The sequence below is a fragment of the Misgurnus anguillicaudatus genome, chromosome 19 (genome assembly GCF_027580225.2).
Source record: "Misgurnus anguillicaudatus chromosome 19, ASM2758022v2, whole genome shotgun sequence".
Taxonomy (NCBI): Eukaryota; Metazoa; Chordata; class Actinopteri; order Cypriniformes; family Cobitidae; genus Misgurnus; species Misgurnus anguillicaudatus.
In genome coordinates, this window is record NC_073355.2 from 3,250,452 (window position 1) to 3,538,809 (window position 288,358).

General features: G+C 39.4%; 5 long non-coding RNA genes across 6 annotated transcripts; 2 read left to right on the forward strand and 3 right to left on the reverse strand.

Moving 5' to 3' along the window:
• Positions 1–2,236: 2,236 nt before the first annotated feature.
• Positions 2,237–5,424, forward strand: LOC129424379 (uncharacterized). Its single transcript, XR_012359067.1, has 4 exons — positions 2,237–3,273; positions 3,404–3,472; positions 3,568–3,680; positions 4,467–5,424. It is a non-coding gene; the product is annotated as an uncharacterized lncRNA (long non-coding RNA).
• Positions 5,425–71,717: 66,293 nt separating this feature from the next.
• Positions 71,718–239,337, forward strand: LOC141350960 (uncharacterized). The gene is made up of 3 exons (XR_012359068.1): positions 71,718–72,093; positions 152,700–152,760; positions 238,586–239,337. It is a non-coding gene; the product is annotated as an uncharacterized lncRNA (long non-coding RNA).
• On the reverse strand, positions 131,666–187,093 carry LOC141350961 (uncharacterized). Of its 2 annotated transcripts, XR_012359070.1 has the most exons (3): positions 186,113–187,061; positions 183,547–183,716; positions 131,666–132,719 (listed from the first exon to the last, which is right to left on the reverse strand). It is a non-coding gene; the product is annotated as an uncharacterized lncRNA (long non-coding RNA). The 2 variants fall into 2 exon arrangements; XR_012359069.1 differs by lacking the exon at positions 131,666–132,719 and having other exon boundaries at positions 182,672–183,716; positions 186,113–187,093.
• Positions 134,982–137,768, reverse strand: LOC141350805 (uncharacterized). Its single transcript, XR_012358926.1, has 3 exons — positions 137,456–137,768; positions 136,178–136,303; positions 134,982–135,947 (listed from the first exon to the last, which is right to left on the reverse strand). It is a non-coding gene; the product is annotated as an uncharacterized lncRNA (long non-coding RNA).
• Positions 169,286–172,676, reverse strand: LOC141350962 (uncharacterized). The gene is made up of 2 exons (XR_012359071.1): positions 171,095–172,676; positions 169,286–169,895 (listed from the first exon to the last, which is right to left on the reverse strand). It is a non-coding gene; the product is annotated as an uncharacterized lncRNA (long non-coding RNA).
• Positions 239,338–288,358: the final 49,021 nt, after the last annotated feature.

Sequence of the window (288,358 nt, forward strand, 5' to 3'; positions counted from 1 at the left end):
TCTTTAAGGAAATCTGCATGGTGGCCCGGAGGTCTATAGATTGTAGCTAAGGCAAAAGAGAGCTGTTTGTGGTTACGATCGGTTATTTCCATATTTAACAACATTAGTTCGAATGATTTAAATTTTACTTCAGATTTTTGGTTTACTTTAAAAATTTTGTTGTATATTGTAGCTACACCACCCCCTCTCCCCTTTAATCGAGGTTCGTGTTTATAATAATAGTCTTGTGGGGTGGATTCGTTTAAACTAATGTAGTCGTCTGCTTTAAGCCAGGTTTCTGTTAAACAGAGTGCATCTAAGTTTTGGTCTGTAACTATTTCATTGACAATAGGTTCTTTATTGGTAAGCGATCTAATGTTCAGAAGGCCGAATTTTAACATTCGATGTTCATCTGTTAATGTATTGTTTTCTAATTTTATATTAATCAGATTTGTACCAGATGTGGCAAGCGGTGCTCTGTAATTATTTTTTCGGGGAACAGATACAGTTGAAATGTGTTGATATTCTGGTAAGATTGACTCGAAGTGCTGGGATATAAGTGATCTTGACATATCACGGCAGCTAACAGATGGACGGTTAAGCAGATCCGTCTGTTGCCTGAATTGTACCCTGGATAGTCAGACTGTATTTGAAGTAAGACTATTGGTCAGATTTATAGAGAGAATCGCACTTCCTTCCTGAGATGGATGGAGGCCATCTCTCTTTAGCAGGTCAGGTCTCCCCCGAAAATGCTTCCAATTGTCTATAAACCCTACGTTATGCTGAGGGCACCATTTTGACATCCAGTCGTGAAGAGACAATAATCTACTGTAAGTTTCATCCCCCCGGTAGGCGGGGAGGGGACCAGAGCATATTACATTGTCTGACATTGTTTTAGCGATTTCACATATCTCTTTAATATTATCTTTGGTGATCTCCGACTGGCGGAGTCTGGTGTCATTCGTGCCGGCGTGAATAACAATTTTAGAAAACTTACGCTTAGCATTAGCCAGCACTTTAAGTTTTGATCTAATGTCTGAAGACCTGGCTCCCGGTATACAATCGACTATGGTGGCTGGTGCCTCAATGTTCGCTTTCCTAAGTATCGAATCTCCAATGACCAAGGCACTTTTAACAGACGTCTTAGTCGGTGTATTGCTTAGAATATCGAACCTGTTTGAAATTACCAGGGGGGTCTTGGGTGGGCACCGGAAACGACTTTGCCGCCTGACAGTCACCCAGTTAGTCGGCCCCCTTGACTCAGATGATGGAACCGAGCTATGTGTATTACGTTTAACACTAGGCGCACCCGAAACAGTGTTTGTAGCATTAGCGGTATTAGCGTTTGTAGCATTAGCGGTATTAACGTTTGTAGCATTAGCGGTATTAGCGTTTGTAGCATTAGCGGTATTAGCGTTCGTAGCATTAGCGGTATTGCTGTCATCAGCTAGCGTTTGGATGCGCGCTTCTAGTTCTGCAATCTTTTCCGTCAGCCTTACTACTTCAATACACTTAGCACAAGTAAACCCCTCTGTGCTGATGGAAGCAGCTAAACTGTACATGTGGCAAGTAATGCAGGTTACAATAACAAGCGCAGTCTTACCGCTTTCATGTTGGGTGATGGCGTCTTCGGTCGCCTGGACGCGGTCCGTGAAGCTACATCGCGAGGGAAGCTCACTCGCAGCACGCCCCGATCGCCTGCGGACGTCTGTAGCCAGTGTGATGTGAGGCATGCTGAATCTGCGACGGCCGGGCAGCGGCTCCTCCACGGCTTCCCGATCGCTTTCATTCTGGGCAATGGCGTCTCCGTTCCCTCGAGCGCGGTCCGTGAAGCTGCACCGCGGAGGGTGTTCGCTTTTTGCACTTCTCGGTCGCTTGTGGATGTCTGGAGCCTGGGTGAACTGGGCGCTGTACGTTGCGTAGGATCTGCGATAACCGGGTATCAACTGCTCCACAGCTTCCCGCTCAGGTGAGGACAGGTCTGAATAGCATACAGTGGATGAGTCCGCCATTAGATCGGCAAAATGGTAACTAAAACCGGCACCTGTTTGTTGATGCTAGCGGGCTATATGCTAACACTGGGTGTTTAGCAGTGATAAATCGTTTCACGTGGTAGTATTGCTCAGTAGTCGACACGGTAAAGTATTCTTGAGATAAACGAATATGTTATATTATATAAATAGGAACAAGGTAGTCAGAAAAATAGGATTTGGATGATAAACTCGACGGAGCTCTGACGGAGCTCTGATGCACGATGCTCACTCTCAATCTAACCGGAGAAGAGATCTCTCAGTTGGTCATGCCTGCTGAATTTCGAGAGACTGTTTGCAAGTTGTTACACAATGACATGGGTCATTTAGGTGCAGAAGGAACTACTAATCTTATAAGGAGTAGATTTTATTGGCCCAAAATGGCTAGTGAGGTAGAACAGTACATCAAGAATTGTGGGGAGTGCATTACTCGCAAAACACCTTACACTAAAGCTGCTCCTTTGCACCAGATTACTAGCAATGGCCCTATGGGTCTGGTCTGTATAGATTTTCTCTCTCTGGAGCCCGATTCTAAGGGACTGAGTAACATTTTGGTGGTCACCGATCATTTTACACGGTACGCACAGGCGTTTCCATCAAAGAATCAGACTGCACGTACTGTAGCTAAAATCTTAGTGGACAAGTATTTTGTGCATTATGGTTTACCTAGTAGAATCCATTCCGACCAAGGGCGTGGCTTTGAGAGCCAGTTAATCAAAGAGCTGTTATTGCTGTTGGGCATTCGTAAGTCACGTACCACCCCATATCACCCTCAAGGTGACCCTCAACCTGAGCGGTTTAAGGCTCGTACAGACTACATGACTTTGAAACGTACGTCCGAGCTGTGCGGTTCACACTACATGACTTGCTCTCTGTGAAATCAGGAGTGTTCACGTTGTTGAGCAGTTCACACCACACGACACAACGTGAATGCCCCACAACAGGAGGTAACGCACTACACGAGTTGAGAACAACTCTATTACCCAACGATTCTATCTTGTCTACAAACCCCGTTCTGTCACGAAAAATCACGCGATAAAACAAACCGGAAATTACGCGAAACTACACGCGCGCCGGTAAAAACCCACAGAAGAAGAAAAAAGACGGGCAAAACTTTTGTTTGTATATATAGACTTCAGACAGAAATTAGTGCTGCAAACCGTTTGCGCGATGCAAAGCCGCAAAAGAAAAAAATTATAGAGATGTGATGATGTGGAGAGGTGGATCAGAACCACACGCGGACAGCAGGGATTAAAGATTTGAGGTGAGTAACTGTTACAGCTTGTTTAATATAGCTGAATGCTTATGTTTGGCTATGATCACTTTTAAAATATCAAAGTGTTGTCTACTGTGCTTAAAAGCTGTGTTTCTTGATTTAATTATCGTTCAAATAGAATAGGACAGGCTTCGCAAAACATGATTTGGAGAGCGTTTGTCTTTGACCCTGCATTTCTATGCAACAGGTTTGTGTGATTTCATTTCAAACGAATATGAACTGAATGTTGTCATAACGTTTTTTCTGTCTGGGTATGTTTTTGAACTTTTTTGTGTCTAACAGGTGACACGTTCAAGTTCATCAGGTTCAAGTCCAGGATGGGAGACCAGCACCATCTCACAAATAGTTTTGGATGTTCTGCTCTGTACCAGGTTATAAAGGACGATTTCTTGAAGGTAGGGTTATTACAAAATATAAAGATATATATATAATCTACTACTTCATTTAAAAAAGAGAACACCCATTACATTGTGGACATCAGCAGTTGACTGTCTTTGATAAAAGTATTTTAGTAAAAAGTATTATTAGAAACAGGGATATAGTTCTGAAAAGCATAAGTAATTCTATTTTTATGTCTATACATACCTGTATACATTAATTTCATAATTTTATCTGAGCTTTCACTATGTGTATATTAAAGTATTTTGTGTAGAAACATGAATTGTGGAACTAACACAACAATAAATATAAAATTAGTTTTAAACCTAATATTGTAATATTTGTTATTCTACATGTTGTTTAGTTTATCGTTATACTTTATATGGATTAAGTAAGAGGGGGTCTCATTTATAAAGCATGCGTACGCACAAAACAGGTCTGGAAACATGCGTATGCCAGTTCCCACGCAAAGGTTGTGATCTATAAAAAAAACTTAATGGGAGAATGGGCTTGCATGGTGGGATCTGAAGATAATTCATGTACGCACACTTGCAGAAAGGGAACATTGCTTTGTCTCTCTTAATAATTTTTGGCATATGCCTTTTTGGCTTTTGTGCATACGTAGACTTTTAGTAAGGATCCTACGCACAGTTTTATAAATGAGACCCAAGGTGTTTGACTCACAAAAGCATGGCTATCCAACTTTGTTCTGCATATAACTATGCAAATAAATTCATTGTAAACTGCAGTCTTGAATATATAATAATTTAATCAGTGACATTTGGTGTGTCCTATTGTTTTAGACGCCATCAATGAAAGGAGAGTAGCATACAATAGCCATGGACTTCGAAAGGAAGTGGCAGTTTCCACATTGCTTTGGGGTACTTGCTACCTCTCCAGCTGTAGCAGACTGCTGACCACAACATAGATGATGGGCAGTGGAAGATTCACGGGATGTGTGCTTTTCAACCGATGAAATATACCTCACATCGCAATTGTATGGCAATAGCAAAACTGCAACGCAATCTGATGCGGGACAACTTTGCCTCACCAGCGGGTAGTGTTTATGCAAGTTCATCACATTTTAAAAGGAACTGATGTAGAGTTATCCCTGCAAACAGCAGATTAAAGCCAGTTATTGTCAGTTTAGGACATTCGTTTTCTTGTGTGTTCTAAAGTCCTGTATTTGTAAAGAACACACGTGGTTCACTTATTCATTGTTTTAAGTATTCTGTTTATTGTTGTGTTATTATTGAATAAATTTTAATTGCATACAAATCAAAAGGTGCAGGAATGTAATAAAGGCAATCTGCATGTTGCAATTAAGTGCCTTATACTAACTTTATTTCTTGATCCGCACTCATTATTCACAGAACATTAACAATGTTTCTATACTAGGGCGATTAAACATCAACATATCTGATCATGATAAAAATTTATGGCGATTGTGATGATAAGCTCTGGGCATTTTTACTCAATGTGGATTAATCTAACAGCCAATCACACACAATTATATTATGATATTTATATATCACCCAGCCCTTAAAGGAGCTCTACATAGGGAGTTTTGTAATGTTTAATTGTGTTAATGTGGCGCACTGCATGTGTTCTAACAATGTAAATTTTGTCTGTTCACATAATATACATTCTAATGTACTACATTGCACTAAAGCACTATTCATATTGCCTGTTTTTGTAAAATATGACTCAATGTGTTTAATACTTTTATACTTTGTTGCATTAAATGTATTACTTTCGATAGACCATTTATTTCATGAAACAGCACTGGGAAATTCAATCTAAACCCTTTAACAAGTTTAATCACCTTATTGATAAATGTAATACATAGTAAAGTCAATAGTTTGTAAACAAAAACACATCGGGACCGCACATGTCATGTATGATATATGCATAGGGTAGGTTGTTCAGGTGACAACATTGATCCACTTTTGTCAGTCTCATGGGCATTGAATACCATCACCATTATGCTTCTTTTGAGATGTGATAAAAGAACTGGGTCTTCAATATCCCTCAATTCCAAAGCCATGGTTCCCAAATGAAGTTGATGTAGTTGTTTGTGAGTCCACTTGTGCAAAAGTAAAGTCTAAAATCAATAAAGAAATGCATTTTTTCAGTTAATATTTACATTCACACTTTCATTTATTTTATTTGTTTATTCAAACTAAATATGAGAATTTATTCCTTGGTTTAAGCTCTTTCGACTGGTACAAAAGGCAGATTGTAATGTAGCTGAATATCCTCTAATACACAATATATAACAATAAACAGAATTACAGTAAAAAATAATTATACACTTTATAATGTTTTACAGACATATCCCAAAAATAGGATTACAATGATATCCATGTATATGGAAATATGACCAATTAATTTACATTTGACCCTATAACATTTAGATAATGTAATAATAACATTTGCTCACCTGGCTGTTTTACAGCGTTTGCTATTTCTCTCCACCGTTTCTTTTTCTCAGCGCAGTTGTTGTACATATATGTGTAACGTCATACAGGCATTCATAACTGTGACATGCTACTCATCTTTTCGTGTGACCTCAACCCCTGGTCGGATTGGCTGTAGCTCGTGACATCACAGGAGGTTGAGTCGCGCGACAGCTCCAGATATCTAGCATGCTAGATATCTTTCTGGTGTCGGCGACGCGTCTGCGAGGCGTCTGCGAGCGTCTTTGATGCGTTGTTGGCTCTTTCATACCAACAGATTCGCGAAAGTCGATCGCCCGCGAATCCCCCGCGATTTGCACCCGATCACACCCCGACCTGTCGGCGAGCGAACGACTTGCAAATCGGGCTTAAATCTGGCTTAAAATAACGTAGTGTGAACTTAGCATTAACCGTACATTGCTCTCAATGTTGGGGACCTTGGGGCGAGAGAAAAAAACGTCAATGGAGTCAGCATGTAGGGTATCTTGTCCATGCCTATAATAGCACAAAATGTGACGCCACTGGTTACTCTCCCTATTTTTTGATGTTCGGAAGAGAAGCCAAACTTCCTGTTGATCTTTGTTTCCAGACTTCATCGGGGGAAAAGGATGGAAAACTACATTCTCAGTACGTGGTTAAGCTAAAAAGGGATTTAGATGAAGCGTATCGGCTTGCAGTGGAAGCTTCAAACAAAGTACACCAAAGAAACAAGAAAGCATATGACAGTTCAGTAAGATTCCAAAGACTAGATGTTGGTGATAGAGTGTTACTGAAAAATCTAGGATTGAGAGGACAACACAAACTTCAGAGTCGATGGAGTTCAGTGCCCTATGTTGTTGTAGGTAAAATGCCCAATTTGCCAGTGTATCGGGTGAGACCAGAAAAGGGTAGTGAAGGAGTAAAAACAATACATCGTGATCACCTCCTACCCATTACGCAGTCAGTGAGGATGCTGGAAAACCCTGTGGGAGATGCAGCACCTGGAAAACCAAAAAGACTATCAAACTCAAGCCACAAGGTGTCAAAAGAGACTAAAGGACATTATGCTGAAGTAACTGACTCCTCAGAATCAGAGTATGAACGGGTGGATGTTCCCTACCAAGCTTACATGCCCAGGTGGTTGCAAAGTCGGATGACAAGGGACTGCTCACTTACTTACAGCGTAGGTGAGCCCGAGAGCCATTGTGAAGAACAAAATGACAGTGATCCGGTTGAAGAAGAGTGCATAGATGAAAATGTTTGTGCAGAATCAGAACCAGAATTTGAACCGGACACAATAAATATGTCTGAAAGACAGAGACTGGGTTCAAAGGGGGTTATGCCTCCCAGTCAGAGATCCCGCAGTAAGCGACTTATAAAGCCTGTTATAAGATTGACTTATGATGAACCGGGCAAGTGTAGTGACCACCCCATTGAAATAGTTCATAGAGGGGTCATTATTAAATTGGGTCAAAGTTAAGGAAAAAAAAGGGAACTGAGATAAATCACCCTTGAGTTTGAGTTCACTGTCTGATAGGGACATTCAGACTATTAGAAGGGGGAGGGTGTAACCCGGTGTAAAGTTTCAATGCTCTTTCGGATTTGTTCTGTTGTTGTATTTGTTATAATTGTTATTATATATAAACACCATGATGTTGTTAATTTTATTTGTATTTTTTGTTGTTTAAATAATGTTTATAAATGACAAATTTCTTTATTTTACTCATGTGCTCACTCATGAGGGGTAAGATGTCCAATCCGTGTTGAGGTCAAGGTGAAAGGGGCGGAGATATAGCGGAATGAGGAAGGAAAGTTCTGGGCGCACGAGGGAGAGAAGCGTGTGACTCACTGGTGTCAATAGGCATAAATATAGCATAAATAATGCTGGTATGATTTACTGTGCGTGTCTGTAGTTAATGGTTGTCTACCTGAGAACTATATGTTTACTACAGAGACGGAGACTTGAACATTGTTTAGCTTGATCAGCTGGACTATTTGTTCACCTTACGAATCGTCGTCATGGAGATTCATGGTAATTCGCGTGAAAGATGACACCATTAAATCGCTGAGTGAGAACATCACGGTGATAACGGGATACCGGACATCTACCTCGGGAGGTGAAGCACGCTTCTCTTAAAAGAGGATTTAAGGTACATTTTCCTATTTAATGCTCCACGGAGTGAAGAGAGTTTCTTATTGTTATTGCAACGCACCCCAGCTGCGATCAGGCCTGCAACGTTTATTTTAGACTTTGTACTTTGGGGTTTAAATTTGATTTCAATCTGCCGGCTTATTGGGGAAAATTTTGTGATTTATAAATATATGAGTTGAAGCTCATATGAAAGAATCAAATCAAATCACTTTTATTGTCACATCATCATAGCACATGGGCCTTGGTGAGTGAAATTCTTGGGAGCATGCTCCAGAACTTGCAGAATAAGTTAACATATAACCAAAAGAAAACAGGTAAAAAATGTGCAATATGCACATTTAACAGGTAAAGATGTGCAATATGCACATACAAATAGTCGGTACACACGGTGTACTATTAGACATACATACAGTTAGCACTACACATTATACACAGAATGTACACAAAATGTACACAGAATTATACATTGTACACAGAATGTACGCTTGCAATATGTAGACATAATTACGCATGAAAATGAAATTCTGCTTACTTAGGTGCAACAGAGTGTACTTGAGCTGGACACAGAAATGTTATGTCCAGTGGGAGCAGGTAGATTATTGTCTTAAATAGTTCAGGTAGATTATTGTATTAAATAGTTCAGGTAGATTATTGTATTAAATAGTTCGGTGTTGGGCTGTTAAAGTTAAAGTGCAGTGTGTGGCATACCATGTTGTGAAGTATGCTGTGGGGTGTATTAGTTCTGACTGATCGTTAGTCTGATAGCCTGATGGAAAAAGCTATCCCTTTTGACTGTTTATTAGTCTAATAGCCTGAGGGAAAAAGCTATCCCGCAGTCGACTAGTGTGGGATCGGATGCTGTGGAGACGTCTTCCTGAGGGTAGCAGAGAGAGCAGTCTGTGGGACGGATGGCTGGAGTCACTGATGATCCTCCGGGATTTCCTTATACACCGCCTGGTGTAGATGTCCTGGAGGGAGGGAAGCTCACCTCCAACAATGTGGCTGGCAGTTCGCACAACCCTTTTCAGAGCTTTGCGGTTGCCAGCGGTGCTGTTTCCAAACCAGGCAGTGATGCAGCCCGTCAGGATGCTCTCAATAGTGCAGGTGTAGAAAGATCTGAGGATGCTGGGGCTCATTCCAAACTTCCTCAGCCGTCTCAGGAAGAAGAGGCGTTGGTGTGCCTTCTTCAGCACTGCATCAGTGTGTGTAGACCAGGTGAGATCTTCGCTGATGTTAACGCCGAGAAACTTAAAGCTGCTTACCCGTTCCATAGGTGTCTTGTCAATGGTGATGGGTTTGTGTTCTCTGCTCTGTCTCCTGAAATCCACCACCAGCTCCTTGGTCTTGTCGATGTTGAGTGAGAGATGGTTCTCCTGACACCATTTAGTCAAGGTGCTCACCTCCTCTCTGTAGGCTGTCTCATCGTTGTCAGTGATCAGGCCTATCACCGTTGTGTCATCAGCGAATTTGATGATGACGTTGGAGCTGTGTGTGGCTGTGCAGTCGTGTGTGTACAGAGAGTACAGGAGCGGGCTGAGGACACAGCCCTGAGGAGCACCAGTGCTGAGGGTGCTGAAGTGTTGTTGCCCATTCTGACCACCTGACTTCTGCCTGTTAGGAAGTCCAGGATCCAGCTGCACAGAGATCTGTTTAGACCCAGAGTCTGGAGCTTCGCAACAAGTGTGGCAGGCACTATGGTGTTAAATGCTGAGCTGTAGTCCACGAACAGCATTCTTACATAGGTGTTCTTATTTTCCAGGTGGGAGAGAGCAGTGTGTAGGGTGAAAGCAATAGCATCGTCTGTAGAACGGTTGCTGCGATATGCAAATTGTAGTGGATCCAGTGAGGCAGGCAGCACAGAACAGATGTAATTGTAAAAGTAAGTTTCTCAAAACACTTACTGAAGATGGGTGTGAGAGCAACGGGCCTCCAGTCATTCAAGCATGTGATCTTAGTTTTCTTTGGTATTGGCACAATGATGGATTTTTTGAAGCACGAGGGAACCACAGACAGACAGAGGGAGAGGTTGAAAATGTCTGCGAAAACACTGGCTAGTTGGAATGCGCATGCTCAGAGCACACGACCTGGGATGCCATCAGGACCTGCAGCCTTGCGTGTATTCACCCGTCGGAAGGATCGGGTTACATCCGCGACTGAGACGGAGAGTGCATTCACATCATCTGCAGCAGCTGCGGGAGCGCTCTCTGTGTGGGCGGTGGTGTTTTGAGCCTCGAAACGAGCATAAAAGTTATTAAGCTCATCCGGTAGAGAGGCGGCAATGTTCACAGTAGCTGGTTTATTCCCTCTAAAGTCTGTGATGGTGTTGATTTCCTGCCACATGCCTCTTGCATCGTTGGTGTTGAATTGTTCTTCAACTTTGTTTTTGTAATGTCTTTTTGCGGCTTTGATGGATTTCCTGAGATTGTAACTGGCTTGTTTGCGATCATCAGCGTTTCCGGATATAAAAGCGGATGTCCGCGCTGACAAGGCTGCTCGAACATCGCTATTAATCCACAGTTTTTGGTTAGGGTATATGTGGATTGTTTTTGTCGGCACTACATCTTCTACACACTTCCTTATGAAACACGTTACAGTTTCTGAGTACGCCTTTATGTCGCCATCAGACGCTGCCCGGAACATGTCCCAGTCCACGTGATCAAAACAGTCCTGTAGTATAGCGTCTGATTGGTCTTCTCAGCATTGAATCATCCTGAGGGCGGGTGCTTCCCGTTTCAGTTTCTGCCTATAAGCAGGCAGCAGCAGAATGGAGGAGTGATCCGATTTGCCGAAAGGTGGGCGTGTGAGAGGTTTGTAGGCGTTCCGGAAGGGAGAATAGCAGTGGTCCAGTGCACGGTCGCCACGTGTGTTAATGGTGATGTGTTGAAAATATTTCGGACCTATTGTTCTGAAGTTGGCTTTGTTAAAGTCCCCCATAACAATAAACGCTGCATCTGGGTGCGCGGTTTCCTGCTCACTTATATTCCCATACAGTTCCTTGAGTGCCTGGTCTGTGTTGGCTTGTGGGGGAATGTAAACAGCGGTGACTATGACAGCTGTGAATTCCCTCGGTAGCCAGAATGGTCGACACAGAAGCATATGAAATTCCAGATCAGGGGAGCAGAAGGATTTAATAGTGTGTAGGTTCCTTTCATCACACCACGAGTTGTTGATAAAGAAACAAACACCCCCACCTCTGCTTTTCCCTGTGAGCTCTTTCGATCTGTCCGAGCGGTGTACGGAGAACCCCGTGAGCTCGATGGCTGAGTCTGGAACCATTGCAGACATCCAGGTTTCTGTGAGGCAAATAATGCAACAGTTCTTTGTTTCTCGTTGGTATGAGATACGTGCCCGCAGTTCGCAAAGTTTGTTGTCCAGTGACTGAACGTTAGCCAACAAAATGGATGGGAGAGGAGGTCGGAGGGGACGACGTCTGAGTCTGACAAGCACGCCGGCTCTCTTCCCTCTTTTCCGGCTGTGTTTCCTCGGTCGTGCCCGGGCAGCCCAGACAAAGGGCTCCGATGCGGTGTCTGTAAACAAAGCGCCGGCGTTCAGGAACTCAAAGTCCGGGTTGCGTTCCGCGACGTAGGAACCAATGTTTAAAAGCGTGTGTCTGTCGTAGACAGTTATACAAACAACATCCAACACGTTGAGCAACAAAAAAACAAGTAAGACAAACGAAAAAATGGAAAGTTTACTCGTAGCTCGCAACACGGCCGCCATGCTCGGCGCCATCTTGTTTTTTGACCATCTTGTTCGCAACACGGCCGCCATGCTCGGCGCCATCTTGTTTTTTGTTTTTTTCTTGAATCTGTCATTTGAGAAGGTTTGAAAGAGATTTTATGTTTATTTGTTTATAGCATTGTGTATACAGTTATTTGCATAGGTAAACTGTTTTACTGAAACAGTCAGTTAATCTGTATACTAGGGGTGTAACGGTACGCAAAAATCACGGTTCGGTGCGAACCCCGGTTTTGAAGCCACGGTTCGGTTCATTTTCGGTACAGTAAGGGAGAAATGCAAACATTAAACTGCAGGTTGTTTATTACATTAAACTTTTTTTTACAATTTGTTTACACTTTTTTAAACACTTTATTAAAATATAACAGATAAAATATATATAAAATGAAAAAATAATAAATAAAATACTACTGCAAAGTTATTTTTTACATTATTTTATAACAGAATGTAACTCTTATCTTAACCTTCTCTTAAACTTTTTCTACTAAAACCTTGAACTAACAAATTCAATTCCTGAATACATTTATGAACTATTAGCCTACATTTTTGCCACTAAAAATTTTCTGTTTTGATTTATTTTGGATTGTTTAACTCACAGAATTGAATTGGCTATGTACTATCTCTGTATAAAAATAATATTACTGCTCTATGTGTAACTGCATAGCAAGCAACATGATGATATACTTATTATACACCCATTTTGAGATTAGTGAGCTGCATACATAGCCATCTTTGATCTTTTGCACGTTTCTCCTAATCTTTGCTTGTGTCATCAATGTAAGCTGTGACTTTACTTACGAACCCCTCCGCAGCTGAGTAACAGCTGAGTAAGCCCGGGTTACAGCTCTTCTCTGTCCCGACCAGCTGATCGCATTGTAGTCTCAGCCTCAGACGTCACGCCCACAAAATGTTGGCTGAACGTCTGATGTTTTTCGTACACTTTTCTGGAAACCCTGTGAAAATGTGAAAGTCGTCTTTTATTGGTTGGAAAAAACGGATTTCCAGGAGACGCGAGTGTCGCGATTAGTTTCAGTCCCTGGAAAACAAAGCTCTGATGTTCCATTGAGGAAGAGAATCAGTCGTGTTCACGTGGATAATAATGAGCAGTTATCATGATCAGCTTGACATTGGATTCTCAAAAATATGCAAAGTTCACGGCATCGACTCTCTAAAAGACGTCCAAGAGTTTTCTTTAAGGCAGTTAGTGGAGTTTAAAAGTTTGGTTCTCCTGAATTGCTTGTATGTGTTAAAAAGTGGAGAGATATGCTTTAAACAGACGTTTAACAGGATCGTCTCATTGGTGTGGCTGTTGATGAAGTTCTCAACGTTGTCCTATGGTGAGTAATGTTGTTTATTTAGATACTATTTGGTTGCGGCTGGTTATTTCAATAACTGACTTGTTGCCAGCCGGCTTGTTATTGTGGGGAGTCCGAAACGTGATGCTAGATGAAACAAACTGTGATTGGTTGTTTGACATGTCGGTCAAACAGCTCGTGGGCGGGATTTGTCCAGAAAAAGCAGCGAAAAACACCAGACCTTCAGTATTGAAGGTCTGGCTACGCGAGACTAATCGCACTGTGACAATGATATGATTGATTGACGTGATATGCAGATGAAAAATCTGATCACGCATTCCTTATTCTTGCTGTCACAGAAAGCGCGTCTCATGAATGCGTAGCAACGAAAGACGTGCATCCTCTCACGCACTTTTGAAAGAACAAAGCAGCGTGTGACACGGGTTTAACATGCGCTTTTAGATACGACACCTAAACGTTTACATCAATAATCAAACGGATATACAACTAAGTAAATAAAAATCTTTCTGCGGGCCGAATTATGTTATATGTTTGACAGAAGACTTGCGCTGAACGCGGAGACTTCCGCCACTTAATATGTTCGTGCGGAAACGCACGTATTATGTTCCGCACAGGCGCACACAAAATGCATTCGGCCTTTCGGTGCACGTGCGCACCGTGCCGAAAGCCCTGAACCGAAACGGTCCAGTTCGAATACACGTACCGTTACACCCCTACTGTATACATTTTATTGGTTTCTTTGAATTGTAATTGAAATATAATTATTTTTCTTTTACTTTAGTAAACTGTTATCCAGTTTGAACTTGAATGTTTCACTGTTATTTTTATTAGCATACATACAGAGTATACGGGTATTTGAAATCTTAATTCTTTTTCCCTTGTGTATATGGTTAATATTTACCTTGTAACCTATTAAAAGGTAAGCAAACATTATTTCATTTCAAATATTACTATAACATTAAAAGTTAAGGGGCCCAAGGATAGATAGTAGTAACGCATACCTGCTAAGTAAGAAAATAAATAACAACTCAGACTCTTTTGTAAAAAGGGGATATTTTATTGGCATGGACCCAGAGCGTTCCTAACTTACCTGTTAAAGAGAGAGTTATTAAGAGCGCTACATGTGCACACTATCAAAGTCCTTCAGAATGATAAACTGCTATGAGTGTTCTGGACCTTACACTGTAGTATTTCATTATTAACAGAAAAGGATGCTTCTGATGAGTGGGGGGGGCTATTTTAATAAATCTGTCACAGGTCGGAGAAGCGGACCGCCCCTGTCGCGGGTCACGCTCCTCCTAGTTCCCACCTCGAGGAGGTTCCCAAGACCACCCCAATGACCAGACAGACCAGTATACTCAAATTTAAAATACAACTTTATTAAATATTTTTAAAAAAAAGGGGAAAGGGGAAGGGCAGTTTAAAACACTTCTTTCTCCCTCTGGTTTCTGACGGGGTTCCACAGGACGTGAGGGGGGGGTTCTCCGGACTCTGGGACCCTTTTCTCCTCCTCACGGATTCAAGACTGGGCTTTCTGGTTTCTCCACAGGTTCGCTGCCGACAGAGGTAAGTGGTCATTTAATAACACACGTTACTCACAACTTTGGGCTCTGGATCGTTCTGCACAGGATTGCTAGGAGCAGAGGTAAATTAGCATTCATAGAGGTGCGTGACTCACAGACTGGGCTTTCTGGTTTCTCCACAGGTTCGCTGAGGACAGAGGTAAGTGGTCATTTAATAACACACGTTACTCACAACTTGGGGTTTAGGACCGTTCTGCACAGGGTTGCTAAGAGTAGAGGTAAGTTAGCATTCATAGAAGTGCGTGACTCACAGACTGGGCTTTCTGGTTTCTCCACAGGTTCGCTGAGGACAGAGGTAAGTGGTCGCTTGATAACACACGTTACTCACAACTTAGGGCTCTGGATCGCTCTGCACAGGATTGCTAGGAGCAGAGGTAGGTTAGCATTCATAGAAGTGCGTGACTCACAGACTGGGCTTTCTGGTTTCTCCACAAATCACACTATTGTTACAGGCAAGTAATTCCTATCCACTGCGCTGGTCAATTCGACACATTGTTATGTTCACACGGAGCCTCTGGGATGAAACGGTCTTAATCTCCAAAAGAAAAGCACAGCACTACACTGCAAGCTTCAGTGAAAACACACAAATTGAAAATCGGGACTCACCCACAGCATCACACGCACACACTCGTTGTGAGGTAAGGACATAGACAGAAAAATCTCAGATTCCTCCTGTGGCTCGTCGGCCGAAATTTCCAACACAAAGGAAAGGTGGAAAGCGATTACTCTTGGATTTGTTCTTCGTATACACTGGACGTTCATCAGCTCACCCACGCTTATTCCTCCGGTGGGGCCGGAACTATAAATAGACACTCCAAACACGCACAATAATTTCACCTCTGCAACGTATGTACAACATCCCAGCTGTACTCACATGTCAACCCGTCTCATGCTGCTTTCTTCACCCAGTTATCCTCGTATAAGTTCCTCCTCACGGTAAACATCCACCTCTTCCTGTTTCTTTCTTCCCCAAGGGAATTAGATCGTCGCTCTCCAGCCTCCAACACAGCCAACAGTACACCAACACCGGCACCACAGAGAAGCACACCAGTGCAGTGTTCCTTTAATTCTCACGCTCCGTCCTTTTCGCCTCTCTTGGCTGCCGCACTCTTTCCTTCCGCTATAAGCGCTTTGTGGATCAACGGCGCCCTCCGGCTCCTCCAAGGACGGAGCGTGTGATCGAGTCTGCCCTAGGCAAAAAGGAACTCGTGCCTGCAACAACCACTCTCCTTTGGGCTTCTTTGGGCCTTTTTATATCCTGTCTCTGTTCCCAGCTAATCTGTCGCACCTGTTGCTCATTTGCCCATCATCTGTGTTGCTAGGGAGATCAGGAAGTAAAATAGTGTCATTAAAAATCGAGTCCGGGCGGAAACCATCTTCGGGCGGAACCTTTCTCCGCCACTTTTGGTTCCGCCCCATCATAGTCACCCTGTGACAAATCTGTTCATTAAATGATTATGTTTGACAATGTTTATGTATCAACCATCAATATTCAATTAGATAATTGCCTTTTCTTTGCTATAACATGTGTTTTAAACACACTTCTTGGGGGCTAAGTGAGGGCTGCCCCTGCGGGGCCAGCGCTAAAGGGCCAACGTTTTGCCAATGAGCAAACCTGCGCGGGGCCCTTAGACTAGCCCTAAGTGGGCCCTTAAAGGGCCATCGTATGCTTACTTGCAGGGCAGAGTTAAATAAACACTGCTGGATGTATATATTGTCCCTTACAGAGTGTTTAAAAAGTAACACTGAAGCAGAATTAAAAGCTCTGTTATCCTCTTTCTTGGCAGGGAAAAGGCTATAGAGCAATTCTTTGATGGTGATACTATACATAAAGTCTAAACATCATCTAGAAAACTCATGTATTACAGTTTTTCTCAAATGCTAAAACACAAAAGCCAATCCTCTAAACCAAATGACCAGTTGTCTAAACGCATTTACTTAATCTAGCCATCATTTTCCAATATCATAAACAAATTTCACATGAAGACACAAAACACAATCCTCCATTCTCATAAATCTTAACACATTTTTCTTTGCTAAAACACAAGTTGCAAAAGAACTCTGCTCATATTCCCAAATGAAAGCTTGTGTGATGCAAAATGCTTGCCACAGTCAGCAATATTTGAACACAATGAACATACCTGGTGTCATTCATTATACACACAACGACTCAAAATTGAAGAAACTTGTTGCTAATGCTGTGATCACATGTATAAAAGCAAGTTCAGAGTGCACAGTTTGCTGAAGATTCCAAACAAACACAAAAGATGCAGATGAAACAGGTCTAAAGGTTTCCCTTTGAGCGCAAGTCTGCGCGACACAAAGACCTACGTTACGAGTATGTGCAAGTAAGTATACATCCATGTTCACAGTACAGTTAGTGGACATACTGTGTTGCTTATAGGGATGGGTACCGACCTCGGTACTTTTATAGGCACCGACCGAATTGCGTCGGTACTACCCAGTATCGATTCACATAAAATCAATCGGTGCTCAATTTCGGTACCTGAGAGAACATGTCAGCGCGCCGTGTGAGTCTGGTACGTAGCGAAAGCGTGTGCGCGCGGGAGAGAGAGATGGTGTGGTAAGTGACACCTCTTTGCAACTTGCTTAATGGCTAACAGAAAGCGATCTAACATGTGGTTAAATTTCACAAAGGATGATGCAGACAATGCTACCTGTAATATTTGTAACAGTAAGTGCAAGGTAAGCAGTGGTAATACATCCAACCTGAGGAAGCACTTATTTAAACACAGTGTGTATTTAGAAGCACAGCTTATTACGCTTATATAAAAGCTTATTAAGATGCGTTTTCGTCGATCGGATCACTATGGACGAGAGAGACAAATTCTGTTTACACCTGGTATTTAGCAACACCAGTCCGTCTCTTTTTTCCACTTTCGATCGGTCCTGTCCTGATTACTTTGAGTGGTGGTCCGTGGAGACCGCGGGGAAGTCCCTTTGCTTTCGTTTTAACGTAAGCTGGAGTAATGACGGGTTTAAATGCACACGAACTAATACTATGCTTGTGTTTTAAGTAAACATGCTGCACAGTGTTTTGTACATGAATATGTCGGAGCTTTCTCAGATTTTTCAGCACAATTAATGAATTAAGATCACACAACTTTCACGCGCTCGCGAAATGAAACTGCGGAGATCAGCCGCTTTTAGCTTTATCAATGAAAGCCTAAAGACTGTGTGTTCACGCTAAAAGTCAGAAATGACGTAAAACTTTGTCCTCAGTACCTCAAATTAGATAAATAGGAGGAGAGAAGGCAGTCCGTGTGGCTGTTCGAACACATTTAACCACATGCGGACCAAATGCCAATGCTGGCCAGATTGGCAATAAAGTATCTCTGTGTCCAGTCCTCTTCTACATCCTCAGAGCGAGTGTTCTTTACCGCTCTGTCATGGCTTTTACCTGAGAACGTTGACATGCTGATTTTTCTAAAAAACAACTGCTAGTATTGTTTTCAACATAAAAGTTTACTTTTATGTTGCTTTTAGGACGTTTATGTTCATTGATCATTTGTCTTACTTATATATTTTATTTATTTATTTTATTTATATGTAAGACATATGCACTGGATGTTATAGGGATGTTTTTTTTTGTAAAGATTGTGTGTATTATTAAACATTTCGAAATAAATAACAAAATGTTGAAAATGAGAGGTTTGGGCTTATTATGTCCACTGAAAGTCACTTAAGTCAGAGTAAAGTACCGAAAAAGGTACCGCTGGGTACCGGTATCGAATTCCAGGTAACGGCATCGGAACCGGTACCGGTAAAAATGTGAAAGGTACCCAACCCTAGTTGCTTAGTGGCCTACATTATTTCTGGACAATACTCTGCTACCTATTGACTGTTGTTCTGAACACCTGTGCACTTTCACATTTCACAGAGGATATTACAGTTGAACGCGATGGCCAGACCTCATAAGTAACTCTTCCTGGATGAGGCTGGCTTCAACCTGCAGAAACAAAGGCAAAGAGGCCGTAACATCATTGGCCAAAGAGCCATCACTCAGGGTTCCTGGCCAATGGGGGGATTTGTCCACCGGCATGCTCTCATTGGGTCTTACAACACCCAATGTCTCCTCACTTTCCTAGAGGAGCTAAAAGACATCCTCCTGGATCGCCAACAACTACACCCTGATCATGTTTTCAAGAGTACTGTTGTGTGCAATAGATTCTTGTTTTGCATTGAGTTGTGTTAGAGTAGTGTACATGCAGAATTTACTATAGATTTGTACTCTTCATATGAAACTCACAAATATAAATACCTAATCCTCTGCAGAGATCTAAGAACATCCATTACTGTAAAGTTTATAAAAATATGCATTGGCTCTTATGAAACAAAAACCTTTTCACAAATTGAGCATTGTGTTTTCAATTGTTTTGCTGTAGTGTGTAATGATTTGTATAGTGTTTACATTTTTGAAAGCTTCGAGCCTCTCATTTGGTGTGAAAGTTTGAGTTTTTAAGTGAGAAGGTGTGGTTGTGTTTATGTAGCTTTAGAAAAGGGTGTTGTGTTTAGACATTGGGGAACATGGAGGAAACGTTTGTGAAATGTGTTTTAGCATTTGAGAAAAACTGTAAAAAGTTGCGGATAATAACGGTATTGCGGAAAGCCGGAAATACTCTTCATTGGCAGGGAAGCGTTTTCTCTTGATTGACAAGATATCTCATCAATAGCGGCGAAAGAGTTAATGGATGTTCCTAGATCTCTGCAGAGGATTAGGCATTTAAATTTGTGAGTTTCATATGAAGAGTATAAATCTATAGTAAATTCTGCATGTACACTACTGTAACACAACTCAATGCAAAAACAGAATCTATTGCACACAACAGTACTCTTGAAAACATGATCAGGGTGTTGCTGTTGGCGGTCCAGGAGGATATCTTTTAGCTCCTCTAGGAAAGTGAGGAGACGTTGGGTGTTGTAAGACCCAATGACAGCATGCCGGTGGACAAGACCCTCCAAACCCATTGCCGCACAAAGAGTAATATTACCCCCCCCCCTTTGGCCAGGAACCTCAGTGATGGCTCTTTGGCCAATGATGTACCAGCCTCTTTGCCTTAGTTTCTGGAGGTTGAAACCAGCCTCATCCAGGAAGAGGTACTCATGAGGTCTGGCCATCACATCCAACAGTAATATCCTCTGTGAAAATGTGAAAGTGCAAAGGTGTTCAGAACAACAGTCAATCAGGTAGCAGAGTATTGTCCAGAAGTAATGTAGGCCACTGAGCAACACAGTATGTCCACTAACTCGACTGTGAACATGGATGTATACTTACTTGCACATACTCGTAACGTAGGTCTTTGTGTTGCGCAGAGTTGCGCTCAAAGGGAACCCTATAGACCTGTTTCATCCACATCTTTTGGCGCTGGAGAATCTGAGGGCTATTTCATAAAACTCGCTTGGAAAAGCGAGGATTAAAGTTACAAACCTGACTTGAATTAACCTAACAAATGAGGCGAGGCTAAAGCGGTTTCAAAAAAGGTAAATGAAGTTTATGCAATCCAACAAAAATGATCCTGATTTCCCTAGTCAAGATAATTGCGCGTGCACGCTGTTCTTGAGCAGCCCTAGAGGGCGAGCGTGGATCAAATCGATTAAAGTTAAAGAGAAAGCGGTTATTTGTGAAAAAAATGTATGAATAATTTACTAATGACTGAAAATTATAATACTGCTGCAATAAACAAACCCATTAAATAGCTGGAAAGTCCTTATGGATTAAATCCTCTCATACAGCAACTAAAATAAAATGTATTGTCATATTTTAAAACGATCACATGAAAGCCTGAAACAACGTCAGAAGTAATGGCCTAGCGGTCAGTGCTCTCAACAGCGCCTTCAGCAACCCGGGTTCAATCCCTGTCAATTCTCGTGTGGTTCTATTTTGCTTTTACTTTTTCTGTATTTTTTATATACTGTAATTTTTAAATATAGCATAGATCTTAACCTTTAAAAGACAATATGTAGGTTACTAAGTAACCTATATAATAAATATTTAGCAGATGAATGATTATAATACATTTAACTTTAAATGTAACTTAAATGTATATTTTTTTGCACACAAAAGCAGCAACTTGAGTGGACAATAAAGTAACAGGTGAAAATAAAACATAAATATATTGTTCATAAGAAGTGTTGTTGATTTAAGCATAATCATAGAAGTGTCTTATCTCATAATGTTAGCTGCCAAGGATGTTGACTGTAATGAGGAGAGCACTGTCATCTATCAGCAGCACAGCTTTACTCCTGCATGAGGTCACTGAGAGAATGGTGGGTGAACAGCATCTGCATTTCTGAATTTACAGTAGTACAAGGAATGATTGTGTAAAACAATATATGTTACACATATTCTTAACCAATCATTATTACCTGACATGTTACTCGAAACATTTTTGATGGCAAATTATGTGTGCGTTATAGAGCCACAAGTCACCATGTTAAACCCTGGGAGGATGAGAGATTTTAAGGACCTACTCACACTAGCCAGTTTGAACCGTGCCCGAGTGCGTTTGACCACCAAAGCGCGGTTCGTTTGACTAGTGTGAGTGCTCCGAACCGTGCCCGGGCGCGGCTCGATTAGCCGGCCCTGGCCCGCTTGGAAGAGGTGGGCCAGAGCATGGTTCAGTTGGACTCAGGCGCGGTTCGCATGCAGTATGAGCGCTAACTGTGCTGGAGTACGGAACAGGACGCGTGACGTCACGGTTTTGCGACGCTCCAAAACCAACAAGTTACATGATTATTAGCTTTAGAACGCTACTGTCGTAATAATAAAAAAACATAAACATATATTATATAAACATATTGAATTTCAAATTTCACAATACACTTTTCATTTGTGTTCAATGACATTTCAGTATCTTAATTCTTACCTTGTCGATGTACGGGAACTGTAGTCCATAATCAAAGCTGCAAAGTCCTTGCTGCACTTCAGCTGGTACCTTGCAAACCTCCTCATACGAGCAGCACGATTACGTGACCATTTTCGTGCCACAAAGGCGATAGATTTGTTTAGCAACAGGCTGTGAGAAGGCTGTGGACCACCGTGGACCAACCGACTTAAAATTATCCACAGAGTAAACAGAGCGATGGACTCCATTGTGTTCAGTCACACCGCCGCTCTTCCTGTTTATCCCGAAACCGTCGCACCATAATGACGTAAGCGTGCTCCGGTACGCGCCATAATGACGTAAGCGTGCTCCGGCACGAATGCTGAAACGCTATGTGAGTGCAGGCCAGAGGGGGAGTAGGGGAGGGGGGACAATCGCGCTGGGGCACGGTTTGGTTTGATTTGTATAATGTGAGTACGCCCTAAACCACTGGTTTATTATCACACTGTTAAAAATTAGTTGTATGTGAAGAAGTTTATTTTAATCCCAATCTACATAAATATGAGTTTACCATTATAATCACATGCAATTTGTTTACCAGGAAGTTATGCATGTCATGTGTTATGCTGTATGTGAGTCAGGAGTTTAAAAGCCATCTGTGTGGTGTCTTATGTGTTAGAAGTTTAAAAGCCATCTCTGTGTGGATTTAAGAACAGCTGTGTGTAATCAGGTTTCATGGTAGTTTAAAGAGCCATCTGGACAGGCACAAAGGGTTTTCAGCCAAAGGGCAAATAGGTCATGGGAAGATCTCAGGAATGTAATGTGGTTCTTTGGATTACAAATCCTGTGTTGTTTTGGCCATGAGGGGAGGGAACCAGGACCTGTATATTTTGACAGGCCCTGGCTTGGAGGGTCAGACTGATTTGGAGATTCCTCCTAGGCCAGCAGACTGGTTTTGGGAGGATTCACCAGACGGCCTCGGCTTTTTATTTTGTCCGGAAAATAAAAGTCTATCTCTTGAAATCAGAACCCAAGACTGAAGATTGTTTCATTTGAGGAAAAGGAAAACCAATTCAATTCAATTCAATTTTATTTATATAGCGCTTTTCACAATACTCAATTGTTTCAAAGCAGCTTTACATTAATGAAAGCAGTAAAAGCACAGAAAAACGACAGATAGCATAACATAATACACAATAGCATAAGCAGTCAAATTTGCTGCGGCTATGACGCGACATTATGAGTGAGCATATTACTAATGTAACGTCGAGAAGAAGAAGCTAAGTTAAGCCCAAGCAGGCTACCTCCCCGGGGTAAAAAACCCCCTAGGAGAAAAAAAACAAAAACCCCGGGTTGTTTAGCCGAGGAAATAAAAATAAAAGTCCTAGGAGGGAAAAACCCTTGGGAGATATACATGTATATACACACATATTAACGGAAAAGGAGCTTAAGCGGAGATTAAGCAGAGATTAAGCGGATATTAAGCGGATATTAAGCGGGTCCTGCCGGTGGTCGTTGGTCAGGCATCAGCTGGGCATCACATTGAAGGACGACCAGTAGATCAGAGGTGTGCCGACTTTCACATCTACCGGAACTGGGTCTGTTTGTCCCATTGTCCTCAGGGTCAATGGGACCCAGGGACGAGACAGGGAGAGAAAAACAAAATCATATTAGCGTAGGGGCCGTTCACATGTAATGCAAGTGTCACACAGTGATGTGGTTGAATCAGCTTAGTTTCAGACAGACTAACTATTGCAGCATAATTATAGTATCCACAGTTGAGGATTTTGCAAATTGGGGGCCCACTGCGACGGTATATATGGTAACTAAGGGTCACCTTCCGATTTTTAAGAGAAAATGAAACCTGTAGACCCGTTTGACTAAGGCCTGTAACCCCACTGTCTTCGTTAATGCAGGTTCAGTGGCAAACGGGTCTATATTGCATACTATTTACAAGATCACGAAAAAACGCCAACATCGCAACCTGACCATACGTGTCAACCCGTTTGACTAAGGCTGGAGGCCCCACTGTCGTCGTTAATGCAGGTTCAGTGGCAAATGGGTCTGTATGGCATACTATTCGCAATAGAAAGAAAGCGCCAAAATCACAACCCAACCATACGTGCCAACCCGTTTGACTAAGGCCAAAAGCCCCACTGTCGTCGTTAATGCAGGTTCAGTGGCAAACGGGTCTGTATGGCATACTATTTGCAATACAAAGAATGCGCCAAAATCACAACCCAACCATACGTGCCAACCCGTTTGACTAAGGCTGGAGGCCCCACTGTCGTCGTTAATGCAGGTTCAGTGGCAAACGGGTTTGTATGGCATACTATTCACAAGAACACGAAAGTTCCAAAATCGCAATCCGACTATAGGTTAAGATAAGATTTTTATTTATTTATTTGGTTGATCTGTGTTATGACCGCGAGTGCTTTGTTCCGTACAGATAACTATTTCGAGTTAAGTACTTTTACTAGACAAATTATGCAAATGCTTTGTTGAAGAGAAAAGTTTTAAGTCTAGATTTAAAATTATCGACTGTGTCTGATTCTCGGACATCGGTTGGTAAATCATTCCAGAGCTTAGGGGCTAAGTAGGAAAATGACCTTCCACTTTTAGACACTTTTGATAGTCTAGGGATAATCAAGAGACCAGAATTTTGCGACCGTAGTGATTGTATTGTATTCTGATAGTAATTCTCTAAGATATGAGGGTGCTAGGCCATTTAAAGCTTTGTAGGTGATTAGTGATATTTTAAATTGTATGCGATATTTAACTGGTAGCCAGTGTAAAGATGCCAGAATTGGGCTTATGTGGTCATACTTTTTAGATCGAGTAAGTACCCTTGCGGAAGCGTTTTGAACTAGCTGAAGCTTGTTTACTTGATTTGCATGGCATCCCCGAGTAGCGAGTTACAATAATCTATTCTAGAGGTCATAAAAGCATGGATTAGCTTCTCTGCGTCAGATGTAGACAGTATATGGCGTATTTTCGAGATATTTCTAAGATGGAAGAATGCTGTGCGGCAGACGTTGGCGATATGACTATCGAAGGATAAGTTGCTGTCGAACATCACACCTAAGTTCCTAACCGTGGAAGATGGCACCACAGTGCAGCCATCTATGTGCAACTTGTAATCTGACATATTATGTTTGTAGCGATTCGGTTCAATAATAAGTATCTCTGTCTTATTGGAGTTCAGCTTAAGAAAGTTATGTGCCATCCAGTCACTAACATCGCTAAGGCAGTCTGTTAGCTTAGAAAACGTGTGTGTTTCGCTGGGATGTGAGGAGATGTAAAGCTGGGTATCATCCGCATAGCAGTGAAAACTTATGTTATGTTTCCTGATAATGTCTCCTAGAGGTAACATGTATAACGAGAACAGGATAGGACCTAAAACCGATCCCTGCGGTACACCGTATTTAACCAGGGAGTGATATGACTCTTCCTCGTTTACATAAACAAAGTGATAGCGATTGGTTAGATACGACCTAAACCAGGCTAGCGCCTGACCACTGATACCAACATAGTTTTCTAGTCTATTGAGTAAGATTGTATGATCTATTGTGTCAAAGGCTGCACTAAGGTCTAATAATATAAGAATTGAGATTTCACCACGATCGGATGTTAATAGGAGGTCATTTGTAACTCTAAGCAACGCTGTCTCTGTGCTATGGTGGGGCCTGAATCCTGATTGGAACTTTTCATATGTACTATTATTTGTCAAGAATGTGCGTAACTGGCTTGCCACTACCTTTTCTAATATTTTCGAAAGAAAAGGGAGATTTGAGATTGGTCTAAAGTTATTAAGCTCTCCCTGATCAAGCTGCGGGTTTTTTAATCAGCGGTTTAATAACTGCTAGTTTGAAAGCTGTTGGAACGTGTCCTATTTCTAGCGATGAGTTAAAGATATTTAGAACCGGGGTTGACACTACAGGGAATACCTCTTTAAGCAGTTTTGTGGGAACGGGGTCTAATATACAGGATGATGATTTGGATGATGTAACTAGTCTAGAGAGCTCATCTATTGTAGTAGGTTTAAATGAATCAAGATGTTCGTATGGTAGTCTAGTGTTAAGTGAACTAACGGGTTGAGTGGTGGCTGCCTGGGTAGCTACGATGTTTTCCCTTATAGCCGTAATTTTGTTAGAAAAGAAGTTCATGAAGTCGTTACTATTGTGTTGAAGTTTACTATTGGTTTCTGTTTGTTCTTTATTTCTAGTCAGTTTTGCAACCGTGCTGAAGAGGAAACGAGGGTTATTATGATTCTCATTTATAAGCCTGCTAAGATAGGTAGATCTGGCGGTTTTAATAGCCTGTCTGTATTGTTTAACACTCTCTTTCCATGCTGCACGCCATACCTCTAACTTTGTGCTTCTATAATTTCTTTCCATTTTCCTAGTTGCCTTTTTGAGTGCTGCGGTGTGATGATCATACCATGGAGCCGGCGGTTTTTCTTTGATTCTCTTTTTTCGAATGGGAGCAACGGCATCCAATGTGTTAGAACAGACATTGTTTAGGTTTTCTATTACAATATCTAGATCGTCAGAGTTATCTGCTACATGTTTCATTTGGGACAGGTCTGGAAGAGTGCTAATAAAGCTATCTTTAGTGGTGGAAATTATTGTTCTGGCTAATCTGTAGCATGTTGTGGATTGACTGATCCTATCTAGAAGTACAGTGTATGACACAAGGTAATGGTCAGAAACTGCATCACTCTGAGGTGATATTTTGATGTCATTAATATTGAGCCCGAGTGACAGAATTAAGTCTAATGTGTGCTTACGAGTATGCGTTGGCCCTGTCACGTTTTGTCTAATATTGAGAGAATTTAGAACATCCATAAATGCACGTCCTAGTGCATCTTTTGGGTTATCCACATGAATATTAAAATCACCAACGATAAGAGCTTTATCTACAGTGACTACAAGCTCAGACAGGAAATCTGCTATTTCTTTAAGGAAATCTGCATGGTGGCCCGGAGGTCTATAGATTGTAGCTAAGGCAAAAGAGAGCTGTTTGTGGTTACGATCGGTTATTTCCATATTTAACAACATTAGTTCGAATGATTTAAATTTTACTTCAGATTTTTGGTTTACTTTAAAAATTTTGTTGTATATTGTAGCTACACCACCCCCTCTCCCCTTTAATCGAGGTTCGTGTTTATAATAATAGTCTTGTGGGGTGGATTCGTTTAAACTAATGTAGTCGTCTGCTTTAAGCCAGGTTTCTGTTAAACAGAGTGCATCTAAGTTTTGGTCTGTAACTATTTCATTGACAATAGGTTCTTTATTGGTAAGCAATCTAATGTTAAGAAGGCCGAATTTTAACATTCGAGGTTCATCTGTTAAAGTATTGTTGTCTAATTTTATATTAATCAGATTTGTACCAGATGTGGCAAGCGGTGCTCTGTATTTATTTGTTCGGGGAACAGATACAGTTGAAATGTGTTGATATTCTGGTAAGATTGACTCGAAGTGCTGGGATATAAGTGATCTTGACATATCACGGCAGCTAACAGATGGACGGTTAAGCCGATCCGTCTGTTGTCTGACTTGTACCCTGGATAGTCAGACTGTATTCGAAGTAAGACTATTGGTCAGATTTATAGAGAGAATCGCCCTTCCTTCCTGAGATGGATGGAGGCCATCTCTCTTTAGCAGGTCAGGTCTCCCCCGAAAATGCTTCCAATTGTCTATAAACCCTACGTTATGCTGAGGGCACCATTTTGACATCCAGTCGTGAAGAGACAATAATCTACTGTAAGTTTCATCCCCCCGGTAGGCGGGGAGGGGACCAGAGCATATTACATTGTCTGACATTGTTTTAGCAATTTCACATATCTCTTTAATATTATCTTTGGTGATCTCCGACTGGCGGAGTCTGGTGTCATTCGTGCCGGCGTGAATAACAATTTTAGAAAACTTACGCTTAGCATTAGCCAGCACTTTAAGTTTTGATCTAATGTCTGAAGACCTGGCTCCCGGTATACAATCGACTATGGTGGCTGGTGCCTCAATGTTTGCGTTCCTAAGTATCGAATCTCCAATGACCAAGGCACTTTTAACAGACGTCTCAGTCGGTGTGTTGCTTAGAATATCGAACCTGTTTGAAATTACCAGGGGGGTCTTGGGTGGGCACCGGAAACGACTTTGCCGCCTGACAGTCACCCAGTTAGTCGGCTCCCTTGACTCAGATGATGGAATCGAGCTATGTGTATTACGTTTAACACTAGGCGCACCCGAAACAGTGTTTGTAGCATTAGCGGTATTAGCAATTGTAGCATTAGCGGTATTAACGTTTGTAGCATTAGCGGTATTAACGTTTGTAGCATTAGCGGTATTAGCGTTTGTAGCATTAGCGGTATTAGCGTTTGTAGCATTAGCGGTATTAGCGTTTGTAGCATTAGCGGTATTGCTGTCATCAACTAGCGTTTGGATGCGCGCTTCTAGTTCTGCAATCTTCTCCGTCAGCCTTACTACTTCAATACACTTAGCACAAGTAAACCCCTCTGTGCTGATGGAAGAAGCTAAACTGTACATGTGGCAAGTACATGTGGCAGGTTACAATAACAAGCGGAGTCTTACCGCTTTCATGTTGGGTGATGGCGTCTTCGGTCACCTGGACGCGGTCCGTGAAGCTACATCGCGAGGGAAGCTCACTCGCAGCACGCCCCAATCGTCTGCGGACGTCTGTAGCCAGTGTGATGTGAGGCAAGCTGAATCTGCGACGGCCGGGCAGCGGCTCCTCCACGGCTTCCCGATCGCTTTCATTCTGGGCGATGGCGTCTCCGTTCCCTCGAGCGCGGTCCGTTAAGCTGCACCGCGTAGGGTGTTCGCTTTTTGCACTTCTCGGTCGCTTGTGGATGTCTGGAGCCTGGGTGAACTGGGCGCTGTACTTCGTGTAGGATCTGCGATAACCGGGTATCAACTGCTCCACAGCTTCCCTCTCAGGTGAGGACAGGTCTGAATAGCATACAGTGGATGAGTCCGCCATTAGATCGGCAAAATGGTAACTAAAACCGTCACCTGTTTGTTGATGCTAGCGGGCTATATGCTAACACTGGGTGTTTAGCAGTGATAAATCGTTTCACATGGTAGTACTGCTCAATAGTCGTCACGGTAAAGTATTCTTGAGATAAACGAATATGTTATATTATATAAATAGGAACAAGGTAGTCAGAAAATAGGATTTGGATGATAAACTCGACGGAGCTCTGATGCACGACGCTCACTCTGACTCTCACTCTGACATCAATGGACACAGCTGACCACAACATTTGGTGCCGAAACCCGGGATAGAAAAGAGCTGGACCGGCGCATCACCTGGGCGAACCTGACGAGCAACACAAACAGCGTATGGCCATATACTAAAGGTAAGCACTTTTTGCTTATTTATTAGGTTTGTGTTGTTGGCCAGAATTTGCTCAACGTGGTGAGAAATTTAAGCTCTTCTAAATTTAAGAACCGTATAGGTGAACTGGGTTTTGATTTTTAAGGGTACAATCTAATTAAGGCATGCATGCATGAATCTGTATTAAGTTACTTTGGCTTTGATGATCATGGTGAATTGAAACAGATTGTAAGTTAAGAGAACGCGTAAGAGTTTGTATGCAAGGTTGCATATGCTACGTTTGTCGAGGAAGTGTATAACGTAGAGGTTTAATTTGGTTGAATTTGAAGTTAAAAGTTTAAATCATTATATCAGTGAAAGTGCAGTAATGATTGTTTTAATTGGTTAATGTAAAAAAGGACACGCAAAAGTCGTCACGTCGGGGAAGTGCAATGACGATTGTGTAAATTATTTAATAATTTGTGTTTGAGTGTGTATGTATGCAGCTGCAGAATGTGTGTTAGTGAGAAAAATGTGAGCGTGCATTTGGTAAAGCAGGGAGAGAGTTTCCCTTAGGCAGTCTCTGCAGGCTGTTAAGGGGGGTATATCCTGTGAGTATAGGGTAAATTACTGTGTTATAGTGTGGAAGAATGAGCCCTAAGGAAATAAATAAATAAAATAAATAGAGCCCAATTAAATACATAAAGGGTTGTACATAAATGCTAATGGGTTATTACTGAAAAATGGTTGGGTTAACAATTTGGTTTATAGGTTATCAAACATACATTTGAAATTTAAGGTCTGGTAAAAACAATTGACAGCAGATGGGACATCAAAAAGAGCACAGAACCAGAGACCACAGCTGGCTTTCTCAATGGACAATGCAATCAGGTGGCCACCTAAAGAGATGAACAGTTTTGCTTGTTAAAAGATTGTATTGTTCACCTGAGAGGGCTTGGGGTGGTCAACTCACAAATGCTCTTCCAAATTTAAGAATAAAAAGGGGAAATTAAAGATTATTAGCTTAAATGATAAGAGTAAAGGGTTTCATTTTCAAAAGGAATGTGTGCTAGGACAGATGATGGTTTATTGTGTGAATGAGTTTTATTTTTTGTCGTTGAGTGGCTTGGATAAAGATTTAATGTTAAGTTGAGAAAATGCCTAAGAAGTTTCATGCAAGAGTCGTGAGGAACCTGAGTGTTACCGTGTCGGGGCAGACACGTTGGGGTTCGGAGAGAAGAGTACTCAAATCCTGTAGGTCAGGTACGGTCTATTTGTTATTTGTCTTGTTGTTGTGAAGGGCCCGGGCTGATAAGAGATATTGTTTTTGTTTTATTTGTCATGTCGGATTGGTAAATTGTGTAAGTGAATCTTTTCCATGTCGATTGAAGTGTAGTGGAAAGATGAACTTGGCCAGGTAGTCTAGATAGAGTTGTTTTATTTTATTTGTGTGAGAATGCAATGTGTCTGTGATACAGTGAGTCTGTGTGTGAATGTCTGACATGGAAAGAGTGGGGGCTGATTGAGAAGTGGGTGTGTCTTTCTCTGTGTTACAGGAGTGAAGATTGTTTAAAACGATAAAAAAGGGGATAAAGTTTGAAAGTATGTGAATATGAGTATACGGATAAGAGACAGTTATACATGCTGGGTATTAAAGATTAGAGTTGAAGACATTGTGGTTCTGAGGTATTGTAGCCAAAAATATTAGTTATTACAGTGAAGTATACAGCTACTTCTGGAAATTAAATAATTCATTTAAAGATTGATTAAAATAAAAAAAATTGTGCTCAATAGGAAAAAGGACAGATGTTGGTGATGGTATTTGATTCTATTTGACAAAACATTACAAAATATTATAAAGGAAATTTTATTTTAAAGACACATTGGAAATCTAAGTAATTATTTGGAGAATATATAAATTGGACAAATAAAAACAATAAGTTTGTGAAGTGGTTAAATGAGAAATAATTATAAAATATAAGGTGTGTATATTGCAAAGAAAAGATTATGGCAGTCACATTAATGGAAAAATAAGGATTAAACAATTGTTGTGTGGAGAATTAGAAAATAAAATAATTGGAGTTCAAATGAGGAAACATTTGATGTGGCATTGTGTGAGGAGAAATACAACTAAATAAAAATATAAACTAATGAAAGATAAGAGGAGATAATTAACAGACAAAGAAATGCTCAAAGGGAGAAAGAGAGAGAGAGAGAGAGAGAGAGAGAAAGGGAGGGGGAAGGTCAACTCCCATAGCTCGAGGGAATTGTGGGATTAAGCAAAATCTAGCAGGAAGACAGAAGTGAAGCTTTGAAAGAAAAACAACAAATTAGAGAAAAAAAAGAGACCAAGTTATTAAAGGTGGAAATAAAGAGGAAAATAAAAAGGACAGGAAAATTATTAAAAGGTGAATGACACAGATAAATTATATAAAGATAAATTATTACAAAATGAAGAGGAGTCTTCATCTGATGATTGAAGGTGGTCACAAAATAAATTTTATTTTAAATTAAACGGCAATATTTTGCAATGGGTTAAGTTAAACATTGAAAAGCTGAAAGCTCTCATCCTTTGACATTCAAGAAAGTTAATAAAAGCTGGCGATGAAAGGACAATGGCAAAAACTGTGTGACATCAAAGTGTTGGAGTTGCAAAGAGAGGAGAATTCATAAACTAAGCCGTGGACACATCCTACATGAATGGGACTATAACTAATCTCAAGCAGTGAAGGGGGCACTGCGCATATGTTCATTACAAAGAGAAACACCGAAAAGACTGAGTGGAGTCCAGAAGGAGACCCACAAAGACAATATTGTTCTTGGAGACAAGAGAAAAACTGGACTATACTTTTTCATTTTCATACGAGCCTTTGAGTGAAAGAGGGCAAAGAGTAAACAGCCGTTCAATGGTTGGCTAGGACCTTATAACTGTAGGGACACATACAATCTTTAGGTGAAAATCAGCTAGACAAATTTAAAGGCTGATCAAGAACTTATGTTGTTAGGTGTGACTACCTTTTCTGAAATCAAATCAGACTCCTATTAAAGGTAGGGTAACTGATTTGATAAAATGCTAACTTTAGCATGTTAGCACCGATTTCACGACCCCACCCTCAACTCAAATCATCATCCAAAGTCACGCCTCTTCCAAACACATGAACACGCGCAGACCAGAGGCTGTTTCAATGCTTCAATACTAACCAACTGCAGAAGCGCAGACACATACGTCATGACAGTCTGAGACTGACAGTCCCAGCCTGACAGTCTGAGGCCGGAAGAGGGCCTTATAAGGCATTTCGCTACTTCTATGTCGTTGTAAGTAATACGGTAATATGATTATGCAGGCATGCGGGTTTTCTGTCTTTTATGCTCCGTACGGACGCTAACTTTGTTAGAAAATCATACCCATTATATCAAAAGCATGGACTATGATCAAGACCCACATCGATAAAAAAAAAATGCAGGGCTTGCACATAGCGATTCACTCGACATCAAAGTACCGTTAGATCAGAGTGCGTGTTTTGCTTGTTTTAAGAAATGTATTAAAAAGATTTAATTTAAAAAGATATATTTACGATATTTGAGATGCAACTGTATATTTTTTATAAATATATAGGGCGATTTCAGAATGACTGAGGCACTTTTTGCCTTATGAGATGAATTATATTTTATATATTGTTGGACTTTAAGGCGTCCATCTGCATGTTCATAATTAGAGGAAAGGCACGGTATTAAAATTAAACTATTTATTGATCAGATATGAAAAAGTTTTACAGCGCTGGGCAGTCTCAAGGCCACAATAGGCAATCGACTAACAGCCAGCATTTGGAGAAAACAGTTATTTATAAAGTATGTGACGTCGATCTTCTTCTTAGAATCTCCACCCACAAAGGCCGTTCCCCTCGTACATCTGACTACATCACCACACACATGGACACACACATACAAAGAAAAAACAAAGTCTGTTCTCCGCTCATCCCTGAGAGCCATGCAGCCCGTCACCTTCTCCCCAGTACTCCTCCACTTCACATATGATTGACTTCAGATAGCATATTATAATGCTTTCTTAAAAACAAATCATTAATGAAACATTCATTTATTCATAAAACCATAAGCTGTAAGATGAAAGTGATTATTATGTAAAACACATTTCAATATCATGACATCATTTCATTATTCGTAAAATTGGTTATATGAATAAGGCACACATTAACTTCTTTAGATAGATAAACACATATTACATCTTTTACTGCAATACTACTTCTAAGCAAAACACTTTAATCATTATTCAAAAAAAAACATCTGTTAGGGAAGAAAACACACACACAAAGAACAAGCGCAGGAGATTCTGTTCTTCCAAGTTGAGCCGCCATCCCCCCATTAGATTATTCTGTATGCAACCTTCATTTCATTGGTTAATACACATTTATCAAAGACAACATCTTATATTTATTACATCAATTATTCACTGATTAATACTGATTAAGTAAGAAATATATTGCATATTTTATCCTATGAATATTAAAGCATTGGTTAATACATGGTTGTCTGTTTGCTTTTCCCACTCTGGTCTCTTTCTTATCTTTGACAATTTCCAGACATACATTCCTAGTTAATTCTTCTTGCATTTTTACACACACACCCAAGCTGGTAGCTTTCCACTCTCAAACTCAAACACCTCATTTTTACGTAATAACTCAATGCATATATGAAACACACAGTGTTTGTAGAATAAAATGATTAATTAAAGAAATATAAAATGGAACAAAATCAATTTCCACAGTCCTTATTTGGACATCTTTGTAACTTTAACACGTTTGGCAATCATCATGAAATGTAAGCAGTAAATATATAAAACATAATTATTCAACAACACAACAATACTCCATTGTTCATGAATTGGTTAAATGCATTCATTAGTTAAACATACTAATTTTCACTTTCTCTAAATATAACATAATTATAAAGCAAACAACTTGTTTATTGAAACCATCTGTTCTGTGTGTTTTCCCTCCAGGGCTTTTTCTATAGCCCCCCTGGCTCCCACACACATATCAGCCACCCCCTCCTTGGTAACTTTCCACACACACAGACAACTTTCTTGTGGTCATCACAGAAAACATTGTTGTAACAATACACATTAATTAAGATTATAAACAGCACGATTAATACAACAAAATCAAATCCCACAATATACACACACACACACACACGTATGTATGTAAGTTATGTCTGTTTATGTATTTGTGTAAAATAATGTAAACCGTAAGAATTGTTATTTGCTACAGACAATTGTTAATAGTTTTTTTTGTTAAATGTATAGTTTATTATCAATTTTTTATGTGTCATAAATGAATAAAAATAAATGTAACACAAATCTTAAAAAATAAAGCTTGAGCACTTGATTTGAATGAAAAAGCATTTTAAAAGATTTTAATGTTTAATAATTCTCCGTCCATCTCCGGTCTGAGGTTACAACTCCGCCACTTCCGGCCTCAGACTGTCAGGCTGGAGCTGTCAGTCTCAGACTGTCATAACGTAGGGTTCTGCGTGTCTGCAGTTGGTCCTATCTCCAATGCTTAGACGTTGTGATGGCTTATTCACGTGTGAGAAAACTTACAAACACATTACTAAAAAAACATTACTACAATAACGAACATAAACTACCGTTTAAAAGCAGAACTAGATGACGAACATTTTCGTTTGTTGCTAGCATAACACGTCACTGTAATATATATTTTTTGCATGGCAGGGTTTAGACTAAACATTTTATAGCTCCGACGAAGAGCCAAGCACGTCGTCCGACGTGAGCATACCGGCGAACAGAGGCCGGGGTGTCCGTACTAGGGGTCCGATATCGCGAAGGGGCAGAGGCAGGGGCTGCAGACAACGGGGCGGTCAGAGAAAGATAGAAGGAAGGTTATCCATCACACAGGACGACACACGAAGAGTTCAAAATCTCCAAAGTAGACGAATAGCAGATGAGCAGGTATGTATAAAACATAAACAGTAACTATCTCAGAGTGTGTACAGTTATTTTATTATGTTGTTTTATTATGTAAACTTTTTACTTGTCATGCACAGTGGACCCAGATTCATTTATAAAATTGTATTCATTAAAAAATATCTAAATGTTATGATGTTTTGCTTCGCAGACCAGAATTCAAAGACTAAGTTTAGAACAGAGTCATCAGATTTTGGAGACTTGTCTGACCCGGGACCCCAGTCTGATGTTTGACGTCATGCGAATAACAGCAGATGCTACCCCACCTCCATTCTCCATTCATCCTCTCTCCAGTCAGCTTGCTTGGTGTGTCTGCAGTAACTGCAGAGATATGCCATCTGTTTTAGAACGCAAGTGTTGTGGGCAACAACAAGAGTACTGCATCTCAAATCTCCCACATATGGAGGTCTATATTTTACAAGAGGGGGTACTGAGGTTAGCCAGACGTATATGGAATGATATCAGGGCTGTTACTGACACTGCTGAGCCAGGGGAGAGCAATAGGCAGTTCCGTTATGCTGCTTACCGTCAGTTTGTTGTGTGGCAATACGGGTCACTGGGTGAGGGCCAAAGGGTAGTCATTCCTAGCTGCTGCGTGTGGAAAATAAGAGATCGTTTCCCTGATCCCCATGGACAGTACAAGGGTTATGTCCCTCGAAGACTGCAAGGCTAAGTAAGTGTTATTTGTTATTATTGAAAACCCTACAGAAATTCTTGTGTAATACATAGTTTTAAAAATTACTTTTATTTCCGAATTCAAGTGCACTTTTCCATATTACTTTTTACTTGTAAGTTATTGTAACAAAGAAGACTTTTGTTGTTTACTTGTAAGTTATTGTAATGAAGCAGTTTTGTTATTCTCACATATCAACGAAAACAATAGGTATGTACATGCAGAAAGATAATTACAAAAATACAAGAAATGTTAACCAATGTTGATTTATTGTAATGAATCAAATGCACTTTTCCATAATATTGTTTACTTGGATGTTATTTTAATAAAGAATAATTTTGTTGTTTACTTGTTGTAAGTTATTGTAATGAAGTATAGTTTAGTTATCCTCACATATCAAAGAAAACAATATGTATTTACATGCAGAAAGATAATTCCAAAATGTATTTATCAATGTTGATTTATTATAAAGAATCTTGCACTTCTAAATAGAAAAATAGAGTATATCACACACACACACACACACACACACACACACACACACACACACACACACACGCACTAATATACATGTATATACCAGGCTTGTGCACAATTCAGAATTTCAGAATTAGCCTCCATTCAATTCATGAATTGGAATTTGAATTGAATTGACTCCCCCCTATAGGAAGTTGAATTTGAATTGGAATGACAGGAAGTGGAATTAAATTCATGGCAATTCAAAGAAATTCCACAGTCACACAACAGAAAGAATCTCACATACATTCAGTGTAGGAAAGTTAATTGTTTGACAACCATTTGAAATACTTGGTTAAAGTAACGCATTCTGGGAAATAAAGTCATGTTCCATCGTGTTCCACAAAATTACAATAACAAAAAATCAAACTTATTTTTTTGTTATGTGACTAGAGTTTTTAACATTAATTGCTGGGGAAAAGCATTTCCTTTTAATGTAAACTGTACAAGTAGTTCAAATTAATATAATTTATAGAATATGTAATGCAATCATATCTGACATATACTGAAAGCTTAATTTTTAACACTTCACTTACTGTATAATATGTTGTGAATTTCTTTGAATTTCTATTGAATTGCAATTCTGCTTCCTTTAATTCAAATTCGAATTGTAATTCTAGATCCTGTTTTTGACATCAATTCAAATTCAATTCAAATTCAAGAATTGAATTGGAATTTAGGAGTCATTCTCAATTCAATTCTGAGTTGTGCACAAGCCTGGTATATACACACGCTAAACCAGGTATGTGGTCATGTAAGTTGGATTCAACTTTCAGTTGAACTCTGCAGGTCTGTAGATCTAGGTTGGACGATTGACCAAGTTGTCCATGTGTGCTGATACGATCTACTGGTTTTGAAGCGATTGCCCTTTAGGAAGAAATGTAATAATTACTATACATATGTGACCAGTCACGGAAAGTAGGGACACAAGTCGGATCTGGGGCATTTTGAGTTATTCATAGATTCTGAAAGTGCAGATTCTAAGCTTTCCAACGATGTGTAACACATGGAAATCTGATAAGATTTGGAGAAGTTGTGGCCATTTGAATGTAACACATTCAAGAAAGAGAATGCTGAGAAATTTGAGAAAGAAAAAAGTTAACACTTTCCCTTTTCCCTGGCTGGAGAGACAATAGGGCTCATTTACATCTCATTTAGCTAAGCCATACCCCCTGTAAAGCCGTTTTGAGATACAGAGGTTCTACCATCATATGTAGTATTTTATTACAGAAGTCCGAATGACAAAATGCAAAAATAAACAGGACTTTTAACGTTACCTTTGCGGGGATCACAAGTCGAATCCAGTCTGTTTCAGATGTGTGAATCATCCAATGATTTTTGTCCACAAATGCGTATAATCCGTGAAATATAGATATATAGTCTATTTCGCATGAACTTCTGGTAATACAATATAATATACAATCTGAGGACTATTTACATCGTAACATGTAAGGGTATATCAGATTACATTACATCCGTTAAACACATGAACCCGCCTTCAAAGTTTGTATTGAAAATAGATAATCCAAAAACAGCACCGTCGAAAACGTGAAGTCCTTAAGAGATGTTACCAATCGCTCGCTCGTTCCTCCATCAGCCAATGACTTCATAGAAAATATTGATAGACAAAACATGTAGCCAATTATATAAAGAATACAACGATCTCTGTGTAACTTCTGTGTGTTTGGACAAATAACAGTCAGCCGCATCACTGACTTTATGAGGCGCCGCAGTCGGATGACGTCAGAGTACCGCGAGAGCGAGTCGAAATTAAACTACTCCGTTAGATTTCTTAAAGAGCTCTCGCGGTACTTTGACGTCATCCAACTGCGGCGCCCCATAAAGTCAGTGACGCGGCTGACGTATATGCGGTTGACTGTTATTTGTTCCGCCCCAGCTTCTTTTATATTTCTTTTGTTTTGTGCGCCCGAGCTTCATTTACAGTCTGGGGAGACGCACGCTATAAGTTTGAAAAAAATAAATAAAACTCAGCAAACATGTCTTAAGGGACAGAGCAGCCACGTCACTACAGTCACGTGACTTCACGCTCGAGCCGGAAGAGAAGACAATGCTGAATAAAGTCGTAATTCTTGCTATTTTTGGACCAAACTGTATTTTCGATGCATCAACACAATTTTACTGACCCACTGATGTCACATGGACTACTTTGATAATGTTTTTATTACCTTTCTGGACATGGAAACCGTATAGATTTTCAATGGAGGAGACAGAACGCTCTCGGACTAAATCTAATGTTAAAACATCTTAAACTGTGTTCCAAAGATGAATGGAGGTCTTCCGAGTTTAGAACGACATAATGGTAAGTCATTAATGACATTGTTTTCAGTTTTGGGCGAACTATCCTTATTCAGTAGTCACGCTGTTCCCTTTGGGGGCGGAGGCGAAAACACAAGCTTATACAGTATGTAAATATACACACAGACAATGACGCCCCCCCGCTGCACGCTAGAATCTCCGGAAAACAAGCCTATTTTAACCGCAAAATGTACGCTATTAAATATACATAAACTGCTATCTCAAACATGGAGAGGCTTCTTCGTGATCTCAACTAACAGATTCTGCAATAAAACGAAAATCAAAAATTTTGAAAAAAAAAACTTTGTTTCTCATTTTCTCGAAACTTGTGCTGCCGACTTGTGTCCCTGGTTTCCGTGACGGGTCACATATGAGTAAATAAATACACATTTCAAAGACAGACATGTTGCCAACATATATGTGACACCATTATACAACTGGCTAAACAATCTGCTATCATAAAAATTTTTGGATTTCATGAAACACTTCATGACATTCAAACTAAATAGTCAGGTTACCTGTCCCTCTGCTCATCTGTGTTTGCAACAGCTCCTGTGTGGATGGGGCTGGGACACCACTCAGAACACCGAGCAGACGTGGATCACCTGGCTTTGGGGGTCTTCTCTGTTGTACTCTCTCAGAACCCGATAACCTTTTCATCAGGATAGCACCCTGCAGATCAGCAATGTAGCTGTAGTTTTTCTCCTCCTTTAGCGCGTATAACCTCCACCTTCTTGATCTTTTATTGTAAATCTTTCCATACCTGCAAAACAAGTCACATTGTATTAGAAATGAGTCATAAGCAAACAAGAAGTTTGCTTATCACTCACTAAATACAATGGAGACAAAATTAAGTTTAGCAAAAACATTTTTTCTTAGAAACTGCATAATACAGAAAGATAAGAGTACACGTGAATTTTAATCAATAAAAGCTTGAGCAGATGTTTCTTTACTTGCAGGGCTAAGGTATGTAGTATTTAAACACTGTTTTGCATTGTTTGCTGTTCATATTCATCCACAACTGCAAAATAATTTAATTCATTTAAAAGTCAGTTACAACATGAGCCATTAGCTTTTCTCCTAACTGGTCTGTTAACGTGGTGATTGTAGTCCAGGCCAGCAAGCATGGTGCGTGCTGCGTATACAAGAGGGGAAAAACTGAAGCGCTTGCTAGCATACATAAGAAGGTGATTATGGAACGACTCCAGTTCAGAAGTTGACCTGTTGACATAAATGAGGGAAAGTAACGTTTTTCAGCGTTATTCATATGGGTTTTCAGGACACATTAATGCAGTCAATTCTCACTGTACTATCTGCATAGGTAAAAGTAAGCAGTATGTACAATTGCACAAACCTGAAAGGTAAGAACTTGTGCACATTTTTCAGCCATCGTGCATCCAGAATAATGCGCGTCAGAGTCTGATGTGCCTTGGAACCTTTTTCAAACCACTCCTTTTCTCTGTCCTCCACCAAGGGACCATGCTGACAGGCTCCAAGGGCCCACGCATGTTCTCCTGTAACGTGGTGCAGGAGTCCTACCCATTTGTCCTGTAGCAAAACATTTTTAAAAATTGTGTGATAATTGTAAATGAAACCAGAACTGTAATGAGTGTAATGTATTGAGAATATAAGTACTGATTGTATTACTTCAAACAAACCATTTACATAAAACATGTATACGAATATGGACATAAAAAATACTTACAAAGAAATCATCATAGGTGTCTGCTACCTTGCAGCAATACCAAAAGTGGTTACATATGTCCTTGTTCCAGCTCTGTAAAATAGTACAGTCCTTCTGCTGCCCTGCCTGGACATAATACAAAATAAACTGAAGTTGTGTGGAATTTCAGAGAATGAAGCCATTGTCTATTTGTATAGATTGACATTCAATGGCATACTAAGTTTTATACTAACCATATAAACTTTTTTGCCTAAGCATTTAGCACCATGCCATATGTCCAGTGTGTGCATGACGCCACTATCTTTGTATTTCCCTTTGTCTAAAAGGGAAATAAAATAAAAAAATACTTCATGCATGGTTTATGGAATAGGCTAATAATAGTTACTGAATAAGCTAGTATATGATAGTATTATTACTGAAATAAGCTAGTAATACTTACTGAAGAGGGCAGATATTTGGGCATGTGCATCTGTGCAAAATTCTGTAACCTGGAGCTCATGACAGAGAGTTTCAAAGCTGCAAATAAAGCCTTCCTTTTCCATTATCACCGAGTTCCTCTGCGTTTCCCGTTTATCAATGTTGACCATGCAGATTATTTTTTTGGTCTCGTTGTCCATGGAGCAGTATGTGCAATACTGTGCACAGAATCCTGGACTATCCATGCGAGCATCTCCTACAGATGTAAATGAAAATTATTATGTCAAAGTATAAACAAAGGCATGATTTGCCTTTCCTTTGTATAAAAAAAACATCATAGAGCGGAAGCAATTTGGACTAATAATTTGCGTAGTAAATGTCAAAGTCTGTATTAACACTATACTTTTTTATTTAAATATTACTTTGTGTGTGTAATTATATTAACTAACCTAGTACTACTATAGATTCTTTGGACTTTAACTGGTTGATGACTTCAGCTCTCTTTGAATGCCAGAATTCTTTTATGGTGTCTACACAGTAGGTGTCCTGTATCTTAAAGAAAACTGGCTTCTTTACCATGCCCATATTCATAAATCTGAAGAGAAGTGATATTTTGGCATAGTTGTTGCCTGAAAGCAGTATGTTTGTGGCCATCATGAAGTCCCCGACTAGCATGCCGTATTTCATAGTGGGCTGTGAAGACCATTTCCACACAGTGTGACCAGAAGAACATACCTGAAGTAGACAAAGGTGAGAAAAACAGAATCAACAATAAGTAACATATAAATGCTTCAAAACATTTGAAAAAGACTGTGTGCTTATACATACTTACTCATTCAATAACAGCAGCTGTGCCCCTGGATGTCACACTGATTTCAAATGGTTTAGATGCTCCACACTCTTTAGCTTTACATGTTTGGATTGGTAAATCAAGGAATTGGGCTAGTTGCTTCAGAGAGTCATGGTAAGCTATGGATGCTGGATGTCCTATTACATCATCCACAACCAGGACTTTAAGTGACTCTTTGGATGTAGGCGTCTCAGTGATATGTGGCTCATGGAAATCCAAAGCATCGTGGACTGTATCTTCCATGCTGATAGGCTGAATGTCATCCAAGTGAATGGGCATCTTTGAAGTATACCTAGACCTTTAACAAAGAGTAGTGTTATGTAAAAACATTATAGAATTCAGAATACAGCTAAGTCAAGTAAACAATATTGTTTTTAAACATACCGGACACAAATGCGTGGACAGTAGTCAGCATTACTGTCATCAGAATCAGAATCAATTTCTTTGGTGTCATATTCTTCTGAAGATTCTGAAGTCTCTGTCTCCATATCTGGATGCCATTTGTCATCGTCCCAGTCAATACTATTAAAATGCAAGACATTCAGACTTTTTAATGTCTTCATAAATGCCAGTTTTCTTAAAGTAGAACAATTCTGTACGGCCACTTACATTGTATTGCGAATATCATTAAAGTCATCAGCGACATCTCTTTCAAGTACATATGTACTACAGGGATAGAAAGAAGTCGAAAATTTACTGTCATATATAGCAAAACAATATTGACATGTAGACATGTCCTTTAAACTAAAACATTGGTTAACCAATAACAGTTATAGTGCCGTGAGTACTTCTGGCATAGGTCTATCAAACAATAGCAATAGCAATACTAATCTAGGATGTGATTACAAATTTAGCATCACATACAAATGATATAACGACAACAACATTCAATTGAACTCATTACCTTGATTACTTTGAGACATAAAAAATAACCCTGTCATATTATGTGTCCTAAATCATAAATCTCTAAGGAAAGGCCAATGGACTGGATGTTAAAAAAAACTTTAAAGCATTAAACTACATACAGAACTATAATCTTTTTAATTACATATATAACTTGGCATAAATATGGTAAACAAATTCAGCTTACTTTGTATCCAAATCATGACTGCTGGCCTCTTCAGATTCGCTGCTTTCAAATTGCTGTATTCCAGCGATATTGAAATTAGTCCCACTGTCAAATATATAAATATATGTGTATAAATATAAAACCAGCTTAGTGATGAAGTGCACAAAATAAGCCATGTATGCTTTACAACAGGGGTGTCCAGACTTTTTTGTGTGGTGATCTACTTTTAAAATGATAAAGCCGACAAGATCTACCTGCTAAAACACAGTTATTTTTTTGTAACACAATGCTTGTTAGGACTATACTGCATATATCTCTACATTGAATTTAGGGATGTCTATTTTTTTTAAACAAAATCCTTGAGAACATGTCGAATACTCCTTAAAATAGCGTAGATGCGGTTTAGTGAAAAAACTAGAAAAAGACCACAGTATCAGAAGCATATTACTCAGCACTACGCTGCCCCCCTCCCTCTCTCTCTCTCTCTCTCTCTCTCTCTCTCTCTTTCTCTCTCTCGTTCTCTCTCTCTTTCTCTCTCTCGTTCTGTCGTTCTCTCTCTCTCTCTCTCTCTCTCTCTCTCTCTAGTTCGCACACACACCCCGTGCGCGAGGATCGGTTCCTGCGTGAAAGCAGCTCACAGTCGTCTAACTTCGGAAGTTAGACGACTGTGAGCTGAAGCGGCCTGGCAAAAAAGACACAGCAACTCAAAAAGACTCTGTAACGTGTTTCACAATTACTCTAAGACCATAATGCCAATTTCGCACGTGCCTTTGCGATCGACATATTGGACACCCCTGCTTTACAACCACAACAGTAATAGGCTTGTTTTTATTTTTCTTAATTACAATGTCAAGACAAAACACACAGCTATTTTCAATGTTAGAGACATCATGTACAATACACAATACACCGGGTCTTTTCATTGAAAAAAAGCATTACTTTTTACTCACTGTTTGTACGTAGATGTAGAGTCGGAAAAAATTGTAGAAACATCCGGCGCTGGTGGCCTCGCGAATCCATGCACCAAAGGTGTAGACGTAGTAATTTGCTCGTAACTTTCAAAACATGTAAATTTCGTTATGCTAGTTCGTAACACCAAATAATGCATTACTATAAATCAATCCTAAGTTACCTGTCTAAAAGGAACAGTGCAACCATGGCATCGTTTTGTAAACACTTTGCCTCACGCAGTTGCCTCCATCGTGGAAAGGCAGTAACACCGATATTAATTCGAGTTTTCCCCCTTTCTTGATCCAGACGTTTTTTGTTCATCACTTTATCAAAAACGTGTTTTCTTTTAGTTCCACTTTTTGCAGGTTCAGTGGGACAGTTTGGTTGCTGCTGTTGGTCTGTCATTCTCCCTTTGCTTGCACACAGCGGACCTGTCGTGCACGCGCTGATGATGATGTTTGTGCGGTGGCATTCAAATTACGCTTACGTATCATGGACAAAAATGGAAACGTCCGTTCGGACCGAAATCTATGGTTGGTTGAACATTTTTTGGTTCTACGCCTTTCACAGATGACATAAATTTTTACAAATACATTTGAACATCTTAACATATTGATTGCTATCAGGATGTGAGGAGACTTTTAACCAGCATAACTAAAAATGTTTTTGGATCAAATCAGTTACCCTACCTTTAATCTGACAGGAAGAAATGCATAATGAAAATTGGGGGGGTTTGAATTTGGTATTCTACAGAGAAAGTTAGAACTCCAATGATGGTACTAAGCTAAAAAGCAAATATAAATGGCATCGAACAGCTATGGCAGAAAGGAAAATAAAATAGATAAAAGAAATAAATTGAAAAAACACCATAGGATACTATAATAGGTAAAGAAGAAAATGCTGTGAGAATAGAAAAAAGACATAACTAATTATTGTAACAAACATACGATTTAAGGAAATAAATCTAAATTGTATCTAGTCACGATTTAAGAGCAATTAATGACAAGAAAAGATTGATGATCCAAAAAATTACATACTTTGCTTACAAGTGTTTCTCCATTTGATAAACATTTTTACTGTGAATTATGATTTGCATAAGAAGTAGATACTTGTATTTACGTATTTAATTATAAGGGAAAATATTATACAGGTTTAGAATGGATGAACTACTATTCCAACATGCGTAATGTTAATTTGGTTGATTAATGCTAAAAAGTTGATAAAATGATTGGTTGTCATTGAGTTATAGGGAAACAGGAGAACAGTTGATTTTGCCAGCATGGGCAAACAGATGTGGAAGCTAAAAAGGGCCTCAGAGTGTCAGGAGATCTTTTTAGATTGTATAGAAGTGAGAAATCTCAGTCATAAATATTATTATCATAGATGTACATGGGGGAAATAAGTGGAATGAAAATAAGTCATTTGATTCATGAGGAGAATGAAGATTTTGAGTTGAGATAAGAAGGGAAAAATTGATGTGACGGATAAGAGAGAAGAAAAAATTTGACTATCATCTATAATCACAAAGGATGGTAGATAAAAAGGTATAGAAAAGGAATAATCATCAAAGCCATACTTAACAAAATGTGTGAAAATACTAATCGTAACAGAATTGATGTTTTACCTTGTATTAATGAGCATGTAAACTAACAAACGTACACCTCTTACACTGCATGAAATATTCACCGATAGACCTATGCGTATTGTAAAAACATCTGGAATTAAGTGTTATATGAAGAAACTAATTGTCTATGTATTGAGTTATTTGTGTACAGAAAAAGCTGAAAGGAATTGAGGAGGAGATGAGACAACATGACTCTTGTGCGAGATGATCTAGCTTATCTGAGGGTCGCGAGGTCGGAGGAGGCCAAACACGGCCACAGGGGGCCTAACTGGGGGAGACAGGATGAGACCAGCCCCAGAAATGTCCAAAGTGGGAGGCGCAGCCAATGTAGCAGAGCTCGTAGGAAGGAGAGAAGGAGAAAAGAATGCAAATGATATGAAAGAAGAAACATCAAAACCAAATCAAAGTAAAAGCAATTCAAGTATACCGACGGATGGAGAGCAAAGTTGAGCACTGAGAGGAAGAAGTGAAAAAGAGAAATTGTCAAAAGAAATTGAATTGAAAAGAACGAAACTGATTACTACAGAAGATTTGCATTGATACAGTCAATTAAAGAAAGAATCCGATTACTAAAGAAGATTTGCATTGCTACAGTCAATTAAACTTCCTGGCGATGGACTTTTGCCTTAAACGAGGCTCAGGAAAGATCTGCAATAATCTCAAAGGAACAGACTCTGAAAGAAAGACTGAAAACATACAGACATTGAACAGAGAACATAAGGTGGACATTTTATGGGAAACATCCCAAAGATAACAATGATAAAAATGGGGAATATTTACAGTTAAGGAAATATATTTGCAAAGTTGCTTTTTATGCTTTAAACTAAACCAGATTTCAATAATGCAATAACAATTTCAAGTCCACATAAATATGATAAAGGTGATAATTCAACAAGAATTCTTATGGATAAGAGGAAAAGTTAAGGTCAACTTATCTGGATAATATTTAGGTCTTTTGGGAAATTCTGAGTTTAAAAATACATCTTGTAGGCCACAATTTGGAAATTTGTGTCAATGGTAGTAAACAACAAAACACTAAAAATAAAAAAGGAAGGATAGATATTTCAGAATGGTACAGTAAGATTACAATCAAGAAAATATAAGCCTTATGGAATTACCCACGTAGAAGGTGACGTTCTCGGGACCTTTCGCAACGTTCCCTAAAAGTTCTCTAAAGAGGATGAAAAGACCTGAACCTTTAGAGAACATTAGGTACATTCCTAAAACTTCCTTTGTTGGTTATAAAAGTCTTGCAGTTCAAGGTTCCTCATGTGACTTTAGGGGGACGCCCGAGACATTTACAGAACATTCCCACATGGTACTATTTTGGTCATATCATAACGTTCCTGATATGGCTGTAGGATGACGTTCCATATTGGTTATCCTGTGGTCACATAAGAACGTTACAGATAGGACACCTGAGACATTTACAGAACATTCCCACATGGTACTATTTTGGTCATATCATAACGTTCCTGATATGGCTGTAGGATGACGTTCCATATTGGTTATCCTGTGGTCACATAAGAACGTTACAGATAGGACACCTGAGACATTAACAGAACATTCCCACATGGTACTATTTTGGTTATATCATAACGTTCCTGATATGACTGTAGGAAGACTTTCCATATTGGTTATTCTGTGGTCACATAAGAACGTTACAGAAAGGACATTTGGAACATTAACAGAACATTCCCACATGGTACTATTTTGGTCATATCATAACGTTCCTGATATGACGGTAGGATGACGTTCCATATTGGTTATTCTGTGGTCACATAAGAACGTTACAGATAGGACAACTGAGACATTCACAGAACATTCCCACATGGTACTATTTTGGTTATATCATAACGTTCCTGATATGACTGTAGGAAGACGTTCCATATTGGTTATCCTGTGGTCATATAAGAACGTTACAGAAAGGACTTTTGGAACATTTACAGAACCATCCTACATGGTCCTCTGTTGGTCATATAATATTGTTCCTGATATGACTTTAGGGGGACGTCCCATATTGGTTATCCTGTGGTCACATGGCAACGTTACAAAGAGGACATTTGGAACATTAATAGAATGTTCTCACATGGTCCTCTGTTGGTCATTTAATAATGTTCCTGATATCACTAGGAGGACAAGATATGAAATTACAGTTAGAGCATTTTATTTTTATAGGCAGTTAATACAAAGGATGTGTCAATGTGCAGTGGACCATACAAACAAAGTAATAAATAAATGATTTCAGAATGAAGAAAAATAAATGAGTGATTCAGTCTGCACTATCGTACATCAGACAAAGACAAATGGTAATTAAATAAGACTTTACATTACATTGTGTTAACAAGCACAAAAAATACTAGTAAATAATACTATACTAATATGCATTATGTTGTACTGAATATAATGATGTAGATTGCAATGCATCTTGGAAACAGTAGTCAGTTAACAGCAACAGCGTTCAATCCGCTTTATGAAAAGAACTACCTTTCCCATAATGCAACAGCTTACAAGAGGACCCGGAAGTCGAATGAAATTCAAACTGCCACACTTGACGACGCGTGATCTTTGTTTTGTCTTTATATCATACTGTAAGGTAAGTTAAGATACTTTTCTTTTTAAATAGATTTCACTCGTTGTTCTACAGCGAGTTACATAAATGTTTTTTCTGTTTATTTGCTATTCTTTTCTGTGATGTTTTTTTATTTCTATGTTAGGCTATATATTCTTATTTGCCATTTAAAGTATAATTATAAACATGCAGGCTTACAGTGAGCTAAACAATTTTCATAAAGAGGATGTTTAAAAAATCTTTAAGATGTTCGATCTTTACAAAATAAATTAATGCTCAGCCCAAAAAGAAGCCAACCAAAGATCAAATGATTTGTGTACAAAACAGAAAATCGACACTTTTTGGAAATACTTTTGTAAAGGAATTTAATACCTAATAATCATAAATTAGCGTTTGTCTTACAAAAAAAAATTTAATCATTATTGTGCTTTGTTCGCAGAAGTCATGTACCACACATTGTCAAACCTGAAGAAGTGTATTTTCCTGCAATCTGGGTAAAGAAGGTGTAACTTTAACACACATTATTTAAAAACATAAGAGTCATGTTCATTATTTATCTTTGTGTAATTTGATTTAAATTACAATATTGAATGTATTGAATTTGATAAATTTTGTATGAGGTAATTTCTTGTATGGGTTAATTTGCCTAATATTAGTATTAGATACAAAAGCACAAGTGTTTTGGCTTAAAAGTGACAGCATGTTTTAAAAATGTTTCAGGTAGTGGGGCTTGGATTGTTTGAAGTAGTAAAGAATAATAGCAAATAATGAAGCAGGCAATAAAAAATACTTGACCAAGAAGTTTTGGAGCTTAACATTTTTGTAGTTTGTAATTGCTTTTTTCTTTAAGTTGGTAATTTGAAAATCTTTCTGGAAGTCTGAAATCTTCCAACATATTTTTTTCACATCTCGATTTGAATGTTAAAAATCTTAGTTCTTGGACTTGTTATGTTTTGTACTATGTGTTTTTTTGTCCTTACTTATGCATTTTATGTAAATGTATTTTTAACTGGATTTTTATGCTCTTATTCTGCAGGCTCCAGACCTGGGGATTGAAGTTACTAAAGGTTGATGTTAATCAAGCTTGTGACCTTATTGCATGGTTATTCTTTACATTTAACTAATACACATTTGCACATCTGTAAACATAAATTTTATATTTCGTGGGTGTTTTTTATTTTATTTAACCAGTTGTTGTATATTGAAATCTGTTACATTTTATGCACTCCAAATATAAATGTTTTGTTTTAATTGCATCTTTATTGTTTTAAACAATTTAATTAATGTGGGTTTTTGTTAGCTTTTATGTTATTCTTGTATTTTTTGGCTATTTATTTGTTTTTGTTTTTTATTATCCTTCTGTTAAATTGCCAGATTTTGACCTTCTATTTGTTTTTCCTGTAATCTCACTTAAATTATTTTCTGTGTTTCTCAATGATACATTTTTGTCACAGTCCCAATTTGCTCCTGCTTGTTTCTCCACGTTTCCCCATTCATCATCCAGTTGGACTTCATTTCCCAAAATCCTTTTCACTCTCTCAGCTGAACTGTGTTTGTTATTATCCTCACCTGACAGTCATCCCCCTCATCACTCCATTGTCTAAATACTCTGCTTTTCCCTTTGTCTAGGTCAGTTCTTGTTTATAGTGATGTGTTGTGAGTTTTGCTGTTTACCAGTTTCCATGTTCCTTGTTTTATATTAATTAAAGATTATCATTTTGGATTCATCATGATCTCCATCTCATCCTTTATCCTCCACCACACCAACCGTATCAATTTTACAGTATAATTATATATTGTTTGAGTTATGGCTATGTTCTGGGGGTTCTGGATAAGTTGTGGCTGAGTCTCAAATGTTCTGGGAATGTTCCGTGGAGGTCTGCCAAATAACGTCCTCCAACCCTTTAGGGAACTCCACAACACGTCCGTCTCATAACGTTCTGGGAACTTTACTGGGCAACGTCCTTAACACCAGCGGGGTCGTTCTAAGAACATTATGGGAACGTAAAGTGTACATAAAATATGGTCCCCTTAACATTTCAAGAACGTCCTGAATGTTCCGTGGAGGTCTGCCAAATAACGTCCTCCAACCCTTTAGGGAAATCCACAACACGTCCGTCTCATAACGTTCTGGGAACTTTACTGGGCAACGTCCTTAACACCAGCGGGGTCGTTCTGAGAACGTTATGGGAATGTAAAATTTCTAGGGGGGTATAGACTTAAGAAAATTAAATAGAAAATGCTTTATAACAGGAATTTCAATTTGAATGAATCAACTAAAAAACCGCTAGATCTATTATGAAGACATCAAAAAGTATATCTTAAGGTGTAAAAGTGAGAAGAGAAATGCTATTAGAAGAATAATATAATCAAATCAAAGAAACATATACATTGAAGATATTTGAAGATCAAATAATATCGATTGGAGAATTATTTTGGATTGGTAGAAAAAGGAAATGTTTGACCTCGTTATCATTAGGAGGGAGAGGAAAAGTACTTAAATATGATGAAGAAAAAAATCACTACAAAAGAAGGGTATTTAGAATCCTTATAAAAGGATGAACACAACAATTAATCATAAATTATATGTAGATTCTGTTGATCAACCAAATGGGAACCAAATTAGATTAAGGGATGGGATTAAGCTAAATAAGGAATTTAATAAAGTTTTGTCAGAATAAAAATACAGAATAAATAAATTATGTACAGCACTACAATCAAAAAGTAGATTAAGTTTATAAATAAGGCATTAATTTAGATGCAGCCATTAGAAATACATGATAACATATACTGAATAAATTTAATTAGAGGTTAGTGGGTAAATGAGGCGTAGGTGTCTGGTTAGAGAACCAAATGGAAGTCAAAATATCAGGATGATGGAAAAATTTACTTGAAATTAACAAGAATGTTATCAGGACTTACATTACAAGACAGTAATGAATTTACAACTAGTAAACGAGAATTCAAGCACCTCTGATGAGGATGGGAAAAATTCATTTAAATTTTTATCAAGAATTATTATGCATGCTTTACTTAGTTGTATTATTGGTTCCCTTTCAGTCGGTCACTACGACGTCACGTCGTGACCGACGAATTGGGAACCGCTTCGCGGGTGACCTATCTGCTTCGAGAAACCTTTAAAACGCCAATGAACTTGGCATGCAGATAATTGCATCTGCCGGCGCCGCCCCGCCGCATAGGTATTTAATGAGCGGCAGGTGCAGTTATCAAATCAGCTTTTTAGCTTCGAAAGCTGGCAGTGACACTGCTCACGAGAAGCTGCTCTAAATCTAAGGAATAGATCTCTGCGTGTCAGTTGGTTGGGCGAAGGCACCACAGCGAGGCTCGCGAGTGTTTCCACCTCTTTCTTTTTCACTCTCTTTTATTTGAGTGTGTGCGTTCTCCTCCCTGTGTGCTTCATCAACTACACAGCTAAAAGAGTGATTTCCCCTAAAAGAGCTGCAGTTGAACTTGCGTCTTTTTAAAGACAGCCGTTCACTGCTCACGGGCGTTAAAGCGTCTTTTTAAAGATGTCTTTTCGTCCGTGTTCAACTTCTGGATGCGGCAAGTACATGGGTCCTCGCGATGGACACGATCGTTGTCTCTCATGTCTGGGTCTCCAGCATGCTGAGGCGGCTTTCGTGGGAGGGACATGCTCCGCTTGCGAGAGCCTGACTCTTGCGGATCTGCGGGGTCGTGTGGCGTTTCTCCGGGAACGCCGCCCTCCGTTGCTGATCACCGCCAAGAAGGCGGCTGTGAAGCTACGGAGAGACGACCTCCGCCTCACGGTGCTGAATCGGCAAGCTGGTTCGTCCAGCGGCTCTCAGCTACCGGATTCGCAACCATCTGAGGTTCTGATGGAGACGGAGAGCGCGCGTTCTGCGTCGCTTTCTGCCTCTGTTGGACCTCCCGAGGACTCCTTGTCTGTCGTAACATCGGAGGGGGGGCCGTCAAGGAAGGGTTGCGGTTCCCGATCTCGATCCAGAGATGACGGCCATGCTCGCTCGGGCTGCGGAGACGGTCGGGTTGGAGTGGAGAGCTCCTCCCCCTCCCGTACCGTCCCGCCTAGACGATTGGTACTTTGGGGCTGCACGGGCTTCACAGTCTTCCCCACGGTACCTTTCTTTCCCGAGGTGCATGATGAGCTGACTCGGACGTGGAAAACCCCGTTTTCCTCCCGGAACCGTCCGTATCAGCCATCACCCCTCACCTCCCTCGATGGGGGGGCCACTGCCGGTATCCCGACAGTGGAGCGTTCGGTAGCGATGCAGTTGTGTCCTGCCGGCGTCTCCTACTGGAAGGACCGTCCTGCCCTTCCCTCACGGGCCTGCAGGCATTCGTCAGCTCTGACGGAGTCTGCATACCAGGCTTGTGGAGAGGCGGCCTCTGCCATACATGCCATGGCTTTGTTGCAGGTTCATCAGGCTAAGGCTCTGAAGGATCTGCACGAGGGAGGTCACGATTCGGCGGTCTTTAAAGACCTGCGTGCGGCTACGGATCTGGCGCTACGTGCAACCAAGACCACCGCACAAGCCGTCGGTCGTGCTATGTCCACCTTGGTGGTCCAGGAGCGCCACCTCTGGCTGTGCCTTGCGGACATGCGGGATGCCGACAAAACCCGGCTTCTAAACGCCCCGGTGTCCCAGGCCGGCCTGTTCGGCGAGGCGGTGGAAGACTTCGCACAACAGGTCTCCGCCACCCAGAAGCAGACTGAGGCTCTTGCCAACATCATGCCGCGTCGGAAGAGACCAGCACCTGCCCCGTCGACGTCGGCACCTCAGTCTGCCCCTCGCCGAGGGCGTCCTGCAGCGTCAGCAGCCCGGCTCATTATAGCAGTCGCGTCAAATGCTTTGCACTCATCTAGATCGGGTGCTCAAACACCTCGCCCGTCTCGGTCTTCAGGTCAACCGAGAGAAGAGCAAACTGTGCCCTACACAGAAGATTTCTTTTCTCGGAATGGAATTGGATTCGGTCAATCTTACAGCACGTCTTACGGAGGTGCGCGTTCAGTCGATTCTGGCTTGCTTGAATACGTTCTCGGGCAAGACTGCGGTCCCTCTGAAACAATTTCAGAAACTACTGGGGCATATGGCAGCAGCCGCAGCTGTAACACCGCTCGGTTTGCTGCATATGAGACCGCTTCAGCATTGGCTTCACGACCGAGTCCCGAGGAGAGCGTGGCTAACCGGCTTTCACCGTGTCACGATCACACCGAAATGCCGTCTCACTTTCACCCCGTGGTCAGACCCAGCGTTTCTCAGGGCGGGGGTGCCACTGAGACAGGTCTCCAGACATGCAATAGTATGCACAGATGCCTCCAACACGGGGTGGGGAGCCACGTATGGCGAGCTTGCAGCTTCAGGAGTATGGACATCACCCCAGCTGCATTGGCACATAAATTGCCGAGAACTGTGGGCTGTATATCTTGCGCTCGTCCGCTTCAGCAGCGAGTTGAGAGGCAAAGATGTATTAGTTCGCACAGACAACATTGCGACTGTTGCGTATATCAATCGCCAAGGCGGAGTGGGCTCTCGTCACATGTCGCATCTCGCCCGCCATCTCCTCTTTTGGAGTCAGAAGAATCTGAGGTCTCTTCGTGCCATTCACATCCCGGGGTCGCTCAACGCAGCGGCAGACGCGCTTTCCCGAGCAGCGCGCCCCGGCGAATGGCGACTCCACCCTCAATCGGTCCAGCTGATTTGGAGACGTTTCGGCAGAGCGCAGATAGATCTGTTTGCATCTTCAGAAACAACCCACTGTCGCCTATTCTATTCACTGAACGAGGGATCACTCGGCGTGGATGCATTGGCGCACAGCTGGCCGAGAGGTCTTCGCAAATACGCATTTCCCCCAGTGCGCCTCATTGCACAGACATTGTGCAAAGTCAGGGAGGACGAGGAGAAAATTCTTTTAGTTGCTCCATATTGGGCCACCAGGAGTTGGTTTCCAGAGCTCACTCTCCTCGCGACAGCCCCTCCCTGGAGGATTCCCCTGAGGAGGGACCTTCTGTCTCAAGAAGGGGGCACATTATGGCACCCCCGTCCCGATCTGTGGAACCTCCATGTGTGGTCTCTGGACGGGGCGCGGAGGTTGTAGGTGATTTACCCCAGGCGGTATCTAACACCATCGCTGCAGCGCGAGCGCCGTCTACGAGACAGGCGTATACGCTGAAATGGAACCTGTTTGTTGTTTGGTGTACTTCTCAACGAGAGGACCCCCGAGAATGCCCGATCAGTATTGTGCTTTCATATCTCCAGCACCGTTTGGAGAAGAGGCTGTCACCATCTACTATTAAAGTAGATATCGCGGCAATATCCGCGTATCACGCACCCATAGACGGTAGATCTGTGGGTCAGCACGATCTGGTCATTAGGTTTTTAAGAGGTGCACGGAGGCTGAATCCTTCGCGTCCTCCCTCTATTCCTCCTTGGGACCTGTCCGTGGTGCTGAATGCTCTCAGGGACTGCCCGTTCGAGCCTCTGCAGACGGTGAGTGTCAAGTTTCTCACTATGAAAACTTTGATGCTCCTCGCACTGGCTTCTATTAAAAGGATAGGGGATCTTCATGCATTTTCGGTCAACGATTCGTGCCTTCAGTTCGGGCCGGCTGAATCCAGCGTTACACTGAGACCCCGGCCGGGCTACGTGCCTAAAGTTCCCACCACTCCCTTTAGGGATCAAGTGGTGAACTTACAAGCACTGCCTTTGGAAGAGGCAGACCCGGCTATGGCTTTGTTATGTCCTGTACGTGCACTACGTGTGTATGTGGATCGCACTCAAAGCTTTCGGACCTCAGAGCAGCTCTTTGTCTGTTACGGTGGTCAGCAGAAAGGGAGAGCTGTCACTAAACAGAGGATGTCTCACTGGATTGTAGACACAATCGCCCTGGCTTATGAAAAACAGGGCATTCCTTGCCCTTTTGGTTTGAGAGCCCATTCAACCAGAAGTGTGGCTTCATCTTGGGCTTTGGCTCGTGGTTCCTCGCTTTCAGATATTTGTAGAGCTGCTGGCTGGGCGACACCTAATACGTTCACTAGATTCTACAGTGTTCGTGTTGAGCCGGTATCCTCTCGAGTTCTCTCGTCAGATCAGTGAGAACATCGAGGAACGGCTCCTGTGTCGGCTTGGAGCCTTTCTTTTTGGCTGCGCAGAAACCGCACCATTATGGAAGGCCATTAAGGCAAAAACGTTACAAAAAATGTTTTTTGTCTTTTTCCACCGCTTGGTGGCCGATGTTGCGGAGCATCGGCTGCCAGCCTCTCACTGGATGTATTCTTGACTATCTGGGTGAGGCTAGCGCCCACATTGCGCCCCCTAGTGGTTTCTTTGTGAGTATTTCCGTGGAAAGTTTATGATTTACCACGTTTCCCTTAGCGGAGTTTGTTCCGCGCCTCTAGTGTTGCTAAGAGAGTGTATTTTTTAGAGACTTTGTGTCTTTTTTTCTATCACCTTAGTGGTAGACCCCTAGAGGGTTTTTCTTCCGCAGCGATCTTAGTCCCGCCTGATGAGTTCGCTTCCCAGTTCGCCTAGTCACTATCGTGGGTTAAGGAACAAGTAGTGACCGGCCTCTGCTTCAACCCCATTTCCGTTCCCTTAAAGAGGAGAGTCGGAGGGTTTACGCAGGCACTGGAAGGGTCAGCTTCAGTGGCGCTTTGGTAGGGATTCCCAATTCGTCGGTCACGACGTGACGTCGTAGTGACCGACTGAAAGGGAACGTCTCGGTTACATATGTAACCCTCGTTCCCTGAAGGAAGGGAACGGAGACGTCACGTCCCGTCGCCACAGTTTGCTGTTCCACTGCTGATATCGGCCGGACACTTTTCTTTCTGTCCAGCTTTCTCAGCAAAAAATAGCTGATTTGATAACTGCACCTGCCGCTCATTAAATACCTATGCGGCGGGGCGGCGCCGGCAGATGCAATTATCTGCATGCCAAGTTCATTGGCGTTTTAAAGGTTTCTCGAAGCAGATAGGTCACCCGCGAAGCGGTTCCCAATTCGTCGATCACGACGTGACGTCTCCGTTCCCTTCCTTCAGGGAACGAGGGTTACATATGTAACCGAGACGTTATTTCCATTTTCTAGTTTTATTTGAATTAATTACATTTATGTGTGTATTATGCAATCTTTACTTAGTATATTAGTGGTTCACATTTTCTTATGTTATTTGAGTTAATCTACATTTATTTGTGTTTATTATGCCATCTTTACCTAGTTTTATTATTGGTTATTTTTATTTACTTTGTTTATTTGAATCAACTTACATTTATACTTGTTTATTATACTTAATTTTTTACTTTTTATGCTTCAATTCAGCATCAATTAGTTATATTTACTCGTTTTGAATTTGAACATTGAATCTATAACATTTATTTTGTGTTTATTATGCATACTTTACTTTTGTTTTTATTAGTTTTTACTTGGATTCATTAACGTTGACTTTTCATTTACGATGTTTTATCATATACTCTACATAGCAAAAATGATAACTGTAAGCGCAGAACCAACTGCGCACAAACTGTTTAGGACTTAAGTTCTTTTACTTTTACATTCAAGTCAAAATGAGAATGGAAAGATGTTTGTCTTATTGTCCATGGTTCGAAGTGCAGTGGCATAATTTAATAATTGGTAAGGTATAGTGGCTTTCTTTAGCCACAAGATAGTAATAATTGAGGGCTGAATTATGAGACTGCACTCCGGATTAAAATAAACAGGAAAAGTGAGGCTAAATTAAGCCTCAGAGCGGGGATTATGAAGAAGTTTATTATAATCCCAATCTACATAAATATGAGTTTACCGTTATAATCACATGCAATTTGTTTACCAGGAAGTTATGCATGTCATGTGTTATGCTGTATGTGAGTCAGGAGTTTAAAAGCCATCTGTGTGGTGCCTTATGTGTTAGAAGTTTAAAAGCCATCTCTGTGTGGATTTAAAGTGACACCATGTAATTTTTCAACCTTCTTAATAAATTTTCAAGACCCTTGTGATAGTACATCGACTTTAAATAGGTTGAATGACATGTCTACCATAGCCTGACGGGGTCTGTATCACTTTTACTCGTATTTTAAAACTTAGGGTTTCTGGTAGTAACCAGAGCACAAAAAAAAACTACAAAATTCGATTGCTTTACGGCATACGTCACTTCCTCCACACAATTTGTTTTTAACGTGAATTTTGCTGGAGGCTACTTAAGGAGTGTAGAGAGCAGTTTCTATTATGTGGCTCTGTGGCACAGTCTTTAGTGTCACGGACCTATGACAAGGGCGACCCGGGTTCGATTCCCCTTTAAGGCAATTTTTTATATAAACTGTTGATTCATACATAAATACGATGTTCTTTATAAATTACGGCGATTATATTGCATACAGTTCCCTGTATTCAGATGCTGTGTTCACGTATTTACCTTTTTTTTACTGTGTCTATGATATTTACATTACAATCCAGGATGCTATAGCACTCAAACTTGCTCACAGTGTAAAACCAAACCCTATTCATTCACCAATCAGATCCGAGCGTTTCTCTCTTCTCTCTTCCTCATTTGCTGCATTCCGCTGTCACTCGCGTGACGTATTACAAAGCGGCAGACCTAAACGCATCGGTTTACTTGGATTTGGAGCGATTTTCACACAAAAAAAGAGGAATAACGAGCGCCATTGCGGAAAATCCTGGTGGCGAGGGAGAGAGACGATGCAACAATATTTGTTTGGAAAAAGGCAAGTAAATACGTCTGGTCGTTTCTGAATTGGAAGGCTGCAGCCTCCGGAGGTCAAATATGCAGGCTGAATACATCATCAAGCCTGGGTTATTAAGGTAAACTGAGCATTACATTCGCAAGTCATGAGCATACTGCAACAATTTACGATTAACTAAGTATAATAGTCAACTTTGTAATTGTTAATATTGTGAAATAAGACAGTATTGATGACGTATACAGCTTAGAAATACGACATCCGGAGGCTGCAACCTTCAGATTGAGAAATGGCTTCTGCCACGACGAGTTCCTCATCAGAAAGTTGTAACATGACTGCGTTTCTCCCTGTTGTCTCAAAATGTTGATCGTTTAGCATTTTAAATGTTTAGTTTTTAGTTTAGTTTTAAGGTTAGCCAGTTCCTTTCCTTTGCGACAGTGCTGCGGCGCTTGTGGGCTCTAGGGGCGCTAGAAGTGAAAAATACGTGTCTAGCACCCCCTAGTGGCCAAAAAGTTTCATGGTGTCCCTTTAAGAACAGCTGTGTGTAATCAGGTTTCATGGTAGTTTAACCCCCAGGGGTCCAAAAACGCGGGGACGCGTTTTGACGTGTTTTCTCCTTATCATAGCAGAATCAACTTAAAATACTCCATCATTAATAATCAAACACTTACGTGTTTGACATCATTTGAAACTCTGAAGGTTCCTCTTTAATTAGTGTACATTCACAATAACAACAGATCTTTGTGTTTTTGTCAAATAAAGAAAATAAACAGGGTGCTCATTCAGACATTTCTGTCTCCGCCAGCTGTCTCTCAAATCACGTTACAAAAATTAGTTGAAACTCCGCGAATACTCGTCACACAAACATAATACACATATCCAAAGAAAGCCTGAAATGTCTACTTTTAAACAAGCTAATTATTATCAAAATTATTATCTCTAATGCGGTCACGCCCACACGCTGTTGACATAGTAATGAAGAGACGAGCTGTTCAAACCAGCAAAGCGTAATGTTTGATAAGATTTAAAGACTTTAGCGCATGTTTGGATTATAAACTTTATACACACACGGGAGGAATATCTTCATTTATGTCTGGACATTGAGGAAGAGAAGCGTTTATCTTTAACGTTACCTAAGAAGAAGAACAATGGAAGGCGCAATGGAGGCGGATATATTCCTGAAGAAACTGTAAGTCATTTGTCTTCATTTATATTTACTATCATGTAATATGTTATGGCTTGTGCAGTTCAGCCTACATAAGCAACCTCAACAGACTGCACGCTTCGGATTGAAAAACGTTCGCATTGTTTACAAACGAGTAACTTACGCGTGATCACGTAATGGCGGATTTCATTGTTTGCTATACAGCGTTAGACACAGTTATTCACTTTCGTATCCTTCATGGCAACTTTGAGTAATGCTGCACTGCTGTGTCTTTTAAGTGTGTGCTGTAAGATTCCATGTTTACATGCTTATTTACAAATGAGTACGCGTGATCACGTAATGGCGGATTTCATTGTTACATGCTGTACAGTAGACACTTTCGTATCCTTCATGGCAACTTTGAGTAATGCTGCACTGGGGGGGTCTGCTGTAATATGATATTGTTTACATGCAACGCATTCCATACATTGCGTTTTACACGCGACACCGTTTTATTATGAGCTCCACGTTGTTTACACGGAGACTCGCCTTTTTTTATTATAAATTTACCTTGGCCAGTCTACCTAGGTGTGTGAAAGACATCAATCACATGACCAAATGGTGGCGCAGTGGTAGTGCGTTAGGCCGCCACGTGGTAGACCCGGGTTCGAAACCCGCCTAGGCCAAGTTTTTTTTATACAGTATATTGAGTATATTGAGTTTAGGCGACCACCGTTACAAGTGCTATCATTTACCCATCAGTTATGTATGTAAGGGTATTTCTGTGGACAATTTATGCTAACAGCTGTTCATAACTCTCTTACAGGTCTGCATCCCTCTCATCAGTAAACTATGAAGTGGAAAAACATATTCACACTCTTTGGACATAAAGTTGTATGGTAACATGAGCCACATGAAGTTTACAGCTCTGTTGTTTATCAGTTTCTTATAAAAGTTAAGTTTTTGAATAGGTTAACTTCTTAATAAACCTCAAACAAACATGTTCATTTGTCCTCACATTCTTTACTGTAGTTCCCTCCTCCCTCATTGTGCAGATCATTATGCAGCTCATTATGCGAGCCTTTGTTTGCTAGCTGTCAATCAATCCTTCTCGCATACGGCCCCTCTAAACAAAAAGTGTCTTACAATTTCTAAATCAATATACTGGTTTATGTGAATGAGTAGGCAGGATGATTTTCACATCATTTTAAAGAAAAAACTCTAGACTACTAGATTCTGTTTATGAAAGTCTTGTTAAACCATGTTTAGTATGGGTTTTGTGGACTTATATCAGTGACTTAAAATTTTAGCTTTTTTAAAAACCACGCATAAACCTTTTTCTCTCAAAAATACAAACATGTACATACATGTAGCTCATATAATATTTTAGCCCAGTTTGTGCTGAACACAGTGGTATGAGACACTTGCCATTATTATGTTATAAAGCAACTGAAAAAAGACCAAATGTAAGAGCATGTCAGAACCTCTGACAGTGTCCCAAAATGGTCGGACCCCAGAGGGTTAAAGAGCCATCTGGACAGGCACAAAGGGTTTTCAGCCAAAGGGCAAATAGGTCATGGGAAGGTCTGAGGAATGTCATGTGGTTCTTTGGATTACAAATCCTGTGTTGTTTTGGCCATGAGGGGAGGGAACCAGGACCTGTATATTTTGACAGGCCCTGGCTTGGAGGGTCAGACTGATTTGGAGATTCCTCCCAGGCTGGCAGACTGGTTTTAGGAGGATTCACCGGGCAGCCTCTGCTTTTTATTTTGTCCGGAAAATAAAAGTCTATCTCTTGAAATCAGAACCCAAGACTGAAGATTGTTTCATTTGAGGAAAAGGAAAACCACAACATTTGCAGCTGTTTGCTAGTAACTTATGTAGATTTAAATGTATGTTATTTACTGGCAACAGTTTGTTCAAAGTTAAATCTACATTAAATATTAACAAGTCTATGATTTTCCAGCATAGAACTATAAAATAACAGCCTCATGCAAAGCATTTTGGCAACCAGAAATCCTCATGAACCTTTTTCTGTTGTTTCCTTCATATTTTAGTTCCCAGAATGCTTTGCATGAGGCTGTTATTTTATAGTTTTATTCTGTAAATAAAAAGACTTGTTAATGTTTAATGTTCATTTAACTTTGAACAAACTGTTGCCAGTAAATAAAATATGTGAGAAGTGTGTTCTTAATTAATTATTCAATTTACAGTAGTCTGTTATATTAATTATTATATTGTGTTACCAATTCATATTTTTTAATTATATTGTGTTCCTAATTCATTATTTAGTTTACAATAGTCCGTTATATTAATGGTTATATATGAGTACGTATTAAGTTTGTCACTGTTAAAACTATACAACAAGTAATATTAAGAAGTGAAATGCAGATCATACTGATCCTTGTCTGTATGGGTTGATTATTCGTCGATGTATTGGTAATGCCTCGGGGTTTCGGTAGGGGGAGGTGAATCACCTGTGCACGCCTCTCTGCCTCATTCAATACAGACGAGTGAAGGCAAGAGCTGCATGCGTGTGTGTTTCTTTCTTCATCTCTTTCTCACTATTTCCCCCTTTTTAAGGTAATTACCATGACAAAGCAATATAGAACTTGACAATATGTTGTAAATATATCTCGTTATGGTTTTGTGGTTTTATATGAGTAAAAGACATGTTTTGTATTGTTTAAAGAGTTTAATGTAAATATAGATGTGTAGCTTTATGCTAGCAACCGGGCACCTCGTAGCTCCGTCATGTCTAAATCTCACCATATATGAGTGTTTACTGCGTCATTGGTGTTTAAGCTAAATACTGCTACATTTACATTTCATATTTTTGTTGTAAAGGTTGTGTATTTATCCATAAGGGTGAGTTAATGCAATGCTGAAACAATGAATACTGTTAAAATTAATTTGAGTGTTATGTGAGAATTAATTTAAAAAATTGATTATTAAAATGTCATTTGATTATTTTATTTAAAACAATTTACATTTTATATGGTAATTTAGTTAAAAATATAGTCTAGTAAGCATTAAAAAGGTGCTTGTGACTCTGGTGAGTGAATTATTGTTAAAATGTATGTTCTTTTGTATACATTGTGTAAAAGCTCATTCAATACAGACGAGTGAAGAAGAGCTGCATGCGTGTGTGTTTCTTCGTCTCTTTCTCACTATTTTCCCCTTTTTAAGGGTACAACATTTGGAGGCACCGCTGGGATGTTTGGCTTGAGGATCACCCCTGTGCTGTAAGTGGAGTCCTTGTGTCGATCATCCCTCAAACAACCCAGGTATCAGGCAAGTGAGTTCAGTAGGGCGGTGGAAGTGGTCTTCAGACGAATCTGGCACCTTGTATCCTGAAGTGAGCAAAACTGACCGCTAGGGAATAGCAAAGAGCCAATTAAGTCAGATTAACCCTCATTTTACTGCTTATGCTCTCACTGATAAAATGGAGTCTGAATTGGAGAGGCTGCAACTGGAAATTAAAGGGGCGCTGTACAAACTTACAATTGAACAGCTGATTAAAGTATGCAATTCACTGCAGATTTCAGGACCAGGAAAAGAACATGTAACTGGTAAAACTCGCAGCCAAGTGATTTCACATGTAATAAAGTATCTTGAACAGGAAGAATTGGCCGACCTAGAGGATGAGGGTATGTCAGACCTCCTTAGTGTCCACGACATAATATGCAAAATCGATATGGCAACAAACATAAGTGAAAGTGAAATTTACAGTCAAACTGAGTCACAGGAAAATCTTCAGAAAGAAGTAGATGCGCTAAGGCTTTCATTGAAAGAAAAAGAGAACGCAATGTATGACCTGATGAAAACAAGCATGTACCACCCTGTCAGTTCCAGCAAGTCAGAAATGAATACGAACCTAGCACCCCCTAATAGCTCCATGTGGCGCAAAGATTTTAAGATATCTGGCCAAATAGGCGAACCAGGGCAAAAGAATAAGCTGACGTTTTCTAGTGTAGCCAAACAAATTGAAAGTGGGCTCAGAAAAGGCTACCCAGAGTCAGAGATTATTGATGCTGTAATCCGTGCTATCACACCAGGACTACAGTTACGCAGTTATCTTGAAGGGAAAGACAAACTAACACTGCCTGCCCTTCGTAGGATCCTCAGGTGTCATTATCAGGAGAGAGGCGCCACAGAGTTATATAAACAACTCACTTCTGAAGTTCAAAACAGTAAAGAGACCCCTCAAAACTTTCTTATAAGGACAATGGACCTAAGACAAAAAATCCTGTTTGCATCTCAGGAAGCTGATTCAAGCCTAAAATATGACCCAGTACTAGTCCAGAGTCTGTTTATGCATACTGTCCTAACTGGCCTCCAGAGTGACAATATTAAAGGTGACCTACAGCCCTACCTTCTCCAGACTGATACCTCAGATGAGCTGCTGTTGGAGAAACTAAACATTTCATGTGCCAACGAAAAAGAGAGGCAGGAAAAAAAGAAACATTTGGCCCCATCACGTGTAACTCATGTGAATACAGTCCAGTCAGGCGAAGCTTCGGTGGAAAAGAAAAAAAGAAAAACACCACCTCACAAAGCCCAGCTATACTTCCCCCTGAACTGCTCGCTGAAATCAAAGAGATGCGTTCTGACATAGTGCAACTGAAAGACTTGAAGGCTGAGATCTGTCAAATCAAAGAAACCATCCAAAGACCCACAGCCACACCGTCACAGTACGTCCCACCATCCAGAGAACCGGCAACCGTGCCCTCTCCCTATCCAGTGTTCTCACCTCCACAATCTTCACCTTATAATACTAAGTCAAATGAAATGCCATTTTACCATCAGCAGTCACCAACAGCAGTGCAGGAATATCGACCAGCATTCGGCCCTGGGCGGATGAAAGAGACGGCCCAGTTCCAGCAGAGGTTTGTGCCGCAGAGGTTTTACCCAGCACGACGCCCTCAGCCAAGGTGTCTCGCATGTACTCAAGCAGGTGAGGAGTACTGTCAGCATTGCTTTAGGTGCGGAAGTAATGAACACTTCAGAGCAGGTTGTAAAGCACAGAGACCAATAGATCCCGCTCGGAGAAACCCTTTAAACTAATAGGGGTTGCCCCCACGGGACATGGAGCAACCAGTGATACTGATAAGTCCCAATTTTGCGCAGGCTGTAACGAAGAGAAAGGAAGTGAGGAACTAAAATGTTGTTCAGTTTGTAATACCACACTACATTGCTCAAAAGAGTGTCAGAGGAACCATTGGCCCACACACAAAAAACTTTGTAAGCCATATACATGTTCAAGTGTCAAGAAGCAGGTAACTCAGTCACGAGATAAAGTCAAGTGCAAAGAAAAGGTTGCTCCAGAGAAAACACCTGCTGTAAGTGAGCTAGTAGGAAAAAAGTGTGTCATCAGATGTTTCCTGAACAAACATAAAACTCAGGCACTTTGGGATACAGGGTCACAAGTTTGTGCTAGATTTAGTAAATGTGTTTAGACAACTGGTCATTTGGTTTAGAGGATTGCCTTTTGTGTTTTAGCATTTGGGAAAAACTGTAATGTTCACAAAATTTTTAAAACAACAACTGTTTATTATATTGACTTGTTTAATTGTTATGTAAATGATAGAGAAACATTGCATTTTATTATTTTATAAAACATTATTTCTGAATGTTCTGTAAACATATTGCTGTAGAAAACACAATTTATTATTAGGTTTAGATGTTGGTGTTTTGTTTCATTTTAAGTCACCATTATGGTGATTAGTATGTGTTTTAGCTGGACTCTTGACAGTTGACTTTTTGCTTGTCAGTTGTTTCCCTTGGTTGTGTTAACTTTGCGTTAACACACCACATTTGTTATGAACATGTAAAAGTTAATGGTGTAATTCTGTGGTTGTTGGTACATAATGGTGAAAATCATCACCTAATTAAGTGTGCTTGCAAAAGGTTTTCTTATTTTTATTATTATTCCGACCTAATTTTTGGCCAGCTCCTGTGACTAGGCCGTTTGACACAGAGACACCATTCAAACTTTAAAATGTTTGGGCAGTGCCGGTCTAAGTTGCTTGAAAACCTGATGTCACAAATCCATGTTGTTCCTCCGCCATATTGGATTGAACAGAAAGTAAAGGGGACATATTATGAAAATCTGACTTTTTCCATGTTTAAGTGCTATAATTGTGTCCCCAGTGCTTCTATCAACCTAGAAAATGTGAAAAATATCAATCCAGTAACTTAGTTTTGGTAAACCATTCTCTGCAAGCATGTGAAAAAACAGGTCATTGTAATTCGGCCCCCATTGTGACGTCAGAATAAGGTAATACCGCCCCCTTTAACTGCACTATCCAACCAAACCAAAGAGATAGAGAGAAAATAATTCTCAGCACAACTGAGTTTCAATTGCAACAAACCACCATCATTGTGATCAGTGTTTGCACTTCATCCGCTCATTTGCATTTTAAATGAAAACGGCACACCCAAAACGGCACACTTTTGATCAGACCTAGATTAAGACTTAGTTTACATCTTTAAAAAAATCTCATAATATGTCCTCTTTAAAAAAGACTCACAGGTCACAAATTTTCTCAGAACTCCACGAAACTCGATGTACACGATCCTTGGACCAAGCCTCACAAAAGTTACTTGAAGAATTTTTGATGTTCGGTAGCGTTTGCCCATCACAGCCCAAAATATACCGGTGGTGTAGTTGCCAAACAGGAAGTAGTTCATATCTCGGGATTTCTTTAAACCAAATTTTTTATATGAACTCGGGACTCCAATGTGAAGATGCCCAAGATAAAAAAAACATTGCAGTAACATGTCTATATTATGTTATTTTCACTTAAAAATGTCCAATTGAACCCTATGTAAAAAAAATCTATTAGACTTTACCACTAGAGGGCAGCCCAAGCGTGTTTAATTGCCTTCACATGTGACTAGACAGAAACTACCCTGAGTGCGTGCCTATTGAAAAACGATATATACTGAGTATTATTTGATACTAAATCCGATGGAATATTAATATTTCTCATATACGTTTGTGCACAAAACTGCAAATGGATGTTATATTCTGAACGCGTGAATCAACGCAAGCTCTCTGGAGAACGTGCAGTTTCACATACAGGTAGGAATTATATGATTCAGGGATTCAGACGTAAAACCCTTTCTTTTATTTCATTGATATATGGCATGACAAGTTTAATTCCCTTTTTCATCAATGTAATACATTGGAATCCACACGCGTCAGTATCGCGTCCTCGCTCGCGTAGCAGTGATCGTTTGGCGTCGGCTCTATGACAGCTGAATGGTTTAAATGATTGTGAATTTAGGCGAAAAAGTGTCACTTTACCTTAAATCATGCCTGTGACGCCAAGTGTATTTAAACAGTCATGACTTTGAGAAATGTATGGCACATTTAAAAACGCAGTTTGGCAGAAGACTGCGTATATGCCATTTACATAATCTTCAGGTAAGAACATACATATATCTAGATCGTATGCTTAGCTACTGTTGAACGGGAGCACAATCGATTGCATTATGCTGTCAATCACTGAGTGAAATATTTTCTTTTATCGTTAATTTCACAGTGTGGGTCGACAGAGGCGCGGGCACAGCAAACTCTTTATTTTTCAATCACTCCGCAAAGAGACTTAGATAACTCTGCTGATTTTTGACTTACAGATAAGATTTATACATCATTTAAAATGTTAAAGTGTCTAGTGTTTTTCTGTCCACTCCCATAAAAAACAGAATGTTGTGCTTTTCGCAAAATTAAGAAAATAAACATGATGCGCACACACAAACACACAATGCCTCATATTTGACGCACTTTGTATTAAGACGCATCTAAACTTTTATTTTCTGTCAATAATGTATATTAGATCCAGCTCTTTCACATCAGTTTGTCATTAAGGAGTTTTAGAAACTTTGAACAAAACATTTCCACTATATAACTGGGATGCACAAACATTAAAAATCCATGCTGCAGTGCATGTTGGGAATCCTGAATGAGATTTGTAATTTGTTAATACCCAGCATGCATTGCAGCATTACATTTTTCATTTAATTGTCACCATGGTTGAGATTCATACTCTGATTCTTGATGTTTGTGTGTCAATTATACAATGGCTATTTTTTGTCCAAAGTTTCTTACACTCCTAAACTGCTGTGAAAGTGCTGGATCTCATTATAATTTTTGACAGAAAATGACCTTTTGATTAGTAAGTTAGTTAGGTGATGATCTTTACCATTATGTACCAAGCAACAAGCCATTCTAAGAGCTGATTCTTTGTAACGAATGAGCAGAGCCGAATCTTCAGACGCAGGCAGGGGTGGGACCGTAAGAGCCGGCTCTTCTAAGGGAGCCGAGACAGAATAGCCGAATCTACGAAAAGAGCCGGAATGCCATCACTAAAATGTAAAGCCGGAGCTTGAGCCGAAAGAGCCGAATCTATGGAAAGAGCCGGACTGCCCATCACTAATCTGGACGTCTGACTATGACCCCTCTTGGATGTCAGGTAGGCCTGAAGATCGCTTGATTTTTTTCCCCAAACCAGTTCAGATAGGAGTTTTACTTAAACATGAGCTCAGGGGCAGAAAGAAATTTGATTGGTTCGCAAAAATGACAAATGAAAATACTCAACTGGAGCCTTCAAGGCAGCTTCTGCAGTGAAGCAGTTCGAGCTCACCGTTGGTCAGGTGAGTAGCGCAGATGGTTAGATAGGAATGTGACTGGTTTTGAATTCAGCTTGAAATGTTGCTTGAGAAGCTTTTGGTAAAAGGTTCTCGTTTTGACTTATCAAATGAGTGTTTGCCAGGTCTTTCATTAAGACTTTGTGGTTCTGGTTTGGTAAAGTTAAGGAACTTAATTGATGTGTCTGGGCCTTATTTAAGCGATGCTCCTGCACTGGCTGCTGTTTTGAGTCAAAGGTCCTCACGTTAAACTGAATTTATTTTAAAACTCTGGAAAAAAAGACTTATGGAGGAAGAATTAACTATGTTACAGAGTTTTGCTGATGGAAGTTTGATATCAGATATGAAAGATCCTTTTCACAAAATTTCAATTTCTTCTGATTTAAAAGGTATGTCTAGCATATTGCTGGATATAGAAGGTTTAAAAGATATGGATCTGGGTTTAGCTAAAAGAAAAGAGATGTATAAGTGTTTTGTTAAAATTTTAAATAAAGGGACATTAAGCCAAAAGAAAGATACTGTTTGGCGAGAAAAAATTGGTTTACTAGAAGAAGACAAGCCGCTCTGCGTAGATAGGAGTTTTCCTTACTCAAACATGTTCTGAAGGCAGAAAGAATGTGATTGGTTCACAAAAACGACCAATCAAAATGCTCGTTACTGGTTTAAGCCTTCAGCGGAGCCTCCAAGGCAGCTTCTGCAGTGAAGTAGTTCGAGCTCACCGTTGATCAGATGAGTAGCGCAGATATGGTAAGATAGGAATGAGACTGTTTTTGAATTCAGCTCGAAACGTTTCGAGTATTTAAGTGACGCGTTTTCACGTGTCCGTGGGACGACTTTCTTTTTCGTGCCAGTTTCACGGATTGGTTACTCAATTTTTTTCCTTTTTTCAAACCATTGTCGATTGGGATTGGGGTTAGATTTGTGGTTTTCGTCACATTTTTAAACTATTCTCGCGCGAGGATAAAGTTGGGTTTGGGTTAAAATGACATTGTTTATACATTTATTTGTCAGAAAATTAAATTGTTCTTGCTTGGAGTTGGGTTAGGGTGAGGATGTCATTTTATGTAACAGAAAGTTGTTCTAAACCCAATCCCAAGCGACAATGGCAAGAAAATAGGAAAAAAATTGAGCAACCAATCCGCGAAACTGGCACGAAAAAGAAAGTCATGCTACGGACACGTGAAAACGCGTCACTTAAATTCTCGAAACGTTTTGAGCTGAATTCAAAAACAGTCTCATTCCTATCTTACCATATCTGCGCCACTCATCCGATCAACGGCGAGCCCGAACCGCTCCACCGCAGAAGCCGCCCCGGAGGCCCCGCCGAGGGCCCAAACCAGCAACGAGCATTTTGATTGGTCGTTTTTGTGAACCAATCACATTCTTTCTGCCCTCAGAACATGTTTGAGTAAGGAAAACTCCTACGTGCAACCGGGTAATTCTGATCTCCTGTTTTAATGTTACAACAAATGCATAACTTTGACACAAACAATGACAACTGTTAGAGAATGTTTCCCAGATAATCAGCATCCGTTTTTCACGAGTGTATGTAACTTAGCCAATAGTTTTACAGCCTGTTCACTGACAAGACCTGCTCAGAACATGCAAGTTAGTCTAAGCCTTATTATATTTTCGTTATCACACGATGACTGACATTTTGTCACATTAAACATCTCTCTATAAACAGGCTTAATAATTTTATAAGCAACTGCTTTGCAACCAAATTAAGCAAGAAATTTCCCGGTAGATTTTTGGGTCCCACTCCACCCCTGCTTATAGCCATAAGGTTTATTTTCCGTTACAGTATGCAGCAGTATGCACCAAAGTATGTTTATTGCAGCTCCAAACAAAACTCAGAAGTTTACTTTTAAACGAATTGTATAACGTTTTATCTGTGTTGTTAGTTCAGTTATATTATACCACCACTTCTGACCATCAATGTAATTAATGTGAAGCCACAAGTAAGTTACACTGGTAACAAACACTTGTTGCAATAATACTGTGTTTAAAAAAAACATCATCAAGCACACACACTACAATATAAAAACAAAGAGTCAAACTACCCAACTAAAGGAAACACTGATCACCACGATGGTGACAAAACATGTTCAATAAAACATCAGAATCTTGTAAATTCTCAAAAACAAGCCATAGAAATGACAAAATAAAGTGAATTTGGTTTGTTTTTAGCCAGTATGGTCCTACTTCAAAACAGAGAGAGAGAGAGAGAGAGAGAGAGAGAGAGCAAGATTGCAGACGCAGATAGTTAAGGTGGAACTTGTATATTTGGGAATTATCTATAAGAAATATTTTTTTACATTTATTCATATATAAAGATTATATATACAAATATAATGTCTAAAATGGCCACATTTTAAATAGTTTTACTTTGCGTGGAGGTCCCCTTGACATCAATATTGGATGTTCAGGACACTTCATAAAAAAGACGTCATAAAAACTTTCATTCTGGCTCCTCATGGGACGTCGAAATGACGCATTGCTCAGTGGGAATAAACAGTTGTTGTTTTAAACATTGTGTGAACATTAAACATGACATCGTCATAACGTTTAAAAATGGTAAAATGTAACATTCCTCTAACGTTCAGACAACCCAGAAATGTTCCAAGAACTTAAAGAAGTCTGGACACTTTTTACGTTGGCAGAACGTTTTTGGGAACCTTGAGAACTTTAAGGGAACGTTCTTAGAACTTTTTTCTGCTAGCTGGAAAGACGTATAAAAGAAAACATCACCCTTAGTACCCTAAGCCTTAAGCCTTGTGGACAGCAGATCAACATTAAGACACAATTTTAGCTAAGTCTCATAAGCTTAATAAAAAGAGCAATAAAATATTGTCTTGCTGCAATCTTTTTTAAGACTCCATTATAGGAATAAGGAGATTATCTATTTTTCTTCCACCACATTCTTAGTTGTAACTCATTTTGTCTCAGATATTTCTCATGTCTCATTTGCCTCTATTCTTATTATATTTTTAGTAGAAACATCTGAAACTCTGTTTATACTAAAATAAGGGATCTATGAGAATCACGTCAAAGTCTCTTGAGCTCAGGAAAAGCAACCAATGAGCAATAAAATTTTCCTCTGGGACTCAAGAATGTGGCACAGCTTATCTGTTTATTATTTTTAAACCATTAATGATTTGTTAATCTGTTCTTTGTAAAAACTGTTATTGTATGGCATGCAATGAAATGTGTCTCATTTTCCTCCTCAGGAAAGAAAACTTATGAGCACCAGAGACTCAGGAATGCAAGACAGGAATGCCGTTGAGTTACCATTAAGGGGGTTTGACCATAAACAATGCCTTTGTGTTTTCTTTCAGAGCTGTAGTCACGCAAACCTCCAGCAACTCTTCAGCACAGTTTATAAGAAAGACATCAAATGCCTTCAAATGACAGAATTGCATGCAGCTCAGGTACCCCTGGATCACACTGGACAGAAGCCAGAAGAGGGGTTACTAGTAAAGCAAGGAGCGGATTAGGGAACGGATTACTTTAGACTGACACTCCATTGCACTACAAAATCATAAAACCTCTAATAATTAGTCATTTGACTGATGTTGTACAAACATAAACTACATTTATTATACTATAGGTTCAGATATTCTGAGGTGCAGTGATCAAGAACTGGCGGACCACCTTGGCCACTGACTGCCTTTAAAGAGTTTTGCATTACAAAAATTATAACAGCAATTTACAATATACACTTAAAAATAAATATTTTATTTCTTAAAGGCAGAGCACACCCCACAGTGTAAGAACACTCTGTGTAAGGTGGTGACCCTGCTTAAAGTTAAAAAGAACGAAAGAAACTGAGAAGATGTGTGACAATAAAGTGGGGTTCAGTGAATCCTAGAATCCTAATCCTGAATCCAGTTCCATTTTAGTAGGTCATTTCAGATGTGTGAAATGAAAGGCATGTCTAGAGAAGAGAAAGGAAGAGTGTTAATGAAACAATGATTCATCTACCTTACGAGAGCAGATGTTATCTTACATACCTATATTCACACGCGATGCTCATTACATTAGTGATAAGTACATTTGTTGGTCAAGTAGGATTGCACTCATGAGAAATGTGTTTTGGTGAATTGTTTCCAACATCCAAACAATGCAAAACAACACAAAACATACAAGAGTGTATTACAATTAATGTATACTCAAAACAGGAAAGTACAGCCAAATGGCAAGAACAACTTAGAAATATAAATATCATGTTTGCCAAACTAACTCTAATGACAATAATAAAAACAAAACGTGAAATGTGTCTGCATTATACATTTTGTTACAATAACAAACAATATCACTTGTCTTGTGTTGCGAACTAGTGCAACTATTTCTCTTTTCTTTATTTAAAACAGACTCTGAAAAAGCTACCACACAACTCTGTAAACATTAGTGATGCGAGAGACTACATTACCCAGGGTACATTGCTGTGTGTTGTGATCGTAATGGCATTGAGCTGAGCATTGCAGTCTGTTTCTGAAGATCGCTGTGAGTGCTGGATCTCTCTCTCGCTCTCTCTCTCTCTCTCTCTCTCTCTCTCTCTCTCTCTTTAAAATACACCACCTATATCTGAACACATCTAAGTTTTACACAGGATAATTTGTATGTGATTGAAGCGCAAGGATGCATTGGATGTGTCTGCAAATGGGATTTTAACATTACTCATGGAGATAAACTAGAAGCATATTTGGATTCTTATGGGATGTTATGTTTAATGCCATCTGGATGTGACCATTCGAAACCATTCATGTATCTCTGCAGTGAGACGTGATCAGTGGAATAGACAGTGGAATAAACTTACTTTGGTATATACGGGATGGACAGGAACACAATCATAAATGGTAAATTATACATTTTCTTTAAATATTTATATATATATATATATATATATATATATATATATATATATATATATATATATATATATATATATATATATATATATATATATATATGTATATATTTGCTAGAGCATTTCAAATACAGGCTACTGTTGCTTTTTATCGCCTGAGATAAAATATATTTTATAGTTAGATTCTGTTGTGACCGGCTATCACAGTGCTCATCTGTTTCAGAGATCTCTTGAATGTATAGCATGCCTGTAAGCAGGTGTGTACATGTGTGGCTGACAGGCTTTTAGGTGGCCAGATGGTGATATTTAGTATATGAAGTAATGTTTTAAAATGGCTTTCTGCTTCCTCTCTTTTCAAACAGAATTTCTTGCATTGTTGAGTTCTGGGGAGATCCACTATTAATTTTTTTCTATACACAGCATCCCTCCCTCTCACACAGGCAATGCCCTCAAAATAAGACCTTCTTTCTCCCCTGGAGAGTTAGCCTATGTTTAACAGCAAGTTTGGTGGCCTTTGGCGTCTGGGACACTTACTTCACCAAAGGGGCTGAAGTGTCAAAATTGCTCAGAGCCCCCAATGCACAATAATGCAATTCTAACCCACCCTGAGAGAGACAAAGACACTTTGTGTCGGCCAGGGGGCCCTTGCTTAAATACCAGGCTTATCTTAAATCAAACTTTATTCCTCTTTTCCTGTCATTTTAAACAAGGAAACCAAATGTGAGCTAACTTTGTGATTTACTTTTCTTGTGTGCATGGTGTGTTAAACATATGCAAACTTTTATGTCAAGTTTAAAATGAAGCCTTTGCCGTTTTTATGTGAATTTTCTTGTCAACTTGTAAACAAGGTCTCATTTTACCTTTTGTCGCTCCCGTCTTAAATATTTGGTTACATACTAAATGTGACATAGAAACCAAGCAGAGTAGATGTGTGGTTGCGTGCCGGTAGCATAGAGGGTGTTTACTGTGGTGTCATGTAATATGTTTGTGGTAAACCACAGGGGAAATGTATGTCATCGGTCAGATGTGACACTAGTGTTTTCTGTGAACCTGAACTCTGGTATGCCAGCATTTTGCACTTGTCAGAAAGTCAAGCTCCATGTAATGATTATGTTAACTAAAGCCCGGAATACACTGTGGGATTTTTGCCCAACTATAAGATCATCACCTTATCACACTGTGCGACATGGATCGTTTAAACTCGTACGAGAGGCATGTAGACTGATGATGACACAGAAGCTTCGGTGGCTGTGTCATAAGTTAGTGCAACGTGTCCCGCATTGGTCAGCATGGGCTCACTTTGGAGGGAATCTCTCCATCTTTTGAAGTCCTGTATACTTTAGGTTTCTCACCTTATATGCATAATTAGTCTGGGGGGTATAACAAAGCATGAGTTGGAGTATAACAGTTTACTCGAACCCCTACTTGGCTGACATCATGCAAAACAAGGTTAATAATTTAAAGATTATACTGGCAACGAACTTGTGAATTGTGGATTAAAGGTTAGTTCATCCAAAACCAAACATTTATCAGTATTTACCCACTCTCATCGTTCACACACTATGGCTTTTTTGTTCTTTATAAACTAAAACAGAGACTTATTTAAAAAAAAAGTTTTGTGGTTTTTCGGCTTACGATAGGAGTGGATTCATTGAATGGGGGGATTTGTATTACATGGGGTGAATAAATAATGACTACAGCCTTGAGTGGGTTAAATAACTAATTAAAGATGACAATAACTAGTAAATAAACTGTCCAGTAAATGGCCAGTGGTTAATGATGGTAAGCTTAATATGGTTGCCAAGGAACACTCTGCTTGTTGAAATAAAATGTGCAGTGTGCTATGACAATCTGCGTCCAAAAGCTTAGTTAGCTGACTTGTTGCACTGATGCCCTATCAGGCAGTGTCTTCACACCTGAATTGATACAGCCTTGCTTCATGGGCACTCATAAGCACAAACTTTGTTTTTTTAGAGCTAGTCACTTAATGTCTTGTGGCGGTGTTGTGTCAAAGCAGTGGTGCCTTCGAAGTCTTACAACCACACCGGTCCAGCAGCACGCAATTTATATTTTTATCACACAATTATTTTTTACCTTGGTTATCTTTTTTGTAATTGTTTGAATCAAAATTTAAACACAATTCAGCCCTAGTGTGTACTACTACTGATCTGTCAATGTGTTTTGTCTTCTCCAGTATGTCAAAAATTCTTGGTTTTAAAAAGAGGCTACAGCATGTAAATTAAAGTACAGTAAATCTCTCAGAAAGATTATATAATTGATCCAATTCTGTTTTTAATTTTTTAAAGATAACTCTGGAGCTTTATGCAGTATATGTGTAGGTTACTGTATGTACTCCCTACAGTTATAATAAGCAGCACAGTGAATCCTTTGCGTTTGACCAAAAATCTATTTTTCTAAGTATGCCTGTATACACAGTCTTTCTCTATGTATTTAGTGTGGCTCTAGAGTTTGTCATTTGTTAGTGGAGAACAAACAATGAGTAGCTTGTCTCTGGTCTGGTGATACTAGAGGGAGGGGTTCTGAGATCGGTCTGCCTCAGACCAAGAACAAGCGTCTGTCTGATGGAGGAAACTGCTGACCCTTCCTTAGGAAAATAGTACCTTTGTTCAGAGGTGTGTGGGTTTGTGCTGTTTTGTGTGGGAATGTGTCTGAGTGTGAGGAGCTGAGGAAACAAGTCTGGCAGGGAAAAGGTTAGAGAAAACAAAAATTCTTAGCACATTTTTAAAAATGAGGTCAGTGATTATTATTTTTTAGGCTTTTAACTTAAAATGTTTCTGTTTCTGAAGAACAAACCAGTAGGTTTTGTATGCACACATCTGTCTCGACAGCTATCAACCCTTTTCTACAGAAGTTTTAAATAAGCACCTACTAACCTGATTTTAAGTTCTAGAATAGGGTTTGTGGAGAATACTTTCATCAGGATTTTATGGAATTGATACAGTACTTGATTCATTGTGTGGTTTTTGATTCCACCTAGTGGACACTAAAAGTCAAAACACATAGAAGACTGTAGAAGATGCCTCATGAAAATGTTAAACTCAGGATAATATAATTTATGTTATGGCCCATATATGCATGGCCCATATATATTAAGTTGGTGAAGTTTGTTTATTGTTATCTGAAAATTCCTCTCATTTTATTACCTGCACATTAAAGGAAAACAGAGAAATATGAGAGTGTGCTCACATGTAACATGTGTTTTTGTTATCACATTTATTTTTAAATTATCTGTAGAATTGTTGTACACTTGAATACTGTCATTATCTGTCATGGGCTTCTACTTTTAAAGCTTTAGTTATTAACAAAACCAATAGTAATCGAAAGCAGAGATAATTATGCAATGTAATAAAAGAGTTTATACATTTATATAGTCCTGCAAATACAACTGGCCCTTTGGGAGCAACCTTAATGCCCAGGATGAAATTCAGTTTGACACCCCTGCTCTAACTAGTGTTCTGGTTTATGTTTGAATAAGACCTGACTGTGCCTCGCGTTCACTGAGTTTCTTCATAAAAAGTGATCATGACACTTGAGAATGATTACCAACAGGGACCCCTGTCTTCCAATCACAGACCCCCTCAAGCATAATCAGTATACGTTAAAGGGGGTCATATAATAGGATTACATGTTTTCTTTTATGTATAGTGGGTTATTTAGCTGTTTGTGCATGTAGGGATAACTGCTGCAGGAGTCACAAAGTGTTTTAAACAGATAGGCTAGTAAAAGTAATAGTTGAACTGAACCAATTGAAATAATTTCAGAGAAGCATAGTGTTAAATGTACCTGCTGTAAATTAACAAACTATTAATAAACCTACCGTATATTGCCAAAGCATGAGAGTTTTAATTTAATATTTAATTAAAGGGAAACTTCACTCATTTGCATTAAGCTTTGTATCATTAGAAACCCAGTTATGTTTTTCAATGGTCATGCATCATTCCCTCAGTTTCCCCTAAGATGGGAGAAATACAGATTTCAGTTTTGCACTTCCTTCTTTCAATGGTGTAAAAATCGTTATTTTGTATCATTGTGAAAGAAGGAAGTGCTATATCTTTGTCGAGGGTGTTAGACTACAAACACTAGTTAGACAAAAAAAAAAATGTCTAAGGGGGGCTATGGGTGGGACACACGCCACAGACCTATTACAGATCAGTGGGTGTGACTTACAAAATACACAAACCATCCCGAAAAGAAACGATCAGCCCGGCCGCCATCTTTATACTAAGCTAAGCTAACAGACAATGCGGAGCAAGCCAGACTTCATGTTACCATAATGTCAGAAGGTAATCAATATGATATGGAAGAGGGTGATTTCACAAGTGTGATGCTCTAATCTGCTGTTCGTGGCTACCTTTATGAGCCACAATACAGCGAAGAGCTACGACGAGAAGCCCGGGTAGAAGGCCACAGCCTCGGCTGCGTAGAAGAGCCTAGGGATGCCTTTGCTGTGTAGAGGAGCATTTTGCCTAAATGTTACTTCAAGTTGCTGCACGCACAAATGAACTACACTCTTAGAACGAATGTGTTAAAAACAAAACATTAGTGTTGATTCTGGGAAAACACACTAAATGCGTTGTCCCAGAATCCACTCATCTCTGTGTTATTATTGAAACAACACATTTTGTGTTACTTTTAACGCAACTTGTGTTTTAATTTAACACAAGATCAACACAAAATGACACATAATGTGTTAAAATTATACATAATGTGTTAAAAGCTAAACGCACAAAGATGTGTAAAATATGAACACATCCGTTCTAAGAGTGATGAGGTCCTCAAAAGATGAAATCTCATCTTTTTAATCCTTACCCAATTGACCATTTGCAAAGCTCCACCCATCTTTGTTACTGTTGCTATGTCCGACAAGCTTACGGTATCAACCATGGCGCTCCCAGGGTCAATTTATGCACTCCTTTATTTCTGGAAGAAAAGTCTGCAATTAACATTCGAGGGATATATTTAGGATGCAAGCGTAAATTTGAAATGAAAACTAAATAAAGATTGAAACTATTGCATAAAATCTAGATTGTTGAATAAAAATAAATGTCCACTTTACATTGTTTTCTAATAGCCACTATGTAGTGATGGTTTATTTGAACTTTGATATATATTTGTATAGCCATGGGGTTAAAAGAACGATTTGCTAGGATCACAATGATATGTTTAGATGATGGTTAAACTGTGTTCACATAATAATTCACACATTGCAGATATTGAATGCCGTAGCCTTTTAGGGAATAAGGGAAATGAACAAACGTTTATAGTATATAAATGAATGTAGGCATATATGAAACATTATTTACATTAAATGTATTTATATAATGCTATTCACAATTTTGCATTTTTGCAAAGTAGTTTTCAGTAGAGTAGAGCAGTAGAGATACAACAAAAGTTATACACAAAATACATTTTAGTAAAAATTTTGACATGAAATATATTGTATAGAAATATTATTATAATTTTGGTCTACAAGATTGAATGACAATATCTTACTTTTAATAAAACTTTGAATAAAAAGTAAAATAAAATGGTACATTGTATTTAGAACATTTTAATGACAGTTTTAATAATCTTTTAACAGGATAATGATGGTGTTTGATGAAAAATTATGGATAATGGTGTTCAAAACTAATGGTAGGTCAAATTGTGTATATGTTTTAAATCATATGAAATGTTACCATTCAAAACAAACCCTGTCCCTCTTTCACATTGAAAACAGCAACAGTGTTTAGTCTAGCTTGCAATGAGAGACCTGTCATAAGCACTTGATGGCGCTGTGGCTCCACTGAAATGTGTATGTGCTCAAGAGCCAACAGGGAAACATCCGAGACCTTTAGGGGTGGTTTCCCAGACAGAGATTAGTTTAAGCCAGGACTAGGCCTTAGTTTCATTAGGAAATATAACTAGTTTTAACAAACATGCCTTATTAAAAACATTACCTGTGTGCATTTTGAGGCAAAACAAAGGGCACTGATGTATTTTAAAGGGGACATATTATGAAAATCAGACTTTTTCCATGTTTAAGTGCTATAATTGTGTCCCCAGTGCTTCTATCAACCTAGAAAATGTTAAAAAGATCAACCCAATAACTTAGTTTTGGTAAACCATTTTCTGCAAGCATGTGAAAAAAAGGTCATTGTAATTTGGCCCTTATTGTGATGTCAGAATAAGGTAATACCGCCCCCTTTATCTGCACTATCCAACCACAGCACAACCATTTAGTAGGGAGAGAAAGAGAGAGATAAAATATTTCACAGCACAATTGAGTTTCAATTGCAACAAACCACCATCATTGTGATCAGTGGTTGCACTTCATCCGCTCATTTGCATTTTAAATGACACACCCAAAACGGCACACTTTTGCTCAGACCTATTTTAGACTTAGTTTTCATCTTAAAAAAAATCTCATAATATGTCCCCTTTAAGATATGTCGGTGCAAGTTGCTTTCAGTTTGGACAGCTCTTACATTTATTTTAGTCTAGGAATAGTCTAATCCCTGTCTGGGAAACTGCCTCTTAGTGTTGTAAAAATGCTACATTATACTGTTAATTTCTTATTGCCCATCATATTGGAAATCTGCCTTTGAAGATCAAAGTACCTGTGTGGATCTTACAGGCTCGCCAGAGATAAAGTCCACATGAACTGCAATAAAGAGAGAAGAACATTGTCTGCTGTGCTTTTATCAAGCTGTTGTCTTAGCAGGGTTAGTGACTGGCAAAATAAATGTTGCAGTTAATTGTCTATAATTTCTGAATATTTAATGAAAGGCTAAATGTGGTGCCAGTCTTGTCAATGTGAAATTTTAATTAGACAAGCATTTTTGATCTGACAGGAGTTTGGAGCTCTGGTTTTGGTGAAATGCAGTATACATTGTGTGTGTCCTGTAATCAGGTGACACAGAAACTTGGCAGATATCATACTCTCACTTGGAGCATTGCCAGTCTCTTTTAGATGTGAAACTCAGGTGGCACGGTCGTCATGCAGGCGGCCTGGATTTTGATGACAAAATTGCTTTAGTATAAATGGGGAACCCTGGGTCCTGGAGGGCCACTGTCCTGCCCTGAGTTTAGGTCCAACCCTAATCAAACACATCTGTTTTAAATACTTTTATTAGATTTTCCAGGTGTGTTTAATTAGGGTTGGAACTAAACTCTGCAGGACAGTGGCCCTCCAGGACCCTTAAATGCTCATACAAATGCACTACCATTGTCTAAAAATGAAAATAGGCTTTTACTTAAAGGGGACATATTATGAGATTTTTTTAAAGATGTAAACTAAGTCTAAAATAGGTCTGAGCAAAAGTGTGCCGTTTTGGGTGTGTCATTTAAAATGCAAATGAGCGGATGAAGTGCAACCACTGATCACAATGATGGTGGTTTGTTGCAATTGAAACTCAATTGTGCTGTGAAATATTTTATCTCTCTCTTTCTCTCCATACTAAATGGTTGTGCTGTGGTTGGATGGTGCAGATAAAGGGGGCGATATTACCTTATTCTGACATCACAATAAGGGCCAAATTACAATGACCTATTTTTTCACATGCTTGCAGAAAATGGTTTACCAAAACTAAGTTATTGGGTTGATCTTTTTAACATTTTCTAGGTTGATAGAAGCACTGGGGACACAATTATAGCACTTAAACATGGAAAAAGTCAGATTTTCGTAGTATGTCCCCTTTAATTATTATAAGAAGACTATCATATAGCAAAATTATTATCTTTAATTTGCAAGTCTGAACTGAACATCAACGCAGACATGAATTTCCTCACAGAAGTTTAAGATCATATAGGCTACATTTTGAACATAGATATACAAATGAACACAGAGAAAGGAAGTTTAACACTGTGAAGCACAAGCAAACATACTGGAATGCAGCTAAAAACTGGCTTATTTTATTTTATTGGAGCCTTACCTCCAGATAAAGTAATAAACTGCACTAATAATTTAAATGTTGTTTACTCACATGTGTGTTGTGAACTCTCCGGGTTTTATGTTGTGCACTGCTCCACTCGTTCACTTCTCTCCACATGGTCGGTTTGTTTACAGTGTCGCGTGAGCAGCTACACTGCAGGTTCTACTTCATTTGGCGCTAAGCAGACCTCTTGGTGATGTCAAAGTACAGCGAGAGCGATTCAAAGCAGATTTCTCCATATGATAACTGCAATCGCTCTCGCGGTACTTTGCTGTCACTCGCCTGTGGGTTCTTGTGGGGCCACACCAGTCTGCTCCCCAGTCACTTTCACGCCGCTATAGTAATTTGATTTTTATACGCCGATCGGATCGGGCAGATGCCTGCGTATCACGTAGACTACACCACTGTTTATACTTTACATTTTCTGCGTTTCTGATGTCATTTTCCTTTTTTAATTTCCGCTTCGCGCTACCACTTAGCTTCTCTATGTCTCGTTTTTTTCTGTAGTAGCAACGCCTTGCGTCACGTAACGCTTGGCGAACCTTTGACCCACCTCATGCGGACTGACCAATGAGGAGAGGGTCTTAACTTGAGGCCCTCTGTTCATTGGTCAGTCCGCATGAGACTGACTCTCAACCGCTCTCAACTCACGTTCAAAGTCATATCGCAGCGACAGCGTCTCTCTTTGCAGCGCAAAAGCCCGTGTTGACAGTTTGTTTAATATAAAGCGGCCAGCGGGAGATTACCAGATACAGAATTTTGCTCGTGCCCATGCTGCCCTGGGCCCTTTGGAGGTCTTGGGCCCCTGGGCAATTGCCCAGTTGCCCGTATGGTTAATCCGGCCCTGACCACAGCAAACAATAATAAATAAAGGCAAAATTAGTCTTTTTTGGTTTTCACTCATGACTTAAAGGAGCATTTCACCCGTACACTGAAAAAACGAACTTTTTGGTGTAGTAATATTTATTAGATTAACTCTCATAATTTCTACATAATAATATTAACATTTATTGAGAACTAGATTTTCCTAAGTAAAATGATGATAAATACACAATTAATTCATGTAAAAAATGAACTGTGTGGGAATAGTAAGTCTTATTAGATATTTTCTTGTATTATTTAACTGTTTTATAGTCACTGCACATAGTCCTAAAATAATTAAGTAAATTTTAATCAAAAACTTTAGCTTATCTTAGTTCATTTTACTTAAAAATATTAAATCCATTACACTAAAAAAATACACTAAAATTTACTTACATTTATTTGCACATGTTGTAAGGAATACCCACAATGAATATTTTTATTTTTTAAGCTTTATCACATAATAAGAACTGATAAGAACTTTAACTACTTAAATATTTGTTAGCAAAATGTCATAAAGGTTTAAGCTCTTATATTATTGATGTTGTTTTGTTGTAAATAATAATTTTGTGAAGTCACCGTTCAGGTGATCAGTGTTTCTTTACATGAACGCTGTTCAGAACAGTGTATTGTAATTCTTTACACAGTGCTGATAATGCATGTCAGAAACACAGTTTGTGTGCGTTTCTGTTCCGAATCAAGTTTATTCAATGACTGACTTGTTGTCAGTCATGAATTGTGTGTTATAATGCCATTTATAACACTTAAAAGAACTATGTCCATATTAATATGTTAAAGAAAATAACAAACAGAAAATACGATTTATTTAATATTATTAGGACAGCAATGCTTCAATTTAAAAAAAAAACCTAATGGACTTTACCTAAACGATTAAAATAAATCTAACTTCTAAATAAAATAATTAAGTAACATTTAATTAATTATTTAACATATGTTTTATCATGCAATTTTAAGTAAATTTTATTTGATTTTAGTAGGTAAGTTTTACTTATAAAAAAGCAGTAAATTTTACTTAAAAAAAGTTCGTGCAAATTGTTACGAGGATTTTTTTAAGTAAATTTTACTAGTTGTTTTTTTCAGTGTATACAAAGCTTAATGTAAATGGGTGAAGAGTCCCTTTAACCTTCTTTTTGGTAAATGCCTCAACTTTCTCCCAACGCGCTTACATTTAAATCTGGCCCGTCCAGACTTTATTATTCTGATTCTATGTGTTGTTCTGTATTGTTCTGTATTATGTGCTTTTTGTCATGGAAAGACATTGAATATAAGCTATCATAAAACATTTAAAATACAGTAAACCTTATCAGCTCTTTTAGGCTACTGTAAACTGCTTTTGGTGCAGAAGTAGAGGCTTTATATTGTATGGTAAGAAAATAGGAAAAAAATTGAGTAACCAACACGTGAAACTGGCACGAAAATGAAAGTCGTGCCACGGACATCTGAAAACGTGGACACGTAACTTAAATACTCGAAACATTTCGAGCTGAATTCAAAACCAGTCACATTCCTATCTAACCATCTGCGCTACTCACCTGACCAACGGTGAGCTCGAACTGCTTCACTGCAGAAGCTGCCTTGAAGGCTCCGGTTGAGGACTTTCATTGGTCATTTTTGTGAACCAATAAAATTTCTTTCTGCCCCTGAGCTCATGTTTAAGTAAAACTCCTATCTGAACTGGTTTGGGGAAAAAAATCACGCATAGAATTATGGGTGTAATAACCCCTGCTGCAATCTTTCACTTTTGCCTCTCTATCACCATCTCTGTTTGAAACCTAAAATTACAACTTGCTTGCAGAGTTATTTTCTAACATGGATGATGTTTAACTTCTAAACAAATGCTGTCAGAACAAATGCCGTTTTGCGCCATTGAAGGGCACTTCACGAAGAGGATTTCGCATGAACAGTCGATCCAAATAAAGAGAAAAAGACGCTGTATTTTATTGCTCTATTTGCCAAGTGTGTTTAATTAGCCACACTATGAGACACAATTGCGCAACTTTCTCTAGAGTTCAAGAGATCTGATCTTCAAAGGGAATAGGACACAGGGAGGATCACTTTCGAACTCGCCCTTTATCTTTTTGTGAGCGGCAGCCGCATAGGCTTTAACCAATCATTGAACAGATTATTAACAACCAATCATAGAACATTTTTCTGAGCTCAAAGTGGAGTGTTGAGAAGATTTTATTTAATTCAACAGTCGATCCAAATAAAGAGAAAAAGACGCTGTATTTTATTGCTCTATTTGCCAAGTGTGTTTAATTAGCCACACTATGAGACACAATTGCGCAACTTTCTCTAGAGTTCAAGAGATCTGATCTTCAAAGGGAATAGGACACAGGGAGGATCACTTTCGAACTCGCCCTTTATTTTTTTGTGAGCGGCAGCCGCATAGGCTTTAACCAATCATTGAACAGATTATTAACAACCAATCATAGAACATTTTTCTGAGCTCAAAGTGGAGTGTTGAGAAGATTTTATTTAATTCACAAATCAAAAATTTCATAAAAAAGAAATCAAGAATGAAGGTCTCAAAAGATGATGGTGCTTTAGGCAAATCATTAATAAACAAATGACAAACAGAGAAGAATTTTTATTGTGTTTTATGCTGTACTTTCATCTACCATCTTTCTGTGACTCTTTTTTTTTCAAAGTACCGCTTTAGGCACCGTTTAGGCACCGGAACCGTTTTAAAAGTATCGATTTGGCACCGGTATCGAAAAAAACCCAAACAATACCCATCCCTACAGCCCAGGCTTCACAAACCAAGTATATATCGCTGCAGCCCGGAGACTGCAGGTGGGAGGACCTTATGCCGCAAGTGGGAGGAGCTTATGCCGCAAGTAGGAGGGATTTCAGAAATGTGCAAGTAGGAGGAGTTTACGCTTCAAATGGGACGGTGGTGAATTCTCTGGAAGTTTGTACAGCCCACTTGCTGCTAACCCACCCATTTGCAGCTGGCTCCGACCTCCGTTTATACCCTTTTCTCAAAAATGGCAATAACAACATATTGGCCAAACCTAGCACCACAAAACAAAATGTGTTCCAGCCAATAAACAAAAAGGATTTGGGGGTGGGGGTTGGGCGCATTCATGAAAGCACGGAAGGGAGGGGGAGGAGTTAGCTACGCTCCGTCTGTTTGAAAACAATTCAAACGTCAACAATCACTAACGTCTCGCAGATTCGCTTAGAGCGCCTTTAAGATTATCTTTTCTTACAAAAATTAACAATGGCTTTACTACAGTTAAAACAAAAAACATGGTTACAGTAAAACCATGGTAACCACAAAATAACCATGGTTTTGACAACCATGGTTTTCAAAAACCATAGTTAAACCATGGTTAGTGTAGTAAAACCATGGTTTTGCTGATCAATGCCCCCCCCCCAACAAAACATGGTTACCACAACTTTACACCAATAAAACCATGGTTAATTTTCGTAAAGGTTGTGGCACATCAAGTGCATAATCTGTCATAAGGCTTACAGTTTTTTTTTAGATAGTGCATTGTGTATGCATAAAATGCACTATGATTATATTCACTATATTGTTCACTTCTGCTCCTTTGGAAGACCCCGTTTAGTTTTTGGACTTTCCATTGTATGACACTATCACCTTGGAACTTTAGATTAATCTCAGATTATCTAGTAAGTGAAAGATGAGGTTATTTATGAATTGACAATGTACTTTATTGTTAACATTAATTAACTGATGGAAATGTGTTTCATACATCCACTGATATTTGGAGATATATTAATAATGAACATAATTAAATGTATAGTATTTAGTCCGAACACAAATATAAGTCAATTTTTAATAATAATGGACATAATTTAATGTATAGTAATTAGTCCAATCACAAATATCAATCCATGTTATTAAAAAACTGTTTCTTTAAAGAAAATATCATAATTTTTTAAGAAAGCAATAAATATTTGCGACTGTAAATGTAATAAAATAAATGCTTTAACATTGTAATATTATGCAAAATATATGCTTCCACGCCCGCTGCACGCTCATCATATGTACACGCATGCGCAGACATCCTCCGAAACCTCGTTTTATTAACTAAAATGAACTTACCTTGCAACATAACCTGGTCCGGAGCAGGTTATCTTCAGAGAGTCAGTTGCTATGGTTACTTACATAACCCGAAAGTTACCTCCGTTTTTGGAACCGAAAGCAGAGGTTATCCGCTTACTTACTCCTAAACTTACCCAGGTAAGTCACATAACCTGGTTTCTGGAATACACCCCTGGTCTATGCTGGTTTGATGCTGGTTTAGCTGGTGGTCACCAGAAAACCCAATGCTCAACTCGGAAGTACCTGCATGTGTTCTCATAAAGAGATAATACGTTCACTAATGCTCTTGAACACAATACCGCGCTAATAAGGGTCTTACGAGGCCAATTCAATTCAATTCAATTTTATTTATATAGCGCTTTTCACAATACTTAATTGTTTCAAAGCAGCTTTACATTAATAGAAGCAGTAAAAGCACAGAACAACGACAGATAGCATAACATAATACATGATAGCATAAGCAGTCAAATTTGCTACGGCTATGACTCGACATTATAAGCGAGCGTATTACTAATGTAACGTCTAGAAGAGGAAGCTAAGTTAAGCCCAAGAAGGCTGCCTCCCCGGGGTAAAAAAACCCTCTAGGAGAAAAAAACCCCCGGGCTGTTTAGCCGAGGAAATAAAAAAAAGTCCTAGGAGGGAAAAACCCTTGGGAGATATATTTGTATATACACACATATAAACGGATAAGGAGATTAAGCGGAGATTAAGCTGGTTCTGTCGGTGATCGTTGGTCAGGCATCAGCTGGGCATCACGTTGAAGGACGACCAGTAGATCAGAGGTGTGCCGACTTTCACATCTACCGGAACTGGGTCTGTTTGTCCCATTGTCCTCGGGGTCGAGGACGAGACAGGGAGAGAAAAACAAAATCATATTAGCGTAGGGGCCGTTCACATGTAATGCAAGTGTCACACAGTGATGTGGTTTAATCAGCTTAGTTTCAGACAGACTAACTATTGCGGCATAATTATATTATCCACAGTTGAAAATTTGGCAAATTGGGGGCCCACTGCGACGGTATATATGGTAACTAAGGGTCACCTTCCGGTCTTTAAGAGAAAATGAAACCTGTCGACCTGTTTGACTAAGGCCTGTAACCCCACTGTCGTCGTTAATGCAGGTTCAGTGGCAAACGGGTCTATATTGCATACTATTTACAAGACCACAAGAAAACCCCAACATCGCAACCTGACCATACGTGTCAACCCGTTTGACTAAGGCTGGAGGCCCCACTGTCGTCGTTAATGCAGGTTCAGTGGCAAACGGGTCTGTATGGAATACTATTCACAAGACACATGAAAGTGCCAAATCGCAACCCTACTATACGTGCCAACCCATTTGACTAAGGCTGGAGGCCCCACCGTCGTCGTTAATGCAATTTCAGTGGCAAACGGGTCTGTATGGCTAGGGTTGGGTACCGAAACGCGGTGCCAAGCCTATATGGGCGGTACCTACCGGACCGAATCAGAACACAGATTTCGGTGCCTCATTTCGGTGCCTCTTAATGCATGAACGGTTGATTGAAGTATTTTGCTCTCTGTAGCGCAAAAAGCATAATCACACAAGCACAGCACAATGGCTAGTTAAATTATACTGCACTCATATGGTGTAAATAATTTCCTCACTTAACAAAATTCACGTGAATGTGAAAGTCGGAAAGATTTGATAATACATAGGATTCAAGTTTGATTTCTTCACTTAACTTAGGTGAGTTTGTTCATATTTTACATTATTGTAGTTTTATATTGATAAAAAAACAGAAACCAATCATTTGTTTTGAAAAATCTAAGGATCTTAGATTTATTTATGTTATAGGGCGGGTAAAATGTTTTCCGTCTATTCGTTTTTGTTAAACGTTTGGTTTAATATAAGCGAGTCATTTTACATTTTTATTGTTGTTCTGTTTTAATAAAAAAATAATAATGAACAAATAAGCATTCGTAGTAATGAAAATTATGTCAATTAAATCTTTCATTTATTTGTGTTTTAACGCAGATACCATCCGTCGAATTCGTTTTATTAATAAACAAGCAATAAAAGCAAGTTTATCATTGGAGCTACTATTTTATTGGAGTTGAGTTTTTCGTCAAGAGTAATAATGAACAAACATTTTAAAAATTTATTTTATTAATAAATGGAAATATTAAATAATCTAATGTTAAAGATTAAATAGCCAACTTTTAAACTTCTTTGCCAAATATATTTTCATTTAAAATATGCGCTGTGTTTAATAAGTTTAAAATGTGAAAAAAATCTTCATCTGCACATCCCTAATAATACAAATCGAACAAATTTTGTAAGAATATATGTCCAGGTTATTTTTATATTCTGACTTAAAAGAACAATTTGGAAAATGAGATCCTCAGAGGAGCGTGTGAATGCCGCAATTGATCTGACGGCAGCTTATTTTATATTTTATATGGTAACATTCCTTCAGAGAATTTGCTAAAACGTATTACCTCACTAATGTTTTTATTAGTACTTCGGCTGATATTGGCCTGAGATGGGCCGCGGCAGTCACGAGTGTCAAGTTCATCGGAGACAAGCAGAAAGCGTCAAAACGTGAATGGTTTTACAAGCCGATAAGAAAATATTTTGGGTGAATTCCAAATGCCGTTTTGCGCCATTGAAGGGCACTTCACGAAGAGGATTTCGCATGAACAGTCGATCCAAATAAAGAGAAAAAGACGCTGTATTTTATTGCTCTATTTGCCAAGTGTGTTTAATTAGCCACACTATGAGACACAATTGCGCAACTTTTTCTAGAGTTCAAGAGATCTGATCTTCAAAGGGAATAGGACACAGGGAGGATCACTTTCGAACTCGCCCTTTATCTTTTTGTGAGCGGCAGCCGCATAGGCTTTAACCAATCATTGAACAGATTATTAACAACCAATCATAGAACATTTTTCTGAGCTCAAAGTGGAGTGTTGAGAAGATTTTATTTAATTCACAAATCAAAAATTTCATAAAAAAAGAAATCAAGAATGCAGGTCTCAAAAGATGATGGTGCTTTAGGCAAATCATTAATAAACTAATGACAAACAGAGAAGAATTTTTATTGTGTTTTATGCTGTACTTTCATCTACCATCTTTCTGTGACTCTTTTTTTTCAAAGTACCGCTTTAGGCACCGTTTAGGCACCAGAACCGTTTTAAAAGTATCGATTCGGTATCGAAAAAAACCCAAACAATACCCATCCCTATGTATGGCATACTATTCACAAGACACACGAAAGCACCAACAATCGCAACCCGACCATACGTGCCAACCCGTTTGACTAAGGCCGGAAGCCCCACTGTCGTCATTAATGCAGGTTCAGTGGCAAACGGGTCTGTATGGCATACTATTCACAAGACACACGAAACGCCAAAATCCCAACCCGACCATACGTGCCAACCCGTTTGACTAAGGCCGGGAGCCCCACTGTCGTCGTTAATGCAGGTTCAGTGGCAAACGGGTCTGTATGGCATCCTATTTACAAGACACACGAAAGTTCCAAAATCGCAACCCGACCATACGATAAGATAAGGTTTTTATTTATTTATTTGGTTGGTCTCTGTTATGACCGCAAGTGCTTTGTTCCGTACAAATAACTATTTCGAGTTAAGTACCTTTACTTAACAAATTATGCGAATGCTTTGTTGAAGAGAAAAGTTTTAAGTCTAGATTTAAAATGATCGACTGTGTCTGATTCTCGGACATCGGTTGGTAAATCATTCCAGAGCTTATGGGCTAAGTAGGAAAAGGATCTTCCACTTTTAGACACTTTTGATAGTCTAGGGATAATCAAGAGACCACAATTTTGTCTATTCTAGAGGTCATAAAAGCATGGATAAGCTTCTCTGCGTCAGATGTAGACAGTATATGGCGTATTTTCGAGATATTTCTTAGATGGAAGAATGCTGTGCAGCAGACGTTGGCGATATGACTATCGAAGGATAAGTTGCTGTCGAACATCACACCTAAGTTCCTAACCGTGGAAGATGGCACCACAGTGCAGCCATCTATGTGCAACTTGTAATCTGACATATTATGTTTGTAGCGATTCGGTTCAATAATAAGTATCTCTGTCTTATTGGAGTTGAGCTTAAGAAAGTTATGTGCCATCCAGTCACTAACTTCGCTAATGCAGTCTGTTAGAAAATGTGTGTGTTTCGCTGGGATGTGAGGAGATGTAAAGCTGGGTATCATCCGCATAGCAGTGAAAACTTATGCTATGTTTCCTGATAATGTCTCTAGGGGTAACATGTATAACGAGAACAGGATAGGACCTAAAACCGATCCCTGCGGTACACCGTATTTAACCAGGGAGTGATATGACTCTTCCTCGTTTACATAAACAAAGTGATAGCGATTGGTTAGATACCACCTAAACCAGGTTAGCGCCTGACCACTGATTCCAACATAGTTTTCTAGTCTATTGAGTAAGATTGTGTGATCTATTGTGTCAAAGGCTGCACTACGGTCTAGTAATATAAGAATTGAGATTTCACCACGATCAGATGTTAATAGGAGGTCATTTGTAACTCTAAGCAACGCTGTCTCTGTGCTATGGTGAGGCCTGAATCCTGATTGGAACTTTTCATATGTACTATTATTTGTCAAGAATGTGCGTAACTGGCTTGCCACTACCTTTTCTAATATTTTCGAAAGAAAAGGGAGATTTGAGATTGGTCTAAAGTTATTAAGATCTCCCTGATCAAGCTGTGGTTTTTTAATCAGCGGTTTAATAACTGCTAGTTTAAAAGCTGTTGGTACGTATCCTATTTCTAGCGATGAGTTAAAGATATTTAGAACCGGGGTTGACACTAGAGGGAATACCTCTTTAAGTAGTTTTGTGGGAACGGGGTCTAATATACAGGACGATGATTTGGATGATGTAACTAGTCTAGAGAGCTCATCTATTGTAGTAGGTTTAAATGAATCAAGATGTTCGTATGGTAGTCTAGTGTTAAGTGAACTAATGGGTAGAGTGGTGGCTGCCTGGGTAGCTACGATGTTTTCCCTAATAGCCGTAATTTTGTTAGAAAAGAAGTTTATGAAGTTGTTACTATTGTGTTGAAGTTTACTATTGGTTTCTGTTTGTTCTTTGTTTCTAGTCAGTTTTGCAACTGTGCTAAAGAGGAAACGAGGGTTATTATGATTCTCATTTATAAGCTTGCTAAGATAGGTAAATCTGGCGGTTTTAATAGCCTGTCTGTAGTGTTTAACACTCTCTTTCCATGCTGCACGCCATACCTCTAACGTTGTGCTTCTATAATTTCTTTCCATTTTCCTAGTTCCCAGCTAGAAATAAAAAGTTCTAAGAACGTTCCCTGAAAGTTCCCGAATGTTCCCAAAAACATTCTGCCAACGTTGAAAGCGGCTAGTTTTTTTTTGAGTTTTGGGAGCGTTTCTGTTGTCTGAACGTTGGAGTGTTGTTGCATTTTGCCATTTTGAACGTTGTGACGGTGTCGTGTTCTGGTGTTCGCACGGTGTTTGAAACAGCGGCTGTTTGTTGTGTTGACTTGTTTGATTGTTGTGTGGATGATAGAGAAACATTGCATTCCACTACCTTATAAAACATTATTTCTGAATGTTCAGCAAATATATTGCTGTAGAAAACACAATTCACTCACCAGGTCTAGATGCCGATGTTTGTTTCACTTCAAGTCACCCTTATTGTGAGTAGTGTTTGTTTTGGTTGGTCTCTTGACACTTGACTTTTTGCTTGCTATTTTTTTCCTGGTTGTGTTAACTTTGTACTAATGCACCACACCTGTTATGAACATGCCAAGTTAACAGTGTTACTCTGTGGTTGTTGGTACATAATGGTAAAGATCATCACCTAATTCATTTACTAATCAAAAGTTTATTTCCTCTCAAAAATGTAAATGAGATCCAGCACTTTCACAGCGGTTTGTCATTGGGGAGTTTCGGAAACTTTGGACAAAAAAATATCTGCTGTATAACTGGGATGCACAAACATCAAGAATCGGACTGTGAGTCTCAATCATGGTGACAATTAAATGAAAAACTTCATGCTGCAATGCATGCTGGGTATTAACAAATTACAAACCTCATTCAGGACTCCCAGCATGCACTGCAGCATGGATAAATAAGGATTTTTTTAACAATTTTGATTGTCACCATGGTTGGGATTCGTGGTCTGATTCTTGGTGTTTGGGCGTCCCAACTGTGCAGCGGATATTTTTTGTCCAGGGTTTCTGGAACTCCTTGGTGACAAACTGCTGTGAAAGAGTTGGATCTAATATGCAATATTGGCAGGAAGTGAACTTTTGATTGGTAAATGAACTAGGTGATGATCTTTACAGTTATACCAACTACCACAGAAATACATTAATAACTTTTCATAGCAAGTGTGGTGCACCACCACAAAGTTAACACAACCAGGAAAAAACTAGTAGGCAAGAAGTCAAGTGTCAAGAGACCAACTAAAACAAACACGAATCACAATAAGGGTGACTTCAAATGAAACATCAACATCTAAACCTAGTAAGTGAATTGAGTTTTCTACAGCAATATATTTACTGCATACAGAAATAATGTTTTATAAAATAATAAAATGCAATGTTTCTCTATCATTTACATAACAATTAAACAAGTCAATATAATAAACAGTTGTTGTTTTAAACATTGTGTGAACATTAAAACATGACATTGTCATAACGTTTAAAAATGGTAAAATGTAACATTACTCTAACGTTCAGACAACAGAAACGTTCCTAGAACTTAAAAAAAACTAGCCGCTTTTAACGTTGGCAGAATGTTTTTGGGAACATTCGGGAACTTTCAGGGAACGTTCTTAGAACTTTTTATTTCTAGCTGGGTTGCCTTTTTGAGGGCTGCGGTGTGATGGTCATACCATGGAGCTGGCGGTTTTTCTTTGATTCTTTTTTTCGAATGGGAGCAACGGCATCCAATGTGTTAGAACAGACATTGTTTAGGTTTTCTATTACAATATCTAGATCGTCACAGTTATCTGCTACATGTTTAATTTGGGACAGGTCTGGAAGAGTGCTAATAAAGCTATCTTTAGTGGTGGAAATTATTGTTCTGGCTAATCTGTAGCATGTTGTGGATTGAGTGATCCTATCTAGAAGTACAGTGTATGACACAAGGTAATGGTCAGAAACTGCATCACTGATATTTTGATGTCATTAATATTGAGTCCGAGTGACAGAATTAAGTCTAATGTGTGCTTACGAGTATGTGTCGGCCCTGTCACGTTTAATATTGAGAGAATTTAGAACATCCATAAACGCACGTCCTAATGCAATTTTTGGGTTATCCACATGAATATTAAAATCACCAACGATAAGAGCTTTATCTACAGTGACTACAAGCTCAGACAGGAAATCTGCTATTTCTTTAAGGAAATCTGCATGGTGGCCCGGAGGTCTATAGATTGTAGCTAAGGCAAAAGAGAGCTGTTTGTGGTTACGATCAGTTATTTCCATATTTAACAACATTAGTTCAAATGATTTAAATTTTAGTTCAGATTTTTGGTTTACTTTAAAAATTTTGTTGTATATTGTAGCTACACCACCCCCTCTCCCCTTTAATCGAGGTTCGTGTTTATGATAATAGTCTTGTGGGGTGGATTCGTTTAAACTAATGTAGTCGTCTGCTTTAAGCCAGGTTTCTGTTAAACAGAGTGCATCTAAGTTTTGGTCTGTAATTATTTCATTGACAATAGGTTCTTTATTGGTAAGCGATCTAATGTTAAGAAGGCCGAATTTTAACATTCGAGGTTCATCTGTTAATGTATTGTTTTCTAATTTAATATTAATCAGATTTGTTACCAGATGTGGCAAGCGGTGCTCTGTATTTATTTGTTCGGGGAACAGATACAGTTGAAATGTGTTGATATTCTGGTAAGATTGACTCGAAGTGCTGGGAGCACCCTGCCTCAGTACACTCGTAGCAGTGTTAATTTGTAGCAGAAAATAAAGAACTACACAGAAGTTCCTATTCACATGGTTGTTCAGCCCACCATCATATACGAATATACGATGGTGGTTCACAATAGACAAGAGCTATACGACAGGTATGGTTCAGATCGTAAGTAAACTCAAAATGAGGCACACAATTGGAATAAAGAGGGTTATATGAGAGGTACGGTTCGAACAGTAGTTAAACCCAACCTGAGGGACGTACAACCGGTGACCTACTAGGAGCAAAATGACCTAATACTGGTCATATGACAGTAAGGATCACCAGTAGTTAAGGGAATAAATCAAAAGCAAAAAAATAAATCAAAAACAAAGAAATAAATCAAAAACAAAAATACATAACACACGTAAAACCCATTATTACGCGACTCAGTGTCATACACAAAATCAGGGAGAATTCACGTCGACAGTATTACCCTAGCCGATACAAACACCGGCAGCTAAATGAAACCCAATACCTCGAGCCGAAATCACGGTGGCCCAAAGGGCTTTCCCCTGAGGCGAGTAACGGTAACTTTGTCCGTAAACGAGCGACACGTAAAGTCTTCCTGGATAAACACACACACACTGACCAGGAGTCGTCCACAGCAGCTAACCTGCCATAGGCAAAGCGGCAATTAGATCGCCATTGGCAACACAGTAAACAGCTCGCCGTCGGCAAACAAACTGGCAAGTTGTGGTGAGCAAAACATTCATAAAGTTTCCCCCACAGGCAAAACAGCAGCCCCATCACACACTCAGGCCAAAACCCTCTCTGTTCCCAGACGGTAATCGGAAAGGCCAGATCAACCTGTCGAGCATATAGCAGCGTATTAATAAAATAAATAATTAAGAAACTGGTGCATAACGCGACCAAAACAATACGTACCGAAAGTTTGCGGGAATGACCCACTAACAAGAACGTCCTCACTTAAGTGGCTCATTCATAGTTCACAAACGAACGCCAAACCAAGCTAAAATAGTGCAGCACGTAAATTTCAGTACACCAGCTCATACGAAACAACAAATAAAACGCACATACCTGAGGTACCAGACAGCCCACGCCAACAACCAAGTAGCCAAATGGTCCTATTGTCAAACAGAGTAACATGAGCAGGCGCACCCATAAAGTTACCAAAACACACCATGTGAACGCACACACCTAGACAGAAACCATGAATCGGGTCCCACGAGAGGGCGGAGCCAGGTATCCCCAAAACTTGCCTTTTATATTATTCTCATCCCATCACGTGACTTAAACCAATGCCCTTTCTGGCTCTGCTGCAAAACTCACTTCTAAGCAACACAACTATCGCCCTGTCCCAAATGGCACACTCCGGACTTGTGGTCCTCCTCAGAGTCCACACTTTGATGACATCACGTAGTCCAGACTTTAGGGACCCTTGATGCGAGTCCACGTGGGTGCACCGGAGTCGTATTTTGGGACAGACTCGAGCATCACACCGGAAATAGGTAGAGAAGTTGCCCGTCAGTGTGAACTCCTCCCTTCCGTCGTCTGATTGGTCTGATTGCCCTTTCGCAAGGACTTCTGGGTTGGTAAAGTGCGCGAAGCCTGCTGCAGTGCGTGCTTCACTGAAGACCCCATCAAGGGGGTGCTGATGAGCACACTTCAAAGCGTAAAAATGACAGATGGGACACCCTACGGACTCGTAGACTAAGCGAGAACGCGCAATTTAAGGCCACGAGACCGAAAGTCCACATGAAGTGCGCCATTTGGGACAGGGCCTAACACATGGCTCAAAACAGCTCAGTGCAGCCAAACACTATACACAACCCTCACTGAGATAACACACACTGTCACTCAGAACACACTGAGAGGAAAAACACTAGCATCAAACACCAATACAGCAAATACAAACTTTCCATCTTTACAGTTTGAACAATTTCAGTGACTTCGTACAAAGAAATATTTTCTTCAAAGAAAAGAGTGACATTCTTTCACATGATTTATTTACATTTGTAAAACATAACAATTCTTTAAGTTAAATGAGAATTAGCAGTTTCCTTCAATAGTCTGTAGTAATTTACAGAATTACTACAAAAAAAAAAACTAGAAGTACATACTGTAATTTAAACAAATAATTGAGGGTCTAATCCTGCTAATCTAGCATCAGGCCACTCCCGCCACCCTTTTCCCTCCACGAACCCGTCATCCTTTTTCCATTTCCAAAATAAGTCTTTCTGAGCTCTACCTATATATATATATATATATATATATATATATATTGGAATCTGCACTGTTTGAAAGGCACAATTCTGTTTTGAATTTGTGGTTCACTGTTTTGATAGTAGTGTCTTAGCATTTGAACAAAGTGCTGTAAATCCACAGTGTTGTGCAGGTTGTGGTTAAAGTTGTGGGATAAGTGTGTAGAGTTTTGAAAACTGTATTCAAGCAATGAAAAACAAATTACAGTCCACATGAACTGCATGAACTCTAGTTAGAGTTTTGCACATGTGACTCCAGTTGTGCCCACGTGATTTCAATGTCATGTTATCCAATCAGGACCTTGCTGTAGTAGTGACGTGATTACAGGAAGCGAGCGGAGTGGCGGAGTCTTAGCGAAGTCCCAGAAGCCTCTCCCATGACGCAAATTTCCGTGTGAATGTCTTGAATGACTATAATTTTTACATGCGGCTTTCATGCGCGGATCAAAAACTGCAGCGTAACTATGTAATTCTGCATTGCCTGCTGGGCATCTTCAGAAATGGTAGAAATACTATATGAAATTGTTTGTTCACAGTATTTTTTGTTCTTCAGTACTGTAGACTAAACCTAGCCATTTTACATTATATATGTAAAAACTTTATTGAAATTAACAGTGAAGTACTTCACTCTGAGAGCATATTTAGAAACACAAGAAGTCCTACTGTGAAATTACTGTGGGCACTGCTACACCAGAGGCCTAGTACAATCAATGTGCACAACCTTCTGTATTGATTGGTAGTGTTATTTATTGTGGGATATAATTGGACAATGCAGCCAGCTTGAGGAGTATGTAGACAATGACTCGACATTCTTTTTTTAACAGCTATTTATGTTTTATGCCTTTTAGCAACTGGGGATTGTTTCAAGTTTTTGTTTCAAATTTGTGTTTGTGAGGGTATATATACATAAGAATGTGGCTGTCAGGAATAGTTGTTACCTGTATACAAATGTGCACATACTTAAGGTTAATTCTAATTTAAACAGTTTTAATATTTAGTGACATATTGTTTGGATTAGCTGCCAAAATGTCACTTTCTGCTTATCAATCTTTTACTCTAATCTATTAAAACTTTTACATTAACATTCATTTGTTGTTATAACTTGAGATTACACTGGTTTGAGCAAGTGTGTGGCAGGCCTATGCAGTTGTGTAGATGTGTGTTAAGGTGTATAATATGTGCCAGTCCTGGCATACAGTACGTTTTTTTCCTGTCGATTCATTAGAAACACTGAAATCAGTCTAAGACATTCTAACTGTGTGACTGTGCTCCTATGTGACTGCATCTGACTGGCATTGTGCTAATCCCTGCAGGTGGGCCTACGATGGCCCTTTATGGGCCCACTTAGGGCCCTTTAGCGCTGGCCCTGCGCGGGCAGCCCTCACTTAGCCCCCAGGAAGCCCTCATACAGAAAAATCCCCAGAGTTAAATGAACACTGCTGGATGTATATATTGTCCCAATCTTACAGAGTGTTAAAAAGTAACAATGAAGCAGAATTAAAAGCTTTGTTATCCTCTTTGTCAACATCTCTGTCTGATACCTAAAATTGCATTTCACATCTTACTTGTAGAGTCATTTCCTTAACTTATGTTAAGTTGTTGGCTGTTTCATTTAAAGTCACCATTATTGTGATCAGTGGTTGTTTTAGTTGGACTTTGACTCTTGAGCATTGGCTTGTAAGTGTTTTCTGGCTGCTATATCTAAGTGTGTTTAAAACAAATGTTATAGCAAAGAAAGGGCAATTGTCTAATTGAATATTGATGGTTGATAAATAAACGTTGTCAAACATAATCATTTAATGAACAGATTTATTAATATAGTTTTCCCCCCTCATCAGAAGCATCCTTTTCTGTTGATAATGAAATACTACAGTGTAAGGTCCAGAACTCTCATAGCAGTTTATCATTCTGAAGGAGGATTTGATAGTTTGCACATAAACATTAACCACTGCATAATGTCGATGCACAGATATCAAGAATCAGAGTATGAATCTCAACAATGGTGACAAAGAAAATAGTTAAAAAAAGGTCATTATTTATTCATGCTGCGGTGCATTCTGGAAGTCCTGGATGAGATTTGTAATTTGTTGATACCCAGAATGCATTGCAGCATGAAGCTTTTAATTTTATTGTCACCATCATTGTGATTCATACTCTGATTCTTGATATTTGTGTGTCTACTTTACACACCGGTTAATTTTGAGTGTCAGTGTTTCAAAATTCTTCAGAAAGACAAACTGCTATGATAGAGCTGGATCTCATACTGTAGTATCACATTATTGTCAGAGAAAGATGCGTCTGATAAGTGTGCAAACAATAAATTAATACATACGTTTTCAAATGATGATGTTTAGACTTTAGTTACTGAACCGACCACCACCAAACGGTTGCACTCTGCCATAACAAACATGTCTTAAACACACAGTTATAGCAATCAAACAATTGAACAATGTAAGAGTCAAGTTTAACAAAATCAAACACTGATCACAATAGTGGTGACTTTAAATGAAACAAAATCTCAACCGTAAGTAAGAAAATGACTCTACAAGTAAGATGTAAAATGCAATTTTAGATTTCAGACAGAGATGGTGAGAGAGAGAATAACAGAGCTTTTAATTCTGCTTCATTGTTACTTTTTAACACTCTGTAAGATGGGACAATATATACATCCAGCAGTGTTTATTTAACTCTGGGTATTTTGCTGTATGAGGACTTCCTGGGGGCTAAGTGAGGGCTGCCCATGCAGGGCCAGCGCTAAGGGGCCAACGTTTCACCAGTGAGCAAACCTGCGCGGGGCCCTTAGGCTATGCCCATACAGGGCCATCATAGGCTTACTTGCAGGGATGGTTGTTTTACTATTCTCCTGACTGTGCTTCTGACTGACTCTCTGACTGTGTTTTCTGTCTTTGCCTCTATTTGTTAGCAGGTCGAGGATCTAGTTCACACACAGATGTGTTTCATAGTTTTAAGGTGTGTGTCTGTGCATGTTGATATGAGGGAGGTGTCATGTTGGCAGGCTTTTTATGGAGACACTGAGTAAATGTGCAGGGATTATCTGTGAAGACAAGGCCGCTTTCATCCTGACTCTCAGGTGGGGGTGAAGAGTACTGCTGGCATACCTGTGTACTCTGTTTGATCATGTCTTACCTCTTCCACATCCCCGCGTTTCTCTGATCTCTCTATTCTGCCTGTGCCGTGGGAGACGGATCAGCATTCCTCTCATAACAGTCACCCTCTTTTACCACAGTGAGAGACAGAGGAATGTTCCCCTGTAGATTACTGTACACATTACTGTGATACTGTATGGGAAAATAACAGCGATATAAAACAGCCATGGCATACATTTACTTTGCTTTTGCCCTTAAGGCTGTTTGTGTAGTCCTTACCATTCACAAAAATTCCCCAGATGCAGAGGAGCTGTCTACAAACTGATATTAGTTTTTGTAAAAAAACATGCCTACCTAAGCAACATTTTGACAGCATCACTTCATCTCTGCCCAAAAGGCGTTTCAAACAGTGAGCAGCAAAATAATGCTTCCCCCAAAATACACATGGTATTTTTATTTGAGGACATCATTGTGTACTGTTGTACAGTACTACCATACTATTTACTTAAAGAGCATATGCCTTGGTAAAAACAAAATCTAATGTACCATTGCATTTATCCTGTATTGGTAAGAACACTGCAGAATGCATTGCATTTCTGTCTGACTTGATGTGATGCAATCAGTGCAAAGTGTTTAATTTTACTCTCAAACAAGTCTAAATAGAATCTTTTTAGGGCATACCTTTTAGGGTTTTTTTTTTGGAAAATCTGTGGAATTGTGCATAATGGATTTAACCTCCTAAGACCAGGGGCCTCACTTATAAAGCGTGTGTATGCACAAATTTTATCGTTAAGTGTGTGTATGCAAAAATCCACGCCAAAGTCCATATTCATAAAAACTATCTTTGATGTGGAAAAGTGCTTAGTGCCACGTCAGGGTCTGAGCAGACGTACGCACTTTTGCTTGTCTGATTGCTGCAGGTTTTTGGAAATATAAGCCAGTCTTGCTGTTTGAAATTGGGTTTAAACATTGACAAGTGCTCTTTTATATGTCTGACATTAATTACGCATCGTTTAAAGGCGGAGATCTGAAACAGCTCGGCTGCGCGCACAAGTTCAAGTTCATTTGAGATTTATAGATTTGAAAGGGGTACGCGCGTGTTTTGTGCGTATGTTCGGTTTATAAATCACACGTACGCAATTTTGTTAAATGATCGTAAGATCAAATGTAGGATGGTTTTTACGCAGCATTTTATAAATGAGGCCCCTGGTGTGTCCACATACGTGGACATTACATTTTTTGTTGTTTGCACCATAATACTTAATTCTGTGTAACTGGAAGCTATTGTACACAAATGTGGACAATTACACTGCTTCATGTTCAAAGAAAAATGTATTATTAGTAAAATATATTTTTTCTTCTTAACCCCAAAACAGCTGGAAAGAAATCTGGTAAAAAGACAAACCAAAACTTGGGTCTTAGGAGGTTGAACATGGTAAAATGAGTAAAATGGAGCTTGTAGTATGACACTCTTAGTGTTTGCAAAAAGCAAGCAAAGACATTTTCCTGTTCGAGGGAACTCAGCGCTGCATCCTGATGGAAGTCAGAGAGCTGCGTTCTCTACTGGATGGTGCTCCTCAGGGGATTCTGGAGAGACTTTCTGTCTCAGGCACAAGGCTTAATAATTCAGCTTTGGCCTAAGCTGTTGAAACTGTGGGCCAGTCCACTGCCCTGCTGACTCCTTATTATGCTAATTCCTTCAAGCATGCCTCTCAGCAGGGCTGACCCCTGCAACTCTTGTGTCCCTTGCAGACTTCAAGATTTTCACAATCTGAATTTTGACACAATAGGATGACGTAGTGAGACACAGTGGCCCAATGGATAGCACTGTTGCCTCACAGCAAGAAGGTCCCCAGTTTAAGTCCCGGCTAGGTCAGATGGCCTTTCTTTATGGAGTTAGCATGTTCTCTCCTGTGTCAGCGTGGGTTTACTCTGGGTACTCTGGTTTCCTCCCTCAGGCCAAAAACATGTAAGTTAGGTCAATTGGAGATTCCAAATTGCCCCTTCCCCAACCTGTGTGGATCAACTTGTGCATGGATTAACCAGTTCTCACCATGAATATAGCCATAGATGCCGGAATGGTGTGAAGAATAAATAAAAGAAAGAAAGAAAACCCGTGTCAACGAGCTGAACAATAACTTCTTTGTTGCAATGACACACATTTCCACTATGACATGACCCTAATGGCTTTTTTCTGCCTTTTGTTCACACAGGACTAAATGGAGAAAGGAGTAAATGTTATGGCAATTATTAATTATTATTATAAATTAACAATTATTATTATTATTAATACTATTATTATTGTTATTAATTAACAATTATTATTGTTATTAGCTAAACCATTGTTATTATTATAAATTAACCATTATTATTATTATTACTTACGGGTAGACATTAAGGTTTATTTGGTCGCTATTTCAGCTGGGTACACCCCTTTAAAGGGAGCATCTGTGGAAAGACATCCTCTGAACTCTTGTTTCCTAAGTTGTGCCAGACAGCCTAGGTTGTATCTCTTAAACAAGGGTTCTTTCTCCTATAGTCCTAGCAGGTTTATCAGGCTACATTCCCTAAGTGCCTTATGTGACAACTCACTCAGAGCCTTCACTCCTCTACCATTTTAAGCACTGGAACAAGGGATGCTGCATTTATTCTTTTCAGTTCAAGCTTGCAGGATTTACATTGACCACTTAGACTGGTGCCCTAAATCAGACCATTTGGTTGTTTACTTTAGTTGTTGCAGTTAAGGCACTGAGGTTACAAAGCAATGTATATCACATTTGAATACTGATGAAGATCTCTTTCGGCTGTGAAGTGTGCAGCATGGCCTCACCTTTTTGTGTCAAAACTATGACGCAGCATCTTTTCCCTTGTTGGGTAAAAGGGTTATATAAATAATCAAGGTGTTTTTTAGTGTACAAAATATTAAAAACAGAGAGGGCAAAGCATACGTAAAGCATTCCAATTTTCATGAAATCTGCTGAGCTTTGCTGTGTGCACAGGTTACAATGTTTCATCTGGGTTAGATACAGACTTGCCAACTCTCAAACTTTCGCCATTTGACCCACGATTTTGCCTGTTTTCACACGCACTCATGCCACACATCCAATTACTTACGCAAAATAATCTTACTTCCAGACGTTACTAAATGGCACTGATAGTGTCTGTAGCTGCGGGCACCCCAAGGTTAGCGACGGAAGAAGAGATACCCCACAAAAGTCAAACGAGAAAAGTCTGATGATGAGAATCTGAGATGAGACTAGGGACCAGATTTACTTACAGCTTGCGCCAGCGCAAACCTTCATTTTGGCTTTAAATTACGACTGTTGGGAATTACTAAGGACGCACAGTGGATAATTAGCGCTTAAAAAGTGTGGTCTAGTTATTTTTATGACTGACCTTATTGCATATGGATTTCTAGGAGTTTCCCTTTAAGACACATTTATGGGAGGATGTTATTTAAATGATTCATGCAATGCGATTTACTAATGTTTGCTGAGTTTCAGAAAGGAGGTTCAACCAACTCTGAGTTAAAACTTGAACTGACTTACTCTATGTGAAACTCTGAGTTTTTGGTTACAGAACAGCTGAAATGAGTTAGTTTAATTAACTGAGTAGCTTGACTCTGAGTTACAGTTTTTTACGATTGCTATGACACTTTATTCAATACTTTTAACAGATTTTCCAAACTCTTAACCCACCAACACACCTACAACACACAACTGGCAAAACAGTTAATTTTATCCTCAAAATCACACATTGTAAACTAAACTCTCACACTGTTTACAAAAACACTGTAAACATGTCTCAGAATCAACATGTTATACCAAATCACCAACACATGTTCTCTTCCAACAGAAACATTTAGTCAATCATAACACAATGAAAAACACAAACATAAGATGGAAAAACAAAAACTGCATAAGTTTATATGTAAGTCTGTCCTTATACAATACACAGTAGATTGTATTGATTATAGACTGAGTTTTGCACTGCAGTTTCTTTTGGAAACCTGTTTATATTTTTGTTTAGTTGGGTTTAGTAAATGCATGCATTATGTTTGTTTTGCTGCAGCAATTCAAGACAAAAATGAATCCTCCATCTTAGAGTATGGTTTATGTAAAAAAGACCGAATTGCTGTAGTAAAGACTTTATAGTATTTACAACAGGATAACAAGATAACAAACATATTCAATATTACTTCCATTTACAGTAAAAAAAGTAAAAAAATACAAACAGAAAAAGCCACTGAAAAATAAAGTAAAAAAAGAAAATCTCATCATCTAATCTATTGCGTTTCTATTTGGCCACATGTTCTCATTCACATCACAGCTGATATCTTCTCTGGCAAGGCATCTTGGGAAGAATTCTTTGTCTTTTCCACCCCTGACTGTGTTCAGGTGTGATGTCTGGAAAAGCACCATCTATTGCATCCAGGTGGGACTGGAGAAAAACCTTCCCCTTGTCCTGGTGGTCTTCCGCTGAGTCTTGCAGACATATATCTTATTTTTTGTGTTGCTCATATTGTTCCTTTACCACACAAGATCAACCTAAAGAGGCCCTCCTTGACTCTATTGTATACCATATAGTCATGCAATTAAAAGAGCCTAAGTGTGTTTCCTAGGTGGGAATCAGCTGTGATTTTTATAAGTTGTTTTTCAATCCAAATGTAATAAAATACAGGGGATATACTTATGTTTCAATTCATCATATAAACAGCTGTTTACTTTGACTATAAGTGAGGTTTAGCACATGATGTTATCTGTTTTGACATACTGTGTGAAAGCATTTGACATTATGGGTCAAAAATAATTCAGCCCAGTGGCGGCTGGTCACTAGGGGGCGCTGGGGCGCCGCCCCCTTAAAGCTGGCCAGAGAGGAAAGCTACTTTACTGTAATACAAAACTAAAATTTTATTTAATAAAGGTTAAATTAACATTAAGATTAAGATAGCCTGAAAATCCTTCAATTCGTATAATTATTTATTATAAAACACAGTATTTCAAATGTGGCTTACAATCACTAGACTGATCTAGGCCACAATCACTACACTGATCTGGGCCACATACCTCCCACCCACAACTGGCCCAAATGTTATCTGCCATCATGGATCCAGTGCCATCATTGCCACACCTGGCCCATACTTGGCTGACATGTTGCATGCCGTTGCTGGCAGCACGCCAGCAGTGCCATCATGAGGCCACATTCGGGCCGAGTCCGTCTGCTATCTGGGCATGTGTTGGTGATTTGGTATAACTAGTATATTATGAGACATGTTTACAGTGTTTTGTAAACAGTGTGAGAGTTTAGTTTACAATGTATGATTTTGAGGATAAAATTAACTGTTTTGCCAGTTGTGTGTTGTAGGTGTGTTGGTGCTTTAAGAGTTTAGAAAATTTGTTAAAAGTATTGAAAAAAGTGTCATAGCAATCATAAAAAACTGTAACTTCAGTGTTACAGTTTTTTACGATTGCTATGACACTTTTTTCAATGCTTTCAACAAATTTTCCAAACTCTTAACGCACCAACACACCTAAAACACACAACTGGCAAAACAATTAATTTTATCCTCAAAATCACACATTGTAAACTAAACTCTTACACTGTTTACAAAAACACTGTAAATATGTTTCAGAATCAACTAGTTATACCAGATCACCAACACATGTTCTCTTCCAACAAAAACATTTAGTCAATCATAACACAATGTCATGAAAAACACAAACATAAGGTGGAAAAACAAAAACTGCATAAGTTTATGTGTAAGTCTGTCCTTATAGACTGTAGTAGATTATAGACTATAGATTATAGGTTATAGAGTTTTTTTTGAAAACTTTTTATATTTTTGTTTAGTTGGGTTTAGTAAATGCATGTATTATGTTTGTTTTGCTGCAGCAATTCAAGACAAAAATGAATCATCCATCTTAGAGTACGTTTTATAAAAAAAGTAGACATAATTGCTGCAGTAAAGAACTTACAGTATTTACAACAGGACATTACTGCAAGATATTCAATATTACTTACATTTACAGTAAAAAAAGTAAAAATAAACAAATACAAACAGAAAAAGCCACTGAAGAATAAAGCAAAAAAGAAAATCTCATCATCTAATCTATTGCGTTTCTATTTGGCCACATGTTCTCATTCACATTACACCTGATTTTCTCTGGCAAGGCATCTTGTGAAGAACATTTTGCCATGTCTTATCCACCTCTGACAGTGTTCAGGTGTGATGTCTGGGAATGCACCATCTATTGCATCCAGGTGGGACTGGAGGAAAATCTTCCCCTTGACCTGGTGGTCTTCCATTGACTTGTGCAGCCATATATCGTATTTTTTGTGTTGCTCATATTGTTCCTTTTACAAACAAGATCGACCTAAAGAGGCCGTCCTTTACACTATTGTATACTATATAGTCATGCAATTGAAAGAACCTGAGTGTGTTTCTTAGGTGGGAATCAGCTGTGATTTATATATTTGCATTGGTACAATTAGTTGTTTTTCAATCCCAATGGAATAAAATACAGGGGATATATTTATGTTTCAATTCATCATATAAACAGCTGTTTACTTTGACTATAGGTTTAGCACATGATGTTATCTGTTTTGACATGCTGTGTGAAAGCATTTGTAAATTTGACATTTAAAATCTATTGTTTTGGTCTTGTTTGAGCTTGTCTGTAAAAGAAGTTAAAGCATCTTACATTTTTGTTAATTGTATGCATTTGTGTTAAACCAACAAGAAATGTGTTAATAGTATAGCTTACATAGGTGGATGTAGTGCTAACTGTGTTGAGAGTTTTGAAGACTTGTTAAAAGTGTTGAAAAATCTGTCATAGCAATCGTAAAAAACTGTAAATAATATGTTGTTTAATAGGTCATTATCAATATCTGAATGAGAAATTTACTGACATTCTAGCATCTGAAATCTCAGTGACTTGTAGGAATCACGTGAGCTACAGTAAGAATGTAATGTACTATAATATCTCGTTGTACTATTGTAAATATAAAAATATAGGTAGACAATTAAAACCATTCAAAATAGTTGAATTTTATAAACTAACGTTACTGATCTTAAGTTTATTCATAGAACGGACTTCACAAATCTAACGTTAGGCGAACGAGTACATTTAGCTAAGATAGCTTACCTGAAACTGACCACCAGTTTTTTACGATTGCTATGACAGATTTTTCAATACTTTTAACAAGTTTTCAAAACTCTTAACACAGTTAGCACTACATCCGCCTGTACAAGCTATACTATTTACACATTTCTTGTTGCTTTAACACAAAATGCATATAATTAACACAAATTTAAAATGCTTTAATTTCTTTTACAGACAAGCTCAAACAAGACCAAAACAATAGTTCTTAACTGTCAAATTTACAAATGCTTTCACACAGCATGTCTAAACAGATAACATTATGTCCTAAACTTGACTAGTCAAAGGAAACAGCTGTTTATATGATGAATTGAAACATAAATATATCCCCTGTATTTTATTCCAGTGGGATTGAAAAACAACTTATTGTACCAATGCAAATATATAGATCACGGTTGATTCCCACCTGGGAAACACCGTCGGGTTCTTTCGATTGCATTACTGTATGGTGAGCAGTGGTGTAGAGGATGGCCTCTTTGGTTAGGTCTTGTGTGGAGGGGGAACAATATGAGCAACACAAAAAAATAAGATAATATGTCTGCACAAATCAACTGAAGACCACCAGGTCAAGGGGAAGGTTTTCCTCCAGTCCCACATGGATGCCATAGATGGTGCATTCCCAGACATCACACCTGAACACTGTCGGCGGTGGATAAGACATGGCAGGGGATTCTTCGCAGGGTGCCTTGCCGGGGGGGATGTCGGGTGTGGTGTGGGTGGGAGCATGTGGCCAAATGGAGATGCAGTATGGATGGGATGATGAGATTTTCCTTTTGCTTTGTTCTTCAGTGGCTTTTTCTGTTTGTATTTTTATGTTTTTGCTTTTTTACTGTAAATGGAAGTAATATTGAATATGTTTGTTATCTTGCAGTAATGTCCTGTTGTAAATACTGTAAGTTCTTTACTGCAGCAATTCTGTCTACTTTTTTATAAAACGCACTCTAAGATGGATGATTCATTTTTGTCTTGAATTGCTGCAGCAAAACAATCATAATACATGCATTTACTAAACCCAACTAAACAAAAATATAAAAATGTTTTCAAAAAAACTCTATAATCTATAGTCCATAATCTACTACTGTCTATAAGGACAGACTTACACATAAACTTATGCAGTTTTTGTTTTTCCATCTTATGTTTGTTTTTCATGACATTGTGTTATGATTGACTAAATGTTTCTATTGGAAGAGAACATGTGTTGGTGATCTGGTATAACTAGTTGATTCTAAAATGCTTGTTACTGGTTTATGCCCTCAGCGGAGCCTCCAAGGCAGCTTCAGCAGTGAAGCAGTTCGAGCTCATCGTTGATCAGGTGAGTTGCACAGATATGGTAAGATAGGAATGAGACTGTTTTTGACTTCAGCTCGAAACGTTTTAAGCATTTAAGTGACGCGTTTTCACGTGTCCGTGGCACGACTTTCTTTTTCGAAAACGGTTTAAAAATTTGACGAAAACCACAAATCAAACCCCAATCCCAATCAACAATGGTTTGAAAAAAGGAAAAAAATTGAATAACCAATACGTAATGCTGGCACGAAAAAGAAAGTCGTGCCACGGACACATGACAATGCGTCATTTAAATGCTCGAAACGTTTTGAGCTGAATTCAAAAACAGTCTCATTCCTATCTTACCATATCTCCGCTACTCATCTGACCAACGGTGAGCTCGAACTGCTTCACTGCAGAAGCTGCCTTGGAGGGTCTGCTGAGTGCTTAAACCAGTAACGAGCATTTTGATTGGTCGTTTTTGTGAACCAATCACATTCTTTCTGCCCTCAGAACATGTTTGAGTAAGGAAAACTCCTATCTACAGTTGAAAACTGAGAACAAAGGCTGAGAAATAGCTTATGGTTTTGAAGATTTGGAATGTAGTTTTGCACTTTGAGTGAGATGTTTCAAAAATCGTGTGACATGAAAAGATTTTGTGTGTAAGCAATCGGAAAAAACTGTAATTATATGCATTTTGTGTTAAAGCAACAAGAAATGTGTAAATAGTATAGCTTGCATAGGCGGCTGTAGTGGTAACTGTGTTAAGAGTTTTGGAAACTTGTTATTGTTCCTTTACCACACAAGATCGACCTAAAGAGGCCCTCCTTGACTCTATTGTATACCATATAGTCATGCAATTGAAAGAACCTGAGGGTGTTTCCTAGGTGGGAATCAGCTGTGATTTATATTTTCATTGGTTCAATCAGTTGTTTTTCAATCCCAATGGAATAAAATACAGGAGATATATTTATGTTTCAATTCATCATATAAACAGCTGTTTACTTTGACTATAAGTGAGGTTTAGCACATGATGTTATCTGTTTTGACATGCTGTGTGAAAGCATTTGTAAATTTGACATTAAAAATTAACTGTTTTGGTCTTGTTTGAGCTTGTATGTAAAAGAAGTTCAAGCATTTTAAATTTGTGTTAATTATATGCATTTTGTGTTAAACCAACAAGAAATGTGTTAATAGTATAGCTTACATAGGTGGATGTAGTGCTAAATGTGTTAAGAGTTTTGGAAACTTGTTAAAAATCTGTCATAGCAATCGTAAAAAAACTGTAAGATTCAACATGGCAACAGCACGCCTCAACATCCCGTTTTTGTTCTGGGTCAGGCCAGAGAATCTCATCCACATCGCAGGAAATATTGGTCCTAGCCAAACAGCGAGGTTAAAATCCTCTTGCATGATCCACCCCTGGCATTCATCTACTGATATGTCTATCTGTATGGAAGGCAACTTTATGCATATCTTTATTCCGATAGCACAGTCCAACAGTGTATGCACACTAAAGTTACTGTACAGAGCTGTCTTACTGTAAGTACACCTATCTGTTTTCCTCCCTGAAGGTTCTGAAGATGGAGGAAACAGTGAAGCGACTCAAATTAGGCTTTACTCATTGCTCAGCCTCCCTCATAGTCATACCACGGACAAGGACATGGTCAGCTAGAGTGGCTCGAATTTCATCGGAGACTGCTTGTCACCTTGCCCTTCATCTCCCTCCTCCTCCTTCACCACGTCCTCCTTCTTTTCCTCCTCTGCCTCTTCCTCTCCCTCCTCCTTCTCCTCGACCTATTCCTTCATTTCCCTGTGGATCCATTGTTCCAAAGCTCAGTGAACTGATTCAGGCCCTTTTATCTATCTACTGAAGGATCTGATTGATGTGTGTTCAATTTTGACTCTTAGTGTTTCCACCTTGGTAATTTTTTGCTAATTAAGCTGTGCTGACTTGAGTGAACCGTATTGAATGCTAGTGCTTTCCATATGACCAGATGGTGTAAGCATTGAGAAATGTAGGGATTAGTGTGTAGATTTTTGAAGTAACAGTTAACCAAATTTGACTCATGTGTTAAAGCAGGGGAATAGGGTTTATAGTTCAGCAAAATGATTGTGCTTCTTGAAAAATGGCATTATGGTTTTGAAATTTTAGTTCAAAAGCCTGGTTATATTGTTTTAGCAATCGAGAAAAACTGTAATTTTCATGCATATGCAATCCCATGGACAACAGGTACATGACAGCAGATAAAAATCAAATTACAAATAATACTTGGACATAAAAGGCTATACCATACTAAAGGTTTGACAAAATTAAAATACACCAAGCTGGTATTCGAACCCAGGTCGCTGAACAGCACTACCCACTAGACCAGCGGCTCTGATGAGTGAATTTGTAATAAGCATAAAGGCAATTGTTCAGATCTAAAAGCGTGGACACAAAGGTTGTAGTAACTTATGGATAAGTGTTGAATTATATCAAATATATACTGTATTAATGCAAATTAAATTGATTCTGCTCAAATAAATGCACATGGATATGACAAAAAATCCATGATGGGTCTCATAATCCACATGAAAACATGTTTAAATACTGTATAAGGGGCTAATCATACCAAACGCGTTTTAAACGCTTGAAAACGCAAGGTGCGACGCACTGCTTAAAAAAAACAGCAGTGCAACGCTGCTTTTTATATTGCTAGGCAACCACAGAGTCAGCTCTCTTGCCAATCAAATATTGAAGCGTGAGCACTCTTTTGCTTTCAAATTACCAAATTTGGACTCTCTGGTAGCCTGGAAGAGGCTTTGCCTGTGGCAAGAAGGAATGTCCTCCTCCTGTATGGCCAAAAGAAAAAGGTGGATGGTAGGGGTGGAACGGTACACAGAAGTCCCGGTTCGGTTCGTACCTCAGTTCAGGCGCCACGGTTCGATTCACTTTCGGTACAGTGGAGGGAAAAGCAAAACAAAAATGAAGAAGGCATTTTTTTAGTACTTAAGCTAATCTTAAAAACATAGGTGTCCTTGTCAGTGTTATTTTGAGATGTCATGAATATGAACTGAAATGCATTTAACATACTATCTCGTATTTCAAAAATGTATACCACTTTAAGTAATCTTGTACTCATCTTTCATACAAATATGGGTTCAATTGTATTACCTAAATACATTTTAAAATTACACTTTGGCCTTATTTCATATTAATGTACTAAAGAACAAAAAAAGGCTCTTAGGATGAATTAATAGGTGTGTACGACTTCACGAGGCGCTGCAAGAAACGACAAGTGGATGACGTCAGAGTAACGCGAGAGCGATTTGAAATCAGCCTCCTCCGCAAGATTTCTCGCGGTACTCTGACGCTGATGGCGCTGCGTAAAGTTGAGCACGCTTAAAAAACTGAAAGCAGCTGAACTCGACAGAACTGCCCTGCGTGTGCCTGTTGTATATAGCAGAACAGTTTATCTCCTACTTCTCAGGGTGAGAAATACAAAGTGTGGCGTTTGAACTAACTGAAATGCGTGTTTGTCAAGGTGAATGCGTGAGACTTGAGAGCCCTGATTAGATGTATTTCCACTCACATACCTAACAATTGCTGAACAACGCAGATGCAAAGTCCTCGTCTTTTCCACCACTCTCTCGCCTGTACTATTGTATCTGACTGGAAAACTGAAGTTTTGCCAAACTTGCGATGGCTGACGGAGCGTCTAACTCTTGTGGAACACCACTTGCCATCCTCGCTATCTCTGCTCACTGACTGGACCGGCGTCGACGTGACAAAAAACTGCAGAGTGCCAGAATGTAGACGGGCTCTGATAGAGCGCATACATAGGCGGAGCTCGGATGCATCGGCGCCAATCAGAGCTTCAGAGCTAAAGCGGGGCAACAGATTAGCTGTCCATAAAGAACCCACGTATCTAACAGTAGTTCCGCATTACATTAATTATTTTGCACCCGTACCGATTCGGTTCGAAACGAATACATGTATTGTTCCACCCCTAGTGGATGGGCATCCTTGCACCAACCTGGATGAGGTGAGGTAGCATCTACCACAGATTTGTCAGCAGCAAATCTACCCCCTACAGAAGATGCTTTCCAACAACATGTGCTGAGAGCCTTGTACCAAACAGCAGTGTGATGTCACAGCCACCTGGCCAAACCTCTTCTCTGGAACCCAGTTGGTAGAGGGTGGAGGCTCAGAGAAAATGAGTGCATTGAACCTGTGATGTTCCAGAAGGCCCCAGCACCTAATGAAGTGTGAGACATCACCTACCTCTTTTGTAACGATAGAAACTGCGACGATGCCACCAAATGCCAATGTCTTTCAGTGGGCTTAACTTGCACAGAGTTTTGTTCTTGCCCTTTCCTAGACTGTCCAAATATGACCCACTTTGTCAGAAGGTGGGTCTGACCTCAGAATGGCTACCAAAAGCAGTTCATGTTCCAAATGGTTGCTGCTAAAAAAATAAACAGCCTGAGAAGAGAGGGCTTATTACTCCTCTGAGTGTTTGTTTTGTTAGATAGCCATTTGATTAATTTAAGACAGTAATTTAATTTGTATTTTGTGAAATTAAGTTATAGTTTTATTAAAAGGCTCATTAAGGTCAAACTGCAATCCTGACTCCTGGTCTCTTTTTGGTGTTATGGTAATCGTTGTATCCACGAGAATACGAGTATGATAGAGCTGCACGATTCTGTATAAAATGAGAATCACGATAATTTCCCTAAAATTAAGATCATGATTCTATCACGATTCTCAAACTTTGTTAATTTTAAAGATGTACAACCCCTGAACATTAGTTTAACAGTTTTTGCAGGTGCAAAGAATTATGCTTCTGAAAGTTTCAGATAAGTGTACATAATCTTTAAATTCAGTTAATGTTAATTGTAGAGTTATTATGTATGCATTTTTATTAATGAATTAAATATACATTTTAAGTATGGATTAACATTATTTTATGGTAATGAGCTATGACGCGGTTCGGCGCCAACCAATCGCAAGGCGGAAACGTTCGGCCCCAACCAATCGGAAGGTGGAAACCTCCGCTTGAGAGATTTCCAGAGAATGCATTCAAACGTTTTTTGATGCTCTCGCTGGCAGCGTGAACGTACATCAGGTGAATAAATCTACATGCACGCTTAATCTTCACGCCCACTACACTTGGGCCAAATACAAGAAAACTCTTTTCTTAACCGTGGAAGATGGCACCACCGTGCAGCCATCTATGGGCAACTTGTAATCTGACATATTATGTTTGTAGCGATTCGGTTCAATAATAATTATCTCTGTCTTATTGGATATTAGCATAAGAAAGTTATGTGCCATCCAGTCCCTAATATCACTAATGCAGTCTGTTAGCTTAGAAAACTGGTGGGTTTCGCTAGGATGCGACGAGATGTAAAGCTGGGTATCATCCGCATAGCAGTGAAAACTTATGTTATGTTTCCTGATAATGTCTCGTAGAGGTAACATATATATAACGAGAAAAGGATAGGGCCTAGAACTGATCCCTGAGGTACGCCGTATTTAACGGGGGAGTGATATGACTCTTCTTCATTTACATAAACAAAGTGATATCGATTGGTTAGATACGATCTAAACCAGGCTAACGCCTGACCACTGATGCCAACATAGTTTTCTAGTCTATTGAGTAAGATTCTGTGATCTATTGTGTCAAAGGCTGCACTAAGGTCTAGTAATATAAGGATTGAGATTTCACCACGATCGGATGTTAATAGGAGGTCATTTGTAACTCTAAGCAGCGCTGTCTCTGTGCTATGGTGGGGCCTGAATCCTGATTGGAACTTTTCATATGTATTATTATTCTCTACGAATGTGCGTAGCTGGCTTGCCACTACTTTTTCTAAAATTTTAGAAAGAAAGGGTAGATTTGAGATTGGTCTAAAGTTATTAAGATCTCCCTGGTCAAGGTTTGTTTTTTTAATAAGCGGTCTAATAACTGCTAGTTTGAAAGCTTTTGGAACGTATCCTAATTCTAGAGATGAGTTAAAGACATTTAGTACCATGTCTGACACTACATGAAATACCTCTTTTAGTAATTTTGTGGGAACGGGGTCTAGTATACAGGACGATGATTTGGATGACGTTACTAATTTAGAGAGCTCTTCTATTGTAGTAGGTTTAAATGACTCAAGATGTTCGTTTGGTAATCTAGTGGATAATGTACTATTGGGTAGAGTGGTGGCTGCTTGCGTAGTTTCTATGTTTCCCTAATAAACATAATTTTGTTAGTAAAGAAGCTCATGAAGTCATCACTATTGTGTTGGAGTTTAATATTGGTTTCGGTTTGTTCTTTGTTTCTAGTCAGTTTCGCAACTGTGCTAAAAAGGAAACGAGGGTTGTTATGATTTTCTTTAATAAGTGTACTAAGATAGGTAGATCTGGCAGTTTTAATAGCCTGTCTGTAGTGTTGAACACTCTCTTTCCATGCTGAACGCCATACCTCTAACTTTGTGCTTTGGTAGTTTCTTTCCATTTTTCTAGATACTTTTTTAAGGGCTGCAGTATGATGGTCATACCATGGGGCGGGCGGTTTTTCTTTGATTCTCTTTTTTCGAATGGGAGCAACGGCATCCAATGTGCTAGAGCAGATGTTGTTAAGTTTTTCTATTATAATATCCAGATATTCACGGTTATCTGCTCCATGTTTCATTTGAGACAGGTCTGGAAGAGTGCTAATAAAGCTATCTTTAGTGGTGGAAATTATTGTTCTGGCTAATCTGTAGCATGTTGTAGACTGAGCGGTCCTATCTAGAAGTATTGTGTATGACACAAGGCAATGGTCTGAAACGGCATCGGTCTGGGGTGATATTTCGATGTCATTAATACTGAGTCCGAGTGACAGAATTAAGTCTAATGTGTGATTACGAGTATGCCTGGGCCCTGACACGTTTTGTTTAATGCAGAGAGAATTTATAACATCCATAAACGCATGTCCTAATGCATCTTTTGGATTATCCACATGGATATTAAAATCACCAACGATAAGAGCTTTATCTACAGTGACTGTAAGGTCAGATAGAAAGTCCGCTATTTCTTTAAGAAAATCTGTGTGGTGGCCCGGAGGCCTATATATGGTAGCTAAAATGAATGAAACCCGTTTGTTGTTACGATCAGTTATTTCCATATTTAACAGTATTATTTCAAACGAGTTAAATTTTAGGTTGGATTTATGGTTTACTTTGAATATTTTGTTGTATATTGTAGCTACACCACCCCCTCTCCCTTTTAGACGAGGAACGTGTTTATAATAATAGTCTTGTGGGGTGGATTCGTTTAAACTGGTGTAATCGTTTGCTTTAAGCCAGGTCTCTGTTAAACAGAGTGCATCTAAGTTTTGGTCAGTAATTATTTCATTGATAATTGGTTCTTTATTGGTAAGCGATCTAATGTTAAGAAGGCCGAATTTTAACATTTGAGTTTCATCTGTTAATGTATTGTGTTCTAATTTTATGTTAATAAGATTTGTAAGAGACGAGGTAAACGGTGCTCTGTATTTATTTGTTCGAGGAACAGACACAGTCAAGATGTGTTGGTAAGATGTAAGTGCTTCTTACAACATACAAGTTCCATATGAGATTCACAACATGAGAAAACATGAGTTTTGTCTAAAATCAGTATGCATTTCCATCTTAGGAGATTCTCTGAGTTTGGTTAAGTTTAATATGCATACTAGTGAATGCAAAACTCTGTCAGTTTATTTGTCTGATATTTCAGATAAGCTGTATACATCAAAATTGAGACTTGAGTTAATTTCATAGAAATGCTTGTCTATTATGTGTTTGTCTACAGTCTTTAATCTGTATTGTTTGTGTATGTTGCAATTATACACATACATACTGTTTCACGAGTTCGCATTAATATGTAAACGATAGAGAATGAGATAAAGCATGTTTGGCGTGCTGTCCGAGGAGAGGGCTCAGAGCTCGGAATTTTAGCCCGAACCCAGGGTACTCTCTCCTCTTTAACTGTGATGAATGAATCTAGATGAGAGTGAGGTGATGGGGTGGAGGAGGGATGATGCAAAAAAAATGGGACAGAGGTGAAGGACTGCTATTTATAGGCACCTATTTGCACTGATTGGTCCACATGGATCACATGACCATGCTCCTCCCGAACTTAGTTAAATAAACTTCATATAATATTGTATAAGTGCCCTTCATGAGTATTGGGACAATACAGGCAAAATTTCTGTGTTCGCTGTGGAGTCAAGAAATGTCTAAACATTAAAAGATAAATATGAGACAAAAGTACAGAATGTCACATTTATTTTTACACCTGTATTAACATACAGAATATACCAACTCAATGGAACAACATATTTGTATTTTATGAAACGGTTAGTTCCAATCCTTGATTCTGATTGGTCAATAGGTGTGCTTTATTCACGATAAAACACTGCTATGACCGCTTCACCCAACGATTCTATTTAATATTACTACGCCCTTAGCAACACCCTTAGCAACACATAAACATATAATGAGACAAAGTCTGAGAACAGTTTGTTGTTTTTATTTGAGCTTTCATGTTGTTGTTCGCAGTCAGGGACTATTTTTTCTAGCATAAGGAATGCTTTTATTGATTTAACTTCATGAAAGTTGCACAAATTTTTTTTTCCTTTAATATTGTGTGGTAACCATGGTAACTCCGCTTCGCGTCGTGCCTAACAACGCCCTTCAGCCGTTACTTATTCATGATACAGCACAGCCTCTCGTACCTTATTGCTTAGTTAATACTTCTATTTAATGTGGGCATATTAAGACCATTTGCTCAGAAGTGTTAAGTGATGATCTGTGTCTTGATGCACTAATTGTTCACACATGAAAAGCAGAGATTGTGTAGTATCAGATTGATCCTTGAGTCTTGCATTTGATGACAACACACATAAGTCAGCATTTAATGCTGTTATTCTTTGTTGGTAAAGCATGTACTGTATGTGTTGAAACATAATCAAAGGTTAATAAAATTTGACATTGTTTAGTTTTTATATTCAATTTACCAATTTGTCTCCACAGCAAACAAACTGTCCTGACGCAGTTTTGTTTTGTTTGAACACTGGGCTTATTCCATCCTGTTGTGATTAAAAATGCTTGTGTAAGGGCATGATTAAACCATAATTACCGTAGTTTAGAAGTGTTTTTGATTTGTTAAAGCCATTCACATATGATATTCCCATGTACCGTCTCCCCCTGCCACCCTGCCAAGACCTCTTGCCACCCCTTTGCCCCCCTTGTAAAATTTTCTAGATCTGCCACTGGCCCCTGGTATTTGAGCCATTATTTAATGCTAATAAAAGCATGTAATATAAGCTTGAAAAGGCTGCCATTGTTGCTGATAAGAGACACATCAGAGAACGTGTGGTACAAGGCAGATGATTTTTTAAACATTTTATAACAGTTTATTTGGAATGTCTGAGGAGCATATTATTCAAAAATATTGTTTGCCAAGCCAAGTTATTTTTTTTATTTTCTGGAGGAAATAAAAGAGGAGTCACTTGGAGAAGTCACATAATAGCAGCAGTGGCGGAGCCAGAGGGCTAGTTGGGGTGGCAATTACACTGTTTGATTTTTACTAACATTTCTCAAATCTCCCAGCGGACGTGACTGCATTTTACGCAGCACGCACAAACGTGCTGTTGCTGCTACCCTTTTCGGTAACGCTTTAGATTACAGCCCGGAAAGTATTGCGAAAGTACAGCAAATTTACAGCGTATGTTTCTGTAATTATAGTATACTTATGAAGTACGTACGTGTAATTATAAGGGAACAATTTATAATATTTGGGGAATAAAGGGGTAACAACCAGGAAAAATACAAATAATATATACAGTAAAGTACTGTGTAAGTACAGGGAATTTATAGCGTATGTTTCTGTAATTATAGTATACTTATGAAGTACGTATGTGTTATTATAAGGGAAAATATTTATAATATTTAGGGAATAAAGGGGTAACAACCAGGAAAAATACAAATAATATATGCAGTAAGTATTTTATAACTAAGGGCTAACTATTTTAATATTACATGTTATGTATGACTGTAACGTATGCTCTAAATGAAGTGAATGAGAAGTGAATCCATGTGCAAAAGGTGTTTATTTGTAAAATCCCAATAAAGGGCCAGCAACCAAATCCAACCAGGGTAAATCCAGTACACGTAATCCAAAAAACAGGCGAGAGGTCAAGGCAGGCAGAGTCACAATCATATATCCAAATAAACAGGCAAAAGATCAAGGCAGGCGGCAAACAGGCAATAAATCCGATAAAACAGGCGTGGGTCAAAAACAGGCAGATTCAAATACAGGATACAGGATTACAGATAACAGATAACAAACACAGGTAACGGGCTGGGCATACGAATGTAATATACAGCAGGGAACAGGTGTACAGGAAGTGACTTATATACAGGAACAAACAGGAAGTGTGAAGCGTGACATGGCATGATGAGTTTCAAAATAAAAGTCCAAACAAAGCAGAGAATCAAAATACAAAAACAAATAACAAAAATACACAAAATACAAGAAAACACAAGACAAAACCTTACAGAATCCCCCCTCTAAAGGGCGACTCCCGGAGCCCAACATTCACAAAACAAAGTCCAAATAGAGGGTGGGTGGGCGGGCCAGGACCTCTTGGCAAGGCAGGGCAGTTCATAAGAGGTCCTGGGTCATGAGGCCAGGATGGTCCAGGGTCGTGGGGCCAGCATGGTCCCGGATCATGAGGCAGATGTGGGCCTGGGTCATGGGGCAGGTGTGGGCCTGGGTCATGGGGCAGGCTAGGACCTGGGTCATGGGGCAGGCTAGGACCTGGGTCATGGGGCAGGCTAGGACCTGGGTCATGGGGCAGGCTGGGACCTGGGTCATGGGGCAGGCTGGGACCTGGGTCATGGGGCAGGCGGGGGCCTGGGTCATGGGGCAGGCTGGGACCTGGGTCATGGGGCAGGCTGGGACCTGGGTCATGTGGCATGCTGGGACCTGGGTCATAGGGCAGGAATAGACCTGGCACACAAGGAGAGGAAGGGTCCGAGCACACTTCGGCCTCCGCCTTGGTGTCCTCTGCCTCCTCCCTGTGTCCGGGTACTACCCCCCCCCAAAAAAACTCCCACTGTCCCAGGTGGCAATGTCTCAGAAGGTGAATCAGGCCGGACAGACAAATCCGATGAGTCAGGCAGATCGGATGAGTTGAGCAGATCAGATAAGTCGAGCAGATCAGATGAGTCGAGCAGATCAGATGAGTCGAGCAGATCAGATGAGTCGGGCAGATCAGATGAATCATAGGAGTCGATAGAATCAGAGTAGTCGGATGAATCAGATGAATCCGATGAATCAGATGAGTCGGATGAATCAGATGAGTCGGATGAATCAGATGAGTCGGATGAATCAGAAGAATCAAAGGAGTCGGGCGGATCAGGTGAATCGGGCGGATCAGGTGAATCAGGCAGATCAGGTGAATCAGGCAGATCAGGTGAATCAGGCAGATCAGGTGAATCAGGCAGATCAGGTGAATCAGGCAGATCAGGTGAATCAGGCAGATCAGGTGAATCAGGCAGATCAGGTGAATCAGGCAGATCAGGTGAATCAGGCAGATCAGGTGAATCAGGCAGGTCAGGTGAATCAGGCCGGTCAGGTGAATCAGGCCGGTCAGGTGAGTCCAGGGGTTCGGGTTCAGGGCCTTGAGAAACACAAGAGACAAACGAGCAGCAGGCAGACCAAACGCACCACAGGGCTATGGCAAACTCAGAAAGTCTATAGTCCAGGAGACATACCTCAGCTGTTGGTTCAGGCATGGCGGCTATCTTCACGACAGGTGCAGGGTGAAAAATTGCTCTCCTAGGTGCAGGTGTGGTGGTGACGATGGCCCTCTGAATAACAGGTGCAGGAATGGTGATAGCTTTCTCACAAACGGGTGCAGGTGCAGACACAGACAGGATGGCGGCCATTTTGGGAACAGTCAGGGTGGCGGCCATTTTGTGAGCAGGCATGGTATTTGCAGACATGGGCAGAACAGGCAGATCATGGCGTGGTGTGTTATGTGCGCTCACCGGAGGTGTATCCCCAACACCCACAGTGAACGGTGAACCACATAACAATAGTGCAAAGTCTATATATTCCTCCAGTGTCCAAGCATCCATATCCCGTGGCATCAATAAACGTAAATGTTCATCCAGGGCATTATAAAACAGACTTTTCAGTGTTGTGTTGTCAAAATGTACCTGATAACTTAAATCCAAAAAATCCTGAACGTAATCCTCAATGGTGCGGTGGTTTTGGCGAAGTGCAAGCAGAGTGTAGATGGGTTTCATGGTGCTGGTGGGAAGTTACTGTCCTTTGCTGGATTCCGGAAGGGCTGTATATTCTGTAACGTATGCTCTAAATGAAGTGAATGAGAAGTGAATCCATGTGCAAAAGGTGTTTATTTGTAAAATCCCAATAAAGGGCCAGCAACCAAATCCAACCAGGGTAAATCCAGTACACGTAATCCAAAAAACAGGCGAGAGGTCAAGGCAGGCAGAGTCACAATCATATATCCAAATAAACAGGCAAAAGATCAAGGCAGGCGGCAAACAGGCAATAAATCCGATAAAACAGGCGTGGGTCAAAAACAGGCAGATTCAGATACAGGATACAGGATTACAGATAACAGATAACAAACACAGGTAACGGGCTGGGCATACGAATGTAATATACAGCAGGGAACAGGTGTACAGGAAGTGACTTATATACAGGAACAAACAGGAAGTGTGAAGCGTGACATGGCATGATGAGTTTCAAAATAAAAGTCCAAACAAAGCAGAGAATCAAAATACAAAAACAAATAACAAAAATACACAAAATACAAGAAAACACAAGACAAAACCTTACAATGACTTATAAATGTGGGAAATTACAAATTATTAATACAGTAAGTAATTCATAACTTCAGACTTACGATTCAAATATTAGGCCTAAGTGATATGGGGTACGCTACATGCAAAACAATCTTATGTTTGAGAGTAATTTAGCGAGAACACACACATTCACTGAATTGGCTCGATCACACTCCTCTCCACATATAGCTGGTGCGTGGTGATCGCACTGGCGTTATACCATGGCTGCTTTCACATGGATTCTGCAAACTGTGGGTCTTCATTCAATCATAGTCATACATCACATATGTTTTGGGAATAATATAGGTAGGCTATTAAAATATATTTAGGCATAGGCTAAGTATTTTTTAACCACGGGGGGTACATATTTTATTATTTCATGATGCATGATGATGGAGATTACTAAACAACAAAACTTGAAATTCAGTTTTCAATTGTGTTTATGCTATTTATTAGTACGATACAATTTATTAAGAATTTTCAATAAAGATTACTTACCTTAAGAAAGAAAAAGAGTACAGGAATTTGTTGGGTCATCAAGCAAAATAAAAATAGGCAAGGCAACTATGGTGAAAACATAGCAAGCAAAACTAGAACTATTTTCTGTAGTTACTGTGTAAATATACCATTGTTTTGTGTTGTTACAGTCTAAGTCAAATTTTTACCCCTTTGTTTCACGTAGTTACAGAGTAAGTATAGAATCTGCGGGCTGTAAGTTAAAGTGGCACTTGTTACCCCCTTGTTTCACGTAGTTACAGAGTAAATACAACATCTGCGGGCTGTAAATTAAAGTGGCACTTGTTACCCCCTTGTTTCACGTAGTTAAGAGTAAATACAACATCTACGGGCTGTAAATTAAAGTGGCACTTGTTAACCCCTTAGTTCCCAAAATATTATAAATTGTTTCCTTAAAACTACACGTATGTACTTTATATGTACACTATAATTACAAAAATGTATGCTGTAAATTCGGTGTACTTACGCAGTACTTTAGTGCATATATTATTTGTATTTTTCCTGGTTGTTACCCCTTTATTCCCCAAATATTATAAATTGTTCCCTTTTAATTACACGTACGTACTTCATAAGTAAACTATAATTACAGAAACATACGCTGTAAATTCACTGTACTTACACAGTACTTTCCGGGCTGTAATCTAAAGCGTTACCAAAAACTCCTCCGTATGATTTCGCAAATCACTCTTGTGGTACTTTGACGTAATCCGGCGGCGCATGAAGTCGAACTATCCTATTGGTTAAGCTGACACGCAGCTCCTTCGTGCTCCAAAACATAACGCGGCGGGCACACACAGGATCGATGAAGAGCGTTTTGCTGGTATGTACGGCTTTTATTGGTATTACATTAAACAAAGTACTGTTTAAACGGGAAGTAAGGAGTTAAATTGGTTCTTTTCAGTGTACTATGGCTTCTTTAGCTGGGATTTTACCCCGAATTTTCAGTTAAGAAGAGAAAATTACGCGTGAAAAACAGTGATTGGCTGAGAGAGCGAGCATACGTGGGTGAAAATCACTAAAGTGAGATCAATTTTAGTAACAAGCAGCATTTTAATGTCAGTAACGATAACGGCATTATAATGGGGGAAACAGTAATTTATTTGATTACACGTTACTGAAAAAAATAACGCAGTTACCAGAAGTGGGACAAAGTCATTGTTATGCAAGTCACAAGTAAGCCTCAAGTCTTTGCTTTCGAGTCCCGAGTCAAAGACGAGGCAAGTCCCAAGTCGAGTCACAAGTCAAAGCCAACAAGTCTCAAGTCGAGTCCAAAGTCCTACCATTTTACTTTCGAGTCATTTCAAGTCCTCTTACCACAGAAATAAAATGAGTGCTGTGGACAGGTGGAGGGAGGCCCCTATACTGCATTGCATTCGCAAAAGATCAAATTGGCCAAAAGTCTGTCAGTCATTCACATGGATTGTTTGTCGCGTGAGCAGCTACACTGCAGGTTTGACTTCATTTGGCGCTAAGCAGACCTCTTGGTGATGTCAAAGTAACGCGAGAGCGATTCAAAGCAGATTTCTCCATGTGATAACTGGAATCACTCTTGCGGTACTTTGCTGTCACTCGCCTGTGGGGCCACATCGGTCTGCTCCCCAGTCACTTTCGCACCGCTATAGTAATTTCATATGCCGATCGGATCGCGCAGTCGGCAGGAAGTCAAACACACCAAATATATAGCCTAATATGTATATGCATTTCAACCCGCTAAAGTAGCAAGTGTAGCATGCTGGTCACTGCTTCACTATGACTAAAAGTTTGAAATGTCACAAAACCATGCTGTTACGCATCCTCGCGCTATTTTTAGTGGGTATACGGAATTCCTTGACAATTCCTAGTGGGTATAAGGCGTGTACCTGCGTATCACGTAGACTACACCACTGCTGAGCTGTACTGCTGGTACGGTCCCAACATCCAAACCAACGTGGGACTACAGTGATTGGCTGTCGTGCAGGCAGCGCGCGTGCTCTGTGCATGCAGGTTGTGCACATTTTTTTTCACAGATGCACATACACTGAGAGCGGCGCGGCCGTGTGAAAAAAAATATCCCCAGGTTTTCGTGTGTAGCAGCAAGTCTTCTCAAGTCATAAGGCGCAAGTCCAAGTGAAGTCACGAGTCATTGATGTTCAAGTCCAAGTCTAGTTGCAAGTCTTTGTACATTTTGTCGAGTCGAGTCTGAAGTCATCAAATTCATGACTCGAGTCTGACTCGAGTCCAAGTCACATGACTCGGGTCCACACCTCTGGCAGTTACTAACGCCAATTACTTATAACGCCGTTATTCCCATCACTGCACGTGAAGTTGATATAATAAATGGTTCTCGACATAATAAATATGCAAACAGACAGACACAGAGGGATTCCTGCCTTTATAACAGAGAAGAATATGTTCAGCCCCCTCCCTCCGAAGCTTTGAATATTTGGTATCGATTACTACCGAAGTTTTGAAGATCAAAAATTGGTATTCGGGCCAGCCCTATTTCTTTCTCTGATATTCTGTACACAAAGTACAGGTTTTTAACTCCAGGTTTTTTCTTTGTAATACATATTTGCTGCAGTTTTTTCTTAGTAGTACACACACTAATTGAAGGTTTCTTTCCATGTAGTAATTACCTAAACTTAGATGGCAAGGGCTTCCAAAATTTCTCCCCCATAAAATGCATGAATTGTGTGCTCTCATCATGACTCACCTGAGATCAGACATGTCGCAAAGAGGTTTAAGACATGTTTGTGTCTGTGTTAGCTGGCTGGTTTTAACATTAAGGTCAGAACGGAATTAGCTTTGGCTGCAGTTTCTGTGGGAAGCAGTGTTGCAGTGAACATACATGGTTTGCAGGGTTGCATTAAAGGGAGATTTGCCTTGAAAGCATGTTGTCATGGTGCTGAATGTACCAGGATGGGGCTGCACTTGAATGTGGCAGTACATATATGATCTAGACGAAATTTTGTTATATTTTTTTGAACAGTTATTTTACCTCTGTTTTTGTGTACATGTAAAGTATGTTTGATTTCCCTGGTGGTACAAAGTATGGTTTGCTGCAGTTCTCCTAAATCATGGAAGTGAACCACTTTTGATGACATATAATGTGTGCACTTGGCCCTGCTGTAAAAGTTTTATTGTGTGTAATGAAATATAAAGAAGGTCTTAAAGGAGCATTTCACCTGTGGAAACATTAATCTTTATTAAAAGTGGATCATATTTGTAGCTGTCTCACATGAAATTAATTTGAGATGCATGCAGGTTGAAAAAGAAATGCAGCTCTGAACTGACCACTGAACGTATCCCCCAAATCTCATTCTCCCAAATGACATTAGTGGCATGGATGTTTACTGAGTCAATGATTTGTTTTTATTCTCTTTTTTAGTTTTCATTGCTGTTGGTTGATTGATTGTCTGTTAAACAACGTGTTCAACATTTTTACACGGCAATGCTTTTTGCTGTACTGGAAACAACCTCACTACATAAAAATGACCCCAATATGCAGGCAAAACAGATAGGCCAAGTGCGTTGTGAAAAAAAAAAAACACTTTTGGTGTGAACACTGGATTATGACTTAAATCTACAGGACAGAATGATTTGTTGAGCAAGTACTTGGCCACAAAGGACGTTTGTATAACCGAGTCAGTAGCTACGTTTGGGCACCTTTTGCCTCAGTATGCACAGTGAGTAGGCTATAGTATGTTCTGTATATCAATCTCTCAGTTGAGAAATTTAGGTATCTCAAACATTTAAAGCCTTTTCTTCTTCTTGCAGTCTTGTGTTCAGATTCATCGTAAAACAGGACGTCTTGATTGATGTGCGGTAATGTTGGGTGTAGTCAAAAGACAGACTAACAATAGGCATATTTTCTTAAAGATGAAAGCTGTAAATATGTCAACTGCAGTGAATAATACAGGAAGATTCAGATTGCACTCTGAGGTCTTTAGGCGTTAAATGTTTACACAAGCTAGTGTCAATACTTGCTCACTCTATATTTGCTGTTACTTCTCTCTCTCTCTCTCCCCCCTTCTTACTTTCTCTCTCTTGCTTACTCCTGGCCCACAGGAACAGCACCTGTGGTAGTTGGCACCAGGAACTCTCGTACCATGGCACTGCACAGACACGAAGAACAATAACAATGAAAAGAAATTAAAAAGCAGAAAAAAACTTTTTGTGGTTTGCCAGAAGAGAGGGATTGAATAACAGCTTGTCAATGGGGCTGCCATGTTTGTGTGCGGCCAGGCTGGGAACAGGATGTTTGGTCCTCCAGGTGTATGTGGGTCTCTGTCAGGACTTGTGGGATTAATGCGGAGGTGGCAGAATGACAACTGTAATAATAGGCTTCTGCGGGTACGAACATGACAGTGCAGCAGTCCGGAGCCATGTGTTGACTCCGCCCCTTCTGCGCACGCACACACACACACACACACACACACACACACACACACACACACACACACACACACACACACACACACCTACACACACAAGCAATACAAACACATTACCTAATATTCCCTTTGAGTATTATTGATCTCCAGTTTTCAATGCTTTTAATAGAAACATAGTAAATTATTTGAAAGCTTAAAAGCTAAGACTATAGCTACTTTATGATATGAAATGATATGAAATGAATACACACAGTACCCTGTATACAGTTGTGATGCCCATAGGGTGTTAAGAATTAGCACAAAGAATGTGATTGTCTGGACTGCCAGTTTCAGGGAAGGAAAACTAAGCTTGTGGTGAACCGAGGCACACAATAAAGGTGGAAGACAGGGTTCTGGATCCCATTGTGGGTGCACCACACTGTCCGCAAACACACTCGTTTCCCTGTTCTATCAGAGTGTCTCCTCCGCATGTGGTATTCTCTCACAGGATTCACACATAAGCCATTGTCTTTCCTGACTCCTCAGTACATGCATACAGCCAGACACACACACACACACACACACACACACACACACACACACACACACACACACACACACACACAAAAGAAGCAACACAAAGTTATATAAAAGTGGAGTGGGTAAGAATATGAAGAACTATAAATTATTTATTCTCTAAGCATTTCACAACCACAGGGCACCCATTGCAATACCACGTGGAATGCACGACTAAGTCAAGTCTATGGGGAACTTATGTTTTATTTTTTATGATTTTATTGTGAATTTTTCATATTGACTATTGAATGTTGTATACAGTCGATGTCTACGAGCCACATCGGCAAATAAATATAACAGCACATCACTTTTATTTTAGTAGCCTATACTTGCTTTTAATAACAAAAGTCCATCTGATTTAATGTGGTTATCTTTTTGTAAGGTAAGTACAATAAAAATAGCAACTTATTCCCTATTACCAGGAAACTCTTACATTTGCGGACATATTTGAAGTGGTGCTTTGCAATTTTGACTGAAACTCTTTTATTTCAAATAACACAATAATGACCACAAAGCAGCATGTTATTTGATTATTTTAATAGGTGTTATCATTGGTAGAATAAAACTTTGCAACATGTGTAAACACAAGTATTTTAGCCAAATATAATTTATGCAATGGCAAACCAGAATGAAACAACAGCAGGGTGCGTTAATTTTAACACATTGCTTTGTGTTAAACTATTTAACACATTATGTGTTAATTTGAACACATTATGTGTCATTTCGTGCTGATTTAGAGTTCATATAAATAAAAGGGACAACACAAGATGTGTTAAAACAACACAAAGTGTGTTGTTCTAAAAACAACACAGAGATGCGTTAAATTAAGGACAACACACTAGGTGTGCTGTCCCTAACTAGACACAAGATGTGCCAATCCAACACATTCGTTTTAAGAGTGTATGATTGCATTCCAAAACATTGTGCTGTTATACTGGTAGGGAAGTGTTCAGTGCAACATATGCAGTATGCAAAATAGCGCTATATAAATAAAATGAACTTGAAACTTGTAAGGTGATATATCTGATATAAGGGGAGAAATGCATAGCGTTTGGTTTCATTCATTACAGCACTTTGATAATATCAGCAAACAGAGACACACCTGGTTATAATATGTGATGTTTCCTGGGCTCATGTGTCAAAATCAACTGAATAACTGCTTTTCAGTTAATACTGCTGGGGTTCTGTCAAATATCTAATATTATGCTTTTTGAACTCTCACATAACCAGACAACACAGCTAACAGCATATTCTGCCAAAAACCACCCACATAGACTGTAAGTTTTCGACTGTAAAGCAACCAACCACAGATAATTTTGTTGTTACATGCTGTTTTATCTAACATATAATCATTTGATTAAAATTATGTTGGAAAAACAGCTATTTTTCAGTTCAGTTTATATAATGGTTTTGACAATGTGCGTTATTGCAAATCATAGATTCTCACATGGATGTTCATGTTTAGTAGAATAGACGGTTTCAGCAGTAACATAAACAAGTGGCTGTCGCGGTCCGCATGAACTTCCGGTAAACTCCGCTAAGAATAAATAACAACAAAGTTCTTTAAACGTAGTTTATTTATATAACAAGCAAAAAACAACACATAGATTACCTAGAAAACCAAAACATTTGTTATTTTCGACGAGGCATTTGTTAGAGAGATCAGTTTAGCAACCAGTCAAATCTTTAAAAAAACGAAACCGGAAGTAAGGTTCGGATCCAGACGTGTATCACGTGCGTCCGATGAAACCGTCTATACAGTAAAATTATATTTATTTACAGTTTTTTTCAATCGCTAACAAGCGCTTACCCATACTTCAGATACTTTTTCTAAACACTTAACACAGACTCACACCTACAAAACACAATTGGCCAAATGGATAATTTTCTTCTCAAAAACACATTTTGTTAAATATATACTAACTCTTCATTTCAAAATGCACATAATAACTTTAACAAAACACTGGAAATCTGACCCAAAATGAAATTATTCTTTCAAAGAATAAAACTTCAATTTCACTTCACAAGGTACAGGCAATCAATTAAAGTACACCAGGTTTCAAAATACTGGCTATTGTTGACATTACAAAACCTGCATAGACTTTTATGTTTCAGTTTTACAGGTATTTGCATGCAAAACATGCAATCAACCTTTTTTTACACTACATTTCTTGGTTGGGAACTACCCAGCTAGAAATAAAAAGTTCTAAGAACGTTCCCTGAAAGTTCCCGAATGTTCCCAAAAACATTCTGCCAACGTTAAAAGCGGCTAGTTTTTTTAAGTTCTAGGAACGTTTCTGTTGTCTGAACGTTAGAGTAATGTTTTACCATTTTAAACGTTATGACAATGTCATGTTTTAATGTTCAAACAATGTTTAAAACAACAGCTGTTTATTATATTGACTTGTTTAATTGTTATGTAAATGATAGAGAAACATTGCATTTTATTATTTTATAAAACATTATTTCTGAATGTTCAGTAAATATATTGCTGTAGAAAACAAAATTCACTTATTAGGTTTAGATGTTGATGTTTTGTTTCATTTTAAGTCAACCTTATTGTGATTAGTGTTTGTTTTAGTTGGTCTCTTGACACTTGACTTTTTGCTTGCTATTTTTTCCTGGTTGTGTTAACTTTGTGTTAATGCACCACATTTGTTATGAACATGCCAAGTTAATAGTGTTATTATGTGGTTTTTGGTACATAATGGTAAAGATCATCACCTAATTCATTTACTAATCAAAACTTTATTTTCTGTCATAAATGTAAATGAGATCCAGCACTTTCACAGCAGTTTGTCATTAAGGAGTTTTAGAAACTTTGGACAAAAAATATCTGCTGTATAACTGGGATGCACAAACATCAAGAATCAGACTATGAATCTCAATCATGGTGACAATTAAATGAAAAACTTCATGCTGCAATGCATGCTGGGTATTAACAAATTACAAACCTCATTCAGGACTCCCAGCATGCACTGCAGCATGGATAATAAGGATTTTTTTAACAATTTTAATTGTCACCATGGTTGAGATTCATAGTCTGATTCTTGATGTTTGGGCATCCCAACTATACAGCGGATATTTTTTGTCCAAAGTTTCTGAAACTCCTTAATGACAAACTGCTGTGAAAGAGTTGGATCTAATATACAATATTGGCAGAAAATAAACTTTTGATTAGTAAATGAACTAGGTGATGATCTTTACCATTATGTACCAACAACCACAGAAATACACTAATAACTTTTCATAACAAATGTGGTGCATTACCACAAAGTTAACACAACCGGGAAAAAAATAGTAGGCAAAAAGTCAAGTGTCAAGAGACCAACTAAAACAAACACGAATCACAATAAGGGTGACTTAAAATGAAACATCAACATCTAAACCTAGTAAGTGAATTGAGTTTTCTACAGCAATATATTTACTGAACATTCAGAAATAATGTTTTATAAAATAATAAAATGCAATGTTTCTCTATCATTTACATTACAATCAAACAAGTCAATATAATAAACAGCTGTTGTTTTAAACATTGTGTGAACATTAAAACATGACATTGTCATAACGTTTAAAAATGGTAAAATGTAACATTACTCTAACGTTCAGACAACAGAAACGTTCCTAGAACTTAAAAAAACTAGCCGCTTTTAACGTTGGCAGAATGTTTTTGGGAACATTCCGGAACTTTCAGGGAACGTTCTTAGAACTTTTTATTTCTAGCTGGGTATATGTCCACATGTACAGTAATGTTCACATTCAAAAGCATTCCAGTAAAAAGCAAATCATTTTTTTACGTTTACTGTTGACTACAGGAGGTACGGTATGATAGAACAGAAAAAGTTTTACAGTATTGATCATGATCATTATTGAGGAGCTTTCCTCTTCCCCCAGAGGGTCCCTTTACAGGGACAAGAAATTCTACATGCATTACTGTATGACCTTATTGACATGTCAAGTGAGAATAGAAACAATCCTTATAAAATGCAATACTTACCTGTTGGTTGGTTGAAAGATGCGTATAATGGAGGCAACCGTTGACTGCCTCAAATTGGGCTGCACTCTTTCACCAGCCTCTCTTAGTGAAATTCATCACTGACTACTGTTCTTGCAGCCCTTGAATTGGCACCACACACATTCTTACACTTCTACATTGCCCTCTCCTTGGCCCTGCTTTTCTCCCTGGCCCTGCACCTCTCACTGCACCTCTCACTGTCCTGCACCTCTCACTGCATCTTTTACTGCATCTCTCAATGCACCTGCACTTCTCACTGCATCTCTCACTGTCCTGCACCTCTTACTGGGCCTGCTCTTCTCCCTGTGCCAGTGCTCTTACTCTTCCTCGTCCAGACATTACAGTGTTTTTCTGTTTCCAAAAATATAATTCCTCAAAGTCCTCCTTTTACTGTATAAGGGGGCTTTCACACCTGCCTTGTTTAGTTCGATTGAATCGTACCAGAGTTCAATTGCTCAGTTGGTGCAGTTTGTTTGGGCAGGTGAGAATGCAGCAATCGAACTCTGGTGCGCACCAAAAGCGGACCAAACAAGCAGACCGAGAGCAGCTTGCAGAAGTGGTCTCGGTAGGCTTTCAAACGAACTCTAGAGCGGTTCGTTTGTGGTGAGAACACGATCCGAGATCGAACCGACCTAACTGCAAAAGTACTACGCATTTTGGACTAAACCAGCTGCCGTAGTCAACTGCGCAGTGCATTATCGGATGAGGAAATGTTTGTTGACCGTTTCTATTAGCAATATTAGCATAATGACAAATCGCGGACATACCTGGAGTTGCGAGGAGGTGCGGGCGGAGCCTCGGAAATTTTTTGTGCATTAAACCGTTGTTTTCAAGCCGCATCCGCGATTCATTCTGAAAATTTCTGATTCATCGTTTCAATTGGTGCGGATCAGAGCAATCAGTGTGGTGTGAAATGGAACCAAATCTGCTAAAAAAGTTACAATGTATCATTTTTTGCTTTTGGTCCAGATCAAATGAACCGAATTACAGATGTGAAAACGCCCTAAGTGTCAATGTAAGAGTCTAAGCAAGACTGGAATAAGCTGTGGTTGGACCAATTTACCCAACATAAAGGTTTTTATACTGTATCTAAGGTTTGGAATATTGTTTTTGCTATTGTGGGATGTTGTGTGTTAACATTCGTAAATACTGCAAAAACAATCCATAATTTTGTTGGGAAAATTTAAGAAAATTGTTTCTGTTTCTGTTAAGAAAATTTAAGCATTGTGGAAATGTGTTCACGGACTGCATATTGTGTGATAACGACATGAAATGTGTGAATGGTATGGCCGCAAAAGATCGATGCTGTGCTAATTGTGTTTAGAGTTTTGAAAATATCACAACTGGTTGGACAAACGCTTGTTAGCGACTGAAAAAAACTGTAAATGAAAACAAATACATGAAAGGGGATTGAAACACTTTGGCAAACTAGCTAAACATGTTATTCAGATTGTAAAGAAGACGAAGATAAATAAGTCCATCTAAATGTTATTAGTGTGCATTATTTCACAGAAACAACTTGTTTTATATTTAGTTCCTCACAAAACTTGATTCTACTAGAACTCTCTTTGCTTTATTTAGCAAAGCATTTTGATCATGTATTACCCTTGATTCTTCTAAATTATTTAAATATAAGCATGTGCCATGTGCTTTTCTGCACAATGTGCCGTGAGTGTATCTTGCTGCAATGGTCCAGTCCTGAAAGTGCGAGTGCCAGCAGCACCTGGGAACGGGAAGGTGCGGTTGAATGTGTCTGTTCCAGGCACAGCCCTTGGCTCCTCCTTGCCAACAATGGGTCGTGATCGTGGTGCACTGGGGCCTCCTGTCTCAACCACCTTCCACATCTGTCTCCACGACCCCCACTGACAGTTCAGCACATTAGGCAGTTTGCAGCTATGTATATGTGGTTCAGACAACATATACCTACTCTATCTTCAATGTATTTATGTTTGTGATAAAATAAAATAAAATAGGACATAAAACTAAATCATTTAATATAAAAGTACAAGATATGTTTACAACAGGAAATGAAGCCAAGTTAACAGTCTGGTCGACAGAACAGTGCCTGGTATGGAATTAAAATGAAAGAAAAAGTATATTTTATATGAAACTTAACTTTTCTCTTCATCCCAAAACCAAAATAACAAATATTACATACACTCTCAGAAAAAAAGGTACAAAAGTTATTTACCTTTGATATGTACCAAAGGTTACAATATGCACCCCAGTGACAACTTTTGTACCTTCTTGTACCTTTTTTCTACACTGAAAAAAATGATTCATTCAATTTAATCAATTTTTTTAAGGTAAGCGGTTGCAATCAATTTATTTAAGCTACATTTAAACAAAAAAAATTGTTGAACTTAATCAATTTTATTTAGTTAACCCAGTATAAAAAAGCTTAGTAATTTCAGCCCTATTTAATAATGCTACTTTCTCGTATATTATTTATTTATGACTGATGAAAAATTATTAATTGAATTTACTAATTTTTTAAGGTAAGTGGTTGCAATCAATTTATTTTAGCTACATTTAAATAAACACATTTCATTGACTAACTTTCAACATTTTTAAGGAAATTGTTGCAATCAGTAACCTTAAAAACAATATATAAAAATGACCCTTAAATGGCTTTGCAAATACACCAAGTGGTAAGTTTAATGTTATTCAGCAAATGTAGTGCATGTTCAATAACAATTTCTTTGTGTGTACAAGTGTTTAAAATAAGTGCTCACTGCACATTAACAAAATATAAAATAAAAAAACACAGATGGAAAGAGGCCACAATGTTTGTGAATCAATAAAACAGCACAAAAGTCAAAAACAGTAGTGCTGACTTCACACATTGCACAATAATTATTAAAAAAAAGTGTTACATTTTTACAGACAACAGTTATGAATCATTAAAAGCATTATTAAAATGTTTAAAACTACTGATTCCCAGGTCTTAAATGAAAAACAGAGTAGACTGTGACATCTGGACTAACATTTCATGCTGAGCATGCACATACATGTCTGTTACAAAATTTCAGTGCAGTGTGTAATTTTTAGAAGGATCTTTTGACAGAAATGCAAAATAATATACAAAACTATATTATCAGGGGTGTATAAAGACCTTTCAAAATGAACTGTTATGTGTTTATTGCCTTAGAACAAGACCTTTTTATCTACATACACCGAGGGTCCCCTTACATGGAAGTCACCCTTTTGTGCTGCCATTTTTTTACAGAAGCCCTTAAAGGACAATTTTTTGCTAAGTTGTCTCCAACGATGACATGTTTGTCCTTCTCTACGCGTTTCCAAAGGCGAGGGGTGAGCCGTGGCCGTTAGTTGAAACTCGCAACCTCACCAGTAGATGCCGCTAAAATTTACACATTGCACCTTTAAAACGTTTTTCAGTCCTTGAATTTTTGGGGAGAGCTTTAGAATCCATCTGCATAATGAATTTCTAAAAAATTTCAAAAAAGTAGTATTTTAGTTCTTTGGGGTATGCCAAATTAAGCACATAGATTGTACCCAGCATCAATGCAGGCTTGTGCCACAGATTTGAGCTGCTCAAGAATCATCACTCCAACAACGATTCCAATATCGTCATAGTCGCCAAGAACACCTTCTTTCTTTTTGATTACACATATGCCCATGGTGATGTTTTCCGGGTCTTTCAATAAGTCATCTTGTTGACTGTCCTACATTTAAATAAAAATAAGCTGTTATTAGAGATTGTTCTGATTCATAACACTTTGACAAGTCTACAGGCAAGGGTAATTACAAAAACTATGACACCCCTGTTGCCCATATATTATACAGTGCCCTCCATTAATATTGGGACAGAGTGCACACTCTGAGCTGTATTTAGAGGGTATTCACAAATTCCAATTTGTCTTTAGGATTTAGGAATTTCAGTCGTTTAAATGGGCCAAACGTAATGGGACAGTTGATTTAAAAGCTGTAATGGACATGAATTTTGTATTTGTTAAATCATTTCCTCATATATGAAGCATGTTGTGGTCTGAAGTTGAAGTTTGGCAATTGGCATTTGGACGCTGTGGCTGTGAACACAAATCATGTACACAATTCATGTCCATAAAACAGCTTTTAAGCGAACTGTCCCATTATATTTGGACCTGAAATACACTGAAATACATTTTTACATATATAATAACATATCCCAATATTTATGAAGGGCACTGTGTGTGTGTGTGTGTGTGTATATATATATATGTGTGTGTGTACATTATACAAGTATAGTTTTATTAACTTTTACCGCGCGCCAAAACAATAACAACACAAAAGACACTAAATATGAATAAGAAAACAAGTAAGAGTTTCATGACAGCAAATACTGCTGATTTGATCTAATTTTAGACCATCAAAAAAAATAACAGACAAGGCCAACATCAGAGCCAGGCAATCCCTGTCAGAGATGTAGCCCAGAGAGGGCGGTGGTCAGCGGGGCGAGTGAACACTGACGTCCGCTCTCTGGTTCTCACGTACCGAAGCTTCCTTAAGCAAACGTTCAAACAGGCGCTATCTTAACTAATCGACTGCCTATTTGAAAATTATACATATATATTATCGACTGAACTAATCTTAAAACTACATCTTGTGACAAAGAAACGGTAATATTAAGAAACGGTTTGTTATGAGATTCGAAACAGCCGAGTGAAATCCCTGGCGGAAGAAAGTAGTTCCCAAACAAAAAGGCTTTTAAAATAACGTGTGCCGTCGAACTGTTGTATAAAAGCAATTTCGCTCTCGGAGTCGTGTGGTATTTGGTTAACTTATATCGTCACGGCTGGGATTGCCTCCGGCACTCAGCCTGGAGGAGCTATCTTATAAACGGCGTATTTTAAGTACACTGTAAAAAACTATTTGTTGAGTTAACTTAAAAAACTTTGTTACCCCGCTGCCTTAAAATTTTTTGTTAAGTTAACAATATTTTTTTTGTTGAAATAGCTTGCCCTCATAGTGGAGTCAACCTTTAAAAATAAGTCAATTTGATGGACTTTCCCAAGTTGGCTTAAGTATTATTTTCTAGTCCAGTCAACAAATGTTTTGTTGTTGTAACAAATGAAAATGTGTGTTATTTTAACTAAACAATTTGTGTTGATTAAACTAAAAAAACATTTGTAACCCCACTGCCTTACAATTTCTAGTTAAGATAAACGTTTTTGTGTTAACTTGATTAAGATGTTTTCTGCAAATTAGCTTTTAGAAATAACAGTTTACAGCACATACCAAAACTAGTTTATTGTACCATTTAATATGAATTAAACAAAGTGTTTCAATATCATGAAGTGCATAAATTCATTTTTTAAAGGTGCAGTGTGTAATTTTTAGAAGGATGTCTTGACAGAACTGCAATATAATATACAAAACTACATTAGTATGGGGGTATAAAGACCTTTTTATAATGAATCGTTATTTTTTATTACCTTAGAATGAGATGTTTTATCTACATGCACGAGGGTCCCCTTACATGGAAGTTGCCATTTTGTGCCACCACGTTTTTACAGAAGCCCTTAACGGAAAAACATTTTTGTCTCCGATGATGACGTGTTTTTCCGGTGGCGGCTACTGTAGCTTCTCTATGCGTTTCGAAAGCAAGGGGGGGGAGTGGGCTGAGCCGTTGGTTGCAATTCGTAACCTCACCACTAGATGCTCAAAAATTACACATTGCACCTTTAAATATCACAACTTGACACAGAGAATTTGCACAAAAAGCAATTGTTGCAAAGACTATAAATACTGAAAAGCTGCTTCCACCAATTTCATTAGAAGTTTTTGTAAATCCTTAAAGGTTTACTACTATTTAAAATAAACAGATTAAACTACATCCATTAGGAGTCCGAATTCCTTGGGTACATTTAACATTGTTCATATTCATGTCTGGTATTTACTGACAGTGTATGAAGTGCGTAAAGACTATTTTAAAGTCACAACTTGACACAAACATTACAAAATTAGCAAAAAGGCACACAACAGCCTAGAGGTACTCCAAAAAAGCTACTTTTTACATAGCAAATTGTTGCGAAAACAATAAACACAAGAAGAACAGCTGCTTCCATAAGGGGCAGTCAATGTTAACAGTGTAAAGAAGACCCGTTAGCAGTCCATATACCTTGGGGACATCTGAGATATCAGAAAATACAAGATGTAAAGATGAACATAAAAGGACAAGTTCGGTATTTGACACTTAAAGCCCTGTTTTCAGATTGTTTATGATGAAATAGAACGGTTTTGACTGAAATTTGGACATATGCGGCTGCCCCGAGAATTTTCGGGTGTTTGTTGTTTCACCTCACACCTCTACAATGGGTGTATAGGTGCACAGGAACAGTCCTTTCTAAAATGCATTAAACTTTCGTTTACAAAGACGTGAAACTCACCAAGTGGTCAGGGGTGTTCACTGATATGCTCACACACAAATTGCTTCAAAAGATGCTTTAGTGCTTTAAGTGTAAAATACCCAACTTGTCCTTTAAGTGCATAAAGAGAATAAAAGGTTTCAAAACGCCAGAACTTGACACAAACATTACAAAATTAGCTAAAGGCACATAAGAGCTCAGAGGTGCTTCAAAAAAGCTACTTTTTGCATAGCAACTTGTTGTGAAGACCATGAACACGTGAAGAACAGCGGCTTCCACCAATGTTCATTAGAAGTTTTTGTAGGGCCTCTACCCCAAACACTACTTCATGTGTTTGGGGTAGTCAATGTTAACGGCGTAAAGCAAAACCATTAGCAGTCCATACGTCTTGGGGACATCCGAGATTTCAGTAACCACCAGACGTTCTTCTAAAATGAGCGATGTGTCAATTATTTCCTTTGGAAGCACGTCTCCACATGGCTCCTCACTTACGATTAAAATGCCCGTATGAGTGCCTTTTAGGATGTCTTCAATTTCATCTGATGGCTGAAATTACAAAGATAAAAATAACAAATTAGTAAATTCAGTAAGGTTCCAGTATGTATTCAGAAAAAACATTAAAGAATTCTATCACTGACTGCAATTCAGTTTGTAATTATTAAATACTGGTTACATTTCTCATATCGCTACAAGATGGAGTAAATACAATTTTTGAAAACAGTTTCTATCCATTTGTAGTGAATTGTAAGGGCATTTGGATAATGTTGGAGTATTACCTTATAGAAAGTTTATATGTCGTTTTATTATTAATATAATGTCTAACATGATTGATGAACTATATGAGCAGAGCCTGCATGTCCACTTCATTAAACTGTCAGAATCCTGGGAAATTAGTCCTTTTTCTGTAACAAAAAACAACAACAATAAGATTATTTAAATGGTTATTTTATGCAAGTCTAAAATCTGATGCATTTGATCAGGGCCATATACTATGGAGCGTTTCAGAATTACAGAGGTCCCACAACAAATCTGCTTAAGGATTAATACATGGCTAATAGTTAATTCATAGTTATATGAAAATAAATGAACTACTCTTCATAATAAATAGAATTGGTTTGAATGACACAAGCAGAATTGTCATTCTAACTGTACTCTCTTGACACTTTATAAAAAAGTTGAGGTAAAAGTTTGCAAACAAACACTGTGCGTTTGTGTGTGTGTGTGTATGAGAGAGAGAGAGAGAACACGCGCGTGCATGACAGAAATATCTACACGACGGCGTTGCAAACATGACTGCGGAGTGCCACAACTTCCATTGGTTCGTCAACACCATTACAAACGTTTTAAATGTTGCACGTCGCCTCGTTTCTGATGTGGACATTGTGTAATGGCATGGCTCTGTTATTGTTTTATGTCTCGTCACACTGATACCTCCATACGCGACGCGCAACATTCAAAACGTAGCATCAATTGTAACGTATTGTCGTTGAGGACAAAAACTCTAAATAACACGTAAAATATACATTTTCTTTTATCTTGCGACGTCACATCGAATCTGGTCTGGACAATTAACTTACAAAGCACATTACATTAACCGCGTCAATAAACTCTAAATTCAAAACAGCGTTTTGTAGTTTCCATCGCGAGATAACACTGTATGTTATTTAAGATTTCTGACAAAAAAAGAGTCTATTATTAAAATGTTTAACGTTAGCTACTTACATTGTGTGTTGGACTCTTTAACAAGGGAATTTACCTCAGCTTCTGTAAACCGTAACTCCCGCCTTCTTTGATATGATTGGCCAGTAACACCCGCGTTCTTTGATTCGATTGGCCACCAACACTGGCTGACCGCAACAATAAACAGGTTTTCCTTAATAAATCCTTAAGTTAATTTCCTTAATATTCGGTGGTCGGCGCAATTTTACTCGTATATAGATTCGGTTTGCGTACAAAAGCTGCAAACTCTTCATTAATTTGGATATTTATTCAGCCAGATCAGTATACAGTTATAGTTTAAACCAATATGAAACAATATAACTTAAAAAACGTACCTTACATGTCGCCTGACGCCTGCAGAACGTCCGTCAGTCACCAAGGCGGGAAGAGATGTGGAGGAAGTCCGTGGCCGGCTTCAGTCTCGTGATTTTTTAAGTAAAGCCCGCGAAAATGTGAATCAGTTCTTTCAACAAACATTTTTTAGTTTAAATAACAATTATCCTAGTTTATTCAACTTTTACCCTAGTTTAGGACAAAAAACTAAAATTTTCTTGTTGTTTCAACAATTTATAAAAGTGTAGTTATGTCTACAAAAAAAAGTAAGTTGAAATAACTAATTCACACAATTATTTTTTACAGTGATAAAAATATTCACGGTAAAAAAGGTGCTGTATTACATGAAATATTACTTACTGTGCAAATAGACCGACTGAGCAAAACTCCGGGGCTGAAATATCCCGTCTTCCATTCCCACCGTCACCGTGAACCTGACTGGAAAGTTGGAAACTCCTTTTAGCGCCAGGGAAAATGTGCATTTGTGCGCATTCGCAAAGAACCAAACTATTTTTTTAAACTGAATTTAATTAATTAAAATGACTTGGATTTAAAGCACATGTAATTAGCTTAAAACCTATTAATATATACTAATTAAAATCAAAAACTTAAATAAAATAATTAAAACTAGCTAAATTGAATTATGCTTCATTTAATTGGGGCCATAATCATTTTTTTCAGTGTACAAGTGTAGGAACAAATAATAGATTCAGGAGATCAAAGATTGCCCAATAGATTAACACAAAATAAATTATATCTCAAGGTTCACAACTACAGATACAGTCTTGTTCAAAATAATAGCAGTACAACGTGACCAACCAGAACAATCAAGGTTTTTAGTATATTTTTTATTGCTACGTGGCAAACAAGTTACCAGTAGGTTCAGTAGATTCTCAGAAAACAAACAAGACCCAGCATTCATGATATGCACGCTCTTAAGGCTGTGCAATTGGGCAATTAGTTAAAAGGGGTGTGTTCAAAAAAATAGCAGTGTCTACCTTTGACTGTACAAACTCAAAACTATTTTGTCAAACATCTTTTTTTCTGGGATTTAGCAATCCTGTGAATCACTAAACTAATATTTAGTTGTATGACCACAGTTTTTTAAAACTGCTTGACATCTGTGTGGCATGGAGTCAACCAACTTGTGGCACCTCTCAGCTGTTATTCCACTCCATGATTCTTTAACAACATTCCACAATTCATTCACATTTCTTGGTTTTGCTTCAGAAACAGCATTTTTGATATCACCCCACAAGTTCTCAATTGGATTAAGGTCTGGAGATTGGGCTGGCCACTCCATAACATTAATTTTGTTGGTTTGGAACCAAGACTTTGCCTGTTTACTAGTGTGTTTTGGGTCATTGTCTTGTTGAAACAACCATTTCAATGGCATGTCCTCTTCAGCATAGGGCAACATGACCTCTTCAAGTATTTTAACATATGCAAACTGATCCATGATCCCTGGTATGCGATAAATAGGCCCAACACCATAGTAGGAGTAACATGCCCATATAATGATGCTTGCACCTTCATGCTTCACTGTCTTCACTGTGTACTGTGGCTTGAATTCAGAGTTTGGGGGGTCGTCTCACAAACTGCCTGTGGCCCTTGGACCCAAAAAGAACAATTTTACTCTCATCAGTCCACAAAATGTTCCTCCATTTCTCTTTAGGCCAGTTGATGTGTTCTTTGGCAAATTGTAACCTCTTCTGCACATGCCTTTTTTTTAACAGAGGGACTTTGCGGGGGATTCTTGAAAATAGATTAGCTTTACACAGACGTCTTCTAACTGTCACAGTACTTACAGGTAACTCCAGACTGTCTTTGATCATCCTGGAGGTGATCATTGGCTGAGCCTTTGCCATTCTGGTTATTCTTCTATCCATTTTGATGGTTTTCTTCCGTTTTCTTCCACGTCTTTCTGGGTTTGCTCTCCATTTTAAGGCATTGGAGATCATTTTAGCTGAACAGCCTATCATTTTTTGCACCTCTTTATAGGTTTTCCCCTCTCCAATCAACTTTTTAATCAAAATACGCTGTTCTTCTGAACAATGTCTTGAACGACCTATTTTCAGCTTTCAAATGCATGTTCAACAAGTGTTGGCTTCATCCTTAAATAGGGGCCACCTGATTCACACCTGTTTCTTCACAAAATTGATGACCTCAGTGATTGAATGCCACACTGCTATTTTTTTGAACACACCCCTTTCAACTAATTCAACTAATTGCCCAATTACACAGCCTTAAGAGCGTGCATATCATGAATACTGGGTCTCATTTGTTATCTGAGAATCTACTGAACCTACTGGTAACTTGTTTGCCACGTAGCATTAAAAAAATATACTAAAAACCTTGATTATTCTGGTTAGTCACATTCTACTGCTATTATTTTGAACAATACTGTACATCAGAGCCAGTTGCAAATGACTGTAGTATTTCCTGACACTAATGGCTTTTCTGGTCCATGGCTGTGATGCAAAATGTATTTTTGGAAACCACTTGGCTGTCCATACTCACTTCTCAACAAATGGAACAAAGCACATTTACTCACTTGCTTCACATTTCGCATCTAAAACCACGCAGAAAACCAAACTTTCCTCCTTTTCAAAATGCTTGGGCACTCCAATAAGTCTGCCGTTGCTAAGTAACCCAAGCATTGCTTGACATTGTGATGAGCACCCACCTGCGTAAAAAGAAATCTGTGCCTATGAACATGCACGTTTGTGAAGAAACGTATATCTGATATAATTTCAAAATATATGTATGCATTATATATATAAGCCTATATGCATAAATGTGCGCATACACACACACATTCTATAACCACCGCACCATCGTGGGGGTGGTTCAATACTGCCACGGTTACAGCCTTACTTGTACTTGAGGTTTTTTTAGTATGACTTTTTTAGTACTCTTTCCACCTGTGACCTACTGTTGTGAATGATCATTCACATAGTGTGAACACTTCAACGACTTTACAGAGAGCATATAATAAAATAAAAATATTAACTCACCACACCTGATTGTTCAGACAATTTGGTTTACTTTGTTTACAATTGCATGAATAAAATTGTTCAATCCCTTATATTCATGGAATTGAAACAAAAAGGACATTTTCTGAAATACAAGTTCGTTCAGAATTTTAAAAAGCACATGATACATATTTTACTGGGAAATTACAAAAAAATAATTTATTTTTGTTCAGAAAAAGGTATTAAAGATGATATATCAAAGTGCTTAGTTATCCAACCTGTATAAAACCTATTTACTTATGGAGTGCTTAACATGAAGCTATTCATTTTTTTCCTGCTGAAAACATATGTCACTGATAAAGCTTAATAAATGCAGTTCAGAAGATGTTTGGAGTGGTTGAGGCTGGCAAAGGCGCATGGAAATTTTTGTCAGTTATTTTATTATAATTTTTATTCAACCCAGACTCACTTTTGTCTGTTTTGATAGATTTTTTAAGTTGCACAGCAGACACATGCACAAATTAAAAGCTGCTTATCTTTGTTAAGTAGATTTGTGCTTGCATAGAGTCATGAACTGACGAATATACTCTGAATATAATGTTTATTATTGTCTGCTTTGTAACCTTGAATGATCTTGCCAAAACCGAGAGCCTCTAGTGGACAGTCCAATCGAAAAATGCATATGTACAGCAGCAAAGTAATTGTACTGTACGTTATGCAGAAATGTAGGCATAGAGTACTGTAGGTACATTATTCCAATGACCCATGTATTTTTATCCATTTTATTATTTTAGTCATTGCAGTCATATTAAGTAGTAGTATTATGTTATATCACTCCACTGTTGAATTGGATTTATATTTAATCAATGTACTAGGTGTCAATTAGGGCTGGGAATCGATTCCACAAAGAATCAATTCCGAGGCGTTAGGAATTGAGAATTGATTCCAAAGGTTGGACTCCTCTTTAAGATTTTTTACAAACCACGGCCTGAAGCCGATTTCATTTGTCAACACAATCACGTCACCTGTAAAGAAATGAAGTTTAGACTAAATAAATGGATCTAGTCGTGTGTAGGCAAATCAGCGCAACGACTGACCCAATAAAATATTTAAAATCAGTTGCTGGGGGGGTTTGATCTTACTCGTTGTAGTTTAGGACAAGAAGTATAACCCTATCAACAAAAACAATAAATAACACTTACACGAAGAAGAATGCGTCCAAGGTCAACATCAGTAGTCTGGTGTTATTTAAGTTTATATGTGTAAAGAACTAAAATGTACGTGTAAAGTGTGCATGAGTCTGTTCCTGAACAAGATGCTTTTAGAATTTAACAGGGATTTTAGCTATAGTTTTATGACACTGGATGAAATATATGTACCACAAATGTAAAAAAATCCACATACATAAGTGTATGTATACCTGTGTGTGTGTGTGTGTGTGTGTGTGTACCTGGTAATTATCACGTTGTGGGGACCAATTGTCCCCACAAAGATTAAAATACCAGTGTTTTTGTGACCTTGTGGGGACATTTTGATGCCCCCATGAGGAAACAAGCTTATAAATCAAACGGAATGATGTTTCTTGAAATGTGAAGTATCAGAAGGGTTTCTGTGATAGGGAATGGGGTAGGTTAGGGGAATAAAATATAGAGTTTGTACGGTATAAAATGCATTACGTCTATGGAATGTCCCCACAAAACATGGAAACCAGTGTGTGTGTGTGTGTGTGTGTGTGTGTGTGTGTGTGTGTGTGTGTGTGTGTGTGTGTGTGTAAATAGAATCTACCGCATATGGTGAACATATTCCTAGTCTTTACACTGTGTCTACTGTCTACACCTGACACAGAAAGCACGACGTGACAAATCCTTGAAGTAAATGCCTCATTATATTTATGACCAAGCAGCACTCGCAATAAGTCTAATAGGAAGGAAATGGATTTGTAACTGTCGCTTTGTAACGCCTGGTGTAACATTAGATGGCTTCTCGCTGTGTGGCACTGTAAGACGCGACAATATTCGACACGGTGCGGGTATAAAAAAGAATCGAAAGTAACAGTGGAATCGATTCTTGGAATCCGGAATCAAACAGCCCTAGTGTCAATGTACAGTGCACATTTTAGATGTACAAATTGTTCTTGAATATATGTAGTGTGTGATCAGTGTGTATATAAACAAACAAACGAGGAGCTGTTTCCTTGTCCCAAAGCTCATGTTGTTCCCAAGCCTGTTTGCCTGCAGAATGGGGGGAATCATTTTAATGAATAATGAATAGAATTTTCAGGCTTTTCTTCAACAAAGGTTTCTTATGACCCCTTTCATTATAATGTCTGTAGGCAGCAACACAATTGTTCTTCTAAACTTTTGTCTTCAACACAAAAAATAGTAACAGCACAAGGATGGGTAAATTATGAAATAACCTTAAATAATAAACATGGGTTTGGGTTGTGGTTTGATAGAATTATTTAATTTTGATCTGGGCTGATGGAGTTTCTATGTTTCTATGAGGTCTACTGGTCAGTTTTTGATGTGAATGCACTGCTGAGCTCAGATGTTGGCTGCAGATGGAAGTCCTACTTTCTCATGCTAGATTAGCAGTTCACTTTAGAAAATAAGAATGTTTAGTAGCTGAATTAGGTGAATGCATGGTTAAAGAGATGAGTCTTTACTCTAGACTTCATTTAAAAATAAACTTTGGCTTTAGCTTTCAGGTTCCTCCCCAGACATTGAGACAAGCAGGATACAAGACATGCCACATCTGACCAGATTTCAATGTAAAAATGTGCTGCTTGTTAATTAGAGGGACAATCGTGTTTGATTGTAATGTTCAGCGGGACAGCTACTGGAGACACTAATGTAATCAATGAGTGTTATGTAACTATAGCAAAGTGTTTCTGTAGCTCAGTTGGGAGAGATTTGCTTGTAGTCAATAGTGTCCCAATGTCAAGTGAGCTAGGGTCCTTACCAGTACCCAAACCTGCATGCATGATATACTGGTTTAAATTTGTTACCAATAGAATTCTGCACTAAATAATACTACAAATCCAAACTATATCTTTGAATCTTGTCCAGAATTGAGTACATGGATGTATTTAAGAGTATGAGGTAATAATACAATAATGTTACTAAAGTAGTGATATATGTAATATTGTAACTGGACCATAGTAATAAAAACAGTATTAATGTGATGTACAAAAGAATGTCCAAAGTTAAGCTGATGTCAGCAGTCTTTCAATAAGCAAGCCAACAAAGCGACAGCGGTCAAGGGGTGAAAAAAAAACTCCTTTGAGGAGACATGTAAACATCTGTGAGAAAATCAGGCTTAGCTGCAAGGGTCAGTTTTCATCTGACACGTTACAGTGTTACCGATTGCAGGTATAACTCACATTGCTGTTACAGTACTATATTGTAGGTTGTACATATTTTGTATATACTATCCTAAATATATGCTACAGTATATAGCAGGGGTCCCCAACTGGCGGACTCTGGTCTGAGTCCGGACCGCGAGATGGGTCCATCCGGACCGCAAAGACTTTTAACACAATAAACTACATAAATAGTAAACGCTATTTAACGTTATTATAAAATCCAATTTATATCAGGCACATATATGGTCAGCCCAGTAGCGCTTCGAGTGCGGCGCCAGCGCGAACTGTCACAGACAGGTGTGCAGGAAAGAAAGCAGAGAGCCTCATCTGCTCGCGGGTCTGTGGCGGTTGTCAAAAGTGGGGACATTAAACACCATTACGAAACTAAACATAGACACTTTGAAGAAACTTACCCTATGGTCCGAGGTAAGGGTGCAAAAAAATAAATGAACTAATAGCCCAGTATGAGCGACCCACACGGGTCCTCTCTCACTCACTGCCCAACAACGAGTTATGACGAGTCGTCTATGAGTGTTCACTGAAAATACAGTGGATTTTAGGAAAGCATAACAAACCCTTTATAGATGGGAAATAGTAAAGGAGTGCATGGATGCTGCATTTTTGGCTATACTTGCGTATACTTGCGAGTCAGCATTCTCAACACTTAACATTATCAAAGGTAAATACATGTCAAGAATGATCAATAAACATTGTTTTTTTTTAACTAGGACTTTATGCTTTCGTCTTTAGGTTCAACTTAGTTGAGCCTATTTTATTTATTTTTCATTTGAGCTTATTTACATTTCTATAGACTTGAAGGAACACTACAAATTAAGTTTTTTTCCCGCACTTTTACCAGTGCAACTTGAAGCACAGAAGAGAGTGTTCAACATTACATTTAGTTAAGTACAGACAATAAATGAGAATGAAGGTAACATGTGATATGATTTGATTAAGCCAGAGAGGTTTGTGTTCATTGATTGTGATTGTTAATCTCATTTTAGCAGAAATGAGCACTTTCATTTTCCTTTTAAGTTGTTATGTGGAAATGAATGTGTGTTTTGAAGATTTAGAGATGAATGCATTTTGCACTGTTACCTTCATATTTTTGTCAGACATTGTTACTGGATAAATTTACATATTTTGTACCAAGCAACTGAAAGGACATACAGTAACAGAACAGCATTAACATGAAATCCATTTTGTGAAGGATTATTTATGCTTATACATATGAAGAAAAATTATTCAATATACTTGATAACACTATATTTTTAGTAAAACAAATATTTACACTGATTTCTTTAGTCTTGCGAAAGCTGTCAATTTATGTTTTTACGTGCAGTACATGTCCGGACCTCGGCTGGTGCGGAGGGTTCATTTACTGGACTTCCACCAATTTTAGTTGAAGACCCCTGGTATATAGAATATAGTAATATACAGGGCTTGACATTAACACCCGCCAAATGCGGGTAGATTTCGGCTGTGGCGGGTAAGACAGCCAATCCCACTAGCCACTTTGGCTGGTTGAATATATTTTTTATTGTAGTTTTCTTAAAAGTTATTCGAAATTATAAACAATGCGCCATGACCACGCACGATCAGCGGTGGTTCGTGTTGCGGACCAAAGCGCCACCTTTTTACCAGAGAGAGCTCGAGATCTGATGGTTTTGCAAATGCACGGGACGCAGTCTGAGCGCACACACGTACACTTCGGGAAAGAGATTGAAGAGATTCAAAGTGCGTGCACACTCTCTGGGCAAGAGCGGAGAGAAATTCATAGCATATACCTGAATGCACACATCCCAGTTTTGTCTGAAATCAAAGGAAACCCACCAGTGGAGGGTTCGTGCATCATTTTAATGTAGGCTACTTTGTGCAATAATAATGCCCTCTCAACATTTGCCATTAAAAGTCTTAAATAACTTTTAACAGAAATCACGATCAAGTATATTGTCAGGATCCTGCCGGAACCTTGTCTTGTTTTAAAATTTAGTCCAGTATGGCAGGGTTCTGACAGTACAATGTTTTGTGTGGGGAATGCGTGGTCTGTATTGTGGATGCTAACAACGTATTTCCTTTGTCTCGTCACTTTTTAGCCACTCCCTTACCTGTTTTGATTTTCACATGTTGCCCTCATTAGTTCTCCTTATTTATAGTCCTTGTGTTTGGTGTCCTGTACTGGTTCGTTTTGTGCTGTTCCCTGTGAGAACTGAGTAAAATTTTTCCAGTCTAAGTCTAGTTCAGTGTTACATGTTTTTGTTTAGTCCAGTTTTGTGTCAGTTTAGTGTGTAACCTGTCATTTATTTATAAGTCTTGTTTGACCCATCGTGGGCTTTTGTTTTCCTGTTTTTTTCTGTCTTCTGCGCTTGGGTTAGTTTCCTGCTAATTCCTGACACATAAAATTTACTGCTGTTGTTCATAAATATTTAAAGTGTTTGTCTAGGGGTTTTGTGTTTCTTTTCAGTTAACCTTCTACACCCCCTCCACTTTTAATATATTCATTAGAAGTTAATCTATTTATGCCAGCATGTTTTTCATGCACCTAAATTTGTGATATGATTTATACTGATATTACCAGCTAAATAATGTAGTCTTAATTTGGGTGGTCAGTCTGCATTTAAAAGTCAATCTGCATCAAATCTAGCTAAATCGAGTACAATTACTCAAATTAAAGTCATTTTAGGATGCCAAAGTTTAATTATATAAAATGTATTTTACCAGCTACAAAATTATTGGCCAGTGAAAATGCTGAGTGGCTAGTAACTTTGAAAAACAACTAGCTGCTTTGGCTTGTGAGCAAAGGTTAATGTCAAGTCCTGATACTATATAAGTAAGGAATAATTGGCGACAGGCCATTGACTTATAAGAAAATAATGCACATCCAAGGTGGTAATGTGGCACGTTGTGAAGCGGAGTGCCATTTACACCTTGGATGTGCATTATTTTAGAATAATTCAAAGGACCGAAGTCAATTATTCCTCTTAGACCATGGTTATCACAAACATTGCTCTGGTGCCTTTTTAAGACATTTGACAAGTTAGGTGTGCGGTTAAGTAAAATAATCAATCTCCGTTGAACATTTCTCAGCATTCAACAGGCCCGTGGTATAATAGAATTTAACCACTTCCGTTAAAGGAAGTGGTCAGTTTTCTGTGGGCAGTCATCAATCTGGCAGGATGAGGATAGGCATCGGGTGGTGGGATGAGCACCACACCAAACTGGAACTGAGCCTGTCTGTCTCAGATGTCCTCGGGGAACTGAGGACGAGACAGAGAAACAGAAACAAGGTGCTATTAGCGTAGAGCAGGGGTGTCCAGACTTTTTTGTGTGGTGATCTACTTTTAAAATGATAAAGCCGACAAGATCTACCTGCTAAAAGACACAGTTAAATTTTTTTAATGACAATTTAAAAGCGTATTAGGACAATAGAGACAGAGCGCAGCGCGTCATAACCTGAAAACCACGCCCACCGGGGGGGAAAGCAATCCAATCGTCTCCATTGACTTTGTATTGCGAGAGGACGCCTCCTTGTCATTTCTGGCTTATAACAAAAAACTGAATAATGCCTAAAAGCTGCTGTGTGACAATATGTACAGCTAACAAGCCAAAGAACCCAGAAATAAGTTTTTATAAGCTGTCGAGCCGTAAAACCCAGCCTTTAAGGAGAATAAAGTGAAGCCAGAAATGACAAGGAGGCGGCTTCTCGCAATACAAAGTCAATGGAGACGTTGGATTGCGTTCCCCCCCGGTGGGCGTGGTTTTTAAATTTGCATAACTGCGCTCTGTCTCTATACTCTATATCTCTACATTGAATTTAAGGCTGTCCCCATTAGGCTACTCCATTCTTTTTGAGGAGCTAAAAAAGTAATTGAGTACATGTCAAGTACGGCTTAAAATAGCGGAGATGCAGTTTAGTGAAACAAACTAGAAAAAGACAACAGTATCAGAAGCCTTTCTTAAAAAGAAGAGCAGTGCAACGCAGCTTTCTATTGCTAGGCAACCACCGAGTCAGCTGTCTTGTCAATCAAATATTGAAGCGTGAGCGCTCTTTTGCTGTTAACTGTCATATTAGCAGAAGACCTTGAGAGAGTGAGCGAGTGGAGTCTGGTTCTTCAAAGCAACTGTAAACTTCTCTTAACACACCGTAAGGCCCGCCTCTCCCCTCATTCGATTGGACAATGGAAAGACGGGAAGGACGTCGAGCCCTGTCTCTGCTCTCAGCGTTCCTTCAAAGGCGCGTGCTGCGGCCGGCGGCAAAAACCGCAAGGCGCTCAGCGCGCATAAACATAGCTTAAACAACGCGCAAACGCTCCCTGTCCATAGAATATCATTCAAAAAAGGTGCCTGCAACTGCCATAACCGCTTTTGGTGTGATTGGCCCCTCTCATAATGCCTATTTCGCCCTCTGGTTTCCGATGCTCATGGAGCATCATATACAGTTAACTTATGTGCGATCTACCGGCTTTGCCTTTGCGATCGACTGGTCGATTGCGATAGACGTATTGGACACCCCTGGCGTAGAGGCTGCTCACATGTAATGTTAAAGGCACACCGCGGAACTTTTTGGCCACTAGGGGGCGTTAGACATGTATTTTTCACGCCTAGCGCCCCTAGAGGCCACAAGCGCCACAGCACTGTCGCAAAGGAAAAGATCTGGCCAACCTTAAAACTAAACTAAAAACTAAACATATAAACCGCTAAACGATCAACATTTTGAGACATCAGGGAGAAACGCTGTCATGTTACAACTTTCTGATGAGGAACTCATGGCAGAAGCCATTTCTCAATCTGAAGTTGCAGCCTCCGGATGTCGTATTTCTAAGCTGCATACGTCATCAAGACTGTCTTATTTCAGAATATGAACAATTATAAAGTTGACTATTATACTTAGTTAATCGTAAATTATTGCAGTATGCTTATGACTTGCGAATGCTCAGTTTACCTTACTAAACCAGGCTTGATGATGTATGCAGCCTGCATATTTGACCTCCGGAGGCTGCAGCCTTCCAATTGAGAAACGACCAGAAGTATTTCCTTGCCTTTTTCGAAATAAATATTGTTGCATCGTCTCTCTCTCCCTCGCCACCAGCATTTTCCGCAATGGCGCTCGTTTTTCCTCTCTTTTGTGTGAAAATTGTTGCTCCAAATCAAAGTAAACCGATGTGTTTAGGTCTGCCGCTTTGTAATACGTCACGCGAGTGACAGCGAAACGCAGCAAATGAGGAAGAGAGAAACGCTCGGATTTGATTGGTGAATGAATAGGGATTGGTTTTACACTCTGTGAGTTTGAGCAAGTTTGACAGCTATAGCATCCTGGATTGTAATGTAAATACCATAGACAGTAAAAGAAAGGTAAATACATGAACACGTGAATGCAGCATCTGAATACAGGGCACTATATGCAAGATAATCGCCGTCATTTATAAAGAAGACCGCATTTATGTATGAATCAAGATCGTGAGTTTAAATAAAAAATTGCCTTAAAGGGGAATCAAACCCGGGTCGCCCGTGTCCGTGACACTAACACGGTGCCACAGAGTCACATAATAGAAGTTGCTCTCTACACTCCTTCAGTAAAATTCATGTTAAAAACAAATTGTGTGGAGGAAGTGACGTATGCCGTAAAGCAGTCAAATTTTGTAGGTTTTTTTGTGCTCTGGTTACTATCCGAAACCCTAAGTTTTAAAGGTCACATATTTTTAGGCTTTCTAGAGTTTTATTTTAGGTTATGATGTCCTTAAGAATATATATTTGCTGTTTAAGTACCAAAAACAATTTCTATATATTTTTTACAGCTCCTCTTTCAGGAGCTCTGCTAAAAACAGGTCGTTTTGGCATAATATGTGTTTACTTACGGGTTGTGGATTTAAGGTCAGATTCAACAAAGTACGGACTGCAACATCTTTCCTGGAGAAACCAGCATTGAACTGCCACACTGAAGCAGTCACTTGTGAAATGTTTAGAGCAGACGGCTAAAGTCGAACTAGTTGAGGAATTTCTAATTAAATGAATATTAGCCGTTCTCGTATATTAATGTTTTTCAGAAGCCTTTGCAATGATTTAGTTTCCTGGCATCCAACAATTGAACAGCATTTTCTCACGTGGTGTGACATAACTTCGTAGTTTGTTTAGCAACAAGGGGGTGGGGCAGTGGACGGTGGACAGTGCTCGGGGTGGAGACTGAAGGCAAACGAACCGTTTTAACTCACAGCTACTTCAAGCAGGCTGTGTGAATTTGACTCTTAAATCACTGTTTTGAAACTTATATGGTACTTACATAGCCCCTAGACCTCAGTTATCATGAAAAAGCCACAAAATTTAATTTGTTACCATATGTGACCTTTAAAGTATGAGTAAAAGCGATACAGACCCTGTCAGACTATGATAGACATGTCATTCAACCTATTTAAAGTCGATGTACTATCACAGGGGTCTTGAAAATTTATTATAGTTGAAAAATTACATGGTGTCGCTTTAAAGGCACACAGACATACAGTGTAATGTAGGGTGACCATACATCCTGTTTTTCCTCCTCTTTTTGGATGTGCATTAACTGATAGATAAAGTCTGTGTAGTACTTTAATATGAAAACAGGTTATATTGTATAATGTGATCTGGCAGAAATACAGACACTTAAACCTAGTTTATCTCCAGCGAAAGTATGAGTGTGTGTGTGCGTGAGTGTGTGTTTGTACATCATGTGCATTACTACATGTTAATGATATTCCAAAGTTACATACCCCAAAGTAAACAATGACGCAAGTTATCATCCCCAACATAAATGTCTTTTCTTGGAATAGAACAAACACATGTATTTTAGGCAAATTATCATAATTCCTGTCGCTTGGACTCACAGCCTGTAAGTTAATTCCTGTTAGCATTGCATTGTGACTTAATATTTTAAACATGGTAACTATAAACCACGCAAACACATTGTATTATACCAAATACACAAAATAACGTTTTTTAGCAATGAAATAGGTGCACTTTGCACAATTGCTAGGCTGGTATAAAATCCTATCATAGTGTCAAACTATTTATATATATTGTAATCACACCCTTATTGGGTGCTGAGCCTCCATAATATAAATATTATTTAGAATCGCCCCTGGTACTATTTGTGAGTCCAGGTAAAATAGACAATATTGTCACCATTGCAGGTGTCTGTCTGCTTCCGGCCCCACTGCCCAACTGAAATATGGTCACCCTATATAATGAATTTGTGTGTGCTGTTCCGGTCAAGCTTACTATTACGGCATAAGTATGTATACACTCTTAAAAAAATGGTTCTATATCGAACCAGAAATGGTTCTATCACCCGCTTCATATATGGAACCCCCAAATGGTTCAATATACCTGGTAATTCACCAAAAACACAAACTGCACTGTAAGTTTCATGCTAATGTACCAACTTGCATAAGAAAGCTCACAGGAAATAAATCATACACTAAATATTAATAGCCTATTTGTTAACTCTCTCTTTATTTGACCACAGCCTGTTGACACAAAAAGGTTTGTGAATGAGTTGTGTAGGTCTGCAATTATTGTGTAATCTTTAGTTTACACTTCAGTCACAAAACGTGAATTGCCTTCCAAGGGTTCTATATGGAACCCTTTTTTAGTAAAAGGTTCTATTGGCCAACTATAGAACCCCACGGTTCTATATAGAACCTCAAGGAACCTTTTTTTAGAGTGTAGGAGGTGAATTAGGTGTCTCTACTTTAGACTTAAACTGATTGAGTTTGTCTAAATCCCAAAACATTGCTGGAAAGCTCATTCCACAGCTTAGGGACTAGGAAGAAAAAAGATCTACCAACTTGAGATGATTTTGTTATTTTAGGGATATTAAAATACCAGAATTTTGTGAACACAATGTCCGTAAAGGAACAACGGCACAATAAATATATAGAGATTTATTCTGCCATATTTAGTTTGATGATTTTTGGTTTTTATAATCAGTACATCTTTCTTAATGGGGATAAGGAGAAGAACATTTTTTGCCATGCACTTTCTCATATTGTTGATTCAGTCTGTTAGCCTAGAAAACAGGTTTTGCCAGGTTCTGAGGAATTGTAAAGCTGGGTATCGTAAGCATAACAATGAAAACTGATGTTATGTTTCCTGATAATGTTTCAAGGAAGCATGTATAATGAGAAGAGGGCTGTGTTTCAATCAGCTCCCTAGATCTCGAGGTCATGAATCAGTATATTGTGCAGGTTTGGGCACTGGTTAGGACCCTAGCTCACTTGACATTAGGACACTGTTCACTTATTTTCCTACGACGTAGCTGCTTAAGTGCTTTGTGATCATTCACAGCTGTTATTTATCAACAATCTTAAAAAAACAACATCTCTCTGACTTAATTTTTAAACACTTGTTAAAGTATATCATGAAAAACACTTCTTACATATCTGTGCATACATTTGGAGGAATATTGCATTTAAATATTAAGTAGTTCGTGGTCCCTTCCTGTCTTGCAGTGTGTGTTTATATTAAAAACTAATCAAACATTTATATAAAGTTTATTGAGTTGGCTCAAACTGTTTAAGAAAAAATGTGTTTTCTTGAAGTGTTTAAGAAAAACTAAACTTATTTAAGATTTGTTTTCTTACCCCATTGTCAGATTATTTTTATTTGTATTGGGATATTTAGTTGTATTGGGATATTTAGGACAAATACAGACATACAGTTACAGTCTAGTTCTGTCTTCCTTCCCGTCTCCTTCATCCTCTGTCCACTACACGTTACACATACCTTTATACCAAAAACAAATTACAATGGCAATGATATGTCAGAGTGCACTGTTTTTGGTTGACAGCTCAAACATCTTATGATTGTAATACAGATCTCACATTGGTAATATATGACTAATGCTTTATCATTTCCTGTTTTATTTTCTTGATTTAGTTGGACAAGGTGGACAACTTGATGTCAGACATCTTCTCTGCTTTTATGACAGATTTCTGTGGTAAGACTTTTAAAACTGGTCTCACCAGCTTGTGTTCTCCATTCTTTACTTTTTGCTTTCTATATTTTAGCATATTGTGAGGGGTGTTGTTCCTCCAGACCTAGGCAAACATGAAGGCTCTTGTTGATACGTGACACCTTACTTTACCAGATGATGGTTGATCAGGGAAGTGTGGGAGTTTAATACAGTTCTCTATAAATATGAGCAGAGCAGGACATGCTTCAGAGATTTAGGGCCCTATTTTAACGATCTGAAACGCAAGTGCAAAGCACAAGTGACTTTTTGGGCGGATCTTGGGCGCTGTTGCTATTTTTCCGGCGGGAGAAATAAGTCTTGCGCCAGGCGCAAATCAATAAGGGGTTGGTCTGAAATAGGTTCATTATTCATAGGTGTGGTTTGGGCGTAACGTCAAATAAACCAATCAGAACGCTATCCAACATTCCCTTTAAACGCAAGGGCGCAAATTCCATGGCGGGTTGCTATTATTATGACGGATTTACCAGGCGCACGCCAGGAGCGGTTCACAACCGAGGAGACCCACGTTCTTGTAAGAGCAGTCAAAGACAGAGAAGTTGTTTTGTATGGGGATAGGAGAAACCCGCCCAAATCAGCGTCGGTTAAACAGGCGTGAGAGGAAATAGCCACAATTGTCTCATCAGCTGGCATCCGCTACAATGATATCAGGAGACGGGGGAATCCCAAGCTTGCCAGCATAAATCGGGCACGCCGTGTAACGGGAGGTGGATCTGCCTCTAAACAAGACCTGACGCCAGCAGAGGACATCGCTGCGTCCACCCTCACCGCTGAAAGGGTTTGGGGCTTTGAAATCGGACCCAAGAAACGCAAGCAAGGTCCAACCCCAAAGTACACTTACAAATCAAGTTCATATACATTAAGGTTTCTTATGAAAAATTTTCATTGTTATTTACATAAAATAAACGTAATACAGCCACACAACAAACTTATGAACATATTTTTATCGTTATTTGCATGAGAATTTTTTAACGCAGCCACACAATTTTTATTGTAACAATTTATGATTTGCAAAAATAATTGTTGCATCTGTGTAGATTAGATAAGCAAAGTGTGTGCGCGTTGTGCACGCTATACATTATGGTCAAGCATGCGCCCTTAAAATAGCATAATGAACCACGTGCAACGCGCCACTGACTTTAGACTAGTTTTTTTTTGTCAGTGCCGCAATTGTTTTTTGAAACGGCAAAATAGCATCAGGGATGGTTTGCGCCGGAACGCGCCTCCTTTTTTGCGCTGAACCGCCCAGGGAGCGCAAGTTCATTCCCTAGTTTGCCGACGTGCGTCTGTGGAGGGAAAAACCCGCTGTGCGCCGGTGCAAAATACGAATGATACATGCGTCACTGACAAAGTCAATTGCGCTGGGTGCAAGATAGGGCCCTTAGAGTTTTTAGTATTTTTAATAAATGTCATACTGTATTTTTATACCATTGTACAAAAGCCTTATTCCCATTTATCCTGTTCACATTAGTACAAGAGGCATTTTTCAAAATGTTGACGCCCAAACGCATATTTCCATGCATTCGTCCAAATGTTTGGTTCGCATCCATCGACCTGAAGGACGCATACTTTCACGTAACGATTCTCCTCCGACACAGGCCGTTTCTCCGCTTTGCATTCAAGGGGTGAGCATACCAGTACAAAGTCCTCCCATTCGGGCTCTCTCTCTCGCCCCATGTATTCACCAAAGTAGTGGAGGGGGCTTTCTCGCGTATCTAGACGATTGGCTCAAAATAGCTCAATCACGTCAGATGCTGTGCGATCACAGAGACTTAACTCTCAAACCCCTCACTTGTTTGGGTCTTCCGGTCAACTGGGAAAAGAGCAAACTTTGCCCCATGCAGAGGATCTGTTTTCTCGGGATGGAACGGGACTCGGTCGATTTGACAGCACGTCTAACAGTTGCACGTGTACAGTTAATACTGACTTGCCTGAATATGTTCAAGAACAAGAGCGCAGTACCACTGAAACAATTTCAGAAGCTCCTGGGGCATATGGCAGCAGCAGCGGCTGTGACACCGTTTGGGCTGCTCCATATGAGACCGCTTCAGCATTGGGTTCATGACCGAGTCCCGAGGAGAACCATTAATTTTGCCATTAATATGTTTTTAAGCAACTGAAAAAAGCACAAATGTCAGTGCATGTCAAAACGTCCCCAAGGCCCTAAAAACCCCTTAGACTCCAGAGGGTTAAATTTCTCACAATGAAAACTCTAACTCTCCTCACATTGGCTTCTGTTAAGAGGATAGGGGACCTTCATGCATTTTCGGTCGACGATTCGTGCCTTCAGTTATCCAGCGTAACACTGAGACCCAGGCCCGGCTATGTGCCCAAAGTTCCATGGCCATGGCTTTGTTGTGCTCTGTTTCTGCACTATGTGTGTATATAGACAGAATGCAAAGCTTTAGGACCTCAGATCAGCTCTTTGTCTGTTACGGTGGTCAACTGAAAGGGAAAGCTGTCACCAAGCACAGGATGTCCTATTGGATTGTGGATACTATAGCCCTTGCATACCAAAAGCAAGACATGCCTTGCCCGTTTAAGTTACGTGCTCACTCTACACGCAGTGTGGCATCATATTGGGCATTGGCTCGCGGTTCCTCGCTTACAGACTTTTGTAGAGCTGCAGGCTGGGCGACACCTCCCCACTGAGCAATGCGTCTTAAAAAGACGTAATTTCGACGTCCCATGAGGAACCAGAATGAAAGTTTTTATGAAGTCTTTTTATGACGTGGTCTGAACATCCAATATTGATGTCAAGGGGACCTCCAAGCAAAGTAAAACTATTTAAAATGTAGCCATTTTAGACATTATATTTGTATATATATAATCTTTATATGTGAATAAATGTTAAAAAATATTGCTTATAGATAATTCCCAAATATACCAGTTCCACCTTAACTATCTGTGTCTGCAATCTTGCTCTCTCTCTCTCTCTCTCTCTCTCTCTGTTGCGCATGTGCGGAGTGAGCGTGGAAGTTGGCGTCTGAGTGAGTGTGGACACGCTGGAGTGTGTGTGAGTTTTTCTGGCTTTTTCTAATTTTCCTTATACCTGCTGTTCTATCTATGGTTTAGTCGGATTAGTATTGTGTTAGGGAAGACTTTAAGTTTAAAAGCGCGGTCGTCCGCGCCGGCGAGATTGCCGGAATGGCGGAACCGGCGCTGTCAGTTTTAGATGAACTGAGCAGACGGCACGGTATTAAAGTGCTCACTGAAACACAATGTTCAGTGGAGCAATGCAGTTTATCGGTAGCAGAAGTGGTTGGTTTTGAGAGCATTGTATCTGCTTCCCGGATGAACAGTGCTATTGTGGTGTTTCTGGATAGCATTGATAAAGTTAACTTAGCCGTAGCTAGCGGCATTGTGATTAATGAAACTTTCACTCCGGTTGTGCCTCTTGCGCAACCAGCAAAAAGAGTAACTTTGTCAAATGTACCTCCATTTATTAAGGACGAGATTTTGGAAAGGGAACTGTCAAGGCATGGAAAGATAATGTCAAAAATGAAAAAAGTTCCGTTAAGATGTACTTCTCCCCGTTTAAAGCATGTTGTGTCGTTCCGGAGGCATGTTTACATGATTCTGAATAACGTAAATGAGGAACTGAATTTAGTTATGAAATTCAAAGTGGATGGTTTTGATTATGTGATCTTTGCGACATCTGGCATTATGAGATGCTTTGGTTGTGGGAGAGAGGGACACATTATCAGAGCTTGTCCAGAGAAGGCAATGCAAACAGTGAACGTAGCATTGAATGTTGAGGGTGATGAAGCACAAAAGTCTGAAAATGTACCTATTGGGGAAAATAATTGTGTTGTTGATGCATTAACAATGGAGGCAAGTACTAGTGTTAATGAGAATGTAAATGCACAAAAGTCTGAAAATGTGCCCGTTGTGGAAAATAATTGTGTTGTTGATGCAATAGAAATGGAGGCCAGTACTAGTGGTAATGAGAATGTAAACACTACTATAAATACACATTTAAATGCTATAGAAAATGAAAAGCAGAATGTCCTAGCAGAGAAAGAAAGTGTAGTTGATGTAGTAGAATCCGGTGAGGAAGATGTATATGGCAGAAGATGAAAAAAAATGTAAAGCTCCTGCACTAAAAAGAAAGACAAGTAATAAAGGAAGAAAGAAAAAAGTGAAAAAAAAACTACTGATAGTAAGATTGAAGTTGAAGTTAATTCTGACAGTAGTGGTGCTGATGAATCAGTACATGGAAGTGGGAGTGAGTCTTCGGATTCTATAAAATCTACTGCAGTAAGAAGGTCAGAGAGAACTGCTTACACCCTAGACAAAATAAAACTTTTTTTACAGACTACTAAAGGTATGAAAGGGGTAAAAGTAGAGGAGTTTTTCCCTGATAGACAAAAATTCTTGGACTCTGCTCAAGTATTGATGAGAGAGACAGGTGATGGTGGTTTTACGGATCAAGAGAGATTTCGGTTAAAGAAAATAGTGCATAAAATCAAACTAAATATGCTCAATGAGGAATTTGAAGTGGCATGATTCATTTCTTTTTCTTATGTTTTGGTTGCTTGGTTATTGGTTTGTTTGGACATATCTTTTTACTATAATGACTGAAATTAAAGTAGGTACTTTAAATCTAAATGGTGCAAGAGACGTTCACAAAAGAACAAAGCTCTTTCAATTAATTAGAGAAAAAAAATTGATGTTATGTTGGCACAGGAAACTCATAGTGACTGTGTTAATGAAATAGAATGGAGAAGGGAATGGGAAGGACACATTTTACTGAGTCATAAGAGTAATGTTAGTGGAGGGGTAGCAATACTATTTCAGAAGAATTTTATTCCCATATCATGTCAAGTTGAAAATGTTGTAGAAGGACAACCTATAAATGTAAAAGCAAAGTTTGAAAACATGACTTTGGTGTTTTTAAATATTTATGCCCCTACTTTAGGAACAAGTAGAGTAGTGTTTTTAAATGAAATTAATACAGTACTGTCCAATTGTAATGTTGAAGAATATGTGTTCATGGGTGGGGACTTTTACTGCACTGAAAATCATAGTTTAGATAGGAACCACCTAGAGCCACATATGGCTTCTCAGAAAACTATGAAAAAGATTATTAATACACATGATTTGTGTGATATTTGGAGGGTTTTTCATGGAAATGAAAGACAATATACATGGGTGCAGATAAGAGAAGGTTTTATTTCTTCAGCAAGATTTGATAGATTTTACATTATCAGACATCATTTGAATATTGTTAAAAATGTGACATAACACCTGCTGGTTTTACTGATCATTGTATGGTTGTTTTTAATTGTTTTATTGCTAATGTAAAACTGAGAAGTGCCTATTGGCATTTTAATGCATCTCTTCTTGAAGATGTGTTTTTAAGATGTTTTTTGTTATTTTTGGAAATCTTTTACAGTTGAAAAAATGTCTTTTGTTTCAATTCAACAATGGTGGGATTGTGGCAAGGTCAAGATACAGCAACTGTGCCAACAATATACACTTAATGTATCCCGGGATATTGCCAAGACTTTAGAAGGATTAGAAACTCAAGTGTTAAAGTTACAAAATCTTTTAGAGCCTACAAAAAACCAGAAATGGGCTGAAGTTTTTAGAAATAAAAAAAGAGTGATGAATGACCTGTTAGGAATCCAGGCACAAGGAGCATTGGTTCGCTCAAGGTTTCAGAATGTAGTGCAAATGGATTCCCCAACTAAATATTTTTTTAATCTTGAGAAAAAAAATGGTCAGAGTCGCCATTTTCATACTTTTTTGTCAGAGGATGGACATGAACTTACAGATATGTGTGATATTAGGAAACGGGCTAGACCTTTTTATTCTAACCTGTATAATTGTGAATATAATGAAGAGAGTGAGGTAGAAAAAACCTTTATTGATAAATTGCCTCAAGTATCTAAGAGTGCAAACAACAAGTTAAGGAAACCTCTGTCTAAGGAGGAGCTTTATAAAGCTTTAATGAGTATGGAAAATGGTAAAGCACCTGGGATTGACGGTCTCCCTGTAGAGTTTTATAAAAAATTCTGGAATATTTTAGGAGATGACCTGTTGGAAATATTCAATGAAAGTTTAACAGAAGGCTTTTTGCCAATGAGTTGTAAAAGAGCCATAATCACACTTTTGCCAAAGAAGGGAGATTGAATTGGCGACCAGTTTCATTATTATGTACAGATTTTAAAATACTTTCGAAGACACTGGCAAACAGAGTAAGAGAAGTGATTGGAGAAGTAATCCATGAAGATCAAACGTACTGTATACTAGGGATGTGCCCGAAGCCGAATACGTTATTCGGAAGGGCACGGATAATGGCTTCAAAACGAATAACGAATTCATCCGAATAATAGAAAAAATATTCGGCCAGACATAATCACGTGTTTACTGGAACAGCGCTAAATTATAAACGCCTTAAAGCACGTATAATATGTGTGTGAAGTGAATGAGTGCAATCTATAAAATGACATGAATGACATTCCTGCGCGTCCCTTACTTAGAAACGCCAGCTGTTTTGGAATTAGTTTAAAAACACTGCTAATATCAAAATTCTTTTAACCCAACTGTAAAAAAAATGACTCTTTTAGTTTATTTTATTTTATTTTATTTTATTACGCAAGACCAGAAAACCTTGATAAAATGCTGCACTCTGATAATAAAATATTCGTTAATAACTCCGTGTCTCCGTGTGACTTCGGTCACAGATGATCTTTTAATTACTTCAAGTTAAAGCAAGCTTCAGTGTCAATCTAGGTGAATATAAAATAAAAATGTAAATAGATAAAAATATGAAAATGTAACATTTTAAAAGCAAAATTTAAACTGAAGAATATTATGACATGATTTGCATTAAACATAAAGATAAAGTAAGTAAATACCACTGAAACATTTGGAGTAAATCTTTCTAATTACCTTTTTGTTTAAAATCATGTTGCTTGTTTTGAACTAAGTCAAAACTGACTTTTAAATAATAGAGCATACTGTTATTTGACATTTTAAACGAATGTCTTTTATTGATTTAGATTAAAGTTTTTCTAAACAATTCGTTCTGTTCGCGCAAACGCTGTAGGCTATGGACATAGTTAATATGCTCACCAAGTTGTTGTAATGATTATTATGCTTTCATAAATTCTTGTCAAAACGTTTGTTTTTGAAATATTCTGTCAGTGCACGTACTTGCGTGTTTGTGCGTTGCGTTTCGGATCTGTCGGTCAGCGCGGGTCTTGTCGATTTTAATAGCTTTTTACCATAATTCAGTCCCGAATTTATCTAAAGTTTGGAGTTTTTTTAAGAAACAAAGTTTGGACTCTGAATTTTTTTGGCTTTTAAAAGAGCCGTTATTATTTGGAGCCCGGTTTGATGTATCATGTGAATCCATGCCTGGCATAACCCATGTGTTAAGAGATAAAAAGGTGGTGGAACTAAAACAGATAATGGAGGTTGGTGGAGAGGACTTCAATAACATCAAAGAAGTAGCTACACTTTTGGGAATGTGGTCATATCGGAAAGTCAGCATGTTTATGGACTTGATCAAACAGAGACTAAGTGTTGAAGAAAGAATGCTTTTAAAGAAGTACTGTTGTGAAAAAACTCAACCCGAACCTTGTCATCGTCTTACTGATATGAATATTGTACCTGATTTTCAAGGACTTTCTGGACCTTTACTGAATTTAAAAGGACTAGACGAGTTAACACTATATAATGTGAAAGGAAAACAGTTGTATAAATGTTTTGTTAAGGTGTTAAACAAAAAGGTGTTACATGGGAAAAAGGAAAATGTGTGGCAAGATAATTTGAGAATTGAAGAAGATGATAAGCCAAGTTGGAGAGTGTTGTATAAACCACCATTAACCAAAAGAGTAGGAGATATACAATGGAAGATTTTACATGGTGCAGTTGCTGTGAATGCCTTTGTTTCAGTTATTAATCCGAATGTACAGAGTGGTTGTCCTTTTTGTAATATTAGAGAAACTGTTTTTCATTGTTTTTCGGAATGTAATCGGCTTGGAGCATTATTTGAAGTTCTTAAGGTTTTGTTTTTAAGTTTTGGAGAAGTGTTTTCATCAGTGGGTTTTATTTTTGGACCAAAATACACTTTCTCGATTAGAAAGAAAAGTCAATTATTGAACTTTTTAATAGGACAGGCTAAACTTGCAATCTATGTTAGTAGGAAGAACCAAATTGATGGAAAAGTAGGGCAGGAAGCCTTGTTGTTGTTTAAAAGATTTGTAAAATCAAGAATTCTGATTGACTACAATATTTATAAACAAATGAACAATTATGAAACCTTTATTGAACAGTGGTGTTACGAAGAAGTGATGGAAGATGTTTTAGTATTTTCAATAATTCTTGGATAAGGATTTTATGATGATGTAGAGTTCTTTGTGAGTTTTGTTTATAACATATTTTCTGTGCAACAAATAACGTGCTTTAGCAAACACTCTTACAAAGACCAAACACTCATATGAAAATTCAAAGAGTCAAACTACCCAACTAAAGGAATCACTGATCGTCATGGTGACAAAAGATTTTCAATAAAACGTCACCATATACATCTCTGTTAATTAAAGAGAAAGAGAGAGAGAGAGAGAGAGAGAGAGAGAGCATTTAAGGTGGAACTTTATCTATGAGCAGCGCTATGTTTTTGAACACACATTCATATATAAAGATAACATTATTTTAACAGCTCAACAAAATATTCTACAAAGATACACGTGATGTTTATGTTTTTTGACTCAGAACTCATGGACCACATTTGAATAAAATGTTTTTGAATTGATTTCCCGAACCCTGTACCAGATCTGCACGTTGTATATACGTACAGATAAGGGCCTGGACCAACCGACTTAATATAGACATGATCTGTATGTCGAGCGGACGTCTCATGTTTGGTGGGCTAATACGTTCACTAGATTGTATAGTGTTCGTATCAAGCTGGTATCCTCTCGGGTTCTCTCTATAAACCAGAACACCGAAGGTTGGTTCGTATGTCGGCTTGCAGCCTCTATTTTGGTGCTGCACATTTGCACCATTATGGGAGGCCATTAGTGCAAAAACGTCACAAAAACTGTTTTTGTTTTCCTCCAGTGCATCGATGGCTGATGTTGAGGAGCATCGGCCGTCACCCTCTCACTAGATGTATTCTCTGTAAATCTGTGTTAGGCTAGGCGCCCACATTGTGTCCCCTACGTGGGGTTCCTATGTGTGTATAGTCCGTGGGGTTTAAATCCTCCATGTTTTCCCTTTGCAGAGCATGCTCTGCGTCTCTCTGTCATACCGTGTATTGTTCAGAGACCTCTATATGAGCAACCTGTCGGTTGTTTCATATTCATATCTCATCCAGTTAACCTTAAAGTGCCCATCTTATGACTGCTTTTCCACAAGTTAAATAGGTGTATGAGTTCCGTAAAGCATGTTTCAAAAGTTGTTTGCTCGAAATAGCTTGTAGGAAAAGATTGTTACCAGAGGTGGGTAGTACTCAAGTACATTTCTAGTGAAAAAACTGTACTTTTACTTCGCTACATTCGGCAGCGTTATTGCGCTACTGTCAAATGGTATTAATTAATGAATATATTTAAAAAAAAAGTTTATAGGGCGTGTTCGAAAGTTTCGCGAGACAGGCTGCGTCATGCTTTAGCGCGCGCAACCGCGCGGTCACACTCTTTAGCGCGCGCGGCCGCGCGTAGATGATAGCAGAAGCAGATGAGGGCACGTGTGCGTTGTGCGAGTTATCGGAGGCAGATCATGCGTGGCGGCTTCAAGTTCGGTCTATGTTTTCACTCCAAGAGGTCAAAAAGAATAGTTTCATAATGCGATGCATGCTTTGTTCAATAAACGAGCTGACATCTCAGCGTACAGGAATTCAAGATCCAACCTGAAGTGGTAAGTCACAGTAATGTCTATTTGAACACTATTAATGGTCATTTCACACACTGTCCAAGTTTTTTGCCATATGCACTCTTGTGCAAGCGATGACAAAACCTAGTGTAAGTTAAACCATACAAACAGCACGTTCACATCTGCACATTTCCATATCATTTCCCCACAACTACACAAACTGAACAGCATAATGTAAGGACGTCTTGCATTTATACACAAATCCGGACACCTCACTAATGTGTAGAAAATACATTTAAATAAAAACGGGATTGTATTTTATTTAAATCCTTCCTAAAGAATGAATTAATAAAAATAAAAGAATAAAGTTTGATTTTAAAGAAACATGTATTATATATTATAATAAATGTAGAGTTGATTTGCACAAACAGATAAGTTCCATATGAAATTCTAAAATGATAATTTTTATTAAGCTCCTGTTTATGTTCAGTAATTGCACTTTAATGGCAATGAAAATAACCTATTCATATAAAAACATGATAACACATGTTCTTTTTTGTTTACTGTTTGCATGTTTAAAGGCAGATACTGACAAGTTTGTGTTGTGAACATGAAAATAAATACAGAGTTAACCGTCAGAAAAAAACATCTGTGTGTGTGTGTGTTTGAGATTTTTTCCTCAAATGACACGTTATGTGATGTTAATGTACCCATTGCAGGACTGAGATAGGCTGCTTTACTTGTATATAAGCAGAACAATGAGACGTTTAAGGAGAGGTTTGTGAAAACCCTTCAAGTAGTCTGAAATTCAGTGCTTTTGCGCTTACTTCTCTATCAGATCGGAAGTAACGAGTAACTAACTACTTGAGTAGTTTTTTCATCTAATACTTTTTTACTCTTACTCAAGTAAATAATTAGATTGATACTTTTACTTTTACTTGAGTACATTTTTGTATAAGTACTTGTACTTTTACTTGAGTACAGATTTTGGGTACTCTACCCACCTCTGATTGTTACCCATCTCTAGGAACCTCTGTTTCAGGGCAGTTCAGATTGTGCCGTTTTGAGCTAGTCATTACATATTTATGAGCTTCTGCTCCTTTGATCACGCCCCACTACTAACGTCATGTCCCTTAAAGCTTTTATACACTGCTGTCGTGTTATTTGAGCTGTTTCTGAATGAAGGCAGACTGCTGACAGCGAGTCGTGTTGGCGGAGTTCATGTAAAACTTCCTATGTCAAGTTTAAAACGAATTTGTGCTTAAGGTGCGTGACTAAAACACACACACACTTCAGTTAGTGCGGTATAAATGCGATTAAAGCGTTTTCATGGACGCATACTGTGATTATAAACGGCGTACGGCACCTCTTTTAATGCGATTATACTTACTGCGATTATGAGCTTAATCGCATTATTTTTATCGAATTATTGCGTTTACATGAGGTAAAGTATAATCGCAGTATTGACAAAATACCATTATAATCGCATTATTAGGGTGCATGTAAACGCGGTCAGTTATCTGTGAGTATTTGAGAGTTATTTAGTCTTGTTTGTTATATGTTATGTTAAGTTTAGTGTTAGTCTAGTGTTGCGTTTACACCGTCTTGTTTTGCCCCTCGTGGGTTTTGTTTTCCCCTGTTTTGTCAATAAACTACTTATTTTGTCACGTCTGCATTTGGGTTCATTTCTTGTTATAATACCTCACAAAATCTTTATCGCCAAAACTACCATAGAGGCCATAAAATTGTAAGATTGCAGCTAGAAATTACATAAACATTTATAGCGACATCACACTACTAAGGCAGTTCAATCAAGCCTGACCCACATTTTTGCCTATGCTTTGAGGGATATTGTGCATAGGACTGGTAATGGTTTTGGCATAAGTAAAAAAAATTTTTTTTTATATTTGTATGTGTTGAATACACTTGTTTGTGTCATAGAGTTTGGTGTACAGCTGCCACTGTGGGTAGCAAATTGGGTGGTCCTCATGGCTGGCCAAACCTGTAGTCACTTAAATTTGTGAGTCTTTTCCTTGACACTTGACAAGTTTTTCCACCTTTTTGCGTGAACATGTCACGTATTTCTGTTTATGTGTCCCTGTCACGTATTTGTTACTTAACTGTTTTGTCCTATTTTCAAACCATAGACGCTCCAGTTTAGGGTTAGATTTGGTGTTTGCGTTAGGATTCAAGGTAGCAGCCCCCCGCTATATTAAACATACAGGTACAACTTTTTTTGTAGGATCATGTATCACCCCAATACTAAAAAAGTCTCTTTGAGCCAAGCTCTAAACACAGAAAGTTTTAATTTTCAGACGTCATACTTTAACACAGTGGTTCTCAAACTGGGGGCCATGGCAAGAAGTAATGACTTCTCGATGTTGATTGGCTTTGAATGAGTGATTAGGGATCATCCTAATTTCCTATTAGGGCCTTATACAAAGTCTTGATTTTGTTTTGGGGTTTACAAGAATAGTCTTTTATTCTTGATTGTTCAAAATATTTTTTATAATATTACAGCACCTCTTTTCCCAGTCTGCCTGTAACATTCTTGAATAACTACACTGTTGTGGTTCTGGTCCAGTTGAAGCTGCTCCTTCTGAAATGCTTAGTCTAGTCTGATTTGTCAAGTTGGCCCAGTCTGTTATGATTGGTCACCAGCTTAGATCGTATTTCGGAAAAGGCCTGCTCCTTACCACAACCGCAAGCTTCAGCTTTTAAAATACTGTCAGTTTTGCCTTATCAATTTGATCCAGTTTCATATAATAAAAATATAAAAGAACAAGAGGATCAACCAGAACCACTTTTGCAAGCAAGATGTTATAAAGCAATATGTTTTATTTTGTAGTTATCTGTTTTAAAGCCGTTCAGTTTACGGGGACACAGGAAGTATTGCATAAAAAAAATGTAATTTGTTTTTCCTTGCAACATAGCGACATCACACTACTAAGGCAGTTCAATCAAGCCTGACCCACATTTTTGCCTATGCTTTGAGGGATATTGTGCATAGGACTGGTCATGGTTTTGGCATAAGTAAAACATTTTTTTTTTATATTTGTATGTGTTGAATACACTTGTTTGTGTCATAGAGTTTGGTGTACAGCTGCCACTGTGGGTAGCAAATTGGGTGGTCCTCATGGCTGGCCAAACCTGTAGTCACTTAAATTTGTGAGTCTTTTCCTTGACACTTGACAAGTTTTTCCACCTTTTTGCGTGAACATGTCACGTATTTCTGTTTACGTGTCACTGTCACGTATTTGTTACTTAACTGTTTTGTCCTATTTTCAAACCATAGACGCTCCGGTTTAGGGTTAGATTTGGTGTTTGCGTTAGGATGTCACTTTAACTATTGGTTTATGTTTTATATCTTATGATTTTTAAGTCATTGTCGCCTGGCATTAGGGATAGAGTTGGGTTTGGGTAAGGATGTCATTTTATGTAAATCTAAGCCACAATGGTAAGGAAATAGGACTAAACAGTTGAGTAACAAATACATGACAGTGAAACGTAAACAGAAATGCATGACACAAAACCATGTATGTGACTATAGGTACGTAATTTCATGATACTTGGTTGGGCTGGCATGAAGTAATCCTCTAGCTACCACATGCATCATTGTTTAGTTCTGTTTAACCACTGGTACAGAGCCAAGGAGACACCCTTTCTTTCTTTAATATACCTAAAACACGCTTAGTGTCGCAATTTAAACTTTTATGCATGCTTCATTATTGATGAGGTCTAAACTCGGGTAACAAAACTCAACTAAATGTTAATATAAGATTTGTTTGTGACTATCGTTTGTGAGTGAGCAACTAATGGGCTCCTACTGTATGTGTTTTTCAGTAGCTTTTTTGACTGTTGTTTATATAATGCTGTAGATTAAAGCTAGCAGTGTTCTGAACTTCAGGCATGCAATTAAGATGATGATGGTGATGATGATGAAGCATAGTGTAGCTCTCCGACTTGCTCAGTCCCTTTAATCTCTGCTATAAAAGGACAGCAAATGCTCTTGCCCACCCGCCGGCCTCTTGCACTCAACAATAAATAAAAGATAATACAGTGCCATTGGACTGTTTGGAATAATAACATTCAATTTAGAGAGAAGTGCCACAACAAATGCATGGCAGAAGAATAGAAAAGCAGGAGATGAAAGCAGGTATGGATAGAGCTCAGGGTATAAACATGCTTGCCAAACAAATGCATTTCCTGAGAGCACCAATCACAGGCTCTCACCCTGATTCCTGACCCATGGAGGATGCGCCAGAGAATTGCAATTTGTTCCTTTGTATGGCTGGATCATAGAAGTAACTGTGACTTGTTTTAACTGTTGCTGAGTACAATTCGGTTTATTGAGCAGGTGGTCCATGGTCTGCCGCAACAACATCAACATTTCTTTTCCCTTCCATTTTGTATTCTCCACAACGGTTCACAGAGGTTCTGGCAGTAGCCTTTGGTGTGTGGGGCTTTCATGAAGCTGAAGATTAAGAAGCAGAGACATGAGGAGGTACAGACGGTAGACTTAATACAACTCCTCCATGGCTAATGGCTCCAGATTCTCTACCTCTCCACACGTGGCTTTTGTCTAGGCCACTGTGGGACTGTGTTGTGTTCAAAGCTCAGCTGCCCTTGTATTGTCTGTCCCCAAAGATGGCTATTAAAAACATGAAAAAAGTAACAGACAGCTTTAAGATATCCAAGGAAGACTTTCAAGAAAGAGTAAGCATGAATTAGCTTCAACCCACTCAATCATATCCAGACCCCTTCAGCTGTTTGAGAGATCAGCCTGTCCAACCATAGGGACATACAATGTGCAAAGTCTCAGGAGAATGTAGCTGCTGTTTAGGTCTTTCTGTGGAAGTTACATTATCCCTTGGAAAACCTTTTGATCTGTTTTGCTATTCTAGTTATTTGGTCATTGAAATACTTCATCATAGCTCCAGCTGGCATCTGATCCCACACTTTCAGTGTTAGAAATAACCATCTAAGAATTAAAAGGTTATTGCACCTGCTGATAATGATATTTTCTGCATATGCTTTGTGCGTTGTTTTATAAAAAAAAACATGGTATTCATTTAATGTTTGCAACATAGCTGTGTATCACAATTCCTCAGCTTGCTGCAGGTTCCAATTGCTAGGAATTGGAGGGTGCAGCTGACTGACACAATCACATATATTTTACTTTGATCAGTTTCCCAGAAAGGCCTATGTAAATATGACAGTACGCTTGGACAAAGCGAGAGAAAGTGTATCGACGAGGGGAATTAATGCGAGACAGTGTTGATTGGGGTGGCTCAAGTGACCGTATTAACCTTTAGAAGCACAAGGTCAAAATGAGGTTGCCTCCTGCTTGATCTTTAAGTCCAAAACTGTCAAATAAACATCTCAAACAGAGAGCAATGTGTAAATGGCTGTGCCTCCTAAACAGGGCTATGATGTACTTGAGTAATTATATTTGATTACAAAAGTATTTTTGGTAAGTGTACTTGAAGAGTTTCGTTGCAAAATGAGATAACCACCGTTTTTATAATTGTTCAGAAATCTTGTTTTTTGGTTGTGCATTCCTATTAATTTCAGTTCAACTGCAGTTGGTTTGTTTTGATTTAAACCTTCACAACTTAACAAATACAGCTAAGTAGCACCATAAAACAAAATAATAACATGATAACATAATAATAAACATGTTTTGACAAAAATGTAAAAAAATGGATTTATCTCGTTTTGCAACGAAACTCTTCACTTGTTACATTTTGAGATCATTTTTTCATCTTACATTACTATTACTACCAAGCCAATTCAGTTGTGCTTATACTGAGTTTTGACTCAGCACCCTGATGTGCCTAGTGTTAAGAACAAGTTTTATATATATATATATATATATATATATATATATATATATATATATATATATATATATATATATATATATATATATATATATATATATATATATATGTATAAACTTATGATGCAAATAGAACACACATTTATTTAAATGTTAATGTTTTATTTTTTCATTATACCACAGGGCTGTTGAATGCTTCATTCTGATTGGTTGACAGATGTTTTAAGGATACACTTATAAAGTAGTTTCAGGTCTGTAAAGGTTTGACTGAAATAACAGATTTATATAATTTCAATAAATGAAGCATAAATATATTGCTGGTAGCGAAGGAAATAAATTAAAAAGAATGAGTTAAATAATTATGGAAAATAAAATGAATACAGTAAATAATGTTATGTGGTAAATAAGGCCACATAACACCTCAGATGTTCGTTATTTTTGAATAATTGATTCCCTACTGAGGGGTGTGCCTGTCATCAGTTAAAAAACACAATTACAATTCTGTTATTTCAACACGTAAAATGTTGAAATGTTGGTACTGCCTTCTGTGGAAAACTATTAAACACCAATGAGGACCAAAGCATGGTTAACCCTTTAGCGGCGCACCCTATACTCTTTCACCGCCAGCGTTTTTAAAAAAAAAGTTGCCAGCCAGCGCCAGCGTTTTTCATGATTTTCACAAAAGTTTAATGCCTTCCAGAAAATGTTCTTCTTCAAATATATAAACATACAATATACCAAATGAAAGAACAGACCCTCTGCTTTCAAACAAAAAAACTTTTCATCCTACCTTGAGTAGTTCTGCCAGAAAGACTCGAAGATAGGTTAAGACTTGATATATGAGTTTATTTAACAGTAGTTAGCAACCAAGTTTAGAATGTAACACAGTATAGTTCTTTGGCGTAGGCCCCGACCATAGTTCAAATCCGGGGGTCACGGATTCTTGTGGTTCCTGTCTGAAGATGAAGACAGGCCAGAATCTAATCCCCCTTGAGTATGGACGGAACGGACCTGGTGATGGTGGTAGGGAGGGTGGGTTGTAAATGCTGGCATCAGTATCTGCGAACGCAAAGACAGGTGAGTACGAGGCTTATATACTCTCAGTATCAGGGGTGATTGATTGCGCCTTGTGAAATGAATGACGTAACATTCGAGTTTCCTGGTAGAACTTGCGCTACGCTACGCTAAAGCTAACACTTCTACCAGAAAGACTCGAAGATAGGTTAAGACTTGATATATGAGTTTATTTAACAGTAGTTAGCAACCAAGTTTAGAATGTAACACAGTATAGTTTTTTGGCGTAGGCCCCGACCATAGTTCAAATCCGGGGGTCACGGATTCTTGCGGTTCCTGTCTGAAGATGAAGACAGGCCAGAATCTAATCCCCAAAAATTGATCACAATGATCGGTACCCACCAGTGTTTCTTTGAGGTTCCTGAAACAGATAAGAGAAATTGTTATCTACTGACATTGAAGGATGCCATAAGAGGCCATGCGATTGCTGCTTAGGCCATAGAAGGCAGCGATATGCCCCAGAGAGATAGGGCGCACTCACACTGTCCAAACCAGGCCGCGCTCGGGCGCGTTTGACCCCCAAAGCCTGGTTTGTTTGACAAGTGTGATCGCTCTGTTCCGCGCCCGGGCGCGGATTGGTTAATCGCGCCACGGCCGGGTTGCAGAGGTGGGCCGGAGCGCGGTTCACTTGGGCTCAGGCGCGGAAGGCTGTGGTGTGAGCGCATTCTCGCCTGAGCGCGATTCAAAAGTTGAAGACGTCAGCTGCGCGACCACTCACCTTCATCTGCCGCCGTAAAAACCTTTTGATGCGCGCAGCGGGGTTACGTGAATGTCCGAGCTGCGCACGTGAAAGATCAACTAAGCATTATGAGGACCGGTGAGTGGGCTGTCTGTAATCGCGCACCAAACGACTCCGGGTAAAAAACACAGACTTATCATTATGGTGGGTTCCAGTGTTAAGGGAGAGCTTTACTTCCTGCTTTTTTCAAAACAAACGCATCTTAATGACGAAAGCGCGCCCGGACTCGGATCGATAAAAAGTACAGTGTGAGTGCGTGCACCATGGGGGAGAAGGGAGGGGTAACAATCGCGCTGGGGCATGGTTTGGTTTGGTTTGGATAATGTGAGTGCGCCCATAGGCTGGAGAGATAGGCCGCATAGGCCGTAGAAGGCAACGATATGCCTAGTGGGAAAAAGCCACATAGGCTTTAGAAGGCAACGATATGCCAGACAGAGATAGGCCGCACAAGCCACAGAAGGCAACGATATGCCTAGTGGGAAAAGGCCGCGTAGGCCTTTGGAAGGCAACGATATGCCAGAGAAATAGGCCGCGTAGGCCATAGAAGGCAGCGATATGCCAGATAGAGATAGGCCGCGTAGGCCGTTGAAGGCAACAATATGCCTAGTAGAAAAATGCCGCGTAGGCTTTAGAAGGCAACGATATGCCAGACAGAGATAGGCCGCGTAGGCCATAGAAAGCAACGATATGCCTAATGAGAAAAGGCCGCATAGACCTTTGAAAGGCAACGATATGCCAGAGTAAGAAATGATATAAATGGCAAAGGCCATGATTTAGCATGGTTAAATACACCACCATCACCAGAAATTTGCTTAACATACCTTGATTATTGCTTGCCATTATTGAATTGAATGTCATAGTGTTTTCCTGCATACAGTGAAATTAGGAGCGCGGCTCCTGATGAAGAGAGACAATTGATGTATACATGCTTTTATATTGTCATTATAAAAGTAGGGAGAAGATTAGATGGTTACAAACAAATCTGACTGATGCTTAAGATTGCACGGTGTCTGTCGTGTCTTGGGTTTACCCAGTCTTGTACTCTTTATTTGAAGTTCTGTAATGTCATCCATGTCTGTAGTTCTTGTAGTTATTTGGTCCTTGTTCTAGATTGTTTCCCAGGTGTGTCTTGATATCTTGTTTACCCAACATGAATATATACAGTCCTTGTGTTTCAGTTGTCCTTTGTCGATTATGTTAGCTGTCAATCACTTTTTAGTCCTGTATTCTGGTCTTCATTCTGGTTCTGCTTTGGGCACTTTTGGGTTTAAGAAATAACCCATTGCCTTGTCTTGCTTGCTTGGCCATGACACACAGATGATTATATACAATTCTCCGTTTACGATGTAAATTAAGACCCCCCAAAAACTGAGGCGCGGTACCAGTAGGGTGCAAATAGTCTTACATGATATGCACTTAAGAAGTTCTGAATTATTTGTTGAAAGATCCTCCGCCACACTGGCAATCCAGCAACGATCGAAGCCGCACCATACACGACTGCGGACGTGAAACGTGACAACCTGCGTGTACGCGGCAAGTGTGCACGGCCCAGTGCTAACGAAAGCTAAAGTCTTGTACATGTAGCAATTATGCATGTTCAAATCCTTGCAGCCGTATGCAATTAGAGTTCCTGGAAGTCGATAAAGAGCCCTGGTGGTAATGCAGGCAATGAAAATAAAGCACTTATAGAACTGCATGTCCGTAGTCAGTGTAAAAACATGTATATATTTTAAAATAGCTTGTCTCATGTAAGCAGCCCCGCTGTTATAATGTTTTAAATCCTAGTAGCCAGTGTAATGTGGTTATATGGAAAGTCGATGCATGTTTCACTATTTTCTTGAGGATGCAGAGCAAGTAGATTGTACGCTTCTAATTCCAGACAAAGTTCCTTGTAAAGTTATCATTTAGAATTATAACTGCATGATTTTGGCTTTCCAAGACGAAAGATTTCCATCGTGAAACAATCATCACGATTTCTATGATCGTGGCTCTTCGGTGGTACAGTGTCGTACGGTGGGAGAAGTTCAAAGAAGTTTTCCTGGTCTTGTGTCCAAGATAGCCTACAATAGTTTTCTGACAGTGTCAGAAATTCAGCATGATCACCGCACAATGCGTTTGCTGCTACAATCTTGTCGGAGTGCAAAAATCCTGCGGTGTATTCCAGGCTTTAAACAGAACATAGAATTAAATTAGAAACAAGTTATTTCAGATGCATTCCAATTCTCCAGTCATGTTGGATGTCATTAAAACAGCATATGACGATTAGAATTAAATAGTTGAAACACATAAGATAATCGAACACCACTATATTCGAACATAACACCACTCGAAGAAATATTTAGACATCATTTCCATTGGGTTCCATGCTAAAACAAGAAGGAATTGTTTTTGTATTCTGTATAGCTGGTTGCACCACCATTTCGAGCGAAAACATACGTTGCCAACGTTCAACAGCACTTTAAATAGGAATTACGTGATGTGATTTAAAGCTAGCAGTCACATTACATCTTCAAACCAGTATCCAGACATCCGCTGTAGCCTACCCATACGCATATTCTGTGTGCCTGCGTCGCAAATAAAGCACAATGCACTTAATGGTTTAAACTGATGCAACCTGTTGTATTCTTGAAGAGGCAAGGCGCGCGTTTTTCAACTTTAAGTGAGGTCTACTGCATACAAACAAACTCGACATGAGGGTTTACAGGCTCAACTTTGTTGAGACATCCGCAGAAAGCACACCGATCAAAACAACAGCAAGCCCTCAGGAATAACACCAATGCACGTTTTAATTGTATTAAATACAACACACAACCTCAGCTCCGTCTCCATATAGCGCTGTAAGACATAGTCATTGCCATCTTTCGGTTGTAAAAGCATGTACTGTGCACTATCAGCCAATCCAGTATAATGAATAAGAGAGCTTACCTTAGGAGAAGATCATCCAAATAAATAGATGGGATGTTCAACGCAACCGAGCTCGAATAAGAAGTTGACTGAGATCTGGAATAAAGTCTCATTTGAAAAGTACAGTTAAAAGTTGATGCATTCTCTTACTTTATACATGTGCATAAATAACTGAAGATCTTAAAGCACAAAGCTTTAGATGGAAACATTTATGCTGAACCCCGTGCTCAATAAAATTGACAATATGCATTACTGTTGCCAGACCACACACACACTTACGATTTGCTCAGCAACAAAAATGTGTGCTTAAACTTTACGCTGTATGACCAGGATTTATTCTCCAATGATATATTAATGGTGTGTCCTACCATAATATTAAAAGTTCGTAAAATAGCGTATCCCCGTATCCTTAAAGTCTGTAATTAGGGTCAGGTGAGTGAAGATCTAACGTGAATATTTGCATTTGATATGAACAGTTTGCATGAATACTGTTAGGCATTAAGCAACTTGCATTGTAGTACCGTAGCAGGTATAGGACGTTGCAAGAACCTGTTACATGAATAAATAGTACCTTATATTATTGATGTTTTAGGGAAACACTGAAAGGGACAGTTCAGATGAAGCTCGTATACTTTGCGCATTCCTTATTCCAATGAAACACACGAACATTAGACCGCGTCATTTGCCTGTTTGCAGCGTGTCATGCATTGCACTTCCCTTTTTTAAGTCTTTAACCTTCTGTGAGAGCTCCTCGCGATGTTGCAGGTGAAACGAAACGAGATGAGAAAATCCCAGGAAACCAGTTCGAATGCCCGATAAAATCACTCAACATTTAAATCGGCGTGATTCGGGTAACTAACGCTTTAGTTAGCATTAGCATATGCACTGGACATCAAGCGTGTAAATGCTAGCATCAGTATCTGCGAAAGCAAAGACAGGTGAGTACGAGGCTTATATACTCTCAGTATCAGGGGTGATTGATTGCGCCTTGTGAAATGAATAACGTAACATTCGAGTTTCCTGGTAGAACTTGCGCTACGCTACGCTAACACTTCTTTTGTAATCAGCTTTTGAATATGGGTAGGTTTCTGCAAAAACACCACATTTTGAGCAAAAAGCAGAGATAATTCCATTTTTGTGACGGACTTTTCATAGAGATCCTATTCAGAGCCATCTTTAAAACAGACACGGACATGCAGCAGCTTGCCATAGGGCAATACTTCCGGGTTTAAAAAGTTGCGGAAGGGCGCCACCTTGTGGATAATAGTGGTATTGCAGAAAGACAGAAATACTTGTCATTGGCGGGGAAGGGTTTTCTCTTAATTGACGAGATATCTCGTCAATGGCGGGGAAAGAGTTAAGGAGAAATGTCCCACCTCTAAGTTCGTAGCCAGGAATTTTCAAATACCGAGGAGAACCCCCCCACACACCAAAAAAAACTTTTTATATTTTTAAAAACAACATATTTATTTTCAATTACAACATATGCAAAATGTGACCTTGTGTGTGTTTTGTGGTATCTGTCTTGGGAGGGCCCTTCACCTACATTGTAAAAAATTTGCTGTAATTATGCAGCTGGTTGCCAGTAACTTACTGTAGAAGATAAAGACTGAAACTGTTTCATGTTCATTTAACTTTGAACAAACTGTTGCGAGTAAATAACATAAAATGTAAAATCTACAGTAAGTTACTGGCAACTAGTTGCCAGTAATAATCATTAATTCTGTAATTTCTACAGAAATTCTTTACAGCGTACTATTTCCCTCTCTTTTCCTTCTAACTCTTTCTCCTCCTCAACTGCCTGACTTCTCTCTCATGTTTCCTCTGTTGAATTTAACATAATAATAATAATAATAATAATAATAATGTTATGTCTCACAACACACTGTAAAACTATTTTAACTTTGGCTTAACTTTTTTGACTTTTTGTGCAGGCCAGAGTTCAGTTAGCAGGTTTATTAACATACAAGTTACCAATTTAGGTTTATTTACAATTACCAATTGTGAAAAGCGCTATATAAATAAAGTTGAATTGAATTGAACAAGCACAAAGTGCAGGCCATGCGTATTACAAGATAATAGGCTATCCATCACTTCACAACACATTAATTATCCATATAATATTTAGCTTAATTGTCAGTGCAGATTAGCTTGCCACCGGATTTCAGAATTTTAGTAGGATATAGGTTTGAATCTCATTGGTATCCCTATTGCATCTCATATTGTACACTCTAAAAAAATAATCCGTAAAAAAACGGATAATGTCCTGGCAGAAAATTACCGGCACTTTTTCCGTTATGTTTACAGACATTTCTGTTTATTCAAAAAACTGAACATTCTGTAGATTTATAGAACACTGTCCGTAGATTTACAGAACATTGTCCGTAGCCTTTAGGGACACTTCAATCCGCCTATGAAATGCAACAATGGTGATAATCAACAACAAAGCTTCATGCCGCAATGCATGCTGGGTACCAGGATTGTAGAAAACTCTTTCTTAACATTTACTCTCACCATTGGTGAGATTTGTATCCAAAGTGTTGATGTCTCTGAAGCAAAAACCACAGCTGACACAATCGCAGAAATCATATTCAATACAGTGTGTTTTTAGATCAGCATAGAGTGTCACTCTTTTACATTTCAGTTCTTCATTCTTATTTTATCATTTCATATTTAAATGCTAGGCAGCATAACATAAAAACAACCAAGCTTAGATGACATCATAGACACTTCCCCTTACTCAAAGCAACAAACAAGTTTTAATTACTACAAGCAAAAACACTGTTGCAATGTTAAACGAGCAGAGTCAGTTCTAGAAGGTCAAGGGACAAAAGCCTAACTAAAGGGAACACTAATCACCATAGTGGTGACTTCAAAAGAATCTAAAACAAATACAAACTTTAGATTTAATGTGATAAATGTTGTGCTAAATATCCATTTGGCTTACACGTCACGTCAGAAAGAAGATTTGTCTACTAAATCACATGTGTGGATGCTGGAATAGTTTAACATTTGTATCTTGTTCTGGCAGCATTTGTTTAGAAGTTAAACATCATCCATGTTAGAAAATAACTCTGCAAGCAAGTTGTAATTTTAGGTTTCAAACAGAGATGGTGATAGAGAGGCAAAAGTGAAAGATTGTTGCACCCATAATGCAACATGTTATTAAAAAAACAGATAAATGCCTGTAAAACATAAATACGGAAAATTCCCTCATATTTACAGAGTTTTTTTACGGATTTTTTTAGAGTGCATGATCTTTTTGTATACTCCATTCTGTAAACCTTTACTGCCTTCCGTTTAATTGCAATTGGCTGCCAAAATCAGTCCTGAGGAACTCTTAAGCATCTGCCTGAGTGCCTAAACCAGTTAACCTGCTGTGCTGTTTTGTATTCAAGTGAGTTATAGAGGGCTAAAGAAGATGGGAGGGCAGATAAGAGTGGATTGCTAGAAAATACATGGTACATAATAAGTTGGTACAAGTGTGAGCTTCTTTCTTTAACTAACCATTGCACATGTGTTTGCCCCTCCCACAGAGGTTCTAATTTTCTCTAATTTCCTCTATCTTTTCTTTCTCTTGTTTTCCATAATTCCCTCTAGTTTTCCTTCTCTTGTTTCAGGTACAATCTGAAAGCCTAAATCCGCTGTGTTTCAACACTGTTTCATATCCCCTTACCTGCCAGAGTTTGTTTGTATGAGCTCAGGGCCGGCTTCTTCTGTCAGCAATACAGCGCGTCTGCTTTCACGCTGTCCCTCTTGACCTGTTCCACTGGGCCCGCCATCTGCCTGGATGTCGAATTCGAATTAGCAGTATTCTACTGGACCTAAAAGCATTCACTTCACACCATGAGGCCAGAAGTGGCAGTCAAACATGATCTGCTTTAAATTGTAATGGGAATCATTTGCTCATGTTTTGTGGGATTGAAGTTCGCTGTGGAAGATGACTTTTGTGTTCAGCCAGGTCCTAATGGCTGCATTATGTAACCTCAGCACAGCTTACCAGAGCTATCAGAACTGTGAGTGATTAATAATTCTAATTTTGGAAGCAGCACAAAAGCAATATTATAAAACGGGCAGTTCTTGTTCTTCATTCTGATTGGTTGAAACGCGTTCTAAGCCGTGATAAAATACACCGGTAACCTCACGGTTCAGACCACATTACATAAGTATCATGGCGCCACTGTTGCTACGTACTGATTTATGAAAATAAACACCACAGTCTTAATCATATTGTTAATTTGTCTACAATTGCACAGTTAATGGCGATATCCAGATAAATGTCAATACATATTGTTGAGTCATCTCGTCGATAAAGAGAAAACGTTGTCTGAGGAGTTTATAACTGAAGTTCATACGTCCGCTATTATCCACTGGGTGGCGATCTTACCCACCTTAAACACTGATGCATTCACTCAACACTGAAAACAGCGTGTTTTCATCAGGCTCTGAATCTGATCTCTTACAAAAGTTCTTCACAAAAATGGAATTATCTCCGGTTTTAGCTGAAAAATTTGAGATGTGATAAGAAAATAAATGAAGGTAAGTCAGGATGAAACTTTTTTTGTTTGTTTTTGTTTGAAAGCGTTCTTTCATTTGATATTTTATGTTTATTTAAAGATAATTTTTTTGCAAGGCATTAAACCAGGGGTCTCAAACTCAAACTGGCTTGGGGCCATTTCTAAGACAGACATTTCATCGGGGGGGCACAGTGCTATTTTAACGTTCAAAAAAGTACAATATTTCTGTAAATGTCATGTTTAATTTCTATTATTTAATGTATAATAATACTTAAAAAGAAATATGAGCAGTGGTTTTATCTTTTTAATATATATTACTTTATAAAAGTAAGTAAATCTTTTCTTAACCTTATCTTAATTAAGACCTATTATAACCTTGCACTAAACTAAATTAAATTTCTGTATACATTTATAAACTATTATAAAAAAATACCACCAGAAAGTGTTTCTGTTTTGATTATTTTGGATTGTTTTCAGTCATAGTATTGACTTCATTATGTTCTTTGTTATTTAAGTTTTAATGAATTTTCTATTATAGCCTATGTGGGAAAATATTAATAAGTGAAAGTGATCCCATAACTTTTGAATGGGTAGTCCATGTTATATAAGCTAGTTGGACAGAAAAAAATAATAATACTAATTGAATAGTAAGCTACATAATAATATATTATACTTCATTCAGTATACATACTTTTATCTTCTGTACATTTCTCCTCATCTTTTCTCTTTTCTTAACCTTGGCACTTTGATGGCTCTTTTCTTATCTGTAGTTTAAAATGTTTTGCATTACATCTATCGCTCTGCCTCCCTATGCGGTGTCTCCATTTGAAGCTGTGACTTGTTGATGTGAACTAACCCCACTGCAGCTCGATCTTCTCTGAGTAACAGCTGAAATCCACCTAGAAGTAACAAATCTTCTCTGGACAAACACTACAAAGTCCCGACCAGATTAACTGATCGCATGGTGGCAGTGATATGATTGACGCGAGGTTCAGTTGAGGAAATAAAATCCGATCACGCATTCTGTTATCCTCGACATACGGAGCGCGCGGTTCATGGCTGCGTAGCAACGGGTGACGCGACCCACGGCACGGAGCGCAACTTCCGCTCCCGAGCTCTTTGGAAAGTAATGCTTTGACTCGTTTTAACGCGTTCTTAGAGTCGACATGTGAACGAACACTTGAACGTTTAAATCATAAATTAAACGAATATAAAACAAAGTGAATGAAAATCTTTTTGCGGGCCAGATTATGTTATATTTTTGAAACTGTAATTACTAATGAAAACAGCTTGAAAAATCATATAAAAGTACATAAATTATTCTTGTCACACTTTTTAAGGTCCAATTCTTACTATTAACTAACTATTAACTAATTTTAACTCAATATACTCCTAATCACTGCTTATTAATACTTAGTAAAGTAGTTGTTAAGTTTAAGTATTGGTTGGAATAGGGTAGGAATAAGGATGTAGAATAAGGTTTTGAAGGTTTTTCAGGCATTAATATGTGCTTTAAAGTATTAATAAACAGCAAATATCTAATAGTAATGTTACAGTTTTTTTTCAATCGCTAACAAGCGCTTACCCATACTACAGATACTTTTTCTAAACACTTAACACAGACTTCCATCTACAAAACACTATTGGTCAAATGGATAATTTTCTTCTCAAAAACACATTTTGTTAAATATATACTAACTATTCATTTCAAAATAGAAAACATCTCTCACTAACTTTACCAAATCAGTGGAAATCTGACTCAAAATGAAATTATTCTGTCAAAGAATAACATTTCTTTTCACTTCACACGGTACATGCAATCAATTAAAGTACACCAGGTTTCAAAATACTGGCTATTGTTGACATTACAAAAACTGCATAGACTTTTATGTTTCTGTTTTACAGGTATTTGCATTCAAAACATGCAATCCACCTTTTTTACACTAAATTTCTTGGTTGGGAACAGTATGCCCATATGTATAGTAATGTTCACATTCAAAAGCATTTCTGTAAACGTTTTTCCCCTTACTCTTGACTACAGGAGGTAAAGTAGAAACACGATATGATAGAACAGAAAAAGTTTTACAGTATTGATCTTGATCAATTTTGAGGAGCATTCCTCTTCCCCCAGAGGGTGGAAGACGTTGCATTTTTTATAGGGACAAAACATTCTACATATGCATTACTATATGACCTTATTGACATGTCAAGTGAGAATAGAAAAAATCCATGTAAAATGCAATACTTACCTGTTGACAGGGGCGTGTCTAGAGGGGGGGCATGGGGTGGCACCGGCCCCCCTTGGAATATGATTGGCCCCCCCTGGTGCCCCCCCTCCAATCTCATTGGGCCAGCTAGATTTACTGTCAACCTGAAAATTCCCACCGCACCCGTGGACCAGAGAGCTGTCAATCACTGTTTGATTTGAGACTCGCGCGAACACGAAGACGAAGCGAGCACAGTAGTTGCGCATTTTTAAAACAGGAGGAAAGAGATACCATGACACACACCACACCATTGGACCAGTTGTCAGACACCCACCACACCATTGGACCAGTTGTCAATCACTGTTTGATTTGAGACTCGCGCGAACGCGAAGACGAAGCGAGCACAGTAGTTGCGCATTTTTAAAACAGGAGGAAAGAGATACCATGACACCCACCACACCATTGGACCAGTTGTCAGACACCCACCACACCATTGGACCAGTTGTCAATCACTGTTTGATTTGAGACTTGCGCGAACGCGAAGACGAAGCGAGCACAGTAGTTGCGCGTTTTTAAAACAGGAGGAAAGAGACACCACGACACCCACGCACAATTGGACCAGTTGTCAATCACTGTTTGATTTGAGACTCGTGCAAACGAGAAGAAGGAGGGCGCCCCGCCACAGACTCAACACTGGCACAAATCAAATAGATTTTCCATGATTACCATTTACATTTTATTTTACTATTTAAAACGGCTTCATGTGCTTTTGCAAGCGCTCAGCAGCGACTCTCTCTCTCTCTCTCGCGTGCACGCTTTCTCATTGCTGCGTGCGGAACCTCGACAGTGCTTCTCTGACACTGAGTGAAGGAGTTAAAAGTTGGCGGTGTTTTTCACCTGGGTTCCTCCGTTGTCTTTCCACGTTAAAGTTAACAGTCAACAGATGTTACTGACGGTTGATCGAGTATTATGACTTAACGAATGGTTAGTGTTTTCCCACACACACACACCAGTTCTCTGTGCACGAGCTCTCTCTCTCCCTCCCGATGGTGCGGTATGCGCGCGCACGCTTAACAGTATTCTCTGATATTTTTGAATTTGCACTGAATTGTCTGCGCTATACGCGATCTACAATAAAACTATCACTCGCATTTAAAATTAAAAGCGCTCATAAACACAATCAGATGAGAAGAGCAACAGGCTCTGCCCTGCATGAGACACACAGATAATCCGAAATCACCTCGTATCAGCTCTTCAATGTAAATTGTATCAGACAATGTCGCATTTAAATTAGGATTTTAGCAGTATAAAGTAACGGTTGGATTAAACACGAGGTGTTATTGGGTCGTGTTTAGTCACTAGCTTAAACTCTTTTTTGTTGTCTGACAACATATCAGATAATATGTAAAAAATAGCATTCAGTTTTGTTAAAATACAATATGGGCTAATAAACAATGAAAGTAAGATCAGACAGAGTAGAAAAACAAATTTTTAAGTAGGCTAATATTTTCCCAAAATCCTGATATGTCAGAATGTTAACTAATACCAGCTACACGCAATGTAGATAGCCTACTTAAAGGAACAGTTCACTTAATTTAAATGGTCATATACCTAAACTTGTTTCAAACCTGTATGAGTTTCTTTCTTCTGCTGTACACAAAAAAGAAAAGAGTTAAGAATGTCGGTAACCAAAATCAGTTGATGGATCCCATTGACTTCATATGTAGGTACAAAATAACATGCAGTCAATGGGGTTCATCAACTTTCTGGCTACTAAGATTCTTCAAAATATTTTATTTTGTGTTCAGCCGAAGAAAAACTCATACAGGTTTGAAATAACTTTAGGATGAGTAAATTATGACAATTTATTTAAAGTTAACTATTCTGGAACAGAACTGTTGTTTAATGAAAAAAAAAATGAATACCATCTAGAACATGTGGCATTGCACAAGATTTTGGGAACCATGCTTAATATTTTCTAAACCAGTATTTATTTTCATTTGAATTTTTTGATTGGCCCCCCCTGACTGGTTCTTGGTCCCCCGTGTGCCCCCCCATTTATAAAATCCTGGAATCGCCCCTGCCTGTTGATTGGTTGAAAGATGCGTATATTCACTGAAAAAAAACAAAAAAGATTAGTAACGTAAAATAAAATATAAAACTTTTGTTTAAATGTAGCTTAAATAAATTGATTGCAACCACTTACCTTAAAAAATTTGATTAAATTCAATGAATCATTTTTTTCAGTGTTGGAGGCAACCGTTGACCACCTCAAATTGGGCTGCACTCTTTTAGCAGCCTCTCTCAGTGAAATCAGTGAATTTCATCACTGAGTAGTGTTCTTGCAGCCCTTGGAATCCCACCACCACACATTCTTACACTGAAAAAAAATGATTCATTCAATTTAATCAATTTTTTAAGGTGAGCGGTTGCAATCAATTTATTTAAGCTACATTTAAACAAAAAAAATTTGTTGAACTTAATCAATTTTATTTAGTAACCCTAGTATAAAAAAGCTTAGTAATTTCTGCCATATTTAATTATGCTACATTCTCGTATATTATTTATTTATGACTGATGAAAAATTATTAATTGAATTTAATAATTTTTTTAAGGTAAGTGGTTGCAATCAATTTATTTTAGCTACATTTAAATAAACACATTTCATTGACTAACTTTCAACATTTTTAAGGAAATTGTTTGCAATCACTAACCTTAAAAACAATATATAAAAATGACCCTTAAATGGCTTTGCAAATACACTAAGTGGTAAGTTTAATGTTATTTTTTAATGTCAGCAAATGTACAATAACAATTTCTTTGTGTGTACAAGTGTTTAAAACAAGTGCTCACTGCACATTCACAAAATATAAAATAAAAAAAACACAGATGGAAAGAGGCCACAATGTTTGTGAATCAATAAAACAGCACAAAAGTCAAAAACAGTAGTGCTGACTTCACACATTGCACAATAATTATTTTTAAAAAAAAGTGTTACATTTTTACAGACAACAGGTATGAATCATTAAAAGCATTATTAAAATGTTTAAAACTACGGATTCCCAGGTCTTAAATGATAAACAGAGTAGACTGTGACATCTGGACTAACATTTCATGCTGAGCATGCACATACATGTCTGCTACAAAATTTCAGTATTAAAGGTGCAGTGTGAAATTTTTAGAAGGATCTTTTGACAGAAATGCAAAATAATATACAAAACTATATTATCAGGGGTGTATAAAGACCTTTCATAATGAACCGTTATGTGTTTATTGCCTTAGAACAAGACCTTTTTATCTACATACACGAGGGTCCCCTTACATGGAGGTTGCCATTTTGTGCTGCCATTTTTTTACAGAAGCCCTTAAAGGACAATTTTTTGCCAAGTTGTCTCCAACGATGACATGTTTGTCCTTCTCTATGTGTTTCAAAAGCGAGGGGTGAGCCGTGGACTAAGCCGTTGGTTGCAATTTCGCAACCTCACCACTAGATGCCGCTAAAATTTACACACTGCATCTTTAAAACGTTTTTCAGTCCTTGAATTTTTTGGGAGAGCTTTAGAATCCATCTGCATAATGAATTTCTGAAAAAAAAGTAGTATTTTAGTTCTTTGGGGTACGCCAAATTAAGCACATAGATTGTACCCAGCATCAATGCAGGCTTGTGCCACATATTTGAGCTGCTCAAGAATCATCACTCCAACAACGATTCCAATATCGTCATAGTCGCCAAGAACACCTTCTTTCTTTTTGATTACACATATGTCCATGGTGATGTTTTCCAGGTCTTTCAATAAGTCATCTTGTTGACTGTCCTATAAATAAAAATAAGCTGTTATTAGGGATTGTTCTGATTCATAACACTTTGACAAGTCTACAGGCAAGGGTAATTACAAAAACTATGACACTAGGGCTGGGACAACGCGTCGACGTAATCGACGACGTCGACGCAAAAAATACGTTGACGCAAAATATGCGCGTCGATTCGTCAGACCCAAAAAGGCGGCGCCGTAGAATACGTCAGACCCAAAAAGGCGCCGCCGTAGAATAGTAGCAACGCGAGTGGCTTCAGTCCAAGCCGGTTTCACACAGCAAGTGTGAGCAGTACGTGCGGCGCGTGTTTTTTTCAGCGCCCATGTTAACAAGCATGCACCCCGCTGCATGAGCAGCGCGAGCTCGCGGCTCTGTAGCAACAGTGCTGCAATCGTTTCTGCTGCGCTGCTCATGCTCAATTAAAGTGAAAGTGCTTTGTTTATGGTTTAAATGCTCGTGGATTGACGCGAAAAAGTGTCATTTTACCTTAAAATCAGGAATGTGAAGTGTGTTTTAAACAGTCATGACTTTGAGCAATTTAACAGAAAGCAATGAAATATGTCACTGTTGCCAGAAGACTGCGCTTTCATTCACTCTCTGTACAGCAGTAAATGAGTCCTAGTCTATCTTAACAAACTTAAGAGAAAGAGATTTAATAATATATGTGCTTCTTAAGTCTATAATTGTGTTTATATCTGTCATTAAATGGACTAGAACAGCACGAAAACAATGTGGATTAAACAAATCAAGTTATAAAAGTTACACTGACCATCAAAAGGCACATTGAAGAGGTTTTGCTCATAAATGTATGTAAAATAAAGTAATTTGAACTTGAGATTTTTATACTGTTACTAAACTGCACAGTATGAGCTGCAAACGCTTTACTGAATGCTACCTCTGACTAAGAATGCATTATTTTGCACTTGTATAGTCTTTTTATATTTTGAAATTTTAAGAGCAATAAACATATATTGAAATGTTTACATTCAGATATGTAAATCAACATGTATAAATTGCTATTAGTTAATTAATGGGAAGATAACCGAGAATCGAATCGAAGTCGAATCGGACTGATAAAATGAATCGTTAGATTAATCGATGCATCGAAAAAATAATTGCTAGATTAATCGTTTAAAAAATAATCGTTTATCCCAGCCCTATATGACACCCCTGTTGCCCATATATTATACAGTGCCCTCCATTAATATTGGGACAGAGGGCACACTCTGAGCTGTATTTAGAGGGTATTCACAAATTCCAATTTTGTCTTTAGGATTTAGGAATTACAGTCGTTTAAACGGGCCAAATGTAATGGGACAGTTGATTAAAAAGCTGTAATGGACATTAATTTTGTATTTGTTAAATAATTTCCTCATATATGAAGCATGTTGTGGTCTGAAGTTGAAGTTTGGCATTTGGACGCTGTGGCTGTAAACACACATCATGTACACAATTCACGTCCATAAAACAGCTTTTAAGCTAACTGTCCCTTTATATTTGGACCTGAAATACACTGAAATACATTTTACATATATAATAACATATCCCAATATTTATGAAGGGCACTTTGTGTGTATATATATATGTGTGTGTGTGTGTGTGTGTTTGTATAAGCAACTCCGAGAAAGCGAAAACATAGTGGAACTGCAGGTAAGCACTGCAGCTTTTAAATTTGGACAATTGATAACGAATTTATCGTGACGTGAATATTAAAACACGTTATGAGATATCACCACTGATATATTTATAAGCAGCATGCAAAAACATCTCTCTGACACTTTTAAAAAACTTTTATATAGTACTGACAAGCACAAAGTCTAATAAAAAGCGAGTTAATAACAGACAAGGCCCACATCAGAGCCAGGGAATCTCTGTCAGATGTAGCCCAGAGAGGGCGGTGGTCAGCGGGGCGAGTGAACACTGACGTCCGCTCTCTGGTTCTCACGTACCGAAGCTTCATTAAGCAAACGTTCAAACAGGCGCTCTCTTAACTTATCGACTGAATATTTGAATATTATACATATATATTCTCTACTGAACTAATCTTAAAACTACATCTTGTGACAAAGAAACGCTAATATTAAGAAACGGCTTGTTATGAGATTCAAAACAGCCGAGTGAAATCCGTGGCGGAAGAAAGTAGTTCCCAAACAAAGAGGCTTTTAAAATAACTTTGTTGTTGTTTTCTAGTTTTTGTTTTTCAAACGTGGGCCGTCGAACTTTTGTATAAAAGCAATTTCGCTCTCGGAGTCGTGTGGTATTTGTTTAACTTATATCGTCACGGCTGTGATAGCTCCTCCAGGCCGAGTGCCGGAGGCAATCTTATAAACGGCGTATTTTAAGTATATAAAAATATTCACTGTAAAAAAGGTGCTGTATTACATGAAATATTACTTACTGTGCAAATAGACCGACTGAGCAAAACTCCGGGGCTGAAATATCCCGTCTTCCTTTCCCAGACCGTGAACCTGACTGGAAACTCCTTTTAGCGCCAGGGAAAATGTGCATTTGTGCACATGCGCAAAGAACCAAACTATTTTTTTAAACTGAATTTAATTAATTAAAATGATTTGGATTTAAAGCACATGTAATTCGCTTAAAACCTATTAATATATACTAATTAAAATCAAAAACTTAAATAAAATAATTAAAACTAGCTAAATTGAATTATGCTTCATTTAATTGGGGCCATAATCATTTTTTTCAGTGTACACCTCTACATTGCACTCTCCTTGGGCCTGCTCTTCTCACTGCATTCTCTCACTGCTCTGCATCTCTCACTGTCCTGCACCTCTCACTGGGCCTGCTCTTCTTCCTGTGCCCTTTGCTCTTACTCTTCCTCAATCAGACATTACAGTGTTTTCTGTTTCCAAAAATATAATTCTTCAAAGTCCTCCTTTTACTGTATAAGTGTCAATGTAAAAGTCTAAGCAAGACTGGAATCAGCTGTGGTTGGCCCAATTTACCCAACATAAAGGTTTTTATACTGTATCTAAGGTTTGGAATATTGTTTTTGCTATTGTGGCATGTTGTGTGTTAACATTCGTAAATACTGCAAAAACAATCCATAATTTTGTTGGGAGGTATAGCTTGTCTGTTAAGAAAATTTTAGCATTGTGGAAATGTGTGTACTGACTGCATATTGTGTAAAAACGACATGAAATGTGTGAATGCTATGGCCGCAAAAGATCGATGCTGTGCTAATTGTGTTTAGAGTTTTGAAAATGTCACAACTGGTTGGACAAACGCTTGTTAGCGACTGAAAAAACTGTAATGCTAATAGCCAACCAGTTAATGTTACCATTATTCTTATTAACTCGCCAAAGTATTTAAAGTGAGAAGGATACATAAAAAACTTGCATTATAACATTAGACTTTAAATATTTTGATGTTAAATCCACTATTCTATATATATATATATATATATTAGGGGTGGAACAATACATGTATTCGTTTCGAACCGAATCGGTACGGGGGTCACGGTTCGGTGCATGAATTTAAACGGAGAATACACGGTATGAAAATAAAAAAAACTTGCGTGCAAAATAATTAATGTAATGCGGAACTACTGTTAGATATGCGGGTTCTTTATGGACAGCTAATCTGTTGCCCCGCTTTAGCTCTGAAGCTCTGATTGGCGCCGATGCAGCCGAGCTCCGCCTATGTATGCGCTCTATCAGAGCCCGTCTACATTCTCTGGCACTCTGTATTTTTTGTCACGTTGACGGCGGTCCAGTCAGTTAGTGAGCAGCGATGGCGAGGATGGCAAGTGGTGTTCCACAAGCGTTAGACACTCCGCCAGCCTCTTTAAGATCGCAAGTTTGGCAAAACTTCAGTTTTCCAGTCAGTTACAATAGTACAGACGAGAGAGTGGTGGAAAAGACGAGGACAGTGCGCCGGCGTTGTTCAGCAGTTGTTAGGTATGTGAGTGGAAATACATCTAATCAGTCTCACGCATTCACCTTGACACACACGCATTTCAGTCAGTTCAAACGCCACACTTTGTATTTCTCACGCTGAGAAGTAGGAGATAAATTGTCCTGCTATATACAACAGGCATACGCAGGGCAGTTCTGTCGAGTTCAGCTGCTTTCAGTTTTTTAAGCGTGCTCAACTTTACGCAGCGCCATCAGTGACAGAGTACCGCGAGAAATCTTCGGAGGAGGCTGATTTCAAATCGCTCTCGCGTTACTCTGATGTCATCCACTTGTCGTTTCTTGCAGCGCCTCGTGAAGTATACACACCTATTAATGGATCCTACAAGCCTATTTTTTTGTTCTTTAGTACATTAATATGAAATAAGGCCAAAATGTAATTTTAAAATGTATTTAGGTAATACATTTGAACCCATATTTGTATGAAAGATGAGTACAATATTACTTAAAGTGGTATACATTTTTGAAATACGAGATAGTATGTTAAATGCATTTCAGTTCATTTTCATGACATCTCAAAATAACACTGATAAGGACACCTATGTTTTTAAGATTAGCTTACTAAACAAAATGCCTTCTTCATTTTTGTTTTGCTTTTCCCTCCATTGTACCGAAAGTGAATCAAACCGTGGCACCTGAATATATATAATTGCTGTACAGTCCATACGCAGTATTTAGTTCAATTACATAAGAAGTGTAATTAAATTACTGAAAAAATAAGAGTAACCCCTTACTTTTCTTTTTTAGGGAAAATGTAATTAAATACAGTAACAAATTACTCAATTACACCAAATACTGATTTTATTGGTACTGCTGGTAAGTTATCAGGCTATTGTGGATTTTTTTGTCATATTTAAAATATAATTCTATTCTAATCCTGTTCTGAATTTATTTATTTTTGTAATTATTTGAATAATAATAAAAAACAGCGATTATGAGGATAATTCAGAGGATTAGAAAATCTGTAAAATCAGAGCCCATTTACCAGTGTTGTGAAAACTATATTTATGGAACCCTACGGTTTTTAATAAAAACTGGTATAATAATAAATAAAAGTATGAATAGTTTTTAGTTAAAGCTCCCTTAACTAAAAGCTGTTTCTGCGCATTTGATGTTAATCTGGAGTACCATTACAGAAGTATAGACACTTTTACTGTTTGTACACAATGATGACGTGGCAACGTATGTGCACGCATCTTGGCAACGGAAGTATTCAATTCAATTTTATTTGTATAGCGCTTTTCACAAGTGTTAATTGTTGCAAAGCAGCTTTACATGAGAAGATGTAGAGGAGAACACAGAAAATCAATAGATAATATAAGAAGTAGAGATAGCGGCTAAGGTTAAACCATACACGCGAGCATATTAATAATGTAACGTATACAGTAAAGTGCTAAGTTAAGCCAAAGTTGGCTGACTCTCCCTGGGGAAAAAAAACCCCTAGGAAAAAACCCAATGGGAAAAACTCCTAGAAGGACAAAAACCCTTGGGAGGAATTTATATATATATTCTGTTTGTCTCATTGTCCTCGGTGCCGAGGACGAGACAGGGAGACAAAAACAGAGTTCTATTAGCGTAGGGGCCATTCGCATGAAATGCAAGTGTCATACATTATAGTGGTCTAGGTCAGCTCGGTTCCAGACAGGCTAACTATTGCGGCAATAGTATATTACCCATATGAGATATGTGAGTGCTTTGTTCTGGACAAACTAACTACTGCGGGAAAAGTACATTTACTGGACATTTTATGTGAATGCTTTGCTAAAGAAGAAAGTCTTAAGTTTAGATTTAAATTGATCGACTGTGTCTGATACTCGAACATTATTTGGTAAATCATTCCAGAGCTTAGGGGCTAAGTAGGAAAAGGATCTATCACCTTTAGACACTTTTGATATTCTAGGGATAATTAAGTGACCAGAATTTTGTGAACGCAGTTTACGTGATGGATTGTATTCTGATAGTAGCATTTCCTTCCTAAATGATTCGCCTCACTGTCTGAGACCGGCCGCCCAAAACCGCCGCCAGTTCAGCGCCCTAAGCCAGCGCCAGCTCAACCCCAGCAGAGAGCTGAACCGGAGGTCAAGCACCAGCATCCTGCACGATCAGCTGGCCCACCTCGACGCCGCGGACGTCTGCTCTAGCACGTTGGATGCCATTGCTCCCATTCAAAAAAAGAGAATCAAAGAAAAACCGCCAGCTCCATGGTATGACCATCATACTGCAGCCCTTAAAAAAGTAGCTAGAAAAATGGAAAGAAACTACCGAAGCACAAAGTTAGAGGTATGGCGTTCAGCATGGAAAGAGAGTGTTCAACACTACAGACAGGCTATTAAAACTCAGTACGCCTATTAAAGAATATCATAACAACCCTCGTTTCCTATTTAGCACAGTTGCGAAACTGACTAGAAACAAAGAACAAACAGAAACCAATAGTAAACTCCAACACAATAGTGATGACTTCATGAACTTCTTTACTAACAAAATTATGTTCATTAGGGAAAACATAGAAACTACGCAAGCAGCCACCACTCTAATACCCAAGAGTACATTTTCCACTAGATTACCAAACGAACATCTTGAGTCATTTAAACCTACTACAATAGAAGAGCTCTCTAAATTAGTAACGTCATCCAAATCATCGTCCTGTATACTAGACCCCGTTCCCACAAAATTACTAAAAGAGGTATTTCATGTAGTGTCAGACACGGTACTTAACTCATTCACCGCCAGCCTTTTTGAGAAAAGTTGCCCACCTGCATTTTTGTGATTTTAACAAATGTTTCACAAAAGTCCTTGCAGGAAAAATTATCTTCTATAAATATATAAACATACAAATTATATCAAATTAAAGAACACACCCTCTGCTTTCAAACAAACAACAAACAAACAAACAAACAAACAAACAAAACGGGGAAAAAACGTTTCATTATATATTTACTTTTTCCACTTAATTTGACCACTGAAATATGGATATTTCTCTTCAAAAATACAACATTTTGAGCAAAAAGCTTAGAAAATGTGTTTTTGTAAAGGAATTTATGTTAGAGATCAGACTCAGAATGACTATCAAACATAAAGGCAGTTCAAATAATTCATCAAATCATTTTAACTTCCGTTTTTGATAAATTGGCCATCTAGTGGATAAAAGCGGTATTACACTTTCACTTTGAAATTCGTCCAGAAAGGCACATTTGTTAGTTAAATATTAACTCATAATTGACGAGATAACTCGTCAATGGCGGTGAATGAGTTAATATCTTTAACTCATCTCTAGAATTAGGATACGTTCCAACAGCTTTCAAACTAGCAGTTATTAGATCGCTCATTAAAAAACCAAACCTTGACCAGGGAGATCTTAACTCTTTCACCTCCAGCATTTTTTTAAAAAGTTGCCAGCCAGCACCAGCGTTTTTCATGATTTTCACCAAAGATTAATGCCTTCCAGAAAATGTTCTTCTTCAGATATATAAACATACAATATACCAAATGAAACAGACCCTGCTTTCAAACAAAAAAAAAAACGTTTCATCCTACCTTGAATAGTTCTTTTGTAATCAGCTTTTGAATATGGGTAGGTTTCTGCAAAAACACCACATTTTGAGCAAAAAGCAGAGATAATTCCATTTTTGTGACGGACTTTTCATAGAGATCCCATTCAGAGCGATCTTTAAAACAGACACGGACATGCAGCAGCTTGCCATAGATCAATACTTCAGGGTTTAAAAAGTTGCGGAAGGGCGCCACCTAGTGGATAATAGCGGTATTGCGGAAATACGGAAATACTCGTCATTGGCAGGGAAGCGTTTTCTCTTGATTGACGAGATATCTCGTCAATGGCGGGGAAAGAGTTAATAACTTTAGACCAATCTCAAATCTACCTTTTCTTTCTAAAATATTAGAAAAAGTAGTGGGAAGCCAGCTACGCACATTCGTAGAAAATAATAATACATATGAAAAGTTCCAATCAGGATTCAGGCCCCACCATAGCACAGAGACAGTGCTGCTTAGAGTTACAAATGACCTCCTATTAACATCCGATCGTGGTGAAATCTCAAGTCTTATATTACTAGACCTTAGTGCAGCCTTTGACACAATAGATCACAGAATCTTACTCAATAGACTAGAAAACTATGCTGGCATCAGTGGTCAGGCGTTAGCCTGGTTTAGATCTTATCTAACCAATCGATATCACTTTGTTTATGTAAATTAGGAAGAGTCATATCACTCCCCCGTTAAATACGGCGTACCTCAGGGATCAGTTCTAGGCCCTATCCTATTTTCATTATATATGTTACCTCTAGGAGACATTATCAGGAAACATAACATAAGTTTTCACTGCTATGCGGATGATACCCAGCTTTACATCTCGTCGCATCCTAGCAAAACCCACCAGTTTTCTAAGCTAACAGACTGCATTAGTGATATAAGGGACTGGATGGCACATAACTTTCTTATGCTAAACTCCAATAAGACAGAGATACTTATAATTGAACCGAATCGCTACAAACATAATATGTCAGATTACAAGTTGCCCATAGATGGCTGCACGGTGGTGCCATCTTCCACGGTTAAGAATTTAGGCGTGATGTTCGACAGCAATCTATCTTTTGATAGTCATATCGCCAACATCTGCCGCACAGCATTCTTCCATCTTAGAAATATCTCAAAAATACGCCATATGCTGTCTGCATCAGATGCAGAAAAGCTTATCCATGCTTTTATGACCTCTAGAATATACTAATATATATATATATATTTATTTATACAACAGTTCTTTCTGGTTCTCGAATCTGATTGGCTAAGAGCTATGCGATATTGTGCTGATAACGGCACTGTAACCGCTTCACCTTTCGTATCATTCCGCCATCTAGTGAATGGAGGTCCTAAGCAGGCTCATCTCTGAATGGAAAAACACAGACGCCCTGATCTATTACACATATGCGCAAAGTATACAGTAGGTTGCAGTAATACTCCCAAGGAGTGAGCAGCCATTAAACGAAATGAAGAAGAAGAAGAAGCAGACGCCCTGTTTTGAATCACTCTCCGTGTGTTTCATTATTTTACTAGCTCATAAATAAGTCTGTGAATTCCCAATCGGAAGTTATTATTCCGTCAAAGATCAGCGCTCTTGGATGTTACGTTAAAGTTAATGGGAGAAATGTCTTGTCACATCGTGTGGACAATTAACACTTGGAAAGAGGAATATAAACACTCGTTTTTTTTTCATGACCTATTATCTCTTATCAGAACGCGAAAACACCGTGGAACTGCAGGTAAGCACCGCAGCTTTTAAATGTGGACATTGATCATTTACTTTATCGTGACGTGACTATTAAAACATGTTATGAGATATCGCCACTGGTATATTTATAAGCAGCATGCAAAAACATCTCTCTGACACTTATAAAAAAAACGTTTTATATAGTACTGACAAGAACAAAGTTTAATAATAATAATCGAGTGCTCGTATCACGTTAAGAATAAATGAGAAAGCAATAGTAATGTTATACAAGTATAGTTTTATTCACTTTTACCACGCGCCAAAACAATAACAACACAAAACACACTAAATATGAATAAAAAACAAGTAATAGTTTGATCATAACACCAAATACTGCTGATTTGATCTCATTTTGACGATCATAAACAAACAAGGCCAACATGAGAGCCAGGGAATCCCTGTCAGAAATGTAGCCCAGAGAGGGCGGTGGTCAGCGGGGCGAGTGAACACTGACGTCCGCTCATGCTTTGGTTCTCATTCGTACCGAATCTCAAGCAAACGTTCAAACAGGCGCTATCTTTACTAATCGACTGCAGATTTAAATATAATACATATACATTCTCGACTGAACTAATCTTAAAACTACACTTTGTGACCAAGAAACGGTAATATAAAGTAACGGCTTTTCCGTCCATTGAGTTGTTATGAGCTTCAAAGCAGCCGAAAGTCTTTCCTGTCATTCTGGCCGCCCTCAAATCCGTGGCGGAAGAAGTAGTTCTCAAACAAAGAGGCTTTTAAAATAACTCCGATGTTGTTTTCTAGTTTTCATTTTTCAAACGTGTGCCGTCGAACTGTTGTATAAAAGCAATATCGCTCTCGGAGTCGTGTGATATAGCTCTATATCATCACGGCTGTGATTGCCTATATTAATTCCTCCCCTAGGGAGGAATTAATATATTAATTCCTCCCTAGGGTTTTTGTCCTTCTAGGAGTTTTTCCCATTGGGTTTTTTCCTAGGGGTTTTTTCGTCCCAGGGAGAGTCAGCCAACTTTGGCTTAACTTAGCACTTTACTGTATACGTTACATTATTAATATGCTCGCTTGTACGATTTAACATTAGCCGCTAATTCTACTTCTTATATTATCTTTTGATTTTCTGTGTTCTCCTCTACATCATCTCATGTAAAGCTGCTTTGCAAGTTGCAACAATTAACACTTGTGAAAAGCGCCATATAAATAAAATTGAATTGAATTGAATTAAAGACTTGCCTGGGAGCCCCGTGACAGAGTCAGAAGCGACTCAGATTGCCACTCTCTGGACCAGAGAGATAGATCTTAGACTTCCCCTTCCCTCCCCTGAATACCTTTTAAATAGTTTAAATAAAGTTTGTTTTAATTATACTTACCTTCTCTCGTGTGTCTGGTCATTGGGGTGTTTTTTGGGACCTCCTCGAGGTGGAAACCAGGGAGGGGCGAGACTCTCGACATCTGTGGTCCGCTCCGACCTGTGACATATATACAATACTATTTATCTCTTAGAATTGTATATTAATGTTGATTTGGTTTAAGCTGATGTTATCATGTTCGAGCTACAGGCTCTGACTGAAAATTTTCAGTGCTTGATAATAAGAGAGTTTAATGAAGTTGCCCATAGGTTTGTAATGTATTTCAGTGTCTGTGGCTGATTAGCAGCTTCCACCAGCATGTCCTGCTGCATGGCAAGTTTAACCAGCCTGCAGGAGAGATAATTTACATCCACTAAAGATCCTATCAGGGTTTAGTCATGGACACACTTAAGAATTAATGTTACATTGTGCCAGATGTATCGGTGGAAGATTTAGAATTTTCATATCTGCATGTTTATACATGTGATAAACCTGTTCCTACAGTACATGTACTGAGGTGGCCGCTTACATGCATACAATAGCTCAGTCGATCAGACCGGCAACAGAAAAAGTCATAAAGTGTTATTAAGGCCTTAATTCAAACAGTTTATTGTCCTAAAGTGTTTTGGGACAAAATCGTCAAATCTAGTAAGACTGAAAATCACATCCTGTTTACTAACAACATTTGAATAATCAGTTTCTTATGGGTGACTTTCAGAATTACAGATGTTATACGATTTTTTAATAGATTATTAGATGTTTTGAATAAAATATTAGAGTGCTTGCCCATGCAAAGGCTGCCGCCACAATGCTTGACTGTTTTATATTTTATTGTTTTATAAAAAATACCCAACAATTATGTGTGTCACTGAGCAGCACCCTTAGCAACTTAAGCTTATATAAAACATTCTGTTGCTGTTCAGTCAATCAGGGACTGCCTTTTTCCACTTGAAAGAAGGCTGTTTTTGACTTGCTTTAGTATTTTTATTGTGTAGTACAGTAAACTGTTGTTTAAGATCAATAAGGAATATCATGAATAATATATTGCCTTATATTGCTTGGTTTTCTTCATTGTAAGATTTTCTGACTCATTATGTCAGATCAATAAGATACATATTTTGGGACCTCTCCTTAACAGACCGTATTATTTATTAAATCATTCACATCATAAAGAGTTATGGCTCAATGAGAGCATTGAGAGTGACTATAGAGAGACGAGTAAAGTACAGTTCTGATAGCGCAGATTATAGATAAATAGACAGACAGACAGATAGGCTAGTATAGAGAGATAGGCAGACAGCATAACATTAGCATAACTTCTTGTAGAAAGTAAACAAACAATTAACATACTTGTGCGTGCTGGCTTGGCTTGAGGGGGACCATGATCCTGCCTGAAATGGGTGTATGCGATCTTCAGCACAAACGGATTTAGGCAGCATGTCTCAAATCCTGGAAGCTGAGTGAGGCACGTCACATCTGTTCGCGGGGAAAGCTTCTCAAACGGTAACCAAAACGCACTCACTTCCAGCCAGTAGCGGAGTGGCAATCGGGAGAGTCGGGACTTTCCCGCTGAGCCGGTCTTATAATAGTTATACATTTTGAGTTATAATAGCAACACCGTCTGGCGGCTGGTCAAACTGTGCAGCAACTGTGATCAACGAAGTATAAGAGTGCTCAACCCGTTCGGCAGGTCCAACCATGTACAGGATTTATAAAAATATGGTGATCAATGAGCGGTTCCTCCTCGGCATAGCCTGTCGTGATGTAAAAAGCCGCTGAACGCCTGTTTACAGTTTTTTATGATTGCTATGACACTTTTTTCAATACTTTTAACAAATTTTCCTAAACTCTTAACGCACCAACACACCTAAAACACACAACTGGCAAAACAGTTAATTTTATCCTCAAAATCACACATTGTAAACTAAACTCTCACACTGTTTACAAAAACACTGTAAACCTGTTTCAGAATCAACTAGTTATACCTGAGGGGTATTTCATAAAACTCGCTTGGAAAAGCGAGGATTAAAGTTACAAACTCGACTTGAATTAACCTAACAAATGAGGCGAGGCTAAAGCGGTTTCAAAAAAGGTAAATGAAGTTTACGCAATCCAACTAATGTGATCCAGATTTCCCTAGTCAAGATAATTGCGCGTGCACGCTATTCTTGAGCAGCCCTAGAGGTTGAGCGTGGATCAAATCGATCAAAGTTAAAGAGAAAGCGGTAATTTTTGATAAAAATGTATGAAAATGTACTACTGACTGAAAATTATAATACTGCTGCAATAAACAAACCCATAAAATAGTTGGAAAGTCCTTAAGGATTAAATCCTTGCATGCAGAAACTACATTTAAATATATTGTCTTATTTTAAAGTGATCACATGAAAGCAGGAAACTGTTAGAAATGATGGCCTAGTGGTTAGTGCTCTCAGCAGTGCATGCGGGGATCCAGGTTCGATCACCGTCAATGCTTATGTGGCTATGCTTCGCTAATTTTTATATACTGTACTTTTTAAAAATAGCACAAATCTTAACTTTTAAAAGACAATTTGTAGTTTACTAAGTAACCTATATAATACATAATATTTAGCAGATGAATGATTTTAATACATTTACAGTAACTTTAAATGTAACTTACTTTTTTTTGGGGGGGGGTACATTTCAAAAGCAGCAACTTGAGTGGACAATAAAGTAACAGGTGAAAATAAAATATAAATATATTGTTCATAAGAAGTGTACTTGATTTAAGCATAATCATATGCTAGAAGAAGTGTCTAATCTCATAATGTTAGCTGCCAAAGATGTTGACTGGCAATGAGGAGAGCACTGTCATCTATCAGCAGCACAGCTTTACTCCTGCAGATGAACTGTTCTTCAAAGAAAAAAATGGGGTCACTGAGAGCATGGTGGGTGAACAGCATATGCATTTCTGAATTTACAGTAGTACAAGAAATGATTGTGTAAATCATATATGTTACACATATTCTTGACCAAACATTATTACTTGACATGTTACTCAAAACATTTTTGATGGCAAATTATGTGTGCGTTATAGAGCCACAAGTCATCATGTTAAACCCTGGGAGTATGAGAGATTTTAAACCACTGGTTTATTATCACACTGTTAAAAAAATTAGCTGTAGTTATTCAGCTGTTTGCCAGTAACTTATGTATATTTAAAGGTTTATTATTTACTGGCAACAGTTTGTTCAAAGTTAAATCAACATTAAACATTAACAAATCTATGATTTTACAGCATAAAACTATAAAATAACAGCCTCATGCAAAGCATTTTGTGAACCAGAAATCCTCATCAACCTTTTTCTGTTGTTTCCTTCATATTTTGGTATATATATATATATATATATATATATATATATATATATATATATATTTTTTTTTTTTTTCATCAATATGTTGCAATTATATGAATTTAGATACATCTTAAATTTGTTAATAAACTATTATCCTTTATCCTTATATTGAGGTAGTTAAGATTTATCTTTTATATTCAACATTTGATAAGCCTATATACCATATTATGAAACACATGTCTATATTTTATTAATTATTTTTGTATCAAAATTTATCAAATTTAATATATAAGTTGATTTTCTTTAATTGTTAGATTAATAGTCGTTAATAAAGTCAAATAAAATGTCAAAGAGTCATCTGTAATAACATTGCATTTACATTTCAGTGTTAGTGGAAGTCTAGTTAAGGAACAACTGAGGCTTAGCCTGACAGTTAGCCTGCTCCAGACCAGGCTAGTTTGCAAGCATAAGTTTCCATAGTAACCGGGGTTGAGCTATTTCAAGTTTGTTTTATGAAACGAAATCCACCGGCAATAAGCCAGACTTAACAAAATAAGCCTGGCTTATTCTGTAATCTAGTTTTATGAAATAGCCCTCTGATCACCAACACATGTTCTCTTCCAACAAAAACATTTAGTCAATCATAACACAATGTCATGAAAAACACAAACATAAGGTGGAAAAACAAAAACTGCATAAGTTTATGTGTAAGTCTGTCCTAATAGACAGTAGTAGATTATAGACTATAGATTATAGAGTTTTTTTGAAAACTTGGTTATATTTTTGTTTAGTTGGGTTTAGTAAATGCATGTATTATGTTTGTTTTGCTGCAGCAATTCAAGACAAAAATGAATCATCCATCTTAGAGTACGTTTTATAAAAAAAGTAGACAGAATTGCTGCAGTAAAGAACTTACAGTATTTACAACAGGACATTACTGCAAGATAACAAACATATTCAATATTACTTCCATTTACAGTAAAAAAATTAAAAATAAACAAATACAAACAGAAAGAGCCACTGAAGAATAAAGCAAAAAAGAAAATCTCATCATCTAATCTATTGTGTTTCTATTTGGCCACATGTTCTCATTCACATTACACCTGATTTTTCTCTGGCAAGGCATCTTGTGAAGAACCTTTTGCCATGTCTTATCCACCTCTGACAGTGCTCAGGTGTGATGTCTGGGAATACATCCAGGTGGGAGTGGAGGAAAACCTTCCCCTTGACCTGGGGCCTCATTTATAAAAGTGCGACGTAGGAACTGTCCTACATTTCATCTAAGACCATTTCTGAAATTATCGTAAGTGTGATTCAGAGAAAAGAGCTTACGCACAAAAAAACGTGCGTACGCCTCTTTTCCAGATGTGCGGTTTATAAATCACAAATGATCTTAAAATTGTGCGCAGCTGAATGCTTTTAGAACTACGCCTTGTAAACGCCCCTAATTTAATTCATTAGCATATAAATATTAAATTTCAAAGGCCAAATTCTCTGACTGCTACAATGGCGAGTGGTAAGAAAACATATTTGTTGTCGTTTGCTTAAGTTTTTAATATTTCTAAATTCTAACATGGAAACTTTATTGACATCACTCAAGTTAAGGCGATTATTAGTGGATCTTTCAATTCACGGGTTTCATTTAAATATAGTTTTACACGTAGGTAGGCTAAACATATATTATATATTATATTTGTGTCTTTAAAGTTTTGTTTCAGTTTGCCATGCCTCCTACGCGGCGGTGTTAAAATAAGATATTTTCGACTTTAAAATTCAAAGATCGTATCTTAATCCGTCGGAATATATTCCATATGGATTCATTTCGATTTACAGATGTTTAACATTAAAATCGATGCATGGGAATAATTTGTATTAATTTTTGAAATACCCATCACTCTTAAATGTCGCATGTCCCTTGGATACATCGAGGCTTCACAATTTAGTTCCTTTCACGTCGCTTTAATCATTAAATTCGATCGGTTTTACTCTCATTCAATAAAGCACATGTTCTGTAATATTAACATGTGTTAAACACTGTGAAACAATTTTGCTATATTTTTAAATATTTTTTTGAAAAGATGACGAACTAGAAAATCGTTTTCTGAACCTTTTTGCATTAAAATAGGCCTACATTTTAAAATATCAAAACAGGCCAACATATTTTGTTTTAAAATATATTCTAAAACCTGGTTAAATTATTTTGGAGTAGCCTAGTAGGCCTTCTCCACAGTTTGTTCATTTTCTGTGTGCACAATTGTTCCATGTTTTTACGTTTATATTCTGAATAAACAAACAGTACAGTTTACATGCTTCGTCCTTGTTGCATTAGCTCATTAAGATAATTCTAAACAGATTTCTGTAATTCAAACAACTCTGAAGAACGTCACGGCGCACTATTACAGTTTTTTACGATTGCTATGACACTTTTTTCAATACTTTTAACAAATTTTCTAAACTCTTAACGCACCAACACACCTAAAACACACAACTGGCAAAACAGTTAATTTTATCCTCAAAATCACACATTGTAAGCTAAACTCTCACACTGTTTACAAAAACACTGTAAACATGTTTCAGAATCAACTAGTTATACCAGATCACCAACACATGTTCTCTTCCAACAGAAACACTTAGTCAATCATAACACAATGTCATGAAAAACACAAACATAAGATGGAAAAACAAAAACTGCATAAGTTTATGTGTAAGTCTGTCTTATACAACAAACAGTTGTTTGTATGATTATAGACTGAGTTTTGCACTGCAGTTTCTTTTGAAAACTTGGTTATATTTTTGTTTAGTTGGGTTTAGTAAATGCATGTATTATGTTTGTTTTGCTGCAGCATTTCAAGACAAAAATGAATCATTCATCTTAGAGTACAGTTTATGAAAAAAAGTAGACAGAATTGCTACAGTAAAGACTTTACAGTATTTACAACATGACATTACTGCAAGATAACAAACATATTCAATATTATTTATTATTTATTATTGCCATTTACAATATAAAGTAAAAAAAATAGAAACAGAAAAAGCCACTGAAGAATAAAGCAAAAAAGAAAATCTCATCATCTAATCGATTGCGTTCCTATTTTGCCACATGTTCTCATTCACATTACACCTGATCTCTTCTCTGTCAATGCATCTTGGAAAGAATCCTTTGCCATGTCTTATCCACCCCTGATAGTGTTCAAGTGTGATGTCTGGGAATGCACCATCTATTGCATCCAGGTGGGACTAGAGAAAAACCTTCCCCTTTTCTTGGTGGTCTTCCATTGACTTGTGCAGCCATATATCTTATTTTTGTGATGCTCATATTGCTCCTTTTACATACAAGATCAACCTATAGAGGCTTTGCTCTTGTATACCATATAGTCATGCAATTGAAAGAACCTGAGTGTGTTTCCTAGGTGGGAATCAGCTGTGATTTATATATTTGCATTGGTACAATAAGTTGTTTTTCGATCCCAATGGAATAAAATACAGGGGATATGTTTATGTTTCAATTCATCATATAAATAGCTGTTTACTTTGACTATAAGTGAGGTTTAGCACATGATGTTATCTGTTTTGACATGCTGTGTGAAAGCATTTGTAAATTTGACATTTAAAATCGATTGTTTTGGTCTTGTTTGAGCTTGTCTGTAAAAGAAGTTACAGTTTTTTACGATTGCTATGACACTTTTTTCAATACTTTTAACAAATTTTCTAAACTCTTAACGCACCAACACACCTAAAACACACAACTGGCAAAACAATTAATTTTATCCTCAAAATCACACATTGTAAACTAAACTCTTACACTGTTTACAAAAACACTGTAAATATGTTTCAGAATCAACTAGTTATACCAGATCACCAACACATGTTCTCTTACAACAAAAACATTTAGTCAATCATAACACAATGTCATGAAAAACACAAACATAAGGTGGAAAAACAAAAACTGCACAAGTTTATGTGTAAGTCTGTCCTTATAGACTGTAGTAGATTATAGATTATAGGTTATAGAGTTTTTTTGAAAACTTTTTATATTTTTGTTTAGTTGGGTTTAGTAAATGCATGTATTATGTTTGTTTTGCTGCAGCAATTCAAGACAAAAATGAATCATCCATCTTAGAGTACGTTTTATAAAAAAAGTAGACATAATTGTTGCAGTAAAGAACTTACAGTATTTACAACAGGACATTACTGCAAGATATTCAATATTACTTACATTTACAGTAAAAAAGTAAAAATAAACAAATACAAACAGAAAAAGCCACTGAAGAATAAAGCAAAAAAGAAAATCTCATCATCTCATCTATTGCGTTTCTATTTGGCCACATGTTCTCATTCACATTACACCTGATTTTTCTCTGGCAAGGCATCTTGTGAAGAACTTTTTGCCATGTCTTATCCACTTCTGACAGTGTTCAGGTGTGATGTCTGGGAATGCACCATCTATTGCATCCAGGTGGGACTGGAGGAAAATCCTTCCCTTGACCTGGTGGTCTTCAGTTGACTTGTGTAGCCATATATCTTATTTTTTGTGTTGCTCATATTGTTCCTTTTCCACACAAGATGGACCTAAAGAGGCCGTCCTTTACACTATTGTATACCATATAGTCATGCAATTGAAAGAACCTGAGTGTGTTTCTTAGGTGGGAATCAGCTGTGATTTATATATTTGCATTGGTACAATAAGTTGTTTTTCAATCCCAATGGAATAAAATACAGGGGATATATTTATGTTTTAATTCATCATATAAACAGCTGTTTACTTTGACTATAAGTGAGGTTTAGCACATGATGTTATCTGTTTTGACATGCTGTGTGAAAGCATTTGTAAATTTGACATTTAAAATCTATTGTTTTGGTCTTGTTTGAGCTTGTCTGTAAAAGAAGTTAAAGCATCTTAAATTTTTGTTAATTGTATGCATTTTGTGTTAAACCAACAAGAAATGTGTTAATAGTATAGCTTACATAGGTGGATGTAGTGCTAACTGTGTTAAGAGTTTTGAAAACTTGTTAAAAGTATTGAAAAATCTGTCATAGCAATCGTAAAAAACTGTAAAGCATTTTAAATTTGTGTTAATTGTATGCATTTTGTGTTAAACCAACAAGAAATGTGTTAATAGTATAGCTTACATAGGTGGATGTAGTGCTAACTGTGTTAAGAGTTTTGAAAACTTGTTAAAAGTATTGAAAAATCTGTCATAGCCAGGGACGGATTATGGCGATGATGTGCCCTGGGCACAGATGTCTCAAAGGCCCCCTTTACCAATTTTTTGGGCAACAGCGTTGCACCTGTATGCACAGGGCTCAAGTGTTGGTTCGCCTCTGCCTGTATGCTCCATCATACAGGATTAACAATGGCACTAATACGCGGGGAGAGAATGCACACAATAGTCTGTACTTTCACACCACAAATTGGTTTATTTATATCTCACCAGTATCTGTCAACATAATGTACAACATACTCCATCAAAAAGACGAGCGGAGCTTTTCACTCAAAGTTGAATATTTTTGAACTCTCGACGCTCAGCGCTGAGCGCGAATAAAACCCCGAGCGCCGGTTTTCAGCGCGGAAAACCCCGCTAGCTGCTTGCTTATTTGAAAACATGGAATCAATTGAAAACATGCGCCGGCCGCGGGCGTAAAAGCTTTGGTGTGTCCAGCCCCTAGCTTAGAACAAAAAGGTTGGTTTAAAAAAAAGTTGGTTTAAAGTTACCTTAGCTGAGGGGTATCTTTCTCGATTTCCTCAGAGAAAACGCTTCCACCACATCATCAAAATCCAGTTCCCTCACAAGATCGCATTCAATGGCCATTAAAGACGTCCTTGACACATTTTGCTTCTTAGTTCGTTTTTTACTCTTGCCATTAGAGAACATGAGCCTTCTCCTTCACAATTGCTGACTGGCATGGTGAGGAAAAGCTGTCCTTGTATGCTTTCTTTTCATTGATCCACTTGGTTGTGGTTTTAAACTCATTTTTGTTTTGGTTTTTGAGTAACCATCTTCTACGCGTGACTTTTATATTACGCAATGCTTTTCACTCGCCTCTAGATGTCCCTATCAACAGCGCAGCAATACATTAAAATTATTTATTTGATTTATTTACTAGTTAATACTTTGCAACTGCAAAAAATTCACATTATTCCTCAATATTTAACAAAATTTTACTGAAAATAAAATTAATATTTACTTGAAAAGAATAGACACAGTAAATTTGACAGGGCCCCCTGCTGGCCCAGTGCCCTGGGCAAGTGCCCAGTAGGCCCGTGCGTTAATCCATGCCTGGTCATAGCAATCGTAAAAAACTGTAAAACATTGTCGGTAATGTGTCGGTCGGGCCGGGCTCGGACACAACGTTCAGGGGCTTCGGTTATGGTTTTTTGTGCCCGATCTAAGCTCTAATACAGATTACGCTGTAAAAGTTTCGAATATTTATTTCTTTTTTATCAACCAGATTCAACACTTTTTTTACATTAGCCAGGGGATGAAAGAGAAAAATAATTAAATAAAAACATGGAAATGCTGACATACATTAATACATTTAGCAGCTTTCTTGTTTATCAGATTATTAATAGATTTTAGGTAGCCTATTGCTTAACTTTTAATAGAAAAATACGAAATAATGGTTTATAATCACCATATTTACATTTATTTATGATAAACGTTGCAAACAAAAGTAACACATTAATCAAATAATATTTCATATGTAATAAGATATCATAAGAGAAAAAAACTAATTAAATATTTTCCAAAGTCTTAAGAAAAATATATGAATTCTAACAAAAGAGCACAAATCTAACCATTGTTTTTTTCTTTTTGTGAATAAGGACAACTCCAAAACAAATGAAAAAAATTTTCTGCATGTTGACCACAGAAGGTACAAAACAAAAAGTTTCGAATATGCCTACCTGCAATACTGCAATATTGCCACAAGGAAACGTGCGTACGTCAAGTCGGAACCTGACGTGGAGGTAAGTACTTTTCCACGTCAAAGACAAGTTTTATAAATCTGAGCGTTTGAGTGGATTTGAGCGTACGCACGGTCTTAGATCAAATCTGTGCGTAAAAACGCTTTATAAATGAGGCCCCTGGTGGTCTTCAGTTGACTTGTGCAGCCATATATCTTATTTTTTTTGTTGCTCATATTGTTCTGTTTCCACACAAGATCAACCTATAGAGGCCTTCCTTTACTCTATTGTATACCATAGTCATGCAATTGAAAGAACCTGAGTGTGTTTCCTATGTGGGAATCAGCTGTGATTTATATATTTGCATTGGTACAATAAGTTGTTTTTCAATCCCAATGGAATAAAATACAGGGGATATATTTATGTTTCAATACATCATATAAACAGCTGTTTTTGGCTATAAGTGAGGTTAAGCACATGATGTTATCTGTTTTGACATGCTGTGTGAAAGCATTTGTAAATTTGACATTTAAAATCTATTGTTTTAGTCTTGTTTGAGCTTGTCTGTAAAAGAAGTTAAATCATTTTAAATTTGTGTTAATTGTATGCATTTTGTGTTAAACCAACAAGAAATGTGTTAATAGTATAGCTTACACAGGTGGATGTAGTGCTAACTGTGTTAAGAGTTTTGGAAACTTGTTAAAAGTATTGAAAAATCTGTCATAGCAATCGTAAAAAACTGTAACTGGTAACCAGTGTAAAAATGCCAAAATTGGGCTTATGTTGTCATACTTCTTAGATTGAGTAAGCACTCTAGCAGTGTCGTTTTGAACCAGCTTAAGCCTGTTTACCTGATTTGTGTGACATCCACTGAGTAACAAGTTACAATAGTCTATTCTTGAGGTCAAAAAAGCGTTGATAAGCTTCTCTGCATCCGATGCAGACAGCATATGGCGTATTTTGGAAATATTTCTCAAGAATATAGAATGCTGTGCGGCAAATGTTGGAGATGACTATTGAACGATAGATTGCTGTCATACATCACACCTGGGTTCTTGACTGTGGAAGATTGCACCACAGTGCAGCCATCTATGGGCAACTTGGGTAATCTGACATATTTTGTTTGGAGCAAATGGATGCACCTGCTTCTCATGATTGGATGCACCTGCTTCTCATGATTGGATGCACCTGTCTATGAAGTTCAAGGCTTAATGAGATCACCAAACCAATTGTGTGTTCCAATTAATTTGTGCTAAGTAGTTATTCAAATAAACAAAATGACAAGGGTGCCCAAATTCGTGCACCAGTCTAATTTCGTTTTGATGCATATTGCACATTTTCTGTTACAGTTTTTTTTATTCGCTTTGGAACTATTTTCACAAGTATGTGGTAAAACCTCAAAACTGTTAGTACAAAACTCAAAGCAGACCATCAAATATTCAGTTTTTTCAAACATGTAATCACATGTTCAATTGACTTAGTACAACACACAAAATTAAACATTGACTTTTTCACCACACTTAATCATTGTGTCATCAAAGAAATACTTTTCATATGAAGTAATTGTCTTTCACAAAGCAATGCTCACAATACTTTTGATATGCTTCTCATTTCATTTGCGTAAATACATTTGACCAGCACTAAATCCAACTGATCTTAATGGTTAATCACTGAACCATTTGGTAAACCTATATATTTTCATTTCAGCAATATACAGTATATGGATGTTACAGTTTTTTACAATCACTTTGCTACTATTTTCAGAACATTGATGTCTTTTTTTACAACTTTAGATACAAAACTCAAAACAGTTATCACTTGTAACACAGGCTGTCTAGTGTTCAAAACATTGCATTGTGCATTCACATCTTTAAAAAAATCTTGCACTTGCACAATCATTGTTTCAAAACACAAATTTACTCTGAAATACCATTGAAACATAACTATACATCACACAAGCAACTGATAGTTCCCTTTCAGTTGGTCACTACGACGTCACGTCGTGACCGACGAATTGGGAACCGCTTCGCGGGTGACCTATCTGCTTCGAGAAACCTTTAAAACGCAAATGAACTTGGCATGCAGATAATTGCATCTGCCGGCGCCGCCCCGCCGCGCAGGTATTTAATAAGCGGCAGGTGCAGTTATCAAATCAGCTTTTTAGCTTCGAAAGCTGGCAGACTAAACTGCTCACGAGAAGCTGCTTTATCTCTCTTACCTGGAATAGATCTCTGCGTGCTAGTTGGTTGGGCGAAGGCACCACAGCGGGGCTCGCGTAGTGTTTCCACCACCTTTTTGATCTTTGTGATCGCTTTCATTCTCTTTAGTAGAGTTTGTGCGTTCTCCTCCCTGTGTGCTTCATCAACTACACATCTGAAAGAGTGATTTCCCTAAAAGAGCTGCAGTTGAACTTGCGTCTTTTTAAAGACAGCCGTTCACTGCTCACGGGCGTTAAGCGTCTTTTTAAAGATGTCTTTCCGTCCGTGTTCGACTTCTGGATGCGGCAAATATATGGGTCCTCGTGATGGACTAACACAGTCTCACCCCATGTCGTCAATATTTGACGACACTTGACCATTCGTCAATATGTGACGCGGAGGGTATACCTTTCGCGTCATTTTTTGACGAACTGGGGACTTCAATACTATTACGTCCGTTGCATTCTCTTCTCCTATTTTCTTACCATTTTCGCGTCGGTTTAGGGTTAGATTACGCAAAATTAAACAGTGTACGCAAAATTAAACAGTGTACGCGAAATTAAACGGTTGTCACCTGGCGTTGGGGTTAAAAACAGTTGTCACCTGGCGTTGGGGTTAGAGTTAGGTTTGGGTAGGGATGTCATTATGTAAATCTAACCCTAAACCGACGCGAAAATGGTAAGAAAATAGGAGAAGAGAATGCAACGGACGTAATAGTATTGAAGTCCCCAGTTCGTCAAAAAATGACGCGAAGGGTGTGCCCTCCGCGTCGCATGTTGACGGGTGGTCGAGTGTCGTCAAATATTGACGACATGGGGTGAGACTGGGTTGGATGGACACGATCGTTGTCTCTCGTGTCTGGGTCTCCAGCACGCTGAGGCGGCTTTCGTGGGAGGGACATGCTCCGCTTGCAAGAGTTTGACTCTTGCGGATCTGCGGGGTCGTGTGGCGTTTCTCCGGGAACGCCGCCCTCCGTTGCTGATCACCCCTAAGAAGGCGGCTGTAAAGCTACGGAGAGACGACTTCCGCCTCACGGTACTGAATCGGCAAGCTGGTTCTTCCAGCGGCTCTCAGCCACCGGATCCGCAACCATCCGAGGTTCCGATGGAGAGCGTGCGTTCTGCGTCGCTTTCTACCTCTATCGGGCCTTCCGAGGATTCGATATCTGTCGTAACATTGGAGGGGGGGCCGTCATTTTCGGACGTTGATCCGGATCCTCTCCCTCCTTCGGGAAGGGTTGCGGTTCCTGATCTCGACCCGGAGATGACAGCTATGCTCGCTCGGGCTGCGGAGGCGGTCGGGTTGGAGTGGAGAGCTCCTCCTCCTCCCGTACCGTCCCACCTAGATGATTGGTACTTTGGGGCTGCACGGGCTTCACAGTCTTCCCCACCGGTGCCTTTCTTTCCCGAGGTGCATGATGAGCTGACTCGGACGTGGAAAACCCCGTTTTCCTCCCGGAACCGTCCGCATCAGACATCACCCCTCACCTCCCTCGATGGCGGGGCTGCTAAAGGGTATGCCGGTATCCTGACAGTGGAGCGTTCGGTAGCGATGCAATTGTGTCCTGCCACCGTTTCCTACTGGAAGGACCGTCCTACCCTTCCCTCGCGAGCCTGCAGACATTCGTCAGCTCTGACGGAGTCTGCGTACTGGGCTTGTGGGGAGGCAGCCTCAGCCATACATGCCATGGCTTTGTTGCAGGTTCATCAGGCTAAGGCTCTGAAGGACCTGCACGAGGGAGGTCACAATTCGGCGGTCTTTAAAGACCTGCGTGCGGCTATGGATGTGGCGCTACGTGCGACCAAGACCACCGCACAAGCCGTCGGTCGTGCTATGTCCACTTTGGTGGTCCAGGAGCGCCACCGATAAAACCCGGCTCTTGAATGCTCCGGTCTCCCAGGCCGGCCTGTTCGGCGAGGCAGTAGAGGATTTTGCACAGCAAGTCTCAGCCACCCAGAAGCAGACTGAGGCTCTTGCCAACATCATGCCGCATCGGAAGAAACCAACACCTGCCCTGTCGACGTCGGCACCTCAGTCTGCCCCTCGCCGAGGGCGTCCTGCAGCGGCGGCCGCCTCCGTTCCTCATCGGGGTCGTCCTAGGAAGCGAGGAACCGGCCGTCAGCAGCCCGGCTCATTATAGCAGTCGCGTCAAATGTTTGGCACTCATCTAGATCGGGTGCTCAAACACCTCGCCTGTCTCGGTCTTCAGGTCAACCGAGAGAAGAGCAAACTGTGCCCTACACAGAAGATTTCTTTTCTCGGAATGGAATTGGATTCGGTCAATCTTACAGCACGTCTTACGGAGGTGCGCGTTCAGTCGATTCTGGCTTGCTTGAATACGTTCTCGGGCAAGACTGCGGTCCCTCTGAAACAATTTCAGAAACTACTGGGGCATATGGCAGCAGCCACAGCTGTAACACCGCTCGGTTTGCTGCATATGAGACCGCTTCAGCATTGGCTTCACGACCGAGTCCCGAGGAGAGCATGGCTCACCGGCTTTCACCGTGTCACGATCAAACCGAAATGCCATCTCACTTTCACCCCGTGGTCAGACCCAGCGTTTCTCAGGGCGGGGGTGCCACTGAGACAGGTCTCCAGACATGCAATAGTATGCACAGATGCCTCCAACACGGGGTGGGGAGCCACGTACGGCGAGCTTGCAGCTTCAGGAGTGTGGACATCACCCCAGCTGCATTGGCACATAAATTGCCGAGAACTATGGGCTGTATATCTTGCGCTCGTCCGCTTCAGCAGCGAGTTGAGAGGCAAAGATGTATTAGTTCGCACAGACAACATTGCGACTGTTGCGTATATCAATCGCCAAGGCGGAGTGCGCTCTCGTCACATGTCGCATCTCGCCTGTCATCTCCTCTTTTGGAGTCTGAGAATCTGAGGTCTCTTCGTGCCATTCACATCCCGGGGACACTCAACGCAGCGGCAGACGCGCTTTCTCGAGCAGCGCGCCCCGGCGAGTGGCGACTCCACCCTCAGTCGGTCCAGCTGATTTGGAGACGTTTCAGCAGAGCGCAGATAGATCTGTTTGCATCTCCAGAAACAACCCACTGTCGCTGAACGAGGGAACACTCGGCGTGGATGCATTGGCACACAGCTGGCCGAGAGGTCTTCGCAAATATGCATTTCCCCCAGTGAGCCTCATTGCACAAACATTGTGCAAAGTCAGGGAGGACGAGAAGAAAATTCTTTTAGTTGCTCCATATTGGGCCACCAGGAGTTGGTTTCCAGAGCTCACTCTCCTCGCGACAGCCCCTCCCTGGAGGATTCCCCTGAGGAGGGACCTTCTGTCTCAAGAAGGGGGCACATTATGGCACCCCCGTCCCGATCTGTGGAACCTCCATGTGTGGTCTCTGGACGGGGCGCGGAGGTTTTAGGTGATTTACCCCAGGCGGTATCTAACACCATCGCTGCAGCGCGAGCACCGTCTACGAGACAGGCGTATACGCTGAAATGGAACCTGTTTGTTGTTTGGTGTACTTCTCAACGAGAAGAACCCCGAGAATGCTCGATCAGTATTGTGCTTTCATATCTCCAGCACCGCTTGGAGAAGAGACTGTCACCATCTACTATTAAAGTAGATATCGCGGCAATATCCGCGCATCACGCACCCATAGACGGTAGTTCTGTGGGTCAGCACGATCTGGTCATTAGGTTTTTAAGAGGTGCGCGGAGGCTGAATCCTTCGCGTCCTCCCTTTATTCCTCTTGGGACTTGTCCATGGTGGTGAAAGCCCTTCAGCACTGCCCTTTCGAGCCTCTGCTGACGGTGAGCATCAAGTTTCTCACTATGAAAACTTTGACGCTCCTCGCATTGGCTTCTATTAAGAGGATAGGGGATCTTCATGCATTTTCGGTCAACGATTCGTGCCTTCAGTTCGGGCCGGCTGAATCCAGCGTTACACTGAGACCCCGGCCGGGCTACGTGCCTAAAGTTCCCACCACTCCCTTTAGGGATCAGGTGGTGAACTTACAAGCGCTGCCTTCGGAAGAGGCAGACCCAGCCATGCCTTTGTTTGGCCTGTACGTGCACTACGTGTGTATGTGGATCGCACTCAAAGCTTTAGGACCTCAGAACAGCACTTTGTATTTTACGGTAGTCAGCAGAACAGGAAAGCTGTCACCATGCAGAGGATGTCTCATTGGATTGTAGACACAATCGCCCTGGCTTATGAGAAACAGGGCATTCCTTGCCCTTTTGGTTTGAGAGCCCATTCAACCAGAAGCGTGGCTTCATCTTGGGCCATAGGGTCAGCTTCAGTGGCGCTTTGGTAGGGATTCCCAATTCGTCGGTCACGACGTGACGTCGTAGTGACTAGAGCCCGACCGATATGCATTTTTTGGGACCGATGCCGATACAGATATTAGGGAGTAAAAAAAGACCGATAACGATATATCGGCCGATATTCTTTATGTGCATTTTATAGTACAGTACACATATACTACAGTATATTATACTACAATAGGCTACTGTACATATAATACACTATATACATTAACAGAATATACTATATATAAATACTTTTTTGCAATGATCACTCTATGATCACACCACAAAATGTGGTGATCAAACATTTAAAATGATGTGACAAAGATATGTAATATAGGCAGGTGTGTTTTACAAGTTAACAATAAACTTTATTATCTAAAATGATTCTGATATAAGTGCACAAAACAGTAAACTTGACTTATTATAAATAACTTTAAAACACTAACAAAACAAAATACATATAACTTAAATCATTGTCAGTTTTGATGAGAATAATGTTATATTGGGCTTATTTTAAAAAATGGAAACTTATAAAGTCATTGTTTATTAGCTTTACATTAAGTTATGTACTTCACAAAATAATTAGAAACTTACTGTTCAGACGACAATGCTTGACTTACTGACAACATACTGATGTAGGCTTATGTTTAATGTACTGCACAACGTTTTTATAACACGAACCCACAGTGTTCTGCCGGGACTTTAAACTTTTATCAAACTAAAGCGTCTGCTCTCCGCCTCTTTTATTTAGCGAGGGTATAAAGTTGCGCGAGCTTATTTAATCAATTGCTTTGAAATGAGCATGTTTGGTAACAGCACAAGCAGCTGTACTCGGACAGACTGCGCGTCAGTTTATACGCGTCCTTTCTCCGCCTCGCGTTATTTCTCCCGCTTGCGTTTTAAACAACTCGCAAGTGGACAAAAGAGACGGATTAAAAACACCAAAACTAAACGGGAATGTGTCTCTCTCGCCCACTTATAATCCAATCGACCAAAGCGCGTCTTAATACCAGGTGTAAAATGTTGTGAAGAAACCGCGTGACTGCCGCCACCTGAACTGAGAGACTGACTGAAGTGAAATGGGTGGGGGTTTAGCTGGTGTCACTACAGTGAGTGACCTGGGTCGCCATTAGCAACCAATAGGGCGCGCTCTGCTGGGCAAACAAGTACTTGCATCTTTCAAAAGCATTTAATGTTTTCTGTAAGGAACGTTCATATCGGCTTATATCTGCGGCTTATACGCCGATACAGATATATCTGCGACATGCTCATATCGGCCGATAAAATCGGCAAAACGATAAATCGGTCGGGCTCTAGTAGTGACCGACTGAAAGGGAACGTCTCTGTTACGTATGTAACCCTTATTCCCAGAAGGAAGGGAACTGAGACGTCACGTCCCGTCGCCACAGTTTGCTGTTCCACTGCTGATATCGGCCAGACTTTTTTCCTTCTGTCCAGCTTTCTCAGCAAAAAATAGCTGATTTGATAACTGCACCTGCCACTTATTAAATACCTGTGTGGCGGGGCAATGCCGGCAGATGCAATTATCTGCATGCCAAGTTCATTGGCGTTTTAAAGGTTTCTCGAAGCAGATAGGTCACCCGCGAAGCGGTTCCAAATTCGTCGGTCACGGCGTGACGTCTCCATTCCCTTCCTTCAGGTCATTGTTTGTACAATCGTTAAATATTGTAGAACAAAATTGGTGATACAGATTTCATTATGGTACAAATACATATCTGTAAAAGTACTGCAGTAGTAGAGAGAATACTACAGACACATTGGAATCATTAAACAAAGTTTGTAATGTATTGATGAAAACCCTACAGGCAATCACAACATAGGTAACATCATTCCACAATCTGCATTCAATCATCAGTAACAAGTTGGCAGAATTGGACAAGCAATTACAAGGGCCTGCATCTATACAGTACATTGATAATTGGTTCATGCTCCATGCTTATTGGTTACAATGAACCTCTTTATCTTGAAACTTTCATGATTTTCAGTAAATTTTCAGTAAACATGGAAGATTGTTGTGTCTAGAGTTGTGTAAAATTACATCAAGGTTCTGAAAATAGTAGCAAAGTGATTGTAAAAAACTGTAAGAACTACAGAAATAAAACCTGTGTTTGTACGAACATATAAATTATGTGTAACCACACATGATATACTCTTTATTGCTAATTGATTTTACATAGTGGTAACCACAGTTGTTCATTACAGTAGATACTGTATACTGTAAAAGTGGAGGTGTAAACACCGGCACTTTCTTTCAACATGGAGCAGGACAGACAGCAAGGAATAAGAAGAGCTTGTGGACAAGAGATCCATCAGAGAGGTGGGCATGGGCACCCAAAGAGAGGTCAAAGAGGTGGACAAACATCTACGGTCAAATGCTCCAAATTACTGTAATGTAATGTGTGCACTAAATGTTATGTTCTCATTCAGTTACATTATAGAAAGTATACCTATGTTACAATTATATCTGAAAAATAAAAACTACTGTAATTCGCTCAAATGATTGTAGAGGATGTCTTCATTGATCCTTCATTTGATTACACACAGGATGGATATTTTGGAAATTATAGATTATGTAAGTAATGTAAGTGTATTGCCTAATGTGAAACTGTGTAATATGTATTTTATAGTACTGTAGCATAATTATTTCAGCACTTTTAAGGCTGATTTGAAACATGTATGTTGCATTGTTTGCTGTTGGATGAACTGATTGTTAAAAGTACTAAACTGAAAGAAGATCATACTGTTGTGTTTCGGTCATTAAACCAAATGTTCTCATTACATATTACAATAATCTTGTATTTGAAACAATGATTATGTGGACTGAAAACATGTGCAACTTACTGAAAGCATTACATCAGGTTTTGAAAGAAAGACTAGCTGCGTTACAAGTGTGATCAGTTTGGATTTTTGTACTAAGAGTTTTGAAAATATACACCTTACTTCTGAAAATAGTACCAAAGCGAATAAAAAAAAAACTGTAATTCAATAAACCTAATTTCACTACGGTGTCCTTCAGTTATTTGATAGATCAAAATGACATTGCTGATCTAAACATCCACATATTTATGAAAGGAAAAACATGGCTAAATGGTTCCATAAAGAATATTTAACAACTGAAGAAACTTTCTGTTTCACAATAGGTTCTTTGTGGTTTGTTTGTTTGTGTGTGTGTGTGTGTGTGTGTGTGTGTGTGTGTGCGTGTGTGTGTGTGTGTGTGTGTGTGTGTGTGTGTGTGTGTGTGTGCGTGCGTGCACGCATGTGCTTGTATGCATGTGTGGCCTTATGGTTTGTTTGATTATGAGACGTTTGTAAATAGTGTGTGAATTCAAGAAAGTATGTATAGCACAGATTACTAGAAGTGTTAAATCGTAATGATATATACAATTATGTAGAGTTCACTTTTATAACCCAGAACCAGTGTGTTAGATGCATTTCTAAGGGTCTCAACATGAGATGTCTCTCTGTCTGAGAGAGTATTGCGCAGTATTTTGAGCTCAAGGTAGGTTGCCAGCAGACAGACAGATGATGTGATGGAGCGATAAGCCCTGTCCCCAGGCAGACAGGCAAGCAGGTTTGGGCCTGATACATTCTGCAGATTGCTGTGCGGAGAAGGCTCCAGGCGTGGGGCCCAGACAGGTTAAGGTGGAACGTGACTCCTCACAGGTTTGGAGATGACAGAAAACCGTGTGTGGCACTGATTGATTTTCTCCTTACCCAGCCCATCCGATCACAGTCATCTCCTCATCTCCATAGCAACTGGAGAAACAACAGTGATGTCATGGTGTAGGTGTTTTTGTTTTGGGGTTAGTACCACAAACAAGTGAAGTCACATCAAGTTGAGCATTGTGGGAAAGGCGCCTATCAGCTAAACACCCCAGAAGACTTTTGCCTTTGAATTATCAAACAGCAACTATACACTCTAAAAAGGCTGGGTTATTTTCAGTTAATTTAGTTAATTTAATTATAAAGCACATTTAAAAACAGCCACAAGACTAACTAAAGTGATGAATATTAGAATAAAACCATAAACACATAAAACATGAATGTAAAACCAAAGGTGTGATTTTATAAGAGACTAAAAAATGGATAGAGAAGGTGCCACTCTCATCTCAAGTGGCAGATTGTTCTATAACCGAGTCTCAACCACAGAAAAAGCTCAATCCCCATCTACTTTTTAGCCTGTACTGAGGAAGTAAAAGGAGATTCTGGTCACTGGATCTTAGGCTTCCAGTGGAAGTATAAAAGTGTAGCAGTTTTGAGAGATAACTATGGACTAGGTTATGTAAAGATTTTACACCAGTAAGAGAACTTTAAAATCGATTCTAAATTAGACAGGCAGCTAATGGGGTAGTTTATGACTTTGAAATACCACAATATAGTGAGTTGCAGTAATCTAACCATAAAGTAATAAATGTACAGCCATCTCTAATGTCAAAACATTTAAAAATGGGTTAGCCAGAGTTTGACCTCATCTAAGCAGGTATTAATACAGCACTAAGTGCTGAAGAATCAGTTCTCTTAATAGGAAAATGTATCTGGGTATCTTCAGCATAAAACTTAAAAGCCAGAATGGAACCCAGAGGAAGCATGAACAGGGAAAAAGGGAGTATCTCAACATCTGTCCAACTGTGATAATTACACCACCACTGCATATCCTCCGCCCACAGCTCCGTCATGATTCCTCCAGCACCCGAACAGGGGCAATTCCAGGATTTTATAAATGGGGGGGGGGCACAGGGGGGACCAAGAACCAGTCAGGGGGGCCAATAAAAAAATTCAAATAAAAAATAAATACTGGTTTAGAAAATATTAAGCATGGTTCCCAAAAGCTTGTGCAATGCCACATGTTCTAATATAGATGGTATTAATTTTTTGTATTTTGCATGGATTAAACAACAGTTCTGTTCCAGAATAGTTCACTTTAAATAAATTGTCATAATTTACTCATCCTGGAGTTGTTTCGGACCTGGGTGAGTTTTTCTTCGGCTGAACACAAAATAAAATATTTTGAGGAGTCTTAGTGGCCGGAAGGTTGATGAACCCCATTGACTGCATGTTTTTTGTTCCTACATATGAAGTCATTGGTTATTACATCAACTGATTTTGGTTACCGACATTCTTAACTCTTTTCTTTTTTGTGTTCAGCAGAAGAAAGAAACTCATACAGGTTTGAAACAAGTTTAGGCGCAGTCCATACCCCGCCTGTATTTTTTCAACATTGACATTTAAACTTCATATTTTTACATTTGACTTACCTGAAATAAATCACCAGCACCAAACTGCATCACTGGAGTACGATTGTGTTTTTCTTCGTTGTTGTGTTGTTGTATTTTTGTGTAACGGATGGTTTGTTGCTATCCGGGGCTATGTTTCGCTCTCATGAATTGACAAGATAAGTCTTGTCTGGCGCCCGAACATTTAAATAAAGTTTTTTTTTTTTGAAAGTGAATTTCACTAGCGGCTATTTGGGGAGTGTGGAGAAAACTTTTAGTCACGTGACTTTGTGGCGTCGCGGTAGCGTCTCGGACCTGCGACACGGCGACCCGGGTTCGATTCTCCCCTATAGCAGACATTTGTTTTCGTTTTTTTTTTTGTTTTTTGTATATTTACACTTTGAACAAAAGGGCCACCGTTACAGAGTGGCGCCCGAACAGGGACATGAACTTGAAACTTGAACTTTAAACACATGAACTTGAAAACTTGAACTTTAAAAAAAACTGCACTTGAACACTTGCACTTTAACACTTGAATTAAATTTGAATGTGATGTGATGTCATAACTCAAGTATTCATTTGAAATTCTTTTTGAACTTGTTTAAGTGGTATTTGAAGTTTGAATTGATTCTTTGAACTTGAAATAACTTGTTTTGTTGTTTTGTCTAATTTTTCAAACATATATTTCATGAATGGTAATGAAAAAAACTGTGGGAAACTACCTAAAGTGAGATCACGTGTGATTTGCTCATCACTACTTACCTTGTGTTTTGTGTTTGCTTGAAATTGATGGTTTTGCAGGTGATTGTAAAGACCAATTGCTTAAATCTTTTGAATGAACTGTGAAACTGTGGCAAGCGTTGATTTCTATACACATCACACTGATACCCATAGAGAATATAGCACTTTAGTTTTATTTTGTATTTGTTTTTTTTCATTGACAACATACACTACACAAATTAAAATGACAGATCCCAATGCTCAACATAGTACCCTTGTGAACATGGAGGTGCCTGATGTAGCCACTCCTCCTTGGCCACCGGTGTACCGCCAAGCTCCTCCAACAGGTGTTCACACCTTTTGTCACACACCCACACTTTTCAGAGGTTCTGCCCCACCAAGAGCACATGTGCGGTTTGCATCTCCACCATTAGGCGGCAGCACTCCAGCTCAAGTACCCATGGCAGAACAGAGACACAACGACTCTATGCAATTATGTTCAACAACGCCATCATTTGACATGACATCAGCTATTGCATCACCCCCCTCACGCTTATCATCAGGGATACAGTATGAACTGCCAGGAGATCTTCCAACACCTAGAAGAGAAATTGGACAACTTACATCACAAGTTCAAGGAAATTGGGACACCATATATGATTTTATGACCAAGCATGAGAAGGCTGTGACTGAACTTACCAAGGAGTTACAATCCAGTTCATCTAATCACAAGAAGGAGACCTCTGAACTTGCTGGTAAAATGGAGGAAATGAAGCAGCACATGTCCGTCACTTTATCTGCACACAAAAAACAGGCCGACAGTGAGACAGATCAGACACTTAAAGCCATAAAACTGATGTTAACAGAAGAACTAAAGAAGACTGAGAATACCTTGGTATCGGAAATGCAATTCCTTGTGCAACAATTGCAGGCGGAAGTTCAGCAGGACATTCAGGCACTCCAAAGGAACCACCAGAGATCTTCTGATGATTTGCTGAAAGAAACCAATCAATTAATTTCATTTACGGGGAAACTTTCAACAAACCTGAGTGAATTGCAATCACAAATGGAGGCGAAATTCGACATTCAGGAAAAAAACATTGCTGACCTGAAAGTGAAAAGTGTTTCTTCCTCTAACACATCTTCTCTTGTCACCACTCCAGTTTCCATCCCTACTCCAGTTCCCATACCTGCCACTGTTGTAAAAAGCGATCACATCAAAGTTACATTCCCCACTTTTGGAAGACCTAGTGATGATCAAGATCCTTTATTATACATCACACGCTGTCAAGACTTTCTTGCTTTGCATCCACTCACCGATGATGACATCTTAGCCACCTTCAGAACCGTTCTCTCAGGCACTGCTCGTGACTGGTGGGAGGTAGCAAGAACCACAGTTACCAGCTGGATGGAATTTCAATCTGCTTTCCTCTCAGCTTTCCTTGCAGAAGACTACGAGGATGAACTGGCTGAACGTGTTCGAAAACGAACCCAAGGAGAAAAAGAGTCGATTCGGGACTTTGCTTTTAGTTACCGAGCACTTTGCAAGCGATGGAAATTTGACCTGGAGGAAAGGGACATAGTTAAGATGATACTCAAGAACATAAAACCCTACCTTGCTAGTCATCTTCGTGGACATGTTAGCACTGTGGAAGAACTTGTACGTCTTGGCCACCAGCTAGAAAGAGACCACGAACAACAAACACAATGTGATAACCGAACAATGCCCAAAACCACTACCACGTCAGTTAAAGGAACAACATCCACCCCACCTATTGTACAATGTTGGCGCTGCAAAGAGCTACATGCCCCAGGCAGCTGTCCACATTATGTCTCCTCAAGCCAACCTACACAATCTGCAAGTCATCAGCCATACTTGAACAGACGAAATTATCATCCACACAAGCCAGGTCCACCTTCTCATAATACAATGTCTTCAGTATCTACAAAGAACTCAACCACAGATCAGCATAACACTCCCCTTACACCTAGAGAAAAAGTTCCCGGAAATTCTGTCTGCATACCACAACAGTTAATGGTACCTGTTAGCATTGGCCCATGGAAAGGAAAGGCCATTGTAGACACGGGGGCAAGTTACACCCTCATCCACGAGTCACTATGGAGAAGCTTGTCACAGACACCCCCTGACCTTCAACCTTGGACTCGCGGACCACTCTATTTAGCAAATGGAAAAGCAGAAGTACCCCTAGGATGGATCAATACAGGTATAAATTTGCACAATCATTCTTTCACAATACCTGCTGCTGTCCTTTCCACACATGCCTTAGCGTATGCTGTAGTCTTAGGATTAGATTTCATTTTCTTCAGTGGCCTACAAATCAACGTAATAGATCAAAAATACTCATTCAAGATTGCGCCTACAGAAGAATATCCTTTTCAACCAGGAGTTGCAAGTATCCCACCTTGTGTTGACTCATCACGTAAGAAAACCAAACCAACCAAGCCCAGTTTACACTTGATGACATCTGTACCTCCACCTACACCCTTACTGGTCCTGCAGCAACCTGATATAGTCTCTGATGAGGTGTTAATCAGAAATGCAGTAGACATGGCTCATTTACCCCCAGATGGAAAGCAGACCTTACACCATATCCTTACAAGCAACTCTCAAGTATGCACACTACATCCTGGACGTACTGATATCTTACAGCACTGCATTTACACCACCTGTCAGGTACCCATTAAGCAAAAACCATATCGTTTGTCTCCTATCAAACAACTTGCCATGGAAGAACAGCTCGAAGAAATGTTGAGTCAAGGAATTGTTGATCCATCACACTCCAGTTGGGCCTCACCAGTGGTTTTGGTTCCCAAGAAAGATGGCACGTTAAGATTCTGTGTAGATTACAGGAAAATCAATTCAGTTACAGAAACAGATGCATATCCACTCCCCAACATTACAGAAATCTTACAATCACTTTCTGGAGCAGCTATCTTCTCAACTATTGATTTAAACAGCGGATATTGGCAAGTAGCAATGGATCCCACCAGTAAAGCAAAAACAGCATTTATCACTCCTGCAGGACTCTTCGAGTTCAACGTTATGCCATTTGGACTTAAAAATGCTCCTGCCACCTTCCAGAGACTTATGGAAATAGTCCTGGGAGAGTTAAAAGGAAAGTTTTGCTTTGTTTATATTGATGACATCATAATTTACTCACCTTCCATAGCACAACACTACCATGATATTCAGGCTGTTCTTCACAAACTTGAGACTGCCGGACTGACCATCAATCTAAAGAAAAGTAGATTCTGTCTTGAGGAAATCAGTTTTCTGGGACACATCGTAAATGTTCAAGGGATTACAGCAGATCCTAGCAAAATTCAAGCCATCCAATCCTACCCCGTGCCTAAGAACTTAAAAGATGTTCAGAGGTTCCTTGGTCTGGCAGGATGGTACCATCGGTTCGTTCCCAACTTCTCAAGGCTGGCTGAACCTCTCAACACTCTGAAGAAAAAGGGACAACAGTTTCAGTGGACACCCTCATGTCAACAAGCTTTTGATCAATTAAAATCTTGCCTTACTTCATCACCAATTCTTGGTCATCCTGACTTTCAGCTCCCCTTTATCGTCTATACAGACGCAAGCGACACTGGCTTGGGTGCTATCCTCGCACAACGGAAACCCCTGGGAAACAAAGTTGTGATCGCCTATGCAAGTCGAACTTTAACAGGAGCAGAAATCAATTACACAGCAACGGAAAAAGAATGTTTGGCCGTTGTTTGGGCACTGGAAAAGTGGCAACACTATTTAGAACTCAGATTATTCACAGTTGTGACTGACCATTCTGCGCTACAGTGGGTAATGAGTTCCACCAAAACCACCAGCCGTCTTCTCCGATGGGTCCTACGACTACAGAAATTTGATTTCATCATTGAGTACAGAAAAGGCAAACTTAATGTGGCACCAGATGCGTTATCCAGAATGTCTCCCACTCTCAGTTGTAACCTTGTTGCAAGCAAGCAAAACACAGAACTACCTTGGTCAGAAGTTGACTTATGGGAAGAACAACAGAAGGACCCTGAAGTGACAAAGCTGCTGCAAGCCATAGCAGAAAATTCGGATCTGGAAAATCGATACGAAGTTATCAATGATAAATTGTATCAGAAAACACAACAAACAGATAATCACATACATTACAGAGTTTACATACCCCATAGTCTCCGAACTTCATTCTTACAGCATTACCATGCCAGTCCTTTAAGTGCCCATGGAGGAATCTTCAAAACTTACAAGAGACTGCAAGAAGTTGCATTCTGGCCAGGAATGTGGTCAGACGTAAAACGTCATGTAAAAACCTGCATAACCTGTCAAAAATTCAAGAACGATAATCAGAAACCAGCCGGAAAATTACAACAAACCATCACAACCCGACCCAATCAAATGTTAGGAGTGGACATTATGGGACCCTTACCACGAAGCACAAACCAAAATGAATACCTACTGGTTTTCGTGGATTACTACACACGTTGGGTCGAATTATTCCCTATGCGTAATGCCACTGCCCACACTGTTGCCACCATTTTCAGGAAAGAAATCCTAACTCGATGGGGAGTACCGGATTTTCTTGTCTCAGATAGAGGTGTCCAATTTACCTCAGCTGTATTCAAGGAGCTGTGTGAAAACTGGAGCATTACACCAAAACTGACCACTGCATACCATCCACAAACCAACCTAACTGAAAGAATCAACCGCAATCTCAAGAACATGATGGCCGCTTACGTAGAAGACAATCACAAAAAATGGGACCAATACCTAACAGAATTCCGTTTTGCTTTGAACTCTGCAGTACAGGAAACCATCGGACTGACTCCAGCCGAACTGCAGCTTGGTCGAAAACTCCAAGGCCCATTGGACAAACTTCTGCACGGTAACAATTTAACACCCGATGCTGCTTCTTATGATGTAGTTCAGCATCTTCACCAACTACACCTGCAAGCAAAAGAAAACAGTAAAAAACCGAAGAAAAGACAACTGAGAAACTACAATAAGGACAGAAGAGACTTAATCTTTAAAGATAAGGATCGAGTATGGTTGCGTAACTTCCCACAATCCAGCGCACAACGTAACTATAGTGCAAAACTCGCTCCTAAATGGAAAGGACCCTACCGTATTGTGAAGCAGCTGGGTCCGGTCAACTACCAGATAGTCCTGGAAGACACTGGGGAAGATGTCCGATCAGCACATGTCTGTAATTTAAAAAAGTGTTTCCCTACAGCAGAAGAATTAGAGTATCAGGAACAGGAAAACCTTCACAAGTTATTTCAAGATTCCTCTGATGAAACTGAAGAATTTTTAGGTTTCTAACCTGTATTTTTGTTGTTTTGTTAAATCACCCTTGGGTGCTTTTTTTTTTCCAGGGGGGGAGAGTGTGGCAGTGCAGAAACTTTCCGCCACTATACTTTACATTCTTCTTATTATTATTATTATTATTCGTATTTGCCTCCGCGAATCGATCACATGAGAGGGAGGAGTAATAGGTGGAGCTAACCTGAAAGAACCGGAAGGAGAAAAGTAAATAAAAGAGACGGCATTGCATCCGGAAGTACTGCGTCATTGTTTTTGTTTACCTGAGTGAGAGTGTGGGCCTGCCGTTAGAAGACGGATGTTGTTCGAATGATGGTTTTTGAGTTTATTGACGAGTGCAACACGGAGCTTTGGATCGTGTGAGCATTTATCCCAGTCGATACTTGAGATACGCTACGGACAACTGGATTGTTTCCCGTCTGTTATGAGGACAGAGAGCTGCTACACCTCACTCCGAGGACCTCCACTTCCGTAAACTTTGGTTAGTACCCGTACGCTACTTCGTTGTATCCACCCTCATTCCTAACATTGATACACACACACACACTCATAACATTCAAACATCACTCACGATTGAAGATTTAATTGCCACTTTTGTATGTTTCATGTTGAAAATGATCGTTTATTAGATGTTTTGTCACCTGCTTTATATGTCGATTATTTACAAATGTTTTCTATATGACCATTTAAATTAAGTGAACTGTTCCTTTAAGTAGGCTATCTACATTGCGTGTAGCTGGTATTAGTTAACATTCTGACATATCAGGATTTGGGGAAAATATTAGCCTACTTAAAAATGTGTTTTTCTACTCTGTCTGATCTGACTTTCATTGTTTATTAGCCTATATTGTATTTTAACACAACTGAATGCTATTTTTTTACATATTATCTGTTCTGTTGTTAGACAACAAGAAAGAGTTTAAGCTAGTGACTAAACACGACCCAATAACACCTCGTGCTTAATCCAACCAGCTGTTACTTTATACTACTAAAATCCTAATTTAAATGCTACATTGTCTGATACAATTTACATTGAAGAGCTGATACGAGGTGATTTCGGATTACCTGTGTGTCTCATGCAGGGTTGCTCTTCTCATCTGATTGTGTTTATGAGCGCTTTTAATTTTAAATGTGAGTGATAGTTTTATTGTAGATCGCATATAGCGCAGACAATTCAGCGCAAATTCAAAAATATCAGAGAATACTGTTAAACGTGCGCGCGCATACCGCACCATAGGGAGGGAGAGAGAGAGCTCGTGCACAGAGAACTGGTGTGTGTGTGTGTCACCAGGTGACTATATAGGGCGAAGCCAGGGGCGGCGGAGTTTGGTTCCGCCTGAAGATGGTTTCCGCCCGGACCGCATTTCTAAAAACACCCTTTCACTTCCTGGTTGCTGGGGCAACAAAATCAGGGCTTCAGGAGCAACAGGTGTGTGGAAATTCGTGATTGGAGGATGCAGGCAGAAGGGACACATAAATAGGCCCAGAAAAACACAGGAGGAGGGCAGAAGTGAGGAAGAGAGCAGCGTGGGCGAGCTTCGCTCCGCCTAAGGCGGACCACAAAACACCCGTTTCCTGGGAAGCGCTGGGGGCACCGTTGATCGGGGGATCACTTATAGTGGACGGAAAGAGTGCGGGCCCAAGAAAAGCTGAAGGAAGGAGTTGTGGGTTATTTTAAAGCGAAGCCCCACTGGAAGAGAAGCAGTTTGTCTGCAGAGACACCGGGCTGCGGGGTGGTTATCTGTGCTGCTGTGCTGCATTGTGAGGCCGTTACACGGCACCTACTCCAAAGGGGTTGGAGTTGGATACCCGGAGTGAATAAGATTCGCTAAGTGAGAGGCTAAGACGACTACATCGAGGACGATCGCGGTATGATATACGGACCGTCGAAAACCACACTAAGTGTGAGTGGGATTTAATTCTGCTTATGGGGAAGACTAAGCAAAGTGTTACCTGTTATTGTATTGTGAGTAGCTCTGTTGCATTGCGGCCCCACTGGTGAGAGAAAGGAAGCGTGGGCGAGCGGGGAATCCATCCTGGAGGTAGAAGTGGCACGTGAGTAACATTACAGCTTACGTTGTGCATTACTGTATTGTGAGCAGCTCCGTTGCATTACGGCCCCACTGGTGAGAGAGAGGAAGCGTGGGCGAGCCGGGAATCCATCCTGGAGATAGAAGTGACACGTGAGTAACATTACAGCTTACATTGTGCATTATGGATGGTGAAGTGTTATCTGCGACTATATTATGAGCAGCTCCGTCGCATTACGGCCCCACTGGTGAGAGAAGGGAAGCGTGGGCGAGCCGGGAATCCGTCCTAGGAAATAGAAGTGACACGTGAGTGATGTTTCAGCTTACATGGTGGACTGTGAATATTGAAGTGTTACTTGTAATTGTGTTGCGAGCAGCTCCGTCGAAATCACGGCCCCACTGGTGAGAGAGAGAGGAAGCGTGGGCGAGCCGGGAAATCCACCTTGGGAATAGGAGTGATACGTGAGTAACATTACAGCTTATGTTGTGTATTGAGAATATTGGAGTGTTACCTGTTACTGTGTTGTGAGCAGCTCCATTGCACTACGGCCCCACAGGAGAGAGAGAAGTGTGGGCGAGCCGGTAGTGTATCTGAACCATCGCAGGGGCAAGTCCCACGTTCCCTACGTTTCATCTCATCCCCTCCATCCTGAAATACTGTCCTAACCACCACACGGTGGGCCCGGGCCCCGTTTGGCTTCGTCCATAATCCACTGAGTGGGTGTGCAGTGTCGTGGGTGAGACTCGTCTTCATTTGTGTGAGTGCACTTTACAGCTTGCAGTGTTGTGCTGTGTATGTCCCTGATAGAAGCCATTCGAGGCTGCGGAGCCATGAAGAGAGCCAGCTGTGGGAAATGGTGGAGTGTGGGACAAAGACCCTCAGGAAGGGGAATGTTCTCCAGTTTTTTTAACTATTTAATTCTCTTCCTATTTTAATCTTTAATAAAGCTTCATTTTAAATGTTACTCACCCCTGTGTGTCTGGTCATTGGGGTGGTTTTGGGACCTCCTCGGGGTGGAACTAGGAGGAGCGTGACCCGCGATAGGGGCGGTCCGCTTCTCCAACCTGTGACATGTGTGTGGGAAAACACTAACCTTTCGTTAAGTCATAACACTCGATCAACCGTCTTCTCTGTCAGTAACATCTGTTGACTGTTAACTTTTACGTGAAAAGACAACGGAGGAACCCAGGTGGAAAACACCGCCAACTTTTAGAGAAAGTGTGCACGCGCACGAGAGAGAGCACATGAAGCCGTTTTAAATAGTAAAATAAAATGTAAATGGTAATCATGGAAAATCTATTTGATTTGTGCCAGTGTTGAGTCTGTGGCGGGGCGCCCTTCTTCTTCTCGTTTGCACGAGCCTCAAATCAAACAGTGATTGACAACTGGTCCAATTGTGCGGTGGGTGTCGTGGTGTCTCTTTCCTCCTGTTTTAAAAATGCGCAACTACTGTGCTCGCTTCGTCTTCGCGTTTGAGCGAATCTCAAATCAAACAGTGATTGACAACTGGTCCAATGGTGTGGTGGGTGTCTGACAACTGGTCCAATGGTGTTGTGGGTGTCATGGTGTCTCTTTCCTCTTGTTTTAAAAACGCGCAACTACTGTGCTTGCTTTGTCTTCGTGTTCGCGCGAATCTCAAATCAAACAGTGATTGACAACTGGTCCGATGGTATGGTGGGTGTCATGGTGTCTCTTTCCTCCTGTTTTAAAAACGCGCAACTACTGTGCTTGCTTTGTCTTCGCGTTCGTGTGAATCTCAAATCAAACAGTTATTGACAACTGGTCCAATGGTGTGGTGGGTGTCTGACAACTGGTCCAATGGTGTTGTGGGTGTCATGGTGTCTCTTTCCTCTTGTTTTAAAAACGCGCAACTACTGTGCTCGCTTCGTCTTCGCGTTCGCGCGAGTCTCAAATCAAACAGTGATTGACATCTCTCTGGTCCAATGGTGCGGTGGGCATTTTCAGGTTGACAGTAAATCTAGCTGGCCCAATGAGATTGGAGGGGGGGCACCAGGGGGGGCCAATCATATTCCAAGGGGGGGGGGGGTGCCACTCCATGCCCCCCCCCTCGAGACACGCCCCTGCCCCCAAACCCATGCCGATCGATTTGACCCATCTGTCAGCCTCTGAATGATCTCGTTGCATCCAACACATCTCTGTGAGTGCCCCATTTGACCTCTGCGCCCGGCGGTAAGTTCTGTCCAAATTCAGTCTAAAATTGAAATGTTAAATCGAACTAAGGTCTATTTGTTAACCCCCTCTGTTTGTGTCTCAGCACAAACAGCCCTCATCGACTCCGGATCCGCGGGCAACTTCATCTAGACGCAACTCTTACAGAAATTGAACATCCATAAACATCCTTGTCAGGAGGATCTGAGAGTCCAAACCATCCAAGGCCGTGAGTTACCCTGTCTGTTCCACTATCGTTGAAAGCCTTCCTGTTCATCATCTTGTGGAAATTCCCTGCGAATACAAGGCATTCCAGGATCTCTTCAGTAAACAACTGGTAACTACATTACAACCTTACCGGCCATGGGACTGTGCCATTGATCTGCTACCTGGAGCCACCCTGCCTAAAGGCCGAATCTACCCTCTGTCTATCCCGGAGCAAAGGGCCATGGAGGAGTATGTATGGGAAGCTCTTCAACAGCAGTTCATCCGACCATCTACTTCCCCTGCTGCTTCTAGTTTTTTCTTCATAGCCAAGAATGACAGAGGCTTGAGACCCTGTATTGATTATCGCCATCTCAACTCCCAAACCATTAAGTTTAGCTATCCACTTCCTCTGGTCCCAGCTACGTGGAGCCCGTATCTTCTTAAAACTGGACCTTTGCAGTGCATACAACCTCGAAGAATGGAGGCCCTGGCTGGAGGGTGCTCATCATGAATTCAAAGTAATCACTGATCATCGTAACTTGGAATACCTGAGAGAACCCAATAGATTGAACCCTTGCCAGACCCGTTGGGTCCTCTTCTTCAACCGCTTCAATTTTGTGGTAACTTACTGCCCTGGTACTAAGAATCTCCAAGCTGATACCCTCTCTCGCTATCATAACTCTCCGTCAGAGGATCACCTTCCCAATTACATCCTCCTCCAGCCGTGTTTGTCAGCCCAATCATCTGGGATATAGATGAACAGATAAATCAAACAAATCTCCTACATCCCTCTGACGGAAACCCCAGAAGGTCTTATTTTCATCCCCGAACAGTATTGCAACGAACTCCTGAACTCCGCTCATACCGCTTTGGGCTCTGGACATCCAGGTAGCAGACGCACCCTCTTGCTCCTTAGTCATAGGTACTGGTGGCACTCTCTCACACAAGATGTCTCTAGCTTCATCCAAGGTTGCTCAATCTGTGCCATAACCAACACTCATAGGAAGCTCCCCATGGGTAAACTTGTACCACTTCCGATACCTCAGCATCCGTGGTCCCATTTGGGTGTCGATTTCATGACTGATCTCCCCAAATCCGATAACCATACTTGCATCCTTTTAGTAATGGAATGTTTCTCCAAAGGCTGCAAATCCCTCTACCAAAGTACCCACAGCCTTCGAGACCGCAGAAGCTCTATTCAACAACGTGTTTCAGCATTCCACAGGACATTGTGTGGCGATAATTCTTCCAACTCCTACAGTAACAGTCAGTTTATTGTCAGAATAGCATCTTCAAACCAATGGCCAGACTGAGCGTAAGATCCAGGAGACCAGGCGTTACCTGCTTACTTACTGCCACCAGTACCAGGACAGCTGGAACTGCTATCTCCCTTGGGCTGAATACACTCAAAATTCCCTTCCTCAATTCACCACTGGACTCTTTCCCTTTCAATATATTCTGGGTTATCAACCTTCTCTCTTCCCCTAGTCTGGCGAATCCTTGGCGGTTCCAGTAGTTGATTACTGGTTCCATCAGAGCGAGAGGGTTTAGGACTCAGCCTACGTGCACCTCCAACAGGCTGTGCAGAGGCGTGGAGATCAAGCTAGCTGTCTTTGTTCTGACCCTCCTCAGTATCAACCTGGACAGAAGGCATGGCTATTGACCAGGGACATCCACCTCCGCAAGCCCTCCGTAAGCTGAGTCCCTGTTACATCTGCCCCTTCACAGTTCAGAGGCAGCTGAACGCAGTCACTTACTGGCTCATCCTAACTCCTCACTACCGGATCTCACCTACCTTTCACATATCACTCCTCAAGCTTTATTCTGACACTGTTCCTTTTCCTTTCACAGACCCAGACACAACAGATGTTCCTTCTCCTCCCATTCCGCTAGAAGAGGAGCCCATCTATCGAGTTCATACCATCATGGATTCCCAGCGGCGAGGTCCTCGACTGGAATACTTGGTGGACTGGGATCGCCCCGCCCCTAGGCCTTGAGGTTGACCTCGCCGCTGTGCTCATCCCTCTCTACCGCTGTCAAGAGCCATCTCAGGAGCAGGGGGTACTGTCAGGACTACATTACCAGCACCATCATCCTCATCATTCACCCCTCCCCCTAGTTCACTTTCACCGGAGTATTAATCCTCTTCACCTGTGCCCCATTATCTCACTCCCTTTATTATACCTGTGATACTTACCTTTAGACTTAACTGCCATCTTCATCCTGTCGTCATTATTCTCGATTTCTCTTTGCCATATCATCCTCCACCACCTGCAAACAAAGACTCTGTTACTTTCCATTTAAGTTTCATTCTGATGAACTGTTTCCATTACTCCCCATTGGCTATTCCTATGATATCTTCATTCAGTAAACTACATTAATCTTACCTGCTGCCTGCATCCTGTTCCATTGTGTGACAGACTTGACTTGACTAGCTACTGTAAAAGGATATTGTTTAACACTCTAAGAAGGGCCATGTTAGTACTGTGAGCAGATTTAAAACCAGATTGAAAAATTTTAGTAATACAACTGAGACAAGATGGTTTAATATTAGCAATGATGTCTTTAAGTGATTGAAAGAAAAAACATCCCCAAAAAACAGGATGAGGTCAAGCCCAGTCATATAAACAGAAAATGTTTAGTTTTGACAAATCAGTGTATTAAAACATCCCAGCATTTTGGGTTGAAATAACCCAGTATAGATTCAGTTACAGATGTGGCCTAAAAATGTGTTTTGTCCTACGACTTTCTGCAATTCGTCTCTCGGAGTCTCGCGGGGGGGGGCTAACTTTCCCTTTTCCCTTAATGTGTTTCACTTCACAGAATATCCACCAGGTGGTGCATAACCTCTCTCTCACCATCTCTGTCTGAAATCTAAAATTGCATTTTACATCTTACTTGTAGAGTCATTTTCTTACTTAAGGTTGAGATTTTGTTTCATTTAAAGTCACCACTATTGTGATCAGTGTTTGATTTGTTATGGCAGAGTGCAACCGTTTGGTGGTGGTCAGTTCAGTAAATAAAGTCTAAACATCATCATATGAAAACGTATGTATTAATTTATTGTTTGCACACTTATCAGAAGCATCTTTCTCTGACAATAATGTGATACTACAGGATGAGATCCAGCTCTATCATAGCAGTTTGTCTTTCTGAAGAATTTTGAATCACTGACACTCAAAATTAACCGGTTTCTAAAGTAGACACACAAATATCAAGAATCAGAGTATGAATCACAAGGATGGTGACAATAAAATGAAAAGCTTCATGCTGCAATGCATTCTGGGTATCAACAAATTACAAATCTCATCCAGGACTCCCAGAATGCACCGCAGCATGAATAAATAATGACCTTTTTTTAACTATTTTCTTTGTCGCCATTGTTGAGATTCATGCTCTGATTCTTGGTGTCTGTGCATCTACATTATGCAGTGGTTAATGTTTATGTGCAAACTATCAAATCCTCCTTCAGAATGACAAACTGCTATGAGAGTTCTGGACCTTACACTGTAGTATTTCATTATTAACAGAAAAGGATGCTTCTGATGAGGGGGGAAAACTATATTAATGAATCTTTTCATTAAATGATTATGTTTGACAATGTTTATGTATCAACCATCAATATTCAATTAGACAATTGCCTTTTCTTTGTTATAACATGTGTTTTAAACACACTTAGATATAGCAGCCAGAAAACACTTACAAGCCAACGGTCAAGAGTCAAAGTACAACTAAAACAACCACTGATCACAATAATGGTGACTTTAAATGAAACAGCCAATGACTCTACAAGTAAGATGTGAAATGCAATTTTAGGTATCAGACAGAGATGTTGACAAAGAGGATAACAGAGCTTTTAATTCTGCTTCATTGTTACTTTTTAACACTCTGTAAGATTGGGACAATATATACATCCTGGGGCCCGTTTCAATAAGGAGGTTCAACCAACTCAGAGTTTAAACTTGAACTCTGAGTTGACTTACTCCGAGACAGGAAACTCTGAGTTTTCGGCTACAGAACAGCTGATCTGAGTTAGTTCAATCGACTCTGAGTAGGTTGACTCTGAGTTAAGCGCGTGCACAGCCACAATGAAAAGCCATCATCAATGGAGCTCAGATATTACGATTTACCATGGCAACAGCACGTGACAAAGAGGTCTTAATCATTTTTACTACTAAAATTGAAGGTGTTACTGCAAGTGTAATGCAACTACGAGCATATATTTTAAAGAAAATAGTTGTTTTTGTAAATTGCTACTCTAGTAAATGCGTACATTTATTTTTCATCACAGTTAAAATATCCGAAGTAAATAAACTGAGGACTGTACGTTATTATATTCATTTACATGCAGATGCAATCCCATGGACAAAAATATGACAGCAGCTCAGCTAAAAATGAAATTAAGCATAATACTTTGTCATTAAAGGCTACGAACTTTACAAATGTTTGTCGTGAATAAAACAGAAATTCACCGAGCCGGGATTCGAACTCCGATCGCCGACAGTACGTCTGCCCTAACCACTGCACACAGTACTACCCACTAGAGCAGCGATAATGACAAGTAGATACATAAGAAATGCCAAGACAACTGTTTAGATGTAAGAGCACCACAAAGACTGATATTAGTCATATAAGGATATTTAGATATCTAAAATGACTGCAAAAAATAATAATTTTGCTCACATAAATGTAAGTGGATATGATAAAAAACCACTCTGGGTCTCAAAATCCACTTGCGACATAAATTTAACTTCCTACAAATGAATGCAACATCATCATCTACAGAATTCTCTATAAAAGTACATGACATTTTAGTCACTAAGTCGATCTATGCACCTAAGTATATCATATTAGCTTTACAAGTCATTTCAATATACTTTTTTAAATTTTTTTAGTTGAAAGTTTAGTGTAATATATAAAAATATAAAGTTGTAAAAGTTAAAATGGTTTGCACTGGCAATTTAATTATAACTTAAAGACAGCTAAAAAATATTTTACAGTGTACATGATAAAAATGTGCACAATGAATGAATGTACTAAAGCAACTAACAAGATAAAACACCGCTACTCCTTTAAAAATGGGGAGGAGACCACAAGAAACTCAGAGTTAACAGGATAAAACCTGCTCCCGACCAGGTTAGGTTTAGAGAGTATGTTATTCCGGAAACAGACTCTGAGTATAAGTTACCTCTCCTTCTGAAACAGGCTTGACTTACCCCGCTGTCTCAGGTTTAACCTACCTCCCTTTTTGAAACGGAAAACTCAGAGTTTCCCTTATTTCAGGGTTAACAAACTCAGAGTTTTCACTTAACCACCTTTCTGAAACGGGCCCCAGCAGTGTTCATTTAACTCTGGTGATTTTTCTGTATGAGGGCTTTTGCTAATGAGCAAACCTGCGCGGGGCCCTTAGACTAGCCCTAAGTGGGCCCATAAAGGGCCATCGTCGGCTTACTTGCAGGGTATTTAACTTTGCTATTAAAACAGCAAAGTGACACCAGGAAGAATAGCTGCTGCCTTTGCAGCAGCTAATGGGGATCTTAATAAACAAACAAACAAACAAACAAACATCAACCCCTTGCCAGCATACTGTAACAGCGCATACAACTATTAAGATGACTGTACGTGCAATGTGCATTTATACTAAGTGCAACAGAGAATTTTGTGTGAGCTTAATACACATAACTCTATTTACAATTAATATCTTAATTATTTGTGTTTCATTGTTTGTTCATAATGTTTATGTCAGTTTTTCTATAAGTATCAATATTTTAAAGAGATTAATGTGGTATAAAAATATATTAGTATTCTTATATATTAAGAATAACAATATGATACATTTATATTGTGCTAAAATGCTTTACATATGGAAAGAGGAATTCTTCTCAACCACCACCAATAAAGAAAAATGGCATTTAAACCCACGCGAAGCGAACTAGAAAACATGCTTTCATACTCCACAGTCGCCATATGGTATCTTTATTTAGTTTTATATTTATATTAATAATACCTTTAATAATACCTTTCTTGCGCATATAGGCAGTCAGTGTTATGTTTTAATCCTTTCGGCCGTAATTCATAACTGTAAAAAATATTCAGTGGCTTTGTAAATATCACTTAAATAATTTTCTGAGGGTATCTGCGTACGTGGGATCTGGGCAGGTCTGCATTTCCTCCATACCTTGACGCTTTGTGTGTTCGACTTTATATGGTGCGTCCCTAACTGATCGGTGTATGACATCAGAGTACCGCGAGAGCAAAGAACGCGAGTCTGGTTATATTGCAAATGGAAAAGAAATAGAAGGTTTGGCATGTGAGCGTGTGAACTGACAGAAATGCGTGTCTCACTGCGAATGCGTGGGACTTGAGAGCCCTGGTTATATCAACATATGTCAAATTAAGTTACGCAATATCCACTTATTTTTATAAGTTATAAACATTCATTTGAAATAACTTACAGCGTATGTACAGTAGGCTATAGTAGATGTGCCTAAATTGCATTTTAACAAATGAACTGCAAGGGTAGGAATCAAAACCCCACATGCTGGTGAAAACTGAAAAATACGGGTTTCTTTTGATTCCTAAAAGGAGATCGATTAGCATTGGGGATTGGCAAAGAACTGTCAGACCTGGGGGTGGGTGCAGAGTCGTATAATAAGAGAGTTACGAAACGCTTTAATCTCGCCGCCGCGGGGTCACGTGATTCATGTAACGTTCTACAGTTCCAAACTGTCAATTTGTTTGCATAGGTTTTCAGCTATTTTAGGTAAATATTAGCTTGTAATGTGAATTGATTACTACACTTACTATGTTTATAACGTTTCCCTTTCAATACGGTTCACTTCGCATTGCGTCAGTTAGCTGACGCTATGGGGGAAACTCCTGTTTATTCCGTGACTGAAGCCTATTGGTTAACGTCTGTACAAAGTACAGACCAATGACGTTTGAACCCGCGCGCGGGATGCACACATCCTTATATAAGCGCGGTTCAAGCGTCAGGAGCTCATTAATTTCTCCTTCAGCGCGAACCTCTCGCTGCTCCGAAGAAGAAGAAGCCTTACCTCGCCGTCGACAAAAGCCCTGCAGCGGTTTTGTTGTGTCAGGGAAGATTGTGCCTTCAAATGATTCCTATGCTGCGTTTTAACTCTCTTTGGTTTTATGTGGCTTGCTTTCTCCCACTCCGTTCCAACAAAGATTCTTGAACATTCCTGATTTGTTAAATGAGGGGCATGGAATGTTGCTACGGTGTCGGAATGCCTCGTATTTGTCAACTAAATGGTTCTAGGTGGGATTGTTAGCCTCCTTTCTTCGGTTTGGACATAATCTTAATAGACACTACTAGTCTGCCCGATCATTTCTCTCTGGTTTAGACGGAATCAGAGGCAGAACGAATTTGTTTAACATACTGAGGCCCGAATACCTCGATTTATTCAGTCCCGTCCTATATCAGTGCGCTGAATATTGGTACATTCTTATTTACCCGGTTTTTCTGCCCTTTTTTAATAAACGGCAAAACCGCGGGCCTCACGGCAGACTTCCTCTCTGCGATGGGTTCAGTCTGACATTAAACCACCTAGACATACTGCTCTGCTCCGTGAGCCGTTCGGGTCACCGTCACTACTGAGGCTCGTGCACCTGAACGGCCGAGCTCTGGTCTTCGCAGCACAGCTGCATCGACATAGAACTGTCTGGGGGAAGAGGGGTTAAGTTGCGCCTCGCCTGGACTGCCCTGAAATGTTTTCTGTGTGCTGTTTATCCAAAACATACTGTGTAATACTGTTGGTTATGCGACCTCACTATAGTGGCGAACGGTATTGAATTCCTCTAAAAAGAGTAATTTCCGTGCTTACTATACTGTGTATTGACACCCCACGGTTGTACGGTGTCTCTAAACACTTCCTCGCCTTACTGACAAGCAATCAGTAATACGCACACACGGCCCGCTGTCAATAATTCTATCGACGCTTGCCGAAAAACCCCCGGTTTGGCCATTTACTGTGTATTGACACCCCACGGCTGTACGGTGTCTCTAACACCTTTCTGCCAAATTCGCTCGCAGTCCACCTCAGTTTCTTCGGACGGCTACTCAAAGGCTTACAGCCAAGCGGTTTATGACGTTTTTCGGCCATACAGCTGATTTATATCAGCAGATCCGAAGACGCTCACACCTCCGCTCCGCTACAATACTCGTAGATATTAATGGTAATATCAACCTGAAGTGAGCTTGCTACCCGCCACAATAAGTTTCAAAGCTCAAAGCGCGCACACAGACAGACGCGCGGCATCTCGTTTAAGACGGGCTCACGTACCCCCCTAACGAGCCTCAGAAAGCTGAATATCGTGGCATTCTGTTCATAAGTCCACTTCAGTTTGACTAAGCAAAGGTCCCGCCCCGAGCTGACGGCCGGGAAGCTCATGCTTAAGTTACACACAGCTGCATGAAGTGCTACCATTACGAGATCGCCAGCATCTGCTGTGGGTTGAACACGCTTTACGACGGCAATCAGCCTTCGGCACGTGGAACGCCCGTTTGTCTCATATCAATCACCTTGTTCTGTACATACGGTCCATTAAGGGGATGATTTTAGCACTGCAGCACTCTCGACCATGTTATTGTGATAATGCGGTCGGGCAAACTACGGTGGTTTCATTATTTACCGAACCAGACTGAGATCTCGCCCCCTGTACAAGCTGGCGAGTCATCTCCTTTATAAACTCATTGCATCGCTTTATAAGCTATGTTCAATCAGAGTGATACGCATCTCGTGCTTAAACTACCAAGATGCAGACATATTAACCCATTACGATGGGCGTGCGGGGATTGCATCCGTGGGACACGACCTACATTACGTGCCTTATAACACGTTGACACGAGCTGCTAGGACCCCTTTCGCAAGGCGTCCTTATGCAAAGTCTGATCTATTCTGTCTAGTGACAGCGAGAGTGTTCCCCCCGCGAATTTTAGGTGGAACAGCTTTCTCCTCACTACAGAGGCTCGTGCACGGCGGCTTTCTACCCCTGCGTATATATATGTGGCGGTGATAACAGCGAACCACGCTTTTATGACCGACCATTCACTTTATTCATAAGTCTGTCATTTCTCAGATGCGGACGGTGCCCGAGGCGCAGCGCTCTGGAACTGTCCAAGGTACTGTATGACAGATACGTCTGACGTACATCAGACGATCAGCTGTTCATCGGCGTCACAGATCACTCACTAGCGCACCTGTCAATACAGGTTATTTATGAATCGTTGACGTTATCACCTCCCGTGACAATTAAGTCTACTCCATGTATGGATTAGATCCTCGGGCATGGTCTTAGAAGTTTCTCATTGGTCCCCGCCGTCCAGGTTGTCAGTTTACAGCTTCGACATCCCTGCTTCGCGCACTACTGAGGTTTGTTGCATTAAAGGTGCGCCGCGTAAGCTCACCTGTATGCACGATATGGGTTTTAATTATATGCGTCCAATGTGCGTAAAGAAGCTCACATATGCACGCTATAACATTTCGGTATACACTAAAGATGCGCTCGGAAAAGCTCATCTGTATACACGGCTGTGACACATACATACATTGTTGTTCATCTGTGTACGTTCACGGTGCGTTCAGTGCCCACCGTACGTTCATCAATCATATCTGTACACATTCACGGCGCGTTCTGTGCATTGATTTATCTATACGCATTCACGGTGCACTGAAGGGTTCACCCGTGTGCGCACAACTTATTATTGTTTGAGAATCTTGCCGGCCTGTGCATTATAACACTCTGATTCATCTATATGCATTCACGATGTATTCAAGTGTTCACCTTTGCCCGTGCAATTTATAGTCAATACACATTTACGGCGCGCTTGGACAGCTCACCGATCTGTGCACTATAATACTACCTATATGCATCCCGATGCGCTCGAGGGCGCACCTGGGTTCACACTATTGTGGTATCTGTATAATCCCACGCTACGAACCGTTCTGCCGCATATTATAGTCAGATCGGCCGTTCGTGAGCTTCGCAGATCACTCACTATGTATGTGTGTTGCTTACAGTGGTTATTTAGATGGATCGTTGAAACCATCGCACTGGCTCACGCCCCTCTATGAGCTATGTCCTATATAGATCCCACTCTGTGAGAGTTTGGCTTTTTCATGGGCTTGGTCTACAGGGGTATCTATATTTGATATCTGCTACACGGCCGGCTGGTCTTTGCCATCTACGTTGTCAGATTGTACAGCTTAGACGTCCCTGCCCTACGAGCGCAGGTTCTCTCGGCTCAATCATGCACGCTCATGCATTTTATGTGTACACTACGGTGCGCTCAGCGAGCTCACCAACGTGACTCTGAATTTACCTATCTCGCACACCCGCGGCGCACTCGGTATCTCGCCGTCTTGTGCTATGTTATGTGCCCCCGGTGCGTTTAAAACCCCACCGTGTGCGCGTCAACATTTTATATGGTGCTTACACATTGCTTTTAAGCTGTGAATATGCCGGGTATAGGGCCACACGCAATGTCTCTCCGGTAAGGCACTTCTGTACGTTGTGTATGCACGGCGTGATGGGATTACGTTCCCCCATAGCGTCAGCTAACTGACGCAATGCGAAGTGAACCGTATTGAAAGGGAACGCTTAGGTTACTCACGTAACCCCGGTTCCCTGAAATAACGGGAACGAAGCATTGCGTCACTTGCCGTGCTACAAACGTCTACGCAGCGAGGGTATTCGGCTGCACGCTTCAGTCGAATAATAATGAGCTCCTGACGCTTGAACCGCGCTTATATAAGGACGTGTGCATCCCGCGCGCGGATTCAAACGTCATTGGTCTGTACTTTGTACAGACGTTAACCAATAGGCTTCAGTCACGGAGTAAACAGGAGTTTCCCCCATAGCGTCAGCTAACTGACGCAATGCTTCGTTCCCGTTATTTCAGGGAACTGGGGTTACGTGAGTAACCTAAGCGTTTTTTTACTAGGGAGTGATGGAAATACAGTAAATCAGTTAATAAAGATAAACAGTTAATGGTGACCCAAAGATAACTGTGGTTATCTATAACAACTACAGCAACACAGTTTATCTTTTATTTTTGTAGTAAAAATATGGCTATATAAATGTATATCAATCTGCTAAAAACATCTTTCCTACACTTTTATTATATTAAAATCACAAAAAATATCGCCAACGCGGTTATTTGTAACAGTGAAACATAACAGAAACACAATAAATTCACATTTAATTGTATTTATAGTACACATTAAATGTTAATATTCGAGGATACATCACTCGTATTACTTCAAACACAATGAAACACATAGCAGCATTGTGAAGCAGTGTGAGGGATAACGTTAGTTCGGCCAAAAACGATATTAAACCCATGATTTACTCACCCCCAAGCTGTCCGAGTTGCATATGTCCATTGTTTTTCAGACAAACACATTTTCGTATATTTTAGAAAATATTTTAGATCTTTCAGTTGATTAAATGTAATGTTACGGGGTCTACCAATAGTCCCCGACCTTCAAGTCCAAAAAAACTGACTACTCTTTCTTCTGTGTATTTTTGTACACCTCTCACTCTAGATCAAGGTCAGAGCAAGTGCCCTCTTTTTTAATGTTCTGCTTATATGACTGTTAACAGCAAACCAAAGTTTTCAAGAGCATTTATGCTTTAATCCTTGACTGACAGGAGAGCTAATTCAGTGGTTGCAATATCGATAAATATTGATAAAGTCAATCAAATAAAGGTAGTGTGGTGTGCTTTTAAAGGTTAACCGCACCACACTGTTCTGTGTGATCGGCCAATAACATTACTATCAACAAGGGTGTGTTTAATATCCAAGTAGCATTCTGACAATTGTGAAATCCTCCCAGTAATTTTTGTTATTTTTCTATATTCTCTTTATATAAGAAAAGCACTAATAAAACTTAATCTGTTCTTTTGTTTTTGCAGATTTGGTGATTCATGTGAAAGGAACACATTGATCTGATCAATCACTACGCTGTCATTCACTAGTAACTCACCACTACAGATGATGGATTTCATGAATTCTGTACCATGTTTGCTTATGTTTTGGCAAATAATGGGCTTGGATGTATTTTTTTAAACCTGGTTTTGGATTATAAATTATGTCCCAAAGCAATATGTCCCATTTTGCACAGAAGCACAGCAATGGGAACTGACTGTTTTTAAGAACCAGTTCCATTTGAAAAGCATATTATATCTGGATGGAATATAGCAACAAATAAATGTTTTTTTAATCAAATTATAACAATTTTTGACTTTCTTGAAAGCATATTCCTTAATAAAGGAATCCTACGGACACAGAGAACTTAAATAGAATCAGAATTGTAAATTAGCTTATGTTTGGAGTACCATACAGTTTCTGTTTTATACTGTAAAGCTACTACATTTCAGTTATTTAACAGTTAATATATGCAATATATTTTAATGTGTAAATAATAATACAGTTAATTATGTGTTAATAAAACAGTATTCACCTTGTAACACTTGAATGGCTGACATAATATAATTCTGAAAACAAGAAATTTTACTGATAGCAAAAAATATTTACTGAAAAGGACAAAATCTTGACAGATTAAGCCAATGTTTACTTAAGCTTCACATTATCAGTCTCTGTTAGGATATCCTTGTGCAGTGAGAAAAAGATGTTAAATGCTAATAATAAACACATTCAAAGTTTATACGTAATCCTGACATTGGTAATAATTGCACTGTTGGAATTTCCACTCAATGCTGTCCTTGACAGACATTATCAACATCTTTACACACAAACAGCTAATCAATATCCACCCACACCATGTAAAATTTAATACCAGTGTTTTTGTGACCTTGTTGGGACATTTTGATGTCCCCATGAGGAAACAAGCTTATAAATCAAACGGAATGATGTTTCTTGAAAATGTGAAGTAGTAGAAGGGTTTCTGTGATGGTTAGGGTTAGGGAATGGGGTAGGTTAGGGGAATAGAATATACAGTTTGTAGACTCCACAACATTCTCATACCATCAGAGTGTATGAATGATGCAGACCAAAGAAACCGGTATGTTGTAGAATGGCACAACGTGAGCTTTCATCGTGCAGCCCCAGTCCAAAACTGGTTTGCTGACGGTAGAAAGAATCAGAATGCACGATGAAAGCTCATGTTGTGCAATATATGGCACATATATTTATCGTGCAATACCCCCCCCCCATATTTATCGTGCAATACCTCCCCCCATACTTGCCATTTTTGAACCCCATAGAAGAGTTATATGAAAGGTATATGACCAGCAGCCCTTTGTGCGCATGCCTCTTTTGCAGGCGATGGAAGAGGCATGTGATGAGATTGATGTTGGTGCAATTTAAGGATGGATAAGGCGCTCTAGGTGAGGGAATATATTGCCTGTGATGTGGACGAGGCGTTGTGACTTGTTTGGTGAAAAAAAAAATCAACAGCATGTGTGTGTATCTGCAAATATTTTTGTGCATGTGAACAATCTAATACAAACAGTATTTAAGTATTATGGCAAAGCATACTAAAGAAAAGTGCACTTTTCATTATGCCCAACTGTGTGTAGTTGGTTAGACAAAAATCTGGTAATATGAATGAAGTGCGTTCCAATTTGTGTCAAAGTTTGATTTTGATAATGTTATATGTAGTTTAGGTTGGAGTGCTTCATTTTGCAGGATATATGTGGTATTTTGCTATTTGGGTGTGTGGTTTTGTAAATTGTTTTAAGTTTTTTTGATAAAACCAGACTAGTTTGCAAAATTGTGTGTTAGCAATTGGAAAAAACTGTAATCCCCATTTTTCTGTTGTCTACCTGCCTCCATGTTCACCATTTCTAAATTCTATTGAGGAGTTTTTCTTCACATGGCGCTGGAAAGTTGGATACGGCATACAAGAAGGTTCTTTCCACTGTGTCTGGCAAGAGAGAGTATAGCATGTAAAGTGGATGAAGTATGGTTAGACCCAGCCCAGAGGAAATATGGAGCCTTGATACACCCAACCATCTCCACATGCAAGCACACACGTTTGGTTTTACTCTACATGCTACAACACTACATTTTGATGTATTTTTTCTTTTCAAACTGTGTACACTAATACTACATTTTCAACCACAAAGAGCAAAAAATAAAAACATAAATACATTTTTTTTCAATTTTGCTTTTACTTTATATATTCTACAGCTCTCTCCAAATTACATTCAATCAAATACATGGGAGCTTTTAAAAGAAGAGTTTAAGGTTTTGAATAACAGTGTGTTTATGACATATTCAAAAATATAACATTATGGTAAAGGTGTTTACAATGTAAGACAAATGTTTGCTTTTGAAATATGTTTGTGATATTTTAACTGTGGTGTTTCATTTTGAAAGAGATGTGAGGCATTTAGCATCTTGTGTGTGCAATTCTTGAATTTGTGTGTTAAGTTTTGAAAAAAAAGAGGAAAACTTTGGTAAATGTGTGTAAGCAGTTGAAAAAAAAACTGTTATAGCATGTTGCATTCCTCATAATTAAGAATAATAATAATTATAAGAAAACCCAACAAAACAAAGAGCTGCAATTTCCATTGCTGTATAAAAATATTTTTTTTATTGTTTGAAAGGACTTTGAGAAGTTCAGGTCTATAGATCCTGTATTTGCTGTACTGGATTTAAAAAAAATACAAATGTGTCCAATGCTCAATTGTTATTTAAATATATTTTTAACTTTGCTTCATCCTCTTCATGAAAAATCTTTAAAAAATGTATGTATTTTATAAAAAAAATCAGTGTCTAAATATGAACATAACTTTCTTTCTATCTGCGCACATTGTATCATAGAGATGGATTACATATGAAGAGTTTGGTTCCAAAACGCTATAAATCCATTTTGACAAATTTCGGTAAAAACGTGTTTTCTATACCAAGAAAGTGACAAGATGAAAACCACTATTTTCTGTTACAAACTTTCCCACAGCATCTTTAGGTTATAAAAACATAAAAAATTCAAATCCATAACTTGATTTTCAAATCCATAACTTGATTTTCAAAGATTTATTATAAAAACGAATTAATTTTTCCACAAAATGCAATAAATCCATGACGTTTTTTTCAAAATGCTATAAATCTATTCAATCAATGTATAAATGTGCATTCATCTTTGCCATGATATATTCATTTAGCTGAACAGTGATATACACTGATAAAAAAATAAACATTAATGGCATTAATCAAAACACTTACTTTGTCATATTAAGATCACTGTCATTGCAGCGGTTACTTGACGCCGTTGCTTAGCATTTTTCACAGCGATCAGCTGTAAAATGTTTTGGTCCTGCTCGATTTTCGTTGACTTTGAGTAAAATAATCCCCTGGGGTCAATGTTTTAGCATGAGAAGCTTGATGCTGTCGGGAGAACAAGCAACCGAGTGCCTCTCGCAGAAATTATTAGATGTTGATGGCTTACGTTTCTTTCCCGTCACAGAAAACCATCACAGGTTTATCAATGCAATTAAAATATTATTTTGTTTTGTTTGTTGATCACGAAGTACAAAGTAGATGAGGAAAACTAGGAGTCCGTGTACTCAGCGCGCCGCCATGTTTGTTTACATTGCGTGAATGGTCCGCTGTAATTTCTGGAATGGATTTATTGCGTTCTGTAAAAAAGTGGCGTTTATCGCATTTTGGGAAAAAAGGGAAAAAAGATGACAGAATAACAAGGCGGATATTGGATTTTGTGTAAAATGTATTATTTACTTTTAAATACTGACCTGATGTAATACTGATTTTGCCAGTAACTCATTTTTTTCAAAAATGGCGTTTATCGCGTTTTGGAACCAAACTCTTCGTATTCTCTATCCACTAAAATCTTATTATGTTAAGTTCATCAGACCTGTTCTCTGTTGTGCTGTTTAAAGCTTAAACAATAGCTGTGTTTGCCAAGCACCAATGTTTTGGCAAATACATTTTATTAAATCTTTATGCTGCAATTTCTGCTCAACACCATTAGCATGCCGACAATGCTGTTCCCTTTTTGCTTGCCTTTTATTTTTGTTTCTTTTTCTCACACGCAGGATAAATAACCTCTCCGCCAATCTCAATTCACTGGACTTCTTTAGTGTTGAATGGAGAGACTCAACAAAGGTTGACACAATTTTCTCAGGCTTTGATTGGCCTCCAGCATACCTCACAATGACATCATGCTTCCCTCCCACAGTAATGCTGGATTGTCAGGCCTGTGGTGGGCAAGGTTTGCAATCAGCCCATTGGTGCAAGCCTTGATTGCTGTATATTGTGTTTTACAGTCCTGGGAAATACAGGGTGAAAGTGAGGGAGTTTGCATTCAACCCCTAACACACTACACCCCCACTTTTGGAGGACTTTATAGGGGACATCCACAGGAACGTGTTTGTAAAATGCACAGGGACTTTTTTAAACTTGAGCGATAAGCTTTTTGTTTTAAACATTTGAGGAGAGAAAACATGGTCAGCATGGCAGTCAATTGGTTATTCAGATGGGGGTTGGTGTGTGTCTGTTGAAGTATTTCATGTTTAATGAAGCCTTGTGTAGAGAAAAACCTACTGTGATGTTTTTTCTGAATTAATTAGAGAAGCTTGTGCGAAAGGGAATTTTCTCCAGCACCACATCCCTCTGATTTTTTTCTCATCGTGACTCAGTCCAATAGCATAACAGGAATTAGTTTTAAGTCACAAATGAAAATCTCCTCCTCCGATATTTTCAGAAAATATTGCTTTTCAAGGAAAAGTTCTCTAAAAATAACAATTTTTCAAATACCTTCACACTCCTTTCTTAGAGACTTTCTTAGTAGAGATGTTTAGCAATAATGGATGGTGATTTAAATTTCAGTCTGTATTTGTAAAGAATCACTATATGGGCATGTTGTATTGATTTCATTTATGATTATCAAATTATGCTTTTTGATCCATTTTGGCGGCTTTTGGGGCCCAGTTAACTCTCACTGCTGGGTAGCAGGGACTAATTCTGTTTTTTTAACAAAGAAAGTCACACAGGATTGAAATGACCTGAGAATAAGTTAAGCTAAGAACATTTCTTTCAATAATTAAATCCCTTGAACATTACCTTATTTCCTTTAAGTGAGTGAAAGTTAATGAGAATAATTTAAGGCTGACGCTTACGGTGCATAATGCCAAACCTTACTGGAAGTGAGTACTCGCACAGCATGCTTTAAGCTCCATCCAAACCATTTCCGCAAAATGGCCCTGCACAGTGGCGGTTCTAGACAAATTTCACTAGGGGGGCCAAGGAGGGGCCAGTGTTTTACCAGAGGGGCACATAAAAAACGGTAAGAAATTATATTTAAAGATTATAGGGGCGTTTACAGGAATTAGTTTAAGACAGGACTAGGCCTTAGTTTAATTACAAAATATAACTAGTTTTAACAAACATGCCTTACTAAATACTTTACTTGTGTGCATTTTGAAGCAAAACAAAGGGCATTGGTGTATTTTAAAATATGTCGGTGCAAGTTGTTTTCAGTTTGGACAGCTCTTACATTTATTTTAGTCTAGGACTAGTCTAATCCCATTCCGGGAAACTGCCCCATAAACTTTATCTTACTTTACAATCATATAAATCTTTATTTAATACAAGAGTGAGTGCAGGTGCAAAAGGAGAGCTTGGCTCTTTTCTAAAGCCCCCCAACCGAAAATCATGCGAGCCTACTCAATAAACTTTATGAAATGCAAACTTTTATAAAGACAAACGTTTGTTTTAGTTTACATATAAACACACATTACTAGACAGTTAGGGACCACAATCTAATCAGTATTTAAAATAATATTTATTTTAAATTGTAAACATTTTTATATGACACATTTAATTATATTCCTCCAATTTTATGCACGTGTATGTAAGAGCATAATTACAGCGCTTTTTACAATGTGTAAACTTTAAAAAGTTAGCGAAATGTTAGTTTTGCCGGTTGTTGATGAGTAACAGCTGTGAATGATCACCGCGCTTAAGCAGCCACGTCACAGAAGAACAAGTGAACAGTGTCCCAATGTCAAGTGAGCTAGAGTCCTTACCAGTGCCCGAACTTACATACACATTCTCAACATCGGAAAATTGGGAACGAATTGAGACACTCGCTGAGCAGCACCCAGCACCCGCAGCCAGCTAACGTTACAGTGGTTGGGTAAGCCGCTCTAATTTGCCCGTTTAGAACGTTATGCGTCGGATTAGTTCCGCTTTTGGCGCTCGCGTGTAAAATCAAAATAAATGTATACTTTTTATTTGGTCAGCACGGGGTGGCCAAAGGGGTCGCCAGGGACTTGTCTACAGAGGCACGGGCCACCCTTGGCCTCCGTGTAGAACCGCCACTGGCCCTGCATCCCAAAGATTGACAAAGTAAGAAAAAGGCCACAATTAATTTTTCAATTACTTCTAACTCTACAACACTGAAAAAAATGATAAGTGGTTGCAATCAATTTATTTAAGCTACATTTAAACAAAAAAAATTAGTAAAGTAAAATAAAATATGTAGCTTAAATAAATTGATTGCAACCACTTACCTTAAAAAAATTTATTAAATTCAAAGAATAATTTTTTTCAGTGAATGCTTCTAGTTTTTCCTCCCTCATCAGAAGCATCATTTTCTATTAATAATAAATTACTACAGTTCAAGGTCCAGAACTCTCATAGCAGTTTGTCATTCTAAAGGATTTTGATAGTGTGCACAAAAACATTAACCGCTGAACAATGTAGATACAAAGACATCAAGAATCAGAGTATTCATCTCAACAATGGTGACAAAGAATATGGTAAAAAAGTTCATTATTTATTCATGCCGCAGTGCATTCAGGAAGTTCTGGATGAGATTTGTAATTTGTTAATACCCAGCATGCATTGCAGCATGAAGCTTTTCATTTTATTGTCACCATCCTTGTTTAAGTGTCTACATTAGACTGCAGTTAATCTGTAAGTGTCAGTGTTTAAAAATGGTTCAGAATGAAAAACTGCTATGAGATGGCTGGATCCCATACTACAGTATCATATTATTGACAGAACCATTATAACCACAGTAATGCACTATTGTCTACTCTTTGGCCACAAAAAAACATGTTTTTAACACATGCAATTATAACAGCCAAAAAAAGCTGAAAAGCTAAGACTAAGACTCAAGAGTCCAATTAAAACAACCACTGATCACAATAATGGTGACTTTAAATGAAACAGCCAACATCTAATCCTAAATTAAGAAAATAACTCTACAAGTAAGATCTAACATGCAATTTCAGTTTTCAAACAGAGATGGTGATAGAGAGAATAAAGTCACAGATTGTAGCTTTTAACTCTCTCAGGTGTTACTTTTTTAACACTCTGGGGAGTGGACCTATATAAACACTGAGCAGTGTTAATTTAACTCCCGGGATTTTGCAGTGTATATTAATAAATCTGTTCACTAAATGATTATGTTTGACATTTTGTTTTAACCATCGATATTCAAGTTGATGGTACCCACTGACTTCCATAGTATTTGTTTTTCCTACTATTAAATCAACTCTGTGGTTACCATCATTTATCAAAATATATTTTTTAGGAGAAATTCTTAAAAATAATGGATGTGTCAGATCTAATTTGAGGACTCTTTGATTCAGATACTCTCAGGAGTATTTCACAAAGTACTGGTCTTCCGAGTAGCGTCTCGCTGCAGCCTGCGGTGGACATCCAACCCCGCCCATATCCAGGCGTGACGTCAGTTGCCACGCCCACGTCCATTCACATCTCTCTCCAACACACTAGGTGGCGATAATGTATTTTATAATGTGCTACCCGCTATAAAACCGAGAACGAGCACGAAGAAGAGAGAATGCCCGAAGTTTAAGTAATAAAAAGTTGTTTACCATGTCGGTAAGTAAAAGTATTTGGTTCGAAAGCCTAATGTAATTCCAAAATTTATTTATATTTATACATATATTTATGCTTGATAAAATCCCATGATCAATATATTCACAAGGATTGTACTGTGGTGCACATAACACAGGCCCGGCTGCAGGATGAAATGACTGAGGGGGCATGTGAAATTGTTGAGGGGGCTTAACTTTATACCATCAATGAATAATACACACTGAGATCTCGCTTTGGAATGACAGATTTTTAAATGCAGTGCTCCATAAAACACTCCATATGCAACTGCACAGGTAACCAGAAACTGACTAACACAATTTAGTAAAACTAGCAAAAAATAATGATAGATCATGAGATATTATTTGATAGACTAGTAAGTGTGGATTAAGGATGTTTAAATCTCTAGCCTGGTGGTCAGGACATGAATGGATCAAATCAGCAGATTTGCAAAGGTTTATTTATCTCCATGTTAAAATTAGCAGGGTAACTGCAGTATACCACATTGCTATGTGATTTCCATATTATAAAGGAGAGTAGGGTATTCAACGGCAATAAACGTCTCATATGGGAATAAATATCCTCACAACATTATTATTTCTCAAAACTTTGACAAAAATTTTCATTTTCAAAAATTTGACAAAAATTGTTATTTTCAGAGGAACTGTATTCTTACAGTTATTCAAAGATGCACACATTATTCCGCATATGATTTTAATATTAGACGAGAGTATTCATATAACGGCAATGCACGTCTCATAGCTATGGCAATAAATATCCACATAACATAACAGCATAATAAAATTAATAAACAGACAAGGAAGCAGGATTGATATATAAATTGTATTACAGTTTTTTCAATCGCTAACAAGCGCTTACCCATACTTAAGATAATTTTTCTAAACTCTTAACACAGACGTACATCTACAAAACACAATTGGCCAAATGGATAATTTTCTTCTCAAAAACACATTTTGTTAAATATATACTAACTCTCCATTTCAAAACAGAACACATCTTTCTCTGCACACACTAACTTTAAAGAAACACTGGAAATCTGACTCAAAATTAAATTATTCTGTCAAAAAATAACACTTCTTTTCACTTCACAAGGTACATGCAGTCAATCAAAGTACACCAGGTTTCAAATTACTGGCTATTGTTGACATTACAAAAACTGCATAGACTTTTATGTTTCAGGTAACATGCAATCCACCTTTTACACAAAATGTCTTAGTTGGGAACTGTATGTCCACATGTACAGTAATGTTCACACTCAAACACATTCCAGTAAAAGCAAATCAGTCATTTTTTATTTACTGTTTACTAAAGGAGGTACAGTAGAAACACAATATAATAGAACAGATGCAGATTTCCTTAAAGAAATAGCAGATTTCCTGTCTGAGCTTGTAGTCACTGTAGATAAAGCTCTTATCGTTGGTGATTTTAATATTCATGTGGATAACCCAAAAGATGCACTAGGACGTGCATTTATGGATGTTCTAAATTCTCTCAATATTAGACAAAATGTGACAGGGCCAACGCATACTCGTAAGCACACATTAGACTTAATTCTGTCACTTGGGCTCAATATTAATGACATCAAAATATCACCTCAGAGTGATGCAGTTTCTGACCATTACCTTGTGTCATACACTGTACTTCTAGATAGGATCACTCAATCCACAACATGCTACAGATTAGCCAGAACTAGGGGTGTGACGAGACACTTAATCCACGAGACGAGACGAGACACGAGATTGGGTTCACGAGAACGAGACGAGACGATATTTTTACACTTTTAAAGAAACCCTCGATGATAAAATAAATGAATAAGAAACTGAAATCATGTTATTTTTAAATGTTTTAACTAATCAAGGACTGCCCCTAACAATTATTTTACTAACTGATAATGAAGTAATTTGTTATTTTTGGGTAATAAAAACAGACCCAAGTGAGCAGTAGCCTTTAAAATTACATAATAACGAAGATGCAATAATAATTGGTTCAAATAAAGTATTAAAACCAAGTTACATTAAACAACATTACATTAACAAACACATTACATTTGTGGTCTATAAATAAAAAGCATTATATATATATATATATATATAACAAATGCCGGTAGGGGGAAATAGTTGACTCGTCTCGCGGACGCTATCTTCACTTTCACTTTAGACGGAGAGAAACGCTTATTTTTTAGCCAAACAATGTTTAAATCCATTTGAATATTTAATATACGTCCATTTCTTTACAATAGAAATGAACATGCAGACATTAAATCATGTAAACTCTGTGATGGTTTAATCTGCGGAGACTTCACATCTGACACTGATCATCAGACAAACACAACACGTCTCAGACTTCATACGAGCTCCCAAACGAACATTATTGGAAACCCAAACAAAAAAGCAAATGCGGTAAAAGACAGAATATAATGCATGCACTGTAAGAGGCTAATTACACGAACCACGCTTTAAACGCTTGGAAACGCAAGGCGCGACGCACTGCCTTTTTTAAAAAAGAGCAGTGCGAGTCGATGCGGCTTTTAATATTGCTAGGCAACCACCTAGTCAGCCGTCTTGTCAATCAAACATTGAAGCGTGCGCTCTTTAGCTGTTAAGTGTCATATTAGCAGAAACTTTAAAAAGATGACGCTTGCTCTGACCTTGTTTGAGGGTGAGAGGTGCACAAACACGCAGGAGAGTGAGCGAGTGAGGTCCGGTTCTTCAAAGCAACTGTAAACTTCCCTCACCACAACGTAAGGCCCACATCTCCCCTCATTCGAGTGGACAATGCAAAGACGCGAATGACGTCGGGCGCTCCGCTCTCAGCATTCCTACAAAGGCGCGTGCTGCGGCCGCCGGCAAACCGCAAGGCGCTCAGCGCGCATAAACAGAGCGAAAACGCTCCAAGCAAATAGAAAATCAATTAAAAAAGCATCCTGCAACTGCCATAAACGCTGTATATGTAAATCGCCCCTAAAAGGTTCAAACAGAAAGATGCATCCTCCGGAGGTCGCATATGCAGGCTGCATACGTCATTAAGGTTTATTTCAGATCATTAACTGAGCATTACATTCGCAAGTCGTGAGCATATTACAACAATTTGCGATTAACTAAATTATTAGTAAACTTTATAATTGTTAGTAGTCTCTAATAAGACAGTCTTTATGAAGTAAATGCAGTTTAAAAATGCGACCTCCGAAGGATGCAGTCTTTTATTTGAGAAACGGCCAGAATTTCACCTACACAAGAAATCTCGCGAGACACACTTAATCTCGCGATACATATTTAATCTCGCGCACGAGATCTCGTCACACCCCTAGCCAGAACAATAATTTCCACCACTAAAGATAGCTTTATTAGCACTCTTCCAGACCTGTCCCAAATTAAACATGTAGCAGATAACTGTGATGATCTAGATATTGTAATAGAAAACCTAAACAATGTCTGTTCTAACACATTGGATGCCGTTGCTTCCATTAGAAAAAAGAGAATCAAAGAAAAACCGCCAGCTCCATGGTATGATCATCACACCGCAGCACTCAAAAAGGCAACTAGGAAAATGGAAAGAAATTATAGAAGCACAAAGTTAGAGGTATGGCGTGCAGCATGGAAAGATAGTGTTAATCACTACAGACAGGCTATTAAAACTGCCAGATCTACCTATCTTAGCAAGCTTATAAATGAGAATCATAATAACCCTTGTTTCCTCTTTAGCACCGTTGCAAAACTGACTAGAAACAAAGAACAAACAGAAACCAATAGTAAACTCCAACACAATAGTAACAACTTCATGAACTTCTTTTCTAACAAAATTACGGCTATGAGGGAAAACATCGTAGCTACACAGTCAGCCACCACTCTACCCGTTAGTTCACTTAACACTAGACTACCACACAAACATCTTGATTCATTTAAACCTACTACAGTAGAAGAGCTCTCTAAACTAGTAACGTCATCCAAATCATCGTCCTGTATATTAGACCCCGTTCCCACAAAACTACTTAAAGAGGTATTCCCTGTAGTGTCAACCCCGGTTCTAAATATCTTTAACTCATCGCTAGAAATAGGATATGTTCCAACAGCTTTCAAACTAGCAGTTATTAAACCGCTGATTAAAAAAACACAGCTTGATCAGGGAGAGCTTAATAACTTTAGACCAATCTCAAATCTCCCTTTTCTTTCGAAAATATTAGAAAAGGTAGTGGCAAGCCAGTTACGCACATTCTTGACAAATAATAGTACATATGAAAAGTTCCAATCAGGATTCAGGCCCCACCATAGCACAAAGACAGCGTTGCTTAGAGTTACAAATGACCTCCTATTAACATCCGATCGTGGTGAAATCTCAATTCTTATATTATTAGACCTCAGTGCAGCCTTTGACACAATAGATCATACAATCTTACTCAATAGACTAGAAAACTATGTTGGTATCAGTGGTCAGGCACTAGCCTGGTTTAGGTCGTATCTAACCAATCGCTATCACTTTGTTTATGTAAACGAGGAAGAGTCATATCACTCCCTGTTTAAATACGGTGTACCGCAGGGATCCGTTTTAGGTCCTATCCTGTTCTCGTTATACATGTTACCTCTAGGAGACATTATCAGGAAACATAACATAGGTTTTCACTGCTATGCGGATGATACCCAGCTTTACATCTCCTCACATCCCAGCGAAACACACACGTTTTCTAAGCTAACAGACTGCCTTAGCGATGTTAGTGACTGGATGGCACATAACTTTCTTCAGCTGAACTCCAATAAGACAGAGATACTTATTATTGAACCGAATCGCTACAAACATAATATGTCAGATTACAAGTTGCACATAGATGGCTGCACTGTGGTGCCATCTTCCACGGTTAGGAACTCAGGTGTGATGTTCGACAGCAACTTATCCTTCGATAGTCATATCGCCAACGTCTGCCGCACAGCATTCTTCCATCTTAGAAATATCTCGAAAATACGCCATATACTGTCTACATCTGACGCAGAGAAACTTATCCATGCTTTTATGACCTCTAGAATAGACTATTGTAACTCGCTACTCGGGGGATGCCATGCAAATCAAGTAAACAAGCTTCAGCTAGTTCAAAACGCTTCCGCAAGGGTACTTACTCGATCTAAAAAGTACGACCACATAAGCCCAATTCTGGCATCTTTACACTGGCTACCAGTTAAATATCGCATACAATTTAAAATATCACTAATCACCTACAAAGCTTTGGCCTAGCACCCTCATATCTTAGAGAATTACTATCAGAATACAATCAATCACGCACACTACGGTCGCAAAATTCTGGTCTCTTGATTATCCCTAGACTATCAAAAGTGTCTAAAAGTGGAAGGTCATTTTCCTACTTAGCCCCTAAGCTCTGGAATGATTTACCAACCGATGTCCGAGAATCAGACACAGTCGATAATTTTAAATCTAGACTTAAAACTTTTCTCTTCAACAAAGCATTCGCATAATTTGTCTAGTAAAAGTACTTAACTCGAAATAGTTATTTGTACGGAACAAAGCACTCGTGGTCATAACACAGACCAACCAAATAAATAAATAAAAACCTTATCTTAACCTATAGTCGGATTGCGATTTTGGAACTTTCGTGTTCTTGTGAATAGTATGCCATACAAACCCGTTTGCCACTGAACCTGCATTAACGACGACAGTGGGGCCTCCAGCCTTAGTCAAACGGGTTGGCACGTATGGTTGGGTTGTGATTTTGGCGCTTTCTTTGTATTGCGGAAAGTATGCCATACAGACCCGTTTGCCACTGAACCTGGATTAACGACGACAGTGGGGCTTCCGGCCTTAGTCAAACGGGTTGGCACGTATGGTCGGGTTGCGATTTTGGCGCTTTCATGTGTCTTGTGAATAGTATGCCATACAGACCCGTTTGCCACTGAACCTGCATTAACGACGACAGTGGGGCCTCCAGCCTTAGTCAAACGGGTTGACACGTATGGTCAGGTTGCGATGTTGGTGTTTTCTCGTGATCTTGTAAATAGTATGCAATATAGACCCGTTTGCCACTGAACCTGCATTAACGACGACAGTGGGGTTACAGGCCTTAGTCAAACGGGTCGACAGGTTTCATTTTCTCTTAAAAATCGGAAGGTGACCCTTAGTTACCATATATACCGTCGCAGTGGGCCCCCAATTTGCAAAATCCTCAACTGTGGATAATTTAATTATGCCGCAATAGTTAGTCTGTCTGAAACTAAGCTGATTAAACCACATCACTGTGTGACACTTGCATTACATGTGAACGGCCCCTACGCTAATATGATTTTGTTTTTCTCTCCCTGTCTCGTCCTCGACCCTGAGGACAATGGGACAAACAGACCCTGTTCCGGTAGATGTGAAAGTCGGCACACCTCTGATCTACTGGTCGTCCCTCAATGTGATGCCCAGCTGATGCCTGACCAACGATCACCAGCAGAACCTGCTTAATCTCCGCTTAATCTGCGCTTAATCTCCTTATCCGTTTATATGTGTTTATATACATGTATATCTCCCAAGGGTTTTTCCCTCCTAGGACTTTTTATTTTTTATTTCCTCGGCTAAACAACCCGGGGTTTTTGTTTTTTTTCTCCTAGGGGGTTTTTTACCCCGGGGAGGTAGCCTGCTTGGGCTTAACTTAGCTTCTTCTCCTAGACGTTACATTAGTAATACGCTCGCTCATAATGTTGAGTCATAGCCGCAGCAAATTTGACTGCTTATGCTATTGTGTATTATGTTGTGCTATCTGTCGTTTTTCTGTGCTTTTACTGCTTCTATTAATGTAAAGCTGCTTTGAAACAATTGACTATTGTGAAAAGCGCTATATAAATAAAATTGAATTGAATTGAATTGAAAAAGTTTTACAGTTTTGCTTAGATTGAACAAAATATCATATATAAGAGCATTCTGAAAAACAAAAAACAGAACAGCAAAAAGCCCAGATAAGAAGGGGGGAACAAAAATAGCACAAAATTAATGCATCTAATCCCTGCGATCTTCAGGGTTAGGCCACATGTTTTCATCAACATCACATCTGATATCATCCAATGCAATGCACCTGGGATAAAACCGCTTGGCATGTCGGATCCACCCTTGGCAATTTGAACTGTGATGTCCCTGCAGCCAGCATCCATGGCTTCAAGGAGGGACATCTGGTCATGTGGCTGATGGTCATAAACCTTCCACCTCCATGCAGAAAAGCACTCCTCTATGGGGTTGAGGAAAGGTGAATAGGGAGGAAGGAAGACACATACCAGTCTTGGGTGGACTTCAAACCATGTTGTTATTGCTTGCGAATGATGGAAAGCAACATTGTCCCAGGTAATTACAAAGGTCCTCATGTTTTCACCCTCCTGATCCTGCTCTGGTACCAGGCGCTGGTGGAGATCATTGAGAAAGGCAAGGAGGCGCTCGGTATTATTGTGTCCAACCTGACATCTGTGAAGGAGTAATCCTGCATTTGCCATTGCTGCACACATGGTGATGTTTGCCCCTCTCTGTCCTGGCACATCAACTGTGGCCCTTTTTCCAATTATATTTCATCCACGTCGACGCCTTTTGGATAGATTGAATCCTGCCTCATCTATGTAAATAAATTCATGAGGGGCCTGGTTGGCCTCCAATTCCATAACCCTCTGAAACAAAGTTTATTTATATCATGTCATTACTGTATACCATACTGTACTGTAACCTATTACTGTGAAGGTTACCTACTTGCAAAGTGCAAAGTTTATAGAACTGGACATTAAATTGAATATACACTATACCTGGACATATTGTCGTCGTAGCTCCTTGACTCTCTCACTGTTTCTCTCAAAGGGAACAGTGTAGAGCTGCTTCATCTGCACTCTGTGTTTGGACAGTGTCCGTGTAATGGTTGTGAGGCTGATGCTTTCTATATTGCCAAATATCTCATGGTCCTCCACAATTCTAGTTTTAATTTCATGCAGTTTTATCGCATTATTTGCAACAACCATATCTACAATGGCAAGCTCTTGATCATTATTGAGGAGCTTTCCTCTTCCCCCAGAGGGTGGAAGACGTTGCATTCTTTAGAGGGGAAAAAAATCAACATATGTGTGGCGTGGGGTACGAGGAGACTTTTATTTTGAAAAGGTAAGAAAATGAACAGACACTTATTTGAAATGTGATGTGTGAATAGCCTTTTAAACAGTAGTACTTTGATGTTAAGTTGTGTCATATTGAACATGTGATTTTGGTTGAATGAACAAATGTTCCAAGTTTTATGTGTATTGTATCCAAGCAATTGAGAAAAGAGTTAAGAGTTTTGAAAAATGTGCATTTTGATCTTTGGTTGTGAGTTTTGTGTCTAGAGTTGTGAAAAATGACATCAAGGTTCTGAAAATAGTAGCAAAGTGATTGTAAAAAACTGTAAAAAGAAAACTTTGGAAACAGGACAGCACTGCAGCTGTAAATGGAGAGAGAGCACCCCGACCCAGATAGTCCCCAAACCTATAAACAAAACAAGACTATAACTCTGTTGGAATTAAATCACTCTCATCCAAATGGTTGCATGCATAAATACCTACCGATCACCACAGGGTTAATTATGACGAACAGACAACAATAGTTGCTTTCAACAGCTGCCCTTACAGAGCACCTTAATTCCGCACTCGCATCAGATCTCACAGCTGAGAATGAAGGTAGACACAATATGCCAGCAGCTATCAAAATAGCACAGCTGGGAAAAGAGCGAATTAGTAGGTTATGCATTTACCAGTTAATCAACCACAAAGCATTCATCCTACCTTTTCCACTCTTTGTACAGACACTCTTTGAATAGACCGTTGTGATGAACGCAGTATCAATGCGGAAGCACTCGCCAAGATGAACGCAGTATCAATGCGGAAGCACTTGCCAAACTAATCAGCGACTCTAAAGCATATTAAACAGAGGGTGTGCTTCTCGTAACCAAACACACATAAACAAAATAACTGACAGTGCATCCATTCCTTACCGTCTCGAGAATACACAGCCAATTCCGGAAGTGACGGGATCGCGTTAACGACGCAGCAGTCCCCCAAGTGACGCATCCCAGGTGACGCATATGCTCCTGTTTTTATAGCCCAGGGGCGTTGCCAATAGGCTAACCACGGTCATGACACGAGAGGACCACCCTCACGCCACATATGCATTACTTTATGACCTTATTGACAGGTCAAGTGAAAAAAGAAACAATCCATGTAATATGCAATACTTACCTGTTGGTTTTTTGAAAGATGCGAATAATGGAGGCAACCGTTGACCGCCTCAAATTGGGTTGCACTCTTTCACCAGCCTCTCTTAGTGAGAGGCCGTGGTTGATTACATGGTCAATGATAGAGGCACGAATTTCATCACTGACTACTGTTCTTGGAGCCCTTGGAATTCTTACACCTCTACCTTGCCATCTCCTTGGGCCTGCTCCTCTTCTTGCACCTGCACCTCTCACTGCACCTTTTTCTTTTTCCAAAAACATCACTCCTAAAACAAAGTCCTCATTTTATAGTAATAATTGATTCAAAGCCAGACTGGAATCAGCTGTGGTTGGCCCAATTCACCCAACAAAAATCAGCTGTGTGTCAATTATTCAATTGTTTGTTTATTATCAGCTGAGAGATATTGTTTTTGAACTGATATCATTGTAGAAGCAGAGGTTTTTATACTGTATCTAAGGTTTGGAATATTGTTTTTGCTATTGTGGGATGTTGTGTGTAAGCATTTGTAAATACTACAAAAACAATCCATAATTTTGGTGGGAGGTATAACTCGTCTGTTAAGAAAATGTAAGCATTGTGGAAATGTGTTTACTGACTGCATATTGTGTGAAAACGACATGAAATGTGTGAATGGTATGGCCACAAAAGAGCGATGCTGTGCTAATTGTGTTTAGAGTTTTGAAAATGTGACAACTGATTGGACAAATGCTTGTTAGCGACTGAAAAAAACTGTAAAACAAGATTCAATTAAATGATTAAACTGAACTTACATCATTTTTACACAGAAACCTCTTCGGCGTCAGCAAGGTCGACCACATGGTACATGACCTCTGTAAACACAAACATGGATAGACATCATATTAAAAAAGAAGGCAATCATACAACTTTAAAAAATATTTTGACTCCAAGCTTCTTTACAACAGCATCTAACGTTAGTTTATCTTAAACTTAAAGTGAAGCTGGCTTGGTTACTAAACAGAATAAAGCTATTAAAACAGGCTTGCAAAATAAGCAGCATCTATCAGAACTAACGTTACAGCAGTGAGCTTTTAAACAACAGAAGATCGTTATATCGTTTAAAATATCAGAAAGAGCCATTTGCTACAGTTAGCTGAACATCTCCAACACAAGTAATATTGCAGTTTTATTTTTAAAGTTTTAAACATCGAATTGATTCGTTTATCAGGCATTTTGCATGTAACTTTGCTCACTGAAAAACCGCATGTTGAACTTACTAACGTTAAGTTCCTGTGTACAGTGTATACTCTTAATGTTTTCTGTGTGTGCTTTAAATTAAAACACTTCTCGCATAAAGACAAAAATAATCACAGTGAAGAACAAAATAGGAACAAATACGGAACAGATCTGCACGATGTAGAGGAATGAAAGTCAAACTTACCTCAGCCGTACTGTTTAGCATGAAAACGAAGACCGAGTCAGGTTTGAAATAATGCCGTTGATCCTGATTGGTGGTAATGAATGGGAGGGTGCAGGTGCATTCTGGGAATTGGAGTCTTTTGCCCTGGCATTCTTACATGCTGTAGATGTAAATTGACTACGAGTTCCAAGATGCATTGGATGTTTCAAGTGTTTTTTTTTTCATTATTTTGGATCCTCTGCTGGCACTTTATATACTTTTTATAATCTGCTTTTTCACACTGATTTGTTCTTTATACTTTATCAATAATAAAAATATAAAATATTTTTATAAAATGTATAACGTTTACAAAACATGTTTAGTTGACAAACATGTTGACAGTTATTTTGAGTGATGCTCAGATTTTCTTAAATAAAAAAACCTTTATCAATTAAATTACATTAGCATAATAATACATGTATTTAGTAAACGCACTTGTAGATATATAATGTTTTTATGCAGTTTTTATGTTATGTGCTGCCACGAACCCCCCACCCAGCTTTGAAAACAGAGACAGCACCTCTGTCATTAACCCTTCACACCTCACAACCAGCACTCCTCACATCCAGCTGTGAGGATTCCTGGAAACTTCCACCAGTTCCCATATACACAAGGTTTCTGGATGTTTCACGAGTTTACTTCTGAGTATTACGTTTCCAAGCACTCTGCCTCATTTATCTGGCAAACCTAAAGTTTAGCAGGGATTTCCCATCCGTATTTGTCCGGATACAGCTCTTTTCATGCAGTGTATACATTTTATTATTCTAACGTATTTTATGAAAGTACTCTGATATGCAACTAAAAATACACTTATTTTAGAGTGTACCGTATAAAGTGAGATCATAGTACACTTTAAAAAAGTAAATTAACAATTAATTTCCAAAAAATATACTTCCCATAAGTATATTGAATTGTCACTCTAAGTATGTCAAATTTAATACACTTAAAAAAAATAAACTTCTATACAATTTCTATACAAAATACATTGACAACAAAGTACACTTTCAAAAAGTACATTTAAAAAATAATTTAATTACTGGTAAATTAGTATACTTATTTTTTGGACTCTTAAGTTGAACTTAATTACATCTTTTTTGAAGTATACTTTCAAAAAGTACATTTTTTGGACTCTTAAGTTGAACTTAATTACATCTTTTTTGAAGTATACTTTCAAAAAGTACATTTAAAAGATAATTGAATTACTGGTAAATTAGTATACTTATTTTTTGGACTCTTTAAGTTTAGAGGTCGGCCGATTTATCGGCCGGCCGATTTATTGCTCGATTTTTGGCATATTTTAAAAAATCGTCTTTGGCCGATTTTGCTGCAAAATTAGGCCGATTAATAGGCAGGCACATCTGCGGGCACCTAAGCGCTGTTGTAGAACCCGTGACGCTGCCTCTTGCTGCAAGCAGATCGCTCCCGTCTTGCGTGTGTGCAGCCATGCCTTGTTCACAAACAGCTTTACTAAATGATGGCGGGACCGCGCGAATTAAGCAGCCAGTACAACAGCGCGACGGGCTTATGTCTCGCGGTGCACTATCCGTGCAAAGATTAGGCTCATTTCATGTGATTAATGAGCAGAGATGGGGACTCGAGTTTGAGACTCGGACTCGAGTGCGACTTAACTCGCACACACAGTGACTTCAGACTCGACTTGAGACTCGACCCTCAAAGACTTCAGACTCGACTCGGACTCGAGCCGCGCGACTCGTGAACAATGTTTATTTTTAGGAAACGTCTGATGGGCTCGCTGTCATACCCCTCCCTCCGTTACCTACAACCTGCCCACGACGTGACACGTGACGTATCTGCTCCGCGCGCTCGGCCGCGAACATACATGTCGAATGCACCGGCTGCTGCTGTCCCACTCATCTGAAGCTTTGGGTAGTGCTGTGACGGATCCGCGGTTCGGCTCGCATGCGATTCGCGGATTAATATGCAATTTAAATAGAGTAAGTTTATCATTAACTTGTTTCTAAGGCTTGCAATTGTTTAAATGGTTAAACAATTTAACCGCAAAAAGGCGCTCAATTGAGCAGATTTCTGTACACACATGCGGTTAAGTGTGTCCGGTCCAGCTCCAGTCAGGTTCAGATTTGCGCTACTTTGTCTCATACTGTAGTCCATTAACATACATTTGCTGAATAGAGCAATGAAAAACAATATAACGTTTTTATGTTAAGCGACTGTTGCATCTTCTTCTTGAAGTGCTCCGCCTGTGTTTGAACACGCGTTTCAGTGCCCTCAGTAGTGCACATACAGAGAGAAGTGTTTCAAAAATAAAGCCAACATAAAATCTTTCTTTTCTTGACAAGGCACATACATACAGGCAAAATGATCTCACAGTATTCTTTTTCTAATAAAAAACATTTTTGTTTTTGTCTTAAGAAACCAGTCAGAAACCAATCTGGGCTTATTTGTTCTTAATAAAGAGACAGTAACCTCAATTAACCTACTTAAGTCTGTGTCATTTATGTTAATCAAACAACCCAAGACAAACAGAAAATCACGTCTATTGCTCAAAAATAATAATAATAATATTTAATTTGTACAATAAAGACAGTGTTATTATCCATTTAATTTAATTTCTGTACCTAATGCTAATTTTAGACCTTACTTAATGTGCAACTTTGTTATTTTTTATAAATGTTTATAATTTCTTTATTTGTTATTAGAGTTTTATTTGTTACAACGAGACTTGACTTGGACTCGAGCCCAGAGACTTCAGACTTGACTTGGACTCAAGCTCAAAGACTTCAGACTTGACTTGGACTCGAGCTCAAAGACTTCAGACTTGACTCGGACTCGAGCTCAGAGACTTGTGAACATCTCTGTTAATGAGTGATGATGAGTTTTGTTTGCGTGACAGAGAGAGAAGAGCCGCGCGCGCACGCTTTCTGTCTTCAAACTGTCTCCCTGCTTTTATTACTCAAAACAAAACTGACTCGATGGCAAAAGGTCGGAAGACCAAATCATATCCACAGAGGAAATGTTTTTCGTGTTGTTACAGTAACACTTTGTTTACAGTTTTGCGCTGCTCAGCCTGGATTAGAACAAAGCGCGTCCGATTCGCACTAAACTAAACAACACTAAACTCACAAGACGTCACTGTCAGCACAATCAGTCACTTATAGCGTCTCAGAGATGAGAATGTAAATGTGTTTAGAAAGATTTGCCCTAAATAACAGTCTTAACTAAAAACCATAGACATTTACTATGTTAACTTTATGATGAATAAATATTTTATCAGGTCTACCAAATAAGGATTTTATCCTACAAAGCAATAAAAGCCATGGTAAAAAACTGATCAAAGATTATGACAGCAGAGTGTCAGGTAACATCTGTGTCTGATAAATGCATGGTGCAGAGGAGGTTGTAAAACTCTTCAGAAAGACCAGTCATATATTTTTAAATACTTTGACTTAAATAGTGACATTTTTGCATTTAAAATATCTGCTAATAATGATGAGAACATTTTGATTATTATGTACATATAGAAAATCGGTCAAACATATCGGCCATCGGCAGCCCTGATTTCAAAAAAATCGGCATCGGCCAGAGAAAAAGCATATCGGTCGACCTCTACTTAAGTTGAACATAATTACATCTTTTTGGAAGTATACTTTTAAAAAGTACATATTAAATACTCTTCAAATTAAGTACAACAAGTAGAAGCATACTTGTTTTATACTTCATGTACTTCAATCATATTTCTAATACACTAAAGTATACTACTTTTTTACCTGGGTTGTCTCATCTCAGGCCTAAAGTACCAGCATCGCAAATGCCATTTATGAGTAAATTCGAAGACCACCACTCAAATTCAGATTTCAGATTCAGATTTCATTCAGATCAGTGCCCAATACATGTGACTTCCATTTGACTGTTTTTAGAACATCAACCTACATATTTAAAGCTTTACAAAGTACTGAAAAGCTTTACAAAGTACTGAATAAGTATCTTAACTAACCTTAATTCTAACTTTTAAACTGCATTGGAAACTCATATGGTTGCCTTGTATGAAATCACGGCATTACTGAAATAAAATATATCCATCAGAACATGTTTTACCAGACCTGTTACAATGTTTTGGGCTTAAAAACTCCTGAGATCAGAGCAAAAATGTCAAGTAAAAGAGATGCTTTAACACAACAACTAAAACCACACAGCTTGAATTCAACAGTACATAACAAATAAACACATTCAATCTTACAAGCATTTACAGTTTTTTTCAATCGCTAACAAGCGCTTACCCATACTTCAGATACTTTTTCTAAACACTTACCACAGACTCACACCTACAAAACACAATTGGCCAAATGCTAAATTTTCTTCTCAAAAACACATTTAGTTAAATATATACTAACTCTTCATTTAAAAAAAACACATCTTTCTCTGCACATAATAACTTTACCAAAACACTGGAAATCTGACTCAAAATGAAATTATTCTTTCAAAGAATAACACTTATTTTCACTTCACAAAGTACATGCAATCAATTAAAGTACACCAGGTTTCAAAATACTGGCTATTGTTGACATTACAAAAACTGCATAGACTTTTATGTTTCGGTTTTACAGGTATTTGCATGCAAAACATGCAATCCACCGTTTTTACGCTAAATGTCTTAGTTGGGAACTGTATGTCCACATGTACAGCAATGTTCGCATTCAAAAGCATTTCAGTAAAACAGTTTTTCCCTGACTACAGGAGGTAAAGTAGAAACAAAATATGATAGAACAGAAAAAGTTTACAGTATTGATCTTGATCATTTTTGTGGAGCTTTCCTCTTCCCCCAGAGGGTGAAGACGTTGCAATCTTTAGAGGGACAAAAACATTCTACATATGCATTACTGTATGACCTTATTGACAGGTCAAATGAGAATAGAAACAATTCATGTAAAAAGCAACCAGTTGGTTTATTGAAAGATGCCTATAATGGAGGCAACTGTTGACCACCTCCAATTGAGCTGCACTCTTTCACCAGCCTCTCTTAGTGAAATCAGTGAATTTCATCACTGACTACTGTTCTTGCAGCCCTTGGAGTGCCACCACCATGCATTCTCTACATTGCCCTCTCCTTGGGCCTGCTCTTCTCCCTGGCCCTCCTCCTCTCACTGCTCCTGCACCTCTCACTGTACCTCTCACTGCATCTCTCACCGTCCTGCACCTCTCACTGCATCTCTCACTGTCCTGCACCTCTCACTGCACCTCTCACTGCACCTCTCACTGTCCTGCACCTCTCACTGCATCTCTCACTGAATCTCTCACTGTCCTGCACCTCTCACTTCACCTCACACTGCATCTCTCACTGTCCTGCACCTCTCACTGCACCTCTCACTGTCCTGCACCTCTCACTGCATCTCTCACTGTCCTGCACCTCTCACTGCACCTCTCACTGCACCTCTCACTGCACCTCTCACTGTCCTGCACCTCTCACTGCATCTCTCACTGCATCTCTCACTGTCCTGCACCTCTCACTTCACCTCACACTGCCCTGCATCTCTCACTGCATCTCTCACTGCTCCTGCACCTCTCACTGCTCCTGCAGTCCTTAAAGTCCTCCTTTTAGTGTCAATGTAATAGGAATAACCCCTGCCACTGAGTCTAAGCCAGACTGGAATCAGCTGTGGTTGGCCCAATTTACCCAACATAAATCAGTTGTGTGTCAATTATACAATTTTCTGTTTATTATCAGCTGAGATATATTGTTTCTGAACTGATCTCATTGCAGAAGCAGAGGTTTTTATACTGTATCTAAGGTTTGGAATATTGTTTTTGCTATTGTGGGATGTTGTGTGTTAACATTTGTAAATACTACAAAAACAATCCATAGTTTTGTTGGGAGGTATAGCTTGTCTGTTAAGAAAATTTTAGCATTGTGAAAATGTGTTCATGGACTGCATATTGTGTGAAAGCGACATGAAATGTGTGAATGGTATGGCCACAAAAAAACGATGCTGTGCTAATTGTGTTTAGAGTTTTGAAAATGTGACAACTGTTTGGACAAATGCTTGTTAGCGACTGAAAAAAACTGTAATGAGGGCAAATTGTTTCTGGCTTTTACTAGCTTTTTCCAAATAAATCGTACTCCACATTTTTTTCAGTGCACATTCAACAAAAGGATTATGTACTCTTATTAATTTTTATGTAGCCTACATTTAAAATTAGAGTACATTTCACTTACTCTTTCACATCTCATTTTCATTTCTGTCTGGGCTGTTACAGAAGAGAGGATATGTTTCCTTCCTGTGATTTAGGAACTGTTCCTAGGCCAAAACTGTTTGAATTAAATCCTACATATGTTTGCAATATATTTTTTAAAAGTGGTGGCACACAGCCCTTCAGTACGTTCTAGACCTGTCTATCTCCATAATTACCTGTTAGAAGAACAATATCCATGTTGCACAGTCATTTTGATTTCATTTACTGAAACTGAAATATATCCTTACAACAATTATGAGATGACAAAAAGAAAAAGGGTGCAGCATATATCATATTTCTTATAAGAAGCAAGTGATTTAAATTACAAAGGAATTTAATTTTGTGTCTGCTGATAACAGTGAGGCAGCATCAACTTTCCATGCAAATTTTCAAGTAATTTGCACTATAGGATAAAGATCTCTTTGAATGCAAGCCGGGAGAAAGAACAATCCCTTAGTCAACATTTTTTAATAAACATTCCAGATTAAAAGATTGAAATGCTCTGAATTCACTGGATATTTTTGAATTACAGAATACAACACGTAAAATGCTGGAGAAAACATGTATCATTTAGACCAGGGGTCTCAAAATACTGGTTTGCAACATAATTTCCTAAGGCACTCTGTGGCTTTTTTACTGACAGAGGACATGGACAAATGAAATGTAACAGGTTTTGAATCTTTACATTTTAAAATCAATATTAACTTAAAGTTTACCACAAGCTATAAACATTACTGTAACAAGATATTGTCAGAGTGCCTAGGAGTCTTGTGTTGTGTTTGTATTTTAGTCGTGGTGGCAGGGTTCTGGCAGTCCCATGCTTTCTGTGGAGGCTCATGCCTTGTTTATTGTGGCATGTGCCTCTGGTGTCTTTTCTTTTGTCCACCTCCCCTCGTTCTCCTGCTTATTAGTAATCATTGGTTTTCTCCCATCACCTGTTCCCGCTCGTTATCTTGTTTTTTTTTCTATTTAATGTCATTGTGTCCTTAGTTCTGTGCAGGTTCAATGTGTTCTGTTCTCGTGTTTCGTGTACGGATCTAGTCCAGTTATCAAGTCAAAGTTTTAGTGTTATTTGTCAGGTTCATGTTTCATGTTGTGTACCCCTTCGTGGGTTTTTGTTTTTTGTAAATAAAGTGTTTTCTGTTTTTCCCGACATCGTGTGCGTTTGGGTTCATCTGTCCCGCAATTCCTCACAGGTATGAAAATGGAGAGTAAGAAGGCGGAAACCGGAACACATTTAACATTTTAATAAACACAAGTAAAAGCAAACAAAACATCAAACACATTAACAAAACACAATAATTTTTGAAAAGTGCGTACACCAAATTTCCAGCGTACACCCAAAACCACGGTGCCTTTGAGATTTTGAGATCAATATTGACGTTGGCGTACGGCACGCTCAAATCCTACGCCAACTCAGAAGGTGGTGTACATGTACAGACTCCTAACACAACAAAACGCACTAACAAACTAAAATATATGATTTATTATGACCCACTGTAAAAAGAAACAATAACAACATAGTAATTATAAACTTCAGTGTTTGTTTTTGTGCAACATGAACTTCAATGTTTAATTTGTGTGACTTTGTATTCCGGCTCCTTTCTCTCGTTTCTTTGTATATGTATTCCTTCAGTTGCGAGCCTGTGCACTTTACCTGATGTTTCAGGGCAGAGCATGTGAGTGTAGCGTAGCTTTGAGTGGGGCATTAATATTACCATCAAAGCGCCTTTCCAAAATTTCTGCTCCGCTTACTCAACCCAGAACGCCCTTTGATAAGTCGCTAGTTCGAGAATCTGTGAAAACGTCTAGCAATCAAAGTTAAGATTGAGCAGGGAGAAGAAACTGAAAGAGATTTGCGGAGAGACTTAGCAAGAGTTAGCAAATATTCATCCTGGAATCTGAACGCCATTGCCAGAAAGCACAAGGATGTGCTACGAAAACATGGTAATGCATCAAAAGGTATGCTAGTTAGTTACATACCATTCGATGATAAATAAATACATGAATAGGTAAGGTAAGATGCTTGTGTTGAATGGAGCCATGAATCCACAAATTAACAATTCTTTTTCTTATTTAGTCTAAAATATGGCCATAAATTTCCTCGGAACAAATTATTTTAATATTTCGTAATTACTATTACAATTATTATTACTTAAAATTAAGAATTAGCCTAGTAAAACATGTGGATGTCATGGAAACAAATTGTTAATTTGAATTATATCCGGAGCTCCGTATCAAACTGGATCTAAGATATAGCTAACAAACAACTGTATGTAAATACTAAGGGTGTCACGATTTCGATTTTAAATCGAAATCGATCGAAATTAAGTCACAGCTTCGAACTTCGAATTAAAATTAAAATAAAATTAATTCGAATTAAAAAATGGGATCGTCGATGCTGCCACGCCCCCATTTCACGTCCGGTCGGCTTGCCAAGCGAGGAAAAAACTCTCAAAGATGCCTTTAAAAACATCTGTCCAGCGGAACGCGATCATATTTTAAACACGAGGGATGCTACAACTCCTTGAAATGCATATCATAAACAGGATTACCAGTGATCTGACTTTGGACAGAGTGCAGCTCTCTGCACGTGCGCGATAGTGAGGGAGGCGCAAAGATGCAGCGGGTTATATTTTAAACAAAAGGATAGTTTGCCTCAGCTTGCATGAAACGCATAAAACTGAACAAATACATAAGGATTACTACTTTAGTTTATGTTCGGACAGATGCAAGCACGTGCACGTGAGACAGAGAGAAGCGCAGCTGCTTATTATGCTGGATTTATTTCAGATGCTATGAGTCCAAGACACGCGCATTAAGTCCATGTCCATTAAGTCCATGTTAGAGATGCGCGGATGGACTATTATTTCATCCGCAACCGCATAACAAAACTCATCATCCGTCCACCATCCATGCGCACCAACGTTTCTGACCAGTTTTCAAAACTGCACCCGCCCGCCATCCTGATGGCAGCTGCAAGACTAGAAAGCTCTTGAATATCAGCAGTGAACTCCGTCTTCGATCGGCGCACAGGGACAAAAATAAATAAATAAATAGCCTAAATTAAACGCACAAATTACATAGCCTGCACTGGTGTCATCCTGATTTACCACATTGTAAAACTTATTCCAGGCAACCCTTTCTGACATTCTATTTCCTTTGTATTTAATTATCATTTTTTGAGTTTGCCACGTTCCTCCTTCGCCGGCGTTGATAAGAGCTGTGTCAAAATGCGTCCTCATTTCTCTGCGCTGTTAATGATAGAACGAATGGATCCTTAACAGCCGAGGATATCCCAAACAATTAAAAGCTTTATTAAATAAAACTGTGTATTTATTAGAAAACTTTTTCTTGTCACTGTTTTAGTATTATAAGTTGTTTTGTGTTAATATTATTCTGTTTATGTTGCGTATATTTCTAGGTTGATTATTTGATATGCTGTTGAATAGATTAATCTACATCAATGTGTCATATGTTCTAAAAAAAATTAATATTTTTCTGATTACATATTTATTTTAATAAGTCAGAAATGTCTCCGCTGTTTCTGCTGACAGGCGCGGTGGGCGCTACTGGGGGCGTGTGCAGCAGGTGACGCAAATTTTGGGTCCTCAGAAGGCTAGACCGTCTCATTTCAGTGCTTCTTTACTCTTTGTTTCAGTTCTCTTTTGAACTTCTGAGGCTGCCACTATGAAAGACAGAGATGTCGCATGCTTAGAAGGACAGAGCTAATAACAAGCAGTCCATCCGGCACCCGCCCAAATTTAATTAAAATATTATTTTTCGTCACGTCATCCGCCCGATCCATGTAACTGCCAACCGCGCATAGTCCATGTGCGTGCAAGAAGGAATCCTCTCTCTACAAGCTCTCGCGTTAAGTGAAGCCCACTAACCCCCATGCGAGTTGTGCAATGTGCATGTTAATGTTAAAGTATTATAATGATAATAATAATAAATAATGGCATATCATTTTTGTCTAAATTATATGCCATATAAAAAATATGTAAAAATCGAGAATCGGATCGAACCGTGACCTTAGAATCGAAAATGTAATCGAATCTGATCAACTTTACGCTTTGTTTATTATGTTTTGAACCGCTAGTCTGTTGATTTCCATGTCAACAACGGGTACCGCCTGTGGGCATGACCGAATTAAAGATAATGAAGTCAGTCAGGAAAAACGGTACTCTCTTTACTTCAATGCAGATTATATAAACAGGCATTATTTGTTATTTGTTCTAAAAGTAGAAATTTCAGGCTTTCTTTGGATATGTGTATCATGTTTGTGTGACGAGTATTCACAGAGTTTCAATTGATTTTTGTAACGTGTTTTGAGAGACAGCTGGCAGAGACAGAAATGTCTGCATGCACACCCTGTTTATTTTCTTTATTTGACAAAACACAAAGATCTGTTGTTATTGTGAATGAACACATATTAAAGAAGACCCTTTACTGTTTCAAATGATGCCAAACACGTAAGTGTATGATTATTAATGATGGAGTATTTTAAGTTGATTCTGCCATGATAAGGAAAAAACGCGTCAAAACGCGGCACCGCGTTTTTGGACCCCAGGAGGTTAAAGGTTCTATTTGACAATACAGCAAAAAAAAAACAATAATTCCTTTGTAACTATTTAGAGCACATGGAGCAATTCTGGATACTTGTTTCTACCACCAATATGTATGATGTAATTTGGCATAAAAACAGACTAATGCACATTCAGTTGATGGACTGACTTAAGGGTGAAGGTGTCAAAGTTTGGTCACAAAGCATGGCCCAATAAGCTTTTAGATGTTGACCAACTACACCATATTGCTGCAAAATGCATCATCATTGATGTTGCAATGTTGTAAATATGTTATAGCAGAATGTTGACAAAATAACATTCTCTGTGGCCTTTGCCATTTTCATGTCAGGATGTAATATTCCATTTATTGCACTGCACTGATTTGACTGTTTAGGTATTAAAAAATACTATGTTTAGGACTGCCAAGCTACTTCAAATGAGATGATAGAGAATGCTAACACCTTTCCCATAATTACACCACCAAGACATAGCTGCCCACTACTCTGTGTGTGTACTAATTGCAGTGTGTTTTTCCTCTATTCACTGGGATGGGTTAAATGCAGAGGTTATATTTTAAGCATTGAAATACTTGACAATCACATATAATCAGAGCATTTGGTTTATATCAGTATCTCTATTTTGACAGAGATGATGGTTAGCCTTTGCATCTGAGCCCCTCATGCCTAAAATGCTGAATGTAATAAATGTTACGAACTGTGCCGTCAACAAGAACGTGACACATAGGACGCACACATGGGAACGTGTACCGCCCAGAGTCCCGTCTCCTGCTGCCACAAACACATCACAACATCTCAAGATTAAATACTGAGATAAGTTTATAGTTTATTTATTCTCTTTTGAGATAAAAGATAAAAAGTGGCTTGCGGGCTAGTCGGCTAACACAATAAACAAAAGAAGAGTTTTTTTCTGCCTAATTTTAAAAGACTTCCCTGACCAAACAAAAATACATTGGTCTTACGCCGGTTTCACACCGCAAGCGTGAGCAGCGCGTGTTTTTTTTGGCACCCATGTTAACAAGTTATAGCATGCACACCGCACGCGTGAGCAGCGTGTGTTCCCGTGGCAGGAGCGTCACTGAAGCAGCAGTGCTGCGATCGTTTCGGCGTCGGCTCTATTTTTGCTGCACTGCTCACGCTCAGTTAAAGTGACACCGTGAAAGTGTGTTTCAAACCGTCATGACAATTTAAAAGAAAGCAATGAAATATTTAAAAACACATTGTAGCCAGAAGACTGCGCTGTCATTCACCCTTACGAAAATTAACCATGGTTTTACTACAGTTAAAAACAAAAAAAACATGGTTACTGTAGTAAAACCATGGTAACCACAGAATAATCATGGTTTTGACATGGTTTCTCCCCCTCAAAAACCTTGTCACATGACCAAAAAAGACACAATCAATGTATGCATTAGCACTTTTTTTTCGTTTGTGTGCTACACAGCACAACTGTAAAACATTTTTTTTTTCAAACTGTGTACACTAATAATACATTTACAACCACAAAGAGCAAAAAATATAAATAAAATGTTTGGTTTCAATTTAGCTTTTGTTTTACTGTATATATTCTACAGCTCTCTCCCAATTACATTCAATCATGTATATGCAAGCTTTTACAGTTTTTTACCATTGCTTACACACAAAATCTTTTCATGTCACACGATTTTTGAAACCTTTCACTCAAAGTGCAAAACTACATGCCAAATCTTTAAAACCATAAGCTATTTCTCAGCCTTTGACTCAGTTTTCAATTGCATAAAACACTTTTTTCAAAACACTACACACAATTCTCTACCTAAAACACAAAAATCTATGAGGAAGTGACTTGCTTTCCTTTTCCAAACACAACCAATCAAAATGTGCGTAAGCAATCGTAAAAACTGTAATAATAACACAATATTTTAAAAAAATATATAGTTTTTCATTTCAATTTCATTGCAACTTTAGATACCTTATAACGAAATAGAACAAAATACCTTGTAATCGCTGTTAACTTTGCTTAAATGTTGAAATACCATACATCTCACAAATTATTTTGTCAAAAAACACATGTTACCAAATTAAAATGTATTTGGGCTAGATGTGGGCTACGCACAGCCTGGCTATATCGGGTCTATACTGAAATGTTGAAATGACGGCTATTGCTTGTTGGGAATGATGCTCCACACAAGAAGATTATAAAACTAAGCCGGCACTCCAGCAATAACACACACACACACACGGTTTAAGGGGACATTTCCATAGGCGCAATGCAGTTTATACTGTATAAACTGCATATTCCATTCCCCCTAACCTACCCCAGTCCCTAACCCCAATGTCACAAAAACCTGTTGGCTTTAATCTATGAAAACTAACATTTAGTATGTTTTTAGCTGATCAGTTTATGGGGACACTTCCTGTGCCCCGTAAACCATGGTTATAGCATAGTTAACATGTCATTATACACTATATTGTGTCCCCGTAAACCACATTTGCAAACACACACACACACACACACCAAACATTTTATACCAAACAAACTGTATATTTTATTCCCCTAACCTGCCCCATTCCCTAACCCCAACTATCACAGAAAACTTTCTGCTACTTCACATTTTCAAGAAATATCATTTTGTTTGATTTATAAGCTTGTTACCTCATGGGGACATCAAAATGTCCCCACAAGGTCACAAAAACACTGGTATTCCTATCTTTGTGGGGACAATTGGTCCCCACAACGTGATAATTACCAGGTACACACACACACACACACACACACACACACACACACACACACACACACACACACACACACACACATTCTGGTTTCCATGTTTTGTGGGGACATTCCATAGACGTAATGCATTTTTTTCAGTGTACCATACAAACTGTATATTCTATTCCCCTTACCTACCCCATTCCCTAACCCCAACCAAAGAAACATAATTTTGTTTGAGTTATAAGCTTGTTTCCTCATGGAGACATCAGCACGCACGCACGCACGCACGCACGCACGCACACACACACACACACACACACACACACACACACACACACACACAGTATTTGAAAAGCACGCTCAAACGCGTGCAACAACACAGGGGAAGCAGGAGAGTGAACTCATCAGCCAGGCTTCCCGCAAAGCTTATATAGCAAGCCGATGGTCCTTAGCTCCACCCCATGAAATCAGCTGCACCTGCTTTCACACAAATGAGCACGGAGCGACAGGGAGAGAAAGCAAGAGAGAGCAATGCACACAGCACAGAACTTGAGATTTCAAACAATATATTATACCTAACACATTACACAGGAACGTTCAGGCACGTAACATTTAGCCACTACTCTCTCTGAAACATGCCATGGGGGTGCTCCCCTTTAAAAAATACACATTTGTACCTAGAGTGCATATTAGTATCTCAAAGATAAATACCAAAAGTATACATTCTGTATCTAAACGGTACATATTAGGACCTTTCAAAGGGTTTGTTCATTGACAGTTTTTTTACCATATTGTAGACAGCCTAGTTCAATGTTCGAAAAGGAAGGAAAAACACACCATCAAAGTTGGCAAACACAGCCGGTGCTTACCTAGATAAGAGAATGGCCATCGATCCAGTGGCTGACCCTGATACCCTTTATATGGGTTTAGGGAGCTAGCGTGGGAGCCAAAAAACATCCCCATGACCCCTGGAGAACAAAACCTGACCCTAGAGCTGGTAGAATAGCGATCATGTCCTTAACCTGGCGGTCACTTTTTGATAAATGCTTTCCTCACCTCCATGTCATCTGACCACACTCACCAATGAAATTCAAGTGCTGCTTGAAAAGAAGACCTGAGAACATTTTGGGGTCAGTAGGTCACAGAGTTTCCCATGATCTGCGCTTCTGTTGAACACACCTGAAACTGCTATCCTGACACGTATACCACTCTATGTTTATGCGGATAGCCATGCATTCCAGTCATCTAAACAAAAGAGATAGCATCAGCTGTGTACCAGCATACATCAAAATACACAAAAAAAATCCAGACATGGTTTCAATCACTCAGACAGCTGAGCCCGCAACTCAGAAACTTGAATTTGTTGAAGTCTGTTCTAATCACTCAGTGAAGTAGACAGAAGTTACGTTAGATAGTTTATCACAGCAGATCTGAGTGATACTGACTTTCTAAACTACAACAGAGAACAGAAATGAGTCAACGAGAGAATATTCATACAGAAGTGCACATAAAGAATTAGTTCCTCGAGTCAAGGTCCGTGTATCATCCGATCATTTAATTATTACATGCAATGTGGCAAACGAAAAAAGAAATAAACTGTCCATAATTCGTTTATTTGTTTTTCTGTATGCAACAAAAAACAAGAAACCTTCAATGAATTCCCATTTTCAGCGTAAAACGAGAAATCAATTGAACGAAAAAACAAAAAAGAAATAACGATTCCAAATCTTCTTTTTCTTGTCTTTATTCATTTGAATACTCTGGTGTGTGCACGCGTGCGTAATGTACTGTGGCTAACATTCTGTGACCTACTGAATTCTGTGACTAGAGGTCGCTGTTTAGTAATTATTCACGCGAGATCGCGCCTGGCGCCCGTGCATATTATCGTGAGCACGGCAGGGGAGTTTCGAACAGTATACATGACCGCCTACTCAGCGATGACGTCATGTTACCTTGTGCTCTAGTCTCTAGCGCAGTGTTGTAATGTAACAAAGTAAAAATACTTCGTTACTGTACTTAAGTAGAAATTTCACGTATCTGTACTTTACTTCGGTTTTTAAATTTATGTCAACTTTCACTTTTACTCCACTACATTTTCTAGATAAAATGTATACTTTTACTCCGATACATTTCCACTAAGCATATTCGTTACTCGTTACAAAATAAAATCAGAAGAAATGTGTGCGGCCTCAATAAGGAAGGTTTTGGCGAATCAGTGCTTCTAGATTGCCTTACGCTCCGCACACTCTATTTCACGCACACTCTATTTTAGCGTAGTGTTGCCAAAGGATGAGGAAGCACAACTGTAACTGCAGTGAATGCACCTACTGGAGGACCTCCCGTTATCGTAATCGACCACCCCGACGATGAACAGGGTGAGAAAGCTAACGTTATACACCCGTGGCCGTATTTGTAAGAAATGTTTTTGTACATTGGAATTAAAGATTCTGGATTACCGAATAAAGTGCCTCTTATGCCTACCGAAAATCACTTACATTTTGTCATTTAAAAACTCCCCGTCCAACCTGAAGAATCACATTAAGGTACGTTAAAATAATAGTTATTAAGTAAAGCCACAATGTCAATGTGATTCAACATTAGTTATCATAAGTCGTATTAGATAATTATCTGTCTAATGTGATGGCCAGGCGCACATGTTTAATAAACGTCAACGTTAACGTTACACCGCTGATTTTCCCATGGATTTATTTAATTCACAGAGAACTCTCAACTGAAACACGCTTAACTGTTTATGGTAACATTATAGCATACCCACTAAACATGAGACGTCCGCTCGACGTGCAGATCATGTCTATATTAGGTCGGTTGGTCCAGGCCCTTATCTGTATGTCTATACAACGTGCAGATCTGGTACAGTATCTGGACGTCTGACTATGACCCCTCTTGGACGTCAGGTAGACGTCCAAAAGGGGTTCGGGAAATCAAAACAAAAATATTTTATACAAATGTGGTCTATGAGTTCTAAGTCAAAAAACATAAACATCATGTGTATTTTTGAAGAATATTTTGTTAAGCTGTTAAAATAATGTGATCTTTATATATGAATGAGTGTTCAAAAACATAGCACTGCTCATAGATAAAGTTCCACCTTAAATGCTGTCTCTCTCTCTCTCTCTCTCTCTCTCTCTCTCTCTCTCTCACTCTCGCTCTCTCTCTCTCTCTTTAATTAACAGAGATGTATATGCTGACGTTTTATTGAAAATCTTTTGTCACCATAATGACGATCATTGATTCCTTTAGTTGGGTAGTTTGACTCTTTGACTTTTTATAGAAGTGTTTGGTCTTTGTAAGAGTGTTTGCTAAAGCATGTTATTTGTTGCAAAGAAAATTTGTTGTAATCAAAACTCGAATGTGGGTCTTACAACTTCACTGAAAGTTTACCAATAGTAATACCACATATGTAAAGTCTGTAAATTAATTTTGTAAACCGTGTAGTATTGTCTCCATTTCTCAGTTGTTTTGAGGTGTCACATCCAATGTATTATTTAGGTTCATACCACCACTGGGAAGCACTTATATAAAATTAAAAGTCCAGATGTTATTGTCACATATGCAGACATCAAGAATGACCCCATGAATTACAACAGTGGTGACACTCTCTGGACTCATGAGTTTTTATAATACGCTGGTGCAATGCACTGCAACATTTAGAAAACTCACCATCGTTGTGATTCATTGGCTGATTCTTGATGTCTGCATCTGTGTCAAAAAATTCTGAACTTTAGATTTTTGATTACAGCCATGAGGTTTCATTTTCCGTTATTGTAGGCAGCAGCATGCACTGCAGCTCCAAACAAAACTGAGATAGAAGTTTAATTTTAAACAAAACTTATAATGTTTTATTTGTGCTTTTAGTTCAGTTATATTATATCACCACTTCTGACCATCAATGTAATTAATGTGAAGCCACAAGTAAGTTGCATTGATAACAAACACTTGGTGGAATAATAATGTGTTTCAAAAAACACCATCATCAAGCACACACACTACAATATGAAAACAAAGAGTCAAACTACCCAACTAAAGGAAACACTTATCACCATGAGGGTGACAAAACATGTTCAATAAAACATCAGAATCTTGTAAATTCTCAGAATCGAGTAAGTAAATTTGGTTTGTTTAGTCAGTATGGTCCTACTTCAAAACAATGCTTTGTTAAAACAACTTTTTGTAATGGTGATGACATTGCTTTAGAGAATGACCATGTAACAATTATCCAGCGAGAGCAAGCGTGGGAGGAAGTGTGAAGTTCACGTCACTTCACTTCAATTATTAAACGATAGAGAGAGAGAGTAAGAAAGAGAGAGAGAGAGAGAGAGAGAGAGAGAGCAAGATTGCAGACGCAGATGTTTAAGGTGGAACTTGTATATTTGGGAATTATCTATAAGCAATATTTTTTTTACATTTATTCATATATAAAGATTATATATACAAATATAATGTCTAAAATGGCCACATTTTAAATAGTTTTACTTTGCGTGGAGGTCCCCTTGACATCAATATTGGATGTTCAGAACAGGTCATAAAAAGACGTCATAAAAACATTTCATTCTGGCTCCTCATGGGACGTCGAAATGACGTCTTTTTAAGACGCATTGCTCAGTGGGTAACTGCTGGTCAAATATTCCCTCCGGTAGGCTAATGTTAGATTGAAAAATATTTTTCAAAAACTGCTATGTTAATCAGTGGCAGGTTAGAAAGAAAGTGTTAAGGACTGTATTCACCTTTTCAAAAGCATCATACGTTTTGTCAAACTTGAGATTTCCTTTTATGTTAATTAACTCAAAACTCAGTGGTTATAGGATAATGTTGTGCTAATGTTATACATTGTGAATGTACGCTTGCATTGTTGATCAAAGTCACAGTGCTTTCATTGCCACACAACGAGTTGGCATTTTTTTCTTAGTAGAGCAGCTAACTTAAAGGGATACTCCACTTTTTTCAAAAATATGCTCATGTTTTAAAATAAATAAGTAATTATTTATTTTTCATTTTTACCTGAAGTTCATACAAAAGTGAAATTTCTGCTTTTTTATTTGATGTCAGCTCTAAAAATATGCTGTTTGCTCTTTGAACTTAAGAGAATTGTGCCTGAAAAGTCCTGGAAAACAGATTTTTATTTGATGATTGAGATTAAGAAGATAATGGGAACCCTGAATATGCTTTACTATAAGAAAGCCACAATAAAGTTCACAATCAAAGTTCTAACCGCTTGCTTCAAAAAAAAAAAAAAAATTTACTTTTACTTCAAATACATTAAATATCAGAAAATTACTTTTGATACTTAAAGGAACAGTATGTAAGAAATTTATATCAATTAATCATAAAATGGCCCTGATATGTCACTAGACATTAAGAAACCATTTTCATTTCAAATACTTATATCACTGACAACAGTGGTCTGGCCAGGATATTGTCATTTAAAAAGTGGAGTTGCAGCCCTCGAGTGATGTTTATGTTGTCATTTTGTGTATTGGCCACACGTTGTGTGATTGCAGTACTAGTTTTAGCCACAAGTTTTGTGATTGCAATACCAGTTTTGGCCACAATCCTACATACTGTTCCTTTAAGCACAGTATATATCAGATACTTTAAGACTTTTACTTGAGTAATATTTTAAAAGACAACTTTCACTTCTACCAAAGTCTTTTTCTAGTACAATACTTGTACTTTTACTCAAGTATTGCTTTCTAGTACTTTATACAACACTGCTCTAGCCTATGAATGGAGCAGTCAGACTTTGGGAGAAGCGAACGCACCGATTAAAATGATGCAAAAATAAGTTCTTACCTAAAAGACCATAACATCACAAATGTTTTTCTGTTTGTTTAAAATTCCAAATGTTTTTTACTTGGGACTGTTGATGTTTAATGTTACATATATACAGTATATAGGCTACTACACTGTAAAATCAAATAGTATACCTTACATTAAAAAAGCTAGTATGTTTACGTGTTTTTAGCTAAAATGTTGAGTTAACTTAAAATTGCTAATTGTTGTTTAAATGTTAAAATATAAAATTCACCCAACTGAAGCAATTTAAGTAAAATGACACAAAATATCCAAGACGGCATTCTATTGAGCATGCGCATTTGATCGCAATTCCCCTCCTCCCCACCTGTTTCTAAATTTACCACAAAATGTATCAAATTAAATCTCCAGTTTGTGTTTTTGTTATGGGTTCATTTGAATCACCATTTTCGTGATTACTGTTGCCTTTAGGTAGACATTTGTCCCTTGATGTTCACTGAACTATCTCTCCTCTTTTAGCAACTGCAACAGTGTTTTAATAAAACCATTTGTTCATTGCTTGATGGAGGAGATAAGCCTGTCAGATCTTCAGGGGTTAATTTAAGTATTATTTTGTACCAAGTTGTTAATTTAATATTTGTTTATAAATAAATGGTAAAGAAAGTAAAGCACATAAAAATACTGCTCATATGACTCTAAGAAAGTTGCACAATTTTGTCAAGTTGCAATGCATGATGGGAGCTATGATTGAGTTTTAAACAAGAGCTGATTAGTAAGTTAACCTTAATTTTCCTTTTAAGTTTGCTTTGGAAAAATAAGGGCAATCGGTTTCCTTCGTTTTTTCAAGTAAACTGAACATGTTAGAATTTACAGTGATATACGTGTATAAATTTATATTACTTATTTCAAGTGTATTATTCACTCTGGTGATTGATTGAGGATTTTGACCTGATGTTAACAGTAGCACACATACAGCAGGTTCACACAATCTAACGGACAGTAACAACATGTTACTGAAATCTGTGACCCCTCTATGTTTCATTCATAATGACAATAATGTTACCCAAATTCACTTTGGTGAGGTCTAACAGTAACAACCGGTTACCGAAACCATATATTTTCTAAAATCTATTGCACGGAACGAGCAAAGCTCAAGCTGACTCAATATTTACAAAACGCAAAGCTGTAATGTAAAGTCCCCTGTCAGTGGGACAGCAAGTAGACTTTTGAATCTGAAATAATGAGTGGAAAGAGAGACACTTTTCCTGCTTCTGCTCTATCTAATAGAAATAATACCCATTATAACACCAGTCACATTTCTAATCTATAGACCTGCACTGTCTATCATTAATATACTATATTATTGTATTTAATAGAGTTTGATTAAAGGGGTCATCTAATTGCTTTATAACAGTTTTTATTTTTCCATAAAGACATAAAGTAATATCAAACTACATTTAATTTGTTGTGTTTCTTTTCTTTAAAATTGTATATCTACTACAATCAGTCACATAGGAAAAAGTAAACTACATTTACATGCTGTAAATCGTTTTTTAAAATCGAGAATCGTTTTTTAAACGAAAATCAGTTTTGAATCGAATCTCGAGCCTAAAAATCGAAATCGAATCGTGAAATTTTCTGAATCGTGCACCCCTATTTAAAAGGTCCTTTGTGATGAGACAGTTGATCTAATTCAATTCCCTTCAAGTGAAGATGACTTAGAAAAGTACAGGACGGTGATAGCCTTCACACTGAAGATACAGGTAATCTTTGGTTTTCTCTACAGATTTTCTTAATTTAGGTTAAAAATGCTAATGAATTCTCATTTCCCTCACTTGTTGTTATCAAAATATTTAATAGGGAACACATTACACATGTCTTTTAAAAAAGTGTTTAAAAATATAAATGTTATATTAAACTGTTGTGTAAGACCTGATATGTACATTCTATGAGAAATGTTTTCCTGGTATGGACATCTGCGTTTCTAGATGATCTGTCAGAGATTTTTTAATTTCCATAAAAACAATATAAACCATACATCAAGCATTTTATACAATATAAGGCTTTTAATAATCTGCACCTTTTTACCAAAATAATTACAACATTATTAGGTATTACGTGTAATATGTGGTATCATAGCATAAAAAAACCTTGTTTTGTTTTTACTGTCTGTCAGATTGTGTGATTAGACCTCACCAAAGTGAATTTGGGTAACATTATTGTCATTATGGGGGTCACAGATTTCAGTAACCTGTTGTTACTTTCCGTTAGATTGTGTGAACCTGCTGTATGTGTGCTACTGTTAATGTCACGAGGTGACGACTTTTCAGGGCGGAACCAAAAATTGAGGAAGTTGGTTCCGCCCGGATGTTTCCGCCCCGACCGGAAAAATGGAAACACCGGACATCCGGCAGCTTTTGCGAAGGCTGTAATCAGCGGATTGAGCACAGCTGTGCCTAGTTAACGAGATCGCCGGGTAATTGGATAACGGGAGTGTAAGGAGAAGTACAAAAAGCTCAGTTAGATGACAGTTGAGGGTCGAAGTGTGTGCTGAAGAACGGAGCTGTGCTCGTTGTTAGACGTGGTGACTGGATATATCTCTCTCTCTTCCCTCTTCTCTTGTTGCAGTTACGGTGGACCGGCTGGATTTAAGAAACAACCCTACGGGTGGAGAAGGAACTCCGGTCCAACTAGTAAATTGGAAGGAGTAAAGCGAGAAGCGATTTGATTCCATTGCACAACGTACACAAAGGCTATCCGCTGTGAGTATGTCCGTTGGTGTAGCATAACTGGCAGAAACTTACATTGTGTGATCGTTGGAGTCCTCCAGGATTAGGAAGGCGGCCCTACCCCTATAACTAGCGGGTGGGCGAGCCGCTAGAAGCATACATTTCATACAGCCACAGCATCGCGACTTTGGTCTGGTCGTTTTGCCATCGCCTCTACGTTAGCCCCAAGCACAGTGGAAGAGATCGGGCGTTTCCCTTGTGGTGTTGCACTTGCAGTGTGGTGAGTGAGACTTTACAAATCATAAGCTTTTTCACGTTAGAGTGGTGCTGTGTATTTGCCGTGGGTTGCTGTGTGTCTTGTCAGAGAAGCCCCGCACCATCCATTCTCTCCCCTGGAAGGAGGACGGAGGGGCCAACGACCGTAGACCTCATTGCCATCATACGCTGTGTGCTGTCTTAAGAGTACGAAGAGACGCAGGCCAAGAGCTGCGGAGGACTGTGAGTATTATATTAGAAGCATTTGTGGTGTAAGCTTATCTGCGGTTGCATTGTCGCAGAGTCGGAGGCGAAAGGGTCCGCTGCCCCCGTGGTCTCTACGAAAGGGCGCCCCTATCTGGGATTCGATCAGCCTACGGACAGTGGGGATAGGGCAGCGCTCGACCCGGCGAGGTGGTGTGTGACCTCCGCCCCCCTGCTGACCTACAGAAGAACCGACTGTGAGTAACATCTTAAAAGCATTTGTGGTGTAAGCTTACCTGTGTTTGTATTGTCGCAGAGTCGGAGGCGAACGGGTCCGCTGCCCCCGTGGTCTCTACGAAAGGGCGCCCCTATCTGGGATTCGATCTGCCTACGGACAGTGGGGATAGGGCAGCGCTCGACCCGGCGAGGCGGTGTGTGACCTTCGCCCCCCTGCTGACCAGTGAAGAGCCGACTGTGAACGTGATACTTACCCAGAGCGCTGTAAACAGCGGAGCTGGTGAGAACCATTCAAAGGCCAATAACAGTGTTTCTGTGTCCTAGCGATCACCTGTGGAGAGAGAGAGGAAAACGAGAGAGAGAGGCAGTAAAGAGCCGACTGTGAACGTGATACTTACCCAGAGAGCTGTAAGCAGCGGAGCTGGTGAGAACCATTCAAAGACCAATAACAGTGTTTCTGTGTCCTAGCGATCACCTGTGGAGAGAGAGAGGAAAACGAGAGCAAGAGTCAGTAAAGAGCCGACTGTGAACGTGATACTTACCCAGAGAGCTGTAAGCAGCGGAGCTGGTGAGAACCATTCAAAGACCAATAACAGTGTTTCGGTGTCCTAGCGATCACCTGTGGAGAGAGAGAGGAAAACGAGAGAGAGAGTCAGTAAAGAGCCGACTGTGAACGTGATACTTACCCAGAGAGCTGGAAGCAGCGGAGCTGGTGAGAACCATTCAAAGACCAATAACAGTGTTTCGGTGTCCTAGCGATCACCTGTGGAGAGAGAGAGGAAAACGAGAGAGAGAGTCAGTAAAGAGCCGACTGTGAACGTGATACTTACCCAGAGAGCTGTAAGCAGCGGAGCTGGTGAGAACCATTCAAAGACCAATAACAGTGTTTCTGTGTCCTAGCGATCACCTGTGGAGAGAGAGAGGAAAACGAGAGCAAGAGTCAGTAAAGAGCCGACTGCGAACGTGATACTTACCCAGAAAGCTGTAAGCAGCGGAGCCGGTGAGAACCATTCAAAGTCCAGTAACAGTGTTTCTGTGTCCTAGCGATCACCTGTGGAGAGAGAGAGGAAAACGAGAGAGAGCCAGTAAAGAACCGACGGTGAACGTGATACTTACCCAGGAAGTTGTAAGCAGGGAGCCGGTGAGACCCCTTTCAAAGTCAGTAACAGTGTCTTTGTTGTCCTAGTGGCCGCCTGTGGAGAGAGAAGAAGGCGAGAGTGAACCATTGGGCACGGACAGTGGGAAAGATCCCTACCAGCCACACCAGAAATTGTCTGCCTCCAGGAGAGAAGAAGGAGGGCGCCACGGCCAGCAGGGTCCAGGCGGGAGCCTGACGTTTCCCTCTTTCCCCGTTGATGGTGGTTGGCACCCCTGTTGTTTCCATCCCTGTCACCCGTGGCTGTAGTCTCCCTGGAGGGAGGAGAAGAAGCCATTAGTTTTAAATTTCCCTTCCCCAATTTCCCCAGTCCTTTTAAGTATTTAAAAATTCAATAAAGCTTGTTTTAAATTTTACTCACCTGTTTCCGTGTTTGTCTGGTCATTGGGTCGGCTTTGGGGACCTCCTCGAGGTGGGAGTTAGAAAGGGGCGTGGCTTAGTCAAACACAGCCAGCCCCTAGTGGTGACAGATTTTGGCGTAGTCGGCAGGGTCCCACCTCGAGTTGAGTAACCAAGGTCACCCAATGACTGACAACGCGGGGCCAGCAGCCCCACCCCGTGCCACACCCGTTATCATGGGCAGCCCATGGGTCCAGAGATATGGAGGAGCAGAGTCGGAGGTACGCCTGACCGAATGGAAGGCCCAGCTGGAGTACTTGGCCGACTTGCAGGGCCTTAGCGCCGCCCAGCGGCTCCAATTTGTGTTGAACTCCCTAGAAGGAGAAGCACGGCGAGAGGTACAAGCCGCCCCCGAAGCGATTAGAGCCACCGCCCAGACGGTGTTCCAGTTCCTTGCTGAACAATATGGTGACCATACCCCCGTAGCTGTCCTCCGCTCACAATTTTTTAATTGCAAACAAGGCCCCCGACAACCTATTCGAGCTTTTGCCCTCAGGCTGCGGGAGCAGGTCACTCGCCTGCAAGCCCGACGAGACCATGGGCTAGGAGATGGAGAAGCGTTGTTACGCGACCAGTTCCTCCTGGGGATGAAAGAAGGCCCCGTGAGACAAAGTCTGAGGGTCCAGTTCCGGAGGGACCCCGGGCTTACCTTCGAAGATCTAAAGAAGGAGGCGCTAGCCCTGGAGGGTGATGAGGCCGAAGTACCCGAAACCCCTGTATGTGCAGCCGTAAGTGGAAACGCAGCAGCGCCACCTGAACACGCAGACTGGAAGCAAGCCCTGAGGGTAGAATTGCTGAAAGATGTCCGAGAGCAGATGTCGGAGCTATCTAAGACCCTCTTGGGAGAACTTCGCCAAAGTAGGGCGCGAGAGGAACCGAGGCCGGCACCCCGAGAGCGAGTCTACTCTGAGAGGGGCCGAGAGCCACCAGGACGCCCGAATCGTTTGAACCGGCCCCGCTTCGAGTGGGATGACCAAGGGCGGCCAATCTGCAATCGGTGTGGAGAACCAGGGCATTACAGTCGCCAGTGTGGGCCTCGCAGGGCATCAGAGGGGGGTTTTTAAGACGACCGGCCACAGTGGGTCGTGTGGCCGGGACCCCTAGAGAAGACCCTGGAAGACGTGAGGATTCTAGAGACCAGATGGTTGGGCACAGCCCAATGGCGGAGGTGAAGGTATGTGGCAAGACAATACAGTGCCTAGTAGATACGGGCTCTCAAGTGACATTGTTTGCGGAAAGTCTCTCGCAGGAAGTGTTTGGAAAGCAGAGTGCCCAAGGAGGGGAGGCCCCCTGGCTGACGTTGCGGGGCGCCAACGGTCTAGAGATCCCTTATATTGGCTACCGGCTGACGGACTTAGAAGTTCATGGGGTGTTGGTCCCCCAAAAAGGAGTGATCATCGTGGAGGACAGATGTTTGGGTGTCCACCGAGCCCTATTAGGTATGAACGTCCTCTCCGAATGTTGGGAGGAGTTATTTCGGGCTAAGCCCGGCCCTAGGATCCCCCCTGTCGAGAGGCCCCTGTGGGAGCAAGTAGTAGCTGACTGTCGTCGGGTCCAGATGACCCAGGTCCGCAGAGGCCGGGAAGAGGTGGGAAGAGTGATGTGTCGATTTGCTCTGTCTATTCCCCCTAGGAGTGAGGCCATGGTGTGGGTGAGAGTAGCCCCCCGAGGAGTTGGCCCCGAAGAATGGGTATTGGTTGAACCCCACGCCGATTGCCCCCAAGTGGAAGTAGCACGAGGCTTAGCGGCGGTCCGCCGGGGGAGGGTCCCTGTGAAGGTCCGAAACGACCACCCCTACCCAGTATACTTACACCGACACCAGCGGCTGGCCCGATTAACAGGGGTTGCGCCCCATCAGGTGAGGGAGGAGAGAGACGTTAGGTTCCGTCAGGTGTGCCCCACTGTCATCGAGGTGGCCCTGACCCAGATGGAAGCCCCTTCGAACAACAGAAGGAGGGACGTGCCGAGGCATTTGGCAGGTGAGTCCCTGCAAGGGGAAGAGTTGGAACAGGCGCAGACACAAAGACTCCAAGCCCTCCTTCAGAAATGGCAACATGTATTCGCAAGACACGAGGAGGACTATGGGTGCACTAAGGTGGTGGAACACCGTATACCGACGGGAGATTCAGGACCCAGTAGAGAGAGGTACCGGCCGATCCCACCCACCTTGTATACAGAGGTACGCTCACTACTGCAGGGTATGCTGGAGCGAGGCGTCGTCCGGGAAAGCAGTAGCCCCTGGGCAGCCCCTATCGTACTTGTGCAGAAAAAGTCAGGAGCTTGGAGGTTTTGCGTGGACTATCGGAAGCTTAACCTGGTGACCAAGAAAGACGCGTTTCCCTTACCCCGGATTGAAGACTCCCTGGCCGGTCTCACACGGTCTGCTTGGTACTCCACTTTGGATCTGGCCAGTGGATATTGGCAGGTGCCAGTGGCCGAGGCCGATAGAGAGAAGACCGCCTTTACGACCCCGTTCGGACTATTCGAGTGGGAACGGATGCCTTTCGGGCTCTGTAACGCTCCGGCCACGTTCCAACGCCTCATGCAGCGCTGTCTTGGAGGTCAGTTAATGGAGTCAGTCTTGGTATATTTGGATGATGTAATTGTGTATTCCCCAGATTTCGATTCCCACCTCCGACACCTCGAAGAGGTTTTCCAGGCGATGGAGAAATATGGGCTGAAGTTGCAACCCGACAAATGCCATCTGTTGAGGCGGGAAGTCCAGTTCCTGGGCCACGTGGTCAGCGCTGCTGGGGTGGCCGTAGACCCTGGGAAGGTCTCTGCGGTGAGAGACTGGAGTGCACCCAAGACTGTGAGGCAAGTGCGGTCATTTCTAGGGTTTGTGGGGTACTACAGACGGTTTATAAAAGACTTTTCAAAGATTGCCAAACCCCTTAACCAGCTACTGGTCGGCACAGGGCGAAGCCGGGGACGGGGGTCACCCTCTATTGATTGGGATGAGCCCTGTGAAGGGGCATTTCAGAGGTTGAAACAGGAACTGTTACAGGCTCCTATCTTGGCCTATGCAGACTTTACCCAGCCATTTCTTTTGTATACAGACGCTAGCAACCTGGGGCTGGGAGCAGTCTTGGCCCAACGACAAGCGGGTACGGAACGGGTGATCGCCTACGCAAGCCGAAGCCTCCACCCAGCGGAGAGGAACGACGCGAACTATAGCTCATTCAAATTGGAACTGCTGGCCCTGAAGTGGGCCCTGAGCGAGAAGTTCAAGGACTACCTCTGGGGTGCTAAGGTAACGGTGATTACAGACAATAATCCTCTGGTTCATTTACAGACAGCGAAGTTGGGGGCTGTGGAGCAGCGCTGGGTGGCACAACTTGCCAACTTCGATTACCAACTGCAGTATCGGCCCGGCCGGGAACACACGAACGCGGATGTCTTGTCCCGATTGCCAGAGGTGGACGGCCCCGGTGGCTGTGATGGCCAAGAAGAGGAAAGCCAGGGGGAAGGCTATCTGATAGGGGTCGTGGAAGCACCAGGAGGCCAGCAGGAGGCGGCACCCGGGAGCTGGGGTTGGGACCCCTGCCGGTGGAAGGAAAGACAGGCCCAGGATCAGGATTTATGGCAGGTGAGGATGTGGGTGGAGCAAGGCCGGCGACCAACGTCGTCCGAGAGGCTGACCCAGACAGAGACGGGAAAGAGACTGCTGGGACAGTGGGACAAGCTGGAGATACAGGAGGGGGTACTTTGCCGAAAAGTAAGTGATCCGAAGCTGGGCGAGGAGGTGCGCCAGATCGTGGTGCCCGCCGACCAAACAGCAGCCCTGGTGTCTGCCTACCATGACCAATTGGGACACCAGGGACAAGAACGGACCGTATCACTGCTGCGCAGGTTCTTCTACTGGCCGGGGCTGGAAGCATCAGTGCGTAGCTTGGTCCAAGCTTGCCCCAGGTGTATGTTATTCAAGTCTCGACGAGAGGCCCGAGCGCCGATGATACCCATATGTGCCAAAGCCCCCCTTCACATCATGGCGATGGATTTCCTGACCCTGGGCCGGCCACAGGACCGTTATCCGAACATCTTAGTAATCACCGACCTGTTTACGAAATATGCATGGGCAATCCCCACCCTCGATCAGACTGCAAGTAACACCGCAACGGCTTTATGGCGGCACGTCTTCCAATCGTTTGGATGTCCAGAGTTCTTACATTCAGACCAAGGGGCAAACTTCTAATCAAAGGTGATCCGGGAATTATGCCAGCTGTATGGGTGCACGAAGACCCATACGACGTCATACCACCCTCAAGGAAACGGCTGCTGCGAGAGGTTTAATCAAACCCTGCTGGGGCTCTTAGGGACCTTGGATCAACGGAAGCAGAGTGATTGGGTGAGTGCTCTACCGAACCTCTTACAAGCTTATAATAACAGCATTCATAGTACGACGGGGTATGCCCCCACTTATCTGATGTTCGGTAGGCATGTGCGGATGCCGACGGACCTGGTCCTGGGAGCGGCCGCGAGCCAGGAGGAAGGAAGCGTGACTGAATGGGTAGGGCGCCACCACCAACGGCTGCACTTTGCTTATGAGCAGGTATCCCAGAAAATACGGGCCACAGGAGAAAAGAACAAGCGGTTGTACGACCGGACGGCCCGGGAAGCCCCCTTGCTACCAGGAGAGAGAGTCCTGGTACGAGATAACCGGCGGCAAGGCAAAGGAAAGTTGAGCGACCGTTGGGAGGCCACCCCGTACGTAGTCTGTAGGCAGCAGAGACCGGGCCAGCCGGTGTATACCATCCGGCCGGAAGGAAAGGCCGGCCCGGAACGGGTGGTACACCGAAACATGATTCGCCCTTGTCCAAATTTTCCCGAGGTCACGGTGGAGGTAGTTGCGGAGCCGGCACCGACGGCCCCCTGGATGGAAGGATGGGCTGTGGTACCAGGTTTACCTGTGGTGGCACCACCCCCAGCCGCCCCAGGAGAGCCAGAACTAGCACCTGAGCCAGTTGAACCCCCAGCCGTCCAGAGGCAGCCAGGACCAGCACCAGAGCCAGCCGAACCCCTGGCCGCACAAAGACAACCTGAGGTTGTGCCCGAGCCCGCTGTACCTGACTCCCCTGTAAGACGCTCCCAACGGGAGAACCGCGGCCGGCCCCCTTCCCGCTATGGTGAGTGGACTACTCAAAGGCATTCCAGGGACTGGAATGTATTGGCGGGGGAGGATGTCACGAGGTGACGACTTTTCAGGGCGGAACCAAAAATTGAGGAAGTTGGTTCCGCCCGGATGTTTCCGCCCCGACCGGAAAAATGGAAACACCGGACATCCGGCAGCTTTTGCGAAGGCTGTAATCAGCGGATTGAGCACAGCTGTGCCTAGTTAAAGAGATCGCCGGGTAATTGGATAACGGGAGTGTAAGGAGAAGTACAAAAAGCACAGTTAGATGACAGTTGAGGGTCGAAGTGTGTGCTGAGGAACGGAGCTGTGCTCATTGTTAGACGTGGTGACTGGCTATATTTCTCTCTCTTCCCTCTTCTCTTGTTGCAGTTACGGTGGACCGGCTGGATTTAAGAAACAACCCTACGGGTGGAGAAGGAACTCCGGTCCAACTAGTATTTTGGAAGGAGTAAAGCGAGAAGCGATTTGATCGCATTGTACAACGTACACAAAGGCTATCCGCTGTGAGTATGCCCGGGGTGTAGTATAACTAGCAGAAACTTGCATTGTGTGATTCGTTGGAGTCCTCCAGGATTAGGAAGGCGGCCCTACCCCTATCATTAGCGTGGTGGGCGAGCCGCTAGAAGCATACATTTCATACAGCCACCGCGACGCGACTTTGGTCTGGTCGTTTTGCCATCGCCTCTACGTTAGCCCCAAGCACAGTGGAAGAGACCGGGCGTTTCCCTTGTGGTGTTGCACTTGCAGTGTGGTGAGTGAGATTTTACATATCATAAGCTTTTTCACGTTAGAGTGGTGCTGTGTATTTGCCGTGGGTTGCTGTGTGTCTTGTCAGAGAAACCCCGCACCATCCATTCTCTCCCCTGGAAGGAGGACGGAGGGGCCAACGACCGTAGACCTCATTGCCATCATACACTGTGTGCTGTTTTAAGAGTACGAAGAGACGCAGGCCAAGAGCTGTGGAGGACTGTGAGTATTATATTAGAAGCATTTGTGGTGTGAGCTTATCTGCGTTTGCATTGTCGCAGAGTCGGAGGCGAAAGGGTCCGCTGCCCCCGTGGTCTCTACGAAAGGGCGCCCCTATCTGGGATTCGATCAGCCTACGGACAGTGGGGATAGGGCAGCGCTCGACCCGGCGAGGTGGTGTGTGACCTTCACCCCCCTGCTGACCTACAGAAGACCCGACTGTGAGTAATATCTTAGAAGCATTTGTGGTGTAAGCTTACGTGTGTTTGTATTGTCGCAGAGTCGGAGGCGAACGGGTCCGCTGCCCCCGTGGTCTCTACGAAAGGGCGCCCCTATCCGGGATTCGATCGGCCTACGGACAGTGGGGATAGGGCAGCGCTCGACCCGGCGAGGTGGTGTGTGACCTTCGCCCCCCTGCTGACCAACAGTAAAGAGCCGACTGTGAACGTGATACTTACCCAGAGAGCTGTAAGCAGCGGAGCTGGTGAGAACCATTCAAAGACCAATAACCGTGTTTCTGTGTCCTAGCGATCACCTGTGGAGAGAGAGAGGAAAACGAGAGAGAGAGTCAGTAAAGAGCCGACTGTGAACGGGATACTTACCCAGAGAGCTGTAAGCAGCGGAGCTGGTGAGAACCATTCAAAGACCAATAACAGTGTTTCTGTGTCCTAGCGATCACCTGTGGAGAGAGAGAGGAAAACGAGAGCAAGAGTCAGTAAAGAGCCGACTGTGAACGTGATACTTACCCAGAGAGCTGTAAGCAGCGGAGCTGGTGAGAACCATTCAAAGACCAATAACAGTGTTTCGGTGTCCTAGCGATCACCTGTGGAGAGAGAGAGGAAAACGAGAGAGAGAGTCAGTAA